General features: G+C 35.2%; 15 protein-coding genes across 23 annotated transcripts; 7 read left to right on the top strand and 8 right to left on the bottom strand.

Moving 5' to 3' along the window:
- Window positions 1-7,438: 7,438 nt before the first annotated feature.
- On the bottom strand, window positions 7,439-11,429 carry LOC142973451 (heat shock 70 kDa protein cognate 4). Its single transcript, XM_076115137.1, has 3 exons — window positions 11,269-11,429; window positions 10,360-10,567; window positions 7,439-9,249 (listed from the first exon to the last, which is right to left on the bottom strand). Exons 2-3 carry the CDS (start codon window positions 10,565-10,567, stop codon window positions 7,496-7,498), a joined length of 1,962 nt encoding a protein of 653 aa, XP_075971252.1. The 5' UTR covers window positions 11,269-11,429; the 3' UTR covers window positions 7,439-7,495.
- Window positions 11,430-13,057: 1,628 nt separating this feature from the next.
- On the bottom strand, window positions 13,058-19,558 carry emei (transmembrane protein 161-like emei). The gene is made up of 9 exons (XM_076115136.1): window positions 19,400-19,558; window positions 18,957-19,319; window positions 18,715-18,794; window positions 18,034-18,249; window positions 17,004-17,120; window positions 16,479-16,619; window positions 15,951-16,125; window positions 15,235-15,468; window positions 13,058-14,807 (listed from the first exon to the last, which is right to left on the bottom strand). Exons 1-9 carry the CDS (start codon window positions 19,400-19,402, stop codon window positions 14,688-14,690), a joined length of 1,449 nt encoding a protein of 482 aa, XP_075971251.1. The 5' UTR covers window positions 19,403-19,558; the 3' UTR covers window positions 13,058-14,687.
- A 693-nt stretch (window positions 19,559-20,251) lies between these two features.
- On the top strand, window positions 20,252-60,608 carry LOC142973445 (V-type proton ATPase 116 kDa subunit a 1-like). 4 transcript variants are annotated; one of them, XM_076115127.1, is made up of 19 exons: window positions 20,252-20,557; window positions 26,085-26,264; window positions 26,913-27,041; window positions 29,014-29,102; window positions 29,911-29,949; window positions 46,695-46,821; window positions 47,722-47,898; window positions 52,856-53,068; window positions 53,509-53,659; window positions 54,048-54,187; window positions 54,541-54,777; window positions 55,381-55,493; window positions 55,984-56,135; window positions 56,939-57,075; window positions 57,630-57,716; window positions 58,140-58,253; window positions 58,575-58,701; window positions 59,066-59,198; window positions 59,699-60,608. In XM_076115127.1, exons 1-19 carry the CDS (start codon window positions 20,441-20,443, stop codon window positions 59,796-59,798), a joined length of 2,562 nt encoding a protein of 853 aa, XP_075971242.1. In that variant the 5' UTR covers window positions 20,252-20,440; the 3' UTR covers window positions 59,799-60,608. The 4 variants fall into 4 exon arrangements, with proteins under 4 accessions (XP_075971242.1, XP_075971243.1, XP_075971245.1 ...); XM_076115128.1 differs by lacking the exon at window positions 29,911-29,949 and having other exon boundaries at window positions 20,253-20,557; XM_076115130.1 differs by lacking the exons at window positions 29,014-29,102; window positions 29,911-29,949 and adding an exon at window positions 28,267-28,313 and having other exon boundaries at window positions 20,253-20,557.
- A 735-nt stretch (window positions 60,609-61,343) lies between these two features.
- LOC142973449 (uncharacterized) lies at window positions 61,344-65,017 on the bottom strand. Its single transcript, XM_076115135.1, has 5 exons — window positions 63,355-65,017; window positions 62,911-63,099; window positions 62,256-62,561; window positions 61,790-61,919; window positions 61,344-61,529 (listed from the first exon to the last, which is right to left on the bottom strand). The coding sequence occupies exons 1-5, from the start codon at window positions 63,610-63,612 to the stop codon at window positions 61,444-61,446; spliced, it is 969 nt and encodes a 322-aa protein (XP_075971250.1). The 5' UTR covers window positions 63,613-65,017; the 3' UTR covers window positions 61,344-61,443.
- Window positions 65,018-65,321: 304 nt separating this feature from the next.
- On the top strand, window positions 65,322-66,960 carry Ppox (protoporphyrinogen oxidase). Its single transcript, XM_076115133.1, has one exon. It carries the CDS (start codon window positions 65,409-65,411, stop codon window positions 66,822-66,824), a length of 1,416 nt encoding a protein of 471 aa, XP_075971248.1. The 5' UTR covers window positions 65,322-65,408; the 3' UTR covers window positions 66,825-66,960.
- Window positions 66,961-68,396: 1,436 nt separating this feature from the next.
- On the top strand, window positions 68,397-75,338 carry LOC142973448 (uncharacterized). Of its 3 annotated transcripts, none has more exons than XR_012959503.1 (8): window positions 68,397-68,571; window positions 68,645-68,777; window positions 69,121-69,297; window positions 69,700-69,873; window positions 70,225-70,429; window positions 70,646-70,781; window positions 71,235-71,396; window positions 75,207-75,338. XR_012959503.1 is itself a non-coding variant. In XM_076115134.1 (7 exons), exons 1-7 carry the CDS (start codon window positions 68,522-68,524, stop codon window positions 71,335-71,337), a joined length of 978 nt encoding a protein of 325 aa, XP_075971249.1. In that variant the 5' UTR covers window positions 68,398-68,521; the 3' UTR covers window positions 71,338-71,398. The 3 variants fall into 3 exon arrangements, 1 of the variants encoding a protein (XP_075971249.1); XR_012959504.1 differs by lacking the exon at window positions 75,207-75,338 and adding an exon at window positions 71,689-72,476; XM_076115134.1 differs by lacking the exon at window positions 75,207-75,338 and having other exon boundaries at window positions 68,398-68,571; window positions 71,235-71,398.
- DCTN4-p62 (dynactin subunit 4) lies at window positions 72,918-81,342 on the bottom strand. The gene is made up of 8 exons (XM_076115132.1): window positions 81,139-81,342; window positions 79,629-79,905; window positions 79,074-79,228; window positions 77,893-78,055; window positions 77,049-77,232; window positions 76,363-76,564; window positions 75,880-76,022; window positions 72,918-75,416 (listed from the first exon to the last, which is right to left on the bottom strand). The coding sequence occupies exons 1-8, from the start codon at window positions 81,265-81,267 to the stop codon at window positions 75,203-75,205; spliced, it is 1,467 nt and encodes a 488-aa protein (XP_075971247.1). The 5' UTR covers window positions 81,268-81,342; the 3' UTR covers window positions 72,918-75,202.
- Window positions 81,343-89,152: 7,810 nt separating this feature from the next.
- LOC142973444 (phospholipase B1, membrane-associated-like) lies at window positions 89,153-128,711 on the top strand. Its single transcript, XM_076115126.1, has 7 exons — window positions 89,153-89,484; window positions 122,324-122,579; window positions 124,137-124,306; window positions 124,680-124,896; window positions 126,040-126,185; window positions 126,620-126,788; window positions 127,209-128,711. Exons 1-7 carry the CDS (start codon window positions 89,398-89,400, stop codon window positions 127,394-127,396), a joined length of 1,233 nt encoding a protein of 410 aa, XP_075971241.1. The 5' UTR covers window positions 89,153-89,397; the 3' UTR covers window positions 127,397-128,711.
- A 4,925-nt stretch (window positions 128,712-133,636) lies between these two features.
- On the top strand, window positions 133,637-165,935 carry LOC142973441 (tubulin alpha-1A chain). Its single transcript, XM_076115121.1, has 10 exons — window positions 133,637-133,729; window positions 156,112-156,334; window positions 161,342-161,514; window positions 161,920-162,048; window positions 162,473-162,643; window positions 163,306-163,509; window positions 164,054-164,109; window positions 164,346-164,442; window positions 164,595-164,707; window positions 165,074-165,935. Exons 1-10 carry the CDS (start codon window positions 133,727-133,729, stop codon window positions 165,255-165,257), a joined length of 1,353 nt encoding a protein of 450 aa, XP_075971236.1. The 5' UTR covers window positions 133,637-133,726; the 3' UTR covers window positions 165,258-165,935.
- A 354-nt stretch (window positions 165,936-166,289) lies between these two features.
- LOC142973443 (palmitoyltransferase ZDHHC6-like) lies at window positions 166,290-186,571 on the bottom strand. Of its 2 annotated transcripts, none has more exons than XM_076115125.1 (8): window positions 186,288-186,571; window positions 174,258-174,439; window positions 173,733-173,817; window positions 173,103-173,230; window positions 172,368-172,538; window positions 171,528-171,734; window positions 170,429-170,616; window positions 166,290-170,016 (listed from the first exon to the last, which is right to left on the bottom strand). In XM_076115125.1, exons 2-8 carry the CDS (start codon window positions 174,411-174,413, stop codon window positions 169,875-169,877), a joined length of 1,077 nt encoding a protein of 358 aa, XP_075971240.1. In that variant the 5' UTR covers window positions 174,414-174,439; window positions 186,288-186,571; the 3' UTR covers window positions 166,290-169,874. The 2 variants fall into 2 exon arrangements, with proteins under 2 accessions (XP_075971240.1, XP_075971239.1); XM_076115124.1 differs by lacking the exon at window positions 186,288-186,571 and adding an exon at window positions 175,526-175,735.
- On the top strand, window positions 176,411-223,727 carry Moe (moesin). 3 transcript variants are annotated; one of them, XM_076115118.1, is made up of 10 exons: window positions 176,414-176,536; window positions 176,868-176,901; window positions 179,172-179,225; window positions 197,813-197,992; window positions 220,228-220,350; window positions 220,739-220,909; window positions 221,272-221,483; window positions 221,731-221,991; window positions 222,170-222,410; window positions 222,499-223,727. In XM_076115118.1, the coding sequence occupies exons 2-10, from the start codon at window positions 176,890-176,892 to the stop codon at window positions 223,015-223,017; spliced, it is 1,773 nt and encodes a 590-aa protein (XP_075971233.1). In that variant the 5' UTR covers window positions 176,414-176,536; window positions 176,868-176,889; the 3' UTR covers window positions 223,018-223,727. The 3 variants fall into 3 exon arrangements, with proteins under 3 accessions (XP_075971235.1, XP_075971233.1, XP_075971234.1); XM_076115120.1 differs by lacking the exon at window positions 179,172-179,225 and having other exon boundaries at window positions 176,411-176,536; XM_076115119.1 differs by lacking the exons at window positions 176,414-176,536; window positions 176,868-176,901; window positions 179,172-179,225 and adding an exon at window positions 186,716-186,875.
- Window positions 223,717-229,630, bottom strand: LOC142973442 (uncharacterized). Its single transcript, XM_076115123.1, has 8 exons — window positions 229,091-229,630; window positions 228,425-228,709; window positions 227,964-228,029; window positions 227,342-227,539; window positions 226,800-226,957; window positions 226,094-226,251; window positions 225,621-225,773; window positions 223,717-225,282 (listed from the first exon to the last, which is right to left on the bottom strand). The coding sequence occupies exons 1-8, from the start codon at window positions 229,259-229,261 to the stop codon at window positions 225,146-225,148; spliced, it is 1,326 nt and encodes a 441-aa protein (XP_075971238.1). The 5' UTR covers window positions 229,262-229,630; the 3' UTR covers window positions 223,717-225,145.
- A 787-nt stretch (window positions 229,631-230,417) lies between these two features.
- LOC142973815 (uncharacterized) lies at window positions 230,418-233,588 on the top strand. The gene is made up of 7 exons (XM_076115839.1): window positions 230,418-230,796; window positions 231,238-231,535; window positions 231,877-231,973; window positions 232,542-232,646; window positions 233,006-233,113; window positions 233,394-233,453; window positions 233,547-233,588. Exons 1-7 carry the CDS (start codon window positions 230,418-230,420, stop codon window positions 233,586-233,588), a joined length of 1,089 nt encoding a protein of 362 aa, XP_075971954.1.
- Window positions 233,589-234,243: 655 nt separating this feature from the next.
- Window positions 234,244-236,599, bottom strand: LOC142973814 (uncharacterized). The gene is made up of 7 exons (XM_076115838.1): window positions 236,083-236,599; window positions 235,560-235,857; window positions 235,223-235,319; window positions 234,947-235,054; window positions 234,743-234,850; window positions 234,464-234,523; window positions 234,244-234,288 (listed from the first exon to the last, which is right to left on the bottom strand). The coding sequence occupies exons 1-7, from the start codon at window positions 236,597-236,599 to the stop codon at window positions 234,244-234,246; spliced, it is 1,233 nt and encodes a 410-aa protein (XP_075971953.1).
- Window positions 236,600-237,083: 484 nt separating this feature from the next.
- LOC142973438 (odorant receptor Or2-like) lies at window positions 237,084-237,727 on the bottom strand. Its single transcript, XM_076115115.1, has 4 exons — window positions 237,698-237,727; window positions 237,455-237,559; window positions 237,209-237,268; window positions 237,084-237,125 (listed from the first exon to the last, which is right to left on the bottom strand). Exons 1-4 carry the CDS (start codon window positions 237,725-237,727, stop codon window positions 237,084-237,086), a joined length of 237 nt encoding a protein of 78 aa, XP_075971230.1.
- Window positions 237,728-238,529: the final 802 nt, after the last annotated feature.

The following is a 238,529-nucleotide window of genomic DNA, read 5'->3' as shown; positions in this document are numbered from 1 at the left end:
TGACGCATATTATAATGTTATCAAAATAAAACACACTTTCACTTGCACTGGTAGACATCTAATCTGAACTTTATTCTATTAGTTGCCGTGATAATCAGTCGTGATAATTTATATAATTCTACACAATTATGTTCTTGAATACCTACATGTTCTTAACTTTGAACTCTAGATGAAACGTAGGTGTTGAGAGACTGACTAAGTTAGGATTTCCTAGGTTTCATTTCCAATTAGAACAAGTATGCAATTTTAAGTGTTCCGTAGATAAATTTTCTGAGTCTATTTGTACCCGTTGTGACTTGTCTGTTGCTTAAAATTATACAATATTTTTTTGGTTGTTTTGGTTACTTGCAACACTAAAACCACAGTTTCTGAAGATAAATAGAGCCTCCTTACACACTTGTTTAGTTAAATATCGGGGAGTTCCGATATATCAAATATAAACTTCCTTGTATATTACTTACAAATACATTTAAGGATTCCCCCGTCATAAATATGAATAAAAACATCAATTATACGTTATTGATGTCATGTGGCAGAACCCGTGTGAAGTCCCATACATACACATACCTACAGGTGTAGTTATTATGACGCATGGACGTGTCTGAATCGATAACGCTCATACATTGTGCACTTTAGATAACATACATAATGAACTAAACAATGAATCGATGAATTGCGGCAAAGATTATTCAAGAAATCAGAATAAATTTAGGGGAATACCCTAAATAGGTAATGGTATAGAGTAATGAATACTAATGAAACGGTAGTTAAGCCAAGATAATAATACTAACGATGTAGAAATAATACCAATCTTCGTATTTTGTAACCTCGGTTGAACTCAGTTCTTATTAAAATCATAGAAAAAATATTGGATTCCAGCCAGATTTCGATTGATGACGTAAAGAAGAAAAGTAATTGACCTCCATTTTATATCAATCCACACAGTATTTAATTTAATAAGTTCTGGTAGTACAATCTTACTTAACAATAAGCAAACCTTCTACTACCATTTCAGGACTCATGGTAGACTGTTGCCGGATTCATAGACCTCTATGTTTGATTCATACATGCATTGCGTAACATTTCGAGAATATGGTAAGTACGTTTTGTACGATGGTCCACTAGGTTAAACAATGGTACTACTATAACCTTTTATGTTAAACACAAAATCTCGACATGTATTGTTTAAATGATCAACTTGACCCGAGCACTTCCTGGAACACTGATATGGAGTTCCGTACTACACGGAACACGGAACAATTAGCACAGTGCCAGTTGGCAAATAGTACAAATAACATACGCCATGTACCTACATAAACCGGAGATAAAGTATAACTGTGAATTATTTCACTGCACTTATGTAGAATATTTTCTGCTGTTAAACACATTGCCCTTCAAACTAACGACCTAGAATTATACATTACTAGCTTTTATCCCCGACTTCTTCCACCTTCTTCTTCCTTTAGGCGTGATTTAGTAACAGAGAGACAGAGTTATTTTTGCATTTATAATATTAGTATAGTATGGATATGTTACTGTAAAAGCCCGGACTGTGGTTAATCCTAAGATTTTCCGGTAAAACCTAAGATTTACCAACTCTCAATGGTAAAAGTCCGAACAAGCCAGGTTTAAAAACTATGTTACGATATATTAAAAAATCCTCCTTCATAACTATGTTTATAACTATTTCACGGTATAATTATATACTGTGACATAGTAATAAAGAAGGAGTTTTGGGCAAAGCGACATGGGTAGGTTAGGTTAGAACCTTAGCCTTCGTGGTTATTTTTTTTTAACCACCCAGAAGGAGGAGCCCTACGAAGCGGGGCTCCGGCGACATCTCGACATCATCAAGTGAATATAGGTAAAAGTTCGAAATAAAAGAATTGTTCGGACTTTTACCATTGCGAGTTGGTAAATCTTAGGTTATACCGGAAAATCTGAGGATTTACCACCGTTCGGGCTTTTACAGTAACAGATATACAAATTCTTTCAGAGTATATTCTCAGAAAAAAACTAAATAAACATTTTATTCCAGAAATCCAGTTGTTTTCTCCACTTCGATCTAAATTAAAATTTCAAACAACTGTGATCTCTGGAAGCCGTTATTTATACGTTTGCGAGATAAATGATGAGTTTATTTGAGGACCGATGTTATCGTGGAGACAGCTTGAATAACGATGAAGCGTTTGTGGAACGTTACCAACGGTCAAAATACATTTATGAAAATATTTTATGCAAATGCTGGGTGTCTCCTGCTTATTAAAACAACAACATGACCGCTGACTATTAAGAATGTATTACGTACAAAATGACCATCAAAATCTTTGACACAATTTACGCTATGAAAATCTGGTAACTGCCATTTTGGTTATGCACTAATAATTACAATTATTGCTTTAATGTCCCGAAACAACTATTTGTGGATAACACAAATATGTGTTCCGTTTATTAATCAAACCCATTACCTCCCAACACACTGGTAGAGGCATAGCAATCACTTCAACCACTGCGGCACGGAGGCCTATAAATATAGTAGTAATATACTTTTTCTCTATTTCCGTAAGCACATGAGCATGGGTAATCACGTGTAAATCGGTTCATATTGTATGTAAATAAAGGTTAGTGGTTAATAAGTTTACAACTTAAATTCGTCGATAATTAAGTATTTTTACCACCGGATTTTATTGTAGTTTCTTACTTAACAATACAATCAAGTGTTTAGGAAATAATAAATCAATTTCTGTAGCTACGCAATAGGTACCCTTTTATGAAACAGGACGTTCCAAAATCTAATGTTTTGAGTGCTTGATATTACTTTTCGATGTTTTATGATATACCTAGTTGCAACCTTGCATGGCTGAGAGTTCTTTAACACAGTTCTTGAAGCTATGCAGTCCCAAGCCCGCACTTGGCCAGCATGGTAGACTCAAGCTCTAACTGCTCCCTCATTACGGGAGCAGACCTTTGTCAGGACAGTAATGGATAAAATTTATATATTTATGATATAGTTATATGTACCACAGTTGTTCAGTGTGACGATCTTGACCTCGGAGTCATATGTATGCTATTAATAAGAGCTATAAGCTTACAGGGTAATCGACTCCGATACTATGAGACTGTGAACATAGACCGTACATACCTACTATGTGTAAGTACTAAGTATTCAAGAGCTACGTACATTAGTTTACTAAGTACGTAACACACATTAGTCTTGTGAATAAATAATTAATTACTTGACCAAGACAACTCATGCTCATTGCTTTAAAAAGCCATTTACCTACTAAATCTTTGCTACATGGAAAGATAATTACGTCAGTTCTTAGGTGGAATTGCAGATAAAAATTCTAGAATAAGGATAACACAATCTGCTTCATTGATTTGTATTCATCTATTGCAGGTGATTAAGGTGGCGTCAGGTAGAATTAGTTCACTGTACTACCTTGCTTACCCCCGGTTTCTAAAGTACATTTAGCGGTAGTTTATCTATTCAACAGCATTAGAACTTATATTAAAAAAACACTATTGAATAGATAAACTACCGCTAAATCTATATCTATACTAATATTATAAAGCTGAAGAGTTTGTTTGTTTGAACGCGCTAATCTCAGGAATTACTGGTCCGATTTGAAAAATTATTTCAGTGTTAGATAGACCATTTATCGAGGAAGGTTATAGGCTATATATCATCACGGTACGACCAAGAGGAGCAGAGCAGCAATAAAAAATGTTACAAAAACGGGGAAAAATTTGACCCATTCTCTTATGTGACGCAAGCGAAGTTGCGCGGGTCAGCTAGTGTACTCAGAAACCGGGGGGGTTTGTGCTTATCATTATAGGAAGAACTTAGTTTCTCTGTATAAGGTGATGTCAGTCATCGTCAGTTAAATATGTGAGTGATGAAATTATGAGTGTGATGAGCAATACTCGGTTTAATGCCCCGGAACTGGTGATTCATTTGTTTGTAAACAATTACTAAATACTATAGTAGTATAGTCTCGAGTTTTTACTATCTTACTTTTCGAAGAGTGAGTGAGTATACGTCATCCGCAAGACTTCAAAATAATTGCTTTATTAATCTTAAATTAATCGTCACCGTGACTGGCACTTTCAGCATTTCGCAATATTTAATTTGCCTGAAATATTTTTCCTCTTAGATTAGGATAATCATAGAAGGTACTCAGGTATTTAGTAATATTTAGACTTTTCTAGACTTCTAGAATAAGGCTTGAAATTTTCAGAATCTGCGCAGATGACGGTTTATTAAAGTAATGAACTAATCTTTTTTTTACCTTTTAAACGGTTGTTAACTTTGTAACCATATTGAATTCAAACCAGCATCTGTTGAGGTGTATTTACCAACACAATGTACGTCGACCGTAATTGGAACCCGCACTTCAGTTAGGACATGACTTCATGTGCGCAGGCTGTTATTGATTGAACAACAATATAACTGCGCTACGATGCGTAGGTATTTAGGTTCCCGACACGTTTCCAGACATTGAAATAGGACATCTAGGTAGGTGTTAGTTAAACTCTACAACATACGTAGGTTTAACGCCAGCATTACAGTCCTCGTGAAGAAGCAGATAATATATGCTTTTACTACACTAATGTCTAGGAAAAATTAATGACTTTATCTGATACTTTAGTTGTATAAAGAAACTGGCCTATAAGCTTTTGTGCCTGTGGCGCTCGCTGGTCGCTGATTGTGATTAAGCGACAGATGCCACCGTTAAAGTCAAGTTGTGATTTATAACATCTGCAAATACGTACTATGAAATAATATGTACGTCAGGCTGGCCCGGCCCCATGGAATTTAATAATGAGATTGTTATCAATCCAATGTACCCGGGTATACTAATATATGTAACACCTTCATTTTCAATGTAACTCTTTTTAAAAGAAATTACGTGCACTTCTTAGTGGCCGGGCCAGCCTGACGTTTTCAGCCCGGCCACCTTGTTTCCCACTAATCTACAAAAAATACTGGCAATATTGTGCTACAGATGAAATGTACCCTATAATTTATGCATATGTAACACAAAATCGAATCCTAAAATGCAATAGCATACGAAATATTAGCGGTTGCAGGTGGCCGGGCTGAAATTATTTCGTTAATATAAAACAGTAAAACTGCAACACCTACCAAAACCTAATACCAGTACATAATGAGATATAGAGATATAGAATACATGTAACACTTTCATTTTAAATTATAATACATATTTAGAAAGAATAATCACTTGAAATTATATTTCAGCCCGGCCACCTAAAAGCGGTAATATTCCCTAAAATCTTATGCCAATTTGTACAGTAAAACCTGATACAGCTATGAAATGAAAGTTACATTCGTTTCGTTTTAGTCGTATACCTTTAAGCCTTCTGTTTGACTAGATTATCAAAATCTGAGAAACTTGCCGAAGAGTGACTATCATTTATTAACTAATTTCAGGACATTTGGTTTGTTGAGTGAAACAAAATTGGTAATTGTCATATTTTTTTAATAATCATTTTTGAAATTAGTTAGACAACATTTGTACTTATATTAATTAGGTACTATAACAATTGTTAATTATAAATAATGTAAAAAAAGGTTACACATTGATAATAACACAGTTATCAAAAAATTATAGTAATATCAATATTGTGATTTTTAGCTGTGATTTTAATATTATGTTAAATAATATATACTACATAGCTATATTTCCATTAGCTGCCACTGAAAGAACTATGGTTATCTCTTTATTTAAGAATTGTTGTAATAATTATATTAGCATAATTTTAATTGAAAGTTTTCAAAACTTTGAATTCAAAGTTGATGTAAAAATCATTATGAAAATCTGTGATTTTTTACCAAGGTAAGTATAATAAGTATTTAACCAAAAATTATCTTCTAATATTCTGAATGAATGAATGTTCGATGTTAAGGTAATATTGATATTACTATAATTTTTTGATAACTGTGTTATTATCAATGTGTAACCTTTTTTTACATTATTTATAATTAACAATTGTTATAGTACCTAATTAATATAAGTACAAATGTTGTCTAACTAATTTCAAAAATGATTATTAAAAAAATATGACAATTACCAATTTTGTTTCACTCAACAAACCAAATGTCCTGAAATTAGTTAATAAATGATAGTCACTCTTCGGCAAGTTTCTCAGATTTTGATAATCTAGTCAAACAGAAGGCTTAAAGGTATACGACTAAAACGAAACGAATGTAACTTTCATTTCATAGCTGTATCAGGTTTTACTGTACAAATTGGCATAAGATTTTAGGGAATATTACCGCTTTTAGGTGGCCGGGCTGAAATATAATTTCAAGTGATTATTCTTTCTAAATATGTATTATAATTTAAAATGAAAGTGTTACATGTATTCTATATCTCTATATCTCATTATGTACTGGTATTAGTTTTTGGTAGGTGTTGCAGTTTTACTGTTTTATATTAACGAAATAATTTCAGCCCGGCCACCTGCAACCGCTAATATTTCGTATGCTATTGCATTTTAGGATTCGATTTTGTGTTACATATGCATAAATTATAGGGTACATTTCATCTGTAGCACAATATTGCCAGTATTTTTTGTAGATTAGTGGGAAACAAGGTGGCCGGGCTGAAAACGTCAGGCTGGCCCGGCCACTAAGAAGTGCACGTAATTTCTTTTAAAAAGAGTTACATTGAAAATAAAGGTGTTACATATATTAGTATACCCGGGTACATTGGATTGATAACAATCTCATTATTAAATTCCATGAGGCCGGGCCAGCCTGACGTACATTGAAATCTTTACGTTCTGTACAAAGTATAGGTAGGCACTTAATGATTTCTTTGTTGTGTGACCTGTAAAACAAATAAGGTTGCACACGGCTGACCTAGAACCACTACCCGTGTTAGTTATCGATCGTCAGCATCGTCACGCTAGACGCGAGTGCTAGTTTTATTTATCGCTCGAGATAATTCTGGAGTGGCTATTTCGGTTTTACATCGCACATAAATGTTGCGATGTTTGCATCATTATTATTAGCCGCTTCTAATAGCTGTGGGAATTATTGTGGGAATATAAATCAAATAGGTAGCAATTGCTTCTTTTGAGAAATAAAACTGTGTAGTACGGTGTACCTAGATAATCCGATCATTAACCTACACAAAGGTCAACGAACAAAAAATCCAAACTAAGCAAGTACCTATGCCTATTACCCACAGATTTTGCTAGGTACCTTTGCAATCGATTAAGTTGATCATCTTTCATTAATATTGTCATTTGTGAGAACGTACTGCATCTTTTTTGTGAATGCAGTGGATGTGTAAGAGTATTTTGATAAGTAGTAGGTATGTATTCGTAATAAATTGTAATTTGTATTTGAATAGTATATTAAAACTTTGTAAGACAGATTTTCGGGATAAACATTGAAAAACAGAAATAAGTTTCAATCATCATTTATTTTCATTGAGATACTGATAACTTATTGGGAATGTGTTTAGTCGACCTCCTCGATGGTAGGTCCGGCACCGCCACCGGGGGCCGCGCCTCCGGCTCCGGGAGCACCGCCGGGGAAGCCGGGCATGCCTCCAGGCATACCGCCGGGCATGCCGCCGGCACCCTGGTACATCTTCGTGATGATGGGGTTGCAGATACCTTCAAGCTCCTTCTGCTTGTGTTCGTATTCCTCCTTGTCAGCCAGCTGGTTGGAGTCAAGCCACTTGATGGTGTCGTTGCACTTGTCGAGGATGGTCTGCTTGTCGGTGTCTGAGATCTTCTCCTTGAGCTTCTCATCCTCCATGGTCGACTTCATGTTGAAGCAGTAAGACTCGAGCGCGTTCTTAGCCTGGATGGTCTCCTTCTGCTTCTCGTCCTCGTTCCTGTACTTCTCAGCCTCGTTGACCATGCGCTCGATCTCCTCCTTGGACAGACGGCCCTTGTCGTTGGTGATGGTGATCTTGTTCTCCTTGTTGGTCGACTTCTCGACGGCGGACACGTTCAAGATACCGTTGGCGTCGATGTCGAAGGTGACCTCGATCTGGGGCACGCCACGTGGCGCGGGAGGAATGCCGGTCAGCTCGAACTTTCCGAGCAGGTTGTTGTCCTTGGTCATGGCACGCTCACCCTCGAATACTTGGATGAGTACACCGGGCTGGTTGTCGGAGTAGGTGGTGAAGGTCTGAGTCTGCTTGGTAGGGATGGTGGTGTTGCGCTTGATGAGGGTGGTCATGACACCGCCAGCGGTCTCGATACCGAGAGACAGCGGGGTCACGTCGAGCAGAAGCAGATCCTGCACCTCCTCGGACTTGTCTCCGTGCAGAATGGCGGCCTGGACGGCAGCGCCGTAAGCTACGGCCTCATCGGGGTTGATGGATTTGTTCAGCTCCTTGCCGTTGAAGAAGTCTTGGAGGAGCTTCTGTACCTTGGGGATACGAGTGGAACCACCCACAAGTACGATGTCGTGGATTTGGGACTTGTCCATCTTCGCGTCACGGAGGGACTTCTCCACGGGCTCCATGGTGGATCTGAACAGGTCGGCATTCAGTTCCTCGAAACGGGCCCTGGTGATGGATGTGTAGAAATCGATACCCTCAAACAGAGAGTCGATTTCGATGCTAGCCTGGGTGGACGATGAGAGAGTTCTCTTCGCCCTCTCGCAGGCGGTGCGGAGTCGCCTGAGGGCCCTCTTGTTGGTAGCGAGGTCCTTCTTGTACTTCCTCTTGAATTCCTGGACAAAGTGGTTGACCATGCGGTTGTCGAAGTCCTCTCCTCCCAAGTGAGTGTCACCGGCGGTGGACTTTACTTCAAAGATACCGTCCTCGATGGTCAGGATGGACACGTCGAAGGTACCGCCGCCGAGATCGAAAATCAGGACGTTACGTTCTCCACTACCCTTCTTGTCAAGGCCGTACGCAATCGCAGCAGCAGTCGGTTCGTTGATAATACGGAGAACATTCAAGCCAGAGATGGTACCCGCATCTTTTGTGGCTTGTCTCTGAGAGTCGTTGAAGTACGCTGGAACCGTGATTACTGCGTTCTGCACCGTTTTGCCGAGGTAGGCCTCGGCTGTTTCCTTCATCTTTGTGAGCACCATAGAGCTGACTTCCTCAGGGAAGAAGGTTTTGTCTTCTCCCTTGTAGGCGACCTTAATCTTTGGTTTACCACCATCACTGACAACCTCGAAAGGCCAGTGCTTCATGTCAGCTTGGACGGTAGCATCTTCGAATTTACGGCCGATAAGACGTTTGGCATCTGTAACAAGCAAACAACAACATTGTAGAGATTGTTCCAAAATCACGAGGTTGACTTTTGCTTTTAAGATATCCTCAGAATACAATTATCATTCAATATGTTCAGAGACTCTAGTCTAGTATATTGGGTATCATCATGAAAACATTAATACATATTCAAGTATCAAAACCGTTTGCACATTAACCTTTAATGTCTTACAAGTTAACCTTGTAGAGCAAGGGATGACTCATCAATATTTTAGTGAGAACGTGTAGAACGACATAAATAATAAATGATATGGGGGTGTAGTCATCAATAGTGAAATTATGAGTGCCAGCTGTGTAATATATGAGTCACTACGCCTACAGTTTTAGGCTAAAATTCGAGTTTAGATAAGTTGCTTTGTGTTAACTGCCTACACTACGCCGACTATGATTTTAGCTAGAAGGTAGCAAGTAATAACTTATTGTATGTAGCTACTAATTACGCGAACCGAATGAAAAGGATGTTTCGGAATACTATTCCAATAGCTTTATGTACTAACTGGATCCAAAGCATGACTAAACATAAAAAAAAGCTAGGACAGAACTAGGACTTAAATCGATTCGTTTTAGGTTAATACACTCATGTTCGCAATTTGTGACTTCCGTCATTTACATTGAAACTTGCATCCAGTCTATGCATAGACGCAGGCGATTAACCTAGCCCTATCGATCACTGACCTATTTCAGTTCCTGCCTCGTTACGTAGGAAGCAGGAGTCGTTGACCCTGAACAAACGTGCGGGACCACACGTGACTCACGTGTTAACCAAATTATTCGTTTAGTAGATAATGATATGAAATGTTCCCAAAGCGTTGAAATACCGGCTATCTAAGCCGGCGTCGGTTTTGTAACATGTGGTCATCGGTTTCCGGCGGCATTTCTCACCATGTTACTTATCAATGAGACCTTAGTGTGGGTGACGTAATATCTACAAAATGTTACGATAACAAATAGGTACCTAAACCTAAACATTGTAACCACGTTGTCCGTTCTACAGAATTGATACTTGAACATGTGGAAGGGTCGCAACTCGCAAGCCCTAGTTCTAACCTCTAAGTTAGAGGGTACGCGTGGTAAAGATTCTTACCGAAAATAGTGTTGTTGGGGTTCATCGCCACCTGGTTCTTGGCGGCATCACCGATGAGGCGCTCGGTGTCTGTGAAGGCGACATATGAGGGCGTGGTCCTGTTGCCCTGGTCGTTGGCGATGATCTCCACCTTACCATGCTGGAAAACTCCCACGCACGAGTAAGTGGTACCCAAATCAATACCTACAGCGGGTGCTTTAGCAGCCATCTGAAACAATAAAACTTCGTGTTAAAACCGGCTGAACTTTGTACGACCTTAGCTTGCGCTAGCCGAGTCGGCATAAAAAACTTGAGGTTATATTCCGCCATTTTGATGGCAGTATAAATTATGGGAGACTACTCCCACGTGGGATATAATAAAAAGTGGTCGAGGAATTCCACCATATCTCTCAATTAAACGCTATAATGTAGCCCTAGAACCGACTTATAGCAGTAACATTCGACGGAAATTACTTGGGCGGCCATTACAAGAAAAATCGATACGGTGCGGCAACGGAAAGTTCTCGAATGCGGTTGTATTACACGAGGAAAAAACGCGTCGAAAACATAAATCACACCGCATTTGAAATATACTAATACGTATCCTGTAATGGAATTGTTACAAGGATATTTAACCACGTGCAAAGTTCTAGCGGAACAAAGGCTGTCACTGAACAATTATTACACAAGCGTTCCTACATACTAACCTCGTATTTCATAAATTTCTTTACGAATATAACACGAAAACCCTTAAAATGAAGTTAGTTTCCACCGACAATATTTATTTGTGACTTGATGATTTCCACGCTTCAACGTATTCGGACAACGATAGAATTTAGACACTAATTTGATAATTTTGATACAATATCTAAATACAACACAATTTAGAACACATAAAACGTTAAATAATTGAATAAAAATGTGACTTACTTTGTTATCTTTTGTATAATACTATCTCAGTCGTTGACTTGATAAGTCGTAGAGCAAAAACTCAGCAAAGGTGCGCGATTGACGGCTTCTTTTCACGAAATAAACTGGCGCTGGAATTTCACCAAAGAGTTTATATGCGTCGTGATGCGTCACTCGACGTCACTCGGACTTTCTGGAATATTCTTGGCTATCGACCAATAGCATTCGCTCCCTCGCAGCGTGCTTCACGCTCATTGGTCGAGAGATGACATCTGCAGAATTTTATGTGAACAGATGTAGGGTTATAGTGATGTGAAAAAGACATAATGTCGATAAGTTTTTACTATTGCGTCATTAAATTTTTAGTTCTAGAATTTACTTTTTATTTTTTAACTTAACCAATATGTTTTCCAGCTACAACTTCTCATGTTTCAGTCGTAGGGAATTAAATATCGTTGCTCCTGAAACTTCAATTAAATGGATACCACAATATTTGCCATAATACTAAAGTCTAGTGGATTCTATTGGTCAACGTCTAATATGAAACTTGCATTCAAATTCTTTATTTTATTACATTGATTGTGTTTTTATTTCAAAGTTAAAGGAGGTTGTATTCCTTTCATACAAATACATTCTAATACAATGACATCTTCTTAGAATTGGTCAGAAAGTTATTAGAACCCAATTCTAATTAGAAATGCAACATTCTAATAAGTATATTAATCAATGAAATATATCCCGTAACAATTACATTCTTATAAATAAGGGTTTATATAACAAGCAATGTAAGCAAAAAAAGCGTTACTTTCTAAAACCAACTGAAATAAGGCCATATTCATCTTAGTTTTGAATAATTTTACGAAAAAACTCGTAACATAAACGGGTTTTCTTTTTTCAAGAACAATAAATGTAAAAATTTATGAATCATCGATATAAAAGACTAAGCAACAACGGCAACGTCACTAAAATCGAGAACTTTTTTCTCGGAGTAATGTTGCAAATAAGAAAATATATAAAAAGAAGATTAGACATTGGTATTAAATTCATTTATTTTAAATATATATATTTATTTGATACAGAAAAATAAATATAATTTTGCTACGGGATACATTTCTTAAATTTATACTACTTGTATTTATGTAGAATTTATGCACACGGAGTAATGCTGCCACCTATTGTGCAATTAGTGAATCATAGTAATCTTTATTTCCGTTTCCATGACGCACGACGGTACTTGAATGAATTGAAAGAGCGTGAACCAAAGTTCAACTAAGTCACCAAATATTGTAGGTCTACAATTTCAAAAACGAATTGATCAAACCAACAAGAGGGTACTCTTGTAACCTTTAAGCTAATTGTGATAATCAAGATTTCATTTCCTAAACTTTAGTAGACTAACTTGTTACTAATGTAAATTTTTTTAAAAACAAGGTAAAATAAATGCTTGACATGCATACATAATAATGTGTAAATAAAGTTTATTGTATTTGTTGTACTTATATAGCTCTTACTTTATTTGCGGTCGATTTTGATAACCAGAATACCTAACTACCTTACCCATCTATACTAATATTATAAAGAGGAAATACTTAATAAATAAGAATGAAAAAAAGAGCGAATGTCACTTACCCGTGTCGTAACATTTCGCGATTGGTAAGTCATTTAATTAATTACTCTACTAGGTATATAATTACGAAAATTATTAGAAATCGTAAGAGCGCAATCAAATTCTACGAAATAAGAAATGCAGGCTAGGTATTTACTGGTCTCTCTATTTTTACCTAAAAATATTTGAAAATAAAACAAAGGCTTTAAAAACATTCTATATTTTTTATTAAAAACAGTCCAATACAAAGAAATAAATAGAACAATCCTAAATATTGCAAACATGCACACTATAATACAACCTTTTTCACACAGGAGACGTTTCAAGAACAATCTTGTAATTTCTTTCTTAATTAACTGCCAAAGGGAGAGAAATAAGGACCGATTTTGATCAGTCTATGTTCATTTGAGAGTTTAGAGTTTCTGACTGACGCCTAAAAATTCGGCCTTTATGCAGTTAGCTATGAAAGAATATCATGTCTTTACTTATCTTACAAAACACCGGGAACCACACACATAATATCCCACTTCCAGAACAAAATAATTGTCAATTGACGCAATTTTGAACCATATTATGCCAAATGAACAGGAAAATTAAACAATTGAAAACTAAAATTGTACGATATAGGTATTAATGACACTTATTCTTAAAAATAAAACATTTTTTGTACACAGTTATTATTTCGCGAATTGAATCATAATCAAAACTTCAAGGAATGGGTGTCTGAAAATGCTATAAAAATTTTACGTAACCTGACACTCTTTTTAATCCATCATCTGTGTTTATGCGTATTACCATTTTTTAACCTTCACAACAGAATACTCAAAAAATCACTCAATTTTAAAAGTCACTAAAGTTTCACGTGATTTGTAGCCACAGATAATTATTTGAGCGTAAATTATCATTGAGTAAGGTGTCAGTATCCCGTTAGTAATGACATTGTGTAGTAGATTATTGTCAGATTACAAGAGGGCAGTAGAAGCACTCCAAACCATCTCGTTTATTCCCCGCTCGTACAGCATAATGTGACTAGAACTAAGATTGGACTTCGGATCTAAGTAGTTGCTTACATCATTCACTTGGTGATATAAAAACACATATGACCTTTTCTCATTGCTTCCTTATGTGATAATTAATATATTGCTTTTTTTGCTTGAAGATTAACGCGGTTTATGCAGTTAGCATTTAATTATGTTTGTAACCTAAGATTATTTGGAATTTACTTTGTGTAAATGTAAAAATATTACTATACCTACCTAATGCGTACTTTTTTTTAAGAAACTTTTTGGTATAAAATAGGTAACTTATAAATCTTGATCATTGGGCGATTTTAGAAATACAGTAATTCCTTGGTATATAAATATTATTTTAGGTTAATAGTAGTGAAATTTTTCATTTTTGATGGACTACCTTCAGCCCGCGACTTCGTTCGCGAAGATTTCCCGTCGTAAAAAGTGTCTTTTGTGTCAATCCAGGCTATAAGTATTATATGTGTACAAAATTTCACCCCATACTTCCAGTATTTTTTAAGAGCAACATACATAAATCCATCCATCCTAACAAAACTTTTGCATAATATTTTGTGTCAAAAATTGTCGTCAAATAAAATCAGGCAAAGGAAACATTATAGTCAGGCCGTAACAAACGTGCGAACTACGTCATAATCAAAAGAATGAAATGAATCTGACAATGCGTAAGTGCGAGCGAGAGACTGCGATAGAATGACATGACTTCGTTCACACGTTTGAAATGGCCCGAGTATAGTCTTAAATCCAGTTAACAATGTAAGCAACAGCACTAAGTCCGTCTGTCTACTAGTGTGCAGTCGTTAGCATCATGAGATTCTGAAGTAGCTCTGGTAGGCGAGCCCGAGCGACGTGGTAAGGAACCACGCGAACGAACACCACCACGTCGCGAAACCGAACACACCTTTGTACACGTCTACTGTGAATACCTGTGGAAATAAAAATATATTAAAATTATGACTTGAATTTTGACAATGTCCATGTCGTGTTGTGGCTAAGCGGGGGTCCGGAGTTCGATTGCTATTCTCTACATAATATTTAAGAGTAGAAATCTAGTAATAAGCGTTGCGACTTAAGATTAATTCTTAAAATCGAAGTTGCCTTTAAAAAGTATGAAAATACTACTTTAAATAAATTTCCTAATTATTCCATGTAGTGAAAAAATTGGAATGTAATATTTAACATAGGCAGTAGCATAAACATTTAAGAAATTAGATATAAAACAGTCAACCAGATATAACAGAAAAATCCATTTTAAAGTAGTTAAGTTTAGCATTTTTAACTAAAACACTTATTCTAAAAGGACTATTTGCCTAATAAAGGACAAATAATACGTTAATTTCTGTATCAACTCACCATTTTCAAATTCTCCCAAGCCATCTGGAACTGTTCAATGCCATCTCCTTCGATACTAGACGTGACGTCCACCGGCCTGTCGTCAGCAGTACACATTTCTTGCGTCTCATAGAACAGGCCGGTCCACGTGTACCCACCAAGGGTCTTGTACATGAGAGTCAAGTAGAGACACATCACGATGGGGCAGATGTATTGTAGCGCTACTACGCATAGGTAGTAGAATACTGACGCGATCTGCGAAAGAAGAATGGAATAATTGTATCATCATCATCCTATCAGCCTGGATGTCCACGGCTGGGCATAGGCCTTCCGCAATGATCTTGTTTGTAATATGTTGTTGTTTTTATGTGTATTATATGTGACAATCTTCAAATGGTGAATTTGAATTCAATTTTGTTAGTTTGCAGAAAAAAAAATCATACTCCAATTAATTCTAACTTAAAGGTTCTGATAAAAGTAGCTTTTTAATATAATTTCTTCACTTAGAAACAAGCATGTTCACTATACTTTAATTTCTATTAACAAACACGGAACTCGTGAACTCGTCAAACAAAATGAAATACGCGAATCACACAATTTTGTTAATTGTTTTAAACTTATTACTCATGATTCCAGTACGCAGTTGTAGAAACGTTTTCTTGACAATAATCTAACCATTGCGCCACAGAGGCCGTACTCGTGGGTCATAATAATTATTAGATTCGATGAAAACTGACCTTCTTCTGTAACTCAATGTTAGTGATCCGCCCAGCCTCCTTCTTCTGCAGCGAGAGTCGTCTCTGCGCCATGTCGAGGTAGGCCTGCAGCTGGCGCGGCATCAGCGCCACGCGCACCAGCACCGTGGCGCCCACCAGCGCCAGCCGGAGACTGTCGTACGCTGATGACGTCATGCTGGGAGATAAGGAATATAATTAGAAATTTATTTGAAAATTTGCCTAGCACGTTAAAATAGGGTGCATTATACGTGCTAGCAACGTCGAGTAAATACTATAACTACGATTACCTTTTACGGACAACTCTTTGAGAGCAACAAAAGTGAGCTCCATGAATTTGACTGTCTGTGGTAGCAGTAAAATACGTTAGGTATATTTAAATGCGACTCGTACCAATGTTTTCACTCATCAGTGTTTTCTATTCACAATCTAGCTTGCTTACTCCCAGCTATATTGAAATCTAATTTGACAAAGTCTGATAAAACGTTGTAAATCTAGTGGAAAGAAAAACAAATGTAAATTTTTACTCACAGTGGTTTCTCCATTCCGCTGAACACTCTTACAGTGAGATAATGTCTTGTGATGGGTCGTATCCACAACAATACTAGAACGAACGGCATCGCGAAGTTGAAATTCAGAAGAAGGGACTTCACTTTGTTCTCGCCATAATATCTGAAAAATAACCAATGAGCAAAATAATATTTTTATGTTTACAGTGTAAGACAATGTTGAATAACATTTCGCTATATTAATTAAATTTAGATACTTCTCAGAAAAATAAGGTCTACAGCCTACAACCCAGAACTCTCATACAAAAATATGTTCGCATAAATGTCTTATTTTTCTTCATGTTGCAAAATAAAGAGCAAATAAGGAGATATACACAGTCCCTGTCGACATAGTAACATAATGCAATGAACGCAATTAGCAACAACATACTCTCCATTTTAGCAAGACTATGTTAATTTCTAGCCATAGACATAAATATACTGCATAAGTCAAAGTAAACCAAAGGTTTTGTCTCCACATTTTCTTATGTTAAAGTAGATGACATACTTGAGTGAATCCCAGTGCATCCTGGCGACTCGGAGACCAGGGAATGTGAACAGAGTACCGATTATAGCTGCCCACACCGCAAAGAAGAACTTTAGTATTAACTTTGAAGCTGGACCTCTGAAAACAAAATATACAATATAAATAATAATAAAAAATATATTTTAGGTACTATAACAGTGTCAGTGATAATGATGGTACCACTACACTATATAGATTCTCTAAAGAAACAATTATTTAATGATTTTATTTTGTGGCTATTAATTATATTATGTTCTTAAATTCCGTCCATTTCTTGGTATGTGAAAATATGTTATCTTAACAATATGTATGAAAACTGTTATTTTCAATCAATTGATCCTTTCTCCCAGCCTATTTATTCTATTTTTATTTAGCAACACTTGGTAACACTTATTGCATTCTTTCGTCTTATATTTCAGGGTTTCTCTATTATATTTGGGCATGCTGCCAATTTACAATTTAATCAAGACTTTTGTAGGACAGGTGTGTCTGTACTTTTTACAAACTATTCTCTACAATTTTTATGCAAGATTTTATGTAGTCCCATCTTTTAGCAGGTTGGGTATCTATATTGGTTTAATTATTGCATTTTTTTTCTTTTGTGTCGCGGGGAATTTTAGAACCATACAAATTATTGTTCCATGTGGGAATCGAACCCACGACCTCTCGTCGCAATGGTAGTGACGTGGCGACCACTTTAACCACTACGCCACAAAGACCAACATTGTAACATTATACCAACAAGTGGACATAGGTAGGTAGGATGTCAAGAAAAGCTAGGTACAGATCTGTATTTTGCTAGCTATGGTTTACTACTAAGCCCCCAGAAAGTTAGCACCATTCATTAGCGATCATTACACCCTTATTTTCTATCCCATAACATTCCCACTGCTGGGCAAGATTCAAACATTACCTTATCACAACAAATTGGTTTAGTGCACAGTCAATAACCTTGCAACCCTATTAGCTTATAATTTAAAATTTACACTTAAATACATAAGTCTATACTTACACAGAAGACAGCCCCTGGTTTTCAAGGAACTTAGAAGCATTCTCATAGAAGCTGTCATAAGCAGGGTCTACTCCGACCTCCAGGTTGGACTCGTCTACGATCAGCACCATCATGGCCACTAGGAAGAAGATGCAGAAGGATACTATGCATGTTGACCTTTCACCAATTGACTCTTCACTCGTGAAATACTGCTTTGTCAAACTTAATAAGATTTTACTGTATATTTGTTAAGGAAAGCATTCTATAGTGATACTAAATAGTGTTCTAATCTAGTGTTGAGCTTGTTCCAATCAGAAAAAAATAAAAACATTAATCATGGGTCTGATGAATGCATAATGATTAGATCATAAGAATCATGGTCAAATCATTATGTATTTGATACAATAATTAAACAAATAGTATTGTAAAAGTTGTGAAGATTCTACAAATGTGATGTTGAAAGAAATAAATAAGTTTTCACTATTTAATTTGCTTTTCGCTTCTCTATCCAATTTTAAGTATTAGTCATATATCAGAAAGTAAACTTTTCAATATCAAAACCTTAATTAAGATTATTACTGTTTGTTATTAAGTTTTGATAATTCAGTTTTATGATGTCATAGTTTTTATCTATTTTATTGTAGAGTAATGGTGACTTTTAATATAAATTTTATGCAATATAATGCATTTGTAAAAGGATACAATGAGAATAATACAACTAGGAGACACCACACCATACTAAGGTTGAACTCATCCTTCAGTGGGAAGATTGAGGTGTAGATCTGAAACATAAATAATAACTCATTAGTTTCTAAACTAATATAAGCATAACTAGTAGCAATTGTAGAGTTATACCAAGCTAATTAAGGCTTAAATTGAATTCATCCCATATGGAATTATTTAATCCTTGAATTGCTACAATGTGCTGTTAAAATGCTTATTACCTCGGACATAATATACACAATCAACGTGTACAGTGAAAAGTCCACGATCCACACATACTCAGTGTAAAACCTCAAGTGCACCACATCTAACGCCGTCACGGGCGCCGTCTCCAACTGGATATCCAGGCTCCTTGGAATGTGGAACGTCTCCGGCTTCCCGTTCGACTCATTTTTACTCCCCTTTTTACTCTTCGAAGTATCTTTAGGAACCCCCGCCAAAGTCTTCAACTCACTATTAGTAGGATACAAATATCTATACAACCCCTGAGAACATAATAACCATCTTGCAAACGAATAATTTCCCAATTTTTGTATCACTGATACCATAATCAGTGTTATAACTAACTGAGCGCCGAGAAGAGCCTGCAATTGAAATAAAATGCAATGAAGTGAAGAACTCGATACTGCATCTATCTTCAGACCAATAAATCAAATTTACACACCATTTTGCCTCGATTTTCATTCACATTTAAGTCTATTCATAGTCTAATTTTAATAAATTATTTTCGTTTCAGCTAAAAGCATAACCTCAATTCGTTACTCCCACACATTATTACACGGAATATTTTAAAACAATACTGATTATACTGACATTTGAGGAGTAGACAGATTTGTCCGGTTATTTTCAGTGAGAGAAAAAAGGACAAAACAAAGGAACAGCTGTCAGTTTCCTACATTTTATTTTGGTTCATGTACTCCTGTTTACGGAGATTGTATGGGTTATGGCATGCCTAATAATTTAGTAATATTTTGTATTCAGAAATAATTCTTGAGATTTTAACAAGTATTAAGATTTTTATTTTCAATAATCCAAATATTTAGCTGAAGCAAATGACTTATTTTGAAATATTAGTGTGTTTGTTTTAAGCTTTATTTACTTTTAACTTTCTTTGTAAACGCTCCATGTCTAATCAATTGGAAGAAAGAGAAAGCAATAGACAAAAAGAGATAAAGTACTTATAGTGTTGCCTTGTAATTGTAAACTGCCCAAATATAAGGATTAATAACAACATACAATATTCTTATTACGAAGTGCTTTAAAGTTTTGTAGCTTAACACTTAACAGCCCATTATTTTTAATAATAATAAGGAAAAGTTTACATGGAGGTCGAAAAAACTTCTTATACTTGAAACAAATTGCTTGATGCCTGATCATCTTACTCCAAAATTAATGAGAATTTAAGCATGTTCATACTAACGATTACCTAAATCCCTAGACTAACTCAATAAATTTTACAAGGGGATTTAAATGCAAAGTACTATCATAAAAGGAAACAGTTCCCTTTGAGCTGGTATCTCCGGCCAGAAGTCCGCGCCGCGTTGCGCACTGGTGACTAATGTACGCAAGGCATATTCATATCGATTGATTTGTCTGCACAAGTAATTTGGTTTCGTCGCCGCTAAAGTCTGCTCGCAGACTAGCGACGGAGCCTCTTTCTGGAGTTGATTTTTTTGATTTTGTGTTGTGCATAAAACCGTGAAAGATGGGGTCGTTGTTTCGGAGTGAGGAGATGACATTATGTCAACTATTCTTACAAAGTGAAGCTGCATATGCCTGCGTGTCTGAACTCGGAGAGTTGGGACTAGTCCAGTTTCGTGACGTGAGTAATCTTTATGATTTCCAGCCATGTGGACTGTGTTATACGCCCCCTATGAGTTCGGTGACATTCCCTGATAAATGAACCACATTTTCTTAAGTTTTCGATAGACATTGCTTTTGTAATAGGAAATCGGTGACCTCGTTTCCCTTCGATCGTGTTTCATGCCCTGAATTCGTGATATGCCGACTTATCTGTCTCTGATTACATTGATTTTGTATAACTACCTAGGTTCCTATATTTGTCGTTCTAGTATTCCTATGAACTGAATAGTACAGATACACTTTTCTATGTTTATTCTTTACTGTATTTTTTTACACTGTATATTTGTACTGTTGTTCTTTAAATTCAATTTGTTATTGTATTTATACCACATTCTATTGTTCTGTATAATCCAATAAGTAAAATTTTTACAAGTTTATTTTCTAAGTCATTGATACTCATATCAACTATCATATCAAAACTTGATATAGGCTTAAGGGCAGTGTTTATTATAATGTACTCTTTTACTAAACTAAACTATATCATAGTACTATTACTTATTCTGTGACTATATTAATGTTAGTTCTGTGTTTATATAATTATTAGTCATAAAACCACACCACAAACAGGTATTTTATTAACCTGTGTTAGATGACTGAAATGTATTTTGGTTTTCCTGATCATTTAGGTATTATTGAGGCACTCAATTTATTATAACTTTATTATTTATGGACAATTCTTAGGACCATTCTGCTGTTTCAGGTAAAGGTAAAAATTTATAACAATTGTAATGGTTATGTTATCCATATGATGCATTCAAATATTTGTAAGATAGCTAGCTAGTGTAGTACTGTAGTTAGGTAAATCAAGATAGTTTGTTAAGCTTGGTTGATTGAGATTTTGTGAGGATAGATGTATGAAGGTATGTTCATAACTATCACAAAAAAACCACTGTACAGATTTTAATGAAATTATGTTCATTGATAATTTATAACCAAGATTAGCATGTAGTATACTTGTTACCATGTGAAATGGCTTTATACAGATAAACTCGCTACTAGAAGCTTGTCTATATGTATCTAATATTCTTATTGAGATCTCATCTCATCACAGCTGATTGTTTTGTTGCATAAAATTAATCTCTTCTTGTGTAATGTTATGAAATAGACAATTTAGGACAGATTCTAACATTTAGATTGTAAATAGGATAAAAAAACTGCTCTATTATCTTTATCTATCTTTGATTCAAATTACATAACCAGACACAGATCACATTGAAGATGTCTGGTAAAAAGGTCAGGTTTAGTCTTTGTTACCAGTGGTCTTGTATGACAGGATGTATGGATGTGATTAAGAGAATGGAAGTTTGTAAGGATCATTCTAAATTCTGTTCCTTGGCTGCTGCCTACCCCTATGAGAAAAGGTGTGATATTATGTTTGTATGTATGTATTACATAAGCAGTACCAACATAAAAATTAAATGAATGATTCTAAATCATGTGATTGATTAAAGAAATGTGATTGTCATTAGTAATGATGGATGAAGTTAATTACTGTGATTATGGGCTATTGATAAGTGAATGATAAAGTTTTTTGTTGATATGCCTATTGGTTAAAGAATTTAATCTGTAATTTTAACTGCTAGGTTACTTAAAGGCTTGTTTCACCTGCTGATAAGGACCAGTTAACCAGAATAGCAACATATTTTTCTGTTAGTCAAAAGACATACTTTTTTGTAATCTACATTCTAGGTTTTATCTCATTTGTTTTTAACCCATTACTGTCCCACTGCTGGGCAAGGATGGTGCTAGGCCTTGAGTCTTCCAGTCAGGCAGAGGTTGGAGATTTTGCATGCTTTTAAGAAATACATTTAAAAATACATAGTTTTTAGGCATGCAAGGTTTTATCACAATGTTTTCCTTCACCATTGAAGCAAGTGATAACAGTTTTTCACTGTAATAACTATTTAAGCTAATATAATCAAAATTATGCTAAAGATGGTCTTTAGTATACCTAGCTTGAAATTTAAAAGTATCATTAATACTAAGTGTTAGAAAGTGTACTGGTAATTAAAACTAGAAAGTATCAAACACTTGCACACTTTATGCAAGTAGGTATCATAATTAAATACTAGATATGTTGTGTCTCTTCAGCCAGAATATACTATTACTATCAAAAGCATTCATAAAATAACTTTTTGTATACATACCTAAGTAAGCAAGTAGGTTCTATTCTTAAACAAAATAAAAACTTGTGTGAACTACAGATAATTCGTGTGAATTTCCTTATCTGGTTTGTTTCACAAGCAAAATGCCTTGCCTTGCTTGAGAAACCCTCTGCTCTGCAAGATTTATTCATACAACATAATTTTAAGAATACAAATTGTCTTTTAAGGACAAGAGATACATTTATTTTCACATAGAGACAAATAGACACTCAATCAATTACTTTAACATCTTAATTTATTAGTAAAATAACAACAAGTAGTGGGTTTATCCTTACAGCACAAAAAGCAATGATGTAACAAGATAAAGTGCTTAGTAAATATTCAATGAGGTGGCTGGCATTGTACTTGTTTGATACAACTCAATACACTTTCAATACCTACACTATTTTTTGTAATAATGTTGAAGTTTTAAGCCAGTGTTTACTTGGTTTTTAACACATACACATACATTCAGTACTATAGTTGACTCTTAAAATGTTGAAAAATTTTGGATTTGGACAGAGCTCTTGGCACTGACCTAAGTTATGAGGCATTAAACATATTACACTAGCTGGTTATACATATAGTATTATAGTTGAAATGTTAAATTTTGGGTATGGACAGAGCTCTTTGCACTGACCGTTGTTATGATCATTACACTAGCTGGGAGCAGTTATTTTCTCTGTCTAACTGTTTCTTCTTTCTTGCTGTGTTACACATTAGTGTTACTCATTAAGCATCGTAACACCAGACGGCACGGATCTTTTCAGTGATTACAGTAGAAAATAAGATAGATAGAAATGAATAAAACAGAAGTCCACAATCCGCTCAGCAAACACTGTCTGTTGAGGCTAAGCTTAGCTATTTCATGGATCCTCGGTTTATCTTAGACCTTTGTAGTTGACCAGGTAAAACCCATGCTATTCTGTTTCGTGCCCGACTAAACCTACGACGCCATTAAAACTGTCGTAACTATTTTAACTGCTCTACCATTATTACGTTTAACCTTTGTCATCGAAGGTCAATGATTATACCATCAAACTAACATTACTATGTGACATAACATCTATGTATAAAAATATACCAAACTGTAAATAAATTCGTACTCAATTTATATTTATTACGATCGATGTAACATTGGAAACCAATTGAGCAGTAGTTTCTCTTTTGATTAATTCTGTACATGCATTTGCGTACGCGCATTGAACAATAAGACCAGGGTTGGCGTTGTTGCGTAAATTGCAAAATTATAATGGCGAATAATGCCTCGATGATTTTATACCAGCTTAAGTGTCAAACTACTTAAATAAAAAACAATGGATAAGATTTTTTATGTTGATATTTTCTTCTCGTGAATCCAGCTCTAAAATCTTGACTTTCAGTAACTATATTCTATAATGTTATTTTACCAATGGAATGAAATAAAATCTTTACAATAGTTGCCAAAATCTTTCTACGTAATTAACGTGGAACAAACTTACACTTGAAATAAAAATTTATATAATCCATAACTTATTTTCTACAAGTTCCAAGATATTTTAAAGTAATTAGTCACGGTAATCTCATTCTCAAACAGACACGTGCCCTGTAATAGAAGAAAACATTTTGCATATCTCAAATATTGTTAAACAATAATTATTTCTAAAATCCTTTTGTTTAATCACTCTAGGAAGTAATTGCTGAGTGCATTTAGTAACAAGCCATTTGTTATGTTTGCGACGTTTACAAAGAGAAATGTAATTATATCTACTGATCATATGACTGGTTTATTTGGTTTGCTTTAGTTTATCTATTCGCTATTGTATATGCTAAAGTTGTTGTTTGTACTCTGCAGTTTAGATGAGAGGGATTCCCTACTAATGGTAGATAGTAAATGATAGCAGTAGCTCAAAGATTCATATCCCTTCTAACTTGATACGATATTCCAATGTGTACTTTACTTATGTTCTGTTTAAAGCTTTGTGTAGTTTTCAACTCACATACTGTTATTGCCTACCCACTTTATCCTTGGCCTCTACCCCAATCTTAATTTATATTGATCTTTCGCCATTTTGATCCTATAAGCTCCTTGCGTGCTCATTTCATTACTCCACCTCTTTCGATGTCTGTCAAGAATATGCCTAATTGCCAATGCTATTCTAGCCTGAAATCCCGATTGCCATCGTACAGCCAATCTTATTATCCTATCATGAGCATGGGATGAACTTACTACAGTTTAGTCCGACTAGACTAGATTTTAGGTACCATCTACCAACATTGCTTATTTAGCTCTTGAGAGCAACTGCCTATAAAAACTACAAAAGAAGTATATTATCTGAAACTGGCACGCACGTGACTGGTTGTGACCCCACCTCTCGCATTCGTATCGAAAACCTATAAATAACAACAAACACTAAGATAGAAATGATACAATCATGTAAATTGGTAAAACGCGTTCCACAACTCGACTTAATTAATTGATTCACGATGACTTTGTTATTTTATTCGTTACTATACAATTATCACGAGTTTAATTGCCAAAAAACCTTAAACTTTGCTGTATTATACCACTAATATCAAGCCCTGTTGATGGATGCTTGACAAAGAAACCTCTTTACAATTACAATCACAGTTGCTTAGTGGATTCCCGTATATGTAATCCCAAATCAAACCTTCCAATATGACGAAAAGCCCAGTATTTCAAAAGCGATCTACAAATCGTCAACATGAGTCTTCTTGAAATAAAAGGCCGTCAATTTCAAGGCTCTTACAAGAAACTATTGAAGCCTGGGAAAACAGGTATTAAGATGTACAGCTATTAATTCTACGTCAGTTGTCCCATTGGAAAGTGTATCTGGACTGTTATCGTTGTTCAATCTGTCTATTTGCTAAGGTTTTAGTACAATCTTAGTGCAGCAGATGCAGCTAATCTAGCTAGATTAAGAGCGAATCGTCGCCCGCATGTATCGATTAGTCTGACCGTGAGCCCCTACGAGTCCTGCGACCTCCGATGTGTGATGAATAGATCTATTATTAAGCACACAGCTTCTATTATAACATAGATATAGTAGTAATTTATATTATTATTGTATTTAGAACTTTAGAACATCTACTTTTTTGCCTTCTTCGACCCGTCCACGCAATGGTTCAACCATTTTCAACTTCTGTAATAATAAGTTTTAAATTAGAGGAAATTAGTAATTTCAAGTAACAAATTGATGTGAGATTCATAAAAAAAGCTAAAAAACAATGATAAGTCGGTATATTACTTACAGTTTCGCATTACAACAATATTATAGCAAAAATCTCCTGTACAGCACTTTACATTGCGTAATTACAACAGCAAATATTTTCCTCCACCAGTTAAACCCAGACGTGAACGCGTTCCAACGCAAGTTCGTCAATGAGGTCCGCCGCTGCGACGAGATGGAGCGCAAGCTCAGGTACTTGGAGAAGGAGATCCGTCGCGACGGCATCCCCATGCTGGAAATACCTGGCGAGTGTCCTGAAGCACCACAACCTAGGGAGATGATTGATCTTGAGGTAAGGAAACAATAGAATCAACTTTCCTGCAGTTAGCAGGTCGTTTTGGAGGGTAGAAATTTAAAAACCTTCGTGGTTTAGGTCGCCACGCCGCTACTTTTGCGTCGGGAGGTCGATTCCCACACCGTACAATTATTTGTGCGATCCAGAAATAATTGTTTGGGGTCTGGTTGTACTTTGTGTCCGTTGTTTGTATGCTTGCAAAAGTCCCCGCGGCAAAAGAGCAATTCTAAGTGCAGTAGTCTTTTAGAAAAAAAATCCTGCAGTTAGCAGGTCGACAGGCAGTTTTACTTGGAGGGTAGAAACTTACAAAGATCTAAATTATTTTGATACTTATATATCGACAGGGCGAGTATCGCTTGATATTAAGTACAGTCAGTATCAAGTGATGGTTAGAGGAAAATAATTCGTGACCTGCCATATTTTATACGAACAGCAAGCTCATAAAATACTAACTGATTGATATTTTTGCGTGACTGTTTCTAATTATCCCCAATTTAACCAACGTAGCTGGATCATTTAGTCGTAAATGTCGTAACAGCATGTCATATTACGATGGTTTTGAGTTCATTGACTGGTTTCATCACATAATTTGCTGTATATGTATTTTGTATTTCAAAATAGTCAATCCATTGGTCTTTTTCTTAGGCAACCTTCGAAAAGTTGGAGAACGAACTCCGCGAGGTAAACCAGAACGCCGAAGCTCTCAAGAGAAACTTCCTCGAGCTCACCGAACTCAAGCACATTCTCAGAAAAACACAAGTTTTCTTTGACGAGGTAAGTTTTTTACACAGATGACCTTATCATTCATGTTAGAGCTCACGAATCTACAATCACCAACTCAATACTTGTTGCCTTCAAATTCTGAAATTAGCGATACGTGCCGAGTTGCCGACGCGCTACACGCCGTAATCAGTAGTTGCCATGTCCAATATACTATAATTATTCACCGATAAGATAGCCCATCAGGGTACACTCTAGTTGAAAATGTGAAATGGCAATGAATATGAACGTATTCTACTCCATATTGTACTGTTTACCCAGTGACGTCAAATACCATGTAGTTATCTCGTACACTGTGTCAATGTTGACTGTGATCAAGATCACTGATGCATATGTATGAAGGGAACCATGTCAACAGACTCCACATATTGATTGGACAGCGTCGGGCCTCGCACTAACTAAATAGCGTGGGTACGAACCTGATTCAATACCGCTGTTGTAGCAAAAAATTAGCTCCACGATCGATGTTTCAATCGTCTTTATGTATTCATTCATATTATTTATTGATTTCCCTTTATTTTTGATCAATGTTTCATTCGATATTATTTAAATTTATTTTAATACTTTCAAGCACAATAACAACAGTATCAAATACTAATTTTATGTTCAACACTTTCCAATTCTTTGAACAATGTTAACATTTCCTTTCAAAGAAGGTCGTGGGTCCTTAATTATTTATTTTATTGAATTATTTTATATCTATATAACAACGAGGGCTTCAGAAGAATAGATTACGAAATTGAACGCTTAAATTCGGTTATATTGTTTGAAATAATGACGGCGTGATGTCAATGTCACATTTTTGTACGTCCATTGTCGTCAGTTGATTGATCGCACGCATACATTACTGTCTGCGCTTGACGTACTCGTGCACGATACGTGAACGATTTCTAATCTCAAAATCCAATTTGTGGGAGGATTTATCGGTGCAATGATTTCATGGCCACAAATCACTAATATCGCACTCGTACCGAATGTGACATTGACATTGCGCGTGTCTGACCTTGACGCCATGTTGGCGTGTGTGTGCACAAGATGGCGGACCCGTCGCGCGAGGAGGAACAGGTGACCCTACTTGGGGAGGAGGGACTCATGGCGGGCGGGCAAGCTCTCAAGCTTGGGTATGCTCATTGATTACGAGGCGCTCGTTGAACCGTTTTGATCTCCATTTAAGTGAATGGAAATCAAAGCACACACATGAGCGTTATTATTTTTACAGCGCTTGTACTGTGACGCTGATTCTGGAGTCTACCGATCACCACTCAGGCAAGCATTGGAGTCGGCCGGTTTATAGTATATCATCAACATAACACCTCTCTTTGACTCTTTGTGTGATGGAATGATAGCTTAGTTGTAGTACCGCAACACCCGGCTCAGACCGACACAGTTCTAATAAGCTTCGTGGTTTACTCCGAGTCCCTTATCGAGCGTGCTAACCAATTGCTGCCTGAGTGAGTTTTTTAATTTTTATTTTGAACTAACAAGGTTTCCGACATGATTTATTTTTGAAGTCCATCTGCGAACTCTTTCAGCTCCCGGAGTCGAGGAGGTTTACAAAATAGTTTATTTCCGTTGTCATAAAGTCATCCACGCTTTGTGTACTTGTCATTTTTATGCATGCCATTATGATTTTATATGTTCATGTTTATGTAGATCACGACGAGACAGAGTCTTATAGAGTATTTATATTTTAGTTTATTATAAACGACACTGTAATTTGTACACAATACGAAGTAGACACAAACTAACAATGCATCGAAGCTTTATAGAATTTTGTTTGTAGCTACGTTGTGATGAGCACAAGCGCAAGCGCGTAGTGTGAGGTGTTTTGCAGTGAGAAGGTGGCGCTACTTTTTTACTACAACAGGCAAGGAAACAGTGTCGTTGGGTGTATATGTCGTATATCGCGTTTGTGACGTCATATGGGCAATGTTTGTCTACATGTTTATGTTTGTCCTCCGTGTAGCACGAGGGTGGTGCCAGTACCACTGAGTCGATGACGCGCGCCCTCATATCCGACGACCCGAACAGACATATCGGCCACGTCCAACTAGGGTACGTATGCGTGTGTACAAACGCACTGGAGTGACACTGACCACCACCCGATACCACCCGATATTACCCGATACTACCCGATACTGCCCGGTGCTGCCCGGTACTGCCGGACACGATACCGCTGCACAAGTGGACTGTGACACACGGTTCAACTGCTACATTCACAACTGGTTCTATTGGTTGCTCGTCTTGCTTATCTAGCTTGTCTTAAATTATATGTCCCGCCATAAATGTTGTATGTTATCTTCGCGGAAGCAACACAGTAATACCAACTGATTATTTACAATATTTACTGAATTCTACGTATCCATATCAGATATTCTGGTGAAGTAACATCGGCGAGTCATGAAACAACGATGTACTGAACCAAAGACGATGCAATCAATCACATTGTTCACACAAGCCTGACAGTTTTATTATTTGACGAAGAATCTCGTAAATATTGACATAGTCAACATGCTGATCCGTAGTTAGTGAGTGCCTTAAACATAACGGCTTATGTGAACATTATCTAAGAACTAATGTTGCACAATGGTACACGTGTAAGTCTTCCTTATAAAGTATAATCTAATTATAAAAATTACTTTAAAGAAGTCTTCCATATAAGAGGCTACTGGTCACTGGAAAGATATAGGTAATATACGATTAAAATTGCATGATAATCTTACCTAATGATGTAAATACACGAGCCGACAAAGAAGAAGAATATAAAGCTACAGAAATATTTAACAATACAACAACAAGAAGTTAACTTGTAGATCTAACTTGTACAGTATCGCTAAACATTTGTGCTTGATTTATTCCCTAGTTTGCGGGATAAACAAGAATCCCTGGAATTCCTGCCTTGGTTAGTAGTGTATATTGTATTTTATATGTAGACGGGATAGACGGTAGTGGTTGGGTATCTGTTATAAGTGTATGGTTGCCGACTGAATGATCACTTGTATCACAGACAATATTGAAATTAACTGACTCTTTTCAATCTTGTCCTCACCACTTGGAGTTAAATGAACATACAGTTCCCTTTAACACCTTCACATGCTTACTAACATTCACTTTAATATCACAGTATTGTTTAATCGAAACAACGTTAAACTTCATGTGCGTTATCAAGGTAACTTGGACTTCAAGAATAGATAATGGAATTAGGTGCGAAACATGTAAATGCTGAACGCGACAATTCGTCATCAAACTTTTCCTATTTTGTGAATAAATATTACTTATCATAAAATGGTGTAATTATATCGTGAGTTTAAATAATGTGTTGTACAAATATATGAGGTCACAGATACGCTCCCTGCATGATACCGTTCACAATTTTATCAGTTTTCACGTAAATAGGAAAGGAATTGATGACGAAGTATTCTTTCAACCTAGAGAATCCTAACAGCGTCTTGGTACGAGTGTCTTAGATAATAATTTATGTTTTTTTCTGTAATGTTCTTAGAATAGTTTCAGACTCGTGTTATTCAATTTAAACCAGTTTAGGTTTAACAGCGGCTTGCCATGTCCGGCGACGGACAAGAGCTTTATTAACTTTAAACTTGTCACTAATTGAGTATTCCAGTATGTGTATGTGTGACGTCACGCGACGAGACTTTGTAATTGAGTCGAAGCCAACAGCCGCTTATCAACGTGTGCCAATATTTAATTAAAGTATGTTTTATGTTCAATCTTACGGTGTGTTAGTAGCGGTTAATATAAGGTTGTGTATAACAAGTGTAGCTAAGACACGTAGTTTCAGTGGCAACCTTGACTCGATCCAGTATGGTTGTGATAAATTTGCCTAGCCTTTTTCAAATGGACACATTGTGTAACACAATGCTGGCTGTCTAACACAATATGGGTCTGTTAGGTATCAATTACGTCATTGAGGTTGTTTCTAAACGACATTGTTGAACTGTACACAGTATCAGAACAGTTACTCGTTAACCTAATAGCTAACTTCATTATTACATGAGTGCTATATAAAATAGTACATCGTCATCGTTGTCACTTTGGATTATTTAGAACAATTTGAAAAGATTTTCTTTTTTGTTCAGAATAACAGGCTATAGTGTTACAATAGAGGACAATCGTTCTTTGTGTGGTCTACAATTAATACTCCGTGTCACACTCACATTGAGTCCATTTCGGAACACATCTGTATATTTATCAGACGCATGTTTTACATCACAATGGTACTTGTGAAACGTTTCAGTTTCTTGACAACCGTCATTGATATCATACAAATCGATAGCGTCATTTCCCACACTATGTTTTTCAAACAAAGAAACAATATTGATATATCCATTCAGAATTTTCCGCTGATATTCAGGATTATTTAGAAGTCGTATCTCGGTATGAAGTTTTGACGCAGAATGATATTACAAACGTAGTGTAAGAGATGTATGGAATACAGAAACACAGACAAGGCTCATGTATGTAAGGTATGGATGAGTTGAATGTAACAGAGAGACGAACATCGTTTATTCAGTTGCGAAAAAAAATTAGACCCATTTATGCATGAAACAGTTATAGGCGCAAAAAAATCTGGAGATCGTCATAAGTAAATGGAGTAAGTGCCATGAGTACAAAATGGAGTAAATCACATACGAGCAAAAAAAAAAAGAATCTGATTCACTCAAATAAGTGATCAGTCTTGGAATTTAAAATGTCTTCCTCTATGACATTCGTCAAATTTATCAGGATTATTTCTCTGATTGTTTTATTATTGGGTCTGTTGTTGTTGAAATTCCGGTATTTAGATAGTGTTTCAAACAAAAACAATAGCTATCGAATGTTTTTAAGATGAATGATAAGAGTTATTCCGTCTGCGGATTGTTGCTATCGCGGCTGCTGTAATCACGACGGCAGCTGGATCTGGTTGTAAATCTTTACGTCGGATTTGCAACGCAAGGTTTCAGATAGGAAGCGAGTTTTGAGATAAAAAATTACGAAACTGTGCTGAAAATTGTTCCTACTTCGATAACGTCAAATCTTGTTAAGTCTGCTGTTTTAAACACAGTTTTTTTTTAATTATTCCCATCCTTGATTTAGTGAAGTCTATTCCTTAGTAAGTTCCTTCATTCAATTATCGAATTCATCATTCAATGATCAACCTGTCAATCTATGTGCTAGAAGAAAGAAGGTTTTGGCTGTTTTCAGCAGTCCTCACGGCTACCCCCTTACTTCTTAAAACTAGTTGCATTCATTTCCACTATTAGTAGTTTGTTTTTCTCAAAAGAAATGGAATGGTCGGTTTACAAAATACCATGCTCCAAAGATTTCGTATACTGATTCTTTTTGTCACATATTTGCAGCGACGCATCAACTCGTAGCCTTGTTTAGTAAACTGCCACTGTATATTTGTGTTTCGTCAATCAACATTGTTAGCACGCTTATTGCCAAGCTATTTGACCCGTTTATACCTGGCATTTGATTTCTTTTCTTTATTTTTGGGTTGTAGTCAAACTAGTCTCAAAGATGCTGTAGTCTTAATGCTGCATCTAAGGGCATTGAGATCTTTCAACAACTCTCAATGACAATAAATGGTCATACATCTTTGAAATTACCAGTGAATGTAAAAGGTTAGTAGTTACGCAAATCAGTACATTACATTCCTCAGTAATGCGTAACAAAATTGTATTAAATACGAAACAAATGGTTCGCCGTCATCTTTGCTAAATTTATTAGACGTAAATTGTGGCTTTTTGTCAGTCTCATGTCTAAAAGATTACATTCATTGTGACTTATGTATGAAAAGCCACGTGGAATTGTAAAGTGGTTTCTGTCTCTTTAGCAATTTATGTTCGTCGCCTGTTGTTTTATTGGATTGGCTAGTACTTCTCTAAGGTTTCAATTATAGATTCGTTATAGCTTCTCTATAGATAGTTATATCTAGGATTGGTTACGTCCTTGCATCGTCTGAAAAGGAAATTAAATTCTGATTGATTTTGCGGTGTCACTGCAATTTCCTGCAAGTCTGTAGAGGAATATTTACAATGGTTTTTGTTTATTGCATTTATTCTACGTGTTAACTCATGAGTAATTGGAATGACAATGCTTCATTGAACGATTCTCATCATTTGTCTTGTGATGGTATTGGAAGCAAAATTCATGCTTACTTCCTTAAGCATTAACAAACGGCTTTCTCTGTATACACGTTACTCTATATGTATACAAAAGTACCGTTACATGGACTCGCGAACATCGACCTACACAGTCGTGACTACTACATTATCGCTCATGTGAAAAATATCAATGTATGTTCCAAGTTCATGGTTAAAGAGACGCGAATCTTGTTTTGGTCTGCTTAGAAAGTCATCCGGTCACTCCATTGACTTTTAGTTCGTTGATCTTGATTTTTTACAACTGGTTTTGCAAGTGCTCTAACCAGATTGGTTGCTAAATGTCTTGAATGATTCATCCCTTCGGGGAAAATGTGACATTGGGTTTTTTGTGGTCATAGTTTGTTGCAGTTGGCAGGTAAATTATTAGTGAGATATGCGACATTTTGTTAATTAATTAGTGGTCAGTAGTATATAGGACTTGAGGCTGACTGTCTTCGTGCTGTGTAGCTAACCTCTTTACAGATAAAATCTCAGTCAACGTTCAGTGCAGAACACAAAAAACAACACAAAAATCACAAATATAACTTAAGTTATTCATTATACGAAGACACTTAGTGACGTAGGTTTCCTTTCGAATTATAGGCGTGAGAGTTCATGCAATTCAATTTGGTGAGAAGGTCGACACTTCGAACTGAACGCAACACCTCGTGACTCTTGCGATACGTATTACGTTTTACTTTGTCATTGTTGGTTAGCAGATGTATAGGAAAAGGGTTTTTATTAAGCGTCAAAAGTAACAAAAGAATTGTGAATATCTTGAAGATTTTGATTGAAAGTAAACGATCACTTTTCTTACTGTGTTAGGCCTTGGGGACTATACAAGATAAATGATTGCCCAAAAATTAATCTTATTTCTGTTATAATAGTTGACTTATCTAGCCAATCCAAGACCAATCTTCTGGCACTCTTGCAAGGGTACCAATATCAGAAAAATTTCGTCAATGACTATCGTTTCACCCAGAATTTTAAGTAAAGCCCTTTCGAAACCTCTCTTAGGCTCTACACAGTTAGTCAACTATATGGCTTTATTATCCAGTTTATCAAAAAATAGACAGACACTAGCCCAATTCTACTTTTATCAACATAACAGTATTACCGCATAGTTTTATCTGTAGGAAACGAACTGGGTCAACAACTTAACATACTTTTTCTTTGATACGCTAGGCTGTCAAATTGCGAAATCTTTTAAGTAGTTCGTAGAATCTTTTCCTTCCTTCCAATATTTTTATCTTAATACAAATACCAGTACTTTGGTGTTTGATAACCTCGTTTCGTAGTTATGTAATGTTGGCGTAATGTTTGTATTAAGATTTAAATTAGTGATGACAAATTACTCTTAAATGTCTCAATATAAGCTTCAAGTTAACTTAAGCAGCTACTTTTATGTTTATTCGTTTGATCCACTATTTCAGCCGCCTAAGGCTAGTTTTAAAAAAAGTTTGTTTATGATTATGTTTGATCCCCGATCTTCAACTATCTGGACAAAATTTTTTAACAAAATTAGTTCAGTAGTTTAGCCGTGAAAGTGTAACATGCACACAAACAGGCAAGTTTCTGCTTTGACGGATTGAAATATATGAATATTTTATTAAATAGAGATTGAATGAATGCATATGAAACATGTTTAGATGGATTGATGACATAGTTAAGTTGGGGAAAATTTCTTGGAAATAGGTGATATATAATAGGACTTGTTGGTGCGAAAAGAAGAGTGATATCCTTCAGTGGGCGGAGATAACGTGATGATGAATGGCAAAAATTCTTATAGTCATTGAATACTATTAATCTATAGGTATTCTTTAGTAAAAGTCCTATCTTTATTGTTGCGTGCTTGGCTGCTATAATTCAGTCGTTTAACTTATAATTACGTTGGTTTTTATTGTTTTATAATAGTTATTGAACAATTACTGGATGATGAATAATTTTCTGTTAGGAGTAGGTACCTATTAATTTGAAATTTTGAAAGTTCTGCTAAATGTTATATTTTGTTACCTTTTTTGTTTAAAGAAGGTCCTTTTCAAAGACGTTCTAAGGTCTTGTGTGGATGTGGGTGGTCCATGGATCGGATATTTCAAGATTTTTTATGCAATTGATATGTTGATTGATAGTTCAGCTCAGAGAGATATTGACATTATGACAGATTCACATCATAGCTCTAAGAACTGTGAAATTAGATGTCAATAAAAAAGTTGTTTTTAGGTGCAAAAATTAATTTAATTCTGTACTCTTATACATTTTTTTTATCTTAGCAAATTGATTAAAGCGTTCAATTATATCCTCAAGTTCATATTCATATTTCATAGTGATCAAGTACTTATGTCGATAAATACGGCCCAACATACCACATATTGTGTAGACACCGGTATTCTTGACAAAACCTTGACTGCCTATTACACACCTGACTAAGATTGAATATACACCACAATTACGGCACAATGTATGTAAATAACATTTAATCACAGTCGCAATCAAATACCTTTGCCTCTCGCTCTGACGCATGTCTTATGCGCTAGGAGGGAAAGAGACAGAAATATATTTATGGTAAAGATCTTGTTTTATGGTGTAATTTGGATAACACGAGTCGAAAACAGTGTGCGGATACGTTGATGTAATTTAATGCGGTTTTTTTATCAGTGTGAAAATCCTTGTTCATAATTGTAATAAATATGTTTGTTTTTTTCCATTTGTTGTGAGATGCATCTTGTAATACATTTTTTACAGACACTTTTGTTCACGTCTGTACGATTGATAGTTTTTTATATGACTTTTGATTACGAATGTACAGAAATACGTTGCTGATTGCAATGTTTTTTTGGTGAAGCAAAAACTGTGATTAGTTTTATGATGTCTGTGTTTTGAGTTGGTATCTCTTTAGGATCCCGGATCTAGGTATATAGGAGGTTTAAGATTAATGACTTGTAATTAAATAAGGTTATGGATTGGTAAGAGTAAAAACTTTGCCTTGGGGACACTTCAGGAAAGCCAACAATGGCAGGTTTTGAAAATTAAAAGTATCGGTTCATGAAGATCTGCTGCAAAATACGGAATATTTTTGTGGTTTTTGATGTCATTTCCAGGGGTTTTGCATTTAGCATCTATCTACAATGTAGATTATTACGTGATAAATAATACACAATATTCTTTCCTATGGTTTTCCCATTGACGTTGGCATAACTAGACGACGATTTAGCGCAAAAGTATGAAAAATCTATGTACAAACAGGTATTCGTACATTCCGCATTACAGACGGACTCCAGAACTATAAATTACATCGTTTACGTACACAGACAGACGTCTTGGTTCTGCGCCAGGGAAACGGGCGCCAGGCTATTACATCACAAGTATTATACAACTAAAATGTACCTTAGATACTAGGCTAAAAGGTAGAAATTCCTTTGTGAGGTGTTAGTCTGGGAAACGGAACACGAAATACATATAAATCTTCAACAACTGCTGGTTTGATGACTGAAGTAGACTCCAAGCAGAAATCAACTTTATTTTAATCAAATTAAGATTGGTTTTTGTTTGTTTTAACATATCAGCTGTCGACGATAGTTGCCATATACGTACAGTTAGTCATCTCACGTGATCGTATACTAATTATATATTCAAATGTAATGATAAATAGTTCCCTTGAACAGTACTTTCCGTTTGATGGTTTAACTGGAAATGTTGTAGTAACATAATTATTTATGTAAACTAGGTTTTTTAGGAATGCGTAAGAGTTATAGCTAAGTCTGGCAGGTTTTGCCTACCACTAATTATATTGTGGTGAGGATAATAATAAAATATCGTTATTGGCTGCATCATTACTCGTAGTTATGAAAAGTTATTATTCATAGTAAATTGAAGGCAAGTAAAATATTATTCTGTCTATCTTTTTAAGTTTCCATGTAGTTAATTACATTCACTTGAACGTAATCGATTAAGTTCACCTAATTTAAAAGCAAATAGTCTCTAAATTAACCACAAAAAAGCATTTGAACAAAGATTTTTCTATATAAGAAGAGCCAGTAAATAGGTATAGTCTAACAGTATACAAACCATATAAGAAAACAAGGTCACATGGCCAAAAAACACACGAATCATCACAAAATCTGTCAATAATGAAATGTGTTTAAACATCCATTTAAAGGCTGGAAATAAACCTGCAAGCAATCATCGAAACAATGGCAGATTAACGCGTAAAGATGAATTAGTCGTGAGAAACCTTTGTTTCTGCTTGTGACTTAGTCATAGTAATGACGTTTGATATTGTGGTGGTTTTATCCTTGAGTGGTTGTCAATGACCTGTTTGTTGGTCACGGGATTCTGGGAAATATAACCTCGGCTGAAGTTAAATTGTTCGTTTAAACAGACGCTGCATTATAACTAGATGAAAACCCGGTTTAGCTCGGGTGAATTTTGTTATGGCAATTGCCGTAGCAATGACAACACTTGTCAAAAACAAACTTTTTCACCAAACGTCAACGACGGAAGAACTTAAGATCGCGTTAATAAGTAATGGCTAGATTATCCGGGTCGAATTTTGATAGTGTTAAATATTTGCTATTACTATATCTGTTGGGTAGGTTATCTGATACTTATCCGAGAGTTTTGAAATTGGCCCATAGTCTAGCAGAGTAATTATGTAAAACTAATGCTACCGGTTGTGCCTTTTGCAGTATTATTTACACTATTTACAATCATTATTGAAGAAAATGAAGTAGAATAGAACTTTTGAAAATGTAGGTTCTTGTGAAATATTACTTTAGTTGCAGTGAGTTTTACAGAGAAAGCTACCATACTTATTTTCCTTAATAGTAGGCAACTGGAAATACCCGATACTCATTGCGTGTTTGTACTTGCTAGTATTTTTTTTGTTATTCATGGAACGATAGTAAAAATGTAGGGAATAAATAGTTCGGAACGCTGACAATTTCGTTCACATTTTCCTCAATCATTTTATTGCTCTAAACGTATAAAATTCATCGTAATAAACAAAAGCCTCCACTGAAATAAAGAGAGAGATTTATTCAATTCGTTACCTCACCATGAATCGACACTTACTTATCAACTGTATTTCTTTCCCATCAAACAGTTTCATGTGTAAAACTGTTAAACTCTCGTTTACTCGACGTTTTGAGCGAATTGTATCGACCGTGGATCAATCGTGTTTACGACCCGTTGCATTATAATATCTTTTTATTCAACATGACGTAAATATCTTTACAAATTTCTAAGAATAAAACATTTCACAAAAACTCCCAAAGATGTATCATGTAGCACGCGAGTGTCAAAGCCTTGAAGACTAAAATCATTCGGTGAACTCGTGTTTTCCTCAAAACTGTTTCATTTCTTTACAATATTCTATATAGGGTCTTAGTTATATGGTATCTTACCATACATGATGAGACCCTTGTATGAATTGACAATAGAATTAGAGGGTTACGTGTATTCTTAGTTAATACCATATAAAGACCGGCAGTTTTGTTTAAATAGCTATGTCAATATCATATGTTGACTGTTCCTGGTTATTGTCATTTTGTTCTCATAATGGTGGCTAAATACAGTACAAATAATACATACAAAGACAAAGTTATAGGAATTGTGTGTTTCCATTTAAGTTTGCACGACAAAATCCCGAAGAATATGGTAGCTGAATAGCATGAAGTACTTACTCGTGTGTCTATTCTCAAAAATTATCTTTGTGTCCGTAAAAAATACTAACTGATGCCTATATAGATCCGTTTTCTATTAAAATAAATAAATTCATTCATCGGCTAAGGAGAACTAAAGAAACTATTTTCACCATGGAGGTACCTCTGAAATTATAAATTAAATTGCCTTACCTTGCCTTTTACACCATCTAAGCCATTTTGCAAAAAGGTAGCAGCTCATCGGTATGCTTTCAGAAAATCATTTATTTTATTTTATGCATAGAGAAGTACCTAATAGTTTCTTGTACCCAACTACGCGTCAAGTTTTCACATAAGCATTAAATGCAAATGACAAGAGAATATTAAATATTTTCCTCGTATTTCATTGTTGGTACGCTATAAAAGTTATTCAGTACATTTTCATGGGCCATACGCCGGCTGTTACGTTAGACACGGTTCGTGTTTATCACATGAAACAATACGTACTAATATTTTTACTACTCACTGATAGTGGAACGAGGTTTTTATTACTTAAAACTAATATACTTTGGCTAAATGTTATGTAACAAGACTACTCCATTAAACTGTTCTCAATCAGTGTAAAGCTCTAGCAGTGCCTGCACATTCCTGTTCTCAAGGCCTGAATGTTCCTTTCAGCAACTTAAGCTATTGGAAATAACCTGCTGAAAGAGGAATACTTTCATTGTAAAACTCCCGTAGTTAAAATGTTCAGGCATTAAACTTCCTGTTTATAAGATTCCATTGAAACACATAGGTTATGTGTGCTGTGTATGTATTAAAGTCTATGAGGTTGTATTTGACTGAAGCTTGCTTCGCGTGCTAGAGTAAAAAATAAAGCCACATCAACAGATCATTCAATCTAGCCTTTCTTTCAACTTTAGACGTGTTGAAGTCGGCTTCCAATCTCACCAGATGCGGCTGCATAGTATTTTAAAGTCACAGATATGAATTAAAAATCTATTATCCACAAAATAATCATTAGTTGCGCTATGGTTCGTAAGATTATTAATATAAAAAAAAAACACAATTATAATAATGAGAGCCCTTAATGTTGGTCATTGTATCCTAAAACACTTATTTGATAGCAATCAAAGGTTGGCGTAATATGACTTTAATGACTAATTACGTTCCATTCACTGTAAGTTTCTTTCTTCAATGTCATTCGTTATTATTTCAAAAGTATGTACTATAATTACCTCTATGTACTGACTATTTATTATCCACAAGCATGTCTAGTGGAGATACATAGCTTCATATCTTTTCTAAGCAACCTCCCTCCTAGAGTCTCCATCTCTTGGCTATGTACTATAAATATTCCCCCTTGACATAAGATATGAAATTTCTTGATTTATAGCCATAGTTTTCGATTTTTTCTGACTATCTCTTAAGACTCCCTTTTTTGGCCTAGACTAAAAGTTTTTGGTCGAGATGCTAAAATATCTTATTCTTTATCAAGACCCAAAGATTTTTCTTCCCCTTTTCTAGCTTAGATGTAAATTAAGTATCCGAATTTATTAGTCCCATAGTTTCAATGATGGTAATAAAACCTGATGAAGGTTTACCGTCGGCGTTAAGCAAAGAATAGACTTTATACCGTGCGTGAAAGAAGTGTATAATCTCTGACTAATTCTGGGGAAATGCAGATATGATGTCATGAGATAAACTCTTTGTAACAATAACAATGTTTGTTTTTATATCCGTATGAGCAACTGTCATAACAACTGATGATTTGTTGCAGAGAAACTAACGAACTAAAGTTCTTTAACTTATATCATATTTCTGACTAATCTAGAGATCTTTAAGTGCATATGCTTAAATCATAATATCTTTAAATTAAATCTTTAGCTCAGTATCTATTTCTGTCTAATCGATTTCGATCTAATCATATCGGGGTTCGGAATCAAATAACTTGTATTAAAGACATCCATATAATGTTTCTATACAAACAACATACATTATACATACAAAATATCAAGCCTTTTGATCACAGTAGTAGGTAGACCAAAGAACACCACTTGGTACAATCACTACAAACTTGTTTGAAATCTTGTTGAAAACATAACATTATAAATACATATTAAAGTTTTTCTAACACTATACTATAGAGTATTTTATCAGATCTATCATAAAGATATAACATTCATTACTAATGTTTTATACCAGTTTACGTCCGCAATGGAAAAATGATGACAGCTGATATTTTAATCTTATCTACACGAATGCTTATTGCCGCAGTACTAGCCTGGACGATCATGTGCCTTTGCCTTGCCGTACAAAAAAAAACGCATTTTAAAACGTCATTACGAAACATAGCCAAGTTTTCTTTTATTTTGAAAATATTTTACTCGACGTCAAAGAAAACTTTTCCTAAGAAATCGGGCCGTTACCAATAGTCTTAGCAAGTCGTCTAACTAGTATTACTATTGGAATATAAAACCTGCATTCCTATCTGTATTTAATTTGAACTTGGTATAAATATTGGACATATTTTGTCCTGAATATTGTATTATATTATATTGTACCTGCTAAATAGAGTAAAATACGTTATAGGTATTATTATTGTTGAAATAAGGATATTTCCTTAACTCTCAAACGGCTTATGTCAGTCATACTTCGGACTTTTGGTCAAGTGACTGTCATGTGATTATAATATTATGCTAAACAGATGATTAAAAAACTTAATAAATAAATATCTTTTATGTTTAAAATACGTAGCCGGTTTGTACAATTATAATTATTCGTGTGATTACAATGCAAAGTTGAAGTCAATTAAAATAAATACTTATGTAATTATACATCAACAACCTTGGTATTAAATTAAAGACTATAATTATATTTTTGACTTTACTCTTCAGCCCTCTTTTCACCAAAGTTATAGCTGTAAGAAAACGGGCCGCGGAAAATCGATTTACATTGAATAGTTACACTTTTGGTGGAATTATTCCACTCGTACTATCTCGATATATTGCATTTATCTAGCAAGTCAAGATTTTTATAATAACTTTGAAATATGTTAAAACATAAAATAATCGTACGTAAACTTATTAATTTTATTACCGTAACCTTAAACAAATGTAGAAGCAGCATATAACAACGATGGTTCAGTGCGAATACAGTATATAAGATTTTATTGCATTGTTTGTGCGTTATCTCAATTGTAATACGACGGTTATAATAATAGAATATATGGATTTTATATTAATACATATACAGAATATGACGGATATGTTCTAATAGAGTATCTATTCGTACTTAAAATTTATTTTATGCATATGTGTTGTAGGGGTCATATATTATATTGGTATTATAGGGAAAATAGTCCAAGTATAATTTGTTTTTGTTAATACGAAGTATGGTCTTACTACCAACAAGGCATAATCAAGAAAAAAACTACATGATTCGTAGTTCATAAGTCCGTTCTTTAGACTTGGCGAAAGTACTACCGTGCACCCTTTCGAAGTCTAATGGACTACGCCCTACTTGAAGAAGCTTGTTTTATTTACTTACTATACGTTTAAATATAACTTGTAACCGGCGGTCATTTATGACAAGATGTATGGATGTGAATGAGGCAAGGGAACTTATTAAGTGGCGTTTTTTGGTTTTTGGCTAGCCCTATGGGAAAAAGGTGTGATTTTATGAATGTTTATCCTTTTAAAATTGTTTATGTACTTACTGCGACAGTAAGATGACGTTAAAAGTTTATTTATAAAGTTCTTTATCGTACTACGAGTTTATTTGTGTACATGAGATTTGCTTTTAATCTCGCGTAATCCAATGCAGTAAGTTAATTTTAGCTAAGAAACACGTGTGTTAAGATAAATTTAAAACAATCGGGAAGAAGTACACACTTAATTTATTATTATGACCTTATAAAAATAGACTAAGAATTAATTAAGATTTGATCATTTGTTGTATTATTAATTTGTTAACGTATTTTATATTACTCAATTTCTCTCTTCTCTTTTATACGGTGCAATTCATAATTCAGGACTAAGTCAAAGTCTGTTCCTATCCTTTTTATCTACTAAAAAGCGGTCGCGCTCATCACCATATTATGAAGCTTAATTAATTACTTGCACAAGCGATGATACCTTCATAAAGAAATATCATATTTCTGAAAATAACTGCATCTTCTGTAAAAGTTGGTTTATCAATGAGTCACACCAGCACATCAAAATATGACTATTAAACATACTGCATTAAATTTGTGTACTTATGCTGATAATAATAGTTTTTGTTTTATCAAAATCGGGTCAAAATTACCGAAGTTACAGCGTTATAAAGTTTCACTGCATTTTTAAATTTGCGTTGCTTCGCGCGCTATGCGCTGACGTCACGTCGCTACAGACACGCTAGTTCGACTGCGGGTGATGCGGAGTTTTGACTTGAAAAGTGATTTACATTTAATATTTAAAGAGTCTGTGTATGTGTATGTGTTATAAATTTAATCATCGTGTTTTTTGTAAAATAAGCCTCCACTAAGATATCCTCGATCTTGATCGCCACGCACACAATCATCAACTAGACCCAGGTAAAGAAAGTTGAACTTGTATACTACTAATAATATTATTGTGTGTAGTTAACAATAAAATTGAAAGTTTGTTACAACTGGCATTACAAATAATGAGTGTTACGTACCTACCAAGTGTAAATTTGGAAAACATAGTTTTAATATAATATTATAAAAAAAAAATTGACACCCTGCCTCTGATTTTAGTCAGGTTGATGGCTATCATATGAACACATGAATCTACTCTGTAGGATGTCTCATATGATTGGGTGTGTAATGAGAACTTTTAATTAAACAATTTAATTTTGATATTATTAGATTTAATAAACATGAGTTCTTTTTTTAAAACAAAAAACCAACGCCAACTCAACCGCCGCGCTCGGCTCGCCGCCGCCTGTGAGGTCATTGAACTGCTCATTAAATAGTACCTATCCACTGTTTAGTAGAAGTTCATTGCTAGCTAGGTATGAACATGATATGGCATCTTGATCTTGAGGAAGTGTTCAAAAGGCAATAAACTTCTATTTAACATTTGCGCTTGACAGTATCTGAACCGGGCTTTAAGTTTTAGATTAGGTGTCTCTTGCAAAAATATAAAACAGTTTAGGTACATAGTACAGAAAAAAACATTTTTTGGGGTGTTTTTTCACTGGACTTAGTACACATAGGAACAATACAATATTTTCTAACCATTTTGTTTGTCCACTATAAGCAAAACAAATTATTTAAAGCGAAACCGCGAGAGACAACGAGCCTATGTAGGTATCGGCAAGTACTAACGAAATAGCAGTGTCGTGAGATGACGTCACACGTCCGTGCGGCCGCTTCGCCGGAGTTTGGCGCGAAGGCCATACTTTGACGTTTAATATCTCGGTCATTTTTGAAGATACGAAAAAAATAAAAACAGATTTTTTATCCTTGAAGTACCTAGTTTTTAAATATGCTCATAACAAAAATCATTGGTGTGACTCATTATCTGCGTACCTAGTCTATATTGTATAACGCAATTCTGTAAATGTTTTAAACAAGATGGAATCACAAAAATAACAACAATTTACAAGACTGTGTCTAGACGTGCCTCTGAGATATAACGTCCGTGTCTATAAATAACTCGCAAAACGAACTGGATCATAACAGTTGTATGTATGAGTGTATTTTAATATATGAGGTTGAGCAGTTCCATCGGGATTTCCCTTAGTAATACACTTATTATGTTCTTAACTCTTTCCTCTTATTGTCTTAGGTTTAGCTTTGTCTCTTTCTATAGAAACCTCTTAGGCGCTTTTAGCAACGATGTGTTGTTTCTTTAGATATTGAATCTTGAACATCTTTAGACCCAATTTATAATATGTTTTGATGTAGGAGTTTACTCAACATCTAAATTATTGTAATGCGTTTCTACTAAGCCTGTTGGTAATATGAGATTACTAAGTTGGGATTGATAATAATATGATATTAGATTAAGAAACAGGCTATTTCACTAGACGATTTGGTTCAAAGGAACAGATAGTTCAGCATGATTGGTATAAGCATAATGCATACTTAGTTCAGTGCTGATGTTGTAGCTGTGATTTATAGAAATAAGATCTAGGTTATAAGAATATACCTAGCTGCGAAAATCATCGTCTGGTTATGCTGACACACAATTTGAATCGCACTATACCTAATTTTATTGTGTCCTGAAAACAAAGCATAAAGGAAATAATATCAACTAGGGAATTTCCAACGCAGAGGTACGTGTGTGAGTAAATAACACAAATGAAATGATATAGTCTGGATTATAAATACGTCAAAATGTATGTAAAATACTAGTAATTCTGTCGACTTGAATTGTATGTGTCGGAAGTGGAAATGGGAACCGAAAATAAAAAGTCCTTCAATATTCTTAAAAAATGTTCTCTACACAATCTTGAGAAGTCTCTGACTCTCTGTATATTTTGATACAAAAATGTTGTATTTTCAATATGCATCTCACAAAATTGTATTACGATATGTTTGATAATATTTTGTTTGTTTGTATTACTTCAACGTGTCCTTTAGGCAGTCTGCAAATAATGCCCTTGAAAATGTCATTAGATATTATATGTAAGTGGTTTTAAACTGCAAAATAAGGATAAAATTACTGGTCACGTACTTTGGCTTACGTTATTGCTAATTGTAATAAAGTATTGCACTTACTGTTGTTTACAGACTGCCTGATTATTTTTTTATTGTTAGTTTAGTATTTTTTGATACCTACCCTATTTCAAAATTCATCAAAATTCAACCGTACAGTGTCTTTTGTATATTTGGGCGTAATTTTCCTTAATTCATTCCCATCTGAATACGAATTGATGACGAGAGAATTTCCAAAAAAATCTTTTCGATTAAACTTGGCCCTTGCACTTCGTGTGCCTTAATATTGATCATAATTTATTACTAAAACACCTATAATTCTTCTAAGATGTCGTTTACAATTAATCTTTATTAAATCAAGTCTTCATTATGTACATTTTTTTTATTATAAACGGAGGTTCATTTATTTATTACGCTAGAAATAGATCATGACAGCCATATAATTGAGTAGCGACAGTTAAATGCTTCTTGATTATAAAAAAAAACTTGTGTTGAATTTTATTATTTGCCTGTTAATAAAGCTGAACATTATAGACAACATCCTATTCATCGATTACATGATATGGCATGAGATAAATACGATCTATAATTCCAATAATCCCTATCGGAATTTTTCTACGGAAAAATACTAAGTTCCAGAAAAATCTGTGTAACAAAAGATTCCAAGGGATTTACTCACGAGTGCGCCGTCAAATGATTACTATAGATAGATAGTATTATCGTATTTATATTGAATCCGTTCATTCATCAATATGTGTCCGATACGTGAAGTTCTCTCGTCAATGATCCGAGATAGGGGACACGCAGACATACGATGTTACGGAAATGGTTTGGATAATGGATCTGTTTGAAGGTAAGTGAAAACTTAGATCCGGACAAAAATCTTGATAAAATTCTAGAGATTTTTGCTAATCTGTGGTTATTAAAGCCATGTTGTCTTCATAACAAAGATTTATTCCCATTTTTAAGGGGAAATTAAAAGAAAATACAAAGATATACAATATAATGGTATACTTGGCTCTAAAATCATGGTACCGTCATATGTCTGCGTCAAACCTCACCCTGAAACGTTAGCTGCTTATGAAAACTTGATACAAGTTTGTACGCATAGATGGCAGCATCGTAGTGCTTCTGCGTGTAAAGTGCTTGGCTGCTGTCCTCAAGACTATTGCTAATATTACTTTGTGTGTAGTTTCGTGGCCGGAGTGATCCTTCGCGAGAGGATCCCTGCCTTTGAGCGCATGTTGTGGCGTGCCTGTAGGGGCAATGTGTTCCTACGGCAGGCTGAGATCGACACGCCCCTGGAAGACCCGTCTTCGGTAAGATATTATAGATATACTGTTTGATGTAAGATGTTATTTGTGTTCTTTTGCTGGGTACAGATGTTTTTTAAAATAATATTGCCCTTGAAAAACCACTCTAGTTTAGAATACCTGATATTTGCGAGATGCAAACCGCCTGGCTGATAGTGGTTTGTTCTTCCAAATCCTCTCTCAATATCAGAGTCCACAACCACAAATAATATCTTTCTCAAGACTTATTAAATGAATATCTTTGAGTCCGTAATGTTTTTCCTTCACTTTTTGTATGCATGTTGCGTTTAGCCGATCAAAATCTTGGTTGACTAGTTTCACCGATAGCGGGATTCCCGGTCTCGTAAAAGGGGCAATGGCTTAAGATTTTCCTTGTTTGCTCTCCTATTAAAGAACTATGTTATGACGAAATAATTTTGCCTCAATTTTAATGTTTAAAGTAAATATAATGAGTTCAACCTCGAACTTGTCCGTTACGACAATTAATAGCGCTAATGGATTACGGACGGAACGAAATCTTTAAGAGTCTCCACTAATTAGTTCTTTGAAGAATTTAATTGTGCTATCAATATTCAAACTCACACATATGTGACCATGATGAATTCTTTAAAATATTTGTAGTAATTTTGTAAGTAGGTACTATCATTTTCCAATAGGTAAAATATCCAATCTTTCAGGATTTCTAGTTAGATTACCTGTGAAAGAAATTATTACTTTGATTCTTCTACTGAGCAACATCATTATAGAAACCCAGACATTTGCGTGTCTTCTAATATTTTTTTTCAAGAATGCTACATATGGTAAACTGCTAGTTGATTATTATTATTTACCCAAGCACCCAGCAAAAAAACTGTTCAAGAATAACATCCCTTCATACAAGTAACCTTTCTTCTATTCTTCTTGCAGTCCGACCAAGTGTACAAGTCGGTGTTCATCATCTTCTTCCAAGGAGACCAGCTCAAGACCCGCGTCAAAAAGATCTGCGAGGGTTTCCGCGCGACGCTGTACCCTTGCCCCGAGGCCCCCGCCGACAGGAGGGAGATGGCCATGGGTGTTATGACCAGGATCGAGGACTTGAACACGGTAAGGGGAAAAATACTAAGTCTCTTACTTATAATATGTCAAATATCTCTAGGCAACTTTATGCTGGTGGTGTATTAAATAAGGAGTATAAATTAATGTTTCCCGCATAGGTCTTCTGAGCCACGAATGAAAGTACAATAATTCTACCTGACGCCACCTTAATCATCTGCAATAGATGTATACAGAACAAATGATGATCATGATAAATGTTTGAACATCTCAAGTTTTTGGTGTATTTGATATGATTTTCTGATGTACCTATCTGATTATTGGTAAAACCTAATGAGATCTAGTGCTGAAAACATTTGTCATATTCTAGTGAGGTTTTGTAAGATATAATGTCTGTAATACTGCCGTCGTAAATGTAAACACAGTAACTTAAGTTACTGTGTTTATTGTGTTTATAGTTTGTTTAGTTCTTTGGAATCAGGAGACCGCGGGCTATTTAAGAAAGTTTTCGGTTTGTTTGTACGATGGATAGTTACCGAAATACATTAAATAAAAACACAGTATTTATACAAAAAAAAACATTTTTTTTAATAAAAAATACAGTATCTGTGTTATTTTAAATTAAATAACAGTATCTCACTACTAACTGTGTTTTTTTAACGTGAATAGATTTTAATTTTTCTTTTTTTGCTTGATTATAACACGGCTTCTTCAGTTACTGTGATTGCGTATAAAATATTGTTCAAAGATAAACAACAAATACTTGAATAAATCACAGTATCTCATTTACTGTATTACTGATTTTATACGTATTTCTAAGAAACATAGTTATAACACAGTATGTACATACTTACTGTGTCGTAATTCCCCTAATGTTAATATCTTTACAAAGTTACAACACAGTAATAGGTAAAACTTGGTTACAACACAGTAACCGTTGAGTTACCGTGTTGTAACTTAAAAAAGAAAAAAATATTATATTATTACCTAGCTTAAAACACATTATCTAATTTTATTATTTATACAATAATAATATACTAGATATATATATACAGAATCAAAGATTTAACTATATACTTACTAACATTAAAAGTTGCATGAAATAATATACAATAATTAGTATCTTCATGAGAGCAAAAATTAACCAATAAACTTCAACCGCGTTTTTCTCAAAACGCATATTTTGAAGTTACTGTGTTTAGATTTACGACGGCAGAATAGGGTTTTCAGTAACTGTAGTGGCCTGCGTTTATATACAAAATTATTTTACAATATTAACTTCATTAACAATAATTTAATTTGTCTTGCAATATGGTATTTCCAAATCATAATTTATAAAGGCATTTTATCGCGCTTCCTGTTATCGTATAGCAAATTAGCATAGTTACGTATATAATGAGATAAAAATACTCTATATTTTATTAAATAAATCTACCCATATATAAGCATTTCAACTATTTTATTAGTATTGTTTATGACTTACTGCGGATAAATAGTTTCTATGCGGTACAATTAAATGTTTCCTGTTATTCGGATAATCTGTTAATCTATTTATGTGTGTAAATTAAGAAATAAACTGCCTACTGCAGTATAAAATTGTTAAGATTAGATAATTAAAGATTAAAGTTGAACTAAAATACGCTCAGACGTGTTATTGTCAACACGGAAATGTTATTTTTGCCGCATTTAATGTCTTATCGCTTGTTAAGGTATACACATGTTCTTTTAAAATAAATGCTTGTATAGAAGTTTATGGGTTTAAAAAGAAAGGAGTCTGCGTTTTGAATTGTAAAAATACAGCTTAGATATGGTTTTTCGGTTGTTAACACATCTTAACTAAGATACTTACTTTTCATAAAACTTTTTAAATTATCGGAACTTACACAAGAGTTCTTAATATTAGGAAAATTCTAAAATAATTTTATCTTTGCCTGTCTTGAAGTTATGGCAATAATAGTAGTAGTTTCGGCTAGCTTAAACCGGTAAAGTCTTGAGGTGACTACTCGACTGCCTATATCAATATCTTTGATTGAACAAGATATAATTTTATAATAAAGCCTAAGTACATAGGTACAATCAAACCACTTGAAACAAGAGTGATATTCCCATACCTTTGAGTATAAATAGATCTGATAATAAGAGCTTCGTATCTAAGTGCTTTCGGTTATGTACTTGATACTTGATTGGTCATTCGTTATGTAACTAAATAATATAACTAGATTTGTTAGGTAGTGATAAGCTCCTTGAATCTTCCTTTTGAAACCCCAGAAATAGAGTACCAACAAAGTATTTTGCATGCTACGATCGTGCTGAGCGGGTTTGGGTATACTTTTCACACATAATATTTCATTTTGATTTATAATGCGTACAGGTGACGTCAGGGCAAATGCTAATAGTTTCATATTTTTTTGTTGTGATTTCCTGGAAGTTTAGGTTTCTGAGGCCTAATGACAATTGCTATAAAGACAATAAATTATCTAGCCTGTTATAATGATAAATTAATATATCCCAATGCGGTTGAAACAATTAAATCAAATTTGGTGTCCTACTACTGGTCTCCTGTGACCTTACAGACGCTTACCATCTAATCTAGTCATAAATATGTCAAGTTTATAACAAGAACAAAAATGCCTATTTTAAAACCTATAACCACACACCCGTATTATTATCAACAATATAATTAGCCAAGCTACGATTAGTGGTAAAACTCGCCGAGCGTAATGTCCCAACTATTTGCATATAATTAATGGTAGTACATAACTATTATATACACCGTCTAGCCTTCGACGTTGTTCGACACCCGTTATAACTACTATTATACTTTATGAGTTTGTCGTTAAAGCTTAGAACAGAATGTTTTAACTAATTATGTGAAGAAAAGAGTAAATTGTGTCAGTTTTCGGTGCGGTTATTTGGGTGACACATGGTGTAAAAAGTTAGGATATCTTTTTTAAAGAGTGGGTGGCTGATTCGTGTAGAGTGCAGTATGAATTATTTAGTTTCACCACTAGATTGTAAGCAATAAATCCAACGTTTATTTAAACAGTAATCATTTCACTATATCATAGTGGCAAATAAATCTTGATTTCTGAACCTCATCTACCGGTCTTTTTGGAACAAAATTAGGCCCAATGATCTTTGATTGTTACAATTTACAAATAACTTTTTAATCCGAAGATTTGCTACACTTCACCTATTTCGTAGGTAGAAGCCATAACTGATATTTATCAGAATAAATTAGCAATACATAAAGAAAATTTCATTAATAGGAGTAAGTTGCATATTTATCTTTTGAACGCAGGTAACAGTGTTGATATATCTTTGTGTATTAAACTTCTAAGTAATATTACATACTGTTCCACTTAGTAACACGATCATGTGCACTCTTCCTAACAACTGTCCCATATAGATAAGGTTTATGGGAAACGTTAGATACGTGTCCGCGGCCATAATCTGTGATAATAGCTCTCTATCATTGTTTAATACTGTCCGTGGTTAATACTGACATGAATGTTGTAACCATAGCGGGTTATTATGACATTGTTATACTGACATTGGCTAACAGAAAGTCGAAATTTTGAGTTATGTTTCTAAAGGTGCAACTGTGACTTAGTTTTAGGTGATAAGATTTTAAATGTGTAATGTCTTTACGAGAGGGGAGGCTTGCCTAGCAGTCTTTAGTTATAATGTTATGATGGTGTAATGTCAAATTAATCAGGAGTCAAAGTCCCTTTAAAAATGGCCTGTTCTGACCGGATTAAGGTGAAATCAGTAAATTATAAAAGTACCACTAACCCCCGGTTTCCGAGTACATTTAGCGGTAGTTTATCTTTTCAATATATGAGTTTAAACGCTATTGAATAGATAAACCACCACCAAATTATATTAGAAACCGGGGGTAAATAAATTGCCAACTGATATAGAAAACTTACTTTGGGCTTTATCTTTCATGAAGTATAGTTATATTTAGGTAAAAAAATGTACTGTGTATACTCTCACAGCCAAAGAGAAAAACAGTTTTATGACAAATATTTGCAAACAACAGATACTGTACATAAATAAAACTTTTCGATGACCTGTTAAGTAACTAGAGTAACAGCTAATAAAACTAATTACTTCGTTTAAACGAATGTATACTTAAGAGTATTGTATGTATATGACTATGTACAGTTAGTTAGTTAGTTTTATTGCGTGTCGTTACACTCGCGCTAATTGTGTGATGACTAAACAACTTATTAGTTTAGTTTCTTGTGTTAAATCATCGTTGTAAAGGCTGGCACGAAACATTTAGGTAATATTTTTACCAGAATAAACTTCGCAGTAACTAAACTTTGTTTTCTATCAACAATATAAGGTTTTACTGAAAATAATCTCAGCATTTACTTATTCGAGTTAAGCACATTGCGAGGATTTTTCTTTAAAGGTTAAATTCAGATATTTTAACTAACTTTATCAAATCTTAGAGAACAAAAGCTACAGATTCTTGATAACATATTGTGATAGATATGATAACTTGAAGCACTAAAACTTTATCACTTAAGTAAAATTCCAAATGAATAAAAAAATATAAAAACGGTGGCATTTTTAAATGAGTGCCAACCCTAACATCAAAGTCGCTTCGTTTTAAAACAGCCTCGTCATAAGAGGATTAACAGAATGTACGAATTGTACTAATTGGTTTAAATTGTTTTGTACAACAAGGAATCCCCCGCGATCATATACGTACTTTTGATGATGCACAACTACGTCTAATTGAAATGAAGATTATTAAAATATTATTATCTATTGGAACTTCTGGTGTATACAAAATAATATAAAAATCTTTAAAATTGACTCTTATCGTTGATCATATTACCGTTAGTTCGGAAGTTAGTGCTAACAAAAAATTCTTGGAGTTTCATTTAGCTGGTAGCAATTATTTTCAGTATAACATATTGTGTATTGAAATGATTAGCTAATACATCAACTGAACAACAATTCACTCAACAACCACCCTTGCCTCCCGCAGGTGTTAGGCCAGACACAAGACCACCGTCACCGCGTGCTGGTGGCGGCGGCGAAGAACATCAAGAACTGGTTCGTGAAGGTGCGCAAGATCAAGGCCATCTACCACACGCTGAACCTGTTCAACTTGGACGTCACGCAGAAGTGCCTCATCGCCGAGTGCTGGGTGCCCGCGCTCGATCTCGAGACTATTCAGCTGGCTTTGAGGAGGGGAACCGTAAGTTTATTATTGTAGTACTTATTTTACATTAACTTATATGAATTGTTGTTTAAGATCGCTACAGAAATTATGCTCGTGACTTTAATAATGCGATATCACAAGATAGGAAAGTTATTTGAATGTATACCAATAAACTAAAAGAGTGTTCGTACAAATACGTGCGAGTGCACGTTTCTGCGTAAGTATACATAGCGCTTATTTGTAAAGTCTACATTATCCTGGAACCCGCAGCGAACTATTTAATCGGACCTCGTGAATTTTATCTTAACCTCCTGCAGGTTAGTTAATATATCTCTCGTTACATTAAATTCTACTTATTTGTTGAACTAGGTAAGAGAACAGAAACATATTTAACAAATAATAAACCTCGGTACCCATGTAACAGCTTGCTCAAAACTGGCTTATAATATAATGCTAATGTAATTATTATGAAACAGGAACGCAGTGGCAGTTCAGTGCCGCCGATCCTGAACCGCATGGAGACGATGGAGGACCCCCCCACGTACAACCGCACCAACAAGTTCACGTCCGCCTTCCAGAACCTCATCTATGCGTACGGTGTCGCCACCTACAGGGAGGTTAACCCTGGTTAGTAAACATTTTATAAGTGTACTAATATTAAACATGATGTTTGTTAATTAGGTTTCTGGAAACAAATAATTTTATGAGAATTTTGTTAGTAAAGTTTATTTACACTAAAATAAACAGCTTCGTGAAAAGAGCACTGAAATGCTCTTAACTAACTAGACTTTTTTTTACGAAAATGAACGTTAACTTATAGTTTTAAAATACTGCACACATTATTTTTAACATAGTCATAAAAAGATTCTTCCTATATAAATCACTCTACTTTTTAAACATGTTTATTTAAAGCTTTGGCCGGCAGCACTACCCATCTAAAATTGAACATGAAATTTAAAAAAAGCATTACACCACAAAGACTTCTGTAGTTTTAACCTATATTTATTGTTTGTAGCTCCGTACACGATCATCACGTTCCCGTTCCTGTTCGCGGTGATGTTCGGAGACCTCGGCCACGGGGCCCTCATGGCCGCCTTCGGCTTCTGGATGTGCTACAAGGAAAAACCGCTGCAGGCCAAGAAAATTGACAGTGAGGTGAGGAAAATAATCTTTATATTTTCATTGCAGACATCATGTAAGTCCTGTAATTTGCATTATGTCTCCTCGGTCTGATACACGTGACTATTCGCTTTACTTCGATCACTATGTCTCGGGTTCGAATACCGAAATAAATATTATAAATATATTATTTTATTGAACTACTATCCAAAATATTTATATATATTTTATAATATAATAGGCTAAACCCCTTTGACATATCCCGAGACTCTTTATTGCCTTGTGGGTTTGTTATACACGCCTGCGTACAGCCTCGCGTCTCTGCCTACCTTCCCCAAGGAGAAAGCGTGATTATGTAAAACCTAACTAAAATCTTTCCTTCCCAACAGATCTGGAACATATTCTTCGGCGGTCGCTACATCATTCTTCTCATGGGACTGTTCTCGATGTACACGGGTCTGATCTATAACGACATCTTCTCCAAATCGCTGAACATCTTCGGCTCTTCGTGGAGGAACAACTACAACCAGTCTACACTCATGTCCAATAAGCTGCTGCAGCTCAATCCGGACTCTTGGGACTACCTGCAGACTCCGTATCCGTTCGGCATTGATCCTGTTTGGCAGGTACGGTCATAATAAAATATCTGTAAAAGTGTGTACAAGTCCAATCCCCGGTTTCTGAGGTACATTTACCGGTAGTTTAACTATTCAATTGCGTTTTTTATTTGAGTTTGAACGCTATTGGATAGATAAACTACCGCTAAATGTACTACAGAAACCGGGGGCAAGCAATGTATTTGTAAAGTTTTGCCCACACCACGTATTCAACAGGAAACTCCCGAACAAAAATAGTCTAAGTTAAAATATAGTCAGAATACATGACTAATTGCGTGAAATATATAATGCTTATGTCTTACCACGTCCACTTAAAACACCGTTCGCTTAGACCTCCCTAACTAAGCAATATTCTGGCTCTGATGTGCTATATTGCGTGGATATACACTCATAAATTATAGCCAAATACGAAACTAATAGCACAATGGCTAAGATATCAGATTTGAAATCGAGAAATAGTATGTGTTTTTGCAGACTTTATTTTAAACAACCGCATTATTAAGTAAATACTATTTGAGCACAGATCTTTGGCTATTTTTGGAGGGATTTACAGACACTTCTAGTGGTGGTTATAAAAGTTTACTTTAATTAAAATGATTGTATTTGTTATAGTTGGCGGAGGCGAACAAGATCATCTTCATGAACGCGTACAAGATGAAGATCTCCATCATCATCGGCGTGTTCCACATGTTGTTCGGTGTCTGTCTGTCGCTCTGGAACCATATGTACGTACACACGTTTATTATCGAAAACAATTACACAATTTACTTGTGAAAGTAATACAGTAGGTATTAAGTTGTTCGTGTGATTGTAACAATGGTTCAAGGACTTGTGTATGCGACTGCTAATAAAGAGGTCTCGGGTTCGATTCGTTGGTTGAAGTTCTGTAAGGTTCATTTTTATTTCTGTAGAAATATTGTGAGTAAAACTAGCTATATAGCCATGTAGATGGCGAAACATAGGTGTTTTTTTACATCTGCTTATAATGTCAGTGTAACACACGTGATGTTAAAAAAAAGTTAAATATTAAAATCGTTCCTGGCTATTGGCTACCTATAAGAGCCGATAAACCAATCCTTTAGGCGGCTCGGACAACATTAATAAGATTACTTTTAAAAAGTACGTACATATAATCACACCTTGTTCCCATAGGGTCAGGCCAAAGAACGTCATTTGGTAATAAATAGTGTATTAAGAAATGTTGTATATTTGTAGCTACTTCAAGCGTCGCATCAGCATCTACGTGGAGTTCATCCCGCAGATAGTGTTCCTGACCCTGCTGTTCTTCTACATGGTGCTGCTCATGTTCATCAAGTGGACCACGTACGGACCCGACCCGGCTTCCAACTTCAATAACGATGACCCAGGTATACTAATAATACAACCTGTATTATAAACCATACTAACTTCCGTCCGTGACGCCGAAGATTATACTATGTGTACATCGATCTATATAAAAACGATCTGTGTATAACAGTTCCTTAAAATCCGTTTAGTACTTTTTTCGTGAAAGAGTAACAAAATATATCCAACTTTCGCATTTATAATAGGGTACTTAACTGCGATAACGAAATTTGATAATTGTACAGATAAAAAGGCATTCAAATGGTCATTCCTATGGCAATTATTTTCATAATGTTAAAATTATTACAGACAGCAATTACATAACGTGTTCTGTATATGGCTCTAATAGTAATAGATTCGCTCCATATTATACGCGACCGATTTGGTAAATGTGGGTGCATTTCATACACCCGTTCAGACAGCGAAATCTCTGTAACAGGGTCCCGTTTTTACATTTTGGTTACGAAACCCAAAAAAAATATTCAAGTCTATGAAACCTATAGTAAACTAGCTGACCCGCGCAACTTCGCTTGCAACATAAGAGAGAATGCGTCAAAATTTTCCCCGTTTTTGTAACATTTTTTACTCGTTCTCTGCTCCTATTGGTTGTAACGTGATAATATATATATAGGCCTATAGCCTTCCTCGATAAATGGGCTATCTAACACTGGAATAATTTTTAAAATCGGACCAGTAGTTCCTGAGATTAGCGCGTTCAAACAAACAAACTCTTCAGCTTTATAATATTAGTATAGATTAGTATAGAATTGTATATCATTGAGGTACTATAATAATGAATACTAATGTTAATGTTATATTTGTACAGAGATCGTGAAGACCTCCGCGTACTGCGCGCCGTCGATCCTGATCACGTTCATCAACATGATGCTGTTCAAGCACGACGAGAACTCGCGCCCCGTCTGCGACGAGGTCATGTACGCCGGACAGATGGGCATACAGAAGGTACCGCTACATACATTTACATTATTATTAAGTCGTTGTTTATAACAATGTATGGAGGATTTATTAAAGACATTTTTTTCCTTAAATCTTGTATATAAAATTTCCATGTCACAATGGTAGTTACCGTACTCCTCCGAAACGACTTGACCGATTCTCATGAAATTTTGTGAGCATATTAATTAGGTCTGAGAATCGGCCAACATCTATTTTTCATACCCCTAAGTGACAGTTTTTTTATTTGTATGGTAAAACAACGTTTGCCTAGTAAAACTATAAGATGATAAAAAATAGGCCTTTTTCTGTAATAAATATTGCTTTTTTTGAACTAGGTGCAATTGGTGTTAATTCGTTTCTTTTATTTTATATTTTATGCTTGATTTTTACTGAAAAATAACCTATATCTTTCTTTGGAAAATAAACTAATAATTGGTTCGGCCATTTCTACGTGAAAGAAGATTTATTTGTACTTTACAAGTATGATTGAGTACACACTCACTATTATTATAGTATAATAGTATTCTAATAATAATTCATTATATTCGTGTTATATATAGTTCTTCGTGATCGTGGCTCTGCTGTGCGTGCCCGTCATGTTGTTCGGCAAACCCTACTTCATCATGAAGGAGCAGAAGCAGAGAGCCGTAAGTACAACACATACTTTCTTATATACAAATTAAATAACTAATGTATTTGAAATATCAATATTTTAGCTTACATTTTATGTAAATATTTTGACTAATATCAAATTGTATTTAATTGTTTTTGCTATCTCATGGATAGCTGGCGGTAAGTACGACTAATATTCGCATAATCATAGAACATTTTTATTTGTTCAACTAATTTCTTATCCGAAATTAAGTGTAACATTATATAGCTACGTATAGTACATTTCAAATTGGAAAGTAACTTACTGAAATAGTTATATCCCTGATACACTCTTGGCTACCGTGGTTTATGACTAAATGCTCATAACGGGATGAGACCCTTGCTCATAAGTGAGTTAGAGTAATTCTTTAATAGTTAGTGTATTTTTACATGAACTAATGAGTGTGGAATTTCCATAGCGTCAAGGCCACCAGCCCGTGGAAGGTGCGGCTGAGAACGGGTCCGCGGGCGGCGCCGCGCCCCCCGCACACGCGCACCACGATGAAGACATCACTGAGGTGTTCATACACCAGGTATGTGGGATTTTTTCCGTTTCATGTAATTTTTGTTTCTAATTATTGTGTCTTTGTCGTCCATAATCCTCTGCGATGTCGTTTTACGAACGAAAAAAAAAACATGGGACAGAAAAGAATATCTAAACAATATCTTCTCAAATCGCGTTCTTTTCTTGGTTTAGTGTGAAGTATATAACCTGCTTTCAATCTTATTATCGGGGTGTCATTTCTTTCCCGTATTTTTTTTTTTTTAAACTCTTCCCACACATCTCTACACAGAACCATCTTCTCACAGATTATTTTTGTTTTTACTTATTATAATACTTTGTATGTGCACAGGGTATCCACACGATCGAGTACGTGCTGGGCAGCGTGTCGCACACGGCCTCGTACCTGCGGCTCTGGGCGCTGTCGCTGGCGCACGCGCAGCTGGCCGAGGTCGCCTGGAACATGCTGCTGAGGAAGGGTACGGACACTTGCTAAATATTTTATGTCTCCTCGTTAACTTTCAGAATATGAAGCGGTAAAATGTCGTTTGTTTAGTAACGTGGCGAAAATATAATCCTTGCCTTTTATTTCTGAAATGTCAAAATATAGATTTTTACAAAAGTATGTATTATGTAGTTATAAGTGTATGATACACACATTTCTCTTTTCACAATAAGGAGATAAACCTATTGTCACGTATCGTTTTTTTTTTTTAATTAGCCTGTTTCTATGTCCCACTGCTAAGCAATTCTTGACGGCAATCGGATTTTGAAAAATAATTTTAGAAGATTAAAAATACGAGATAATAGTGTTACATATTTAACTAATGTGTGTGTTCGCAGGGCTGATGTCGACGGACTTCCAGGGCGGCATCTTCCTGTACGTGGTGTTCGCGGGCTGGGCCGCCATCTCCGTGTCCATCCTCGTGCTCATGGAGGGACTGTCCGCCTTCCTGCACACGCTGCGTCTGCACTGGTACTTGCTTACACATCACTGTAGGACTATCGCGAAAACGACAATTACAATTGCGAAAATGCAACTCCATTGCACATAATAATAAGAGTATGCAAACTGTACAAGATTAGGTTTTGATGAAGCCTGAAGTACTGTTTAGTTAGTCGGCCAACTGCTACATTGCGGGAAATGCGATTCTAATTTCGTCTATTAAATTCCACCTGACATCAGAATCGCTTGTGATAGTTTACAACGAAAGAATAGTAGTGGTCATTGACACCTTCTGTTTCCGCCATTATCCAAAAGAAATTCAACGAATTGATGAATAAAACAAAAGTTGCATTACAACTCAAGTAAATATGTGAAAATTTTTAAGAAATGTTACTAAATAAGCTAAGCAATATTTGTTTAAAAGCGATCAAACTGGGACTCAGTCTTTTAAATATCAAGGGAATTGTCAGGTACATGTAACTCGTAACAATTGAAGTGACATAAAATAATAAACGCAATTCTTTCCCCAGGGTGGAGTTCCAGAGCAAGTTCTACGCGGGCGAGGGCTACCTGTTCCAGCCGTTCTCGTTCGAAGTGATCCTCGACTCGGCCGGACAGGGCGAAGAGTAAACACGACTATTACTTAACACTGTTTCATCACCTACCAAGAATTACATTCAACACATAACAAGAATCTAAACGAAACAAGACTATGATGCAAGACAAGAATCAACGTATCATGCAAGAAAAAACTATCTACTATCAAACAAAGATAGAAAAAAATCAAGCATCTAAATGCAAGACTATTGATCTAAACAAGACTTCTATGCAAAACAAGAATCAGTGTATCATGCAAGAATTACCATTAATGCTTAAACATGAAAATTCTTGTAAGCGAGTAAGGTGTCGTCAACTTTTTTTGTAGGAGAATATTCTTCATAATTTCTAGTTTTGTGATGAAACAGTGTAATATAAGTGCAACAAGTAATTATGTACCCGATTTAATGTTCGTAGTGTTTAAAAGTTATGTAGCCGTAATGGCAGCTTTCATTCTATATAATATTATATACAGTTCTATGTAGAAGTTATCAAACTTATAATCTCAATGTCATTCCATAATGTGCTTAAGAAAATATCTTGTCGTCTCTCTCTTGTTCGTAGGAATAGAAAAGGATGCTGAATAAAAATAAAGGATGTCTTTTTTTCTCCATAACTTTATTTATTACAACATGTAGGGTACAAATTACAAATCATTATTTTTCCTTTTTATATTTTCATAGTTTAATTTTTTTATTTAATCCCATATTTAAGTTAAAAATGTGTGAGCGCTATAACCCAGTAAGAATCAATTGTACTTAAAATGTATTATATTCAAGTAGTTATCAACTGCAGAAAAATACGATTTTAAGTTACCATTTCTGAATAAATTATTTTATTAAACATGTTCTTTTTATTGCTGTAGTGTCCGGAATAACTTGCTTGTATTGTGTATTTGTAATGTTGCAGTTAAGTTAGCGTCAATTGAATTTGAAAGAATGATAAACTAATCTCAAAATACTACGATGTCAATTTCTTTTGCAATCTAAAATTATATCTTATTTAAACCGATTTAAAGTTGTCTTTAAATTGTCTCTAAGTGTCTTTTTGTTTGACATTATCCATACAAGAAATAAAACTTCTATGTGTATGTCCCTTCAAAAAGGGCATATGTCACATAAAATCTACATTCACATGTGTCCTTTTGGAAATGATACAAGTTCAATTGACGGTGATTGTGAGACGCTCTCTGTTCTGTGTCATTCCAGTTGTATCGACTAGTTCCCGTCGAGTGTCAAGTAGTAATGATTAAACGTTTAGAAGCATTCAATTTGTTGTTTTATTTGTTGAATATTGTCCTGTTTGTGTCTACTGCTTTTTTGTACCTACTTAAGAAAGTTTAATAAGATTAAAGCTGACAACACACATGCGAGTGAAATTGAGAACTCCCTATTTTTGAAGTCTGTTAAAATACCAGGACCTGAGTGACATGCTTTTTTGAAAAACGCGAGATAACCGCGAACTTCGTTTAACGACAAACTTTGTTTTTAAAATAATAGCTTATAACACCCTCTTTCGAACATGTTCTGTATCTTGACTAGGTCGTATATTTCAAAAATAACAAAAGAAGACTGATGATTGCTCTTTAACATGATAGATAAAGTTGACTTTATTATATTGCTTTGCAACAATAAAATGAAAACAAGTTACACAAAGTTAACAAATATATGAAAACATATTAGTCGTATTCAGCTCCGATTGTAATACTAATATCGCCAGGAAGGACATTCGTCTTGTGATACCAACGGTTCGTGTCTACCACCACTGAAAGAAAAAATAAATATCAGCTTCATATCAATATATATACTTAAGTAAGTTTCTACAAAAAAAAACTAATTAATTTAGAAACAACTCGAGCTCGAATATAAAGAAACGAGAAATTTTAACCAGTCCCGAGGACTCCTTTTTAATCGGTTTGAGAAGTAATAATATTCCGCATTCAGTAATAAGAACTCTGCTGTATCTGCTACCACTACATTTGCACCTTTAACAATAATAGTTGTTGAATAATATTTTAAACTCACGAATCTCCCCTGGTGATACAGTAAAGGTGATCCACTTGCAGGTGTAAAGGCATTCAGGTGGAGGTGCTAACTGCCACTCCTTGTGACCGCGCACTTGAGCTTGCCATGACATGTGCTTCACAGAGTCTACCTGCAAACGAAAGATATAGTTTATTTATAACTAGATCTGGAGACAAAAGGAACTGCTGAAGAGAACAATGACGATATTTAAGTGCTCACAACTTATGTTGTCATGCTATGCAGTGCTATTCTACCCCAATTTCTAAAGCATTTTGTCGCGAAAATATCGATATTAAAGTTATTCCTTTCGTTCTATCTTAAAGCCTTCTTGTCTGTAATATTCGAAAATCATTTTTTGTTATATTAATTCTCTTATCATTTTTATGGCATTTTTTCGTATGTAGTGTGCTGTAGAATAGTAGGTACCTATAGAATAGAAATTCGACAGTTTCGTATAGGTACTCACGTGCATATGCGCACCCTGTCCCGGTCCACCCATAAAGATCCAGTCAACCATATCACTCTCCGCAGTCTTCGGCAGGAAATACGGCCGGTTATAATACGACCTCAGTTTCCTCGTCTCTTCATCATAACAAGTACTCCATCCAACATACCACGGTTTCCCTGACAGGTTGGCTCTTGCCTCATCCATGTTGAACACTTCATTCAATGAGTGTAGTCCTGATTTGTATGCGAAGTAAAAGCAGTCGTTTATTTGTTTCCCCATTTTACCGCCGCTGTAGAAGTTCGCGAAGAAATTGAAGTTAAACTCCTGAAAATAACGAAGATGCTTACGAATCCAAGAACTACATGACTTGGCGTGTTCTTTTCTGTTACAGGCAAATGTCACATATTAGAACCGTATAAAAACTGTAGGTACAGGGGTAACTGTCGATAATGGCGCGCGAGGTTGCGCATTTTGTCTTGCTTACTAGTTGTATTTCCTAGAGTCGAAGTGATTTCTCTTTTTCACCAATGTTAATTTTACATTTCTTTATGTGGCTCTCTCTCTCATTCATTTAGAGACAACGCCATCTACGTCAGACTAAAAAAAACGCACATTTTGATACCGAAGGAACTCCTCACTCAATGATTTTTTCATGCAAACGTTCCCGTCATACCTTAAGAGCCCTCCATCCAACAGTAGCATCAGTGACAATAACCGGTGTGGTGCTGTACGCGAACTGTTCAAACTCCTCAGCAGTGGTGTTGGCGAGACGGACCACACCCTCCACTCCCGCGCACATGGAACAGTCTTCCGGTGGACGGAACACTGATTTGGAGAACGACGGCAACTCCACAAGGCAATTCTAAAACATATTAGATTAGAGTACCTATCTCCGATGTCCAGGGGCGGCTCAGGGCTACTAGCCTACTCCCTGAAACCTCATGACTTCCATAAACTACTGACTACTGTGGTTACGGTAAATGCAGTCCAGATACAATTAAGTAAGTATTCTGTTTTTGTACCGAAATCAAAACCGTTTACCCGCGTGGGACTTGTGAGCATCTCATTCTTATAAAATGCATTTGTGTTTCGAGAATTTAATGAAAACTCTACTTACCGTTCTCCCGAAAAATTCAGTGTAAATCCATCGCGCACCAAATCCACAAAACAAAATTATCACGACACTAATAAAAAAATAAGACAAACTCTTTCCGTTTAAGAATACCCCTTTTTCATTCTTCGGTATTTCTAGGCGGGAAATATACGAATTACTTAATTTTAAACTATCAATTTTGTTTATAATTTTGAGTACTTTTAATTCGGCGGCTTTGTATGTTTTTACACACGTTTTTGGACGAAGAACGGGTTGATTCATTGTGACTAGTTGTTGTTCCCGCCTAGAGAGAGAATGAAAGGGGTATGTCGCTCGCCCATGGTTTTTATACGATACGGATTATTTAGAGCTTAAATAATAGTGTTGCGGATTTATACAGAGCTCCAATTTACAATGATAGATTTTTATTCATAATATTTTCATTTATTCAATACACCACAAAAATACACTGTAGTGTATCTTGTTTCTTGCTATCTCTTCTTCTTTCACTTGTGGTTCCATCATATTTTTCCAAATTTCAGTTGCTTGCATGCCTAAACATTGATTAGTAAGTGAATTTTACCGAATGTACTGCTTAAGTGGCAGTGTAGGTACGAACAATCTATCCACCTTGGACCTCTTTAGCATAAGTGTTGATAGGCAATATAAAATAGCACCAAGCACCAGCACAAAGTATGGGAGTTATACCATCGCTTGGATTAAAACACTCGTTTGCATAACTGGCTATGAAAGCAAATATCCCAAATACTGCCATGAGAATCGAATCAATGCTTCCCAAAACTATGTATACATCAGCACTGTAAATAAATGTATTGAAAGAAAGTCCCAATAGAAACGCAAAAGCACTCATTGCAGTGAACATGTTAAATACAAACAGCGGCCATTTAAGCCATCGGAGCGGTGATGAGAAAGACTGGTCTTTTTCATATTGATTCGGGCACGTCGGATGAACAAGTCTCACACAACTGTCGCTTATAATTAACATTGTCCAAAGGGAGATGAAAGCGCCGGCCAGTCTCATGTTTCTCGTACAAAAACAGCATCTTTCGATTGTTGGTAAACAAGGACATACCACCATTCTAACTGACTACCGCATTACGATGTGTTATGTGAACAAATAATTTAATTATGTACAGAAAAAAGTAAAAATACTACAAAAAGCACAGGGTAGATATAAACATGATGATATTTTCTTATTGACAGCTGAGTAGGTATGTCAAATAGGTACTCACGAAAATATAGTTTTGCTAGTCTTATCGCATTGTAAAAGTTGGACTCCCAGCCCTCGCGTAAGGAATACTTAGTCAAAAATTTAATTTCCAGGGTGGGTGGATCAAACCCAAGTTCAACCTACTTGAATATTTTATGGAAATGAAGATTATAAGGAATGTCTTTTACTTATTATAATACTTATAATATCGGTAATCTTCGAAAAAAAAAATGAATAAGTTTGAAAATGTAAGAATATTCATCGCCACTGGTAAGAACAGCTCTAGATGTTTTATCAAAGAACCGCCCAAGTAACGCGTTTAGGGTGCAATGAGTATGAAATTGAAATTCATTATCAGCCGCGACACGCAACTGTGTCCTTTCGTTACACGCCTCTCTAAGCTCAGTGACAGGCTATCAATTTAGCCGTTTTGCTCAACGCCATTCATGCTTAGGTATATGGATTTTATACACCTACCTACTTTCCCAGCGGCACTCACTGTTGACGACTGTTTTCGAAGTAATCACTACGAACTCTACATGAATATTAGCCAAAACATTCGTGAGTTTATTTTATAGTGCCTATTTTTTATTAGTAACATATCAATTACACTTTAATATAATATTTTTAGATTTATTTTCACCCAAAGAGTGAACTACATTGTGCTAGACCGATACAAAAACAAAACGGAAATTCTTCCATTTCCGATTCGTACAGCTGATAACGTCATTTGACAAATGACAACAACGCAAGTCATGTCAAAATTGTTAAAAGTCAAAACAAACAGAAACGCCGACTGCAGTGTGAATTAATTAAAATAATTTCTATAATAAAATACTTGTGAACGATGGCTGCAATATTAGGTGGTGGGCTGGGAGGCCTTTCTACCGGTTATTATTTGTTGAAAAATAATTTAAAGAGCAACAATAACCTAAAATTATTCCTGCTAGAAGCGACCAACTACTGCGGAGGATGGATCAAATCTATACGAACCAAAGATTATGTTTTTGAACAAGGGCCTAGAACTATCAGACCAAAAGGAGTTACAGGACTAAACACATTAAATATGATTGAAGATTTAGGTCTCAGCGAACACTTAGCGCCAATAAAATCAGATCACCCGGCAGCCAAGAATCGAATGATTTACGTAAACAAAAACTTGCACATCTTACCTTCAAGCTTGATGAGTGTCTTCCAGAAGAGTCAGCCGTTCTCTAAACCTTTAATTTACGCGCTATTTAATGATATTAAGTCTCCACACAAGGAACTACGTGATGATTCTATTTATAATTTCGTTGAACGACGCTTCGGTAAGGAGATAGCGGACTATGCCATATCTCCTATGATTTGTGGTATATGTGCAGGAGACGCCAAAGAAATATCTGTCAAATTCTTGATGAAAACATTATTTGAATGGGAGCAGAACCATGGTGGAGTTGTAAAAGGATTGATGAAGTCTATGTTCAATTCCAAAACAGATGACACTATGGAACTGAGTTCTTTAGCTAAAAGGGCAAAGGAAGAGAAATGGAATGTGTACACAATAAGGGGTGGACTTGAAATATTCCCTGAGTCTATACATGATTATTTGATTGAAAACAACGTAGATGTTAATCTTAACACTAAAATTGAAGAAATTGAATTCAAAGATTCTAGTACAGTGGAATTGAAGAAGTCTACAGGAGAGTCCCTTAAAGCCAATCACGTGTATGCTTCTATTCCTGCTTATGCTCTTGCTACACTAGTAAAAAGACAACATCCACAGCTAGCACAGAACTTGAGTGACATACCATTTGTGACAGTAGGAATTGTCAACTTATATTTTGACTCATCCAAAGATTTGATTGAACCTGCTTTTGGTTTCCTTGTCCCGCCTATTGAGAACTCACCTATTTTAGGAGTAGTATTTGACTCTTGCTGTATACCAGATCAGAATGGTACGGTACTGACTGTGATGCTTGGAGGTAGATGGTTTAATGAGAAGTTTGGGGAAAATGTTACTGAGGATCAGTTGTATGACATAGCTATGAATGAAATAGTGAGAATATTGAACATCAAAGAGAAGCCAGCAGCTTGTAATGTTAATATTTTGAAACAATGTATACCACAGTATGTCATCGGTCACTATGAAAGAGTGGAAAAAATCAGGAGGTATATTCAAGAGAATAATTTACCGATTTCATTGGTTGGTTGCAGTTATGATGGTGTAGGGATAAATGATGTGATATACTCAGCTAAAACACAGGTTGAAGATCATGCTTAGCATAAGAATGTGTTTAATCTATTAGGACTATGTTATTTTAATAATTATTGTGTGCATGTGAATAATAAATGGGATACAGTTTAAATAAATGGGCTTGTTTATGTATTATCTTGTTAATACAGTTTTTTATGTTTAATACTGCTTTTTTATACCCTAACAGTTATAATTCTTCAAAGATTCTAATAAGAACAAGAGGGCATGTTTCTTCTAAGTAGGCACTGTATGATTGACCTAGATAGTTTGGATGTAGAATTTTTTTTTAATAACATTTTAGACTATTGTAAATCTTCGCCAGTTATCTGGGTATTTAGAATTCTCATATTTTAATAAGCAATATGTTAATATAGTCAATTAATGAACTTATAGCAAATTACGTAAACCTAGATCTGTATCCTGTTTTACCCGACTGCGCAGCGCAAAGGAGGGTTTGCGAGTAGCTAAATCAATAATCGAACCTATTTTTAAAGTAGAGTAGAGCAGTGATAGCCGAGTGGTTTAAGTTGGCACCTCCTACGCAAGTGGTCGCAGGTTCGAATCCGAGGCAACACACCAATGACTTTTCGAAGTTATGTGTGTATTAGAAATAATTATCACATGCTCCAACGGTGAAGGAAAACATCGTGAGGAAACCTTGCATGCCTAAAAATTTGTTTAGTACATTTATTGAGGGCATGCAAAGTCCCCAACCCGCACTTGGCCAGCGTGGTGGACTCAAGGCCTAACCCCTCCCTCATTCCGGGAGGAGACCCTTGCCCAGCAGTGGGACATTAATGGGTTAAATTTATTTTTAAAGTCCTTGGCAACAATGGTAGTTAATGCTGTGTGGAAACCTGCCTGCCTCTCCAAATAATTTATGAAATATCATGGTTACCTACCACTTAACAGTGTACCTAACGTGATAGGTACATGATAAGAAGAAACAGCAGTGAAACAATGATTCATTATTTTTTGCTAGATTTGTCGATAATATTCCACAATAGGTACCTACTTCAAAGTAGGTACACAGTAATTATTTTAAGATACTGGTACTTAATATGAATGACTACTGATTTGATAAGAAAGAAAGAAAGGCCTTCTTTACGTCTATCCCGCACGCGCAATAAAACGGTAGGATTGTTTGTATCTATCATGAAAAATCGAAAGAGAGAAGATTTAATTACTTCGGAATAAACAATAATGTACACCAAATCGATAGTATCTGATTCAAAACATAAGTAGTTCTGAATAAGTGGGTACAAGTACCTACCTACTAACTCAATGGTTGAAGTGTAGGTAAATGAGAACTCGAAAATAATATTACTTCTACCGAGTTCGCTTCGAGTTTCGTAAGACGAGGAGAGTTCAGTAACTATGGTTATTCGTTACTTTCGTCACGTTGCCCGCTCGAACGTACAACCCGAACAAATTGGAAAGTTCGTATTTATCGTACGGCAACACGGTAAAGTATGTTTCTCCTAAATTGTAAAGATAAAATATCTTCTGTGTAGGAGATAGTGCTGTCTCAATTTTAACCATAGGAGAGAGTATGTTAGATATAGCTCATATAGTATACTGTCGATTGTCGATTTTAAGTTGTCGCGTCGAATGTAGGTTAGCTCGCTCACTCGCTCGTTCGGTTACGTTGGCTTCTTGGTTGACTGTCACTGACGAAATATCGAATATTCCTTTGTGAAAACGTAAATAAGTAATTAGGGGAAATGAAAACGAGTGCGACTCAATTCGAAACGTTAGTGGCGTTCATGGAAAAGTAAGTAGGTGTTCGTTTTTTCGAGCATATAAGCGAGAACCATGTAGTGAGTGGTCCTTTTTTATGTTTTCAGACATGGTGACCTGAACAAGCCGACCCAAGTTCCACGGAGTAAAATTGACACTATAAAAAAATGGGAAATCTTGAGACATAAGCTGAATAGAGATTCTACAGGAGATTCTAAAGGGACGGAGAAGTGGAAAAAGGTATCTTGTCAGTTCGATTGTCACCATTGCCTATCTATAATTATTCTAGTTTATCAATGTCTTTTATCTATTTTTTGAAGAACTTTGACCTAAGAATGACCTGAATACCTAAGAAGATAAAGAGAAACAAGATTTCGAGGAAATTTAGTAAAAAATTACGATTTTTATAACATCTTAGTAGTCAAATACAAATTAGTATATCTACCTAACTGCCGCCTATTTCCGGTTTTATGAAATCTTGAGAAGTTTGGGTATCTTGAAATTTGTAATACTTCTACTGTAAACAGCCTTCTTATTTTATGGGCCCTACGTCTGAAATCTACCTTTTTTATGTGTTCTAAAGGTCTGGAGTGACCTTAAGAACAACACGAAGAAGAAAGCGTCGCGGATACAGCGCGCGGTGGCCGGCGGTCCTCCCGTGCAGGCTCCGCTACACGACTTGGAGAAACGAGTGCTGCAAATACTGGCCAAACCTCAGGCAACGGGCTACACTAGTGAAATTGAATCTGAACTTTCGCATGTAAGATATTCTTAATAATCCTAGTAATCATTTTGCAAATCTGTGGAACACGTCAAACTATCCTTATGTGGTTAATTATTTCGGTTAGTGGTTATAACTATTGACGAACAAGAGTTTTCGATGTTAGTTCGATTCCCTGGTCGGATAAAGGGACATATTTTTTATTCCCTTCCTTAAACGTCGTTCTCATTTTTAATTCATGCATCGTCGAGTATGTTTTAAAAAGGCTTAGATGGCTTTGCATTCAATCAAGAACGGTTAAAAATTCTCTCCAAAATTTTTACAGAGTGGAAATCGAATTCATGGCACTAAAGTGGCTTTACGACTAGCGTAGGTAACCATTGTATGTTAGATACCACATAAAGCTATTTTTTTCCAAAAAACACATATTTTTTATTACAGGTGTGGCGTAAGGGCCTGGAACATTCTCGAAGTGATGCTCTATCATGTGACCTGAGTCTGAGTAACGATTCCACTGGAGACGCCAAACCTGGAGAGTCGGAGGAGCAGGCTGTCGGCTCGGCGGTGTCGGGTCCAGTCACTGTGTACTTTATGGAAGATGTTGATACTACTGAGGTAGTTTGTTTATTTTGTTATACTATGAGATTGTAGGGATGCGTGCGTGCATGTACGTGCATACGTGCATGCGTATGTACGAACATGCAAGTGTGTATACGTATGTGTGTACGTTTGTACGAACGTATACGTGTATGAATGTGTGCATGTAGATATAAGTATGTGTATCTGCGGTTCCTCGAACAATAATTGTTCTTGGGTTTGTTTGCCGCTTTGTCAGGATTTTTGTTTTACAAGATATTCAATAGTGCACCCATCGCGTTATTTATTAAGTAATATATTTTTGAAAAATGCACTTTGTAGTCACAACATAACTTTGAATTTACACATACTGATAGATACTTCTTTCAGATCACCTTACAACCGAACCCAGGACAGGACGTGCCTGGACAGCTCCTAGAGCCTCGAGTATCCATCATGGAGCCCAAGGCAGACCCTCGTCCCGTCAGACCGCAAGGGTACAGGCCACCAGCATATAGCCCGCCATCAAGTCCAAACCCTGCTCCAAGCCCTAGAGCGTCCACACCAAGAAAAAAGAATAGTACTAAAAAGCCAAGTAAGTTAAGCAGTTAAGTTAGTTGTTTAGTGATTCTGAAAAAAGCAACAGATCTTTTACTATCCATATAGCGACAAAAAAAATCTAGTCAATAAACTTTTGGTATAAATTTTGGTTCGAATTCGATTTTGGGTACGAACCCGCGACCTCTCCGCAATATGTAATACACACTGTAACAGGGGCAGTACAATTAAACCTTTACTTTTTACGTTTTAGAGAAAGCAGGTGCCAATCTGATGAAGATTTTCTTAAACAAGAAACTAAAAATGGAGCAGCAGAAACTAGATATAGAGAGACAAAGAAACAAGATCTTTGCACAAGTTGGAGCTGAAAAAGTGGCCGCCATTAATAGGTAACAAAATTTACCTATTTTAATAATAACTTTACCCATGACTCTCCCACGGCTGGGTAAAGGATTCCTTCCAGAAAAAGGGAAGGGGGAAGTCAATTAACTTGGCTGAGTGCGGGTTGACGATTGCATTCCTTCAAGATTTGTGTTAAAGAACTTTCAGGCTTACAAGGATTTTTCCTTTATCGTTAGAAAGTGATAATTCGTTTTGTGTACATACTTGGACTTTTGCAAATATACTAATCACAGTCATTCTAACTTCGGACGAAAAAAATCTGATTACATGTGCAACTGTTTTTGATTTTATGGTTTCGACTCCCACACGACAAACAAGTATCTACTGGTAATCAAACGATTGCTCGCTTCAAAAAAAATATTTCTACAACTATATGTATAATAATAGTCAGTTCTCATATTTTTGTATTGTAATCAAATAAAACTGTTTTCTGTTTGCAGACTCACAGATGTTCTTCAAGGCATATCAGACAAGATATTATCAGCGGGAACTTATTTAAATGACGACTATTTAAACAGTGTGTTGATACAGGCGGGTAGTTAACTTACTTTTGAGAAGATTCACATAATTCTACGTACTTCAGAATGATGGCTAATTATACTGTAAGTTGTAATTTTATGCCTAAAAATCCCTCATAATATGCCAGCTCTTCTCATCGGCCCTACCTTCCGAACTGGTGGTAAATTCACTCTCTGTATCATTGACTATCATAAGTGTCAACATTTGACCTAAATGAATAAATGATTTGATTTCATGATCAGCACGGTAAAGGATGCTTAGCTGTAGCTACTAAATGATCTCTTAAAACACGCTTTAGGTGTCATAAGCCCTTTAAATTTATCGATCGTAAATGAAAATGCGTAAAATTAGCCCATTACAGGCATTTTTTAACAGGTCAAAAAAGGTCTAAGGCCTCGGCCTCGAATTTTGCGGGCAGCGGGGCGGCGGCGGCGGCGGCGGCGCGGGAGCGGGGCGGGCAACGCGTACCTATTCTCCAAACCAGCGGGCAGATCGCGTGGCACTATAGCGGTGTAGTTTTGTGTTCGTCGTTGTGTTGTCGAGATATTTGTTTTTATTCGCGAACGAAATGTCTGGAAAACGACGTACTTTATGGTAGATGCCAGATGCCATATATTAATTAGATAACGATTTGTGTTGTCTGTCAATAATTATATCAAATACATAATGTTCGTACTTTTGTTATTACAATAACAATACATAATTTTCATAAATATAATAGACGCTTTTATTTTTAAAAAACATCGATGTTTTACACATATCGATGTTTTTGGATCGATGTTTACCGTACATCGATACTTTTGGTTCGATGTTAACATCGATGTTTTCTTAATATCGATCATCCCTACGCGGGCGGTTACCGCTGGACTGGAGTGCACCGCTCGTTGCCCGCTCCCGCGCCGCTGCCACGCCGCTGTTTTCGAGAACCGGTCCATTTGATTTTACGCATAAGATCCTGCCGCTCCCGCGCCGCCGCCGCTGCCGCCCCGCTGCCCGCAAAATTCGAGGCCGAGGCCTTAGGCTTTAAGTCACTTATGTAGTAAATATAATTGTTTAATTTATAGTCACATTCTTAAAGAATACTGTATTTAAGATTAAATTAAAGTAAAGACTGATTAAGAATAAGTATTTCGAGTTAGAAATTGATGTGATTTAGAACAATTGAATTGTTGTTTGTTATGAGCACATAGTAATGCTTTTATTAAATATGTAAGTATATAAAAATACTGTGATTCTATTGTTAAAATAAAATGTTATTAGCTATCATAGGTAGCTAATAAAATATTGTTTTTTTTTCAATCTTTTGTACCTTATCCTTTGTATAAAATCCTATCTCGCCATGATAAATAAACATACTTACTATAGTGTTGGATAGCTTATCCTGTGGATAGCGTAATAGCAATCGCATAATTAAATAATAATCAGTTGAAATTCAATTGACATACTTTTCAATTGATGTCTGAAAAAAAGGAGTCCCGAACGACAATGTCATATTTAAAAAGAGGCCCAGTTTTTTTGTCAGTACTTAAGCAGTAAATCCAAATACTTGGATATTATGAGTTAACTGCATTGCATAAGGTTTATGAGTATAATAAAAGCTCAAGTTATGTTCAAAATATTTAATTCAGCTAAATATGTTCAACCGATAATACTAGCGATCGTACAAAACGTGCAAAACTGCCACAAGCGAATACGCGAAACTATTGAGAACTTAGCTTATCTTAACAACTATTAAATAAACTATAAAAAATAAATATTAAACTAAAATCTCGCTTAAAACTAATGGCGAAGCGAGATGAACTTATGACCAACCCAATATTATATGAAGAAAATAAAAAAACAATTCGTTTAAGTAGGTACTACGTTTTAATAACTGCAATGAAACTGCGAGATGGTTATCACTTCAGTTAAAATGTTAGATTAAAAACTTTTTTGACGGCCAGATTCTAAATCCAACTCGAAAACCTATGAACCTTTGAAAATCATTAGTGTCAGTATTTGTCCTTAATTAATAAAATACATGATTATGATATTAAAAAATGGTAAAATTTCGCCGATCACTTGAATTAAGTTTGGCTATTTTAATATTTTAATGTTAAACCTCTTCTAACAAACAAATTGTTCTTTAGCTCCACAAAGTCCACTTCGCTTCGCCACAGTTCACACAAGGAATAAACCGATTAATTTCATTAGAACAAGCGTTTAGGCACGTTATTTGTGTACGTAGCTGCTATAGTTAATATTCGATATTATACATAATATACACTCTATCCACCACTGCACAGATAAAACATGGGTTTAATACTAAATAGTTAAACGAGTCTCACCCCCGGTTTCTGAGGTACATTTAGCGGTAGTTTATCTATTCAATAGCGTTTAAGCTCATATAAAAACGACAGTTTAAATAGATAAACTACCGCTAAACGTGCCTGAGAATCCGGGCTTTAAACGGGATGAAAATCGTAGCGGTACCTTGCCTTGTTACCCGACGTTTCGACCGACTTACTTCAGCCTTGGTCGTGGGTGTACTAACTACCGTTTAGCAATTTAGTTTTATGTATACAAACCGCTATAGTTTGGAGTTTAACACTGGTTTAGTTAAAAGATACACATAAAATCTGAGAAACAGCAATAATTCCACACTTTTAAAATAAGTGAATAGTGTTAGAATCTGTTAACAGTTTCTTAAAGAAAACTGTTGTAAGTAAATCAATTACGTGCACTTGATATGCACGTAAGTTATGCGACAACGTGCTTGTGCGTCCACGCGCAATGGATGTACGTGCGTACATAGAAACTTTTTAATTGGTTTTATCATGTATGCTTATTGCTCGTGCCGTTACACTAACTCGCTCACACTAATAGGTTTCATGAATGATTTCTTACATTATCACACTCTTACCATACGTCAGACATAGTTCACTAGTATGCAACGGCTCGACTTTTGTTAGTTACACATTATACATTAATGTCATGTAAAATCCTTCTAAATTATCGTGTTATTTTAGTGTTATTTATTTTTACTTTATAATCTCACCATGTTAAGCCTGCTCAGGCGGAATTTATACATTGCACGAGGCCCAAAAACTATGCGCATTTTAGTTTATTTTACAAAAATGTTCTCTGCATGATTATAGTTTCTTTATACATATATGGAAATAAACAAGATCACGCACTTTTTTCGTTCTAATATAATTTAAAAACATTTGTACCTGTGGTAGAAAGAAAGGTAATGACTACATGATATTTTTTATACAAACTGTGATAAATAATTGTGTATTTTCTTTTTACCGTATAGCTATTGTTCCCTACCTAAGCCTTTACAAGCCGAAGCGAAAATCTCAGTCATTCATACTGTTTAACGCGTAATATCATTTATATACTTCTCTATATAATATACTTATATTTAAGTAATATGTACATATACAGGCATAGTGCTTGACTGTGATATTTATGCCTTTATATATTAATATTTCATTGTTCATACGCTTCGAGCACTTCGTGCAGAAAGAGGTAACAAATAAATTAAAGAGTTTCTGGTTTCAATTTTCAAACGCATTCAATATTGAATAAATAAAAACACACTCATTCTTGTTACTCAGCTTTTGATCGTAATATATACCTAAATTTGCGTTTGATACGACGCCATAACTCAAAAGTTTACACCAAAAACATGATTGTATGGAATCTTCGTAATAATTTTTCAATTATAATTATAACAATTTTGTTTTCGGGCTTGAAAGATGCAAGCGTACACGTATACGATATTGCACGCTACACTCCATATTCATGCCAACAAAATGTCATTAAAACAGCTAGTACCGTCAAATTTGCCTCAAAATTTCAATCAAACTCTTTAAAATATTCATCACCTCTTTTCACAATTGTTCTAGTTGGAGCTAACAGTGCCCAGGTCGATGAGCACGGTGGTGTAGAGCGTGTGGTCGCGGTGCAGCGCGGAGTGCGCGGCGGGCGGCACGGTGTTGCGGTACGAGTACTGCAGGCAGATGGCGGCACTGGCCGGGACTCCGCCCTGCACCTCCGCCGGAGTGTCCACTTCCAGCCGGAGGGCTAGCTTGTTGGATTTACGCCACATTATTATACTGAAATAGAAAATACACGCTTAAAGAAAGTAATCGGTATCAATAACTAAAAATCTATGCCAATTTTAACGGGTATAATCGCTTAGCGATTACATCACCCTCTGTTTCTTGTGTCTTCATATTATTTATGAGATACAAGGTAGTTTTTGATTAAGGTTTTACTATTTCTAAATTAGTATTTAGGCTGTACGCTAACTTTAATGATTGGAATTAAAACGGTGATGGAGTTATTTATTTTAACGCACGCTACGTATTTATTTTATGACACGCAAACATTATTAACAAAGAAAAACAAGCCTGGAGAAACTATTGGTGGATCCAAATGTATGTATGCTGTGACTTTATCGAACTTATACTTTCTGCGCGCAGAATAAGGGGCAAGTAGTTTAACTTTGTGCTTTGAACACCGCCTATAATAGTAATAAAGACCGTATACGTAGTTTACACGTAGTTTATTACATACTCGTTAGTGTCATGTTGCGCATCGTCGTCATACTCGGCAGCGTCATCCCGCTGCGCCACCGTCAGCGTGACGCCGGGTGACGTCACGCGTGACGTCACACTGTAGCGCGGGGGACGCTCGATCGCCTTGTACGACGATGTGTCCTGGGGAATAAACATTACATGTAGATATGACAATTTTTTTCCTTTCTGTAAAAGCCTTAACTGTAAAGATCGGCACACCCTTCTCACATAATATTGTATACTCAGCTTGCGTCCGCGAGGTTCATTAGATAACTTGTTCTAAAGTGCTTTTACTGACACACGCCTCTAAGCAGAATTCAATCAAATCCAGCCGATTCTAAAGTATCCCAGTGTTACCATCCGTCGAAATTAAAAATACTATGACATAAGTCATTTTCTAACCTACTTTTATTATTACCCAATATAATATCAACTATTAAAAAAAATAACAGTAACAGTAATAACATGAATAAACGCTCACTTTATCCAAATTGAGCGATCTCTCCAAGCTCTTCTCGATGCTCTTAGGCTCGGTTTCCTCGGGCGGCGGCAGGTCCTCGGGCTGCAGCAGCTGCACCGTCATCTCGTGTCCCGTGGGGTTCGACAGCTTCAGCAGCAGCGCCGACTTGTGCCCCGCGCGGACCGGCTCCTGCGATATTACCTTCACTTCTGGCACGTGGTAACTGGAGGCAAAATAGAACCTTACTTATGTAGAGTTTAAAGTACATTGTTGAAGAGTTGTACTTCAAGTTCTTGATTTTTGGATGTGATTGCTTAAATTTTGCTGAAAATAGCAATAATACTGTGCGGAGTTTAAATCTGACTGCTCATAGAATTAGAATAATATAAAGACAGTTTTTTTGCTCATAACTCAGTAAGACAATAGATCGATAAATCGTGGTCAGCATTAGTCAGACACACACACAGAACTGATACAACTTGTTTAAAGATCACAGTTTTTCTAGAAAATTGGTAAGAGTTTTTTGGTTTTTGGTGGCAAAACTCACAACCAATTTTGAAATTAATCTGGGATGGGACCCTAGTTCTTAATAGTTAAGTTCTACTCAATAAACCTAGTACCCATATTCACGACAATGGTGACGATTAGTGTTGTAAAAATATCCATAAAGTAATGAAAGCTATTGTATAAGGACAATGTATACTTACTATGCAAGCAACTCAATCTTAAACTTGATGGAGCCGGGGTTGTACTCGGGCTTGGTGAGGTTGTGGTCACAGACCCGGCAGCGCTGACTGCGCTTCACGCTCAGCAGCTTGGCCAGCGGGTGCAGCCGCGACACAGAGCTAGGCTGCCACTCCGGTGATGCCAGCCGCTGGGGCATGCTTGTTACTGGAGCAAAATAATAATACAATAAATAAACAAACAACAGAAATACTTTACTTCTTTAATGGCTGCTACACACATGCCGCCGGCACATGCCGCGCAGAGCTGTCAAATGTTCAAACTTCGAATCAATTGCTCGAATGTTAGGAACAAATGACACCGGCAAGCCGCGTAGCCCGCCGGTACCGTGTGTAACAGCCCTAAGAGTTGCAAACACTAGAAATGTGACATCTTAAATTTGCAAAATAAAAATATTACGAAACTTTTTTGGAACATACATACATGTTCAACAGCGTGCACGTATGTATACGTACGTGTACACGTAGTCGTTAGGTAAATATTAGTGATACAAGCAATAGTATTTTTAATTTACTGATTATGAAAAAACTACTTTTTATATAGTCTAAGTTACCGTTAAACATTGTATTCTAATTAGCAGTTACATGCAAATGGTTCGGATAAAAATAATACAAAAGCACGTCGTATCACAAATTCTTCTTATTGTCATTTAAAGAAGTTTTAAAAACGTCAACATATGCCACGACCACTGCAAGAGTCAATAACAGAAGTAAATCCAAGTCACTTACTCTGATTCATTTTGACTTCTTTAGTATAGAAGCGACTAGTCAAATAAAAGAAGTAGATCCAAGTTGTATAACCACTTACTCTGATTTAAGTTGACCTCCTTAGTATAGAAGTCTTCAGGCAGTTCCTCCACTTCAGCACTAGCCTGGCTCGGTACAAAGCTGGCTATAGCTGATGAAGAGCTGTCGCTTGAAGGAAGACCGGCGATGTTGCGTGCCATCGCGCCGGTTAGACCTGTCTTGTCCTAGGGTAACAAATAGGTTATTGTGACATTGTTTAATATATCATTTAATGTCATCGAAATAGTATATCTTTAGTTTGTGTACTTGACTAAAGCTTATTTTAGTCCATGCCAAATAACGCTATTTTATAGACTGATTTAATTAGGCGAATTTAATTAGCTAAAATTTGATTTAGTGTAACCTGACTCGAAAAGTAGTGTTCGCAATAATTCCCGTATTCTATTATATAAAAAAATATGCAATGATTTATCTTTGAACATGTACTATGACTTAGATTTTGTTCTTAAATTCCAATTTAAACTCAGAAATATCTTGTTATTTAAATATATTTTACATTTATTTATTGAAGTAGAAGACACCAGTGGACAAACAACAATATCTTATTATCAATTCATTCACATCCTGCATTTTGCTAAAGTACTAGTAACAATATAAGTACAAGTAATTATGTGACAAATGGGATGGTTCGTGTAATAATGTGCTCTCTGAACTGTGAAGGCCCTCTTTTGATAGGAAAGTAGTCCTTTGAAGTGAACCAGGTCATGCATTACAACTATTAAGTTAGTTCTTCATTGTTAATACATTTTGTAATCTTATGTACTTAAGATGAGTATTATTGCGAAGTTTGCAAGGATTTTCATTTGTTAAATTAATATACTTGGAAATGTTTTATTTATGTACAAACTTTATGTTCTTGTTTGCCATGGCTTTTTGAAAGGAGAAAACCTTTGACCTGCTTATTAGCAGGTCAAAGGATTTACATATTAAACACACTGTAACAAGTTGGTAAGAAGATGCACAAAAGTATCTAATAATGACCCAATATAATCGTAATCCTCAGACAGTATGCAAGCATCTATAGAAACAAATACCAGACAACTCACACACTCATCTGATTACAAACTAGTGCTCTTTACGCAAATATTTGTCCTGGTTGCGTTTCGACTCACGCGGTGCAGTTAATTGATCAATCAAAATATGAATTTGCTGCTAAGTACTGTACAACAATTGATAACTTACAGTGAGTGTAATATATTTTCCTCTAATGTTAAACTTCTTCCTCTCTCGTTCGATCTTCTCCTGCTTCTCTTGCAGTGCAATCGCCTTGTAGTAGTCGAGGAGCTGGTTCACGCGCGCCGCGAACGGGTTGGTGCGCTCTGGCCAGCCACCTGATGCTGCAGACAAAAATAATCATAGTGTTACTAGGGTGATATTTTAAAATTCTTGTTAGGTTCCATAGAAAGGAGGACGGGAGATGTTATGGTTTCCAGTGTATTTTTTGGTCTGACAAAAGTATCAGCTATCAGCTAATGCCTACACCTAGTGTGACAAATGATCAAATAACCCATGACACAATAAGACATTAGGCTTTAAGAAGCTATTTGTCTTTATGGTGCTAAAAAAATATTGTGAGCCATCTTGTATAGAAAGTCTATTAAGTAATTACTGGTAATTTTTTTCTGTGAATGTAAAGTGTGTAGGGTGGCCCAGTCTACACAAGATGATCTTTAAAATATTATTATTTGTTAACATTTATGACACTAGTTTCTTACAGTGTACTAAGCATTTACTAACCTACAGGCTGATCTGGTATCCCAACATCCCTGGAAGTCCACCGACAGTTGAAACACGACAAATAATACATCTTCTTAGGTTGTTTACTCTCAACTTTCGCATCTCCCCCAGCCGCTGGGTCCTGGACCACTTGTCTTGGCTGTGCCATGGTGGCTCTGGTGGAGAGAGTGTGGAAGCAACTGGGACAGTCGAAGCAGCTGCTGCACCGGTTCTTCTTGAGACGAGCCTCGGATGATGGCATGTTCTCCAAGCAGTTTGCACAGTAGTGAGAATCAACCTAGTGGAATAACATAAGGATTGGATAGTAATTATATAGATGACTAGCTGACCCGCGCAACTTCGCTTGCGTCACCTAAGAGAATGAGTCAAAATTTTCCCCGTTTTTGTAACATTTTTCGTTGCTACTCCGCTCCTAATGGCCGTAGCGTGATGTTATATAGCCTAAAGCCTTCCTCGATAAATGGTCTATCTAACACTGAAAGAATTTTTCAATTCGGACCAGTAGTTCCTGAGATAAGCGCGTTCAAACAAACAAACAAACAAACAAACAATCAAACAAACAAACAAACTCTTCAGCTTTATAATATTAGTATAGATTGATCAAAAGATTGTTTCAGTGCTGCCCTACAAAAGGTCTTGGGTATAGTAATGGTAACCAACAGTTTGGTTTGATAAATTGTATGAATGTAAATGAAGCAAAAGAAGTTTGTGAGTTTCTTTTATCTACAAGTGGAGTTTTTTGGCCTCTGCCTACCCCAGAGAGAAAAATACATGATTCACTGTTGGTGTAAATAAAAATAAAGCTTCTCCAAAAAGTACTGGATTAACAATGTTATTTTAAGACAATTCTCGTAAATATAATAATCTTACATAAAAATTAGATAGTTATTGACTGGTTGATTACTCATACAATAAGGGTCAATGATTTGAATTGTGCTCAAACTGTGGAGTCAACCCTGTTTAGCAAAAGCTTTAGTAAACCATAAAATTGCAATTTATAGCGATAATATGCAAATTAACTACCTGTGTCACTGAAACTGAAAGGTTCAAGACTTTTGTATTGATTTTAGCAGATTGTATGAATACTTTGATCAATAACTACAAGATTATTGATATATGTTTAAATATAAATCAGGAAAAAGAATATAAATATATTTATAACATAGCATTAATTGCTTAAAACTTGTGAGAGATGACAAACAAAGAAAAAGCAACTTTAGTCCTAGCTTCTTCCATTCTCTCATCACTAACACATAATTACAGTGTTAAATTATAAATTTGTATGAAGAGATGTAAGGAATGTTACTATATTTCACAAATTAAGCACCCTAGTTAAAAGGAAAGGTGTGTCAAGTTGAAGAATTTATACAATTTTAATGAGAGTTCTCACAGTATAATACTTATGTCACGTTCGTTAACGATAGCCTAGATAATTAAAAACATATTTTATAATAAAAATTAACAATTTCATCACGTATTTATTCAGCAAAACAATTAAAAAGTGGGTTACCTCATGACAGATGCAAAAACCGCAGCGGATTTTCAAACAATGCCGGCAGAAATAAAGACTCGTGATCGGCTTCAATTGTCCACATGAACAAATATACTTTATATAATCTGGCTGTGTTAAATAAGCCATGTTTTATAAATATTTTAGCCTTAGAAAAGAGATTCTATGCAAATACAAATACGAATCCACTGACACTAGCTTCGATGACAAATACTGACATGACATTTGACATTGACAGCAGATGATGTCATTTTGATCGGTTCGGAAACGTGTTAAGATTTTTTTCAATTTTCTACAAAGAATGATACCTAATAATTGATATGAGACACCTAGCCGATAGTTATTTACAATTCTAGGTTGAAATTATTAAAACATTTATAAGTTCCGAACTATGTTGGAGTCCGCTTCCAGTGTCAACGGGTTTGCTGAATAGCAGTGTTTTACAAGAAACGCTTCCGCAAGTACCCTTCCGCAGGGAAGCTTATAAAAGAACATAAATTGGTAAAATGAGTTTTTTTTTATATGATAAGCTTCTTTAATATGATAATCTAATGCGATTTAAATAGCTATAGGTATGAAACATAGAGTAGTTGCATGCTGCAGGTAGTTTCAAAGGAAGTACATGTAAACAATGAATAATTCCAAGCCTGTTTATTAAATGATACTCTCTTACGTAACGCTTACCAATCGAATTATCAATTTTCGCAATATTGACCGACATTTTCCTATAATTACAATTACATCGTGAGTTTTTCAGGAAGTTCGTGTGTATTTCCCTAATTAGTATTTTAATTGTTTTGGAATGTAATTACTGTTGCAAAGTGTGTGTTTCACAATATTTGAAATGATTCTTATTTATTTATCCTGCTTAGTAACACAATACAAAGTTATAAATCCATTTATTTGATTGAAAAATATCAACAATGAATGCCTTTTTAAATGAGGTTATTGGGCCTAGTTTTAGGCGCAAAATTCCATTAATTGTGTTAGCAGAACACGTTCAACCTAAATATGTCATTTGGTTTTCAAACAAAATTAATGCGAGGATTCTTCACACGCATCGTCGTGGCGCGAATTTTAACTGAGCGCCCAGGGACGGATCAGGGCCTGTAGTAAATTAAGCGCCATTTAATTGTTTATAATTCTGTCTTGTTTGTCCTAATACCATAGTCCTAAACAATACCTTATTCTAGTGATTATCAATGATAGAGGAACAAGCGACTGTGTTTCTTGGTCATTGTTTATAAATCGGACATCCTCTAACTATAACATCCATTAAGAATTTATTATAAAAAACTCGGCAACGAATTAGGGTCAATATGGGGATCAAAGGAGAAACATCTAAGAACCAATCATACCTGTGACGTTTTCGAGGCGGACTAGAGGCTCAAATGTAAGCATGTATTAAGTATCAATCAGTAAATCATTTCGTAAGTTCGATTTTTCTTAACTACCTACTTTGAAAATGAATCATCGTCCGATTTCTGGTTTCGAAGCGGCAAATAAATTCAGATTCCGAACGAAATCTACATGTGTAACAAATCGCATTGATGCTATTAATCATGTAATGATTGATTTTAATAAATTATGTAATTCAATGTTCGTAATATAAACTCATCTCATGGATATTTTGTTTCATAATTTCGAACGATTGTAATTTTTTCTGATGAAATCATGTCAAACAATATCTATTGGCCTAAAAAAATAAGTGTTAAGACGCGCTAAGTCGATTTAGTAATAGATATTAAACGATTTTGCAAATAAGCATGTATTAAGTAGATTTTAGGCTGGTTGAAGATCTTTGTGTTTCATCATAGAATAACTAGGGCACACAACGCATTACTGTCTTCGTGGTTTGTGAACCACAGGGCTCTTTGCCGAAATATCTAGGATTTGATTCACTGTACGAATATAATAATTAAATTTCTTATATTTCTTGTAATTACCAGCAACCCGGACGTTAGTAACATAAGGTTTTGATGATGTGAGATCAAGAATACACTTTGACGAAAACTTGCGTCGTATAATACGTAAGTATCTACACTTCTCACTTCACTTTCTTGTATAACAAGCGTGATGTTAAAAGAAACTCGAATTGGATATAAGTAATAAAATCTATGCTTTATAATCTAACGGTGCGTATAAACAGTTGCTAATATAATTCAAAGTCCGTCCCTGCGCCAACTCTTTAGGTCTTTTAAGGTATGTCAGCAGGAACCTCGTCCAGACCACTGCTTTCTAATGTCGTAACTCGTAATATATTGCGAAACGTTCGATGGAACACTTATGTCATGTATTAATTACTGCCAACACCGTTGTTCGTCATTAAATACCCCATTGGTATGTCACTGGAATTCACTGTGGGAATATTTTGTAGAATACGTACCTGGTCATAAGTAGGTAATGAAATCATGGGAAAAATTTATCTTTTTTTGTATTTTACAATCTTGATTTTGATGTTTTACCCGTAAGTTAGTTACTCAAATTTAACGAGGGGATGGAGGGCTCAATGACCATACAGCAAGACTATTAATCTGATCCACAAATAGTTGATTGATTGTACTGTACGTCTTTTGTTGCTTTGCTTGCTAAATTGATTTCCAATAAACCGAAATGATTTTCAATTAGGTACCTACTTATATACTTTTACTCTTTTCTTACGGTAATTAGGTCATTCATCCAATTAGTCACTTAACCCTCAACGGCCCATATACATTTTGCATTTTTATTGTCGTATTATTTCTAAACGAAGTGTAACGTAACGATGAAACCTATTTTTTGATATTCCGTATATGGGCCTAGATGCGGTAGAGGACTAAGGATACATTATCAAACGTCAAAAAATATAGTTTAAGGAAAATACCTATAGGCACAAGTAGAGCAGGTGATCCTAATTAATTCAATTTAAAACAAAAAATCTTAATTTAAATGCATAAATGCAACTATTCAAATGTTCGTATAAAAAAGCGTGATTCGTGTGAACCAATGAATATTAAACGATATCATTATTATTTTATTATACACGTGAATTGAAAGAAATTCGGTCAAAAGTTCGCAAGTGAAATGACATAATGTTTGGTTTTACTTAAATATTTTGCGAAATACGTCCGACATGAACTGTTTAGCCGATGACTTTTGTAAAACTATTATATAATTAGAAAAAGACTCATTGAATTACTATTACTCTTCATAAATGCTATTAAATCGTGTCTTCTTTTATCGTAGGCCATGGTCAATGACCTGTGCAAGCTAGGTACATTAACATTTTAATGATCTATTCAAGAGCTAGATTTTATGAAAGCATTCTGTCAAAAAACTCGAAATAGTAATAGTCTTTTTTTTACTGTCAATGGTCTATCGGATTAAATTATTAACATTTTGGATGGTCATCGCAGACGCAGGAGACCCAAACGAAAATGGTGGGATGACCTGGATGCATTTGAAAAAGACTGGGCGGACTTGGAAGGAAAGGGTGGAAGCCTTTGCCCAGCAGTGAGACACTTAATCAGACTTAGGAAAAAAACATTTGGGCTGCAGTAAATTACACTCCAGAGACAAAAATAGGGATATTTTTTATAGTTAGTTAAATTATATGTATTCCGAGCATAGCCACAAATTCCGTATTTCAATAAGCAGCTGCTGTTTGTGTCAGCCATCGTAATTAATTTAAACACGATAAAATAATGAACACAAATCATATAATCTTTTTCATAATATCATTGTGTCACCGATCATAATCATTTACATTAAAATTATCAGTGATTTTATGGGAAAAGTCAAATACTCTCGCAGAGAATGTGTCAATTGCGAGTCTATTGGTTATTGGTCAATAATATTTTATCTAACTGGCGGAAATAATTATCATACATGGTTTGCTAAAAACCTAAAAAGCTTATTGATTTCGTCACTTTATTTGCGCGCTGTGTCAATAATTTGTGGATTCCGTGATCCTAATTGTTTAGTTCAATAGTGAAACATACTTTTTATTCCTTCTCTATGTTCGTACTTCGTAGCTTATAAATTGAAGTGATGATAACTGCATTATAACCCTGGCCAGTTACAGCCGTGAGGAAAAAAACCTACTGAAATTAAAATTTAACTACGATGAATCTTTTTTATTTCAGACACAAGAACGATTATAAGGCTGTACCTACCTATCTACCTATTATCTATTTTAACCAATTTATCTAAAATATTATAACATAAGTGAATACCTATATCAACAGTAAAGTTCAGTTATAGCAATGTATTAAAATCAATAGAGCTCAATTATTCATAAAAGCTGCTATCAGCATGCAAATTATCGTCTAATATAAATATCTAGTATACCTACTGATTACATTACAGTTTCACTAAATAAGGATAAATCAATCGATTTAAATTGGTAATACTTTGCTAACGATTCTATTAGTGCTTATGAGTCAGATCAATGTTTTAATATCTCATTTTGAATAGGATTTCATTGCCAAATTTTGTAATGAATAATATAAAATTAACATGTGTTCCAGTTTAGAGAAATGTCTGTCACATACCAGAGTTTGAATAGGATATATTTATTCATTGCTTAATTTGGGCCCAATATTTACACATCTTTGTGTAATCATGGAATATTTTTGACAGTTTCTCGTAACTGTAGCTATGACAAAATCTGATCTATACAACAACCACCTATTTAATTTTATTAAAAGAAGACAACTCCCGCACTAAGAAATATTTACAATTATTGTAGGCCTGAATATAATTATAAATATAGATAATATCATACCTTTTTCCCATAGGGGTGGGCAGATACCAAAGAACGTCACTTGGTACGATACTTACAAACTTACATCTTACTAGTTGTCATACAGGACCATAATTAGTCGTTAATTATTGGAATTAGTTTAAGATTTATGATCTAAAAGACAGGATTCTTGACTGTAGCCTCCAGACAAATTTTTGATAAACTTGTCCAGTCTCCTACACGCTTATGACACGATGACGAGAAGACAAACAAGTCAGCTTATCAAATTTCACTGTATTTCAAAATTTTGAGATGTAAAATAACTTTTTAAACTTTATCATAAACTTGCAAACGTTACATGAGACAAGTATCCGACATTATAAGCATTGAGATAAATTATTGTGACGTTTTTAATGCGTTGAATGATATATTTACGTTTTTGACGGAAACACGTGTCCCACTTGCTCATTCGGCAACTATAATATTTTATTAAAGGAAGCAATTGATTACTTACGACTTTATGGTAGTTGCTTTTAAAAAACTCGATTGCCGCTCTTTTATATGTTATACAATACAGTAAGGCTTTTTTTCGCGGACATTCCTGTGTCTATAGCCACTTTAGAGAAGAGTTACCTATTCAGTATCTCCGTATCGATGTAGTTGATAGTTTCTACAACGCATATTAAAAAGACTATCACAAATCACTATTATCTCTATTTCTATTTAAATAGACAACTCCCGCACTAAGAATTGCTCTTGTTTCGCGGGGACTTTTACAAACATACAAACAACGGACACAAAGCACAATCAGACCCGAAACAATTATTTGTGGATCGCACAAATAATTGCTCCGTGTGGAAATCGAACCCACGACCTCCCTCCCGATGCAGTGGTTTTCGGCGTGGCGACCTAAACCACTGCGCCACGGAGGCAGTCAAAATCTGTTCTTAGCGTGTGTCGTGATTTTATTTAGGGTTAAAAATAATCACTGCCTTTGTTTCCGACAATTATAATTATTTATTATCATGTATAATATGTACCATTGTACCTATACGTATTAACAAAAGTCGAATACCAGATAGGAATTCGAAACGCAGTACCTATCGAAAATTCGTGATCGCTCTATAAATCTGTGGTCAGGAAATGTCTTAGATTCCTGAACAATTATATTTGGTTTCTATTATGGTCGGTAGAGATTTTATCTGCATTTTTATTGCTCTGGTTAAGATTGACTTGAAGACTTGAACAGAGTGGATTTTAGTTTTAGTGGATAATACACGAATGCCCTGCACAAGTCCAAGTAGCTGGTTAGTCCCTGAGTACGCCGATTTATTTTAATTTTGACAAACTATTAAAAGTCAGTTTAACTTAAAAGTACCGTCAGCAAATGATATGTTAAACTCATTTTTATTAGCAGGTATTAAGTAGCGACCTGAGAAGCTATGAATGACGTCGATGATTTTTTTCATTTAGCTATGAAAATAAGACCATTTTGACACTACCACTCGCACAGCTAAAATAAGATAAAGATAAAAGATAAAAAGTTTATTTCCAGAAAAAGTACAAAGTTACATAAGATTAACAATAGGTCCCAAACTAGGCTAGGCCTGTATCTTGGGGAAAATAATGTAGATAGTGTTAAGTACAATTTTATCAAACAAGGTGGTCTTACGGCAAACACAGATCTTTGCCCACTATTATTTAGATTTCTATCCTCGCTTCAAGCTCACTTCCACCAGCACACCCTCGCATTATGCAGCAAACAAACCACTTCTGTTCAACATCCGACTTGGTATTTTACACCTAATAATGCGCAATCTCTAGTAATAAGAGCTCGCGTGTAATGGATAATTTTATACTACGCAGTTCCTACGCGTAGATACGCGTTAGTGGTGTTTGTTTTGTATAAAGATCTTTTGACGATAGTTAAGTACTGTTGGAGTACGATTCTTTTCTGGTTAAGATTGCAGCTGATGATGATGTCCTCCGACCGATTTCGGCCATGGCGACCACTTCAGCTGCTAAACTAACTGACGTCGAATTGATGTAGCCTGTAGCCGATTTTAGCAGAGAAAAGCTCTCAGGCGAAGAGCTGGCACGTGAGTTTACCGGTGACATAAATTATTCGTTTCATTATTAATTATTGTCTGGGCCATACCAAAAGTTTTGACTTATTAGGTACTGTACAAATTTAGCTTTTCGTACATTTACGTACCCTAGTCATTCAGTAACGAACTGAATTAGTACTAATTCCACTGCCAGGCACGGATGAAAAGAAAAAATATTATCTACGAAATAATTAAGCGGTTTTAATGACTCCAATTAGATTCTTAGGCGTAAATGAATCATGGCGAGACCAAAACACTAGACAGAATAATAGAAATTAACTTCCTTAGGCTTTTAAGCAACGAAAGTGTTTTCACATTATAAATCTTCACAGAAAACATTTTTAATTAGCGAAAAGAAAAGTTAACTAATTATTATTTCATTTTTAACAAAAAGAAATCTCACTGTTTCGGAACTTTTACATGACATTATGTTGTATGATTGACCATAAAGAATAATTGGCATTATTATTCATAGCGTTTTATATTTCCGTTCTCTATTCTCAGAGTTCAGTACACTTGCGAATATCATTGACAAGCATTTTTAATTTTTTTAAAGCCGTGTGAACGCCCAGCCTATCCGCTGTTATATAATGGACATTTTTATATCTCTGTACGTTTAATTTGTGTAATTAATAGCTTGTCCTAAATTATCTTCTAACGTAATTAAGTTGTGGTAACCTATCAAGTTATTTGTTGAGAATGTCCCATACATTATAAGTTCTATTAATTTCCATCATTGAAAAGAAGTCGGATAATATAATTATATTTTCAAACAGAGCTCAGAACTCTATCGGAGCTAATAGATTTCGCTCTACACAATCGCAGATTCATACTATAAACCGCTTGACTAGGTCACTGTGTTTTCAATTATCATATTAAGCAAATGAATATTAAATTCTATTATATTTTGCATAAAACCAAAACACATCAAAAGAATCATCTTTTTATTATAAACCAATCTGCATCAATATGCATTCATATTTGCGTGAGGTCAATGCTCTACATTTATTGTGAACTCTACAGGATTAAAAAGATAGTGCTTAGGTAAATAAAGGAGGTTATAGTTCTATAGTGTTGGTCAATCCTTACGATATCCTAAGCAGCTCCTAAGCCTTGTAGGGGACAGTGGTAAGGTCGGGGCGTCGCGGTTATCTGTATTGTGCAATATGAGGCGCGCGGCGCTGCGCTGCGCATGCGCACAACATTTTCCCGCCAAACGCCGCACGCCTCCAGACGCGTACAATAATAAAAAAAATGAATTGTCAAATTAAAACTACATATAAATAAAAAAATGAAAATGTTTTTTTTAGAATAAAGTAATAAATTAGAAAATATTTTTTTCTTAGGTAAATATTTAAATTAACTTTTTAATTTAGTGTTGTGACAGTGTTACTTAGTGTGGTGGTTAGTGGTAGTGATGTTACCAAGATGTGGTTGCCGGTGGTTCATCTGTTGTTGTTGAGCGAAGCCCTCGCTTTTAACTTCAGCACCATTATTGCACCGTTCAACGATGTTGTAAGTAAAAATGTATTTTTAAATGTTTGACAGACTTGAGATGCATGAAGACATACGTTATATTTATGAGTAATAATTCTTTCGAAAATAATGAGTGAGTGATGTTATCTTATGAGCTATCTTTACAGCTGAGCGCAGTTACATTCTATTTATTGTTATTTTGTTAGTTTAATACTCTTTTATTTTCGTCATAAAAAGCTTTAATGACGATTTAAATCTGAATACATCTAACTCATACAAAAGTAGTTAAAAGGCAAGAATATCTATTTTTAACATGTTAATAACCAAAACGAAATCGTGTCTGCGACCAATCGAAATTTATATTTCACACAACATAAAAAATTATAACGTCTGAGGTTGTTTGTCTGATGGCAACATGACAAAGAGAATCAGATACATTTTCGCGCCTAAACATAAGGCTCAATTAACCTGTCTTGTTAAATCTTATATTCTGAAATCTTAGGAAACTAGGTAGTCTTAATTCGTCACGGTTGTTGCCTACACACCGCATTACGAAATTAATTTAAGATTTAGATGACCTTGTGTAATTATCATTTTTGCATTTTATGCCCAAAAAAACGTAACGAACGTTCTACAGATTACATAACTGTCAAAATTGACAGTCGTTTTCGCGCTCAAAAGAATTCCAAAAACTGGCTGAATGGCGACCCACGACATCATCTGCTTGGAAGATTAATCGAAATAAAAAATATCTCAGGCCTTAAACTAGACTTTAACCTTTAACTCCCGTATTCTGAGGCACATTTAGCAGTATTTTATCTATTCAAACTGTTTTTATATGAGTTTAAACGCTATTGATTATTGGGCATAAGTGAGCCAAATTTTCTTAAAATCCATTGAACAGCTTTGTTTGAAAGCGTAATTAAATCAAAATTAAGGGCAATCCAATACATCGAAAAAATATTTTACATTTTTAAAAGATGCTATCGCGAAGTTTCTGAACTGCGAACCTTCGAATTTAAAAACACTGGTCACAAAATGAAAGGCTAAATTAAACATCAATTATGTAGGTGTTAGTTATCGTTGACATCAAATATTGTTTGTCAAACAAATTAACAAGTTGTAATACTTTTTAAATGTTACTTGTACAAACATTACAGCTGTTTTATTAGTTAATATCCGCATTTTTTTCGCGTGTCATGACGATAGAATTTGTCGTCTATGACTTTTGGATACAATGCTGTAAAAGTCTCACACATGCTATAAGATGTGATTTAACAATTGCATTCATAAGAGTAAAAGAATTTGTCGTCAGGTCAAATGACGCATCGAAAAACAATAAAATTGTCGTTACAATTCAGTTAGTAACTGACTCTATATTAGCTAAGAATTAGGTGTAAAATCTAAAGAGCTTGTGAGATTTTTTTATCCAAATAATGTATCTGTGCCTCTACAAAAATAAAAATAAAATAGGGGTCGAGTTAAAACAAAAAAAAATATCATTTCGCTCTACAATTAGGCAATTTATCGATTCGCGATTAGAGAGGTTTAAACCTGTTTTAATATTTAGCAACAAACGTACATATCAAATTATAAGTATACATTGATGGTGTAGGTATGTGGTAATACGGCAAAAGCATAGTTTAGTAAATAATTATACGAGTGGAGATAATAAATCTAAGTTTTATGGGTGCCGTACAATGGCCGACGTAACTCTTATGTCGTATGACCATTGATGGAGTTGCGACACCATAGGGCTTTCGTGCAGGGCTGTTAGTTCCTTTTTGACATAAACACCCGCCCACGGCTGTTTTTTGTTAAGTTAACAATGATATACATCGTTGTACATCAATGTTAAAAAGTCTTTTCGCATTATAGTATGTATGAACTTGCAATAAAATCTTTTCTCTACACAAAAAAGCTCGATATTTGGGTACCTCACGAGCTCACTAAAAGAAACCTAATGAACCGTGTACTCATTTGTGATTCTTGAAGCCAAAGAGATTTTATTACAAGTTCATACATATTATATAAGTACATATCAAAAGATTAGATTTTTTTTAAATGCCAAAAGGGGAAATAGAGACGACAACTAAACTCCAAAATTACAAGTAACCTGTTATCTTGCAACTGATAAAACATTTAATAGTGAATGAAACTAGAGGTATAATACTTTAAAGAACATGGATTTTACTACATATAACTTCTGCTTATCCCTAAGGTAACCACGCGTGATATTGTACAAGAATTGTGGTTTAAATGAAGCTTGCTACTAACTATAAACCGCGTTCTATAATTAGGTTGAGCAACTCTTGTTAATGGTATAACAACTTTAGGTCGAGAACTACATAACGTATAATACGTCGGTGCTAATCTGGACCCCATCTTATATAGTAACTAGTTTTATAGAACTCGGTACTCAAGTAGTGGAGCAAAATAATTCATACAATTTTTACCCACTAAATGGACACTAATCTAGTTTTTTCCGTGATTAGAGAGCTGAGGCCCTGAATCTATAATCATACACGTATGACCAATCTTACAGTCGGTCTCCAAATGAAATGTCCGACTATTTCATGAAGAAGGTATTAGGTAACATTCAAATTTAAGATCTGAACAGTCCAATATGATTATTAATTTGTAAATTGGAGATTATTATCACTTCTTCTAACGGTAAAGTGAAACATCTTGATGCAACCTTCCAAACCTATTTTTTTTTACACAGTTCCTAAAGGAATGCAAAGTACTCAACCTGCATTTAGCCAGCGTGGTGTTCTCAAGGTCGAGGAGAGAATTCTGCCCAGCATTGGGACAGTAACGACTTAAACATTTATTGAAGCCTACAAAATAAATATAACCAGTAAAAAGCACATACAAGCAGTTCCGTCGCATATAATCGTATGTGCTGTAACATAAACTTACGAAATCATAAATATCCTATTCACTGTGGAAATCCGCTTTGAAACTCGTTCAGTAGAGTACCTAAGTAGGTAAATTTCAAGCCAGTAATATTTTTATGACTTGTTGCTAAGGAAATGCTGAGTAAGGCACTAAAACTCCGTGGTATGTTTACTATCAAATGGTTTTTTCGTTATATAAAATGCACCTATTATGTAGTTCTTTACCAGTATTTAACGGATATTGTTAATTGTTTTTTACATAGATAGGAAATATAATTATTAAAGAAGGAGAGAGAATTTGTAAAACAAAACCAAGATACTTTCAAATCAAAAGCTTTTAAGTTTAAATAGCTTTGATTTTTACTGATTTACGGCCAGTTTTTTTTTTCAAAAGTAACAACCAACCAGCCACGCTACCATTGCGTCGAGAGGCAGTGGGTTCGATATCCACACGGAACAATTATTCGTGCGATCCACAAATAATTGATTTGGGTCTGGTTGTACGCTGTGTCCGTTGTTTGTATGTTTGTAAAAGTCCTCGCGACACAAGGCAATTCTTCTATAACTTAAGAAAAGTTCAATAAAAGTCTTCCGAAACATGGAGGAACTCGATATGAATACGTTGTTCACCCATCCACAGGAAAACCTCAGAGATCGATTCGCGCGGCTGTTGTTAACTAAGCCATAACTTAAGAAAAGTTCAATAGAAATCAAAACAAATAGTAGTAAACAGGTGTTTGGTTCCACTAATCGTAACGTAACAGCAGGTTGGGGTTCCTACGCCGGCATGCCCCACATACCACATCCGTGTTGTATTATCCGTAAACTGGTCTAATGCGTTACGTTTTATATGAGTACATCACGTCAAAACGACGTAAGATTCTACTGGTGAGAGGTCGGTTAGGCTGTTCTTTCAATAAACTGGTTGGGAACCTGGCGACTATTTTTTTTACCTGATTACCTGAGAGATACTACGAGAAATCTAGATACTTCGTTGTAAACGACAACATACACTAGTGCTCGAATCACATATATATCTATAGTCCTAATAGACAAACTACGTCTTTAACCTGGACTAGCTGACCCGCGCTACTTCGCTTGCGTCACATAAGAGAGAATGGGTCAAATTTTCCCCGGTTTTTGTAACATTTTTTACTGGTACTCTGCTCCTAATGGTCGTAGCGTGATGATGTATAGCCTATAGCATTCCTCGATAAACGGGCTATCTAACACGGGAATATTTTTTGCAAATCGGACTAGTAGTTCCTGAGATTAGCGCGTTCAAACAAACAAACTCTTCAGCTTTATAATATTAGTATAGAAGAAGTCTTGATAAAAATTGTAGCTGCATAGTCATGCCGATAAAACTACCCTTAAATTTCTAATTAATGTCTCTATTATCCACCCCGTTTTTTAACATTTTAAAATGAATATAATAAGTATGCTGTGCTTATAATTAAAAAGACAGTTTTTTTCTAAACGTAGTTGATTAACACTTTAAAACAATTCGTCACGCGATAGCAAATTAAAGCCAAAAGCTCACGCTAACGTCTTTGGTACTCAATCTCAACATACAATCATGACGTCACTACATACTATGATAACCGCTTATTTTGTCCGTAACCTGTTATTATGTAAGCCGTTGACAAGACAATTCATCAACAATGATCGTTCTATATTTAGATAATAAACAAGTTATGTATGCTGTTTGTTTAACCACGCGTGGACAGAGGAAATTGGCCTCATCTCTCAACCCAGGCTTTGTAGAAGTGTAGAGTCAGTTCTGTTTCCTCAGTTAGGTGTCTTATATTTGATGTTCCTAGTTTGATTTCTGGTTAAGAGTTCGATGCAGTTCATGAGGCATGCAAAGTCGCAAGTTTTTGTCTGGTTTTGTGACATTCCAGTTGGAAGTGAAACAGTACATTGACTTTAAAAAGTTAATGCCTAAGCAGGTGCTCTACCTAGGGGCACAAATTGTTTTTATAAATATAAATATGGGCATTAACGCATATTATGGCTGTGTGATAACGGTGAGTCTGCTTGAATCGTTTCTTGGTTTAATACCTAATATTAATTTGAGAGGCTGATCTTTCTGATCGCCAATCTCCTTCAATAGGGCATTTCTCCTCTAATGTGTCCTAGGTTCAGCTAGTTAGGTGTATTATTCGATGTCCCAGGTTTGATTACTGGTCAAGAGTTCGTAACGACAAATTAAAATTGCAAGGATTTGAATTTTAGGGCGGTAGTGCATCTAATTGACTTATTCTAGACGACGATACCTTACTTAGGTACTAAGTACTAAAAGTACGTAATACTTCAATGCGTAAACTAGTACATTCAAGCCTTAGAAAGCTTATCTATGTATGTCACTCGTAAAACGTGCCGGGCACCTACTGTAATAGTTGGCAAATGGCCAGGCTTCCCTGAATCACTTGTATGCTACTTTGTATGATTCATCGCATTGTGTTTAAAGCATTTGTATAGCTTTTATTTAGAGAAATTATAGGTATGTTGTTAAGAAGTCGTAAAGTTGGTGTGTCTTTATATTTTCTTGACATGCGTAAGACCACGCAGAGTCAGATTCGGACATGATATGACGTGTGTGACAGGCACGAAACAGCAAAAACATACATTTTCATACATTTTCAAATAGCTGCATTTTATTTACAGCCAGCATCTGAGCGGACTCGCTGCGGTTTTCGTTTTGCTATGCATTTCAAATATTGTCTGGATATATGAATGGAACTTATATTGTTGCTTACCTCTAAACTCTTACACATTTTAAACCAAGTTTAAACTGTTTTATAGAATCATTTATAACCTTTTTTTAGTATTTTAAGAGTATCTTAATTGATTTAAATACATTTAGAAGAGCGCAAAACTTGCATTTATTTACAATTCACAATATTATTTCTACTAAAAATGCAAGCTACTTATTTCCTAATGAAAAACAAACTCCGCAAATATATTTAAATGCAAAGAAGATTCATAGTAGCTACAGCAATGCAACACTTAAACGCACATAACCGCCACCATAGGTACAGTTCAAACGGGTTAGTATTTGAACCCGCGACCCGTCGGTCACGAGCCGGCACAGGTTACCGCATACGTTCTGTGTGTAATGTCATGCGTATGACACAGATGCTTGAATTAGCGAAGTCATATATCATTGATTGTTTATGCTTATTAGCCGACATAGCGTTTGGATTAACAATGTGTTAGGTAATATTATTCATGATTCCGTTGGTCGCAGTTTGATAAAGCGAAAAACTAGGGTCGTTAATCCATCGAAGTGATTATTGATTTATTATCTTGGGGCAGCTTAAATGAGGTCTAAGAAGAAAGAAGTTCTAAAAGGAAACATCAATACGTTAATGCATTGATAAAATTAATTAATGATTGAAATTGGTGTTTAATTGAGACATACAAACATGGTTGCTTTTAATGCTGACATAATTAAAAAAAAAACACAATATTTTAGATTATTAACTATTATATTGCGATATACATAAGTACGTAAATCTAAGCATAATACCAACTAATCAAATCAGGCCGCTTCCACCCACTGCTGAGTTTGGCACATCCACTGTAGCCCTACACATTCAACATTTAGCAACCAATAGTCAGCTTTAAACCTACTATATTCTAAAAATTGGTATTGATTCGAGAATCTAGCTAATTTTATATAACACTATAATTCAGAATAATCTATTACAGCTGGCTTGCCCTATGGCCTAGGTGCTAACAGTTCAATAACGCAAAAAAGAAATATATAAGTACTAGTAAAACTTTAAGAGTAAATCCTGCACAGAGACAAAAGCTCAATAGTTATCATAATTTAACTAACTTCCACTTAACTTCAACACTTAAACCTAATCAACAAACATCCTTTTCATCTCTTATTGATTTAAAGTTCAATCTTTAAATTACATAAGTATTAATAATAGAAATGCTCATCCAGTCGTGTTGTGGACGACAATGAAACAGCTTGAACCTTGGCCCCAGTCACGGACTGCCTTACACTCGAGTTATTGAGCCATCGGGTTGTGTAATCGATGTGCTACACGTAACGTAATGTATCGAGTTAGTTCGTTAATTAAATTAGCAAGATTTTAACCAGAGGATAGTTTTGGGTTAAAAGTCCCTTTGCATTAAAAACGTTAGTCATCTGCAAAAGATGAATACAGGCCAGTGATAAATAGGACTTTTAAATGTATTATTATGGTATCAACAAAACAGCTGAAAGAACTGAAGCAACTGAGCATCGTTTAAAAAGATGTTTTGTATAGAAATTGTACTAAATGTTAATAATAATGTCCTCCTAGCCGATATACGGCTACGGCGGTCAGTTTCATTGAAACTGGCCATCTGTGCAGGACTTTGTTTATAGTGTCCAAGTGTGTGCACAATACACAGGTACACTCTCTATTCCATCACTCTCATAGTCTGGTGGGACGGATAACCGACACGACACGTGAGAGGTCAGGCGCAGGACCGACGGCTTTACGTGCTCTCCGAGGCACGGAGGTCTTCGACCTCAACTTCCTAACTCCGGGCAATCTCTAAGAAATTCTTAACAGAAAATCTCAGAAAAGACTTTTTGGCCCGACCCAGGATTCGAACCCGAGACCTCTCGCACCGCAGTCGCATATACTACCGACCGCGCCACAGACTAAACTAAATGTTACCACTGTGCTATTGTAGTGACTCTTAATCACAAATACCTACATAATATATGTCGTCAATTGTTATTTACTGTATTTGGTCAGTACTTTGTTACATGTGTGAAAGTCTGTAAAAATTGTGGCACCTATTTGGCTTAAAGATTGTAGAGACTTAAACAGCAATAATCAGTTCAACTTGTGCAAGTAAACAAAGTTTAAACTTTATAGAGCTCCAATACTTATTAACTACTCAACAAACCAATAGAGAACTAACGAAACACATAGAGCCTTATTAAATTTTATGTTCTATTACAGATTTAAACATATTTATAACCTCATAATAACAAATAATCATCTACTTAGTGAAAGCAATATATAGCATCTTCGATTTCCAAACTGGTGTTACAGGAAGTGAACATTATATTAATAGATCTACTTGAGCGGTTCAAACGAACAAGAATTTTCGTAATTTAAGCTTGTATTCGTAAAAACGTACGGCCTTGCGTAAGTTAACCTGTTAATGTTACTGAGAAAGAATGGGTTGGTTATATGTTATAGGAAAGTGTTTGTGTCATGGTGATAATGATAACCACTATTTTTGTATATTAGTAGGCCTCTTTTCTTACCCCCGGTTTCTAAGGTACATTTAACGGTAGTTTATGTATTCAATAGCGTAAAAACTCATATAAAAAAACACTATTGAATAGATAAACTCCTGCTAAATTTACTCAGAAATCGGGGGTTAGTGGTCTACATAATAAAAGGCATCCTTTGCCCAAATTTCATGTTTTTAACGTCCGTATAATAGTTAAGGCTCTGCGATGATTATTAGTCAGGACATGTAATTTTATATTATTATGTTAACATTTTTAGTAGTTTTAAATTCTATTGTTTTTTTCCCAATAAAGACAGTGTAAACTTCAGAAAGCCTACATAAAACCTTTGGTAACTTAATCAATTGAATATTCAATTTGTAATTTAAAAAGTGTAAAAGTTTTTTTACTTCCCATAAGGTAGAAATCTTAAGCTGTTGGTTAATAAAAATAATACAAAGAAGAAATAATTGATGCCTATCAATTTAGTGTTATAACTTGCTTATGATTTCAATTGTACGTATTTTCTCACGCCTCTTACAAAAGCTTGCCTGTCTTTGATAAGTTTTACTCCTACAAAACTTCTTACCGATATTTCGCAAATTTTCTTGAAATGCCTGCGGTGAACGATACCTGATATGCATACAAATGTATTTTGTCATCTGGTTTTCCCAAAACTCAGGCGGATTAGGGAAATTTAACATGACGTCATAAACTGTGCAATAATTTATGTAACTTATTTAATACTGAGGTTTATACGAAATCTAGAGATAAAGTAGGCACATTAATTGGTATGACTCGGCCGTTCGCGCGCCTAGCAATTTAGCGAATACTTGAATTACTTTTAATTATTATACAAAATGTTAATTATTCAAGTTCCTCATTACGTTCAACTAGGTAGGTATTACTAAATACTGCCTACTTCCACGCTAAAAATAGAAATTATGAAATGATTTTGGTAAACAAATTGACTTAGACCTCAAAAGGTAACCGTATGATAATGTCAATTCCGATTTAATTTCTTATTGGCTAATTAATTAATCGATTACTGAACCAATTCCAGGTTAATTTTCATATAATTTTCTTGGTCTTTGATGTACTAGCGTTCTGATCTTGTCGACAGACGGACAGACAATGCACGAAGCAGACACGCAACAGCACAGACAAAAATAAATGTTTCTATACATTTTTGTTCGTGCTTCTTTCTTACGATACTCCTTTGCATAATGGTGATGGTATTCTCTTTGAAGGTAGTCATATGTCTGTGTTTGTATATAAACCAAACGTTACTGGTGTCTTTATATTACCAAATAGTCAGGATGACTATATAATAGGATACGCAATAAACGCGAACACGCATTTTACCTTAGAATGCTTAACGTTTCGGGGCGTTAATTCCCGTATCCTATTATACATTATTATAAGTATAGATTAAACATGCGACACGAAAGTTAAAAAGTTAGGATAACTTTAGCTATCTAAGATAGCTTCAAAGTGACAATAAGAGTTGTCAAGCTAAAGACATCGTGTTGATTACATAACGAGTAATACTGACCATTGAAAAGTTCAGTCACGAGCGGCGCATTTGTTTGTACGCACTTTAAGCGGAGACAAACGAGTTTTGTAGCAAAATCACGCTATTTAATCTGTTAGGAAACGAGGTTGTGAACATGGAGCGTTAGCTTCAAATTAAGAGAAGCTGAATTGATTGATCATATATCGGTCAGTTGTATCACATATCTTTATATTTCTACGATAACTGAGCGGTTTAAGCTTTCGCCACGCACGCGAATGGATGAGTTGAGGGTTAAAATTCGAGACAACGTATATAACACTGGTTGAAATGAAGGAAAATATCGTCGTGATTATTTCATACCTAAGGGTTCTTTAACACAGGTCCAAGCCGTTCTTGCCTAGGGTGGTAGACTAAAGGCCTAACCAATCCTTTATTCTGGGAAGAGATCATTTTATTAAACGAGTTATGCCCGTTTTCTGAGTTACATTTTTATATGGTTTTAAACGCTATTGAATAGATAAACTACCGCTAAATGTACCTCAGAAGCCGGGGGCTGCTTACACAGATCAGAAAGCAGATACAATCTTAAACAGAGGTTCCAATCAGCCACACACAAATGTCAAAAAGACCAATCAATACAAAAGGTCACAGTTGACTCGAGGCACGTGGGCAACAGACATCAATCGACAGTTCACTGTGGAGATGTGCTCGTGCATTTACATGAGATGTGTTTAGATAACCGAGGGAACGGTGTAACACTTTTATGTGCCCGTTTCAACGTAACGTGAATGTCGCTATCAAATGTGTAGAGATGTATTGTTGACGTTCAAAATAAAGTTTTAATATAAGCGGTTTTGTATGACAAATGTATGGATGTGAGGCAAGGGAAGTTTCGATCGTACCAAGTGGCGTTCTTTGATCTTTGCCTTCTTATGGGTAAAAGGCGTGATTTTATGTGTTATATGTTACTTTCCTGTAAGAATGTTTAAGTTCGGTTGCCAATGTATGTTGATGAAAGGCGACCTTCTGAAGAATAGCGCACGAGGAATGAGATTTATGCTTCCAGTGCTGCAGTGGCTTGATAAATCAGAATTCATGATGATGATGAGCATCCGATAAATATGCTAACACGGGTCTCCTTTATAAATGAGTCAGGGTTTATTCCTAGAGTTCACTATACTAACTAAAAGCAGCAGGTTTGGCTTCCTTTAAAAAGTATAGAACTTTTAGGCATTAAACTAAATTCTGCACATAACTTCGTCTACATTTAAAGTATACCCAGGGTATCTATAAACTTTCAAATTTATAACATTTGGTTTACACTCGATACAGATCTTTAAATTGTAAATATTTGTGCAGGTATTAAAATGCTGTAGGTATAGCCTAGATACGTCAATCTAAACTTATAACATGTTATGTGAAGATCGCATGTAGATAAATACCTTTGTTTTGACCTAATCGAAGCTCTAATTGTTTTTTTACTTTCTATTCTTACATATGTAAATATTGCAACGATGGTGATGCTATATTGAGTTTTAGACTAGATTGAATCTCGGCGCCATTTTGAGTAGGTATTAGACTAAATTTGAAGCCTATTTTCTTACTAATGTTTACTCATGTGCTGCTCCTTCGGTCTCCTGATCGTAAACGGTCGAATTACGAGTGAAATTAAAATAATCCCTAAATTATTTTCCCTAGGGATTGATAGTAGGTTTATCTAATTAATGTAACTGTATTCTTTTGTAATACTCGTAAATCAGTTGAGATTATTTTACTAGAGTAATCCGTATGTCCGAAAAAGTATTGTTTAAAACAAAGATTTCTAAACCATTCGACCAAAATTAGGCACTGTAATTGGTCTCTGTCGTATGGTAACAGAATATATCTGTTCTGCATATTATGATTAAATATTAATATCTAAAACGTGTTTCATTCAGGAAACTGTATCAGACTGAGTTCAAGGCTAGTATTAATTGATACTGAAATTAATCAATTGGCAACGCTTTAGTTCGCAACTTAGACAATGTTCATTGCCGTAAAATCAAAACACACGCGTTTGTCTATTAAAAAGAGTGGCCTGGAGTTTCTTGCCAGCTCTTCTCATTGGCCCTACGTTCCGAACTGGCGGTAAATTCACTCTCTGTATCATTGACTATCATAAGTGTCAACATTTGACCTATATGAATAAATGATTTGATTTTGATTTTGATTTTGATTAGAACTCCGACATCTGTAAACAAAAGCTTAAAGTTTTAGATTTTTATTTATATATCTATATTACCTATTTTTATAAAAGAGTTATTGATTTTAATAACGATTAAATCGCCGATCTCCGGTGATAGAAATAGCTAGTGTGTGGCTTCCCTTTGTGCATCGAATTCAACGACAAATTGCGTAATGACATTAAAATTTTATTGTTATCAATTGGCAAAGACAATGTTCATACTTACTAACTTAGTAATCAAATCTAAAAATAACTTGTACATTACCTTGGAGTCTTATAGCCTATAATACTTAAAAGCTTCATTATGAAACTTCATAAAACCATTATATGAGGAAACTACAAGATCGTTGCTTCCTTTCTCCTATCACTGTACAAGGTCGGTATACGAACTCATTTCGTAATAGGCCTCCTCGCATTAGCATAGAGTTCGGCGACTCTGTGTCTAGCGGGAACTTGTCTATGTCTCTGACTATGTCAGGTGTGTACAACATTTTTTTGGACATCAATTTTATGGCGCAGCGCAGACGGCACACTTTTTGTGCGATCGAGTCTGTGTACTAATGTGGTAAAGTCTATTAAAAACTTAAACTTACCGTATTTTGTTTTTTCTTTAGACACATACATGTCCAAACAGGAGCGGAATAAACAATACAGCACACTTCATCCCACATTTTTCTTTTTAAATGTCTATCATGATATTCTGCAGACTCGATCGCACACAAAAAGTGTGCCGTCTGCGCTGCACCTATAGCTCACGACTTACCGCTTGTGAGCCGTGCATGTTAACAAAGACCTAAGCACCTTAAAAGAAATGTGATATGACTTCTTAAATTCTTATTTAAACCTTACCTACATTTGCCGAAGAGTAAATAAATCCTTTATCTAAGATTAAAACAATCAAAGATCGTAATAATCGATAATCTATCTCAGTTAACATTTTCACCACATCTTGAGTCTGAAGTAAAAAAGCTCTAAAAAATTTGGAGAAATCATCTAACTTTTTAAAGTTTTTTCACTTATACCAGTTACCACTTAGACCAAATATAACAATAGCTCGAAAAGTCAGTCTATTTAAGACAAACAAGTTAAAGTCTTCACTATACTTTCTGAGCTTTCTAAACTTGCTACAAGTTGATCACACCTGCTATATTCTCTCACGTGTCCATTACTCAGTCACTCCGAGAGGTCGCGAATTAAGGCCGGTGACGTAACGACAAATTATTGAATATTTATTACGATAATTATGTTCAGGTGTAAGTTTTAAACTAAATGGATTCAGGCCGAGATTTAAGAAGTATGCGGCTGTAGGCGCGCTTTAATTAGTAGTATTTTTGGTAGAAATATTTGGGTTACATATTTTCTGATGTAATTGCATCGTCACACGTTTGTTGAGACGAACGCCAGTACATTTGTTAAGTTTCAGAAAATATGTGGAAGTTAGGTGATTACAACACTATTATACTGTGTTATACGATCTCACACGGGATAATTATTTTATCTGTGATTTACAAATGAAAACAATTGTTTTTGGTCCTGTATTAGTACTGGTGTAAGTATTAACATTTTTTATTGCCCTTTTTGCATAGATTATTGTTAGAGTTTATTTGCGATGCAAGATTGAGTCTCATTGCGAGATTAAGCGGTAACTACAATAATAACAGAAAAATCTATACTAATATTATAAAGCTGAAGAGTTTGTTTGTTTGTTTGATTGTTTCTTTGTTTGTTTGAACGCGCTAATCTCGGGAACTACTGGTCCGATTTGAAAAATTGTTTCACTGTTAGATAGTCCATTTATCGAGGAAGGCTATAGGCTATATATCATCACGCTTCGACCAATAGGAGCAGAGTACCAGTAAAAAATGTTACAAAAACGGGGAAAATTATGACCCATTCTCTCTTATCTGACGCAAGCGAAGTTGCGCGGGTCAGCTAGTTACAAATATTCAACACACTACTAAGTATATTAAGATTGCAACAAAAGCAATCCTGCCATCAATGTATTAGAAACAGACTTCCATAAATAACCTAAGTTTTGCAACACTATGCGGTTGGCTTAGATCACCTAGTGCTGAAAACACGACCTAGATTGTAAATGAGAATTTTGACAGCCTATAAAATATGGTTCTAGTGTTAATAGAATATTATGTAAGATTGTATTTGATTTCAATTAATTAGGTCATCGAAACGGTAAAGGAGAACATCTTCTTGCAAGTTTAAAAGTTTTTAGCACAGTTCTTGAAAGGACAAAGAATCAGTTGATTAGCGTGGTGGATTTAAGGCATTACCAATTCAATCTTTAATTCCAGGAGAACAGCTTTGCCCAGCAGTAAGACAGCGATGGGTTTTTGTTTTTGTTCTTTTGTAGGTTAATAAGTAAAGTTGTATTGCTGAAACAAAATACTTGCCTTTTAGATTTTTTTACGAAGCTAAAACCTATCGAATATTATGTTGTCTCTGTGATTTTATAGTATGTGTAAAACTACAAATGTTAAGGCCAGTAATAATTAACTCTTAAAGTAACTAAGCACTTAGTTATTTGTGAAGTAATGGTACTTAGATATTAATATTTTTGATATTTTATCGATACTTAATTACTGACTGTGAATCACTTGCGTCAAAAGATTGTTTATTATAGTAAATACAAGTAATCAATTAAAATACTATTAATTAAAACTTAATTTAATTTACCGAGAGATTGCGAAGCGTCTTATCGACGTGACCAGGATGCTGGCTTTTACATAGGTCAAAGGATAAGCATTGCCATCCAATGTGGCAATGCTTCCAGCATTCTAGAAACGCTAACGGTCGACGATGATGAGGAAAAATACTGCGACGCGTGACGCACATTTCTTTGTATGTATAATATTGTAATTGAATTCTGGTTTTTATTTAGGACTAGCTGACCCGCGCAACTTCGCTTGTGTCACATAAGAGAGAAAGGGTGAAATTTTTCCCCGTTTTTGTAACATTTTTTTACTGGTACTCTGCTCCTATTGGTCGTAGCGTGATGATATATATAGCCTATAGCTTTCCTCGATAAATTAGCTATCTAACACTGAAATAATTTTTCAAATCGGTCCAGTAGTTTCTGAGATAAGCGTGTTCAAACAAACAAACAAACAAATTCTTCAACTTTATAATATTAGTATAGATAGACCATCACAAACAACCCTTATTCTCCTAAATGTAAGTCTACACCAATAAAATTAACTAGGTATATCTAAGCCTTTGTTTTTTAGTTAATAAAATAGCGCAAATATACAGACCAGCAGTAAACCTAATCCAAAAACCAGTTTATATAGACGCTCTAGATAACCAAATATACTAAACCAACTATCTATATTGCACATAATCTATATAACACATACATATACATAATATTACATGATGTTTGCTCTTCCTAATACACCGTGGCCGTGTCGAACCTCACACATTACATATGGACGAGTAATTGTCTATCGACATAACTATTATGGCGTTACGATTAATTCAACTGTTATGTAAATATTTAAAGCTTAGGAATTTTACTGTAGTGTAGTGCTGATACTGGAGGATACTGGAGTGTAGTGCTGACCCGGCAAACGTTGTTTTGCCATATAAATAAAAAAAAATGTGTCACTTAGGGGCATGAAAAATAGATGTTGATTGCTTCTCCGACCTACTCAATATGCCCACAAAATTTCATGAGAATCGGTCAAGGCGTTTCGGAGGAGTATGGCAACGAAAACTGAGACGCGAGACTTTATATATTAGATTCTGTAGAAACAAAGAATTACTTTCAACACTTTATTTCCTTCTACTTTCTATCCGACTTGGTCTGAAAAGATTTCCTGGGGTATAAAGTATCCTATGTTAATCCAGGTATAATACTGTCTTTGCGGCGAATTGTATCAAAAACGTTAAGTAGTTTTTGTGGTAAAGAATAACAAGCAAATATATTTCTAATAATTTGCGGGTTGCGGCATTGGAAGATTGCTATACTTATGGTACCAATATATCATTGGATGTTGTATTTTATTATCATTAAGACAATATAAATCTATTATTCAAATAAAGCCTTTTATGCAATGTCCAAACCTATTTCCTGGGAACTGACTTAAAAATACAATGGCAAAGCAAAAATCATCGCAATTACAAATCTTATTCACTTCATTCAATTTCTTTCCTATCTGTCGAAATCCAGTGGATATGCAAGTATCGGCATTGCAACGTTCACGATACATTTTCCCAATAACACCTCCCACGGTCTATCTAACAGTTTGGTAATCGTGAGAGCGGAATTACTAACAGGTATTGTCTACAGACGTCGTCAACCTTTTTTTGATTCTTGACAGCCGTTTCCCGTGGGTTTGGACTCAATTTCGTAAGATTTGCAGTGTGTTACAACTTTGGTCTATACAATAGGTTTCCGATCTACTTTTTTGATATTTCAAAAGACTTTTTCATTTACCTATTAAGTAACAGTCCTGCTAAATTTGAGTTGCCTAGTATCTGAAGACGAATGAAAAAAAGGACATTAGTTTCATAGAAGTCGGCCATTAGGGATTTTCTTCATAACTTTAATTTACGAGGAGAGCTTAAGTAGCTTACCCACAATGTAGTGCCCTCGTTATACTTGATCAATACACCGATCATTTCGATATTTTTGATCCCATTAGTCTGCTAATAAATAACGCAGGATTTTTTATTCTTTTTCTTTACGAAAGTGTTCACCGGTTACCAAAGGTTGGGTGCGTCTGGTTGCTAATAAAGCAATACTTTCTTGTGCTAGTGCATACGTGAGATTAATTCCTGTGAGAAGCATTGTTTTTACTTAATTAACTAATTAAACAATCGGTCAAGTGCAGCTCGCGGGAAACCGTTCCGAACTGCAAAGAAACATTTTCGTAACTTGAAAGTCAGTTTAATGCTGTAGTAAATTTAAGATTTTCTGTGAAAATGTAATAATATTCATGATTGATAACGATTTCAAAATCAACTTGAACATGATCCGATATTCATTTATAAACCACCACGAATGACACTGCTTATATGAAAGGGCTCCCACGACGTCAATTTTACAATCATTTAGATGTATGTTCCATAAATAGTCCTTCATGATTTGGTTATACTAAGTGTCCTTTATTTGTATGTTTGTAAAAGAGAAGTGCTTGGCGTAGCTTAGTGCAGAAGACACTCCCACTCGACATTCTCAATGAGTTTCTCCAAATAATTTCGACATGATCCCAGAAAAAAGCGATACTTATTCCTAATGCGGGAGATGACATGTTTTTCTATAAAAGTTTTGACAAACAATTTAGTCCATCTCAAAAACATTTTTATAAACAATGACAAAAACTCTACTATTAATTACATAAATCACGTATCACACAACTAATTGCCGTCATGTCGACTTTTGAACGATTTGTACACACATACATACATACATAGATGTACAATTAGCAATGATAGTTGACGGTGTTTCAATGATAACTTGACAAGTGATAGTGAGATTAAATGGTGATCATGTTTGATGATGTGTCGTAATAGGTCGGCTTATTTACATCACACATTTTAAAGAAATATTTAGCCTTAATTTGTAAGCCTTTTTCTATATAAATCGTAGATTGATTTTATGAAATCTATACTAATATTATAAAGCAGAGTTATGTTATATGAAGAGTTTGTTTGTTTGAACGCGCTAATCTCAGGATCTACTGGTCCGATTTGAAAAATTATTTCAGTGTTAGATAGTCCATTTACCGAGGAAGGCTATAGGCTATATATCATTACGGTACGACTAATAGGAGCAGAGTAGCAATAAAAAATGTTACAAAAACGGGTAAAATTTTGACCCAATCTTTCTTATGTGACGCAAGCGAAGTTGCGCGGGTCAGCTAGTGGTTAATATAGTTACAACTATATATTATATGAATCTACTAGAAAGTACCTGGTATTCATTATGTATACTTATTAACGTTGTTATCTATACTTATAATAAATCTGTATAGAGGTCAATTCTGTACATTGAATATATTTAAAAAAAACCAATGGGGGATGTTTAGTAACGGATACTGATACCGAATCTGCAATTTATAATTTTCTTTTCTGTCTGTCTGTCTGTCTGTCTGTCTTCCGTCTGTATGTGTCGCTATCACGTAAAAACTACCGGATAGAATGCACTGAAATTTGGTATATGCATAGAATAAGTAGTGGAGCAACTTTTAGGACACTATTTATCGCATAAAATTTCATAGATTTTTAGAAAATTGAAAAAAATACGTGTAGAAATCGTTTGAACCTGCGTTTTCTCTAAAGAGACCATAGATGGCGTTGCAATCCATTTCAGAACATTCGCATATATAGTTAACACAGCGCCGCCCGGCCGTATCAATACCTGTTGTTCGCGCCAACCATATAGTCCGCAACACAGCATGTTTTTCCTAATTAATTTATTTGATTGCTTTATTGTAAAAAAAATACCTTTGAAACAGGCTATACATTTATAAGATTTTCAAACATTATTGTTTACGTGGTTCCGGTGCGGTCGGGATATCCTAGATGGCAAACCGAGTAATTTCGTTTGTTGTCGTTGTTCGCCGCAACTAACATATGGCGTTGTAGTTCGTAACACATAACCAAATTAATTGGTTGCATTAAGGAAATAAATTGGATGGCTATGAAACAGACTATGTGGTAAGTTATAAAAAAATAAACAACGGATGATATATATATAAAAAATAATTACGGGTTACGCGGTTTCGGACGTATCATCGTAAGTATACCTACATTATTACGCGTGTGAAGAGCTCCGGCGCAGATAGTTCTGTCTGCACCTGGTCTATAATAATATTCTGAATCCAGACGGGTACCTAAGCAATGGTCAGTCTATAATAAGGTATTATATTTTACACTGTAAACTGGTACGGATACAGACGAGAGCGGAAAAGAAGCACAGGAAATCAGGCCTGCCTGAGCCTGTGTCACATTGTGTGCCCTTCGGGTCCCTTTCGTAAATAACCATTAGATGACAAAAGAGTTGTTAGCATTTTTATGTGTAGGTGTATCGAGTGCTTCGCAATTCGCGTGCTCAAACGAATAAGCAACAGTACGAAATTCACGCGAGCAGAGCCGCACGGGTCAGCTAGTCTTAAAATATATGAAAAGGTAACATGTCTAAAGGCTTGGAAATAAAAATGGGTCATACGCGGACTTAGGCCAACGAACGTATTTTTAAAAATAGCTGGAAATGGTCGCTGGTAATAAATTTGAAGAGGAGATTTATAATAACTATTATGACGATGCATAAATTTAACAATATGAAGAAATATGTCCAATCAAATCGCTTTTTTATTCACTAAGCCCACTCAATATTATATTTTATTTGCATAGTCACAATTTAAACGGTAATCATTCTATCATATTGTCACTTCGACATTTTAACTCATTATTTTAACTACAGCTCATAGATTTTTCTTTAAATTGGTAAAATATATCGGTGTCACGGTGTTAATGAGAGATGAATGTTTTAATCTGAGCTTTCTCTATTACGCGATCAAACTGAGTGTGATCAGTTATATTTGACTAGTGGTAGCCCGCGACTGCGTTCGCTTGGACATAAGTTCTCACGTTTCCACCACATTTTTTATCCATGCTCGACTTTTATCAGTCATAGCCTAATGATTTACCCATAGTCTATAGCCTTCCTCAGTAAATGGACCACTCAACAGAAAACATCTTGATTTTACCGTTTTCACAGCAGTTTTTATTGCTTCTCCACTATCAATCATAGTATGATTTTATGGCTTTCCTTAATTAATCGACTACTCAGCACGAAAATAGATTTCCGATTCGAACCCGCAAATCCTAAGATTAGCACGTTCTAATAAATACATGTTCAGCGCAGACTTCATATTTTCCATTTTTACAAGTATTTTTACTACTGCTCCATCCCTATTAGCCATAGCATAATGTTATATAGCTTATAGCCTTCTTCAGTTAATGGGCTATTTAAGCCAAAAATAAATTTCCAATTCAACCCAGTAGCTCCCGAGACGAGCACGATCAAACAAACAGGCAAACATACAAACAAATAAACTCTCCAGCTAGACTTTATTACTAAAGTATTAGACTAGTACTGTGAGCAGTGCGGCCTCGTGTTCAAGAAGGTCAATAGCACGTCAACCATATCTTAATATTATATAATATAACACGTAATACATATATCTAGGCAGGCACGTTAATTGCGGGACGGTTGACTAATAGTTATGCTATTTTTAGATTTGTATGTGTGAAGATCGTGTGTGGCACTTGTAATAAATTGTAAAGCGAAAGTTTATAAAATAAATAAGTTAACTGCTATTGTAAGTGTATGTGATGCATGGGGTTTCATTTTCTGGTATTAATGAATGATTGAGTGATGTAGAATGATGTTGGTTTTAATTATTAAATACATTTAATTATATGATGGTTTGTTAATTTCGTATTTCTGATCGTTATGTTTAAAGTAGCCAACTTATATATATGCACTAAACACTAAACTGGTATACTCTCATAATTTCTAAACCATTGAATAGGAAAAGCTTGATACTATTTTAAAAGAAATAGACTGATGCCTACGTTAAGTAATCCATGGCACATATGTACTTTTCTAATATTTGTCAACTGCTAAACAGTTATAACGTATGATTTCCAAATAGTTTTGTAAGCAAAACTGTTTATTCTTCTACTAAGTGAATAATTAGCTTTAAAGACCCATTGTACATTAATATTCAGTAAACAAACTCTTTGTCAAATATAAACGGTTTTAACTAACAAAAGATTACTGTACTATTGTTTACCAACGTTTTTTCCTACACAATAAAACTTGATAATTATTCTCTAAACGGTGGCCGATTTTGGACAGCCCTGTTGAGGGTTTACAAACGAAACTGCGATGCATAAATATGTAATATCTCGCCAGTTATATCCGAAGTCGTACAGTAAGAAATTAGTTTCGCGTTACCTTTGTTATCCCATTTAATAATAAGCGACCCTGTTACCATAAAATACTTTACTATACTCCGGGCTTCTATTGTAAAACCTATAACTTTTCCTGATCAGGAAATCGAACCCAACAAATTGCAATCAGTCGTAGCAATCGTAAACTGTGACGCAACAGAAAAAAAGATAATCTTTTTGATCAATTTCGGCGATGGCGTACACTTCGACTATAACAATATACGAGCTTGCATGAGGAATCATTACAACTGTCAACTATTGACAATTACTCACTACTTATGAATTGATCTGAAAAGAATATTATTACGATGTCGACTAGCAGTTCAAATAAAAGGCGCAAAAACGTCTTATTGAACAAAATCCCGTCACCAACGTCTCAAGCAAGCTTATTGTTCATTCCATAAAGATGTTAACAGGTTTCCTCAATTGTTTAACCATTGTCTGTTATAAGGCTAATAGCAAGCTATAAATTGATTGCTTTATAGCAATTAACATATTCTTCCTTGCGAAATGGAGAGACCGCATACGAAATATTTTTAAGTTATTTTATGTCATCTTTAATCACACATTGAAATGTTATACACAGAGTGAAAACAATGTTGGACCATAAAGGGAACCCACTTCAAATATGAAGATAATTATCTTCATTCACAGAAAGGAACATTTTATAAAAAAAAAGTCCTGCATTCGAAGATTTTTGATACAATATAATGTCATACTTTTAATACCGACACACCCACGTTTCGTCTTTAACAGTATTCGTCCTATGTGCCTCGTGGAGGTAGAGCCTATTGCCGTATAAAGGTAGCATTCGGTTCTTAGCGACCGCGACGCGCGACCATGGTCGCCTGTCGCGAGGCGACCCTAGCTTTCGGATTTCAGCGACGGCGACACTCTTCCTGCAGTTTTAACGGGTGACGGTTGTGTTCTAGTGCAGTACGATATGTCGGACAATTATTCCGCAACTAGGAAAAAAGTTATACAGCAGCTATTGGAGGATGAAGAAGATAATGATATTCTTATTATGCTATTATCTATGCCTCCAGAAAAAAGAATGAGGATTGATTCAATCTTCACATCACGAGAAGAAGAGGGTTGCTTTCAAATACTCATAAAACAACATTTGAATTATAAAGAAGAAAAGTTCAGAAAATATTCTAGGTTAAATCATAAACAGTTTTTAATAACTAATTCTATTAACTTCTTCTATGTCCTCGTTCGGTGAAAATGCCGCCATTTTGATGTGCTTCTCGCCTGCGTCGCGTGACGGCACTGCCTCCGATGCGACCGAGTCGCTGTCGCCACGCTGCTCTCTAGCCACGCCCACCGGTCGCGCGTCGCGGTCGCTAGATTTGTTTATTACTCCATATAAAGGTAACATTCGGTTCTTAGCGACCGCGACGCGCGACCGCGACTCGCGACCGCGACCGGGTCGCGCGACCCACTGCTTAGTATGGATTTATATGGAGTACTAAACAAATCTAGCGACCGCGACGCGCGACCGGTGGGCGTGGCTAGAGAGCAGCGTGGCGACAGCGACTCGGTCGCATCGGAGGCAGTGCCGTCACGCGACGCAGGCGAGAAGCACATCAAAATGGCGGCATTTTCACCGAACGAGGACGAGAATTTAATATAATTAGTTATTAAAAACCCACCTTTATATGATGTAAGGCTCGCATCTTATAAATAATCCTCAGTCTTTTTTCTGGAGGCATAGATAATAGCATAATAAGAATATCATCATCTTCTTCATCCTCCAATAGCTGCTGAATAACTTTTTTCCTAGTTGCGGAATAATTGTCCGACATATCGTACTGCACTAGAACACAACGGTCACCCGTTAAAACTGCGGGAAGAGTGACGATGTCGCCGTCGCTGAAATCCGAAAGCTAGGGTCGCCTTGCGACAGGCGACCATGGTCGCGGGTGGCGGTCGCGCGTCGCGGTCGCTAAGAACCGAATGCTACCTTAAATCCATACTAAGCAGTGGGTCGCGCGACCCGGTCGCGGTCGCGGGTCGCGGTCGCGCGTCGCGGTCGCTAAGAACCGAATGCTACCTTAACGGGCACGTTACCAAACTTTAAGCTAGTATTCAGAAATATTCTTATCACTACCAAACCCGGGATTAGAACCCAAGATCATGACCAACAGTCAAATACGTTCCGCATAGGCACGTTAGTACTGATTCGGCATTTTGAGTTTAACGCCTAACATACGCCACCTGTTGGCGCTATAGCCTTCTAAGGCCAATAAGAGATTGCAGACCATCTTCCAAATGATTCATTTTGTTTTGAAACAATATAATTACAACGGTTGAACACCTCTCAATTTCTTCATAAGTGGTATTTAAGTGTTGAAACCGTTTAGGCTATCGATAGTGCTTTCAAGGTATGCCTAACCATTCGTTCGGCCTTCGAAGTTGTAACTTGTGTTCTTTCTACCAAAACCTTTGACTTTTTGAATTTACACAATATCACGCCTATTTTACACGAAGCTTGATTCAGAGGTGTATGAAATACACCCACGTTTCGCCTTTAACAATGTAAGTCCCATGTAATAGGGGGTGAGACTATTGCTATAAAAAATATTCTAATTTTATAATTTACATAGGAATATTTCTTTTCCAATGAAAATACCAACATGTATTATAGTAACTTTGTGTGACTCGGGAATCGAACCCGAGGCCTCATGCTCAGCAGTCGGTTATGCTTCTGACTGTACCGCAAAGGCAATTCCTTAATCGTAAAGAAATATTCCGTGTTAAATACTTGAGAGTGATTTAAAACGGTTCCTGAATGTGGTAAGTGTGTCAAACCATAAGACCGGTATAATTGTGTTCTACCTGGAGCCGAAGTTCACTCACACTATAATCGTTATCTTAATTGAAAAGTTAGCTTAATGTTAGGTATTCTAGAAAGTATTTATAACTTCCTTTTTAACTAGATCAGTCACAGCAAGTTATAATAGACTTATCCCACTATTACATGTTTACCTTCTTGTAGTTCAAAGACTGGCGTTTGCAAAGGCTTAATACTGTCTTCAACACATCATAATTTTGATTCATTTACTCGTTCGTATACAACTTGCTGAACGGAATGTAATGAACTTTTTTAAGAAGTTAAACCATAAGTGACTGCAAGAGGTGGTGAAACTTAACAGTTTTAAATGAATTTCTTTAAATATCTAAACCACTTTTGTTCTACATAAATCTGTAATTTCTATCTATAGTATATCTTAAGATATGGGGAAAGGGTCAGCAAGTAAGTATATGTTATGTTGGTTTTATATCACCATGCACTAATAAGGAGCGGAGATCGATAGCTAACGACGGCGCTTGCCTCACTTACTATCATTATATAAGTAAGTGAGAATTGACATATCACTTCGCTTGTAACGATCTATTGATAATGATGAGCCGCTATGGTACTTAATCCTAGATTTTGGACATATCTTTATAGTAAACTGGGTAAAAAAAAAGCTGCAATATGGAATTCAAGGGAAATCCTGCTTCCTTATCGTATGGTTATTGGTCAACCAGTCATCTTAATTGACAACAAACGGGACTGACTCGGCACGGAGACGCCCAGTTCAAATACCACTATGCGGTCACCCATCTATGGAATGACCGCGCCAAGTGTTGCTTAACCCACAGATCGTTTCCCGACTGGTGAGCGCAACTTGCTATGGGCGTCTCAAATTATATAAGTGTAGTGCGAGTATTGACATATCACTTCGGTCGTTACGATCAATTGATAATGATGAGCCGCTACGATACTCAATCTTAGATTTGTTGCGTATCTTTGTAGTAAACTGGGTAACTTGGTAGTTAAGTTATATTAAGTGGTTAAATAGCTATAATGTTAATAACATTGGACTTGTCAAACGTGAATAGAGCTTGTTGATATGAGCTACATATCCTTATATTAGGTACTATTTCGTATTCGGAGTAGGTACATTGTAGGTACAGGTAGGTACAGGTAGGTAGTAGACAGTTAGGTACATAGATACAACCGCACGGAGCGATCTCCGGGGTTAACCTACGCTTGCCGATTTTTTTTTTGTGGATGGATGACCATCTTATACATATCGAATTCCTATGTGTCTTCCGAAACACATAGGAACTCGCATGTCCCGGCTGTCATTTTAAAAGATCTTTGACAGTCGATAGCACTAGTCAGAAGTTTGAAAGTCTGACAATCAGTCTTACCGAAGGGAATCGTCTTGTAACAGGGTTATGGAAGTCAGATAGGCAGTCGATGTAACATACTGATATTCAGCTGCGTCCAGTGAGACTAGAAGCCGACTCCAACATACTTAGGAAGAAAGTGTAAGCTGATTTATTATTAGGCATTTTATTATGTTCTTTGGGAAGAATATAGCTTGGTTGCATCAAGCATCTGTCGATTATAAATTACAAGTATATTACTGTGTTTATCTGGTCCAAACGAGGTATTACGTTAATATTCTACCTTTCTTACTGCACCAGCAAGTCAAGACTCATGCTAAGATCCGAGATAAAAAATATATTTTAATAAATAATGCGTTCTTTTCACCTCAATCGTACTTTCAGCTTGAGATTTTTAACTCTGCCATTTACGTATTCAAAATTCGCAATGTTCGATCTGATAACTGACACAATTAAGGACAAGGAAGGCTACATTTTGAATCTTAAACATCTATCAACTAAATTGTTTGTCGACTCGCGTGCACATTGCGCGCGCGCATCTAAAGTTTTGCGGCCACGCACGCCCGCTTTCCCATTACTCGCCTTACGAATCTCAATTAGTTTACACTATTACGTCATTAACAATTAATAGGAATGTGCTCAGCAATTGTATGGCACTTAATAGGATGTATTTTTGAATGGATATTAGTTTTAAATCTAGTCAGGGCGTTATATCGATTGAAGAATTAATTGTATTCGTTTTTAAGTGGTGCAAGTGCAAGTGATTATCGGTCAATGTCGTTTTAAAGCCTTTGTTTATTTGTGCCGTATATTTTAGAAGGCCATTGTTATTTGACTCAAGTAAATCTGGCAAACCATTTATTAGTTACTCTATTTGCATCACTTTTTTCTATACAATTGTTGTATTAGGGCTTAACCCTGTCCTTAGTTCGGGAATAGACCCTTGCCCAGTAACGAGACAGCCATGGATTAAAAGAGATTGTTACATTGCACTAAGACATCTTTTCTATCCTAATTATGTAACTATTTCCTGCCTACACTACAACAGGTTTTCAATATAAACCATCCCTTTAATACACCAATAATTTCTGGCCTCTGACTGACTGTCCCAACAACAATAGGACTCAGGAGACGAACATGAATTTTAAAGTTTATTTTTTCTACATCCAATTACACATTTCTTTAAGAAGAGCAATTGTGAATATCAACTGCTTGTATTGTAAATTTCAACTAAGTAGGCCAACGTACTTCAAAGAGATCACAAAATATTCCAATTTCATCACTTTACATACTTCACCTTCATAGTGACATTTCCTCATGACATCGTCTGAATTGGCAAGCAGATGAGTGCACGACGTCGATAAAAACATACACATTTATGTAAACGTTCGTGTATTAAGTGTCGTGTCACGTGTCTGTCTGTTTGTAACACACGGTAATGTTTTGCTGATGTATACAGTAGCGCAATTCTTTACTGTCGAATATCGAGAGTTTGACATTTAAAATGTACTGCCAAAATAGTTCTTACGGAGCCCGGTAGAGGCGCTTAACAGATTTTCGTGTAATATTTCTCGATAGTTAGCTGGTTGTAACCTGCTGGTTTCGATTCCTTGGTTCAGTAAAATATTTTTTATGGAGGTATAGTTTAACGTGCCTGGTATTTACTTTTTTCTTTAGCCTGTTTTTAGTGCCTCACTGCTGGGCAAAAGCCAACCTTTCCCTTCAAATTACCGTATCGGCGGCAAGCTTCGAACAGTCGTTATCAAACGCGTCCAATAGTTTGAATCATCTTTGTGTTTTTTAACATATTTCCCGAAGGTTTTGCAGAAGCTATTAAGTATTGTTAATCTTTGGTACACTTTAGAATCTTTAGGAAGACTTTCATTTAGCTCTTACTTACAAATTAGAATTGACTTCTCTAGCTCCAATAAAATTGTTGTTATTTTTTTTATTTCTAAGCAGGCGATATAAGATTCCTGGATATTTTGTCCAAAGATCCTCATTAATGTATCAGCCGGGAATCTTTGAAGAGCATTTTAAGTAAGCCATTCGTTATCACAGACGAAAATCAGACAGAAAGGACGCAATGTCTTTCGTACGAAATTCCCCGTCTTACCGCACCCTGTCCTTTTACCTTATACTTCAAATAAAACTTTAAGAAAAACAATAGCAGTGACATAACACATGTATGTGTGTCCCACTTTACCGTGAGTTATTTATCGTGTGTATTTTTGTGAGAAAACAAAAAGTTATTACGAGATATGATTTCACAATAGATGGCGTGACGTGTCATGAGCTTTTTGTATGTATGTATGCTGTTCCTGTGTCTTAATTGGATTTGTTACTGCATTATCTGCCAATCAAGTACATTATGAATCTGGGAGTAACAGAATTTGGATCGGTGTATGAAATAAACCCCTGTTTCGCGATTCAGTTAGTCCCATGTTATAGGAGACGAGTCTATTGCCATATTTATGCCGGTCACCTTATTTTTTCGGGGTACGAAGTATTCAAAATACTGACGAAAACAAGGAATATCAACAACATTTTGCGAGATCTGAAAATTAAACCCTAGACCTCGTGATCAGCATTGATTGCCTCTGTGGTGCAGTGGTAAAGGTTGTCACGCCACTTTTTTTGCGCCGGGAGGTTGTTGGATTGATGTCTTAAAAAAAATATCCCGCATATAACAATTATTTGTGCAATCCACAAATAGTTGTTTCGGGTATAGTTGTACTTGTGTGTGTTTGTAGAAGTCCCCGTGGGACAAAAGCAATTCTTATATAGCTAATCTATACTTATAATAAATCTGTAGAGAGGTCAATTCTGTACATTGAATATATTTAAAAAAAAACCAATGGGGGATGTTTAGTAACGGATACTGATACCGAATCTGCAATTTATAATTTTCTTTTCTGTCTGTCTGTCTGTCTGTCTGTCTGTCCTCCGTCTGTATGTTACGCTATCACGTAAAAACTACCGGATAGAATGCACTGACATTTGTTATATGCATAGAATAAGTAGTGGAGCAAGTATTGGGATACTTTTTATCGCATAAAATTTCATAGATTTTTAGAAAATTGAATAAAATACGTAGAAATCGTTTGAACCTGCGTTTCCCTAAAGAGACCATAGATGGCATTGCAATTCATTTCACAACATTCGCATATGGTTAACGCGGTGCCTGCCGTATCGATACCTGTTGTTAGCACCAACCAATAGATGGCGTTATGGTCAGCACCACAGCATGTTTTTCCTAATTAATTTATTTTGATTGCTTTATAGTAAAAAAAAAATACCTTTAAAACAGGCTATACATTTATAAGATTTTCAAACATAAATGTTGTATGATATATTACACAAAAATGTTGGTTTACGTGGTTCCGGTGCGGTCGGGATATCCTAGATGGCAAACCGAGTTATTTCGTTTGTTGTCGTTGTTCGCCGCAACTAACAGATGACGTTGTAGTTCGTAACACGTAACCAAATTAATTGGTTGCATTAAGGAAATAAATTGGATAGCTATGAAACAGACTATGTGGTAAGTTTAAAAAAAATATACGACGGATGATATATAAAAAATAATTACGGGTTACGCGGTTTCGGACGTATCAACGCAAGTATACCTACTATACCTACATTATTACGCGTGTGAAGAGCTGCGGCACAGATAGGTCTGTCTGTACCTATAATAATATTCTGAATCCAGAAGGGTAAGCAATGGTCAGTCTATAATAAGGTATTATATTTTACACTGTAAACTGGTACGGATACAGACGAGAGCGGAAAAGAAGGTAACCACAGGAAATCAGGCCTGCCTGAGCCTGTGTCACATTGTGTGCTCTTCGGGTCCCTTTCGTAAATAACCATTAGATGACAAAAGAGTTGTTAGCATTTTTATGTGTAGGTGTGTAGGTAGTGCTTCGCAATTCGTGTGCTCAAACGAATAAGCAACAGTACAAAATTCACGCGAGCAGAGCCGCACGGGTCAGCTAGTTCATATATATTATTAAACATTATTACACCTATTTAAAAATATAGCCAGCCATCCGTTAGACCACGACTTTACTTGAACAACGGCGATCTTATTTCAGTTCGACAATAAAAAAAAATCTATTGGCAAAAATTTACTACCTCCCTAGGGCCATAGCTTACCTATCACTATTCTACGCTACAAACAAACAAATCATTCGATTACATTAAAATAAACTTTGCAAATGTTACACAAGTAATCTCGAATAACATCCAAGTGACGCAAGCACTTAACATTCACTACGCACTATACTGAGTGCGTTAGTCGTAACGCACTCGACACCGTTACAGTGAGACACTTACACTTGACGAACGACAATGACACTACCTTGTGCACTCTTTACATATAAATTATCGTATATTTGATATGGCAGAAACAACAAAAAAATATATGGCAAAAGATCGTGCTAAAATATTGCAGGCCTAAAAGTTCTTTGAAGTGGTTCTTCAATAATGTCAAGTCCTTAACCTGCACTCGGCTAGCGCGATGGCCTCAAGGCATTTTAGAAGAAGACATGGACTTAAAAAGCAATAAAAATTTCCCATGTTTCTTTTTATTAAGACACCTTTACGAAACGGTTTTCCCTATTACTGATATAGACATGTAGTGTTCTTTACAGTCAGTACTATCGAGTATCGAGTGTTTGACGGCAGCCGCTAGTGGCGCAGATCAGCGGGCCTATCACGTATCTCAGTTGACAGTTAGTATACGTCAAATCTATGGTCACTATTCAGTACATTGCTGCTTTGACGTAACGTATTAATCACTATAACCTAAGGGAGAAAACAATGGACAGGATAGTGGCTTTCAAATGGCTGTCAACTGAGATACGTGATAGCCCCCCAGGTTTTCATACAAAAATTATCGGCAGCAGTAGGGAATCGCCCCTCTGGCATGTAAGCGAGTTTGTCTTAATCTCTCTCTCTCTCATCGTATGGTTAGTGGTCAACCTAGTGTCAAAGTTGTTCAAGTCGCCCGAAAGCCTTTGACGTGGCTTAACGACTGTTATCTTAATTGACAACAACCGGGATATCAAACCAATGGTGATCGCTCAGCGTAATGCTGTGGCACTTGTGTTGCTGTAAGTGCTTGACAGTGCTGATATTCAGCGATTTTCAACGTATATCAACTTTAACTTAGTAAAAGTAACAATATATTTAACCTATACTCGTATCTACTTCTCTAAACTATCACATAACACAATCACTTGTTCTTCACAACGCATCAAGACGGACGCAACGCGTTCACAGTAAGTGTGTGCTAAACTGACACTTATACGATAGAACTGAAGACACGGACAGAAGTGTAACTCGGCATTGACACGACCTTGCGTGTACTTGTCATATAAATAGCGTAATTAAGTTTTGGAACACATTTAGACATATTTGACCTCTTGTTAGTAGTTCCTAAAGCCGGTGGTTTGCGCCAGTAGCGCTAGATTAGACTCGTGCAAGACTGAAAGCATCGAAACGCGTTACTTTACTTACTGGTTAAAATCAATCACAAGCAACAATCAATAACAGCAAATCCTATAATTCTAACAAAATTACACTATGTATGTTAATGACTAAATTTTATATTGCTTTCCACCAGATCCCTAATCAATATCAACTATATCTGCATATAGACAACTACAAAAGTCAATAAACCACTTCATATTTTCTAAATATATATTCTTTCTTCTTCTTTTTTTTCTTTTAAAAAGACAACTCCCGCACTAAGAATTGCTCTTGTGTCGCGGGGACTTTTACAAACATACAAACAACGGACACAAAGCACAACCAGACCCGAAACAATTATTTGTGGATCGCACAAATAATTGTCCCGTGTGGGAATCGAACCCACGACCTCCCGTTGCAGTGGTATCGGCGTGGCGACCTAAACCACTGCGCCACAGAGGCAGATATTACGAAATATTATTAGTATTTAACGGAACAAAACCATATTAGTTAGAATTGAAGATTTCAATCAATGTCAAATGTGTTTTCGATAGAACAATATGGTTGCTTCAGAATATACGGTTATGAAAGATTTAAAAATAATATTCTGCGTTTTTTGTAGCTGAATCTACATAAGAACCCATAACGCAAACATAATACACATTATTATATGTAAATTCATTTACAACATGTACATCTAGAACCACGGAACCGGCAGACGAATCTCTTGACTTCATTAAACGAGCAGTTTCTACAAACATTACATAGGACTTACGTATGCCTATTGCCTTTATACCACCGTTATACGCTCCTTGGCCCGCATAACTCATGTTTATTGACAATTAACTCCAATTTCACCATAAAACAAAACATTTTAGGCTTTATCTGTCGGAATTAACCGACGGTAACGAGGTTGCTGTAATGTCAATATTAACAAGCACGTGATGGGTTGCGGAATTCAACCTTCGTTATTTCTTGTATTGTTTGAAGATTAACTAAATTTAGTTATTCAAAGCATTTCTCTAGCTTGCTTCAGTGATCTCACCGCGTCCTCCCCTGCTGGGCAAAAGCTTCAACCATATTTCTTCTCTGCATCCTGTCTCTAGCTATTTCTATCGATTGTTTTTTGCCAAAACATTATAATGTGTAATTATTCATATAAGAATTGTTACTTTCACGCATTATACCTAACCTAAGTACCTAATTAAACAATATTTTAACATGCCAATATTAAGATTACAAACATGAAATGTGTTGCAGAAAATGACCTTCGCGAGAGTTCAAATAGTATGAAGAACAACTAGATTAAGTAATTAAGGCATTTTTCTAGATGTGTCCAGACCAAAGTTTGTTTTGTTATGAAATATTCGTTCTCAAATAGTTGCGTGAACATGAATTAATATGTATTAGAAAAATTCTTTGGCGCCGATATTATTTGTATTGAATACGTCTATGTTTAATCTGTGTATTTACTTTGGTTTCTTTGTAGAAGTCTATAGATCATTAAAAAAATGTAGAAGCTGTTTTTCGAGGAGTGAAATAGATTACCAATTTTGTTTGCAGTACGATTGTGTTAAGTTTACAATCCTTGAGAACGCAAAGGTTATGTCTATTTGATGAGAACATATACGCTGATAATTTGTGTCGAAGGCTATTCATTAACTATTTTGAATACGGACACAGACCTGGAAAATAGATTTATTATGTTAAAATCTATAAGCAGTTGAAAAAAATTGTCTAAAGCATTCGTTTCTTAGTACTCACGTTTAAAAATGAGAGCCTAGTAATATAGCTGCCTATTCATAAATTAGACATTAGGAAATACAGTTTTACATCATTTATCATTACTGAACATTCGCTGTTAAGTAATAGTGAATCATTCAAAAGCATTCCCTCAGAAAGTAAAAATGAGGCCAGAAATCTGAACATTGTTTGGTTTGGAATGTCACGTTGTTTGTAAAGATTGTATTAAATTTTACCTTTACAATTGTTTGACTCCAACCAATTCTTTGTGCTCGCTAGTCGCTACTATCGGACGTCGCGTTGACTCTGGTGATCGCTGAAAATTAGCGCTGTCAAGAGCTTGCAGCAATGCAAGTGCCACAGCACTACGCTCAGCGATCACCATTGTTTTTGTGCAACTGCGAAGTGCACACACACTAATTCTTGTTTGTGCATCTAATTTTGATTCTCTTTTTTTGTTGTATGTTGCAAAAGCATGTTGTGCAAAAATAAAAATGTTTTATCTTTCTTTCTAATGGACGTAGTACTTTTTACTTAGAAAATGTTACTCAGAAATTATTAAATAATTAGAAGTGAAATTCTAAACTTTTCTTTTTTAGTGGAAAGTTCACTACCCATCCCGCAAGTCTCACGTCCGTCGTCAGCGCGCCATCCCCTCATCAGTTCCGTTTCCCTGCGAGGACGCCGTCTCCTGGGGCCGCAGTCCTCAGCGCCCCACCTCCGTGCACCGTCTGCGACCGGGAGACATTGATGTCGTGGCTGCTATCGGAGACTCCCTGGTGGCTGGCAGCGGGGCCTTGGAGGAGTTTGCGCTTGGAGCCTTCGTTGAGTACCGGGGAGTGTCGTGGTGTGCTGGTAAGTTCCATTCCTTTAATTTTGTTGTTTTAATGACGTGGGAGAGATGCTGAAAGTAAGATTTGCAGAGATAAGCTTTATAGAACTTAGTCTTACTGGATGCCAAAATGGTCAAGTCTGGAAGCCGATATAATCTTGTCTTAACATGATTATGCCGACTAAGCAGAAACTGCAGTTCTCTGGTTGGTTTAAAGTTGTGATAGCTTGAGTCGGATGATTGTATAGTAAACGATATTAAAACAAAAATAAAATACCTGAAGTACGGCCTACTGTTGAACACTAAGAGTCAGCGTACACTTTCAGAGAGCGCCTCAAAATGTAACTTTATTTTCTAGTCGAAACGATACACTTTAAAAGAGTGCGATGGGTCTCGGTTTCAGCTGACCCTTACACTGATTAAAGAGGAAGCTTTTATTTATTATTATAAATAAAGTTAATCATTACCATGCGGGTTAATATTTGCATATAATATTCCGCACGTGATGTCCAGAAGTGCACGTAACACGACGGACGTCACTAGGTAATAGAGCATTGAATCGTGCTTGCGGTCAGCGGACAGCCGGCGTACTTACTACTTACTGCACCACGCCATGGTGTGGTCACACTTCCTCACTCCAACACAGTGGCTACTTAAAATAAACGAGCTGATTATAACGATTGTATTGTTCACTATGAACGTTTGGACAGGTTGTTGGGTAACTTTACATGTAGTGAAACCTAGTATTTAAACAAACTTTAATAAAATATGTACCACAGAAATTTGTATGACGCTTCTTTTACGCCTGTTCGGCTTGAAACTAGTATTTATTGTCATTTTATAAGTTTTTAGTTGCGTAATGTAACAGCACCTTAACTGCCAATACTAACATACCGCTTGACATAAATGTAGAGCGAGGGATTCGCTTCTGATATCTTTTCAACATTAAAAGCACTCACACACAATTCAACAACAGCTATTTATAATACTCTAACTCGTATAAGTGAACTTTACTTTAAAGTAAAAACCTTGTTAACTGTTGTAATGAAAAGTTGTTAGCGTTGTATAAGATTCGTAACTTCCTTACTCTTGGATATTTATTAGTGAAATCTTTAAGGCACATTTTAAGTAATCTATACTAATATTATAAAGCTGAAGAGTTTGTTTGTTTGTTTGTTTGAACGCGCTAATCTCAGGAACTACTGGTCCGATTTGAAAAATTCTTTCAGTGTTAGATAGTCCATTTATCGCGGAAGGTTATAGGCTATATATCATCACGCTACTACCAATAGGAGCAGAGTACCAGTGAAAAATGTAACAAAAACGCGAAATTTTTTTAACGCTTATGTAACGCAAGCGAAGTTGCGCGGGTCAGCTAGTCTGACATAAAAATACCATTTTACCAAAAAAAATAGTTAGCCTAGTATAAATAGCTGCTGTACTGTCGAATTTTAGACTGATATTTTGATATCCCATCAATGTTTGACTACTTCGTGGACAGTTCTTTGCTTCCCTTTCGAGGAAAAATAACAAAATTTTTAATAAATAATCAATTATCTTCAATGGCCTTCGTATTGCAGGCGGTGACGCATCATGGCGCGAGTACCTGACTCTGCCGAACATCTTGAAGGAGTTCAACCCGAACCTGCGCGGGTACTCCACCGGCACGGGCGAGTGGCTCACGAGGAACGCCAAGTTTAACGTCGCCTTCCCTGTGGCGTCTGATGAGGATGCGCTTAAACAGGCCAAGGTATGATCTGGCATTATTAAGTTGGTATTCTCCGAAAGCTAAATGTGTGTTTTTCTTAGATTTTTCTATTTAATAGCAATTGTTATTAGCGAAACATGTGAAATGGAGGGGAGCTGAGACTGGAATAATTTGCTTTATTAACAAAAGTATGGGAGTTTACAAACTCATCATCACCGAAGCTTTCGGTAACTTATGAACTTTTATAAAAAATCCTTTTATTTCTCGTTTGGTAATCAGACCCAAGTCCTGGTATAAAGACTGAGCTGTGGTTTACCTCACTTCCACTTCCATCATCAATTTGACATCGTCATTTTCAAACACCAACAGATTGATCATCATTACACCTACACCCACTTCATTTACATACTTCCAGATAATAGTAGCTCGAATGCGTTCAGCGCCTGACATAGACATCGCGAACGATTGGAAGATGGTCACCGTATTCATCGGGGCCAACGACCTGTGTTCCGCATCGTGTCTCAACCCTGTCTCCTGGTCTCCATCAGCTCATGCCAAGAAACTGGCTAGAGCGCTGGATTATCTACAGAAACATCTGCCAAGGACTATTGTCAATCTGGTACCGGTTTTGGGTAAGTGATGTTAAATTAAGTTGCTTGCAAAGACTTCGTGGAGTGATAGGTAAGCTTGATAGAAAAGCTTTTTATTGGTTTTTGTGGTTCTAAACCTGACTAAATTGCGCTTTTGGGAAACAGTAGGGAGCATACTTTTAGTAGTTATAATGTTGTATGGATAGATGCTACAAAATGCATTAGAAACTTAAACTAAGCGTTGAATTCTGCCTAAATTGTTAAAACTGAAAACAAACGTTGTATAATCAGTTTACCGAGGCTTGTTTGACCGACTTCTAACTATAGCTTAAGCTCTCTTATTCCATGAGGAGGAACTCTATGCACTGCAGAAGACAGTAATATAACAACTTAAAATAACAATTCTAAATGATTACATATCCTTTGATAAGTAAGTAACTACGATTTTTAGATGTAAAACACCATTTCTTTCAAACATACCTTTACCAAGAAAAAGCTTATAGACGTATCAAAAGCGTGTCCACATTCCGTAGTTAATAGAAATATTATGATGTAACAGAGAGTGATATGAACAAGTCGTGAAGTTGTCCAACTAGTTGGATTAGCGCCACAAGTGGGTCGGCTCTCGTACCACCGCGCCCGCTCTAAATACTTGCAAGCTTATCACGTTGTTTATTATGTTACGTATGAGAGAAAAGCTTTGAAAATGTTTAGCACGAATAACAATCAACAAAAATTTGCATTTTTATTGTTCTCATAGTTATGGCTGTTAGATGAGTTACGAAAGAGTAAAGTCTACTTCAATACTTTAAGCAATTACCATAAAATTATTGGAAGAAAATCCGCTTTTAGACCAGTCCACCTTCGTTTCCAACTCTCAGACACTTTACTTTACCATTGCCTTGGAAGGTCGTGGGTTTGAAATTTGAATCCCACACGGAACAATTAATTGTACGATTCACAAATAGTTGTTTCGGGCCTGGTTGTACTTTGTACCAAAGTTTTGTTAAAGTCCTCGCGGCACAAGAATAATTCATTATGCGGGAGATAACCATTAAAAAAAATGTTTTAGCAGCTAATTAAAGGTTATTTTACCCGTTGAAAGAAAAGGCGGATCTAAACCAATTCCCTCTGCCCAACAGTCTTATATTATTACATTATTTATGGTTATTTCTTGTATTTCAGATGTATCAGTGTCAATTCGCGTGCTTCGACCAATGATGTGTCGTCTCATGCACTCGTTGTTCTGCACCTGCTTCCACCGCGGCGGGGACGAGCTGAGGGACCTCGTGAGAATGGCCAGGCTCTATCAGAAGGCGGAACTGCTACTGGTAAGCACTATGATAATACATATATTATATATTAACCATTTATTGTAAGATTTCATTTCAGGAATCGGATCAAGTTAACTAACCAATTCCAGTTCGACGCGGACATTATTATTATTTAAATTGTATTTTTACAATTGAGACATAGTCAAATCTCGGGGTAGTTTTCCATCTTCTTATTCATCTGGTTGTTACTTCCTGTGATTTAGTAAAACAGTACTGCGACCTTAAAGTACTCCAAAGATTCTGACATACATTTTTTTTGACAATGATCACTAAAATAAAGAAACGGTAGCGTAAAGTTACGTCGGCTGATATCAACAAAACACATTGAATATTGAGTATCAAATGCAAGACACTGGCCAGAGGCTTTCTAGACTTCTAAAACCACATTTTACTATTGATCTATTGCAACTAAACTTTTTCTTTCTCTCCAGGTGGAGAGCGGTCGCTACGACACTAAGGAAGACTTCACGGTGGTGGTGCAGCCGTTCATGCGTCTGTTCAACGCGCCGGAGCGCGTGACGTCACCGCTGCCGCTCGTCATCCACCAGTCATACATCACTCATGACTGCTTCCACTTCTCGCAGAAGGGACATGCTCTAGGTAACTATAACTTGAACTATTTAAATGTTTAATTAAAATTATATCAATAGTGATTGTCTAGTATTGGGTGACTATGGATCTAGAAGGTCGTAGGTTAAAAGTAGTTAAAATCATCTAATAGCAGGCGTTAATTTTTTGTGGTTTTTATAATGTGCAAGGTTCTTCACCGAAACTGCCCTGCAAATTTTAACTATCAAAACGCGACAGACGGAGATTTTTTTTTAACATTGCAATGGTTTATCTACTCGATTTTGACACATGACTCATTTGATTATGCTTAATGAAAACCTCCGATTATGAACTTATACATTTGACCAACTTTACCTGCGAAATCTTAATTAATAAACAGACGGGCAAAATCATTCCCTCCTACAGTACAGCTTCAGATTCTTTAACAAACAACTGTACTATATTTTCCAGCCGCCAACCTTTTATGGAACAACCTCCTGGAGCCCATCGGCAACAAGTCAGACAACGTCCCCCCGGTGCTCCTCCGTTCATTCCGCTGCCCCTCCCCCCGCGCCCCCTACATCTTCACCTCCAGGAACTCTCGGAGCTACCTCCTCACTGGCAAACAGGATCATGCCGATGATGTGTACTTGAGCTAGGAGTGGTTGTGCAGTAGGAATAAAGACAATATAGATATCATCATGGCTTAAACATTTCTTCCAAACTATGTTGGAGTCGGCTTCCAGTCTCACCGGATGCAGCTGAGTACCAGTGTTTTACATGGAAATAAAGACAATTTAGATAGTGTTGGACAATTATATTTATGAGAAAGAAGAAAACAAAGAGTGGGGAAACCAGTATTTTAGTTGGAGGCGGGAACAGAAGGAATCAAGCGTCTAGGGTAGGTATGAGTGGGGGAGGGGGTGAAATGTCTTGTTTCCGATATTGTGGCTTGAACTTGAATCGTGTGAAAGTAAATGATGTTTTTGTGAAACCTTTATTTTGAACGCGTCTGTGAGGCAGTGTTTTTCAAAGCCAACACGAAACAAATGTATCTTAATAATATTTTGCTCAAAGACCCTGTTTTTCATGATAGTAGGTAAGCAAATTGTGAATATATTTTGCAATTTTTATCAATCGGTTAGTGAAGTGAAAACATAAGGTTGTTGGTATACGAATGGTTGTTTATACAAGTAATAAATAGAATAAGGTGTAGAAATGTAAATAGGTACAATTTATTTGTCATTTTATTGGTAGTATGTTATAAATTAGACAATTAAAGTACGAAAAGGCAAACCTCATAGTATAAGTTTAGTATTAACTAAAAAATATTATAAAATAATTATATTATTTCTATCTTCACTGCTCTCTCTATAATACATTTAAGTTTAAGGTTTCATGTAATAAAAAAAAATGGAGTAATTTATTTTTTATTACTGTATACAAACTAAGCTTTACGATTAGCGTGAAAAGTTAATCTTTTATTCGCAAATAACGCAGTTTCACAAAATACTCATATATCGAGCACAGTTGCTGGGTATTAAAATAACATAAAAATCTCATAAATTTAACTTTAACTTACCGGCACGGTTTTGTTTTCTCACGAATAAACGATTTACATGATCCTATAATGACATTATAATCACTTTCACATTTCTTAACTTAATGGTAATAAACCAAAATAACTAGATTAAGTAGTTGGTATCAAATTAATTTCATAAATACTTTATATAAATATTAATACCTATTAACTTTAATAATAAAATTAGAAAGTTGTAACCATAGCTCAATGTTGTGATGTATAATTAAGTAAATAATTAATTATTAATAATTGTAACTAAATAACACTTGTTATAGTGCCATTGTGGTTACGTTCAATACCAAATGTAATTTAAGTAAAACGTTACCTAATACCATTGTATTAAATTCTAAAAAAAATGTAGATTTTAGGAATAAATTGAATATTTTTATATACTGTGCGTTATTTTATTCCATTAAATGGTAAGTATAGTATATAATTTAACCTAGATATAGTTTTAAAATAATCTAACAATCTCTTTTTAAGTTTTAACTAACCGGCAGAATTAGTTGAAAGCGCCTACCAAAATACTCACGGCATGATGTCTAATGTTATTGCGGCAAATAAAGCAACAGGCGCTTTGTTTATGTGTAAAAATTGCGCGATTTTTTATTCTGTTACTTAGTAGTTTTTCCTAATAACGTATGCTGTAATTTAAAGTCTCTTTCGTAAGATAATCCGAGGACCTATGTATAACTAAGAATTGCCACATCAAAGGTGTTTTTTAGATGATACTACACTTTACTTTTAATACCTACATACATATACCTATTTGGATAAGTTAAACATAATTGAAGTTACCTTTGATGATCGTGTGAACTTCCTAAATTAGATAAACTGCTATCGGTATTCAATTGAGAAGAATGTATCCGATATTTCGAATAGTTCAATGCAGATTTAATTCACCCAAGGTGATTATGAAGTAAGAAATCTTGCAAAGGAGACAAACTGATAAAATATAGGGATATAATGTGTATACAATGTTATATCGAGACGGTAATTTCACGGGTGAGTGAGGCCAAGCCCACGACAAGCCCACGTCGTGGCCACACCATGTCGACTGCTGGGCTACTTGCATGAGACATGATTAACGTTTGAAGGACTTATGTGCACGAAACTTTAGGAATACAAGACTTTAATTGTAGTTGCTATGAGACCTAATTTTGCTATCTATTTATAGAATGTTTATGTGTAGTATGCTTGTGCATTGGATCAGAGAGTATTTGTCATTTAAAATTATGCATTTCAAACAAAATTATACTGCGAAATACCCTAGGGGCACTGATCAGCTTGCCTTAGAAAAAAATTAACACCTTATTGCTTGTCAATAGTTGATAGTGATAGTAAACGGATCATCTGTTTTTTACTGACTAAAATAATGATTTACTTCTAAATACATAGCTACATTAGATACATTAACAACCAGGCTCATAACAGATACTCGTGCTCATCACACAAATATCTATTCTGTCCCGGGTGAGATTCGAACCTACCACACGCGGGGCTCTACGGTTATTGCGGCGAGGTGACCGTTTATGTTAAGATCACCAATTTTGGCCAAGTCGAGTTGTCATTTTTGTCAGTAAACTGTTGTAATGTCAAATCCGTTAGAAAAAAAATATTTGTGACAAAATATGTCCTTCTTTAAATAAAATATCTATACTATTGTATATTCTTTAAGGTAGTTCAGAGTATCTAAAATCAATTGGACCAACCTCCTACAGCCATTATAGCTCTGAATTTAACAATTGATCAGCAATAAGTCTAAATAAGGCGATGCGATGGAGTCGTCGTAACCGCAACAAAATCTTGTAGGCGAACTGTTAGTACCTACACACTGAGTTTTAAGACCAAATGGTGCTATTATACTGAAATATATAGTTGTGGTTCTTTAAGAACGGTTTAAGTATAAGATGAAACGTTATTAACACTTTACAGAGTAAATAGGAGTGAGTTGAAAAAACGTTGGATTCGATTTTTAATGCCTAAATTCAGAGTTATATTTTCGTTTCTGTCTGTAACACCAAATCTGTTCAGTAGTTGAAGATGAAAGCTTAGACTGAGTGATAGGGTTACTAGCGCGTACTCTTTTATTTTACTTGGTTTACTTACAAAAAGTTGACTGATGCCGTGACTTAAGCAGCATCTTTTTCGATATACACGCTTCTGCTTAAAACTTACGTCCATCGTACAAAATCATCGTAACAAGAATGTGTATGGACATGACTGGACATCTGCTCTCAGACTGAATGCAATTAATTGACTCTGTTTATTAGTCTCTACTGCAACCCATACCCAGATACCAATAATAATTGCATTTGTATTTCTCCGAAAATCTTGATTGACTGGCCGCGAATCACATTTGCTTTCGCGTATGCAGTAACAGCTTCAGTTTCTAGTCTCTCTTCCAAATATAAATGTATTTTTAATTCCCATCTAAACACTAGAATAATTAAATACCTCAAAACAATAAACTTTTCAGCGTTATTTTACTAAACAAACTGGTCAATTTTCAATCCTGGACTGAAATATTGAAGTTCGGGTTACACTATCATTTGAAAAAGAAATCGATTTTCAGGAACAACCTATTCTTTTCCTTAATTCTAACAACAATTGGTGGTATTCAGTGACATCTCTTTAAACATATAAACCTCCCCCACAGAAATCATGAAAAAATATACAAACAAACCATAAAAATATCGAAATATACGTGGTCTATGATTGCGTGGCTTGAAAACTATGAAAAAATCATTTATTTTGTTCCCCTTCAGTTTTTCAGTTAGCGTGACAGTTGCAGCCTACTGATTTAAAAACGTTTATGAAAGTTCAATGACCTGCGTAGATACCTTATTTTAAATTATGCGTATTGGTAACTTGTAGTAGTTATGTAGATTTTACAGACTGAAATAATAATGAAGGGAGTGGCAACTGAAATAGTATTTTCAGTTATCGATGTTGTTATTTGGAATTGAATTTTTCAGGAGGATACGATATACATGAAACAATATAATTACACGGAATCTAAGGCTTAAAACTTAACGTTATTACTTTTTAACTTAGTGTACTTTTAATTTAGATTTTGGATCTTACCAACTTGCTGCATGAAATTATGCAAATTATTTGTTTTTGCTATCACACCTGCTTTGAATTTGACCCTAAAATCACCCCTTTTGATAAAGAAGGACTTGTTAGAACAAGTTGTGGCTTGTTAACTACTACGCAGAGTCGACCAAAGGTGGTCGCATACAAAATACTGGCGGAATAAAATATATAATTATCAATTTGTATGTGAAATATTTTTATGTGTGAGATTTTTTTACGTAATATAAATTATATACTTTTCTAAAAAGCATTACTACATAGGTAAAATCTACGTATAGTAAGCCACATATTGCACAATTTTACATGTAGGTACGTGTTTTACTTTCGAAGGGTCAAGGTTCCCCCATGGATTCCCCATTGATCCCAACTCTTCAGTAGGGTCACCATAATATCATTGCAAATGTGTTAGGACCAAAATGGCAATGTAACTTAATTATAACGTTTTATAACTACGGATATTTGATTTTAATAAAATTGTAATAACTGTTTTGCTAATAGACCCTTCATTGTATTCAATTGGGATCACACATGACATAATAATACCTCTACAAAAAAAAAAGTTTATATTTCAAATACTCCGGACGAATTTAACGAAATAAAACATATTTTAAATTTGAAACAGATGGGACTTTTACAAAATTCCCTTTTCTTATTTCTGGAAAAGACCCAGCTATGTTCCCACGGGTCCATTTTCAGTGGATGCAGTTGACTAAGAACTCAAAAGGCTTTTCAATGATATTAATTCCTGCTTAAGTTACATTGAACATTTTATTAACTTCTTTTTAAAAGGTATGTTTTCCTTTGTTTACAATAATGTCTGTAGTCTTCAAATAAATGAGCTGAATTACAATATTATCTCATTAGTCACGGCTTACTCATAGTTGGGCTTAAGCCGAAATATTGTCGATGTCTGGACGAGAGCACGAATGGACGCACTACCGTCTGACACTGAATCAACGGTCTTATTCTGGAACAGCGAATATGATTGCGAATTTGAAGAGTTTAATGTTAACCAATCTTATAAAATTCTTCTAAATTATACTCCATTAGTTCTTTTTGAAGTCTTGGTTAGTTAAATAGTTACAAAATATACTATGTACAAAATATAATACTGACAATAGGGACGCAACCTATTGTCAGTAATACCAACTTGAAACTGCATATTGTAATTTAAAGACTACATATAAATATGTATTACTATGAGATTTTTTTCTCATTATTGCTATTTCTCATTTAAGAGCATTCTAATAATAGCATAATCTTAATAATATAGGTACTAACTAAATCCTTTTGTTCGGAGTTGTAAGTTGTTTAACATGTTCAAAAATATGATTTAAACAAGCAATTGGCTACTCTATAATCACAAAATTTGCAGGAAACAAACAATTTTGATAATCATCATATATCTTACGAAAACACTTTATGATTCTGCGTAGGAGAACATTTTTAAGTACATAACATGACTTGATTATAACCAAGAACATAATAATATGTATAAAAATTAAAAAGAACTAAAGTAATCAATAGGTCCTAGAAAAAGGACGATTAACTATAATTTAACAGAAGACTGGGTTTCAACATTCGATTTTTAAAAAGAAGTTAGTCTAAGTCTTTATTTAAAAGCTTAACTCAACGAGAAAAGCTCAAATACAACACACTAACTCTTAACCGTTATTTAAACCTAAAACTATGGATTTGTCAGAAACTAAAGCACTTAACCATCAATGAAAATAATTTGCCAACGACCCTACTTAAAAAAAACCTTCAACTTACCTCCATTACCCATCTTGATCAATACCCAACATATCACTGTTCAATCAAAATTCAGTACACAAATCTATACTAATATTATAAAGCTGAAGAGTTTGTTTGTTTGTTTGATTGTTTGTTTGTTTGTTTGTTTGTTTGAACGCGCTAATCTCAGGAACTACTGGTCCGACTTGAAAAATTCTTTCAGTGTTAGATAGCCCATTTATCGAGGAAGGCTATAGGCTATATAACATCACGCTATAGTCATTAGGAGCGGAGTAGCAATGAAAAATGATACAAAAACGGGGAAAATTTTGACCCATTCTCTTAGGTGACGCAAGCGAAGTTGCGCGAGTCAGCTAGTAAACAATATTCCCTAGAAACAGGGAGTGTGCCTATAAACTACAACATCATCCAGAATAAGGAGCGTCTGTGCCGCGCGGTATAAAAGCGAGCGAGGACGGCTAGAGCCCACAGTCTGGCTCGGTGTGTTGCCTCACGAACTCACTACGCCCGTACCTCCTTGTTCAAAAGTTTTTTACTACTACAACACTTAAAAATGGTGAGTGTTCTTTTTTAATTTTTTTGAATGTAGAATGAGGGATAAGATTTTTGGGACTGTGGAATAGTTTTCGTTATTATTTAATTTTATAGGTTATTCTTTTCGGAGTTTAATTTTCACGGTTGAAATTGTTTACGGCTGAACTTATTTTTTACAAAGTTTTCCTGATTGTGGAATAGGAGTTTTCGTTGGATTGGAAGGTTTTTTTCACAGTTTATTTTATGGTTAAAATTGTTTGCGACTGAAACTTATTTTTACGGAGTTCTAATGTTTGAAAACATACTTAAATTGTAACATAATGTTCTCGATTTTAACCTTTAACAAAAAATTTTCCTTGGAAGTCTTTTCTGAAAACTTTACACACTGAATTTTTTTTTCAGTAGCTTTTTCACTTATTTTTCTGTTAGGTAGTTGAACGTTGTTATACTCTATTAAGCATCGGAGTGTTATTTTCGAATACATAATATATTTTTATGTACCGTCTAAAAACAATCCATACCAAAGTTAACTTTTTAGACCTTTCGCTTCTGTGTTAATAACTGCTAGTTAAAGTTTCATTATAATTCAGTTGTAAAAACTATACGGTCAATGAATGAGTTCCAAGGCCATTATTTACAACTAATGATAAAAAACAAAAACGTGAAATCAAATTCGATTCAAAATTTAAAATAAATTTTTGCACGTGCTTTTATCGATATTATTTTGTTTCCATTGTAATTTCTACTACATTAATAAATCCAAGTGTTACCATAAGATGTATAGTTTCATGGAAATCACTAAAACAAGTTCTTATTATTCACGAACACGATTTTGGCACAAAGTGAAAGACCAAAGTCGGGAAAACTCGCATAAAGTCGACTGAAACATCAGGCGAATAGTTTTTTTATGCGTAAGACAAAGTTTGATGACAGGCAAAGATATCAGTCTATGCAGGCAAGGTTATTATACTATAAGAATATAGTTTTACACCTTAATGCGTCACCATAAAATTTAAGATGATTATTGAAAAAAAACTTTTAAAACTACATAAAGAGTAGCTTACAAATATTATAGATGCATTCATCCTCACAAACTCTTGCTGTTACTAATTTCTTAATAAGAGATAGAAATATAAGGAATTAGTAACAGGGACAATATGTAATCTATTTTTAGAAAATAACGCATCATTTCATATCGTCAATAACTAAATTAGATAAGGGAAAATAATTATTCATGTTATCAGTCGGGTAATTCAATATCATAGTGCTATTTATTAATTATCCTTACATAGAAATACAAAGCTTTGTTTTAACACACTTTCGCTGCAAAATGGTTGAAATCGATTTATCATAATCAAATAGTATCTATCTTTATATAAGTTAATCATCTTTGTAGACTGTCGGTAAAAAGGCTAAAATAAAATAATATTTTATATTATTAATATTTTATATTATTCTATTTTAGATACAGAGTGATATAAGATAAAGTTTAAATAAATAATATAAATAAAGACGTACATTGTTTGCCCGTAGTTTTAATTACAAATGCGGTTTCATTTTAAGGCATATCCTGAGATTGTCTTGCAAACAATTCCAGGAAGTATTGAATTGTTGATTATAAACAAAATTAGATGCACTAGTTTCCTCAATAATAAACCTGGTTATTTAAAGGTGTTACTAATTAGACAATAAATTGTTTTATTCCGGAGTTATAGATTGGATATTCTAGAATCAGACTAGGTTATAACTTTTTATAACCTGTACTTATGACCTAGAGTCAAAGTTAAATAAAGTAATGAATTCTTTATAAACAAAAAAAACTTACTAAAGATGCCGTGACTTTTTAACCGACTCCAAAAAAAGGAGGAGGTTCTCAATTCGACTATATTTTTATCGTCGGTTTTTCTCATGTTAGTGAAATTTCCATACCGGCTGAATTATGAATCTAATATAGGTACATAATTAATAAAAGTAATTATCTTTTTTAATATTTATTCTGACTCCTTTCTCTGTGTCGCTATTATCGACAGAAACCAAGTAACTCTTTGTAGAGCACATTGAATAATGCTTAATACTTTAATCAAATCCACGACATATAAACCAATAGCAACTATAACCACAGCACTAAAGGTATAATAAAAATACATTTTCCAAGTATTATTTAGTAATAAACTTGATGTTTCAATATAATTGTAGTATTAAACATAGTGATATCAGATGGACTAATTCTTGATCGATTTACATCAAATATTGAAGGATTCAGACAGACTATGAAATGACTTCATAATTATGAGTAATAAAAGTCATTCACCTCAATAAAACTATTGTTTGTAAGTTTACGAAACTTTATAGTAGTTATTATTTTATTATTAAAAGCTTGCCCACTTAAGTAACACTTATAATAAACTAGCTGACCCGCGCAACTTCGCTTGCGTCACATAAGAGAGAATGGGTCATCATTTTCACCGTTCATGTAACATTTTTTACTAGTACTTTGCTCCTATTGGTCACAGCGTGATAATATATAGCCTAAAGCCTTTCTCGATAAATGGGCTATCTAACACTGAAACAATTTTTCAAATCGGACCCGTAGTTCCTGAAATGAGCGCGTTCAAACAAACAAACTCTTCAGCTTTATAATATTGGTATAGATAGAAAAGTTAGTAATTTAGTTTATCAACTGTGTTACTATACCGTAGTACTAGTACCGATTTCTCTACAATAGGTACAGTTACTGTCGAGGTACTTTCCTATAGGTGGATTACCGTCTTTCTGGATCTGATTAACCCCCGGTTTCTGAGTACATTTAGCGGTGGTTTATCTATTCAATAGTGTTTTTTTATATGAGTTTTAACGCTATTGAATAGATAAACTACCACTAAATGTACCTCAGAAACCGGGGGTATGTCCAAATCGCAAATCACCAACTTAATCTCAGAGTAAAGATCTTATTTACATTTAAAAGCTTCTAAAGATATTCTCATCAGTTGAATGTGTGAGGGCTGATTACACTTTCATCACGACATCGTGCATCGTTTAATGTTAACTATTACGTGACAAATCTATTATATGCACTATTAAATATTAATTAGATTTGAACTGATGATAACTGTAGTTATAACATGCTAAAGATGTGTAGTGTACTGGTAAAATCATTGAGCTTTCTGTTTATTTGTGTTTGTCGAAGTATGAGTGCATTGTTTGATCTCTACCTAGTGGAAAATGCTACGAAATAAAAAGTTCTATCAAAGCCACGAAACATTCTTGCACCCAAAACTGAAACCCGATTGCAAGGGTTTTTTTCCAACATTATTCAATCGTCATATTTCAGACCTCTATAACTATTAAATACACCAAATTTTATTGAATTATTCACTGAAATCTTCCTCAGGGGCCACTTCGACATTAGATAAGAACATTAGAAGAAACTAATCGATAGATTTTAGTTTATCCCGTAGCTAAAAATTGGGGATGATTCCTTTATTTATCTCTATCTCACTACTGGGCAATACTATAACAAAATACTTAATTCTACAATAATTATACAATATGTGTATAGTGAAATTATAATGTTGGGAATTCCATGCTATGTTTATTATCGACGTTTGCGTGACGCCATTGTTTAAAACTCTAGTGATAGTATGTGTCATGACTGTACTACATTCAGACTTAATTATACTAATTGGGTAAAGGCTTTAATTCTAGCTTTTAAACACGCCCATGTTTTTCACGAAATAGAGCCCTAAAGTTCCCTCATATTTTTTTTGTTCAATTTCTGAAATAAGTATTTTTTATGTAAATGTACGATCATGCCGTATAACGCGTGTGTTTACTTTATTTGATCATTTTGAAATATGACTAAATCCAAGAAATTTATATTCATTGGAAATTTTATAATAAATAATCTACTACTAGAATATTTACTTAAACAACGGTTAAAGAGAGTAAACATCTTATAATTATATCATAAATTTACTTTTTAGAGGAGAAACATTAAAAAGTGTTATTCTTGCAATCGTTTCAACAGCATCTCCAAAACGATATACTTACAATCTAATATTCATACCAAGCCAATAAAAGCGTTTCTATAGGCTTTAATCTACACGTGTAAAGTCTAAGCCCACCTTGGGCCTAGGTATTAAAGTACAGTACTTATTGATTCACGAGCGAATCAATATTAATTGCGATGGGAGTGACGATTGACGTTGTCCGAGCTTTACTGAAGGACGCTTAGCATACATTCCGACGTGTACAGCGTGGAATAAATATGGAATAATGGCTATAGGTTTGAGGAGAAAAACTTAACTCAGAAATGCTTTAATATTACAATGCTAAAATTATTTTTTTCTGTAGTTAGTAGAGAAAATAATTTAGTTCAGATTTTTATTTTGCTAAATATTGTGCCTTCTTCAAAACTTGTTACACGAAAATTGTGCTTGATATTGGCTTAGAACGTTTTTTTACTGGGTAATTTGTAAAAATATTTAAACAGTGATTAAATCTATGTCACATTAAAATTGGACTTAAACAAATAGGCAACTAAGAAGTGTACAAAAAACTAAAGTATTTCTATTCTTTTAATTAAGAAATAATGTCACATTTAAGCTTCTATCCACTAAATGCAGTCCATTCAGCTAGTTTTAAAATCTCAGATCTATTTATTAGCCTAGTCTTGACTCTAGATCTAGCAATCTTCATCAATATTTTTTTGCCTCAAATACCAATATGATTTCAGCACAGTATCGATTTCATATCGATAAAACAGATGTCCGAGTTGTTGACCCAACTGGTTGACATGACATGTCATAACGTCATGTCAAATAGGTTCCTTATCAATATCAAACAATAGATAAAATATGTTTTGTTTTTATAATTTATGATTCATAGCATAGGTGAGGAATTGGCTAGTAAGATTTTTTGTTCTTAGTCATTTTACGTCGAAATGATGAACAAAAAAATTATTGCATTATGATTTCTGCTTATCTGTGAAATTAGTTTTCATAACTTTTATGGTTTTATGGTTCTTTTTGGTAACTTTTATGGTTTGGTACTTAGGCTTTATTTGCACTGAAACCGATTTGTATTGGACTAGAAAGAACATGCAATAAAGAGCGTCGCGACGGGACATTTTAGTCTGCTTAAAAAAACATCAATAAATATAGCGTACACAGAAAATCCAAAAACGCATTTTCTTAATATATAAATAATAATTAACAACATCAAAATAAACTAAATCGTACCTAAAATGCAATAAACCACAAAACAAGACGGTTTAAAAAATATGGCGTCAACGGTAAATGCAATGCTTGAGCATTAACAGTCAGTTTTATTTTCATTCATCGTTCAATGGAGTGAAGCCTTGTGGTTTAAGTTATAACGGCACAATAATTGTACATAATTTAGCTACCGAGTTAGAAAGCTTAGAAAGGTATAATAAGTAATTATTATCTGATGCAGGTGATTGAAAGCGTTGGAAATTTATGGGTTCATTGCTAGAACATTAAATTGTTTTTGATTTATTTTGAGGTGGTATATCGGTAGCCATTTTGAAAGAAATATGCTATCTCTTAAAAACGGCTACCGAGAGGGCCATTTTTAAAAGTGGACATCTTTTAATTTCAAGCTTTTTGTTCAACTTGCAGTGTAGGTTATATTGGTTTTAGTATCTGAGTGTAACTTGATAACTTCTTAATTATGACATTCCCTGAAACTTTCATAAGTTTACGTTAAAGCCTCTAAGTGGGATACCTATCTACGTTCTCGTAATCGACCTTTGTATATAAGTTTTGTCGAGATTTTAAGTTTATTTTTTTGGCTTAGACTCTATGGAAAATATTGTCTAAAGTTAAGCTTCCTAATTTAGTGATATTAAATTGCTTTCAAAGATTACTCTCAATATTTACTAACAAAAAAGAGGTGCATTAATATATGAATAGCACTGAATTGATATGTAGGTATGACAGCATAATAATATGACGAGTAAAGAGTATAATGGTCGAGCTTTAAGGAAAAAATCCAACAATTCTCTTCTAGATGTTTCTAGAGGAACTTTCTCATTTCAGTGATAGTGTTAGTGTATTGGAACTAATCGCGTAATTTGCGTGGCCGCTAGAAACTGAGTTATACGTGATTGAGCACTATGATTGCATGCCGATGACTTGTTAAATCGTTTAGTTTTGTTTATAAATACGTAAATATAAGATGGGTTTATTATTTGTGGCTGTCTTAGGATATCATATATCGTAAAAACTTTCATATTTTAATCAATAAAAGTGTGTAAAAATTGAGACAGGTTTTCAGTTTAATTTCAGATTCAAAACAGAAACTAGACTCAGTTTTTTTACTGAAATAAAAGTTATCTGAAATCAAATTTAGCAAAAACACGTATTTTGTATTTAGGTACAAATATTATATTATGTTACAGAAAACCGGAATGCCCCAAAAAATTACGGCAGCCATCTTGAAAAAAAAACAATCTTTTTTATTCGAAACTGCGTAGGCTTCCAATAAACCTATAAAGCCAGTATTTAATTACATATTCTAATAATAAAACAATGCAGGTTTGATATCCATCGCATTATCTGGGAAGGCTAAGTGTATGTTATAACAGTTCGTAACAATCGCTGCGTGGGAGGGACGCACTCCCGCGATTATCATGTTACATGATTCACCCTAGTAAGAATATATTTTTTACTTGAGGTTATTATTAAGGAATTAGAATTTAAGTTTGTACGGATCGCACCAAGTTCTCTGCTCTCTGCCTACTTCTCTGGAAAGAAGGCGTGGTTTTATTTATGTATTTAGAGCTGTAAAATCATAGTTTGGACTGTAATCCTTTAGGTTTGACAATACGGGGGTAAAATAATGGTTGGTACTTCTGTATAAAAAATCTTTAAAAGCTTTTAAGAAATCATTTTTTAGAATAAATAAAATGTTACTACTTTTTATTTAATAATATCTCAGTATAATAGTTATTTGAGTCTAATAACAGTATAAAAATAATGTAGTCCCTTTTATTTCGCTATTGTTTTGAAAACATATTGTATAAATAATGTCTATGGTTGTCCGTGTAAGACACATTTGTTTAACTAAAAGACTATTATATTACTACTTTATTTACTATACATTTACATATTAAATAGTACTATAGTCCAACGATTTACTAGAAAGCCTTTTATGCAAAGTTCGCGGCTGGCGGAGGAATACAAAATTCAGTATTTATAACATCAGTGACTCGCAGGCTCATGTAATTACTACAGCCTGTTCGATAATATAGCTCCTATAATTTGAAAATACATAAAATCATTTGATACACCGTGCCAGGTAAGGCTCTCTTCTAAGTTGTGAGACTATGTAGCAATAATAAAATTGGCATATTGCCATAACATTAAATCATTGTAGTCAATTCTATTAACTGGAGTTATAGGTTAGTTTTTTATTTCATCTGAGTCACGGCACGACTCGGAAATGAGTGAACGTTCAGGAATTTAGTTTCATATAAGCTTGAATTCAGAATACGGGGAAATAGCCGCAAAATAGCATGTTATGTGGGAAATTGAAATAATAATAAAGCTTACCTACCTGGGATATTGTTTTGAAAAAACATTTGTTAGGCAAGGGTATATTACATGAACATTAGTTTTCGTTTATTTATTTTTTTTACGATAGAAAAATTTGGTAATGGAAAATACTTTTTTTTTCGGTTATGCACAGAATATAAGGTTGAATGCCTGTCACTTAAATAAAAAATATACCTAAGTATTTTGAAAGTAAAACACAAATAGTATTAAGGTATAGCTTTTAAAAAAAAATACTGTTGACGATGATGCAACATGTCGCGATTTTTTACAACAACATTTTTCGTAAATTACTGGATAACTTGATACCCATATGTAATTGTTTCAGAAATATAATTTTAATGGATTATGTAGGCACGGCTTTCGTGACGGTCGCCCTTGTAAACTAATATACTGGTAATAATATGTTATTCCGAGGTGTTTGAACTGTACAGGTGTGTACACGCGATTCCTGAACTAATTACATTTCGCAATTAGCAAGAGATGACAATACAAATATGCGAACTTGAATTATTTTTGACACATTATTTAATTTTCACTGACAGTGTTTAATGACTCTTACTTTGCAATTAAAGCTTTACGATATGCGTAAATAGATATTAAAATTTTAGATTAATAAAAACGGCAATATAACACGTTTTTTTTGTATGGGTGCCCCCTTAAATATTATATTTTAGTATTTATTTGCGGTAGCAGAAATACGGTATCACGGTTCATGAGATACAGCCTGGTGACAGACTGACAGCAAAGTCTCAGTAGTAATGAAAGTAGTACTACTTCTTCTAGTTCTTTAGATATGGTAAGGAACTGATCACTGAGAAAAAACTATTTCTTATTGAGATCGATATGTCAGCAGCATTCAAAGGCCATAGGTCTTTCCGTATAAGAAGACTGAAATACACTTTTAAAAGTAACTTTTTCACATATTAAAATAGGTTACTAAAATCCAGTCCTTAAAATAATAAATTTATAACAAAATTATTCTCAATCACATGTTTAAAAACAATCCCAAAAATAGCAGTTAATTCTCGAAACTGCACAGCCTAATTAATGTAAAACAATACTAAATAAGACCATCTGTGCACACAGTCATCTGTGGCTGTATAAAGTTCGTGTTTGCACTGATTCATTGACTAACCTGAAATGGAATCAACACAGCTGTCGTAAGAATTGTCAATGGGTTAAGTTACGGATGTTTAAGGAATTGTTTTAAAGTTTTTTTTATAGGTCGGATTACATTACAGCATGTGTCGTTAACGTTTTTAAACTTTCGCGACTTTTACATGTAATATTATAATGCAACGGGTCTTAAACGCGATTGAAAATTTAAGGTTAGGAACGACGAGTAAACAAATAAGGCATCCTTACCTTTATTTTTCAATCGCGTTTAAGACCCGTTGCATTATTGTACGTGTCGTGTGAATGTCCCCTCAAAACTATAGTTCTAATTCGATTAATTGTGCTCCCTTTAACGCAAGAAAGAGGATTTATAGTATCATTTCTATGCTTATCAAATGTAGAAATCTACGCGTCGAGATATAGTCTTCGACACTAATGCCCGATTTCTGAGGCACATTTAGCGGGAGTTTATCTACTCAAACTGTTTTTTTTAAATGAGTTTAAACGCTATTGAATAGATATAAAGATAGGTAATAATTTTCGATCAAATAAATCAAAAACATATTAAGCTACTTACTCGAATAGTAACTGAAACGTTGCTAACGACATTGTTATAATTCTATACTTATAAATCATTTATAGTGTTGTTACTAAATATAGTTCATACTAATTACATTTTAATATGGACCACGCAAATTGCTAACAAAGTTTTTGTTAACACGACTTCGCGGTTTGTTGAGCTTACATACTTAAATTACCGAATTATTTTTAACTTGTAAAATTACTTAATAGTATAAAGATTGTAGAAGAATGTATCCACATTCTTCTGAATGAATGTAGCAATATTGTCTTCATATATCCACTGCTAGCTTCTAAACGACGCTACTGATTTTCTATTTTATCTTGAGAAAATATTCTACTTAAATATGTTTTCAAAATTTGAGTGGTTGTATATTATTAAATTCTGCGAAAATAATAAGACATATACCTATGCAATATTCAGAGTCCAGATCACATAACTTGTAAATAGGAACGCACGAAGTCGTAGTAAGATTTAAGTACTCTGATCTCAGACTTTAAGTGAATAAATAAAACGCTTATTTCCCAATATGTTTAAGATTCACGTACAAAAAATATATAGTGATAGGTATATCTAAATAAAGCCTACATTCTACCTAGCATCTATCCCGCAGTGCTTGTATTCTGTTTTTACAAACATTGTGACTAATAGCCGTATAAAATAATCGACGCGATCCGACGCTTCTCGCATTATCTGTAGCAAATTGTATTTGTCTAGAATCTATATAAAAACTATTGGGATTTTTGTCTAGAATAAATACAATGCAGGCTAGAGGTAAATGACTAGATCTTAAGAAGAAAAAGTTAGGAATTTAGATACATGAGGTACTTATATTAAGGTGTAGTCTACATTTAAGCCTTAACAGTTTAGAATAGTTATAAAATTTTAAAGAAATAGAATCTTTCTAATTTTATACACGCAAAACGACTCGCATGATATTAGTATATTTCGTTGTCCCTAGCGAATATGAAAACACAAATAAATAATCAAATTGAACCGTAATATCAATTTGTGGCAAAATTATAGTAACTCTACATTATACTATTTATGACGGGGTTACCGGTTGAATCAGTTCACAAGAAAAACTGTTTCACAGATGTAATTCTAGATCGTTCTGGAATTTCAATACGATTCTCACATTTCTTGTTGCTATGTTCGTTCTGAAATACGATCTACAATCACAATGCGTAGCTAAGTATTGATTTTTTTATTTAACTTTTTATTCGTAGTAAAAAATGCTTAGGCATTGTACATTTCTAGGTTGTGAAGTCAGTGGCATACTGTAATCTTTTTTTTTGCTTTTTATTGTAAAGTGCGTGCGAAATACATGACATGACTGGCATTTTAACATCAATATGATTTAAAAATCATTGTAGAGTTAAGTTTTGCTGACTTTACATAAGCTTTAGAGACATTTATAAAGACAACTTCTCATTTTAACCGCAACAAAATATTCTTATTATAGAAAAGTTTTAAGCCTAGAATATTATGACAAATATTTTACACGAAAAATTATCGTTAAATTGCATGTCAAAGATCTAAACAAACACAGGCTGTAAATATCGTACATTGTTATTTACTCTATTTTCTTTTGCTTCTGCAAACAATCTTCTTCTAGGTATGTGTGCAAAAAGTTCAACATTTCATGCTAAAAGTGTGTAACTGTACCCGAAATGGATTCAGCCGCTGACTCATCTGCGAGGCGTGACCTAAGTGTGTGATGTCATCAGTCGCTCCCTCACTGTAGGGCTCACACCTGGTACACGGGATGAGGGATAAGGGTAGTTATTTCATATTTATGTGACAAATGTATTAGATTTTTAGATTTGGTAATTGTTTGTTATGAGTTTGTTCAAAAAATATTTTAAATTGGTATTAAGGAAACGGTGACTTGCAAAACAGCTCCGCCAAGAAATGCTTATTTCATTGATAGATTTTATACTCAATACAAAAGTAACATTAACCAAGCTTAATAAAGAACGTCAATCCTAAATCAGCGTATTATTCTTCGAAGTTAACAATAGCTGCAAAATATAGTGTTTATATTTCTCTGCAAATCGGAATTCAATTATAGGAGCATAACTATTTTCATGTATTTAATACAATTTTCAAGTGAGTAAGCAGCCCTGAGTAAACACATCCCCTAGTTACCCAAACCAAGTTACATATATGTATGTACTAGTGTCGTCATCAGAGTGCGTGACGCGTGTTTTGTTAGAATAATGTTTATTTTGTTAATTATGTCAGATATTAATTATAGTTTACTAGGAAAAGTGGTGAAAATTATTTCAATTGTGGCTGAACTTGTTATTTTTGACATTGATGAATGAAATAGAATTGTTGAAATTGTTTTTTAATTGAGTGTAAAGTTTTAATTGCTTTCATGTTTCATTAGTAAGTCCATATGTTTTTCTGTAGTTTATTAGTAACTAACTAATTTCTCGATTACCTTTTGTTAAAGGTTTATCTGTTACTATCGGAAACTATAGAACCAACGTTTTATGAACCTATAAAATAACTACAAAACTAGTTGAGAAAAAAAAATATTCAAGAAAATTCATACCATGGCCAGAAATGTACCTGAAAATTTAAAGCTAAACATTAACTTGATAGCTTATCTACTTGACCGTAATATCAGGAAAATTGCCTGCCCGTTAAGCCTACTATTTTAAATTCTATTGAACTAGATACCATCTTAACTACTAATCTAAAGTTTAAGTAAGTCCTGGTTTTTAGTCGATCGATATAGTTTTATAGAATAGGTGCTTAAATAAAGAGATGATACGTTAGTATTATGTAGGTACCTAGGTACCCACATAATATGTGATTAGGGACAGCTTGGTGGTTAAGGGTTCAATTTAATTATAAGTGTTGCCATGTAGGGGATAGTAAAATCAATAATGCTTGTAAAATGTAGAGTTAGAATTTGATACAATTGTAGTATTCAGATTGAGAAAGTTCTATCATAATGGACGAAATCACTGCATTAATTTCAGTTTGTTTATGATTTTTTTTTAATCATCTTCTAGGTCTACAAAAATAACCATTTCTTTACTAGACACTACTTATTCTACTTTAAAACTTTCGAATGTTCCTATATACAGAACTAGATTGAAAATTAAGCTTAAATCTTACAGCCTCAACCTCATCGCAGACAATTCGTTCACCTATAATATTTAAATCGTAATTATCTAAACAACAATGGCGGGTTAATTTCGAAACATAAATTGTACAGAGTTTGATCACTAGGTTTTTTGTGTATGGAACAGTAGCCAAATGACTCAGTGTCAGATTGCGCAGTCAATAACGTTGGCCGTGACTTTGCAGACAATGCTGTATGCGTTATGTCTTTGCGTTTTTTACCTTTTTTGTTTTCTTGGGTTCCGTTTGATGTACTAGTCAGTTTAGTGAACGTTGACACGATTGCTATTTTAATGATATAAGTACTTTATTCACGATCCTTTTTGCAAAAAGGGTGAAATTTAATTTGTATTAGGTATTTGTTTTGAAAGAAATTTAGGGTGAGCTTATACCGATATAAAAATGATTCGCCAAATATATTGCTAAGCGCAAATCTTAAGAACGACTAACCACTGCGACTTCTTGTTTTTTGTATAATTGTCTTTGATGCAGGATAAGTTTTAATTGAGAGAGAAAAACAAAAATGCAAATAAAATTCGTTCGTTGCGCGGATTAGCTAGTTATGAATAATATTATATTATGCTATCGGAAAAGTCCTCGCGATTAGGTTAAAACCTTATGTAAAATATTATTTTTTAATTATTAGGCTCAAAATAAATATCAAAATTATTTACTAAGGTTTACAGTAAAAGCAAACCTTAAAATAACCTACAGAACCTTAATCCAGCATATTCGATCTTTTATTCTTTTTTTTCCGTACACAGTCAAAATGGCTGTGGAAATTAGCCTTAGTTCGTCGACCTCTAGCGTGTCTATTGCAGTAATGATAGAGTGTGCTTGTCTATGGCATGGCGATATTTTTGTAACACGCGTTTTCAGTTCATATAATGTTGTAAATGTATGTATGAAGGGGCTTTCCATTTACAGAGTTGCACTGCACTGAGTTGAGGGACATTGCACTCTATGGAAGCTAGCCTACTTTTGAGCCTGATATAGTCCCTAAATTAATGGCCTGCGTGGAATAAATTCATAGTGAAATCACGACTTACAGGTTTTATTACAGGAAATGTTATTTCAGATTGTAATTTCAAGTCAAAATTGTAATTTCTTGTTTAACCGATGTTATAAATTTACTTATACGTTTTTCGTTTCAAAATCATCCAAACCTGTTTTCGGAAAACTGACTACAAACTCATAAAAGAAAAAAATAACAATCAAGCGCTAAACATTAGCCTTATTTCGGACGTGATACTCAATAAATCAAAATGCCACCCTTTTCGCAAAAGCTATTTGATACTCGTAACACAACCCCACAAATAGGGGTGAAATCCCCTAGCTTTCGCCCCTCAAACACTAATAACACGTCTGGTAACTTAAGTACTACTTAATGAAGGACTAGCGCTTCCGACGATGCCTTAAAAGCTCATTTCCGAACGAACACCAGACTGTCATATCCGCAAAGTATTAAGTTACTTAGGCGAAGTTTAGACAGCTGAAAAAAAGAATATAAAATGTCTAACGAAACGTTTTAGCTAAAAAAATACTTGGCAATGAAAATGATAAATGTTATGCAAGCTTAAAGTACAAAATTAGTATTTCTATTTATCTATTTACTAAAACTACATGTACAGTAGTAGTACATAGACGGACTTATTGCATCAATACATTGCCAGTGAACTTTTACCTGCATTATTATCATTATATCTGGGGGCACGGAAGTGCCCCCGCAAGTCGAGCAAAAAAAAAGCGGCACGGCCGTAACATCCTTTTCTCGAAGCAATTCGGGCTATTTTTGACACCCCTATAATTTCGTTGTGGATAAAACAAGAAGCCTGGATTTTCAGCAACTAATCAGTCATTGTATAAATACGGTATATTAAAAATTTCAGTCAATTTGAACCAGTAGTTTAAGAATGACAACTTGTTAAAATTTTGAATTTTGTCACTCACTGATTCACTGATTCACTGACTCACTGACTCACTGACTCACCGATCATCAAAAGTCTAAGGTACTTCTAGCAGACTTAGAAGCTTAAAATTTAGAATACAAATAGGGTTTAGTGTCTTAATCATGGGAAAAATCCAATATTTTCTAATTTCGGTCCAGTTTTCTAAATACACCAACTGCAACAATAACTTTGTAATCCCATATAAATGTATAAGATTACAAGGTTACATTTGCAGTTAATGGATTATTATTACTGTAGAAAATAAAATAAATAGGTGTAAATAGGTACATACTATATGAGGCATAACGGGAGGGGGTATAGGGTGTTTAGCCCATGAAACTGAACAACATTCCCATGGGAAAATATGTTGAATTATGAAAAAATAACGTCTTTCCATACAAATTGGACTTATGTTCGCTCTACAAAAAGAAGTGAGATGCCATCAAAAACATTCTGTAAAAACCTCAAGTCTCGCCGTAAAAAGAAGTGAGATCTGTATAATACCAAGTCGATTAATCTATTTAGTCTCTACTTAAATGACCTTCTGTCTTAAGTTATTACGTATGTTATTATCATGCCAATTTAAAAAAAAATACCTTTAAAACAAATAGATCGACTTGGTCATCGCAAGAAAACACAAATTCGCCATTAACATTTCAGGAGCATTAACTTCTCGTCGTGCTGTGTAGTGTGATACATACTAATAATCAAATCATGCGATGGCCAGGTCGGTCTATTTGTTTCAAAGGTATTTTTTTTTAAATTGGCGTGATAATAACATACGTAATAACTTAAGACAGAAGGTCATTTAAGTAGAGACTAAATAGATTAATCGACTTGGTATTATACAGATCTCACTTCTTTTTACGGCGAGACTTGAGGTTTTTACAGAATGTTTTTGATGGCATTATAATTGCCTGGTAGCCGATACCGTTATTGAAATAACGAAAAAACCTTTTCACAAACGATAAAAGACATTTAAATACACACAAATCGAGCTTTTCATAAGCATTCTTTTCTAAGTCAACTGTAAGCGTGTCTACTAATATTTAGCAGCACTTAAACGTTTTAATTTCGAAGATAACAACGAAATTAAATTGTTAAAAGCAGCTGACATTCAAACAGATATTTCAGCAATGCTAATTGGATAAAAGCCGTGGTTTAGACAAGCCTATAGCCGTGGCACCTGACACGGTAATCGTTTTGAACACGAAATACAAATACGGGAACGTTTTATACTAAAACTTCAGTTATCAAACCTTGCGTGTCTCGATTTTTCATTGAATAATAGGTAAAACCGTTTTTGACTAAAACTTTTGTTTTGATTATAAAAAAACATCATACCTACTTACCTCTTTATCAACGGTATCTGGTCGATTATTCCACACCAGCTGTATTTCGCTTACGCAGGCCTAAGGTTGCTTCTAGCTGTAGATTTCAAAGAATAGAATAAGATATTACATTTTCAGTTGAAAGTTCATTAATGGTGAACCAGGAAACCCCATAACCTGAAGGTCGTGATGAATAGCGCTTTTCTCTACCACTTTCAACTGTTAGACTTGAAACCACCGGAGGCTATTTCTTTTCACAATTTCATACATTATGGTTTAATTTGGGCGACACACTGTTTGCCGTGAAAAGCTTTTTATTTAATATTTTACAAAGTTCCGTTCGTTCAGTTATTCCTCTAGTATTTTTTGCCGAATTTAATGCACGTAAAGTTTTTATAAGTTCACCGTTTCGCATAATCAACTGTGACAGATGAGCCTCGCGAGACGTACGTTACGGGTTTTTGCACATTTTAGATGAAGTACTGTAAAAATAAATTATTATTTATGCCAAAAACAAACTTACGGAATAATGAAAGGTTTTCAAACTTTTACATTGATCTTCTATTCAGCAACGTTAATAGAAAAGTAATCATGATCCACTAAATTATATTAGTGACTATATACAATAAACCGTGGTCCTAGTAAATACTAGATGTAAACATCGCTAACAGCGATTTGTCTACATTTTGCAGCTATACTACTATTTCTACAAATGATTAAATCATACATGCATAGTTTACAACAGAAAATGTTAACTGAACACGACTTTCTACACTAATGGAACAGACAGGGAATAAATCCTTGGAAAGGTATTTGTATTACGATGCTATTTTTATATACCTCAGGTGGAAATCTCTCACCATCAAGTTTGATTAGATTTTCGTTAAAAAGAATATTTGATAGTCGTAGGGAATGGCGCTATAGAAATTGTAAGCACTCAATTTGTACAGAGTTAAAAAATACTATGTGACATATGGTAAATGAACATCAGACAGGTAATTAAATATTAAATGGTATAGTTAGCGAGCTGTCATTGTTTAATAACTGCAATCAGCTGCAATCAGTGAAATCAATACGTCCTTGTCGTCTGCGGCCCGCGTACAGCCTCAATTGGAACGATATCAATAAAGTGCACTTATACAGAACTATTTAAATATAGGAGATGATAGTTTAGATTCTAATTAATTGACAAGGGTGATGAAGTTTCAATTCAAGTCAATCGCAAAATAAAAAAGGCTCTACCTACGTACACTAATAGGTAATGAAAAGTATAATTCTTTCAAAGTGAGTAAGCTTAATTCATTAACTATTAGTCCCTTTTCGAGATCATTCCTCTATATTACAAGTTTCTCTTAGTTCATTATGTCTCAGGGGTCATCTAGTGAAGTTAAATGTATTTGACAACACTGTCTATAACCTATTTCAAAAGGGATTACGTCTAGCCTTTTTAATACGTTATTAGCTTCGAAGTAAACTTTATGTTGCCCATGCATTGGTTAACTATCCGCATTAATTTTCTATCTATCTTTCATCAAGTAATACAGCAGCGTGCGGTAAAATATTAGCTCTACATTTTACGTCAGATTTTAATTTATATCGAAAGGAAATTGTCTACCAGGTGCAGACAAGCCCACATTATTCTAAGACGCTTCATCGACTATGATTCAGGATGTATGGATCATTTAGATATTCCGCCTCGATCTCTAACCGATTGTCTATGGCCGGCGGACCGTGGCGACTCGACTTTTGACAGACGACGAGATTTGTGCTCCTTTGTCAATGGTCCGTTGTTTATGGTTGCGAATCAATGGCGCTACTTTTTTAATAATGGCGTGATTTTTAATGAGGACAAAGTGGCCTTTTTCAGATTTGAAAGCAAACTCTACCTAACTGTATTATAAAGATAGTTACCAAGAGTTTTTATTGAGTTTACCCCTTCTATACTTAACTTAGATACTTGTTTTTAGGATTAAATTTTAAGCCGAGACAAGGTCTTAAAATGAATTTATGACGATGCTCTATTTTATATTTATGTCACCTTGCCAAGGACAGACAGATAAAAACCTAGACTTTTGCAAGGAGTTAAAATTAGATGTAGGTACGACATCTAACTTTGAAAAGCTCTTTACATTGCTTATTTATTGAGTCTCACTGGCAGGTTAACATTCGTAAAAATGCCTCCAAAAACAATCGAAATGACTAAATAATGTACACCTAAATTGGCGGTCATTTTGTTTTTCAGTAGGCGTTTATCCAGACCGCCATAATTAACCGCCTACCATCTTGTGAACCCAACTAACTTGCCTTTTAAGTAAACGTCAGCATTTATAACTATTTATTGCACCAATTACTAGTGTCCTCATTTAAACAAACTCGAATTAAATTGTAATTGAACGGACAATCGATCCGTGGGCGAATTACAAATGGTCTTTTTATTGCTTAGATGGTTTTTTGGTAATGAATTTGTGACCATGTTTGGAAGAGCAATATCAAATCGATACTACACGTAGATTGTGTAGTATTGATGGGTCTAATAAAAAACTAATTTGACGGTAGGCGTACTCACATATAGTTTTTTAAACGACTTCATTTTAGGATAGATAGAGTTTAGGTGAGTCTGTTATTGAAACGAGACGAAACCAATATTCATAGTTTCTACTAGATGAATTCCAGTAGCGAATTATCTTTAAAAAAGGAAAATATAGCTGTTTCACTAAAACCTATCAAGCTAACAACCACCTACCCAGAAACGGGGCAGTAAAAATATTGATTGAGCCCTATTTCACCATATTTTCCTCCATACTCATTACAGTAAAACATAGTTTTTTATTGTCTGAAATTTGGTAATTTCAGACAATAAAAAACTATGTTTTGCTAACTAGCTACGCGTAATGCCTACAACCTTCTCATGTCCCGTGGACTGGTACGGCCTCACATATCGATAGAAAATTACCGTCAGTATTAACTGAAGGTTTCTGATTGATCATTTGCTTCCACCCGTACCACGCGGTGCCGAGCTTTTTTAAACTACGCGATACATTAAAATTGTAGGCTTTGTGTCTTGGGCATAGGAATTAGTTTAGGAAGCCACCCCTGTCAAAGTTGTCAAATTCTGTGATTTATGGCCCATGACTGGCTGAAAATTAAAAGACATTTTGTGAACGCTGAATAGAACTAGTGTATTTACCGTGATAATTACTATTCCTTTATAAATTAACGAAAGCTAAACAGTTTGGTTAATTTATTAGAGCTATCAATAAATTGTTAATCCTGTTTTGGTTAATGAACTAACATAAAAGAAACAAATTGTTTTCAGATCGAGATATTTCTAATAATATATTTCATTAGATGATACACATATCCGAACTAATCAACCATTGGTTTACTCCTACGTCTCAATTAGGCGGTATTATTCACGGCTTTTAGATATGATATTACTCCATATATGGGACGTATAATCACAATAATCATCTTAATATGGCAATGTTATTATCAATACAATTGGCTAATATTAAATTGATTCAATTTGATACTCTATGATAAAATATCTGTTCATAGATTTGTAGTACATTTGAAATGACACATTCATTGTCTTTGGTCTCTGCCTACCCCTATGGGATCGTAACTTTTAAACTCTCGCGTTGCATGTTTAATGTATAATAGAATACGGGAATTAACGCGAAAATTTAAAATGCCTAACGTTTCGGCGTACTTTTTTATGTATATGTATATGTACAGTACCTATGGTACATTTATTGATTAAATCATTTTACATTTTACATAGACAAAAATAATGCAAGAATAGATTTAATTGATTTGAAAATGGAGGAAAGTTTTTATTGGAAAAGTTTTAGTTGTTTGTCAGACTGCGGTATAAGATTGCGTTGCACTTGACGAGGTTGCTGGAATACGGCCAGCATTGCAGTATCACTTTACGATTTGCTTGGCCGATTTCTGCTGCAGGCATACTTGAAAGTTCTTAGACAGGTTGTATAGATGCATAAGTACCTTAGCGTGCTTGGAAAACTCACTATCTATTTTTTTTTAAGTTTTTTATTTGGTTGTAGACTATGATGCGTTTTTAGTAAAGTAACTGAATTTAAGTTATTAATGTCATTTTCTTTAAGCATTCATTGAAATTTCTGCGTAACATTACTCTCGAAGCTCTACAATAATCGCAATTTCTTTCAAAACTTTACTTTTTTTCTTAAACACTTAAACAAATTAGTTAGTCTAGTACTCTGCTATCAGTAGCCTAGTCCTATTTCATGTTTTTTTTTATAACAGGGACCCTGATACTCTACAATTCAATTACCTAGTCCTCCATAATTTTTTACAATACATAAAAATCCAATTTATTTTCGCGTCAAAACAAAAGCCCAGTGTATTAAACCGTAATAGGTGTATTTGAATCATGTCGGTATTAGCGAGGCTTCGTGTGTCTGTGGTATAAAACCTCCCTCGCCAGGATAATCCCTGTTTTATGATCGAAAAGGGGTAGAGTTGGACTGAAATACGACGGACGACAACGTAGAGTTGCTATGCCTATGTCAAATATTCAAATATTTAACTGTAGTTGAATACAGTAACATACGCCAAACTACGATTTGTATTTTTCTTGCTTGTCTTAAAAACAATTTTTGTAGTGGAGAACCTCATTTGAACATTTGAGTCTTTTATATGTTTATTACAGTTTTAATGAAAGAGGCTTTATACATAGCGCTAGAGATTGTACCTAATATTCATTTATTGATTATGGGAGTATTGGGTATGGTGCTCTTCTAAAAAAATATTCGATAATTGAGCATATATTATCATTAACTTACTCAATAAGCTTAATGCTCTGCATTCCAGTGCCTAAGTTCAAAATTCAATCACATTCGAAGTAACTCGGCGTAACGTTCGGATACATGTCCAAGACGTTATAAATCTCAAATAGGGCGTCGATGGAATAATTGGCGCGTGTCTGTAGTTCGTGCGTGGCGAACGAGACGCGTTTATCATTTAGAAGCTTTGGTTCACATGGCAGGCTTATTGTGAATCACAATCGATGTTTGGACTGCTAATAAGTTCAATTTGTTTTTTTTTAAATGTCTCTCTGATGCATTACTATTGTAAGAACACTAGCTGACTTGCGCAACTTCGCTTGCGTCACATAAGAGAGATATTTTTGTAACTGGTACTCTGCTCCTTTTGGTCGTAGCGTGATGATATATAGCCTTCCTCGGTAAATGGGCTATCTAAAACTGAAAGAATTTTTCAAATCTGACCGTAGTACCTGAGATTAGCGCGTTCAAACAAACAAACAAACTCTTCAGATTATTTATTTATTAGTATAGATATAGAGAAGTAAAGCTTTTCTAGAAATTCCTAAAACAGATCTCACTCAATATTATCTGAATAGGCCGATAATTTTGTTTTCTGATAAGGTCAATTGTATATTTGATTAGTCTTTTAACCTACATAAAGGACACAAACATACATTTCTGTTCTCATTACAATATTCAGAACAATTTACCGAATCAAATTATATCATTAAACTGTCAACATAATGTTCCGTGATAGTATCAATGTGGAGGAACTTTATAGCTGAGGGAAATACAATCTAACCTTAATGATACAGGTATAGGTTACTGCCCCCGGCATGATGGGATCACCTTGTGCCCCAATTCCATAAATTTGGTCGAAAAAAATCGCGCGTAGTCTATGGCTTTACAGTGAAAGTGACACGGAAAATGGCGGGAAATGAACAAAATAAGAATGTCTATTGTCTAATGTAAGTTGTTTAGTTACAATTAATCGTTTCTGTTATTCTGTAGTGACAATAATTAGGTACTGTGAGTGTTACTTATTTATTAAAAGTGTTCAAAAGTGAACTGTGTTATAATGGATGAATAAAGGTGCTAACAATAAACCAAGTCTAAAAGCTTTTTCATCGAAAGGAATTAAGGCCAGTGAGTCATTAATTTTTTTACGGTACTTACTGTTCAAGAATAACTTAAATAGAGCAAATCAAAAGAGAACCTCTTTTATTATCTAGTCTAGGCTACACTTAGATTGAAAATTTGTAGGTACATGAAAAAAGTTTAAAACAAAATAATATTTAATCGAAATTTTCGAACAATTGCCTTTTCATTGCCGGATATGAGCGTATTCATAATTCTTTGAAGGGTATCAAACAGTCATTGTATAATGCTAACTTTATGAATGTATTTATGATTCTTTCGTGAGGTGTTTAGTAGAAAGTAACAAAGTTAATATAAGTTTCGTGAACGTAATCAATTTTGTTTATTCCTTCTTGGTTATTGTTAAAGTTAGTTTGACCGTAGATTAGATAAGCAGTTAGCAGAGGGTTTGGGTTGGTAAATTAGCTACATAATTAAAATTGTTGATATTTTTTCCAAGATAATAATATTATTGTTTGTTTTTGGGACCAAACAAAAAGAAATGCATAAAATATGTATTTCTAAATACGCGTTAAAGTCCTAAGTAACCTTAAATTCTGTATTTACGAAAATATAAACAGTAGGTATCTCGTAAGTAATTTTGTTGTCAATAAATTTTACTTAAAAATACCTATTACGAGGTTACTGCTTTGAAAATACCATGTAAACCCACTCCCGACCCAAGTCTTTCAGTTAGCTGAAGACGAACTCACAATACAAGCAATTTTTCAAAATTAATCAACAAAATTATTTCTTTCTCAGAGGGAATGCATCTCAGTCCACATCGGCCAAGCCGGCGTTCAGATCGGCAACGCGTGCTGGGAGCTGTACTGCCTCGAGCATGGCATCCAGCCCGACGGTCAGATGCCGTCCGACAAGACCCTGGGCGGAGGAGACGACTCCTTCAACACCTTCTTCAGCGAGACCGGCGCGGGGAAGCACGTGCCGAGGGCCGTGTTCGTGGACTTGGAACCTACTGTTGTTGGTAAGTTAAGGGATGTTTACCGCGGTTTGGTTTTAGATGGGTTGGCAAATTTTTTTAAGACATCAAATAGAAAACGCCATAGTGTTAGGAACTTATGATCCTGTACCACAATATGTAGGGATCTGAACGAAGCAAAGGAAGTTTGTAGAGATTTTACGAAGTGGCGTTCTCTATAGTCTGTCTACCCCAATGGGAAGAAGGCGTAATTTTATGTTTGTGAGGAACAGAGGTCCCTAAGGTTTGCACCTCGGGTTGAGGAAACAGTTATCAAGTGGGATATAATAGTTATCTGACTATGTATAAGTCCAAAGCAAAAAAGATTTTCAGCTATCTCAAATAAACGAAATCTAAAAATCCCTGTAATTCAAGTATAGGTAAAGTTAAATAATAAAGCCTAAGTAGATGTTTTACAATACTCATAAGCGTAATGATAGACCGTCGGTAATAACGGCGCGTTCCCGGGTTCAATACCCGAGCGTTCTATTATAAATTTCTATTACAAAACCGCCCGACGAAGGCTTCAATTTAAACCTCACGGTAAGATTATTACATTTTTTGTGCTTTTTATCTGAACGGACTTTAAACTCGGATTAGTTTAGTGTCTCGAGTGAAACAATAGTGATTAATGAAGCACTATTCTCAATTTGCTGGTTATTAATGCATTTAAATTTATCTTACGGAAAGAAGAAATAAAATGCATGTCGAGCATAAGTTATAATAAGCAGTTACGGTATTTTAGCTCTAAAACTTTTATGTTAGTACAATATGCAGACTTATTCTAAAGCCAGGAATAAACTAGGGGACAGTTTTTAGCAGTATTTTAAAGTTACCGGACTTTTTTCTTCGACTTCGACAAGCTATTCCAGAAGTAATGGAAGTCTTAACCGTATTTTTTTGGGTATTTCGAGAACTGTGATAACCGTAAGGGCAGATGTCGTAGATGATATCCTAACCTTAAAATTGCTGTAAGTTTACCGAATTACCAAAGCTAACCTTGTCCAGGTAAAAAATGCTTCAAGCTTAGGTACCTACTTAGATAATTATTCGTAAAAACTGTTTTTATAACTCAGACTAGACTTAACAAGGTACTATGTCATGTAAAACACGAAATAAAAGTTACTATAAACTAGTAATTAATTACATATCCATTTCAGTCATATAAAATAGGAAGACTAAGCTGTAAAAGTAATGCCATCAAAAACATTCTGTAAAAACCTCAAGTCTCGCCGTAAAAAGTTGTGAGATCGATATAATACCAAGTCGATTAATCTATTTAGTCTCTACTTAAAGGACCTTCTGTCTTAAGTTATTACGTATGTTATTATCATGCCAATTAAAAAAAAAAAAACCTTTAAAACAAATAGACCGACCTGGCCATCGCATGATTTCATTATTAGTATGTATCACACTACACAGCACGACGAGAAGTTACCTGAAATGTTAATGGCGAATTTGTGTTTTCTTGCGATGACCAAGTCGATCTTTTTGTTTTAAAGGTATTTTTAATTGGCATGATAATAACATACGTAATAACTTAAGACAGAAGGTCCTTTAAGTAGAGACTAAATAGATTAATCGACTTGGTATTATATCGATCTCACAACTTTTTACGGCGAGACTTGAGGTTTTTACAGAATGTTTTTGATGGCATCTCACTTCTTTTTGTAGAGCGAACATAAGTCCAATTTGTATGGACAGACGTTATTTTTTCATAATTCAACATATTTTCCTTTGGGAATGTTGTTCAGTTTCATGGGCTAAACACCCTTGCCCACCCTATACCCCCTCCCGTTATGCCTCATATAGTATGTACCTATTTACACCTATTTATTTTATTTTCTACAGTAATAATAATTCATTAACTGCAAATGTAACCTTGTAATCTTATACATTTATATGGGATTACAAAGTTATTGTTGCAGTTAGTGTATTTAGAAAACTGGACCGAAATTAGAAAATATTAGATTTTTCCCATGATTAAGACACTAAACCCTATTTGTATTCTAAATTTTAAGCTTCTAAGTCTGCTAGAAGTACCTTAGACTTTTGATGATCGGTGAGTCAGTGAGTCAGTGAATCAGTGAATCAGTGAGTGACAAAATTCAAAATTTTAACAAGTTGTCATTCTTAAACTACTGGTTCAAATTGACTGAAATTTTAAATATACCGTATTTATACAATGACTGATTAGTTGCTGAAAATCCAGGCTTCTTGTTTTATCCACAACGAAATTATAGGGGTGTCAAAAATAGCCCGAATTGCTTCGAGAAAAGGATGTTACGGCCGTGCCGCTTTTTTTTGCTCGACTTGCGGGGGCACTTCCGTGCCCCCAGATAACATTGTCCCTTCCATTCATGAATTTTCCTTTAAAATCCCACTTGTGTTGTCACGGTATTACGTATATCATGTTGACAAAGTGCTTTTAACCGTCAGTTAGCACTCGAGTTTAATTAAACTGCATATTGCAACTGTCCACTACTAGTACGAGTGCATGATAAGTCACTGACACGAATCGGAGTACTCAGACTGAAGTGGGCACTTGCTGACCAAGGGATTATCCATCAATTTTGTGATTGAATAGATAAGTTAAGTAAATAAGGGTTGGATAGAGAAAATTAAGGGTTTTCTATGTCATGCAGAAGAAAGTGGATAGTCGATTTAAGCAGTTACTAAAGGGCAGGTAATGCAGGGGCTACATTTTTCGATTCACGAAAGTAAATTAAAAACAAGCTTGACATAAATGGAAGCAATTACTTTTAGATTCTCGATTGTACCGCACAGAGATTTTATTTATTAACGCATCGATCTCATATGAACATTGATAATTAACCCTTTGATGATTAACTACAAAATCCGGAAAGCAATCAAAAAGCTCGATTATGAAGGTACATACCTCCAAACTATCCCTTTTTTACAGTCCATAAGTTTATTTTTGGTCTTTCTTAGATTTTAGTGATACTAAACTGGCGATACCTAATGATAAGGAATTCAGCCATTTATCAACAACAGTTAACACTAACAGCAGCTATCACAAAGAAAAATTTCCCTACGAAATGACCATTCAACAGAAACGTCTTCACGGTTGGTTGTTCAGTCGCTGGTCACACGTGGCTAAGTCCACAGCCGGCTAGCGGCTCACACCTTGTTCATTCAAATCAACACTAAGTTTTTACCAAGACACTCGTAAGAAAAATAGAAAAAAAATACTAAGATGTTGAGATGTTTTCTCGAGTTTTTTGTTTGATGAATATTTATGAACTAATCTGTTTACTAATTGTGTTGTTAATACTTATGTTTAGCGTAAATAGAGTGCTTAATTTGAATATTAGGTACAGAAGTAAGATAGGTAATAAATTACTTCGACAATGACGGATTATTAGAATTGTTTCGAGATAGAATAATTTATTATCCCGTACTTAAATTTTTATCCACCTGCACTAGAGCTTAGAAATTCTAGGTGTTATTGTCGAATTCTAAAGAGTGCTCTGATTTGGTATACAAATACAAATCTGAGCAAATTCCGTCGCCGTCTTAACAATTTGCAAAACGGCGTAGTGGGTACGAAAATTAAAAGTTTAGGTAAATAACGCGTTATCATTAAATACAGGTTGTTGAGAAGAAATATCAGGAAGCTTGACCCCATGCATATGGAATTCATCGCATGAAAGAGAGGTTGAGGTACAGCTTATTCCAAGATAGATAGCAAGATTCTCGAAACAGTTAGGTACATAATAAAGTATTTATAAAATAAAACTAGTCTCCACAATGACAGGAAGCTAATATAATATCTGAAAGCTCAGCTATCTTTATTAGCTCTCAGTAGAAGCACATTACACTCGGATGAAAGCAATTAGCTCTCAAGTGGGGCATTCGACTCAATTTGCTTCGTTAAGATGTAAGATCACTCAGTATACAAGCAGATGGCGCATATCGCCTGTTGATAAAATTTCACAGAATAACTTAGTCCCTTTAAGTCAGTTTTGAAGGTATATAGATCTGAAAACATGTTCTTTTTTCTGATTTTCGCTGGTCCAAAGGTAGGTTAGTCTATCCTAAATTTCGAGACCATTCAGAGCATTTAAAATTATCTTATTTGAAACCTTTATTGAAATTGTTAACTCTTCAAAAAGCACAATTTTAGAACGAACAAAAGAAACGAAAGCGTATGAAACTATTCCTAAGTTTTATGGACACTCTACAGCGTTTAGACAATGTTAACAGCAGTTATTAATATCTTATTTTCATCTTTCAACACGTCACTAAGTTATCATACTACTAAACAAAATGTTACGTTACCCTAAAAATGCCTTCTTACTACTATGACCATCACTGTCACGAACAAAACCCAGTAGGTACAATTAAAATTACGTTTCTCTTTGAGCATGTGTTCCTTTCATTTAGATCGTTCCTTTTGGCTTCTTTTTCTTGTAATTTGGTGAGTCAAAGTCTGATGTGTCATCAGAGTGTGGTTTATTTTAGTAAACGATATGAGCTGAAGCGAACTTTGTGGTGAACTCAAAATAAAATATGATTAACTTCAAAGAAGCTGCTTGTTTTGGTCAAGTCATCTAACAAAGAAGTATTAAATTATTTCAAACGCGTCAAATAAATCATGTTGAAGTGACAACAAAATAATCATCAATTTTTCAACATCAATTTTTTTTAACTTTCGTAAACGCTTAATGCCAATAATTTATGGACTCAAGGCCTAGCCTCTCTCTCATTTTGGGAAGACACTTGTCCAGCTGTAGGACAGTAATGGATTAAATTAAATCTTATGAATTATTGTATATTAATATAACATAATTTAATATTTTATCATGAATTCTTCTATATGAAAATCGTAGTCATATATCTTTAAGTTAAAAGAGAAAAACGTGATCTTAAGAATAAAATATCAGCCTACTTAGCCTGAAAGATTCGATGGCTAGACAAAATAATAGATCACACACAACAATAAAACTTTATCAAAGAGAACAGTAACTTACCAACTCGTTCTCTTCTCAGACGAGGTCCGCACCGGCACATACCGTCAGCTGTTTCACCCAGAACAACTTATCACTGGCAAGGAGGACGCGGCCAACAACTACGCGAGGGGACACTACACCATTGGCAAGGAGATCGTCGATGTTGTGCTCGACAGGATCAGGAAACTCGCTGACCAATGCACTGGACTCCAAGTAAGGAAAATAAACTTAGTTTAAATATCGTAATAGTGATATTCAGCTGCATCCGATGAAACTGGAAGCCGACTGGGTCCATGAATAGTGACATTCCTTCAGATAGTTCAGAAACTACTGATGCTGCGATCGTATTATATGCGACTAAAATGGGTATAAAATGAATATGTGAAAATTCTACTTTTTCAGCCATTTATGTGACATTACCATTTTCTGAATTGTGTAGCCAGCATAATCTATAATATATTTTCGTAAGGAACTTTTAGAATTTTCTTAGTCCTGTTGCAGACTCTCTCTAGTTCCCTCTGACCCAAGATTATCAGGAAAATGTAGAGTTCTTCAAGATTTTACTACAAACGAATTTCTTTTATCGATTGGTGAAATAAAACATGTGTTATTCCACAGGGTTTCCTCGTGTTCCACTCGTTCGGAGGCGGTACCGGTTCCGGCTTCACGTCGCTGCTGATGGAGCGTCTCTCCGTCGACTACGGCAAGAAGTCCAAACTCGAGTTCTCCATCTACCCTGCGCCTCAGGTAAACAAACTATAGAGCTTACAGCTATAACTTTAGAGCAATATGTGGCCAATATTTATGATCAAATTAATAATAATAAGAATTTGCATATCTACAGGAACAATTTCATAGTGATTTGCGGTCTAGAGAATAATACTTTTATTAATGCGATTCTATTGAATGGTCTGGTTTTCTGACTGAAATTGTTTTCCCTATCTCATATTATATTCAGTCTATGGTATTTGGTCATTCTATACTTTTAGGCACGCCCCAATATCTCTTTTTTTTTACTCTTTGCTGTCCTACTGCTGGGCAAGGGTCTCCTCCCAAACGAGGGGGAGGGGTTAGGCCTTGAGTCCACGACGCTGGCTAAGTGAACTTAATATCTCAAATACGATCGTAATTTTTCTTCTGGACGTATCTTCATCCTGTCGTTGTTCCGTAGGTGTCGACAGCAGTAGTGGAGCCGTACAACTCGATCCTGACGACGCACACGACGCTGGAGCACTCGGACTGCGCCTTCATGGTGGACAACGAGGCCATCTACGACATCTGCCGCAGGAACCTCGACATCGAGCGACCCACCTACACCAACCTTAACAGGCTTATTGGACAGGTAGATAGAAAAAAGATACAAATTCTAACCTGTTATGTATTTTACCCCGTAATTATGTTGAGGATTTTTGTTTTTTTTTTTTGTTTTTTTTTTTTGTTTTGTTTTTTTTTTTTTTTTAGGATTTTTGTCTTACTAGGACAGTAAAGATTAGTCTGACCGTGGTCATTCAGACTGGTCAAACTATGGCAGAAGTAACTAATACGTCTGCTATAGTTTGACCACTCTGAATGATGTAAGTCAGACTCAAAACTTTAAGATTGTAGTGGTGGTATTTTTATGCATCGAATTAGTTTCTCCAATCATGAAAACAAATAGTTAACGGTTCTTAATTTTTGAAGAAGGAATTAATCAGAAATATGTTATTAAAATAGTAATAGCATATAAAGCAATAAATTTAGCGTGGATTTTCTGGATAAAATGAATTAAAAGCTAGCCGATTTATTTTTCCACGTGGTAAAACTTTTAGATTACTTCCAGCCACCATCCAATTTCCCCAAGATTGACTGGGAAATATCTTTTCAGCTTATACAAGCAAACCCTATTTTTTTCAATCTTCTTCTTCTTATCGTATGGCTTGTGGTCAACCTAGTATCAAGGTTGTTCAAGCCGCCCGAAGGCCTTTGACGTGGATTTTTCAATCTAAAACCTCCTAATTCTTCCAGATCGTGTCATCAATAACAGCATCGCTCCGCTTCGACGGCGCGCTGAACGTGGACCTGACGGAGTTCCAGACCAACCTGGTGCCGTACCCGCGCATTCACTTCCCGCTCGCCACCTACGCGCCCGTCATCTCCGCCGAGAAGGCCTACCACGAGCAACTCACCGTGGCCGAGATCACTAACGCCTGCTTCGAGCCTGCCAACCAGGTAACATAAGTATAACTTAAAGATAATTTATTTGTTAATCATAATATGTACATGATATATGATTCTTATATTCCTGTAGGTCCTCCCAGGACAAAACTGATTTTGATATATTAGGTCGGGGAAAAAATCTTTTCGCATTATAATATGTATGCACTTGTAATAAAATCTATTTAGCTTCAAGAATCAGAAATAAGTACACGGTTCTTTAGCTTTCTTTCAGTGAGCTCGTGAGGTACCCAAATATCGAGCTTTTTGTGTAGAGAAAAGATTTTATTACAAGTTCATACATACTATAATGCGAAAAACTTTTTCCCCGACCTAATATTATCCTTGGTCCCGACTACGTATCTATTTAATCCTGATTTTGGAATAAGCTTTTGATAAGAAAATACATAAGTATATACATGAATTCAAGAATACCGTTTCTACATAGGCACTTTATCTCCCAGGATCTCATCACAGATCATTATGCCAAACATATAGACCAACGGGAATAGAAAGCTTTATTAGGTGACATTTCTAAACAAGCAATATTTTCTTTCAGATGGTGAAATGCGATCCCCGCCACGGCAAATACATGGCCTGCTGCATGTTGTACAGGTAATTATTTCGAAACAAAACACAAATACCTCAACAAAACAGAATGCAGCTTAAAGAGAATACAGCTGAATATAGAAAAGGTTTTCTTAAATTATTTAGAAAAAGACCAGAAAAGGCCTCTCGCAGAACGCCATATGGTGGAATTATGTTCATATTTTCTGATTTTTATGTCTCTAGACTCTATCTTATTATGTATATTAGAATGAATATTAATTAATATTGATTATTTTGCACAGAGGTGACGTAGTGCCCAAGGACGTGAACGCAGCCATCGCCACCATCAAGACTAAGAGGACCATCCAGTTCGTCGACTGGTGCCCTACTGGCTTCAAGGTAACTATTTATTTACACACATTATTTATAGTTACATTTTCATCTAAAATCTTTTTTGCTAAAATGTTAGTAGCAGAAGTATCTTGGATCTTAATAATATTGTACTGAATTTTTCAAAGTACCCTCAATAACGCAATTTCTTTGTTTCTCAGGTGGGCATCAACTACCAGCCTCCAACAGTGGTTCCTGGTGGAGACCTGGCGAAGGTCCAGCGCGCTGTCTGCATGTTGTCCAACACCACCGCCATCGCTGAGGCCTGGGCGAGGTAATACACAATACAATTTAAAATAAATAAGTTATTTTAATTAATTATTCAAGTATATAAATAACTTTAAATAGAATGGGTATCTTTTAAGTCTCAAACTTAAAATACATGCCAACGGGTGGAAGAAGGCCCAAAAATAAAGCCTAGGATAATAAATATACTACTACCAGAACAATACGTTAGGAGCAAAACTTCTAAAGCAAGGAACCTTGTAGGTAAAAGCTAGTAATACCATTTATTTTATAAAGAGCAGAATCTTTTTGGCATCTTATGAATCACAGCTTAATAATGAAAACTAAAACGTTACATATTTCCTATCCTATGCCTTTCTATAATATCGTCATAACAAACAATTTTTGCCAACAGACTTGACCACAAGTTCGACTTGATGTACGCTAAGCGCGCGTTCGTGCACTGGTACGTGGGAGAAGGTATGGAGGAGGGAGAGTTCTCTGAGGCCAGGGAGGACTTGGCGGCCCTCGAGAAGGACTACGAGGAGGTCGGAGTGGACTCCACTGAGGGAGAACTTGATGAGGAGAACGAATATTAAAGGAATTACTGACCTACCTGGGAGGGAATAAGGCTGGAGCGAAGCGTTTTTTTTGGCTGTAACAACTTTAAATGTGTATGAAACATACATATACTTGTCAACTTTGAATTTGTATGAAATTAAATAATGTTTTATTACTTTAAATCTGTATGAAACTTGTTGAATCACTTGAATACAAGGATCAAAATTTTGAAAATTCTGGTATGGTGATGTCAATTTTCCATTTGTATGAAAAAGCTGGTTTGTGACACTTTTTAGCCTTATTCAATCTCAGTAAGTTCACAAAAGTTCTCAAAGATTCTGTGACATTTTTATATTCCATGAAAATTTTATTTTTTAACTCGATGCCGTCAAATAAAATAATAAGTTTTATAATAATATTAACTTAGCATTAAGATGAATGAGTGTCGTATGTACAGAACAGTACAAACTTTTGAAAATTAACTTTCACAATGAAATGTAAAGTTTGAATGACTGTGAGAATAACAGAAATAATTTGCATTTATTACTTTTAAAAGAAAATTGGTGATAATCTAACGTTCACTGTTGGAAATAGTTTTAATATTAAGCTAACTTATTGAAGTGATTATAATTTACGCTTCGCGGAAGTGTATTGTGTGTTTGAGAATAATAATTTATTTTTAATGCACAATAAAGATTTTTTACACATAGATAATATTCTATTGTTTTATTTTTACCTGTCTTCATGGTCAGAAGCAAATGACATCTACTAATTAAAAATAATATAATTAACAATGTGGTTGAGTAGAATTATCCAATACCTAAGACTTTTTCTTTAACAAACACAGGTAAGAAAAAAAATACAATAAATTTATATATTTTCAAAGAGTAGATAGTCAGACTAGATACAGCTTTTGTTGGTCATAGATATATTTGTTACAATGGTCACAAACGTCTTCAAATTCATGCTATTCTATACTTTGTCACCTTTTTCAGATTCATTGAATACACCATTTAGTTGTTCAATATACTTTTAGGAGAAATATCCGTGGTTTAATAAAAATCCTTCAGTAAATACAATAATTTTATTCATATAAAACAGATTTAACTTACAGTCACAACTATAAATGGCTCAAAACAACCAACAACCATAGACCTTAACACTTAACTTCATATTTACTCTATGACTGTTATAAATTCATATAAAACCGTTTCAACTATGTATTCCAAGATTTTCTACCAAATGTAATAAGATAAATTTAACCCATTACTGGGCAAGTGTCACCTTCAATAATGAGGGAGGAGTAAGGCCTTGATTTAAAAAAAAAAGTACCTAAGCTTATTTTTTTTCATTCTTCACCATAAATTATTCCTTAGTCGTAGCCAATTTAACTAATAACTGAATAAAACAAAGCATCCAGAAACGATACCATCGTTTCTAAAGTTCACAAAAACTCACAACTTATAGTCCAACAACTTAATATAGAGCCCTGTATACAAAGTTTGCGACTAGAGAAGGTACACATGCGCATGTCAAAGCTCTTCACTGAGTTGTAGGACTATAATTTTAAACTTCATAGCCCGACTGAGAGCAGTTTAGTAATTTTTAGCGTTTGGACTGTCTCATAAAATATTATATAACCATAGACTAGGCGATGTTTTAAACTAATTTATTAGATCAACACACTGACAAACATTAGCATCCATATGTCTATACATACATAATAATAATATCCCGCTTGTTATACCCGAAGATATAGGTGTATGATATAAATTGTTGAAAAAATCTCAGAATACATTTCACTAATTTGCGTAAAGGCCTTAAGGCTGATATTGTTATACTGTATTTAATACTATTAGTATCAATACGATAAACATATTGTGTTATCTAACAATATTTCATATAAAAGGTACAAGCGTTTGTGGCGCCACCTAACGGCAGTACATCGTAACTTCGTGACCATATTCTATAAAAAAGAAAACCAGTATTTCGACGACAAACAACTTCACAAAGACATGTTGAGTCGTTAAAATATTGTTTCTTAAATATTTACATAAATACTTTTTACATAAATACACAATAATAATTTTTGTATACATTTAAAAGTAAACAATAAAGAAAATAAATTCAACTCTTGAGATCGTTGTTGGAAATAAAATTCGATTTTAGAGGAAAAGTAAAACAGCTAATTTTTAACCCATATTTAAATTAAAATACATAAATATTATGACTACATTTATACCATATTCTTCTTAGTCTCTGTAGGGCAGTTGACTACCAGTTAAATAAACTACTCTTTATGAAATGCCAAAAACACGATGAACAAATGAGTGCCTTTAACAATAGTTCAGCCTATAAAAAATTTAACTTCAACATTATTAACAAAAAAAAAATACAAACAGAAAGAATTTTGGATGAACCTTTTCGAGTTTAATAATTTTCTGTTGACCCAGTCAACTACCCTATTCGTATTTTTAAAGGCATAAATATTCCAAATTTTAACTTCTCTCTTAGGACAAATCACTACTCAGAAAATTTCCCGCATGTTATTAAATTCCTTTCTAATATCTTGTCTTTTGCTATGCATAGTAAAGTGGAATATTTATAGTAATGTATAATAATAATAGAATACTTCTAAATACATATTACGGTCTAACAACTTCGTAGAAAGCCTAGAATGCAAGGTTCGCGACTCGTGGAGATATACGAAATTCAGAATCTTCAGTGACCCGCAGGCATATAGAATTAACGGTGGCCTGTTTTATACAGCTATACATATATTAGTAAAACTCAGTTTTTTCTTCATCCCATTACTGTCCAACTGCTGGTGAAGTGTCTCCAAAACGAGAGAGGGGTTAAACCTTGGGGGTCCACCACACAGGCCAGTGCAGGTTGACTCTGCATGCCCTCAATAAATGTGTTAAATAAATTTTGAAAATTTTAAATTATAATCAGCATGCCAAGGCTTTCTACTACGTTGTAGCATTATAGCAATAAATATTTTTCACTACATAATTATTATATTTGTATAACTATGTAAAATCTATATGGCAGTGCTTTTTTCGAAGGTAATTTTTTATAGATTATTCATTATATTACAAAATTAAGTGCACAAGCTTCCTAAAATAATTAAACTCTGTATACAAAAATAAAGAAAAAGTAGTAAAAATAAATTAAATATTAAGCAACAAAAGTTATCTTACTTCGTTCCTGTAAGGTGTATTCTACATAAGTTTTTATAATGCATAAGAAATAAATATTGGAAAAAAATAATATTTCATAAAAAAGCTTGCTTTGCAAGTAATGCCACCTAGTGGACACTATGCTGAATAGACTAACGCGACTTAACACAAAAAAAATATAGAAATAATTTAAAGAGCCAAATATTAATTCAATATACAATTACCAAAAGGACACAAATCTGTAAGTCAGTAACATGACTACTAAATAAATGTCCGATAACCTATAAATGTACATAAAACTCTTCAGTTACTGAGTGACTGACTGACGGACAAAGCACAACCGAAATTACCGAGCGTTGAAACTTGAAATTTGGTATAAAGATTCCTTGGGGAACTAGATTTGTGTCTCTGTCCACCCGGGGTGGACAAGCAGGGGGTGGACACCGGGAATATACCCTTAGAGAGGATACCCCTTAATTAAAAAATCCTGAAAACAGCAAAATTTAAAAATCTGTTAACTTTCTAGCTAACCAATACTTATTTAAAAGTGGTAAATATGTCTTTTGTTGTGACATGTGCCCTCTTGGGTATTACATTTTTGAATATAAATTTAATTACATGCTTCTATTAGTTATTAACAATATATACAAAGTATTATGAAGAGATACACTTCATATAATCACAATACACTCACATATTAGACACCTTTAGACATTTATTACACAGTCATTAGTTGTCCTACGATGCGACGAATATCATCAAAACAAATCTTAATTTTTAGTATGTGGTATATAACTTTGTGTCTCGGAATATAGCAACAAGCTGCATCATAAGTAAGCAATAGTTGTAAAATGAGTGAACAATGAGTGCGGGTGGCGAAACGTCGCATCATCAATTATTGCATCAACCACATTGTAAAACTTTTGGCGATTGAAAAGAGTGGCCGTGAGTTTGTTGCTAGCTCTTCTCATTAGGCTCTACCCCCTTTCCGAGCTAGTGGTAGATTGAGTAATTGTAACGACTATCATACGTGTCAATATTTGACCTTAATGAATAAATGATTTGATTTTGTCACAACGTAGTGTCGGTGCCCATTTGTTCCGTCGTCCGAACTTTTTACCTTGTAACACACAATCGGGTTGACTCAAAACAATGGCTACAATATAGTTCGGCAACATTCTGTGTATGTTGATCTTGTCAGATATAGCCGATCAACGTAAGATGATATCTACCAAGCCGAGTGCCATTAATTTACACATTATTATGCTTCATGTTTCAGTAAGATAATATATGTAACTAGTTTCAAACGAGCTTTACATTATTCAGAGTCACAAAATTAAATGCCATGTACTATAAGATTACTAAGATTTTACACTTCACATTGTATCGCATTCATAGGACAGCGTGTTTGCCACAGTCCACATATATACACTACACAAGCAACACGCGGTAAGGTGCGTGGTACACTGTCAGCTAGTCACATTTGTTCGTGTCGTATACGTCGGGCATGTCGCCGGGCAGCATGTCCGATGGTGTCACTGCATCACGCGGGAACCAACCCCGTGGACCTCTGTGCGAACTGTCCATTAGGATTTTCTCGCCGAATAACCAGTGTCTGGAAATAATATTGTTTTGAAATTATTTATTTAATTCCAAGCAATAGACTTTCATTTTGCTGGCGGTAGAAGTCGCTGGCTGCCTTTAGTGTTTAAGATGACTACAATAGACGTATCATACGATCGTATCGTACCTACACAGAATAGGGAAATCATCACACTGTTGCTTAAAAGGAAAAATAGAGAGATAAATATAGAATATCGCGTATATTGTATATCTGTCTCTCGGAGCAGTTATGAATAACTTGTTACTGTAACCAACTTCAGTCATTTGAACAGTTGAAGCTGACAATTTTGATATGCCATTTTGTCGTGCTCCGTTTTGTTTATCAATTCATACAAGTTTAATTGTTTTCCTTAACCTTGGGAACTACCCTACTTTATAGTTACAAAAATAAGTAAATCTCGTACCGTCTCTGCCTAGTAGCTCGTATGACATCTCCGGCGCTGAGCGGCAGGCGCGGCTCGTCGGTGCAGGGCGCGGCGAGTGCAGCTCGGGGCCGGCTCAGCAGCGGCACCCAGCGACCTGAGTACGACGATACTGCCACGTACAGCCGAGACCGGACACGCTTGTCCTGCTTCTGGGCTTTCTGCTCTTTCTGCGAACGAATAATATAGTAGTGAGTATAGTTTCAAAGGAAAAGAAATATAAAGTGTGTTTTGTCAGGTCTTTTTCGATACAGGCTGCACCTAGTGGGGTTGTAAGTAATTTTTTTGTAATACGGAACTGGTAATCCTTTTATTTCAAAGGAGTTTATCTCTGGCATTTAAACGTGCACCGGCGTATACGTAATTTACTGGCATACATGAGCCAATAGATGCGTACTCATAGTATGTAAATGTATACTATTGGTCAATCGATATAATTAGTAATGATTTGAAAAAGTATGTAAAAATAAATCTATATTCGCAGTATTTTCGAAACACCATCGAAACTTCATAACTAACTAAGAAATAAGGAGACACTGAGTAACATTCTCATACTATTTTTATTTTAAGAGTTAATATACAGAGTTGGCGCTACTTCAGCTTTTAAAAAAACATTAATTGTATAAAAACAAGTAAAACATTAAATGCACAATTTATATAAAATACATTTTATTGATAACTTTACACAATGGCTGAATTATTGTAATTTAACTGATATTTTCATTTACACAATCTAATTTTTGCCTCTCGATCTGAAATATTTAAAAATATGACACAACAGAAGATCAGAATCTGCATATCCTAAGGCTATACAAAGCATTAAACGAAGCAAACTTGATATGAAAACCTTGGCTTCGACGCATAATTAATTCAATACGTTTGACGTTATATAATTAGATCGCTTTATTATTTTAAGCTTTAACATAACTGTTACTTCTCTACTGACTATTAATTTTCATCAAAAACCGTAACAAAATTCTTAATTCTGAAGCTTAACTTACGCCAAATCCAACTACGAACATTTCAGTTTGCCATATTTTACACTTTGTATTTACCCTAAAGCTATATACTTATGACTCACCGTTAGATCATACTCCCCACACCCGTCCCGGACAGGCCAGTGTATGCCATCGAACCTGCCTCCGAAGATCACCAGCTTGACATTCTGCTTCCAGCCCATGTTGTATGGGAACACGAAGGGAGGAAGACCTTGTTCTTCTCGACGTCCTACCGCTTTTTCTACTATCCAGTCTTCTATGGTTGTTTGGTTGCGGAGGATACCTCGAATCTGGAGAAAAATATGATTATAGTATGTTGTTAAAATAAAGGTTGGCTTTCTACTTGTAATACCAACTATGATTTACAACATTTAGGAACCCTGATCCCTAATTTGGTATAAATATTTTTTTTTAGTTACTAAAAACTGTCTGCTCTAGCCTCTCTTTCAACTACGTTGGAGTCGGCCCACAGTTTCACCGGATGCAACTGAATGATAACGACTGCCAAAGATCTTAGAAAATGACAGCCGGGAACCACAATTTAACGTGCCTTCCGAAACTCGGTATGTAGGATACTTAAAAATCCATCCGTGCGGCTGTTGTTCACTATGCCACGAGCTTCTCAAAGTAAATTAAAACCTTTAATACATACTAATATTATAGAGCTGTAGAGTTTGTTTGTTTATTTGTTTGAACGTGCTCAGGAACTACTGGTCCGATTTTTTAAAAAATCTTTCAGTGTTAGATAGCCCATGTATCGAGGAAGGCTATAAGCTATAATATATCATCACACTACGGCCAATAGGAGCAAAGTACCAGTAAAAAATGCTACTTAACGGGGTAAATTTTGACCCGTTCTCTCTTACAAGACGCAAATGAAGTTGCGCGAGTCAGCTAGTCTATTATATAAACCTCTAACTCACCTGTAAGTACAACAGCGCGCCAACAGCCAGCACGACGCCTACCGCCATGCCGATAGCGAGTAGCGTCATGAGCAGCGTGGTCAGCGTGAGGTAGATCATGGGCTCGCGGCCCGTGCCGTTGTGGATGTACCACACGCGGTTCAACGCGTGGTACATGCATATTGAGAGTGCCTGTGGAGGTATTAGTAGGTTTTAAGGTAAGTTTGTATGATATGCTGCCTCTGTGGTGCTGTGGTTAAGGTCGCTATGCAGCTACTATTGCATCGTGGGTTTGATTTCTACGCGGAATATTTATTTGTGTGATCCACAATTGGTTAGGGTCTGGTTTGTATGTTTGCAAAAGTCCCCACGGCACAAGAACAATTAATTCTTAGTGCGGGAGTTGTCTTTTCATAAGACGAAAATATGTAAGTACACTTCAGACGCTCTGTACAATGGCTATTACAAGCATACAATAAATATTTACAATTGCTGAGCACTAGGTCACCAGTTCGATACTCTCGTTTACGGCAGTGAAAGGGCAACATTAATAGTTTTGATTGAAATATTATAACTGCTAGCCTGGATATTAAGTGTTTGGGTGTGGATTTTAATTTATGAATTGAGTTACAATTTACTTTCTATTGCTAGAGGTTTTTCACAAGAAGTATTACCTATATGGGCATAGAGTGTCAAAGTGACACCTATTAGGCACTTTTAGTCGAAGTTTTAAACTGTTTCCAGTAGCATACATACCACAGCAGCCTGTGTGCATCCAAGCACGGCATTGATGAGGAACATGGTGAAGTACCCGTGGTTATTGTGACCCACGCAGCAGTTGATCCATGGACAGTGGTGGTCCATCTTCTTTATACAGTAACCACCTGCAATATGACCATATTCATTAAGTTGTTGACATTAATAAAATGAGAAATTTGTATTGAAGAACAGTTGCAGTCAAGTGGTATAATTTGCAAGGCTAGTCTTTGCATCGCAAGTCGTGCATGGGTTCAAACCCAAAGCAACACACCAATGTTTTTTCGAAATTCTGTATGTATGTATTAGAAATTATAAAGTACCTATTTGTGTATCAGTCAAATCATTTACATTTTATGGAATGTTAAAAAATATAATTTGTATTGAAATACTTGCTTATCATCTCAGTTAATTTTTTTGATTATATTTTTATCAATTAAGCATAACTATAAATAAATAATATAACATAACTTATGCACTCAAATTCTTTTAATAACCTAATCAAATATTCTGTTACTTGGCAACAGTTAAAGGTTAAGGAAATATCGTAAACACACATAAAAACTCATATAAGGGAAAAAAGCAAGTTGTTTGTTAATAAGCAGTTCTTATAATAAATGTAATAATTACATTTCCTGCAGTGGTGTGACCTTGGTGCTTTATAACCGTTACACACTGTACAAAACTGTAAGTGTTGTTTGTTTTCATCGTTTTCCTGAAACAAAAACCATATAATTATATAAAAATCTAATAAGTTTGTGTGAATAATCGAATACAGCAGCAAGTTATGCAACAATGGCTGGTAATAATAGCAAGAGATGTATGAGAGAAGTGCAGGTGAAAAAAAAATGACACTGTTGTTGTCAAGTCTCAATCAGATGTTTTTGACAATGTTTAAAGACACACATTATGATTATTATGAAGGTGGGTGGTAGTCATCACCAGCAGTCCTATATGACAAGATGTATGGATGAGAATAAAGCAAAGGAAGTTTGTAATTAGTTTCATTCTACAGTCTCTGCTTATGTATGCATTCAAAATGTTCTCAAAAGAAATTTTGGAAAACAAGAATTCCAAAGCAATGCATATATCCAATTTTAGGCTGTTAATAGATTCTTTATCCTATTTTTTTGAAATATATATAAAGAAACTCACCGGTTTCCATCCTAATGGCACAAACCCAGGTCCTTCAAGTAAAGACTGCAGGAAGTAATACAATGTAGATCCAGCAAAGAACAGGAACAGGCCTCCGTGTATCCCACCGCCTATTGATGCATGTGGAGGCCACCACATCCCCAGTAGGTGGACCATGGACCATGTTATCAGTTTTATTATAGCTGAAAAATATATGTCAATGAGTTACAGTATTTTAAAGCTTTTTAAAAAGACATGTTTCACTTTAGCTATAACTAGCTGACCTGCGCAACTTCCCTTACGTCACCTAAGAGAATGGGTCAAAATTTTCCCTGTTTTTGTAACGTTTTTCGTTGCAGCTCCGCTCCTAATGACCGTAGCGTGATGTTATATAGCCTATAGCCTTCCTCGATAAATGGGCTATCTAACACTGAAATAATTTTTCAAATCGGACCAGTAGCTCTTGAGATTAGCGCGTTCAAACAAACAAACAAACAAACTCTTCAGCTTTATAATATTAGTATAGATAATAAGCTTTAAACATAGCCATGTAAAGGATTTTCAGTCAGTTTCAATTGTTGCTATAGTAGGACAACTATAATTCATATATAATGAGAATATTTGTAACTGATGAATTCTCATAGCTACAACACAGAATTTAATTTTGTGAATTCTTAATATAGACGCACAATAAAAACTAATTTATGGCTGGTAATTACAATGACAAAAACATATTGCTGTAATTGAATATTTGCCAAGTCAGAGTTAGTTAGTTATAGTCTATTTGCAGATCTTACAGTATACTAGTGCTCTCTGTGACTTTACTTTCTTGGATGTCGAAAAATTAATAAATGCAATTATTTCCAAGCTTTCACCTATCTTGAAGTCAAATATCATCAAAATTGGTTCAGTGGTTTAGCAGTAAATATGGGACAAACGGCGTTCGCATTTTTTTGTAGTGGGATAGAAACATGGCTGTTGCTGTTAACATATTTTAAGATCTATAAGTATCTTCAGGTTAGGTTATAGAAGAAAGACAACAAGTACTTACTGATAGTTAGAACTGGGGATGTATTAGCGATAAATATTTATCTCGATAATTGAAACGAGTTAATTCAAACTTTACGACACGAATACTTCGGCTATTTTTAACAAATAAAAATTGGGTGTAACCGGTATAATTAGGACTAATTTATAAGTGATGATGACTTTGAAATAACAGTAACTAGGCAGCGATCATTTGAAAATAACAAACATACTCATTGTTTATAAAAATAGTGAATACGTACCCAAAACAGATATCGGCCCCCAATGAAGCAATCTACGAAAGGGCGTTGAAGCCATTTTTTAAAGGATTATCAAATATTAATCTATTGGAATAATTATCCAACTATCGCTTGAATCATTTGGTAAAGACCGGCATTCTGTTTTTACTGTAATTCAAGTGTATTATTGAATTATTTACGTTAATCGATGTATCAAAATTGCGCTTTGTTAACGTTTTTTGACAGTTAGCATTAATTATTTCGTTCTTAAGCAACAAAGTCACCTGTTTCTAAACAATAATTTGTCATCCTAATATAAAAGTGGGATAAGGCTAAGACAAATAAAAATGAAGGAAATTATGATTATGAAGTACCAGTCATATATATCAGAATATATTGTCATAAACCAATAGATCATAAAATACAAAACACAATAATTTTAGGAAATCTCTGTAGGTAATCTAGATTTGTTTCTGAACGCGAAAATCACGTTCCGGTTTGATTCTTTTCTATTGAAAAAGTGATCAATCTTATGATGTGAGTTAATAACGTTAGAATTTTAGAACTTATAGTTACGATTCCGAGTTATGTGTTGATTAAAACATCCTGTTTTTGTCCGAAGGGAGGCAATCAAAACTATTTTAGATTGTTTTTTTTACAACAACTGCGTGAACTGGAGCACGGAATTATCATAATGTTGCAATTATCAGAAAAAATACTTTTTATGGTAGAATTCCAGGTCCACAGTCCACATGAAAAAATCTAGGTTTCAGGTTAAAACTTATTAAACAAATTAGGTATATTAACGAGAAAGTAAAGTATAATCGCTGATTTACAAATGCGGCAGTTAGTAAAAAAATATTTCAATTAAATTTTATCCGAAGAAAGTAGGAACTTGAAGGTAACAACACCGGCTACCACGTCACGCAGGCAGTTGTCACATCGCGATATTTTTGTGACTCAAGGGTGTGTGCATTCTTTATGTGTGTTGTTCTACTTATGTGGATTATTAGGTGATATTCTTCTTTTTACCGGGTAAGTTATCGCCAAAACACAGCATTAATAATAGGGCTAAAACTTCACTTTCAAATGCAAGCGTATCTTTCGGAATTTTTATCTAACGTTTTTCTTCATTCAGCCGACTGCCCGGTGACTACGATTTTATTGTCATCGTTCGAATGCGATTATTTTGTGAGAAAATGTATAGAACGATACGGTATAGAGTGATTAACGTACGATATGCGTGCATACAAGTAGTCGTTCAGTCACAATTTCATATGTAATGTCACGCGGCATAGGACCCGTCAGCCGCGGTGGAAATTTACGTGAACAAAATTATCTTTACATGAATTCTGTCTGGTTGCAGATTGTCATCCTAAACCACCAAAATGCCGAAATCGGTGAGTACTAATGTTTACGTTTATTTGTTTATTACAAACCCATCTAACAGTGGTTAAACCTGACACTTGGTCTATCTGTCGTGTACAAGTGATTTTTACTGATTTCACCATCGCAATGTGATCAAACGACACATGTTACACGTAACGACGCTATATACCAACTTTGTAGAGTTATTTTTCATACAAAATAACTTTCTATGTCTGATAATAGCATGGAAGTGTTAAATAAAAAGTTTCATTAGCTGTTGCTTAGTGTTATATTGAATTGGTATTTATCTTGACTGTATTGAGGTGACAGTATAAATATTTATGACATATCTGTATAAGAAAGTAAAAGTACCTGTCTAGAGTAAAAGATAAGAAATATTTTGTAACATGGAGGACTTGCACTGTGGGTTATCTTGTTTTAAAATGTAAATGATAAGAGGTGTTGGAACCTAAATTTCGTCCAATAAGAAACCTGAGTAGATAATATTGACATACATATTTAAATTATATGCATATTGCATAATAGCCAAGTTTTCATTTCATATTTTAGGCAGTGGTATATGAAAAAGTTTCTATTTATATTTGCATAATGTTTATTCAATACTTCATTGAGATATATTGAAGTTAGTAATGGTTATGTCATTGATTTGTCATGAGATGAATCATTGAAGTATCATCAATCTGCCTTGAACAGGTGGCAGACAGTAGCATTGATTTCAAATACTACAATAGGGATTGACAGACTACAATACACCCCTTTACTGTTATGGAATAATTATAATAAATTCGAATTTAGGTAAATACATTATAAGCCATTTGATGAAAAGTAATGTTACTTTTCCACCCCAATAACTATAAAATTAAGGGGAATTTATTGCCATAATAAAAATTAAAAGTAAAGGGGAACATTAAATCAATTATGTCTGGTTACTCAACTGTTTATGGTATAAAAAAGTAAAAATTCTACATTTAAAAATCAACTTCAATGTTAAAATGAACAAGTTTAAACCAATATAATTGGGTTTTGTGTAATCATATCATGATCCAATTAAGTCAAGGACTTTAGTAAATGCTATGAAATATAAATGTATATGGAAAATACACCTGTAATAATACATTTCAATTGATAAAGCTAACATTCAACAATTAAAAACTAATGAAATGACTCCATATTGGATTGCTTCATTCATTTTGAATTTGGAAATAGAGACAGTGAAAAAAGCCAATTAGTTTTTTTTTGGTAAATTATGTTTAATGGCATTTTTTTGAGTGTGAGATTGAGAATCTTTAGGTCCTGAGCAAGCATTATATGTGTCATATTAATACAGTTTATGTACATTTTACCTGTATCATGATTAATCATGGATGACATAGTTTTGAAAAAGGAGGCAAAAATGACATCACATATTTTTTTTTATAAATGTACTTGGATGACTATGTAACACCCATTCAGCCTAATTGAAAGAGTATGAGCATAATAATGAATCATTTATGACAATGTAGTGATTTCACTGTGACATTGAATGTTTGTTATCAACACATTGAACACATCCTGGTAGACTGTATAGTGATAAAATGGTTCCTTTGGATGCTTTTTTATAATAACACTCAATTTAGTAATATGCACCACTGCTGTTAAATATCGGAATTAAATATTTTTACTATGATTGCATAATCCAGATTCTCATAGTATATCATGATTAACTAAGTTATTAAGAAAATAGGTGCATAACTTAAAATCAATATTTACTTGATGATTTGACATTAATTTCTTTGTATTTAGTGCAATAGTAAAATTCATAGGAATAATAATTTACTTAATAAATATTTTTATTTCATTCATAGAAAGTTAGGACATTTGAAAGTTTAGTAACTTTTTTGTCAGCCCATATTTCATTAATAGGCTTGTTGACTTACTCAATATTTCTGAAAAGTGATTGCATGGTTTATATGTTGTGTCTTTTCTACCTAATATGTCTAACTTGAGTTAGAAAGTATCAGAAACCTTTATAGTAATAGTTTAAATATTATTAGTCAGCATGTCAAAGGAATGTCACTTTCAAAACATTTGCACACAGCATTAAAAAGGCTCATTTTAGTTAACATAATTTGGCACTTATGTCATTTTTGAATGGCACATGATGTGACAATTATTTTTTATAGGCTTCAAATACCTACTTATTTATATTTTATATATATATTTTTCTTTTATGAACTAACCCATTAATAAAGTATTAATTATATTATTATTAAACCTGTTTCTTTATATATTTATTTTACAGATACTCAGTTATATAAGCAACGCGCTCGATTTAGGCGCGAACGATAACGCATTGGTTAGTCAATTTGAGTGTTTGGTTTTCCCTCCATTTTGTTTTTTTTTTTTTAGTTTTTTTTTGTTCTTATGGCCAGTTAGCTATGGAGTTTGTACATTAATCCTGTGACTTCTTAGTTTTGTTTTTGTTGAATTTTATCGTAAATTAGCTTGAAATATACCTATAAATGATAAGTGGTGGACTTTATAATGTTGTATGCATTATTGGTGATATTTGTTTTTTACGGAGTGATAACTTGCATGAGATAATGACATTAAGATGAGTCTTTGCAGTTTATTATAATTGTAGTTGACTATTTTCTGTGTCCGATTCACTCTCATTGCTTTCATATAAGAAAAAAGCAAGACAAAACTAATTTTTGATCACTAAATTATGTGCTCAAACTAATTACTCTAATTATAAAGCGCAACCTTGTGATAATTTAGTTATTTTTAGTAAATTATTTTTCTATAATTAGCTAGTTTCCATAACAGTGACTTTCCAATTAGTGAATCAGCATTTAGCATTCCTACGTACATAGATATGTGTTTGTATTGACGATTGTCAGTAAATTTCAGTCCATAGAGTTGAATGTAGTTAATTGGGCTAATGTTGGCATGATTGTGATCAATTGTATCCTAAAGGGGTATTTTTATTGTGTGGCTCTGAAGGAAAATTAGCATGCTATTTGCTCGATTTGTGAGAAGGAATACTGGTACCTGCTCGATTGGTTACAAGGCCAAACATGATATAGAGGCAAAGCTTCCTTAGGGCTGGATAATTAGTCGACAAGTTAGTACGCCCACGCATAATGTGAACTATATTCGCAAGTTTGCAAATGTTTGGCATGTATATAGTCAAAGAGACATGAGATACTATGAAAAATGAGATTTTATAAAGATCGTTTATAATCGCCTCTTACTCATTGTCGGATACAAATGGAGGTATTTTCATTTAAATGAAGTTTTGCTTCTGTATCGCTAAAAAGCTCAAAAGTTTTCATCTAAAACGACTTTGTCGGAGTGGTATCATACGAGAATATGATGGATATCGTACTGCGCATGTTCGGAAGAGATTTTTATATAAAAAAGGACCTCCTGTGCGCAGTACAATATCCTTTCCGCTCCCGTGTGGTAGTCCCGACTAACACAATCAGTTTTACGCGATCGTTCCTTACCACGTGTTGCGGTGAGTTAAGCATGTTGCAACGTTTTTTGGGATTGGTTTGAGCAGAATTCAAGCTCTTGATTGTTTTTTTTTGTTAAAAAAAGCAGGTGTACGATTGTTTTAATTTATGTTTTGTGGGTTGAGGTGTAGAATGAGAATTAAATGTTTTTAAACTGATTACATTGACGATTAAATTGAGTAAACATGTTTACTCTAAGATGTAATTAAAAGTATAGTACGTACTTTTGATTGATTACTTTCCCGTTTTAAGTGAGACTAAAGGCTCCTACACACAGTGCCGGCGGCAGGGCCGCCGGGGAAGCCGCCGGCCAAGCCGCCGTGCACCCGGCGGCATACAAAGCCGCCGGCTTTGCCGCACAAAGGAACCGCCGGCATGGCCGCCGGGGTGTGCCGGCGGGTTACGCGGCTCAGTTCGTCCCTGGCATTCGAGCGGCACGCATCATTCGGAATGATGCTTGACGGCTTTGTGCGGCTTGTGCCGGCGGCTCGTATTGCCGGCGGCATAGCCGCTCGGCATGAACCCGGCGGCATTGCCGCCGGCATGTGTGTAGTAGTCTTAAAACCGAAAGTTATTAACTTGTACTCTGTTCTCGATATTAACCGTATTAACCGTACTTAGTACCTTTTAGTATGTTGTTATTTTTCGAAATATCTTTAGCGTTTCTTTATACATTTGTTAGAAATTCAAAATAAGGCAAAGCAACGTAAAACAGTATCGTTGGTACAATAATCTCGATAATAGTATGAGACATTAATTATGTATGTCGCTCACAGTATGCGAGCTCTCAGCTCAGCAAGAGATTAGTTCAACATACTCGGTATAAAAACCATAGAAAACACTGCACAGTTGCACATTCAGACGTGTGTTAAACATGGAATAGACATTAGACAGCTATTAGATTTTTAATTAAATCTAGGCATACTCAGATTTGTGCATAGTAAGAAATATAATTTGAAAACACTTTCAGTTTTGGGTAGTATTGTATTTGTCTATACAACGACCTCTTAGACAGACTATAGTGTCCATAGTTCAATATAGGTTCTTGTGGGTTGTAATATATTCGTACTTCTAGCATTGACCCACCACTACAATTACATAAATATGTAATTTGAGGTATCATTTTCTATCTCAGACACAGTCTCTATAAGAATTTCCAATTTATAGAAATTAGTTTTATTATAATGCTAAAAGGTATCTAGCAATGAAAAATTGGATCCTAAATCGGAGTATAATGTCAAGATTTGTTTCAAAACAAACCCGAGCTTATAATTTAAAATTGAGTTTTTAAGACCTCGAAAATTATATCCCAAAAGCGAATTTTCATCAACGTATTTAGAAGTAATAAGTTAATAATATGTAGTCTTAGAGACAAGCTGTTGTACTTGTACATGTCAGTGAAGCCTATCGGAAGGAACTGGCGAACTAGGCCGCCCGTTATCGTGTTAGTGGACACTGCACTCGCGACACTCTCCAACTGCTATGTACCAATGTTATTTCATATACATATATTTGTGTTTTTACTAGATAATACTATATATACTAATACCCTCTTATACTTAAAAATATATGAAGTTATGAAAGGCTTATAAAGTGTTTAGTTTCTTTCACTTCTTAGCGAAATGAAAAAGTGAAAACATTTTATAGTAGCATTTTAACTTAAATAGGTTTATGGTGTGTTTATGAATAAAAGGGCTAGTGTTTGATTAAGAAATAAAAGATTATATTTTTTCGGGAAGGAAGAACACTACTGGCTAAATCCTAATAGGAGTTCTATTTTAAATCGATCGAGTTTGATTTGAACTAATGTCAGTTTTTGTAAATACTAAACTAGTGCAGAGTTCATAGAAGAAGATTAATTGAAAACCTAGTTAAATCTGAGTACCGTGAAAAAGTAATGCAAATAATGCTTCGGGGAGCACCCATTTCGAAGATAATTGTTAACCATGTCAAACTGATTAGATATCATGTTTTTTTTAAATCCATTACTGTCCCACTGCTGGATAAGGGTCTCCTCGCAAACGAAGGAGGGGTATATCATGGTTACTCCCGAAAATAAAATAATAACCGGAAGAATAAAATGATGCAGTAGATTTAATTCCCAGTATTCCCTTATAAGCATAACATATTTTGTAATTTTCGTAATAATTGCAGTAATAATACAATTTATAAAATTGCAAGTACAAGGGTAACATAATATTTTGATGTAGATAATTTGATTCGTCGTACGTTATCAAGCGCGGTTTATTTTTGTAATAGCCCATATCCGCGCGCCGTACTGTACACATGATTACCACAATCAAATAAATTGTGGCTTCGAACCTACATGCCTATATGGCAGTGGGTAACCTTCACTTTGGGTAGTGACCACGTTGGCTGAAATAGTAAAGTCGCAGGTTCGATTCTCAGGTTAGGAGATGATTGTAATTTAACGAAGTTTTTAGTGATCCTTAGTATGATAATTTGAATCGAATGTGGTAATAGACTCTTATGACATTTTCCGAGTATTATTATAGATTTTTATTAATTTGGAGATCACAACAGAATTGTGACTTTCCCGAAGGATAATTTATTGCCTGAAATGCTCCATAACAATCAGCCTATTATGAAATCAGGTATAACGTTTAGATGGACAGTTGATATAGCATTTATAATATTAAAATTATCTTTGTAGTAACAAAAGTTTACCTCTACAATAAAATTTTGATTAGCCATCATAAATTTATGAAGACAGCACCGAAATCGAAGATTGTGCATTAATTTTGTATGTTCTGCATGACTGGTATAAACAAAATCATTGGAGTAATTCAACAATTATTATTTATCAGTAAAAATTGACTCAGTCGTACGTAGTACATTAGACGACAAAGATTGGAACATGATGTCAGATTGACATTGTCACTACAAATTGCTGAAAAAGTCTAATTAACTTTCTATGAAAGATATTGCTGATCTTACTCAGTCTCTGATGTTTTAATGAGGCAAGAATCACTTACGATGAACATTTAATGACTTGAAAATTTTTGTTTGGTCATACCATTGGGACCTCCAAGATCAGATTAGATCCTATCATAATTTGTCATGATTTGGAAGTACAATAAAAAAATGCAAACTAAATACACGCAAGAAAATCATCGTAAATTGGACAATTATATTTTGGATTGGGAAAAAATCTTGTAATACTTATGAAGTGGGCATTCTAAATGACGTCATACATAAGATCTCATGGAAGTATCTGCATACGGACAAAGTAGTCATAAAAGAAAATTTCCTAACCACAAATGGAATAAAAAGTAACTAACGGATAGAAAACCTAGAAGGTTTATCCACCTCTATCGATTAGGAAAATGTCCTCGGTCCTGTTTCCCAGCTTAGTCACGTGTTGAGACTCGAGATGAGAAATATCGAGTCATCTGGGAACAGGGGTCGGAACATTTGCGGTTGTAGGTTTTTAGTCGAAAGATTTTAAACTGATTCCGTACAAAGCATTGTGTTTAAAAATTTCATTTTATGATTTGTATGAATTGTTCTCGAATAACTTAAGCACCTAACAAGCACATTTCTAATCAATTAAAATTAAATCATCAATGCCCGATTTCTGAGGTTCATTTAGCGGTGGCTTATCTATTCGAACTGTCATGTTTATACGAGCTTAACCGCTATTGAATAGATAAACTACCGCTTAATGGACCTCAGAAACCGGAGGGTTAATCATTTTCGTCAGACACTATGATTGTAAAAAATAATATTAATTCGCTCGAAATATTTTCTGGATACGAGATGTATGTGGCTTGCTAATTGTCTTTTTTAACCCAGTAAACTTTCAACTTTTGTACGTTTTGTTGTATACAGTCTGTTAAATGAACACAACTTATCAATAGTTGAATAAACTGTATATTATGACTTCCAGATAAGAGAGTAAAAGTGCCTATTATAAAAATAAATTATCACTAACAGCTAAACATAATGTTTTAATTAAAAACAAACGAACGCGGATAGAAAACCGTTGACATTTGAAATGTTCTCGTTGTTTGTCTTAAATACGTTGGTGTACTTTTAGTCCATTTATTTTTGTGCTTTAACCTTATGTTAAAACTACCCTATTGAATAAAAGTGACAGCATAGTATATGAAAGAGCTCGTAATAAGACTTTTGATATAACCGAAACTTTAAACGACATAACGAAAAGAACATACTGGTTTTTATAGACTTAAGGTTCATGTACCTATCATACTTATTAATAACTGTAAGACACAAGTTTTAAACTTTTAGGTATTTATTACCTAATATTATACGAAGATACGTAATTGTCTTTTTGCGGAGTCAGCAAGCGACCACGGCCTGTGTCACTTCTGTCGAAACGTCAGGCAAGAAAAAATAATATTTATGTTAATTCCGTGTATTCGATAAAACGAGTCTGTATGAATAACTTTTTCCAAGAAGAATCATCGTAATATATATTTTGTTCCCTACATCATAATAAATTAACTTGGCACAAAATTATCACAAACTCTACAATTAGTCAGCGTCTAACTTAGCGCTTGACTACCTACAGATACATATTTCCTGTAAAACTTTTGACGTAGGTTCTTATAAACAGAAATGAATTTATTTTCCGTTTAATAACACGTTTATTATAATCGATGTGGTAATATAATTACGGCGGTATTTCACAGAGAGTAGGCTGAGGATATTGGTTTTAGAGATTAGGCCTAATTAATGTATGGCTCTTTGTTTAGAAGTAAGTTTTGCTTTATTTTTCTTATTATATGGCCCAAATGTCGATGTTCAGAAAGGTGGTAGTAGTACCTATTTGTGTCAACAAATATTAAGGAGTCATTAAGTATAGTGGCAATAGTGGTTTTTGTGATAGTGCTTTTAATATAAGGGAAAATTTTGGATACAGATATTCTCAGTATTCTCATTATGATATGGGAGAGTTTGAGATTGCCCCACAAACGTTAAATTACGGCAGTGTTAATATTTCTAATGTCGATTAAGTTTCTTAGTGTTATTTCCATACAATAATATAGTAAGGGAATAATGATTTAGAGAGAAAACCACATAGCAACCAAATTACGTAGTAATACAAATTCAATTTAAAATTAGAAACGATAAAATGGTAATAAATTGGCATACCACGTGTGATTAAATCAGTCTCGTACAACTGAAAATATCGCACTTGTAAAAGGTAGAGAAATATATTGATTTTCAATGAATAAGTACCAATCTAATAGGATACTCCTTGGTAAAGTATAACCACTGTCAACGAAATTGCTTGATCAGGTGATCGTAACAAATTAACTTTTGCATGTGATCAGTACTATGGGCTACGTACTCTACGTAGGGCACGTTACTAGTCGGTCCCCGCAGGTTTTATTCTAGACGATCGCCACTAAGCCATGTCAAAGGCCTTCGACCGGCCTGCACAACTTTGACACTCAGTTGGCCACGAAAAGAATGAAAGTAATAATATCAGTGACTATCACTGCTAACACAACAAAACCGAGACAAAATATCAAAGTTGTATCCAATTATTGATTTGTGACCCATGTAGCTACTTATCGCGGGAAAGCTTTATTATCTCACTAATTACAAACAGTAACTGATGAACGTAACTGCCTCGGATTATGATAAAACCAAAAACCTTCCGGTATCGTATAAACAGACTTTTGAACTTTGCTCTCAAGAATTTTCAAGTATTCAATAAGGCTGCACTAAATTGCCCGAAAGCAAAAGAAAGCATCGTACCAGCCAATAGAAGCGTCACGCTCCGATAAATCAGCCAATTACATAACAATACGTACAAACACAGGTGTTTATAATTAGCAAGTCAAAGAGAACCACTATCGTGTGTACTATTTGCATACCTTATGAAAATCATATTAAGTACTTACTTATATGGTCTTCTGGAGACGTTGCACTGCACTCAGAAAGACTCACCTAATTGGTACGAGTAGCCGCGCTCGATGGTCAAAGGTAAAAGTGCAAGTTCGAAGTTTACCGCCAGATTTCAAATGTTGATGTATCAGAAAAAATAAGCACTTTGGTAGTTTGGATATGAAATTTGCTAATTACTTGGTAACAAATCCGAATCCGAATTTTGACTGGCAACAAACAAGTCAAGTCACAAGATACTACACAAGTATGTATTAAAATAATAATGTATGTTCGCACGTAATGAGCGAAGAGACGATTGGATCACTATTCGATTTAGACGAGGAAAAAAGTAGCGAGACTGTAGGCGTGCGAGTTGAGGTGAGCGAGTACGGCCTTGATCACGGGGCGCGGGCGCATCCCCGCGGCACAGCCGACCGCGCGACACCGACCGTTCAGTTCAAACTCTACCGCCGCGTCCGGCAGACGCGGCTCACGTGCCCCTCACCCCTCACACCACCTTACATACAACCTTGTGATTGTGCCTGTGACATTATCCAGTGCGAGTGACCCTCAAATCTGCCACAATGGTCGCCGGAGGCAAACAGGTTAGTTACATAACAGATCAAGGGTCGCGCACCTAACTTGTTCCATTATCACGTTCATATGCACTTTTTGCACTGACCCAACCGCCAGATGTCTATACCTGTAGAATGGCCATATTCTTGGTTCAAAAGTCAAGCCAATTAAGCTCTAGCTCGTATCCCGCCAAGGTGTCGTAGTCACCTGTCTTTGCAAATTAGCATAAATCAAGGTCCTATGTAATACACGAAGTAGCAACGTCACAGCTTATCACGATTATGAGCAATTAATGTTAATGCCAGCGTAGCAACAGGTGAAGTGCCACCATGGCCGAACGTTCTGTCAAACGAATAAATTACATTAGTGTATAGATCTTCGAGAATCATGTTGACTGAAATCATAAGTTACGGTGATGTCATCGCGGCGCCCGCAAACTCCAAGATGGAGTCGGTCATGGCTTTATTATTTATTTTGCATCATGCAAACGGTCGTAACCGTCTTTTTATTCCCCATCCCTATCCACACCATGCGTTGGAACGAGACGGAATCACTTTCCTGTTTCGCCAAGGGTCTGGTGCTCTCGCTTTCGTTGGTCACTTTTGTCTTGGAGCATCGAAAATCGTGATGAAAAAAATCTAACATTGTATTCGTAGATCGTTATCGGTTTAGCTCTTTTATGGCTACGTAAGCTTAGTATTTTAACGTTTATCGTACCTGAATGTTGTATTATAGGGGCTGGAGTATTCACGCTTATTTTTATCGAAAATTAACATGACTATTGTAATGAGTGTGTATATTATCTAATCTGTCTGACATCGTTGATTTGGTTACCTACTAGTCAATAAATTATTGAATTGTTATCATGTAGAGTGTAGAGTATTTCAGTAGTACTGGTCACGTAAATATCGTACTCCGTGGACGTCACGTGAAGACGAAGGTGCTGACATGTCATTACAATGGCTCATTCTAGTACTAAACACACAGTAACTAGCGATGTAAAACTTGCTACATCAGCGTCACTTACATCACGTACGACTAATGTTAGATGCTCAAGGTTTTCCTCATCTGCAACATTATTAGGGATAAAAAACGTTTAATCACTTCTTGTTTTAATATTTTGGTTTAAACATGGTTTTTGTCGACGTTCATCTAGCCTTCGAATTATATAAAATTGCTTAGCTCTACGCCACGTACAGACATTTTAATTACGCGATAAAATTCTTTAATTTTTTTATAAACTTAAGTTTCTGACGTTGATGGTAATGAATAGACACTTTAGAATTTTCCCAGTATCGGGTCTTACTTCATTATTACTGAATAATTATAAGTTATTGTAGTACGGTAAACGTTCATGAATAGTAACATTATTTCTGGTCAGCGGCCACAGTACAGGTTCCTTTAACAATTGATGTCATTAATCTGTTTTTGAAAAGCAATGTAGCAAAGCCTTGAAAATTTAAATAACACAAGTCATACTTACAGCCTGGACTGTAACAGTCACGCTTTTCAAATAAAAACAAAATAATTTATCGAAATTGAATGTTAATTGATAACTTGGTACAAATGGGTTCTTGATTTTTTACAATAATTGAGGTAATTATGATTGAAGAAAAAGGCAAAACTGAGCAATGATTTGAAAACAGACGTATTGAATTACGCTGATTCCGAACAAACAATGCTCAATGAAAGAACAATATCTCCATTCACAGAAAGGGCGACAATTAAAACCAATAAAAGAATCTATTGATTTCGCTTATTTGGAATTTGGAAGTCTTCCAAACCTTCGATCAAAAGTACCCTAATAGAAATTTCATTGCAGATTTAGAAAGTTTTTAAGAATAATGGCCTGGGGTTTCAAAAGATGTTTGATTCTATACTGCACGAGTAATACGTCAGTTCTGAATGAAGTATATTTTAATGGATGTGAATTAGCACGATAACAGTGCACAGCTGTTGTTAACGAGGCCTTAACGGAGATTAAAATGAATACCTGAAGTGTAAGTCATGCAACGTATTATGGCGACAATTAATACGGTTGCAGCTATAATGATAGCACGTGACACCGTCACTCATTCATAGAACTACTAAGAGGAGAATACACCTACATTTTATCTGTATTTTTAGTTTCATAAGAGGTCCTGGTTGCTAAGAAATTAAACCACTCAAGTCGTGAATGTTGATGACAAAGTCCTAAACTTTGTCATCAGCAGTCATTAGCGCTACAGCTCGGACCACAGAGGCAGTCATTCATTACTGTACTTGAATTTAATTTGATGGTCGATATGCTCCATGCCCATGTAGTGCCGTTTCACTACGTTTCACTCACACACAGCGATTTCTAAAGCACACAGTGGAATTTCTTTCTGCATCACCTTGAATTCGAGCCTCACTTTTTCCGAAAGTGCTAAATTCGAATCACGGATGTGTGTGATTTTAATTGGTTTGCGCTGAAACCTTTACTTGTGATTCAACATTGTACGTTGTTTCAAACAATAGGTAATTGAAGTGGCTGCAAGGTGTTTCCTCTAGATGATTTGTATTATAGTCGGCACGTCGGCCACGTGTTCTCCCCATCTGTCCATGCACCTGTTGCCACCCTACATCCCCTTACAACCGGATTTTTTTGCCCCTTTCTCATACATCCAATTCAGATCTTTATCTCTTTGCATTAAAATTGATAATCCTGTATCAGTATCGGTCTAATGTGTTATGTCATGTGTTTGCCTTTTAGAGTGTTTGTGCCGACAGTTTTTGTAGACCCAACGTTTTATCTACATTACTTATTTGACTTTGAATAAAATTGCTCTTCACGTAGACTTAAAATTTTAGATATTTTACACTTTACTCTTTTTAATTTTGCCTTAAGTGTTTATTTCATAATAATATTTTTAACTACGATAAGGCCAGAAGGCTACGCTATATTTGTATTATAATACATTTTTCTAGTTATCTATTCAGTCCCGCTGAAGCAAGAAGCGCGCTTATTACGTGTTCTACACAAAGATTTCTTCAGCTTCCCGTTTGAGCAACAAAAACGATTATATATTTATTACATCAATTATAATATTACAAAATACGTGTTGCTAGTTGCTACACCTTTTTACTCGGTTCGACCTTACACACGGGTTCAAAGTTAATAATTATGTCGTCAAAGTACTAAGTAATAATGTATCTTCATAATTATCGTCTGTTCACCTTGGTCACCTCACACACTTCCTAGTCTCAGATGCTGCAAGGACATCACATCTTTTTGATTCTTGAATATTTAACATTAACAATAGAATGGGCCTTTTGTTTTTACACATTGTTACCTCAAACGTGTTTGACAAGTATAAATAAATATGTAATATACATTTTCACGCAAATGAGATGAAAAACCAGAATATAATTAGTATTTGTAAACGAGTTTATTTATAAAAACAACAGATTTGTGTTACTAGACCACTCCTTAACGGCGATGATGTTTCAAAAGTTAGTTAACTTGTTTTTGCTTCTATTTTAAAATATCTTGCTGCCTATTTAACAGGTTAAGCAGTTATATAACACACCTACAAAATGGATCAGAATCTAGTTATAAAGACCAATCTTAACCCCATCAAATTACATCCATTACTTCAGCACTGAAAATGTTCCAGCAGTTGTAATCGATCAGTTGAATAATGCTTCAACCACAAGCCTAGTTCGTCATCTAAGGATAAAAATAATATAATAATTTTCCACAATCCTTCGCTTGTACCCCATAAATAGCCGCACATGCGGTGGCCATACGCTCGCAATATTTACATTGGATATCGCTATCTATAACCTCATGATGATGTCACTTATCGTTGCTGGTTACAAACCAGTGTTCAAGTAAAAAACCGGCCAAGTGCGAGTTGGACTCACGCACAAAGGGTTCCGTACCACAAAATACGAAAAAGCCATGTTTATGGAATAGGGAACCACCTTAATATTTTTTTTTTAAATTCGTTGTTGTAGTGGCAACGGAAATACATCATTCGTGAACATTTCAGCTTTCTAGCTATCACGGTTTACGAGATACAGCCTGCAGACAGACAGATAGCGGAGGCTTAGTAATAGGGTTCTGTTTTTACCTTTTAGGTTACGGAACCCTAAAAAGACGTTTTAATACATCTTTTACGCGATGATTTCCTTATTCTGTGGTAAAGGAACTATGCTTGTGTATTGATTAACTTCGTAACTTATCGTTTTTATTAGTTTTTTGCCGGAGATTTCCGCTGTGTGATTGAAGAGTTATGTGTCGGTCACGTTTACGTGCATTTGCTTTATTGTGGGACCTGACTATATTTTTTCTCTAACCCTACTCTTAGATAATATATATTAGCCATCAAACCGTAGCCTCAACATAGAATGATATATTCTTCTGATACGGGAGACGGTAATCCAACTAGAACTTGATCCTGACAGTTACGTTTAAACTATCTTGATGAGCCAGCCTGCTTTGAACCTCCAGCCAAGAAAAGTAAAATGTTAAACCTGTACCCTTCAAATAAACACAGAGACATGAGTACATAATAAATAATTAAAAATATTATACATTATATGACTCAAATGTTGACAAAATGATGTCATTGTCAGTTCAGCAATCATGACGAATTTCAGAAAACACTGCTTCTGCTTACGTAGCCAGTAAAAGTTGAATAGGAAAACTTGTCTGGCGATGTGCCACAAGCCTCACTTATCAGTACGATCTTGAAACTTCATACAATACGTTATTAGTACACGGCCTTTGGTTTACGTGACTCGCAATAACGTCACGAAAGGTAAATGCATTTGATGAATCGATGCCAGATGCAACTGCTTATAAATAACCACTTAAAGCTAAGTGTCAGAGCTAAAACCGCAAATGGCAGTACTAGAAGAACTGAGGTATATTGCCGTATTATTTTAATAGATTACTTAGAAGTTACAGAAGTACTAGCTATTATATTGGATAAAAACGATGAAGAATAGAATACAAAAAATGATCACCCCAAGTTTTCATAACAGACAATTCACATTGTCATGACCAAAATGACCTACGTCTGAGGTACTGTCTCCTATTAAGGTACTCCATAGCAAGGTTATTTTAACCTCAATATTACTGTCCAACCTTCCACATAAAACCAAGTATACCACATGAATCACGAACCAAATATAACATCTATACGATACTAAAATCATCCACAACAACGCATTTGCAGAATTTCCTGCAAAGATTTTTCCTGTATCACTGCAAATGCTTGGAATAACGATGGTTAATAAATCATTGTATTTTATTGACGTAGCACAGCCATCACTCAGTATTTTCTAATCAGGTAATAGCTAATCATTAAGCGAGCTAATGGCGCATCTTAAACAGCCATGTTGTTTACCGATATTCATCTTGTTAGAGAGTTGGCTTCACTTTGCTGTGTTTGTGTCTTCACAATGTTTTCCAGTTTGATATCTATTTTCACTCTTTCTTATTTGTCAACTGATTTATCTAATCGGTTTGTTTCTAAGCCCTGATATCGGTTTTGAAGATTATAATCTACAAGTTGCATATTCATTGTCGTCTGCTAAAGATTTTAAATCTGATGAAAAGATTGGGGAAAGTGGAAGGTACTGACGAAAACTTGTATCAACTAGAGTGCTCCATAAATAACAACATATATCTACATATATTTCTTATTATATCTAGAAATTTTCTACCTAATCTATCTATCTAATCGCGCTTTCTTTAAAATATTGTTATGTTAGTTAGTTATTATAGTTAGCGTTGTGTTGGAGAAATTCCATCTTACAGGACTAGGAGTGACTTTTCCAAACACCTGATCCAGTGAAAAGACATTTTCTTCAAATACACAAGTATTTAAAGCAATAACTGTCCGTCATCACGTATAATTCATATATTCAGTACTCATAACATGTTCACTTTCTGCTAGTTTCGCGTGTAAAACAAACTGTTGCTTACACAAACATCCGCCGTTTACACAGCCGATAACGTTTGTCGTTGGGCCTTATCTCGCTGTTTCTCAATCTCAAGTGACTCATGTACGCTTTATTACCACCGTCCTTGGATGGAATGCACCAAATTCTCTGCTTTCCTAAATTACTTTTCGAAAGTAAAGATGAGTCAGTTATTCGTATCTTATTTTTGGGTAGTCTACATTTTTAGTTTGTTTAGTCGCAAAATTAATTTGATGAGTGACACATCAGAGTTTATAAACTTTCCATTCGGATTACTAAGGTCCCGTAATATTATTTTCAAATGTTTCGCCAACGAAAAGCCTATTCATAATATTTATATGTATCTTTTACTTCGTAATTTCTTTCACCAAAAAGTAAACCATAACAATTTCCATCAATAAGCAATTTCCTAAGTAATATAATTATTATCAATAGAACGATCGTCATAAAAAGGGCGATATCAATATAAATTTGATTGAAAAGCAGTCAATCGTAGGGTCCTCCGGCGCCGGCGGCGACCGCTCGTAACGACTGGTAATTGTTTGACGTCGATCGGAAGTAATTAGATACGTCTGACGGACCCGTCTCCCGTGTTTCCGATAAAGCACTTCCCTTTGAATATATTTTGTTATGTTTCTTTTTCAACCCTTTTGGTATGGGTGCCTTCAAATAAATTGAATTTTTACCCATGTTCCTCATATACAAACATAAATCACTGGTTCTGTTTTGAAGATATTGCCATTTCAAGGAGGACTAACGCTGCTTAACCGATTAATGTCCCACTGCTGGGCAAGGGTCTCCTCTCGCAATGAGAGAGGTGTTAAGGCTTGAGTCCACCACGCTGGCCAATTGCGTTATTTTTGTTGCTATGATACCTATAGTACCATGGAGTACGCAGGTACATACCATCCACCTTGGAATCAACGATATAGTTCTCGAGGTGTGAAATGTATGTAAATTGACAGTCGACTTCGAGTCACTTTGGAACACTCGGTGCATAATTTACACGCTCCAAAGCGATTTCTAGACAATTCGTCATCATCAAGTCAACACTTGCTTTATTAGTTGTGCTCTTGTGTGTTTAGCTGTTCAACGAAAATAGAAAATGAAAATGTTTTTAACCGTCGTTTATTGAAAACTTTAAGTTACTGAAGTTACTGCCTCGGTGGTCCGAAACGGTGATGTTTAAACTTGAAAATTTTAAGGCCAAGGTTCAAGCCTCTAAGTCTGGAGAAGCACAAGGGTTTCATTTCAAAAAAATCTCAGAAAAAATGTGAGCTGCCTAAATGGCAATACGTTTTTACACTAAAACATGGATGATTTTTTCCACGATGTATAAATACGTCAGCTCCTTTCAAAGTACAGCACGTGATTCATACTCGTTTCACAAGTACATATAAAAGCAGTTAATAAATTAACAATCCATGAAATATTGTTATTGAGTTAACTTCATATAAATAACTGTAGAAGGTCAAGTGTGGAATCCGTTTATTTCCTATTGAACTTGAAGGGTACTGTGAAAACATGGTAAACCTGTTTCATAAATTTTAGGCTTTTATTCATAAATAAATGTAATTTTAAATCAGTGCTATGGTAACAGCCATATATCTGAATTTAAATAAAACTGGCATTGACTCATCCACTGATAAATATTGCCTAAGTTAATCTAGTGTCTAGACGATAATTATGAAGTCATGGCTTAATTTTTCCTCTTCCGACTGAAATATGAAAAAACAAAGTTGCCAGTCTTTATCTTTCGGGCATTTTAAACTCCCCATCTCCCCATCTATCCGAAATGCACACTTTTGGATCTTTCATAGGATTTTTCTAATCCGAAATTCACGTAGCATACTGAATCAAATTATAGCATGCAAAAGTGTTCTCAGTTTGTGGTAGTTTCTCTTTTGGAAAAGGACTGAAAACGTAATGTAGAGGCGGTTTGGAAGCTCTTTAAAGAATAAAGTAAAAAAACTGTATAACATTGAAGTCAGCATTCCAGTTATTTTTATTGGTACTTTTGTGTCCTTTCCTTAACCTTATTAACCACATTGTTGGTAGTTAGTTACACATGCGGGGTGTTTGATAAGCTTTGAGTTATGGAAGACAGTATACTCGAGGTTAATATGAGTAGCCTTGGATTAAGGATGTTCTTAACCATGTAAATGATATCGATAAAGACTAACGTAAAGAAAATGTTTACGTGAACCGAGCTATAAGAGTTTCTGGGGAGAAAAGTTCTTGAAGCATTGTGGATGGTTACCGTGCCTTATCTTCTGTCTGTAAACGACCTACCAAGTCGAGAAACAGTAAATATTGCTTGTGTTAAATAAACAAACTGAACAACCGAATGAAGAACAGTAACATCTAACAGGATAAGAATAACTTGAAAGATCCTGGATCATTATAGCATCTCTTGGCGTTCGTCCAAGTACTATTTTCAGATCTTACGACTGTTCACTCGTGTTACTTTCATTGAGTTTGACCCCAGCTAAAAGATCTTTACGTAAGGTGATTTCCTTATTTTTTTGCATACGAACCTTCAAACTTAGGTCAAATTTTGCCGAACTTTATGTAAATAAGAGGTCGATACTTGCGAAAACTATCGATGTGTGTACAGAATATTCTCTTTACTATGTACTGAATACTATGAATGGCTGTACCATGTAAGGCTATTGTTAACGTTTAGATAATATCTCTTGTCTGCAGGCTATTGTCAGAGCAATCATGTTTTCATTACTCGGATCCGATTTAGCATCATCATTTAAAACTGCTTCTACCGGCTACGTTTTTACACATTACTTCATCTTCAAACCACTTTCGGTTATGTCATAGTCTTGTGAAACACTTTTTATTTTAAATTTTCACAAAACAATGGCGTAATTAAAATTCTCTGTTAGATCATTTTTTTGTTTTAGCTCGGAACACTTTCCTTAATTGGATGTTTTAATACATTCATCGTATAAGGGCTTAGTTATATTCTTTCGACTACCTATTTCTAATTTGATTGTTAAATAAACATAATGATATACCTACCATATTCTCATGGTGTTAAAACTATTTTTTTTCGTCTAATTCTACTACGATTTGTCTGGTTTCAAAGTTTCTTATGGTATAGTCTTCATGGCTAGTACAAGGTTGTATCATATCACCTACAAAATACCCTAGATCTTATTCAGACTTGAATACCCGATACGCTCATCGACCACATCTATTGTTCTCACCCCGTCCCCCCCTTTACACCTAGTTTAAATTTCCAAGAACCAATACCTATACAGCAAAAATATTGAAGAGTTTTCTGCGAAATGATTAGACCGGCGCGTGAGTCGCCATCGTTTGAATGAGGCCTACTTAGATGTGCTTTGTGTATGCAATTGATGTGAACCCATGGATGCAAATTGGTTTTTAATAGACGCCACTACGTTGCATGATCGTGCAATTCTTTTATGAGTATGTGTTAAAATAGATGTTTTATTTGGATTTAAAATAAAAGTTAGAGAAGTCTACTCTTTACATTTGATTCGCGTTTTAACCAAATAACAACAACTCAAAGAATATTTAGAAACATAGCGACGGAACGACGTCTTTGTACTTCCCGATTTAACACCCAATAGTTTGAAGAAAACTTTGAACGAAGTGACTATTATGATCGATAATGCCCATGCTCTTATATCATAAAGTGCCAAACAACAGGAGAAAAAGAAAAGATTTGCGAACACATCAACAGTCCAGACGCTAGCCAAGATCATAAAACGGACAAGAAACGACCTATCACCCTCCCCATAAAACTAAAACACCCGAAAGTAGTAATAAAACAACGAAATATCACAGGAACAGTTCCGAACTGGTATAAAGTATCAGTTGGAACTAGTATTACAGAAGTAATACATAGTTCTGATGACATAATCGCCCCGGAAGATCACATCCGCTTGGCATCGGATCAACTGGGTGATATTTTTAGTAACAGTTACGATTCGTGGCTATTTATGTTCTATTCCCTTTTATTTTTGTTTTGTTGTTTTTTTTTTCGTAGGATGTTGGGTTATAAATAGATGTTGTCTCGTACATCTTAGATACCAATCTAAAACCCGAAAACAGAAACCAATCTGTTTTCGGGAATAAATTGATGTGACATCGTTATTATTAAGAAGTCATATCAATATGATGAAGTTTTGTTTTACGGTTCTAGCTAGGGGTTTTAGCTCTAATTGCAGCTGTAAATGTTGCTGTTGCAATAAAGTAATGTTCTCCCTTACTACGAAATCTGATAGAATAAGAATAAATAGATAGCCTGGATAGAAATTAGGCAGACATAAAACATACATAAACAGCTGAAAAGCTTTGAAGAGATCTTGGCAAATTGCATTACGTTGCTTTCGCCTTCCATAGTATTACAGTTTCGATAGAAGCGTGTTTTCTAAGTAACTCACCAATATTAATGCCTATAATACTTGTTGCATTAGACATAGTCTCAGGTAGCAAACATCTGGGATCTGTTTTGTCCTACATAGTTTTATTCGCCATATACGATTTGACACTTGAGGTCGTTTCTGCGGTTGAACAAGGACGCTCGTATACAACTTATGTATTGTATGATTGAATATTATAAATGATAATGTTGGTATAAGTATTTATTTGCTAGTCGAATGATTTTAACCCTCTCAGGGTGGATTTTAGCGTGTACTTCTTTCGTTTTCTTAGAGTTCCTTAGAATTATTTTATCTGAAGCTAGACTAAGATACTACTAGTAATTCATGTGTATGCTAGCAATTTCTTGTAATTGTATAATTTAGGTTACTTAGTTTTAAAATGGGAGTAAATAAGCTTGCTATTACTATAGTGTCGCTCAATATTGTAACTCAGTACAATTTACAATCATCGTATGTCTTGTAAATGACTGCTAGCTTAGAACACTCCAATCATATGTATGACATCTTACAAATTTATGTATAGTCGTAGTTCCTCCAACACTTGTATTTTTTTAGCCAAATGCTAATTTTATTTGTTATTCCAGATGAACGTCCGTGTGACGACGATGGACGCGGAGCTGGAGTTCGCGATCCAGCAGACGACCACCGGCAAACAGTTGTTTGACCAGGTCGTCAAGACCATCGGCCTCAGAGAGGTCTGGTTCTTCGGACTCCAGTACACCGACTCCAAGGGTGACCTCACCTGGATCAAACTCTACAAAAAGGTTAGTTCAACGTTCTTTAGATGATGAACTAGATGATGAAGAATAATTACAGTCTGTTGAGCTTTCTACATTCCTTGATTAAAACGACAAACTGAGGAATCGCGTGATCTCAGCCAGTGAAATGAAAGAAGGATTTATTGACTATCACTGTGTTTATTGATCTTTTTTAAGTTTACGTTTATTAATTGCTATTAAGACTGAAGCCGATACTTAGCTCGACATTTTCGAGAACGATCTAAAACTATTAAGCAGTTTACTAATAAGTCTTGTAACCATCGCGCGATTTTGGGTGTGATTCAAGGCACGCAAATTGCGTCAACTTACGACTTTACAAAATCTCTATTAGTCAATATTTGAAAAACCGTAGCCGATGAAAGGAATCCAGCCGAGATCGTTAGTATCAACCGCACGTTCTATTTACATACATTATAGATGTTTCTGTATATGTTTGCGTTGCAAAAGCATCACCAGCGAATCCAGCGATATTGGATACTCGCATTAGCGTATAAATTGTGTGTTTACTGCGAGTCGTGAGGGGGCGGCTAGTGCGGCTAGTGTCCGTGTGCCGGACCGAATGCTGCATTACGATTATTTTTAGCACGACCAGCCAAGTTCAAGTTCACTTTGTTTCTTGTTTGTTTCTGTACTCTGCAGATATAACAACGGAATTCTATTTTGCACCTCTCAATATCATCTCACAAAGTTTCATGACGATTGTAATTTAATGCTCTTTAATTGTTATGTACATTTTTATCAGTGTCTTGTCTTAAATTGCATAAAATGCAGCAGAATGTTTTTCTGTTATCTAACAGCCGCGTCATTGTTTGATGTGGCGGATGCTGCAAATTATTCCAATCGCATAGTAATATCAAATTATGCTCCCAAGTTTTATTGAATACGCAATACTTAAACGATAATTTCCTCTTCGCCTTGGCGTTCGATTCATTCACGTTTCCGTCAGTCTTGGGCTATAAACAAACAATTCTGTGAAATTGTTTTCCTTTACTCTTATCCTCCGCGCGACACTGACCCCGTAATGCAATGCCAACGTGTGTACCGCATTACCGAATATGATTACACCACAACCTACTTGTTTTATCAGAGAGGACGTCGAGTCTCTACATGAATATTCAAAAAGGTCGTAACTTTCTTTCAAGCTTTGTCAATCGATCAAATCGTGTAGGCAATTTGTTGGCAGTTGACTCAGTCGATTGAACCATGGTCGTTCAATGAATTGTGTACTTTTTTACTGTCTGCAGCTTTTGAACTGCAATATTTTATCCTCGTTCGTTGACGTGTATTTTGAGGTTCCGAAATAGGAATGTAACTGTATTGTAAATGTTTTTACTATCTGTTCTAGCCGGATTAGGTGTGCCGTTTATCATAGTCCTATTAGCACATTTTTAGATTAGATTACCAAAACTAATAGACATGGTATATAATAATTGTTTTACTTTTTTTATCGCGGCCTTACGAAACTGATATTTAGCCAGTGCTAAGGCTCTGATCGTTTCATGACACCGAAAAAGACAGTAATTTTATTATCTTTTAATAAATATAGGTTTTACTGCTTCTACGTTGCTATTTTATTAATTGTTCATTTAAATGAAATTATTTTCTATTCGATCCGGTTAGACTAGTTGTCTACACCAAAATTCTTGTACATGTAAATCCGAAATGAATTAATCGATAGTCACGATTATAAATATAATTTTCTTAAAATAAAGGCTTAAAGTGATATTGCTATCTTTCTACGCCATTAGTATTATCAAATATTCAGTACATGTATCGTGTCATAGTGATTATCATAATTTTATACCGCCATGTAAAACTACCTATGAATTATTTGTTCGAACAAGAATAATAATTATTATAGTGTGGGTTTTCAAATATTTCGTATCCAATGACTAATGTGTTTGAACTGTTTTTGTCTAACCAAAAACAAGTAAGAGGTGGAATCTAAAAACCCAATACGATAATTTATTTGGTTGCAAATAAACCTAATCATCTAACCTTCAAAATCTCAGGACGTCCTGTCCTGTTACTGAGAATGTGTCCACTGTCCACGTGCCAACTTGTCAACACGCTCATTCAAACAATGTTTCATAAACCTGGCTGGACTATGTTTGGTAAATAATGCCTTACATTCAAAGCTATTGTGTAGTGTCCTCTTACTCTCTAGAGGCTTTCAAGTAAATATTTGGATCCCCTGAACCAATAGAGGGAAGGAAGCATTGCTCCCCTTTTGCAACTTGATTTCGGTCGCTGTGGCGAGTTTTAAGATTCTCAAATCATCCCAAAAGCAGTCTTTACTGACTACCGAAACCTCGGTCTCACAATCAACTGTTGAACATGACCCTTCACAAATTGTTTGTTAGATGTCTGGGCCCAGTTTTAGGGCCTCTTCCACAGTGTAAAATTTTCCATGTTTGTATTCAATTCGCACATGTGACCTTTGTTTGTCAAATGTGTCCTTCAACCACGATATCGAATAAAGTTCGCAAAGTTATTTCTATTATTATTAAAGCGTGCCGAAACTCCGTTTAGTTTTGGCACACGAAAACCCGTTGTTGATGGTGTCTGACACATATCTTAGAAATATGACTCGAAATTCAAAGTACCTAAGTGTTTAACCAAAATCGATTTGATTTAATTTATAGCCTTTATTTCTAGAAGTTTATAAAGCAGCTATTAATCAGGTTTATGTGTCTTAACGACATAAATTCTTGTTGATCTCAAAGACATTGGTAAGAACACTGCAGCGGGTTCAATGTCCTTTTAATTGTGAATGTCGGTCACTTGTTTAGGATCCAATGACTCTGTTGTGATCAATCGGTCTGCAAGTGCAGATGTTTATTTTTTTTGTAAACCTTGTGTCGAAGTAGTTCAAACCACTCAAAGGCCTTTGACTGCATAAAGAATAATAGTGAACTAGTATGACTGCAATAAACATGAAGATGTTTGTAGTAATTTTATTATAGGGGCCACCCATCAAAGAATTGATTGCGATACGGGTTACTCGACTTAACCACGAGTGCAACAGACATCAATTCCAGATTTGACGATACGACTCAATAACTTCGTTTAACGTCCACGCATTTACAAACCTTTCGCTTCAACGGCTGCGTGTGGCTAATTTCTCCTATGCACACGGTCAGTAATGTAAACAGATGTGTGTGTTGCTATCCCTCTCCGCCACATAGTTATTTCTAAGCGTGTGACACCGACAGCGCATAATCGTTTAGCTAAACATTAGCGATTTTCACTATTGGCCGAGAGAAAAACTTTAACTACGTAACTGGTAAATACTTGTAGTAGAAACCTTGGGCGTATAGTCAATAACATATTGTATGGATACCTGTGTTTGTAATAGTGCATAGATAATGAGACAGTTGCCAAATCACCTGTGAAAATTATAGTGACCCATTTCCCTCGGTACCTATATGCAAATCCAAACTTTTTACAGCCATGCACTGAGCCAAGTGTCATTAAAATAAAACATCAATACATTCTAGACGACCTTTAGTGCTCGTTTAAACGATTGTTTTATACACCTACATCTAATATTCCATAGCCGGCGAAGGTGTGACTCAGACGTACGTGATCAAACGGCTTTCCATTCAACCGGCCAAGTATAATGCAGTCTTTATTACTTACCAATACTTAACCATGCTCCGCAGAAAAAAACAAAACTTATCTAACTGAAAATACGGTTTTTATGGCACTATTGTTATGACGTTATAGATAAATTCAACAACGTTTGTACCCAAATCCTTTGCCTGATAATTGAGATAAAAATATTACGATTATCAGCTATTTCGTTCATATTATGTGCAGATATTTCTACGGCTCTAACGTTGAGTGACTTGCTGTTCTACCCGTTACACCATTTTTTGTATCGTTTGCAACTAGTTTCGAGTTTTTAGTTCTTATCGTTACTATAACTGTTGAAATAAAATTAAAGGCATCATGAAATGTGATGTCATTTGTTAGATTAAAACGGTTATATATTCCCACAAGGAGTGGATGTTCGTTGCGAGTCATGACTCACGATCGGAAGCTCACATCGCGTGTTTATCGAATCCTGACTATAATTGATACATGTGGAAGCCAAATGGCGAATGAACTTTTTCACGTACAATGTCAATGGCACTGATAAATATTTTTTTATTAATCAAATCTGAATATATTTGCGTATAAAAATTCAGTTGGCAACGGTAGAACACTTAGAGATTCGGTCAATATTTGAGCGTCGTTTTTGCCAATGACAAAGTTAACTTTTTGCTTGTTCTGTGTGGTGTCTCCGGATTGGCTACTACTGAGCATTTTTACAACTATTTTATTCATAATGTTTTGCATACCGCAGTTCCCAAATATAAACTTGCCGATAATGTGTTTGATAGAAACAAATTTAGTTTTAAAACTAGCTATTAAACTCATTTGCATTCGTGTACCGTGTCGATGGTTGTTCCAAAAGCGGCAGTGGTATTACTAGTTTGAAAGTAAATTAACGGCTGTCTATGATTTATAATTTCTAATATTTAATTAAGGTTTTAAATCTATTACTCTAGCCATAACCTCGAAAGTAATTTCGACATATTTACTTAAGTTTGGATCTACAACATTTCATCGATTTCGTGAATTTTAATATGAATGTGGCATGTTGTTTTGAAACTAGTTATTCAAATAAATAGTTGATCCATTAGAGGTTGAAGTTTGGAAACATCCTTGGCCTTCACACGGTACCGATTGATAAAATCGTTATATTCTTAGATCTTGTTAAACTGACAGAATTTATTGAGAAATTAATATTAATATTGTGGAACACGTACCTTCATATAACGTTAAATCATCAAGTAATTACCTTGAACTATATCCCGGATGTTAGGCATGTTTTAGCGAAATTACGATTAAGTAATGTGCGGTTTTGTAACGAAGTAGCGAGATATATAAGAAGTGACAACTTAATACGTCTCGCCTACATACTTGTAATCCAGTTCCCGCATAGTCGCGGGAAAATTCACAGGTGTCTGGGCTTTTTCACATTGCACTGTTGTGTGCTTGTCATTCAATACGTCGTATATCAGGATAAACAGCGCATTCAAACTTCTTTCCTTTATCGTTGAGAATATTTTAATGCTCCTATAAAATGTTAATTTGAAGATATAAATCGTTTTACGCGAAAGGCTGCTCTTGATATCTTTTTAGTGTTTCATCGTAATTCCGTTAGCCACTACTAAACTCTTTAATGTTCTTAATGAATTATCCAATTTAACTTCTCCCAGTTTATTTACAGACTTGAGTTTTAGCGCAAAGTCTCTCTACTGTCAAATATTCCTTTATATTGTTACAGGCTATTGTGATTATTTTGTCAGTAATGAATTTATGCAGCCATATTCTATTGTGTACAAGTTCTACGGGCATTTTGCCTAAATCGTCCTTATTCAAGTCTAAAAGTATATCCATTATCCTTATAATAATATCAACATTCAATAAAACTTACCAAGTGCCTCCACCTATCGGTCACGTCTAAGGGTTTCCGTTGTTACGTATCTAACATATTATTTATACATGTCATGTATAACACTTACGTAACTCGTACCTGAGCGGCCTCGCGCGACATGTGATAATCATTCTGTGGCAATACCATTTCTACTCGACATATTTTACATCCCCACTATAATTTGCACATCTAGGTTTGTGGTTTCTGATTGCCCTTGTTACCTACTACTGTAACTAGGACTTGTCAATGTTTTAAAGGCTTCTTTATGGAAGGTTTTCTTGTTGGGTTCGATAGCAATTTCTTACCGGCTTTAACTGATTTAAAAGGCTTTTCTGTTCGTATTTAATAAGTAGTCTGTTTACCTTCATTAAACTTCGAATTGTTATCCTTTTCTGCCTGTTTGATTTAGTTAGTAACTTCGTATTTCAATGATTTTTGTTGCTTCTATACTTAACCTGTCTTGCCGAGGAGAATCGTGTTATATCGAAGGTATCTGGGTTGTGAAGTGCCCTCCATGTAAAATGCTGGTATTCAATTATATCTAGTGAGACTGGAAGCCGACTCCAATATAGTTGTAAGAAAGGCTAAGCTGATGATGTTATTTCTAAATGTACCTATTTAAAAACTTAGTCATACTTAACAATATACTTCTCATTAAAATCGTCTTAAGCTTCGTCATCAAGCCTATTTATAACAGTAGCAAGTTCACATAAACCTGTTGGATTCCATCGACATACTTCCCTAAAGCCAAGGCTGAGTCAAGATGTTTATTGTGATGACGGTCAGATGATGTCACCCCCATATATTAAGTACTGAGATCATATAAATTGGTGTTTTAGTACATAAGGCTATTGGTGTAATGTTTCCTTGTGTGATGCACAACCATAAAACCAAGATTAAGTGTGTTTTCTTAGCCTCAAGCCTGGATACCTTGTTAGTTTAGTGTTGACCTAAATCAAAAAGATTTACGATGGAGATTTCCTTCCAGGATCTGATAGCTTTACTCTTGTTTTCTTTCTCCTATGTAACCAAAGTTTTATTTGGCGCCTAAACCAGTGGTATTTTAATTCTTGTGTTCTAATAGTCGTTAGTTTACTTCAATAAGTGTTCTAGTCTGAAGTTTTCCAAAGATTTAAAATAAAACTATAGCCACCGTCAATACTCTTAACTTTTCCTTCGATATGTGTATTAGTCTGAAATTTTGCAAAGATTTGCGAAGTCAAACTACAGCCGCAGTTAGAGCAAGTGAAACAAAACCAATAGCCGATAAACTCGATCCAATAAATACAGCAAATAAGTACCATTGAATGTTTTATCAGGCAACGGCTTACAAAACGTATGACTAATCATTTGGCATTTGTTTAGTTGATACAGTTCCCAGTAGCTAAGTTAACAACCATTGAGTTTAGTCACACCGGATATTATCAGGTGAATCAACAGTACTTTAAACTAACTTATATGCAAATAACAATCAATGTAAGCAGAATTTATAAATTTATACTCGACGATAGCAAAAGCAAGATGGTTTTTCAATGATGAAGCCGAAGCCAGTTGCGCTAACCGGTCGGTATACGATCTGTGGGTTAAGCAAACCTTGGCGCGGTCATTCCATAGATGGGTGACCGCAGAGTGGTATTTCAACTGGGCGTCTTCGTGCTTCAGAGGGCACGTAAATTGTGCCTTGACCAGGCATTAGATGTGTCTATGTGTATGTCTGTTTGTCTGTAGAATGGGAGCTTAAAGAAGGTACTAAGTGCAGAACAAATTCAAGTCTAGACAGTTTAATTACTTTTTCCTTTGCAGTATCATTAGACGGGGTTTTGTGAGGTTTCAATTTCTACAAAGAACTCTAACTAATCTCCCCAGATGTGTCTAAAACAACTTTAATTTGTTGTTCTAGTGATAAATCTTTCCGCAAATAATTACTTTACTCTTCATACGTGAAAACACGACTTTTCCCCATAGGGGTAGGCAGAGACCAAAGAACTTTTACCACTATCAAAATTATTTTCAAAGAACGATAATGGTAGTACATAAATTGAATTTAGTCCAAGAAAATACAAAACAAAGTATATCTATCTTTGTACTAAGCCGTAGCTCAGTATCTCGAGTGTCACGGGTCATGTGAAACAATACAATAATACTGCAGCTGGATGCTGTTTATCTAAGACTCGATACGAATATAATATGACATCATACTGTACACACATCTGTACATATTGCAATCTTGATCTCTTTGTGTTAAGTTAACTAGACAAAAATGGCTGATAAATTCTTCACCTCTCTTAACAATCATTTATTTAGGTATTTATTGAGGTACTAGAAACATATAGAACATATATTGAACATAATGTTTGACATAGGCACAAAATATAATAAACTATGTTTGAGATTTTATTGGCGTGAATGAGAGCAATCTTGTGCCTCCCAACCTGCAGCTGCCAAAGAATAGCTAATATTGGATATAATCGAGATTTATATTGCCATATTATTATGCTACTCACAAAGATTAATTCATTACGTATTAAACTTACTATATTGTGCATGGAGAAAACGTATTGTCTTGTACATGACAATATCTATTTTGGATGAGTAATTATCATCACATCATCATTTAAATTGCATCATTTAATACTGTTCGATGTTTTAATATATTTCTTCTATTGTATATTTATTTATAGTTTTATTAAAATAGATCTAATGTTGACTGATAGTACTATGGAAAGCTTTCAGCCGCTATCTCTACATCATGGGAGTGATTCTTATCATGTTTCCTTGTCAGTTATCCAGCCTGATCTACGATTTGAAAATTATTAATATCAATATCATTACTTAGATCGTGTAGATTATTACAATTTAATTATGTTGTTGTTTGAAATATTTCGTATTGTTACTGATAATGATATTTATGTATTTAGTATCCAGGCTTAGTTAATTTCACAGGGAGGTTTTGTAGTACAATTTTATTCAAAATCTGGAACTGTTTACAGATTCTACGCTATGTTTTCTTGAGATTTGGGTTATGTAATCGGATACGCTTTTTACTTAGATGTTTACAAATTACATATGTTTCTTCATATTAATTCGATTTGACGTATTTGTTCTTTGGTATAAATACTTAAAGACAGATGCTTTTATAATATCAACCTTATTGATACCTTTGCCATCTTTAAATTTGTGCCTTAACGAACGAAACTTAATTTATCAAATAGATTTGTGCCTTAACGATCCTTTGCTATATTGTCCACAAGTAATCTGAACAGGTGAACTTATAAAATATTCGTATTTTTTTCAAAGTAATAAGATGATGGAATGATCCCACGTATGTTTAGTCATCGTCGTCGTTATATCACCTATCTGTCTCGTGTTTGCCATACTCATTCATGTGTCAGATTCCGGTTCTCATAGGTAAAATGCCACGGTCGGACGCTTGCGACGAACTCTACACAATGTACTTAGTACATCATTATTTCTGTATTTTCTACTCACTATTTACAAATAAATATGTTTGTGTTGCTTTTAAGGTTGAACTGCTGGACCGATTTGGATAAAATGTAACCTAATTTCAACTATATGGATGTAGAGTTTAGTAGTAGGTATTAATTTGTGATATAAAATGAACGCTAAGTGAACAAATCATAAATGTTTGTAGGACAAATAACGCTTTTATGAATTTATTGTAATTTGTGCTACTCTCAGAATGAGATTGTAAGCGATCGTATGAGCGGAATCCTATCAATATAATTCTGTATTCTATATATACTAAAGTACTATTTAAATGACGGATAGCAGAAACGAAAAATGTCTAAAAGGATGTACCACCAGCGGGTATCCGTGAGATTTCCATAAGTCAAGTCGAAAATATGTATGTCACGACATACCGTTTAGAGCCAAGTGATACATGTTGTTGACTCGAAGCCGTATGCAGTTACATGCAGGATTTAATACTCGGCAGTCGGCACACTCGGCACACATGTGGCTAGCATAATGTACTACTGTAGTACTAGAAAACTGGTGAAGCCGTGAAATCTACTGCTAAATGAAAATGTATGCGTGACATATTGGCAAGTCGCAGTTGCCACCTGGCGATTTCAACACTACAAAATACTACTAACAAAGTTTTCTGCACATATTTTGTTTTGCTGTATGCATTTCCACATAAATTTGTTTCTTCTGACAATTCTCTATCAACTTCAAAATTCATAGTTGCAAATGTATGAAGAAATCGACAGAGTGATAATTCTCCGACTTTTCAGTTTGCATCCTTTTTTTAGATTCAGTTTTACCTAACGTAAAAATCTTAGCGTAATTACAAATTTCAAGACCTGGATAATGTATATTTCTCTACAAATTTGTAGTTCCTAAGTATCCAGGTAGATATTACTGAACCTGTTTACATTAGTAGCACTTATCTCATCTAGACCGTCGTTATCTTAATGTAACATTTACAATACACTCGTAAGATCTTGACTCACTTGTTGCTAATTTGTCCAATGTTTGTTCAAACCAATATAATCAGTAAATATATTAGCTCATCTGTCGCACTGATTCATTGTTGCTCGATATTTCTCTCGCTTGACTTTTTGTTTAACACATGCATCTTGTAACACGTCTGGACTAGCCCACATGGCGATGAGATCATTCTATAAAAGAAGCTTGCACATTGTTTAAATGTGAGGAAAAAATCTAGGCTGTTTGGTTATGTACATATGACATCTCAAGTGTGACAAGATGTATGGATGCGAATGAAGCAAAGGAAGTTTGTAAGGATCGTACCAACTTGCGTCCTATGGTCTCCTCCCACTCCTATCGGAAAAAAGCGTTCTTTAATGTATATGTATGTATGGACAATCATCTTTTGAACAAAGTCAAATAGATACTTATACTGGTAGTCATTGTTTATATACCACGTTTCGACTGGGGATGAACCTGATATCTAGCAAGGTGATATGCTTATCAATATTGCACATTGCACGTGCGTAACCAGTACACGTGTACCCTAGAAAAATATGCACAGATCTAATTGCAAATATCCTTAGTATAACGCAATACTCGTTACTAAGTATGAATACAAAAACGTAGGAAGAAATCGTAACAAACCTGCGTAGTCTATTTTCAAAAACTTTCAATATACGGTTGTTTTGCAATTCGCTTTCTAAGTGCAATAAAAATGGTCGTATTATCATAATTAGACTTCATTCTGATACTATTTCGTCATTAAGCAGTCGTTGTTTAACCAAACGAGAATCATGATGACACATAACAGCACTTCTCTTGGCCATTACGTGTCATTAAAATAAATTGTTCACTGTTAGTTTTTACAATTACCTGAGGTATTACGTGGCTTATTATGATTTAAATATGCATTTCCTTCAATTTTTGGAATATTCAGAATAGTTCACAAAAATTCAGTTGTTCATACAATAGGATTAAACTTGATTAAGATTGAAACCTAGGTTTTTTTCATATTATTTGCTAAGAGGTTTTGATGCTATGCCCGGTAAAAAGTCCGAAACTCAAGGATATTTTAACCATGGTAAAGTACTGTATACCATTCTGTGAACTGTGGTGAACTTCCCTACGTACTTATTTTGATATTCTTCTTCTTCTTCTCTTCTTGGTCGCTACACTCTTGACAGAGTAGTCGTTTAAATTTGAGTGTTGCTCAAAAAAAGTGTCAGAGATCACATTTAGTGGTGCTACATAATATCGAAAGCAACAGCATATTTGCAATCTTCAATACTTTTTTCGTTTTGGAAAATCCATACGTCACTTATCGTATAGTAGGTGTTTAGATCTAATGATTAAAATATGAGTTAATAGTAAAGACAGTGGTTGTTTTCGCGATGCTAGCACGCGATCTTGCGCTAGGAATGTCGCTTTTTGTCCACGCCAGATAATTATGATTATCGTCGCGTATGAGACAGACGGTATCGACAGGGCTGTAACACCATACAGCGGTGAATTCCATTGAACCTTTTTCTATAGGATTTATTTTAATATAAACAGCTCTTTCAATTTGTCTAATATTCTATGAAAGTGTACTGTGTAAAGTGTGTACCTACATTCTTTCCATATTACTAGAATTTTTAACACAATTTTTTGAACTCGATTATTCTTTCCCGAGACTCTTAATGGCAGTCGTTTTCTCTCGATTCCTGGACCAAGATTTATAGTATTGTTTCTTCATTACTTATTAGAGCAACTGCTTCTTTATAATCTACCCTATTACCTACTTGTATAATTTCTCAATTGTCACCTATTTCATTAGTTTCTTATTTCAAGTATTGGTTTACCATCAAGCACTTTCTTCATAATTCATTGCGTGTCATCCTTGCGCCCATCGCTGACGCGTTATTGCGTCACGACGCCTCACCGACGCCGATGGAATGCGTTATCATAGATATTGTCGAGTGCCTAGAATTCGATTACTTAATCATTTAAGTTTCTATCAGTATTAACCTTGGACCGTTGCTCTTATCGATGCCATTTTCGAAGACAATTTGCGGGATCCAGTAATTTTCGTTTGAAATTGTCTCAGAGTCATCGTCTTCATATCCGTTTAAGGCCATGAAATTTGGAAAGAAATGTGAAGATTTGTAAAATACTTATGTTTTACTATCGGCTATCGGCTAGGATCAAGAAGTTTTGTGTGAAAATCTTATCAGCGCCTTTAGCGGGCGCCTTAGGAAAGAAATTTGCTGTACATTAAAATATCAAACCCTCGTTACTCGATAGTACCGTCTGTAGATAATCGCGTTTCTGTTCCCCTAGGTATAAGACAAATGTACGTCTAACATATTACAGCCAGACTCGAAACAATTGTTTGTAGCTCACACAAACCGTCTCGTCAGATGCATGCATTGAATTTATTTGCAACATGGGAGACTTAATGCATTTCTATTTGTATCCATCACTCATACTGAACATATGTCAAAGTTGTAAATTGCGACTATGATTAATTAGTTTTCCAGTTTATAACATTTAAATCTATTAGAAATTCTACTTTGTTAACCGTGACTAAGTCTGCGTTAATAATTTTCCTATTACCACATTTTATTATGGAACAGCCTATGCCTAGGTATAATGAAAATTTACCAATTAATTACATACTTTTATAATCTTTAAGATCGATTCAGCATTTTCTGAGAATTACCACCACAAACAAAACTACCTACCGATAAAAGTGACAATAATATGCTGTTGAAAAGATCTTTCAATAAAATCTACACGATTAATCTCGCGTCGTAAGTTGTAATATCTTAGCAGGTGTATAGATAACGCAATCATTTCGCAAATTATACGCATAGGTATGACCATCCTCTTATTTCAACATTTTTGTAAAAGGTTAAACGGATTCATGGATGCCATTCTAAGTGTTGTTGTACGTTAGTCGTACGTTACTGCTGATTATTAGGGATTCCAATTCGTGCTATAAAGGTGCTTTAGGTTTTCTTCAGTTTGGATCTTTTTTGATTGGCGTAGGGTAAATCTGTTATCAAAGATCAGGTTCAGTCAATCAAAACTAAAAATTGCGTTTACTGAATTGAACTGCAACGATTCACCTCCATCAATAGTTGGTCATATCATATCTCAATAGACTCCTCCTATCATCGGAAGGTCTTATACCTACTTGGCAAAATCCCAAACGAATACAAAAAACACCTTTGTGGCACCAGGCCACATATTATTGTTTATCTTCTATCAGTGACATCATCAATGGGTCAGTAGATATTGTTTAATGATCAGGTGTTTACGGCGTTCAAGGTTAAAGGATGGGTATTGTTGGAGTCATGATGAGCACCTGAAGTCATTCGGCGTGGGAACGAGGTCACGCGGGCGCAGTGTTGCGCGTCGGCGGCCGCGCTTCATGTACCTTTGAACCTGACTACCTCGAAATAATAACATACTTCGCTTGTATGTTATGTCAATTTTTAATATGTTAGGCAAGTGACCTTTGACAGGTGCAAAGGCCAGGTAAATGGTCAGTAACTTGGTAGTTGGTACCTTTGCTGTAACCAAAGAGAGGGCTGATAAAGTATAGAAAAGTTTGCTACGTTTATTACATCCAATCTTTTGACTGATGACCATTTAGACCTTAAAGAAGGTGTCTTCGTTGCTTTTAATCTGTAGATAAGTAGCCAGAGAATATTCTGTAACCTGTCTACAGATAGCTGTAAGCGTAACGGTAAATAAGTAAGATTCCTTTTGAAAAGTTACTTCCATTTGTACTCCAGTCGTAAAGCCAAAGGAATGAACAACTTTGGCACTAAGTTGACCACTGGCCGCAGAACCAATAGGAATTCGAGAACAAGTGTGAAGAAAGTGGGCAAGAAACGCTGGTAGTTTAGCGTCGCGGAACTTGCGCGAGTCGACACGTACCACTTGACCTAGCAACATGCTTTGCCATCGTTGAGAGACCGTGTAAACGATGGAATTTCTATATTACTTCTAAATAACTTGTCTGATTTTTCCCTAAGGAAATTGGTACCCATTTATGTTTGTATGATTCTGGAGTAAACTAGGGAGCTCTAACAGTTCTTCATCAAACTTACTACTGCAGAAAATTTGCAACGCAGAATGCATCCAATACCTTTTCGGGTCCAAGAATTCAACCTTAATTTCTTGGATTTAGAATACTCATGTATTGCTTTTACTTATCAATACATCTAATATGAATGAAGGCTACATATTTAATGATAAACTTTCGCGTATCATGATTGACATTAATAACAACACTATCATCAGTACTTAATGGAATTGCCATTTGAACTGTAGGTCATCTTCAACGGTAGTAAGTCGCGGTCGGGAGTCGTAGACAGGTGAAAGTGCCGTGACGGCATCTCTGCGACCTTGTCTCCTTGACGCATAACAATACTGCTCGGATATCATACGGTGTAACACGATTTGTGATCCACGTACACTTGGATCAATTGTTCGTTGTTTATCTAAAGAATAATTTACCATTTGTATGCTTTTCATGTCTTATTAAAAATTTGAAATTAGTCTTATCTGCATGCCTTTTGCATTATTCCGTTAATGACTGTCATGTATATTTTGCAAGGATATTACCAATTTTATCTGAATACACCTACTTTAAAAACATCAGAATCGCACAATTTCGTAGAATCGTCGGAAAGTTTTCCTCAATAGTTATTGGTATGCTATCGGTTCACGTATTTCTAGTTAAACTGTTGAAGCCACATCAGACAATTTTCCTCTTAATGAACGCAATTGTGCCAATGCAACAGTTGAGAGAAGGGTCGAGCAAGGTGGCGGGCTATGGCGTCGTCCGCGAACTGGGTTATAGACAGAGACAGCTATACACATCTCCCTGTCACACACCACAGCGTATCGGACCACTGAGATGCGTGCGCGCATGCATTTGTGATTAGGCGTTATTGATAAACTTATTTTATTCATATTTTTCTATGCCTCTGCTGTTTGTGTTTTCGGTTATCAGTTATTGATACCACATTTTTTTACAACCTAGTGATTTTCCTCATATCGATAAACAGGTCTTTGAGTACCGTTACAATGAGCAAGTTTTCAGAACAATATAAATTCAAGCATACCTATTTACCGTAACATTACCTAACGACTGATAACAGAAAAACTCGTCAGTTTTTGCTTGATTATCATTTAAAATACAACTTGTACAGTCCATATGACGTATATGTTGACGCAAATGATTTTCACAAATTTTCTTTATCGAATCTTACGTGCACATGTTACGTGATATCAAGTAGTAGTTCATTCTGAACAGTTTAAAGTCGCCGCTTTCGTTTCAATCTTACGTTGATGTAATCACGTACGCGAGGAATTCACTGCAACAGCTTCTATCAAACATTTTAGCTTCTTTCCCATGGAATAGCATTAAAAAAAACTATATGTAGTTTAGAAAAAGATTATAGAATTTCTTTATCGTCGCAGAATGTCTGCGTCTGCGCATAAAATGCTTCACTAAACATGTGTTTAAAAACAGCATTCTATTCATCAAAAGCGGTTTGAGCAACAATTCCAAACATCCAATTAGAATATATTGACACCAATGCAATCTTTATCATCGGTATTCGCGCACAAGAACAGCTGATTGTGAGCCGATCATTGAAGGGGTCGACGACCGTACTTTCGCCGCTCCCACGACGCTTGCGTTGCTCAATGTGCGAGCGTCGTGCGTCTAAGACGTTTACACATACATGGACATTTTACCGCTTCACTATTTACAAGACTCTTCGAAAATGTGTAAAAATTTAGGGTGTCACGAAACTTAATGACATTGAAGATAATTTCGCATCGCAACAGTTCGTATTTTGATAAGTTACCAAACACCCGGACGTAAAAAATTACGATGATATGTGTACACAAATATTGCGAATTTTATTGCAACATTTTTACGCATTTTTTTATTGGTGTCAAGTTCTTAAGAACGTCAGATGTGATCATGTAATTTGGTTTCAAGCCTGAGTCGATTGTGGAAAAGACTGGTAAGGTTTTCTCATCTGCTATGAAGAAGCTGATGACTCCGGAGGACGACGACGAGGAATCTGCTTATGACAGAGAAGATGACCTGGTAAGACCAGGACTTGGTCTTGAATTGCTAGAAAGAGGATACTGCTATATTATCTTATCTTAGGCCAGCTCATAGCCGGCTGACACTTCGACAACTATTATTCCTTTGTATCACCACCTCCTTTGTTGCTGTAAACTTTGGGGAGCAAAGCAAAACTTATCACTTTCGTTATGCTCTCCATCGGTAGTAGCCTATAATAATCTTCTGGTTTCGGGTATCCGCATCCTAGAAGATCCATAATTTTCCTTCCTATATATACTGCTACCTAGAACTAATTCTAGTGTCAATAAATTTTGTCGTTCATAGGTTCAATTAGCTAAAGATTGTGTAGTAACGCTAGAACGATTGTAATATAATCTGAAGGGCTTTGAATCAAGTGTTGATGTTGTCACTTCAAGTGGCTTGTGACGTGTGTGTTTAGAATAGTATCGGCTAGTTTCTAAATATTTACTTTAGCGAGGTTTGTTCATTGAGGAATCGTGATTATTATACAGATGGTTTGAAGTTAAACCTAATGGAAATAAAAACATCGTTAGGTTATTTGCATAACTACTAAACGAAGGTCTGGAAATTCGCTCTTAAGTGGGGAAAGTGCCTACCCTTATTACACTTCAGAGGGTATGATGCCGTAAGAAGAATTTTGTGAAATCTCTCTTCAGAAAAGGTTTCTTTCAAGTGAGGTCACTTTGTTTGGCGTTTATCCCCCCTCTTAAAAAGTCGTTTAACGCCTAAATAAAAATGAGGGGTGTTAAAGTGTTGAATGTGTAAAACTTTAACGTCTTTGTGTGTTTGTCCGTGACACTGTAGCTCGTAAACGGGTGAACTGATTTGGATGTAGTACCTACTTAATGTCTTTCGTCGTTAACCTAAAACAACTTCTTATTGCAATATAGGTTTTACGATTTGACAGATTCTCCTTACATGTTTTCATAAAAAGTCAGAAATATTCCTCAACTAACTTGCCTGATGACAAAAATATAGGCCTTTAGTATCCTGTATTCATAAAGACTATTAACACCTGCTATACTACTGTGATATATAGCTACAAATATATCATAATACTATACAATAGTAACATATCAATCCGCTGTACCTTGTATTGTGTTACTTGTAATATAATAAGTATCATTCACGATCACTATTCAATACTTTATTCATATCTTTTAGATACGTTTCGTTATGTACGGTACTTTGATGGAATGCTGACTATGAGTTATGAGGTCACGAAAATTTGTTCCAAAAATTCATCGTGTTATTTCTGATATGAAGTATTAGTTATTGTTTCCAAGCATACGCAAAACGATGATTTTTTAAAAAGATTTAGTTGAAATCTAAATAACATGACTTGAGTCTTTCTGATGAGTTTAGTCAAAAATGTGAAAGTAATCGCTTTAGAAAATGATTATCAATTTATCTGCGACGCAAAAGGGATTAATACGAACTCAAATTCCGACCTAATAAGCGTTTTTTCTACTGAGAGTTTCAAGGGAGCATTATGTATCAATTTCTTATTTATGTAGAATTCCTATGATTTTCTAATATCTAATATTTCGCGATTTGTTCGGCCTGTCTTTTTTATAAACTTTGCATGCTTTAGTACTTTACGCACTTAACGTTTATCGTTAATTGTTAATTCGCATAGTTTCGTTTATACGCAAAGATAATGTATCAAATATTTATTATCTTAGTCATAATGATTGCTAGAAATCATATCTACGAAATACTTAACATGTTTTAAAAATTACGCTAGTACTTGATATCTTATTACTATAGGTACACTAGTTTCCGTACCAAGATAAATATCAATTAAATTAACAGGACAGGTAATTTTGATACATTATATCCCTTCCTGGCATAAACAACAGTGTATAGTATAGATCAGTAATCTTAGATTCGATTCCTGAACAGACAAAATGCTGAAATCACTATAGTAGCCCCCAGTTTAGTTACGAGTCCGGTATATGGCAATAGGCCCCTTATAACATAGGATTGTTATACGAGTAGCACTATATCCATCAGATAGTCTATCCAGTAGTTACACTATGCTTATTAACAATCTATTGTTTCCACAGTAACAAGGTTATTTAAAACAAGTATATTTTCACAACAATAGGTAGGTATGTCTGTTATCTCAATAGTTATGTTACTCAGACGTGCAAATCTTATGTTTTAATATTTTGTAAAGAAAATCTATGAGAATGATGTAAACTTGTGTTATAGTTTACCTCACGTTTTTGTTACTTACTTTAATATTCGAGAGTTTGTTAAAAAGATTACGAATATTGCTAAAAACAGACCAACAACTTAGTAGTAGGAAATGCAAAGTATACGGCTGACTGTGGTATACAAAATTCGAAGACAACACTGTGACCCGCAATACAGCTGACGGTGGCCCGTTTAACACACAGAATTATTGAATAAAATCTTGATGAATCGTGAATTCCTAGGCTCTGTGCTAAGTTGAGACTAATAACTATAAAAACGAAAAAATCCTTTGTGAAATGGACAATGTAGTAAGATATTGGCAAACGTTATTGACAATATAATTAACAACTTAAATAAGTAATTAACTCTTGACTATATCTGTTTATTTAAAAAACAATTAATCTTAGAGACCATTAAAACAAACTAACTTAAAGGTCATACCTCAGCGCAAATTAGGAAAAGAGATAACATTTTGGAATGCCAAAGGCGTAATTCATAAAGGAATTTATCCACTTGCACATAAACCTACGAAAACGGCATTAGCACACTGGTTTATAGACATTCCTGGGCACACCAACACGGATACTATAATCTATACTAATATTGTAAACCTGAAGAGTTTGTTTGTTTGTTTGAACGCGCTAATCTCAGGAACTACTGGACCGATTTGAAAAAATCTTTCAGTGTTAGATAGCCCGTTTATCGAGGAAGACTATAGACTATATATCATCACGCTACTACCAATAGGAGCAAAGTACCAGTGAAAAATGTTACAAAAACGGGGAAAATGTTGACCCATTCTCTCTTATGTGACGCAAGCGAAGTTGCGCGGGTCAGCTAGTATGCTATATATTTATAGTAAAGCAACAAACAGCATTGTTTCGAAGGCCTTACGTTCCGCCTCCAAAGTCCAGCGCACGATCGTGAAATTAAACGATAATACATTGTCGTATCTTAGGTATTATCTTATCAGCTGATCTCATGTGTTACGTACGTGTTAATAATGGGCGCTGATGTAATGTTTGACTAGGTTTTTCATTGAAAAGTTAAGATGGCTTGCAAAGTATATTTTAATTGAAGGGTGCTATTTTATGTACATAATTAACGCTTTTAAAGCGGATATTTCAATTTAATATTCACACTAAGGTTTATCGGGAATATTTTGACTGATCCTTTTTTTAAATTTCATCGTTCACTTTATCTGTTAGTTAGGCTACTTGTTACTTATCAGCAAGCCCTGAATGGAGCCCTAAGTTACCTATGTAGCAAGAAAGAATATTGAACGCGTATTTTTTACTTCAAATTATTATTCGAGAATGTCTCAAACTACTGTACCTATATTTTGTAAAAGTCGTGCTTTATAAAACTTAAAGGTATAAAATTTTAAAATAAACCTTTTGTCGACATGAACAATGTTGAAATTGTATCAGATTACGTGTATCCGTGGCCGTGTAGTTACAGTTATTGGATTAGTCCAGTGAGCTACAGAGCTAATCAGAAACATACAACCTTCGTTTGAGGGCTCAATGCTGATCTAACTGTGTTGATGTACTAGAAAATATAGGCAACGTAACAACAAAAATGTTAGTCAATCGATTTGCTGGAAGACTGCTTCTAAAACGAATATAAAACCTTTATAAACCTCTGTCGTCCCACTGCTGGACAAAGGCCTATCTCATAGCTATTTACTCTCGCCTTTATAATGTTTTCAAAAGGGTTCCAGAGAAGAACCGCAATTACCTGAACCTGCGGTCCAAAAGGTCAATATTAATAAATTCACCTACTAGAAAGATGGGACCAGTTAATTGCCCTCTCAGTCACTAAAGCCCTCGTTTTCAAAAGGAAATTCAATCCACTTCTGAGAAAACATAAGTACGTCATTCTCTTATAAATAATCTAATTTATGTTCGTTTAAATATCTTCTAAAATTAGAAAAACCAATTGAGAAGTAACGTTACCTATGTTATTTTCACAAATTCACTTTTACATGTCAACGACCTTTCATTAGGCTAAGTCTTAAACGATGAAGTTTTAACCCAGTTACACGTACAATTTGTTGAACATAACTGGGTGTAAAATGAGCGGCCATTGGTACATTCGTTGTGTGTTATTTAAACGGTTAAAGGCAATTATACGCTGTTGGGAGGTTCTTAATGGCTGATACATCATTGAGCTTGTGACCCTATGAGGGATTTAAAACGGCAGCTGGCATGACTCACTTTTGAGATTAGCTGTTGGAATCTTGTAGGATATAGTAACGAACATTCTTGTGTATATCTTGTAATGAAGATTGCTTACATACGTCATTATAACAGTCGTGGGTAATCTAGTCTAATAAATAGGTTTAAGTACTTATGTATTCATAATTACTAGATAGTTATTAAGGGGTTGACATGTCAATAATATGATAGTAACCCCATTATTAATATCCTACCCGAAAGATAAGATACCTTCATTGTTTACTCGACGTTTCAACCGAATTGTACAAGTCGCTAGTTAATTTTTTTTAATAAGTTGATACTGATATCTATGTAGTTGATATTTGCTAACAAACATGTATCTTGTACCAACAAGGAGGCATGCGTGGATATGTTTAAGATTCGTAGAAACAACTTACATTAGTTTATACACTCGCGAACGCTCATACTTCTGCTGTCTTTTGATATTGTAATTTATCACTTTATAAATGAGCCATTCGCGATATCAATTGGCCATCTAAAGCTAAATAATATGACGCATTTTTGCCTATGTCAATCTGATCAGTAGTTTGCTATAAAAAGCTATAAGTTGCTTTTATTTTCAAAGAAACGTTCCCTAATCTCCAACAAACTATCCATTGCTAATTTCTGCTATTGTAATTTACTTTTGATTTGATTAATAATGTAGGTCAAAATATTATGTTATCTTGATTTATTTATAACCCTGTCAATCAAGCCCGCTTTTTCATATTAATTACTTTTATACTCGGAGACAAAAATATAAGTCATTTTCATATAAAATACACAGAAATAACAAGATAAACACGATCAAATAATGATTCCAACGTGTCTTTCCGTCTCTAGCATACACACTTATATGACAGACAGCTTAACAACAAACACAACATTTATAATAATTTAGTGTTAAATTAAATATAAACGCATTACTGTCCCACTGCTTGGCTAGTCTTCTGGAATGAGAAAAGGTAAAAAGGAAAATGAGGAAAAGAAACGTGAAACGCATTACTTAACCTAAAACCCTCGGCTACTGGTTCTTTAAAGGTTTTGATAGAGGAGTATTAAAGCTACATTTTAGTCTATAAAAGTATGATTTTTCGTATTTCGCTAATTGAGGGTTTTCGCTAAACTAGTATTAGTAGTTGTATAACTTTAGCCAGTAAATGGCGATGAATTGTAATTAATTGTTGCCTTTTTAACGCTAACCCGGATCACTGGCACACCACGAAGTCAGGGTCGCTACCGTTCTCCAGATGGGTAAGAATACGGTGATACATATCGTGTGTTGTAGATAGAATTATTTCTGTGTCTTTTTATTACTTAAGTTTTTGAGTTATTGTTGTTTTTGAGTCCTTTATGAACTGTCAACACTCACCTGCGAAGTTTATCTATCTACCTTTAAGACATTCTCTCATATCGATACTGCGTGACAACAATACGAATTAAAGATACTTTACAGTAGGCCAGTGTTTTATTGACAGTGCATAATGACTCTTACTGTGTGTATTGTAAACTACAATTTGCTCTGATCATGTCCAGAATACTATGCATTTGAATACGATAAAAGTAGGGCTAAAAATGTATTCAATGGTTTTTTTTTGTCTGATAAGCATGCTATTTTGCCATGGCCAATTGTGAATGAATACTTCCCCAGCAAAGATGTGTCAAAGCCCTACATACATTGGTAGTCTGTATTCTCTCTGATGTACAAGTGTTTAAAGTGGTAATGTTCTTGCAGGTGATGCAACAAGACGTGAAGAAAGAGAACCCGCTTCAGTTCAAGTTCCGCGCCAAATTCTATCCCGAGGATGTCGCAGATGAGCTCATACAGGAGATCACACTCAAACTCTTCTACCTTCAGGTAAATACATATACAAATATGCTTACAGAGATCTGTGTAAAGATTATCATACCATCTCTACGGCAGTCTTTAGAAAGATTACCGTATGAATCTATAAGAAGAGTAGCATTTAAAGAATCTTTGGAAAGAAAATTTATATCTTCCACCTGTTGGTATATTAATTGGAACACTGTCAATGAAACAGTTAAGTAAAGTAAAGATGCATAAAAAAGTATTATTTGTATGGAAACTTTTCGCATGCTTTACCTACGACCGAAGACATCAGAGCGATTTAAAGGCACCTGACTATTTGAAGCAAAACGCTGCCTTAAAAAGTATATTTTAGAATATGTTTGTTCAAAAATACCAAGGTTCTAGAAACTTCTATACAACTCGTAATTTCTTGCAGGTCAAAAACGCGATCCTATCGGACGAAATCTACTGCCCGCCAGAGACGTCAGTGCTGCTGGCGTCGTACGCGGTACAAGCACGTCATGGGGACCACAACCCCGCCGTGCACGGGCCCGGCTTCCTCGCCAACGACCGGCTACTGCCGCAGAGAGTCACCGACCAGCATAAGGTAAGAATAATAACACTTTTGAATACTAGAGATCAATGGAGTGAAAAATCAATTTAATATACAAATAGATCTCCAAAATACCAAGAAGACGAAGATTTTAGCGGTAATTTGACAGGAACTGACAAAATGCTATAAACTGACTGATTCTGCGTAAATTTTTAGATTTTCATTAACTTTTCAGGCATGCAAAGATATATTTTGAAAAAACCTTATGTGTTTTTCTTAGGTTTTGAATCTTCAGCCATATATGTGTGAGACAAAAATACTAATATGACTTGATTTTTGCAACATCCCTGTAAAAAATAAGTCTGACTAAAATTTTGTAGTCCCAAGAATGGTGATTAACCATTTTTATGTTGCAGATGTCCCGCGACGAGTGGGAGCAGAGCATCACAAACTGGTGGCAAGAGCACCGCGGGATGCTGCGCGAGGACGCCATGATGGAGTATCTGAAGATAGCGCAAGACCTGGAGATGTACGGCGTCAACTACTTCGAGATTAGGAACAAGAAGAACACCGAGCTGTGGCTCGGCGTTGACGCGCTTGGGTTAAATATTTACGAGAAAGACGATAAGTAAGTACACACAGTTTCCTCTTTGGTTATCCTAAGGTGCTGTGATAACCTTTTACGGAATACATTTTGTTTTATCTCTTTGAACTGCAACATTTGTCCACCTACAGCAGCTGCAGAGCCTGTTTCAATTTGCGATAGATGTCTTTGTTTCTTTTTATTAACTTATTTCGAGTTAAGGAAGACAATTTCCAAACTCACTTTCAGTCTCTTGACGCATCCAAGCTAATATTCTCTTTTTAATTTCCAGACTGACCCCAAAAATCGGATTCCCATGGTCAGAGATCAGGAACATATCGTTCAACGACCGCAAATTCATAATCAAGCCGATCGACAAGAAGGCGCCGGACTTCGTGTTCTTCGCGCCGCGCGTCCGCGTCAACAAGCGCATCCTGGCGCTGTGCATGGGCAACCACGAGCTGTACATGCGGCGCCGCAAGCCCGACACCATCGACGTGCAGCAGATGAAGGCGCAGGCGCGCGAGGAGAAGCTGGCCAAGCAGGCGCAGAGGTACGCACTACCACCGATTACACTTAGAAAATCATTTTTTTTAGTGTAGTGTCATTTTCTTGTGCGATGACAAAGTGTCTACTTTAAAGTCACTTTCCCATACTGCATCGCGTTTAAATACATCGCCATTTTTTCCATTGGATTTAGTAGAAAGTAATAATTTATTTGTATTTTCCAGAGAGAAACTGCAACTAGAGATCGCCGCCCGCGAGCGCGCCGAGAAGAAGCAGCAGGAGTACGAGGACCGGCTGCGACAGATGCAGGAGGAGATGGAGCGGTCGCAGGCCAACCTGCTGGAGGCGCAGGACATGATCCGCCGCCTGGAGGAGCAGCTGCGCCAGCTGCAGGCCGCCAAGGAGGAGCTCGAGCAGCGCCAGAACGAGCTGCAGGCCATGATGCAGCGCCTCGAGGAGACCAAGGTATTTACTTGCGATAGATATCTGTGTACATATAAATATGTTTTGTGTAAGTTCAGTTCATTACAATGTCTGTCTCGTTTCCGTCCAGAACATGGAAGCGGCGGAGCGCGCCAAGCTGGAGGAGGAGATCCGCGAGAAGCAGGAGGAGGTGTCCCGCATCCAGCAGGAGGTGGACCTCAAGGACTCGGAGACGCGGCGCCTGCAGGAGGAGGTGGAGGAGGCGCGGCGCCAGCAGGACGAGGCGGCGGCGTTGCTGGCGGCCGCCACCACGCCGCAGCACCACCACGTGGCCGAGCGGCCGGACGCGGGGGACACCGCCTCGGACGCCGGGTCGGAGTCGGGCGGCGGGGAGCTGGCCCGCGGGCCCGACGACCTGGTGGACCCGGTGGCGGACCGGCGCACGCTGGCCGAGCGCAACGAGCGCCTGCACAACCAGCTCAAGGCGCTGAAGCAGGACCTGGCGCAGTCGCGCGACGAGACCAAGGAGACGGCCATGGACAAGATCCACCGCGAGAACGTGCGCCAAGGCCGCGACAAGTACAAGACTCTGCGCGAGATCCGCAAGGGCAACACCAAGCGGCGCGTGGACCAGTTCGAGAACATGTAACGCGACCTGTAAATATTCATATTATTACGCTGTAATGTATTGTTAGACCGTTGTGCTATAACTACCGAGCGCTCCCGCAGATCGTCAGCGCGCGCAGTTTGTATGTGTGGATGTGTGTCAGTGCCGAGGAACGTTCTGGTGATCGTTTGCTCAAACGTAACGGAGTGGGACGAGGAGCGGGTGAAAGGGAGGGGGCGCCGCCCCTTATTTATTTTTATAATCATTTATAATCTAGATGTAGGAGTTAGAGCTGCGTGCGTGTAATTATTATTTTCAGTTCAGTTTCAGCGGTTATTCGTGTACGTCGGTCTGTTTCACTGATATTATGTTTATAGACGACAATATGTATGTTATATTATGTAGTCGGTGACGTTATCACGCACTGTCGAACGGTACCCTCTTGGTTGAACAAAATTTACAATACAAATGTATGCTTGTAGGGAGTATATAATATTTAAGTGAACGAAGGCATTCCATAAGTTACAATGCGGTGGCGTCGACTTGGTTTTTGTGAAAATTAAAATGTTATATGAGAATATATTTGTTCATGTTTTGTTTAAATATAAGTGCCATCCGTCGCATGTCCATTGTTTGAGTTGCACCAGTATTCCGATGTTTTCTTGTCATTATTTTCTTAAAATTTTACAATACCACGTTGCCTTGGATTTAATATAAATTTTTTTCAATAAAATATTTAAGTAAATAAATAATTGTGTTTTATTTTGTCAAAATATATCCTTTCCTTTTCAGTCGCTAGTTGTACATTTCATTATTATTACATATTCTAGTCACAAATTCATTCAAATTACTATATTAACTACATATTTTATAAAAATGTGTACAATATTTGATTTTAATTTAACATATAACACGATGATCATATACTATTACAATATTATACTAAATAAATTGATACATAGAATAATTCTCTCAATATTTGATTTACACACTCATCACATATTTTGATACAATATTTAGGATGATGATACAATCACATACATTTAAATTCATTTACTAATCACATTATATACTTTGAATTAATTAATTCTATATCATTGCCAATTAAGTGTCAGTAAGGCTGAGCGATAATGATACATAATTAAATGAATTGAATTAAAACGTTCATATTTCCTACCTACTACAATAATGACAGCAGAATCTTTTGATGGTTAAAGATTACAATTAAATATCATATTAACTGAATCTAACTAACAGTGTTAATTTAAGATAAAATGATTGAATTAACAGACAAATCAACAATGGCTGCAAATAACTCGATCAAAGAGATTTCATATTATTATTTTTAAAATAATTAATTAGTTTATCATAGATGTTAAATCAGCGGAACCAAAAGAAATTCAGACATGAAATTGTCAGCAAAGCTTCTAAGTTGATATCATTATATTTCTTAAGCAAGGACGCAATAACTCCATATTATACTCCTATCGCATTGGCAAGGAGTCGAACACTCAGTAGCGTGATTCTCACCACTATCGACTATCAACAATTAGCTAGCTATCGAGAAATGATGTATGAAAATCGGGTTGCATAGGTACTTTATTCACCCTAGATAGTCGATTGTACGGACTGTAGAGAATCGCGTTATAGTACTGAATTTGGTACTACAGTATCGAGAGTTTAACGTTTAGAAGCTTCAACGATTAGTTCCTAAGGAACCCACTAGGGGCGCTGATCCGTAGCGTGATTCTAAATAACTATCGAGAATCGACAACCGGCTACTATAGAGAAATTTTGTACGAAACGTTTCAGGCAAGGCACGTTTCGGTGCCTCTAGCGGCCTCCGTAGGAACTATTTTGGCAGTACATTTTAAATGACAAACTCTCGATACTCAAAAGGACCTACTTAACCCCTTACATACAAAAATAATTGTCGATAGCTACTCAAAAGTCGACAGAAAATCGAACTCGCAGCAAAAGAATTACGTCTGATGACTTCACGGAATTAAATAATGACGTCACAAGCAATAACATCAATGAACTATTTAACGCCATCACTGTTACAGTAATGACTTCACAGTACTAAATAATGATGTCACAAGCTGTAACATGACTGAACTATTTAATGACGTCACAGTAACGGTTCTCATCCGAGAAGCCAGGAGTTGTATCAGGTGGCGTCCCGCTTGTGGTGGTGGTTGGTGTTCTTGAGGTGTCGCAGTAAGGAGCTCTTGTCGCGGAACTGTCGGTCACACGCGCCGCACACGTACACGCGGCCCTGGTGCATCATCATGTGACGGCTTAGACCTGCAAGAAAGGAACGTTGGTTCTATGTTGATGTTTTTTTTTTCTTTTCTTAAAAAATGACATCTGCCGCTCTAAGAATTGCTCTTGTGTCGCGGGGACTTTTATAAAAATACAAACAAGGGACACAAAGTACAACCAGACCCGAAACAATTATTTGTGGAACGCACAAATACAGTCATGCTTCTGGTTGCCTATCAATTGATATTTGAGACTAAAGGAGAGACAGAGAGCGAGAGTGAAAAAGAGACAGAGACGGAAAGAGGAGGAGTATAAATAAAGCGTTCTCCTACAATAAAAATGTCATGTCAGGTAGTTTTATCCTCATATATGATACATACCTGATGCATACAGGAACACCTTAGGGCACCTTGAGCAGCGATGTATGGCGAGCGCTCGGGCGTGTGCTGGAGCATGGGCGCGGGCGTGCGAGCGCAGCGCGCCGCGCTGGGTGAAGCTCTTGGGACACTCCGGACACTGGTACGGACGTTGTTCTGGGAAAGTGTTCACAAAACATGATCTTGTAAGAAATATGCCCGCGTTCTGTAATAAACAATGTTAGGCGCAAGTGATAGGCTAATCTATTTTTATAAGGACGTTACCAAAGTCCAAATTTTATTGATAAATATCATCTAATATAAACTAGAAAGACACAGAGGCATTTAATTTTTTTGCTGTCTCCACTGCAGGGCAAGGGTCTCTTCTCACCAGGTCGAGTCGAGCTCGAGTCCACCACGCTGACCAAGTGCGGGTTGGGGACTTAAAAACTGAATGAACCATAAATGAAATAAAGGTAGGTTAGAATGTCCCTCACCGTCATGTATGAGCGTGTGCCGCAGCATGACCTCCCGCTGCGCGAAGCTCCGGCCGCACGTGGGGCAGGCGTGGGGTCTCTCCCCGGAGTGCACGCGGCGGTGCCGGGCCAGCGCGCTGCGGGACGCCAGCTGCTTGCCGCACTCGCTGCACCACGCGCTGGACCACACATACACTCATATACGCACGGAACTTGCACACTAGTACACGTTTTAGAAAGCGAACTGAACGCGGACCCAGTGCAAACGATTCCCGATTCTACCTAACAGGCAATCGATGCGCAATAGCTTTCGAAAAAAAGCTCAGAAACTGATTAAGTTGTCTACTACTTGTACTTTAACCAAGTCTTAATCTTTTAAACATTAATAACCAATTAAACTCACCAGTCTGTATACAATCTGTAGGATAAACAACCCTAGACACAGTAATCCTATAGATGGATTCTGCTTAGTGACATTTGAACTGAACAGGGGCGCTAGTTCTTACTAATAAGGATATCTGTTATTAAACCATGCCTAGAGGCTTAAAGCAATTTGACCAACTTTGACACTAAGTTAACCACAAACTATACCATGAAATTTATTTATTTATTTATTTATTTTTATTTTAAGAAAGCTTACAGACTAATTACAAATTTATATAATCCAATAAATCTTTATGTTGCTAATGACAAGCTTCCACAAATGAAAGTTGAAATGCTCACTCACCTCTTCCTACTATCTCTGCCTTCTATCTTATCAGTGTCAGTGTCCGCGTAGTCATTAGCTAGCTGTGGCCCCTTGTAGCTGTCCGACACGTATTTAACAATAACGTCCTTTTGTTCTTCGATTTGATTCACTGGCTGCTCTGATAATACGCTTTCTTCCTGTGTTGAATCATTTGTAGCGGCTTATTATTTTTATTAGTTGATAATGATGTGAATTTTAAATGGATTAAAAATAAAATATAAATACACTTTTTTATTCATTAAGTGACCTCTAAACAATAAAATTAAGTTTCAGGCGCAGAACAGTAATGCAAGCTAAATTTATTACAGCTAACTAAGGTTTAAATAAGGTATGTTTAGTATAAATATGTCAGAGCTGATTTTTCCATCATCAGATAATTTATATTTGAGGTATAATTTTTGGATGCTTCTAATAACTGGCAAATACTGAAGGGTTAACACGTATATCTGTATGCGCTATTAAATTTTCTGGTATAAAATAAATCATAAAACAGTCTTTTTACAAAACAACTAAATTCTCACCACAACAGTATCTGGTTCATCATCTTCAACCAGCTCAAGAGTGAATGAGCTACCGTCTCCAGTCTCCAGCTGCAGCGTGTTAATGCTTTGTTCATTCACCATCAGACCGCTGTCACTCTGAGTGAGTACTCCCAGTTGAAGCAGCATTGTGGAGAGAAATGTTGTTATGTCTGGCTCTGGGGAGTCTGTGTCTTGGGACTGTGGGAAAAACATACATAATATATATATCACGCCTGTTATATCCGAAGGTGTAACAAACTCCGGTCTACTTTTGATAAAATTCAAATGTAAATAAGAAAAGAGCAATAGTATTATGCCGGACGCGAAAATCGAGTCCGAGACCGCACGATTAGCAGTTGGTTACAATACCGTCCGCAGCATAGAGACAGTATGCGAAAAAGAACTTTAAAAAAGGCCTCTCGTTACTGTTGCCTCCCGTTCCTATGCACGCCTTTGATATCCCACAGTATCACAATTATAATTATCATTATAGTATATCTAAATAATAATATAATATATACTGAAGCTCATATTTCGCCAGCAGACTAAGGTTTATTTATATGGCTTTACCCCATGATAATTTAATATTTTCCCCATGCCAATACACATAAAATAAACTTACTTGTTCATCACTATTCTCTAATATAACTTTGCTATCTGTATCATCCACTATTAGATCTGAGAGCTTCTGAAAATCAAAATACATTTATAAATACACAATATTGAAACTTTTAACCATTTCTAAAAACATCTAACTGGGTTTATGAAATTCAAGTTTTAACAGATTTGGGTATTGTTTAACTAAGCATTAAGTTCAGTTAATATAGTTAAGTCATGACTTAACTATATTAACTGAACTTCTGAAGTTCTTAAATATTTAAGAACTTTGTGTACTCCCAAAATATCTATCTTTCTGCATTTTGGCCGTAAATGATTTACCCCCGGTTTCTGCGTACATTTAGCGGTAGTTTATCTATTCAATAGCATTTTTTTATATGAGTTTAAACGCTATTGAACAGATAAACTATCGCTAAATGTGCCTCAGAAACCGGGGGTTAAACTACTAATAAAAATAACACTTACATCATTAAAATTATTAACATTAGCTACACCATTTAGATTCAGCATGCCAATATCTGCACACTGTTCTTTATCAAACATAACAACAAATTTTGATTCTAATTCTTTTTTATTCTTTGCGTTTTGTTCTTCCATCTTCATTCTGTATTGTCTCTCTTTCACTGCTATTACGTGAGACTTTAGCTTTTGATATGACACTTCACATTTTTTTCTAAATGAGTAATATTTGTTCAAGCTGTTCAGACATTCGGCACATATTGCATTCGGTAAACAGTCTTCTCGTTTCATCTGTAAAATAGAGAAAAGCTTACTAAGAAAAAAATATTGTAAGAATATGGTACTTTTTAATAGTCACATTGTGGAATGCTTTTGGTTCACATACATTTATACACTAAACAACGCATTTTCTCATAGGGGTAGGCAGAGACCAGAGAATGCAATTTGTTATATACAGTAAAAAAAATAGTTATTGCATTCTGATAGTTTATTATATGCCATTACACATTGTTTAACCATATGTTTTAGAAGACATAGATTGATGATAAGAGGTTGGTGAAAATTTTTATAAGATGTATAGGGTAGGAGAGATGTGATTATGAAGACACCTTAACACAACATAAGAAAAACAACGTAAAAATGATTTTACAAACGGAATAGTGCCTTCCTTACCTCTAATCCCACGCAAATCATGATTCTTAAAGCCAAAACAGCACATACATTATTTGCATCCTCAGTAAATATTGGCACAACACCTTCAGCCTTGCTCAGACACAGTCTACACAGCTCATGGACATTCTCTATCAACTTGTGCTCAGGCCGCTTGCGAGTATACGTCCTCATTGTTGCATAAACAAGCAATACACTCAAAAATTACAACAGTACTATATTCAATTCCCATATAAATCATCTAGTATAGAAAACACAAGTTGTCAGCACTCATTTAATTCATAAACACTATAAATAAGCGTCCACTAACAGTGGTAATTGTTCAACAAGGTTTTATCATTGAAACAGCCTTGACTTTAAAACAATAATATAACCTATAATTATACTCAATGGTGCCGAGTTCTATTCTTATGACATTAGTCGTTAGGCAAACAGATTAACGGTTCAATCAAGTTAACGGTTTCTATTCTTAAAGCATGGATATTGTTTAACGATAGTTTATTTATTTCTGCAGCCTCTCTTTGATGATGAAGTGAATCAAAGCATTTTGACATATCTGACATTGTGACATTATCAACTTGACATATTGGGAGTCGTTTAGAAATTAAATAAAGATAATAATGTTTCAAATTCTTGGAGCAGTTATATTTTGGGTTGGAATATTTTCAAGACTTTGTTAACATGCAAGTTGATTCCATGTAGTTTGTAATTTTTTAGATGGGACAGCCCGGGATCGTCCTGAACTATAACTATAGGTACCTAAACGCGAATTTACATAACATTGTCAATAGATAAGTAACAAGACCAGTTTAATTATTAACAAGCGCGAATACATTCTAAAACGATAGCCAATTCATCTCAAATTATGTATATTTGGCAGAGGTGTATATAATACACACTCGTTTCACCTTTTACAATTTTAGCCTCCTGTAATAGGAAACAAGCAGGGCAAGCCTGTTGTATATATCTACAAGGTACTATTCAGTCTATTCGTGATGTGCAAGTACTTGGCTTTATAATTTATGCATAAGCTTGCGGGAAGGAGGGTTTGTTATTTTATATAAATAATCATTTAGTCTTCATTAAAGAAAAACAATGCATAAATTACAATCATTACCTACATCACGCAGTTATAAGTTATTCATACCAACTGCCTACATCGATAAATATTTGCAATATAATATTGCTGGCAGTTGATAAAACCGAACCTATCATCATGAAGACAATATACAAAGATTTCACTGAAACGGGACTCACAAAAATGTTCGATAAAATAAACACTTTCTTCTACATTTGTGGTATGAAAGGGTTTTGGGTTTCCGAACTGAAAATGTCCAGGAGATTCGTGAAGGTCTACGACAAGTTTCAGGTCTTAGCTGAAGCGTTGTTGATAATGATGCTCGTGTCAAATTTCTTGGCAATTTTTACGCAAAGAAATTTGTCTCAGAGGCAGGCTACAGACTTAAGTCTGACAACCATCACCTCACCATACGTTTTCTATAGTTACTACACGTTTCTTTACTATAAAAAGCAGGTGAGAGACCTGCTTTACAACTGGGTGGTGGTGTTAAAAGAGCATTACAGCGACACAAAGGGTCAGATGCAAATGATCAGGGAAATGAAGGTGTACTTTGGAATGGTTGTTATTTCTGCTGCTATTGTGGTGCTGGAGAGAGCTTTACACAGCTTTATAAACTGGGCGCTGTATGGTAAGTATAATTGGCTAAAGTTTGCCGATTAAATAAAAAAAGAATTATTCTCACACCATAACTACTGACTGCTGAGTCAAATCCCCACATTATAACATTATACACTTCTCTCCTCTAATTTAAAGCCACGTTTGGGCGAAAATCTGCTACAGGTTGCTAGTTTACAATATCTTTATAAATTCAATAAAAATACCCTTTCACTACGGCCTTGTCCGGGGATACCTCTAGACCTTTGGTTTCAGCACTAAAAAAGCATTCCAAACAAACTTTAAGCAGAGGTGCAATTTTTTTCGATCAAGATTTTTTTTGTGAAAAAGAATGAACAACAGAATAACGCCTAGCACACACCATAAGAACTGTTTTTCAATCATCGTTAGAAAACAACACCAAAGTTACGAGTATAAATAATCGCATTAGCTCCAGCTGTCTTATTCCTCTCAGGTGCAATCTTCAATCCCTTCGTGACGGCATGGCCAGATGTGACGGAAGCATCTTCAGTGGGATTCGCAATCCGTCTCACATACTACATAGTCACCTGGCTCTACAGTCTGCGAGGTCAAGGAACTTACGGCTTGATAATCATCCTGTTAGTTATCCCTACGTACCAGTTCAGAGACGTGCAGAATTACTTCTACAGCCTCGAAAATATATTTAAAGAGGATGATAGTCAAGAAGAAAAGGAGAGAAAGTATGAAGAAGGGTTTAGGAGAGGGATTTATATGCATGTTCTTAGTTTGTGGTGAGTATCGCTTTCTATTGATTGTGGTACAGTAGATCGTATTTCTGGTCGATATTTGGTAACGATGGCTAGTTTTAATGATACTGGCCAACTGTGCTGGAGTTTTTTTCACACTTTCAATTACAATTCTTATAATCCTGCACACCAGTAAAGGTTTGGTTTTTAGAATTTAGTGACACAAACTCGAGATAAAACGATAGATTTTTTTTTGCCCTGAATTTCGTATCCATTGCGTCTAATATGCATTCCATAAGGTGCTGTGTTTAACAACAAGCAATAACAAGCTGTAGTTACTGTCTTAACTGTAAGCTTAGTTTATTTAACCTTATTCACGTTACCAGGTGCCTGCGTCAGTGTCAGTACGTATGTCGGACGATATTTTGTGGACAACTGTTTGTCACGATAGCCTCGCTGCTCTTGGTAATGCCGCCGTTGCTGGTGAGTAGAAAATTTCATTTATGTCAAAATGGCTACCTTTGGGACTGCCACAAAAGTACAACCAGATTACCAGAGCCTTTTTCTTAATTTTTTGTAAATCTCACTAATTAGTTCCGTGCGGGAATCGAACAAGTGGTGATCCGATTACAGACGACCAATAAATTTTGAGTTTTGGAACTTTTGCTTTATCTATACTAATATAATAAAGCTGAAGAGTTTGTTTGTTTGTTTGATTGTTTGTTTGTTTGTTTGAACGCGCTAATCTCAGGAACTACTGGCCCGACTTGAAAAATTCTTTCAGTGTTAGATAGCCCATGTATCGAGGAAGGCTATAGGCTATATATCATCACACTACGACCAATAGGAGCAGAGTACCAGTAACAAATGTTACAAAAACGGGGGAAAATATCACCCATTCTCTCTAATGTGTCGCAAGCGAAGTTGCGCGGGTCAGCTTGTTCTGATATATAACTATGAACTGATGTTCGTTTGTCCAAAATCGACGCTTTTTCAAGTAACAGAAAGCTCATTAAAAAGATTTTTCGCAGCGCTTTTACATTCATTTCAGGTTTCTGAAGGTCTTTCAGCGAAGTTACCTTACGTCCCGATGTTGGTAGTCATACTAACTGAGCTGGCGATCATCATGTGCAATTCTGGGAATATCACTTATGAAGTAAGTAAATACATCAATATGGGCCAGTTTCACTACTTGTAGACAAGTGTCGGATAAGCTAACTTGACAACTAATAAAAAAACTATCAAAATTCCGCCCTATCAGCTAATCGATACTTTTTACTTAGAAATGCTGAAACTGGCCATGGAACTATTCAACAATCTCACTTTTTTTTTCAAAGATTTCCTGTGGGCGAAAGTTATTATGCCATGTTATAAACTTCATCAAAATCCATTCAGTCGATTTTGCATGTGAAGAGTAACGTAAATTAATGTACATCAATCTTACAAATATTTTCATTTATTATGTTAGCAGTAAAGGATTAGGGAATAGTAAAATGTTTTTGATTATTTCCTAAGGCTTTAGGTGTGGCAGACGCGATATACTGCTCCGGGTGGCATAACTGTTACGGTATGTCTTCAGTCAGAGTCAGGAAGTTAGTTGTCATCTCTATGATGCAAGCACAGGTAAGCATATCCTCCCGACTTTAATGCAATAGCGACACACCTTGAAGTAAGTCAGAAACAATATTCTAACCACTCAATCTCAAAGGATCAATCCAGGCAATCAGACTATACATGCTTACACAATTGTCATAAACAGGTACTTTCGTTAAATGCTCCAAGGATCTAGCTTACACACGTCCACCTTCTTTCTATTGGGAAAGAACTAACATTTGTCAGTATACAGAATAACAGTTCAGCTAGTTGTACTGGCTATCATAATTATAACCAATTACTATTTCAGCAACGTGTGGTATTGACGGCATTTGGTGTTCTGGAGTTATCTTATGAGAACTTCGTCACGGTGAGAGAAACTTAACAAATTACTTCACGTATCAACGTAACGTATTTAATGTTTTAGCAAATATTTATAGACCTATTAATTTTCTTATTTCAGATTGTGAAAACAGCCTACTCCTTGTTTTCAGTGTTTTACTGAAAACATATTCAACAAATGATACATGTTTGCATTTAAATTCTTTAAAAAATCAACACTCACTAAATCTAATTTCTTTTAAGCTTTTAAATTACGATACGCTTGTAGGAACATAAAGTGGTCTATAATTCATTATTAATTATAAGAAGGTATTTTTATGTAAAGTTATAAAACAATATCCTTGCCATGGGAAACCGAAGCATGATCCATTAATAAATAAATAAACATGACAACTTTGCGTAATTTTATAAGAATTATAAATTATTGTTTTCTCAAGGAAATTATACTTACGCAACTGTAATTGCATGAGAAATACCGGCTGTATTTACTTATGTTGCAAATTATTGTTAAAGTATAGACTTTCTATTTACTAGAGTCTAATCATAGTGCCTATGTAATGCATCATGTTTTTAACATAGTTTGAAACCAGGATATCCTAGGTATCCTGTCATTGTTTGACCTAGAGAAATGGAGTTTTAATTAATAAAACAAACACAAGCACATATTTTTTATTTATATTGAAAATTCTGTGTGTCAATACATTTCCTGTGTCTGAGTATTAGTAGTGTTAACAATTAAAATATGTGTTATTTGGTGATGTTGGCGAAATCACAAATAGAACGATTGATAAAAATATTTGCAAGCACCGAGCGAACAATTACATTGCTAGCACGGAGAAGAGAGAATACGATGATTTGACGATCTGAAAATGCAATAATATTTATTTAATAATAATATTACATATTCACAAAAGACGGAAGTAATAAAAAAAGAAAGAGAGAAACATCAAGCAAAATAGAGTTAAAAAGTTTGTGACAGCACCGCAACCACCTAAAAAAATAGGTTTCAAAATTGTAATAGCAAAAATCGATACGTACAGACACATACGACTCATAGGACATTTCAAATGTGCCGAAAACTGATAAAAGTACAGGTTGCTGAAACACAAAAACACGTGTAAAGTTTGATTAGAAGTCGGATAGTCTTCAGCTAAATTATCCAGCATGCAAGTCATGCAAAAAGCGCGTAACTTTTGACCGTAAACTTTGATCTTATTCGAACCATTTAACAAAAAAAAACCGAGCAATTTGTACTTTACATTAGATCATAATATTTCAATAATCTAACCTATTAAGCTAGATGAAAGAGAAGTTAACCTGTGCCTGCTGCATCGCGAAGATGATCATCTTTCTCACTCGCACTCCGGTACGACCGTGGCAGTTCTGCCAACCAGAACCGAAGAGAGCTTCAGGTAACTTCGAAGCCTGCAAAAACATTTACGAAGAAAACATTGAACTATTATGCCCTTACAAAGATTTCTCCTATGTATCAATCCATATAGATTTTTCACATCTACTTGCCTCCACTGTAATGTCTCCAGCAGTCCACATGAAGAATCCCAGGAATATCAGAATCGATATCATTACTGGCAGTTGCCCCAACTTCTCTTTTGTATTCAAGTCTGGGTTCTGAACAATAATAAATTAAATTAACTTAACAAGCAAACCTGTGGGATTGTACCTACCGATGGAATGGAATTTTTCACAATACAGTTCTGATTAGGGTTTCTGAAATTCCATCGCAGACACTCCATCTAAAGACACATTGTTTCTAGTATGATAAGTAGGTATACTGACCAGCATCTCAGGTAGTATGAACACTAAGATCACAGGACCGAGTGTCAAGTGTATGTTGTATATTATTTTGCAGACGTGCTGACAACGGTCTACGCACCTGAAAGAAGATACTTAAAACTTTAACCTGATGTTTAATTTATTGAACGGAAGCTTTACTAAACCTTTTACCTTTAGAAAATTTTCTGTTTCTCAAAAATAAGCAAAAATTTTACCTATAGGATTGGTTCTTGAGTATAATACCAGCTCAGCGGTTATATTCTTTAGAGCAAAGATTATATAAAAACCTATCAAGTCCATCGAAGAATCACTAACTACTTAACTCTTGAAACACACCTACCACAAAGTAATAACATGCCACTGAAGACCCTTAACCAATCCCGACTCATACTCCATCTCTTTCTCCACTTGCTTCTTCCCATCATCTTTGAATATATCATCAAGGTCATAGAAGTATCTGGCCAAGTTCTCATACTGCTGGCTGATGAGGATCATGATGGTCATGACCATAAGCACGGCGCCCAGAGACTGGAGGAGAATGATGTACCACATGAAGTAGATTATGTATCTGGTGAATTCTGCGGGGACTGACGCGTCAGCCACGTCTGGCCATATTGTGACGAACGTTACGAATAGTTCTGAAAATAATAACTTATTTAAAAGAACAAAAGTTACTGTATTTCAGGATCGAAAAAAAAAAAAAATTAAATTAAGTATACTTCGTGTCATAATAACTTGGTCCATAATGCGTGAAAGATAGATTCGAGGAAGACTTTGATGATAGAACAAGGAAGCGATATTAAAAAAAGCTTAAATTCATTTACTGTTCCTACTGGTTTTAATATGTTCCTGCTAATTTTAAATTCCTTGCTCCTTAGCACTCTGTTTATAATGCTTACCTCCTCGATAAACCTGAAGCGCAGCTTTAAAACCCCTCAAAATCACACTACTGAGACTCGTACAGAAAAACACATACGTATACCGCTTCACTTTAAACAGCATCTTCTGTTCCACCTCCAGATTATTGTATTCTTTCAACGGCACCGTTAGATAGTAGATAATATCCTTTACTTCGGACCTATAGTGGCAGAGTACGAGACGATATACCAGCGTGGTGCAACTGGCTAGACCAATCACCATCCTATGTTGCTGAGGTGGCGTCAAGTTATGCTGAGTAAAAAACCCTCCCAGACTAAAAACCACGAACCCTATCATCACATAATGCAAGCCTTTCATATAAGGGTCATAGAACCTTTGAAACTTCTTTGGTAAGTTTACTGCGTTTATCCAGAAATCCGGTAAAGAGGCAAGATACCATAGGATGTTTAGTTTGTCGAAAAATTTTGTCGCTTCGGTTACTTTGTATTGTGGGTTCTCCATGTTTTGCGTTGTTTACTGATGAGTGAGGAATCTACAATGTTTGTGCAATGATAACTGCGTATAAGTAAGGGAATGGAGTATCAATTTTGTAGTTCAAAGAGCCTTTTAAGTTGCAAGGAGGTAGTGATTGGAACGAATTAAGGATGGCATTGATTGAAACTTCTCTGTAATCAGTCTTTTCTGGTTACTTTGTTGTGATTGTTTGCTTTGTTTTTTTTTATTATTAAAAGGTATGGATTTATCATTATATTGTTATGAGTAAAGGAAGTTAAACATTTTATATAGTGCAGGAGTGGTTTAACATCTTAGCATATACATATGTAGTTCATCTCATTCAAGTATTCTTATAAGTAAAGATTATTTTTAACAATTTTTGGACAGGTTAATGGAAGAAGAAAGAAGGAGATGAAGGGAAAAAATTACAAAATTTATTGAATTTCAAGGGTAGGTAAATTTATTTAGTAACACCACGTCCATTGTATTATCAATGAAATACTGAAAACACAGAATACGATGTTTTCAGAATCTGTAAAAAAATACAAATGCTTAGTTAGAAAACAGTAATAACTAACTTTGTTCAAGAAATCTCTACAGGTATTGTTAAATTACCATAACGTAAGTTTCGTATGACAACTCTACAATATTGAAAGCTTTCATCACGACGGGTCGCTGAAACAAGAATAATATTAACATTTTACATAATTAAACTAACCACAAACAAAAAAATCATTTCTAGAATAAAATTAAAATAAGTTACATTATAAGTAGGTAATACATACTTGTATAGGCATCTACAAAGATAGAGCTCACGTACTGCTAAATACTTACAAAATAAGAATATTGTAAAATTTTTACCTGTGCTTGAAACAAGGCATTGACCACCAATTTTCTTATGATCTTCGAATTTCCACGATAGTTTTGCCAACCAGATGCGTATATCGCATTAGGCAGTTTAGATGCCTGAAATATAACGCAATCTACTTGTACTAAACGAGTGACAAACAAAATTTGTTACAGTTTTAGCAAGCATAAGCACACAACGGGCATAACAAGCCCCTCAAGAACCTACTTCCGTTATAACACAGCAAGTAGCCTTACCTCAACTGTAATATCGCCGGCATTCCACATAAATATTCCGAGTTGTATCAAAATGGACAATAAAGTAGGCACTTGTTGTACAACCACTGATAATCCCTTGTCTGAATTCTGTAAACATAGAGCTAAACTGTACAAATTTGACTTTACAAGCCGTGCCTGCATAAAGTTTAGAGGCATACTTACAGTCAAAACTGGCATCAAAGATGTCAAAGTAACGATGGTTAGTACCAGCTGAGCGCTGAATATTAAGTGGCAAATATTCTGGCATCTCTCTACACACCTAAAATGACATATCGAATCATAAATATAATATATTAGGTCGGGGAAAAAGTCTTTTCGCATTATGATATTTCATAGCAAGCTCATACAGCTTGCTATGAAACCGATATAGCAATATAAAACGTATTCCACTTACGACTACCTTTGTTACCTTCTTCTAGATTTAAAAAATACATCAGTTTTATAATATCTTTTAAAATAATCTTTTTGCCACTGAGAACCACACAGTGAAATTTTATATATAGTAGAGGTAGGTATTTATCATAACTTATTTATGATATAAATTTTTAATGAAACTCACCGCAATGTAACGGAATGCAATCGAATCCCTTTCTTAAAAGCTTCTACGTACTCTCTCTCCTCAATCAGACCTTCGCACACCCGCTCAATACCATAGAAGTACTCCTGCAGCTGTCTGAACTGATAACTGAGGGTTATGAGCAGTATCATCAGTAAAGTGACGGTGGCATTGGCTCTGATGAGGTAGATGCAGATAATGATGTAGTAGAGGATCCTGACTGCGAGGCCGGTGATGGTCTTGTCGGCAACGTCC

The sequence above is a fragment of the Anticarsia gemmatalis genome, chromosome 6 (genome assembly GCF_050436995.1).
Source record: "Anticarsia gemmatalis isolate Benzon Research Colony breed Stoneville strain chromosome 6, ilAntGemm2 primary, whole genome shotgun sequence".
NCBI classification, from domain to species: domain Eukaryota; kingdom Metazoa; phylum Arthropoda; class Insecta; order Lepidoptera; family Erebidae; genus Anticarsia; species Anticarsia gemmatalis.
Note: the sequence above shows the minus strand (reverse complement) of the source record. Positions and strands in the feature narration are given on the sequence as shown.

Excerpts from the sequence above, each read along its gene's own strand:
- LOC142973445 (XM_076115127.1), top strand. The coding sequence starts at position 20,441 with ATGGGGTCGTTGTTTCGGAGTGAGGAGATGACATTATGTCAACTATTC. Across the intron at positions 20,558-26,084 it reads GACTAGTCCAGTTTCGTGAC|TTAAACCCAGACGTGAACGC; the intron begins GTGAGTAATCTT and ends TTCCTCCACCAG. Across the intron at positions 29,103-29,910 it reads ATCGGCCACGTCCAACTAGG|TTTGCGGGATAAACAAGAAT; the intron begins GTACGTATGCGT and ends TTTATTCCCTAG.
- LOC142973441 (XM_076115121.1), top strand. Across the intron at positions 161,515-161,919 it reads ACCAATGCACTGGACTCCAA|GGTTTCCTCGTGTTCCACTC; the intron begins GTAAGGAAAATA and ends GTTATTCCACAG. Across the intron at positions 164,708-165,073 it reads ATCGCTGAGGCCTGGGCGAG|ACTTGACCACAAGTTCGACT; the intron begins GTAATACACAAT and ends TTTTGCCAACAG.
- Moe (XM_076115118.1), top strand. Across the intron at positions 179,226-197,812 it reads GCGCGAACGATAACGCATTG|ATGAACGTCCGTGTGACGAC; the intron begins GTTAGTCAATTT and ends TTGTTATTCCAG. Across the intron at positions 220,910-221,271 it reads GAGTCACCGACCAGCATAAG|ATGTCCCGCGACGAGTGGGA; the intron begins GTAAGAATAATA and ends TTTATGTTGCAG.
- LOC142973448 (XM_076115134.1), top strand. The coding sequence starts at position 68,522 with ATGAAAACGAGTGCGACTCAATTCGAAACGTTAGTGGCGTTCATGGAA. Across the intron at positions 68,572-68,644 it reads TTAGTGGCGTTCATGGAAAA|ACATGGTGACCTGAACAAGC; the intron begins GTAAGTAGGTGT and ends TTATGTTTTCAG. Across the intron at positions 69,874-70,224 it reads AAGATGTTGATACTACTGAG|ATCACCTTACAACCGAACCC; the intron begins GTAGTTTGTTTA and ends TACTTCTTTCAG.
- LOC142973442 (XM_076115123.1), bottom strand. The coding sequence starts at position 229,261 with ATGAGGACGTATACTCGCAAGCGGCCTGAGCACAAGTTGATAGAGAAT. Across the intron at positions 228,030-228,424 it reads ATGTTAATAATTTTAATGAT|AAGCTCTCAGATCTAATAGT; the intron begins GTAAGTGTTATT and ends TTTGATTTTCAG. Across the intron at positions 227,540-227,963 it reads TAGAGAATAGTGATGAACAA|TCCCAAGACACAGACTCCCC; the intron begins GTAAGTTTATTT and ends TTTTTCCCACAG.
- Ppox (XM_076115133.1), top strand. The coding sequence starts at position 65,409 with ATGGCTGCAATATTAGGTGGTGGGCTGGGAGGCCTTTCTACCGGTTAT.
- DCTN4-p62 (XM_076115132.1), bottom strand. The coding sequence starts at position 81,267 with ATGGCTTATTTAACACAGCCAGATTATATAAAGTATATTTGTTCATGT. Across the intron at positions 79,229-79,628 it reads GATACCAGATCAGCCTGTAG|CATCAGGTGGCTGGCCAGAG; the intron begins GTTAGTAAATGC and ends TTTTGTCTGCAG. Across the intron at positions 75,417-75,879 it reads GCGCAACATGACACTAACGA|TATAATAATGTGGCGTAAAT; the intron begins GTATGTAATAAA and ends TTTCTATTTCAG.
- LOC142973438 (XM_076115115.1), bottom strand. The coding sequence starts at position 237,727 with ATGTGGAATGCCGGCGATATTACAGTTGAG. Across the intron at positions 237,560-237,697 it reads CCGGCGATATTACAGTTGAG|GCATCTAAACTGCCTAATGC; the intron begins GTAAGGCTACTT and ends GTTATATTTCAG. Across the intron at positions 237,126-237,208 it reads CATACGAAACTTACGTTATG|ATTCTGAAAACATCGTATTC; the intron begins GTAATTTAACAA and ends ATTTTTTTACAG.
- emei (XM_076115136.1), bottom strand. Across the intron at positions 18,250-18,714 it reads CTAGTTGTATTATTCTCATT|TAAAATCTTATTAAGTTTGA; the intron begins GTATCCTTTTAC and ends ACAAATATACAG. Across the intron at positions 16,620-17,003 it reads ATGCACTGGGATTCACTCAA|ATATTATGGCGAGAACAAAG; the intron begins GTATGTCATCTA and ends GTTATTTTTCAG.
- LOC142973814 (XM_076115838.1), bottom strand. The coding sequence starts at position 236,599 with ATGGAGAACCCACAATACAAAGTAACCGAAGCGACAAAATTTTTCGAC. Across the intron at positions 235,055-235,222 it reads TCATACTACCTGAGATGCTG|AACCCAGACTTGAATACAAA; the intron begins GTCAGTATACCT and ends ATTATTGTTCAG. Across the intron at positions 234,851-234,946 it reads CTGGAGACATTACAGTGGAG|GCTTCGAAGTTACCTGAAGC; the intron begins GCAAGTAGATGT and ends ATGTTTTTGCAG.
- LOC142973451 (XM_076115137.1), bottom strand. The coding sequence starts at position 10,567 with ATGGCTGCTAAAGCACCCGCTGTAGGTATTGATTTGGGTACCACTTAC. Across the intron at positions 9,250-10,359 it reads CCCCAACAACACTATTTTCG|ATGCCAAACGTCTTATCGGC; the intron begins GTAAGAATCTTT and ends TGCTTGTTACAG.
- LOC142973815 (XM_076115839.1), top strand. The coding sequence starts at position 230,418 with ATGTCCAGGAGATTCGTGAAGGTCTACGACAAGTTTCAGGTCTTAGCT. Across the intron at positions 231,536-231,876 it reads ATGCATGTTCTTAGTTTGTG|GTGCCTGCGTCAGTGTCAGT; the intron begins GTGAGTATCGCT and ends TCACGTTACCAG. Across the intron at positions 233,454-233,546 it reads CTTATGAGAACTTCGTCACG|ATTGTGAAAACAGCCTACTC; the intron begins GTGAGAGAAACT and ends TTCTTATTTCAG.
- LOC142973443 (XM_076115124.1), bottom strand. The coding sequence starts at position 175,580 with ATGGCTTCAACGCCCTTTCGTAGATTGCTTCATTGGGGGCCGATATCT. Across the intron at positions 171,735-172,367 it reads GCGCGCTGTTGTACTTACAG|ATTCGAGGTATCCTCCGCAA; the intron begins GTGAGTTAGAGG and ends ATTTTTCTCCAG. Across the intron at positions 170,617-171,527 it reads GTGGGGAGTATGATCTAACG|AAAGAGCAGAAAGCCCAGAA; the intron begins GTGAGTCATAAG and ends ATTCGTTCGCAG.
- LOC142973444 (XM_076115126.1), top strand. The coding sequence starts at position 89,398 with ATGTGGTTGCCGGTGGTTCATCTGTTGTTGTTGAGCGAAGCCCTCGCT. Across the intron at positions 89,485-122,323 it reads TTGCACCGTTCAACGATGTT|TGGAAAGTTCACTACCCATC; the intron begins GTAAGTAAAAAT and ends TTTCTTTTTTAG. Across the intron at positions 124,897-126,039 it reads CAATCTGGTACCGGTTTTGG|ATGTATCAGTGTCAATTCGC; the intron begins GTAAGTGATGTT and ends CTTGTATTTCAG.
- LOC142973449 (XM_076115135.1), bottom strand. The coding sequence starts at position 63,612 with ATGAATCAACCCGTTCTTCGTCCAAAAACGTGTGTAAAAACATACAAA. Across the intron at positions 63,100-63,354 it reads CTGAATTTTTCGGGAGAACG|AATTGCCTTGTGGAGTTGCC; the intron begins GTAAGTAGAGTT and ends AATATGTTTTAG. Across the intron at positions 61,920-62,255 it reads GACAGGGTGCGCATATGCAC|GTAGACTCTGTGAAGCACAT; the intron begins GTGAGTACCTAT and ends TTTCGTTTGCAG.